Below are 288358 nucleotides of genomic sequence, written 5' to 3' on the forward strand. Positions count from 1 at the left end.
CACGCAACAAACGCCGCGACATCATCTGTATAGCCGATCAGGCCCGACTCTTCCTACATGTCGAGTTTAAGTAGACTATCATAGGTAGCGCTCCAGAGGTCCGACCCTAGTATGGACCCCTATGCTACCCTCGACGTGACCTCCACCCTCCTCTGACCCTCTAGTGTTTCATAGAGCAGGGAGCGGTTCCCCAGGTAGCCTCTCAATATCCGTACGGGGTAGTTCGGTACGTGGGAAGTATTGTCTAGTGTGCCTAGCTATATGTCTTTCCATTTTACGGAATGAAAGGTGTTTCTGACGTCAAGCGTTACGACTTGCATGACAGCAACAACTGTGGAACTCCCTGGTGTAAAACGAAAGGGGGGCGGGGTAGAGATAAATCTCTGGCAGCACATATCGCTTCAGTGAGTCCACTTCCTGGGGTTCCGCCGAGCTCCGATTTTTCTGGTTATCAGTTGGTAATGCTTCCCTCGTAGCCCGGACACCGGAATGTTGGGGTGGATCCGGTGTTTAGAACTACCAGTCTTGTTCCCGCCGTCATTTCCAGAATTCGTTTCCCTTTGGAATCTGTGTAAGGCATGTCCCATTCAAGTGCCCTAGCATTGGAGATAGCGTCCTCCAAAGCTTCAAGTCTGGGTCGAAAGTCCGGCATCATCTCATTCGACGTAAGATAGAACCCTAAGGAGGGTGCCGTCCGATCTAGATGGCAGCGGTACCTGATATGTCAGGATGCCATGAAACTGGGTCCTTGTTTTGGTACTGCTCACTGACGAGTACTAAATCAGCTTTGGTCTCCTCAGTGAACTGCGCTAGCAACTCGTGAGCGATTCCACTCCGGTGAATATTAATTTGTAGTATGCAAATCATGTTGATTCCGTCCTAGCTCTTTCCAATTCTGCTCTGAAGAGTGGACACCGCCCCGAGTCCCAGTGTGCGGAACGTTCTCATCAGTTGCGCCACGGTCCCTGCATAGGACGCAGCTTTCTTTCCATTGCAGGTGTTCGCTTTAGAGCCGGCCTGACCGCATTTACGGCATGTTGCTCTTCTATCAGGTCCTCGACAGGTAGCAGATTAGTGCCTATAATCCAAACAACTGTAACATTTGGCCGGTCCTACACACTACCCAACCAATTCAAGTCGCTCGACTGCTTCACAGAAAGTAACTTCATTTATTGGCCTAGTTCGACTGGCACTCCACCAGCCTTCGATTTACGAATGGAAGACACTTCTGCTCCGTTATCTTCGGGTTTAATCATTTCACTGTGGACTTCCCCAAAGGTGTTGCCATCCGTCGGCTAAACAAGCGGGGTTGGCGGCCTAGTCCTTCTTTGTCTCCCCACCTTTTCTTTTGCTGCTCCGTCCTTCGTAACATCCTTAATTTTAGGGGTTTTTCTGATGGTGCGACGTGTTGTTGAATCTTGTTCCTCTTCGCCTTCTTCTTTTGAGCCCTGAAGAGTACCTGAGTGAAGTTTCCTTCAGATGATCCTTCCTCCTTTCGTTTTTTCCCCAGTTCACTCTGCAATGAGCTGTCTGCGATCCGTTTGAAACTCGTAGTATTCTCGTCGGGAGGCATCTATAATGTGAAATCCTGGAGCCCCTCTAGTTCCATTAGCCCGTTTTTCACACCTTTGCTGACGTTTTTCTGGAGGAACGTCGCAGATCGCATGTACTTCACAACTATCGCGCATTTCTTAATAAACCTTTCCTCTTCAGCTTGGGCCAGAGTAATCGACAGTCCTCCCACTCGGCTTATATTCGAAACCATTTGGCTAGTTTTGACAGTTCCCACTATCCCTCTTGCCGCAATTATAGCACTGTGTGGTATGGTCTGTGTTTCTGTCTCTGTTGCAGATGCCGCAACATTTTCATTCTCTCTGCCTACGCTTTCCGATGTCTCGTCAGGTATTTCAGCCTTGTTGCGTCCTTCACTGGGTGCTGGGGAGAGCGGCGTATTTTTGTGCTGCGAATAAACGCAGCCAGCTCACTCTACACTTCCGCTATCTCCTCGTTTGATTTGTTTTTGTTCGCCATTTAAGTTGTTTACCAGCGCATCGTGTACAAGGGAGTGGGCCGCAATAGTCAGGAACGGGTATACCCTCGTGCACAAAGCCCCTATCTCAGTTCCCTGAGGCCTAACCTACGTTTAACTGATCCCGAAACTCACGGATAGATCAACGCTTGCTCGGGGCAACGCGGTGTACTAATACCGGTTTAATGCATACTACCCGACCAGGGTCCCGAAGGGGCTGGCTTCTGATACACGCAACAACTACCACCTTACAGAGATAGGCTCACATCACCTCATCGACTATTTGAAAGGGCAGAGGTAGACTGGAAGTTATAAAAAAACTTTTGAACATTTGGGTTTTCGAGCAATACCGCAGACAATATTGAATCCATTCCTTACTAGAATCATATCCTTTCAAAATCATTCGTTCCATGGGGAGCAGAGGTCAACCGGAGGCCACGGACACAGTTTTTCATGAAAATTGAGAAGCTTAACATTTTCATTCGTGACCACACCACTCTATCTCTGACTCAATAGCACAGAAATATGAAGTAATTCCCTCTGAAGCATTATTGTTGGAATATGTATGGCACGTCCCATGAAGGAATTGGTAAAGCTAATTCAGTATGAACATCAAAAGGGACGTCCAGGTAACGATAACTGAGTGAAAATTCTTGTAGCCCGGATTCTCAGAAGTTGACTAAACCATTCTAAGTTAGTGGGCAAAATTAAAGGTATTTCCTAACCCCTTTAGCGGACAATCAACAGCAGACTGTTTACTCGAAATATAAATTCACCTTGCATCTTTCCACTTGCGGTAAACACCCCTCTAGTCATGTAGGGAAGGTGAACAATTACACGTCTATAAAAATCGACATTTATAGCTCGTAATGAAGTTTGAAAGCTATTAGGGGGAAGTGCTTCGGCAGGACCTGATGGCAATCGTAGTCAATATCACACTTTATGCGTTAGGATCTATCGCTCGGGGAGGGAGTAATCTTTTCATAGAGATCCATTAGCACTTCAATTTTGCAGTTACAAAATTGAGTGTTGCTTCTTCCCACCGGCAATTTGTTTTACTTTTTAACAAAAAGAGGGAGATGAGGTAAATTGATGGCGGTTTATTTGAAAATGTTTCGAAAAGAAGATTACGTGGTGTGTCCTGAATATTAGGAAGTACATTAAAGTTTAGATAAATGGATTGCAAGAGCAGAAATTGAGTAGGAAGGAGTCAACATTTTCAAATGAAACTGAACTGTACACACGAGCGCATATGATAACATTTTTCAATGCTAATCCAGTAGATCTGATACCGCTTGTGGAAACATACTTTAAAAGGGTGTATGTTGTATTTCAAGTAGAAAATGAGAAGGAGTCTTTTGCTCCTCGGCATGCTGTATACAGAATGAAAGATAAGCAATTCAGATGGAAGTAATGCAATGGAACACGGGTCCTTTACTGACAATGTTAGAATGACACAGCAGCCGGTAGTCAGCCTTGAATCCAATACATGGGAACACCCCATACATATCATTAGCAAACGGCCAGTCGATAAAAATCTTTACAGTTCATCAGTTTAATGTGATTTCTTTTTCTTTTGAATCTGAATGTGGAGAATGTGGGAGTGCAGACTTTGCATTTGTTAGTTGATTTGCTAAATTCATGAAAATTAGATACAATTGGAAAATCAAGGATATTTTAAATTTATACCTGTTTCCCACCTTCATTCCCGGAGTTAAAGAAATTAGAACCAAAATTTTAACTAAAGCTGACCATTCAAGTTAATACATACAATGATTTAATCAATTGGCCGGAGTGACCCTTGCTAACCACTCTCTTAGTGCCCCAATTCCCCTTCAACAGTCAATTCTCTTCCTCGCACTTCTGAGACTAAAGGCTCTACACAACCTGGAAGTCTCCCTTTCACCTTCCAGTCCTCCACAGTATGTTTCGGAGTCTTGTTTCGAACATTTTACGAGCTTACAGTCTTTATCCTTATTGCTTTTGGAAGTACGGTTTGGAGGTCGTCTGGTTGATTCCCTGAGGATTTGCAGTTCTTGGATCCATGGAACCGTTTTACCGCATTGGCCTCCAAAAATACGACAAGCTTTTCAAAGCATTCAAGAAGTGTGCAAGTCAGAGTTTTCAGTTATCTTCTATCGCCAAAGGAGTCCTTAGCCGCCTATGGAGCTTCACTTTGTTGGCAAGAAGTTAATTGAACTTTGTCGAAACCGTCTTTGTATTACAGACTGTTCGCCTGACACAGTTACACTAAATTCTAAGTAACGCTGATCTGAGAGTGTGGCTTCATCTAGCACTCACCAGTCTCTAATCAATTCTAACAACTTTGAAGTGCAGATTGTTAGGTCAATTACTTCAGTTCTTCTTGACCCTGCACCCTACGTTTGCAGTCATCAGATCAACTGAAGTAAGAAAATCAAACACCTCCTCTCCTGTAGGACTGCATTGGATACTGCCCCAAAAAATATGCTGACCGTTCGCATCGCAACCTATTTAAAGTTCAAGGTCACTTGAATCCCTTAGTTTTTGTGTCGACTTAGGGCACAAAGAATCATAGGGCAAGTAAGCAGAGGCAACTACCACGTTTCTCCTCCTACCATTAACCTGGTATTGTAGGTTAACTGCAACAAGGTCCTAAGAACACAATTGTTTCAGCATGATTGCCTCTAACAATTTGGACCTCTAGACGTAGGCCCTCGGTCTCGGCGATGTTACATCGAAGAAGATCCAAGTCCCCTTGACTGATCCAATACCACAGATTTTGTTAAAACGAACCCATGGCTCTTGAGTCGGAAATATATAAGGGCAGTCTTGCAACTTTGCCAGCCTTGTCGCCATAAGATAGGAAGAGACTTCGGCATGCTGCAGGTTAATTTAACTTACTCTTATGTCCGTAAAGATAATGAAAAGTCTGCTGCACTCAGTGTGGATCTCACTGAAATTACCAGCTTGTCCTTACCTTCTGCCGAAAGTTTCGCTTCCTTGCATCTGCCGCCCCTATCCTTTCGCCCCATTTCGCAGTGCCTTCCACTATTATTGACGAGGACCCTTCCAGGTTAACGGTCTCCAGTTTTTTGGAAGAGTTAGAGAACAGGCCGACCGTAGTCAGTTTTCAGCTCCTCTCATTAACGGAGTTGCTTTATTATCCTTTCTTGCTGACCGCGCCGTAGACACCGCAGGTTTTCTACTGAAGTGAAGTACCTGCCTTCTAAAGATTTTCCCGTGGGGAACATGAATTTGGTGAGGCCTCCAAAATCCATGCCTGGGCCACGAACTGATTTCTCAAGTAGCACCCAGCTGGCGCTGCGGGTATCAAGGTTTTGTGTTCATCTCATTTGAGAAAATATCTCCCTACATTTTTCCATTCGTATATGGCTAAAAATTCAAAATATTGCTTCATATTTTTTTCAAACTACGTAGATATTATGCTCACCTCAAGGCTTCATTAACATGTACATGTATACATATAATACAATAATAACATATGTCCGTTTCGAGTAATTGATATTGATATATAAATGATTAAAAAACTTAAACAAAATGTTTCTGTTCCCCCTGTACTAATTGAACCCCTTCTTTTGCTACTTCATATGGTCACATTCTGTGAAAAAAAATATTGCACCCTCCTTTCGTATGTATGGAGAACCTCCCTTTAAACTCAACGCAAAATGGCGCCACTTACTGTATGTAAAGGGATCCGCAGATGACATATTCTTACCAATTTTCGTGACAATCGGTCCAGTCATTTCTGAATAAATTGTGTGTGACAGACAGACAGAGAGGTAGACAGATAGATAGACGGACAGACCTGTGAAGAGTTGCCAGATTACCCATCAGGCGCGACCCCAGGTGGCGGATAGAGGCCTACCTATTGATGTGTAAATATGTGTTCATGCACTTTTCTCACTGTGCATGGGCTAGCGTTTGCTCATCTCTGGTGCATAGTCCAAAATGGCTATGGGAAGGATACCCAGAAAATAAAACCAACATGGATGAATTTAGAAGAAGTAAAGTTACGGTGCAGGGGCTCAGAATCCCAGTACCGGCAGCTTTTGTGAATTAGAATGCGGGCTCCCGGCCATCGATATCCCTCGACAGCAGTGGTGGTGGACAACTTGGCCACCTTGGCATCTAATGCTACAAGTGTTTTAGATTTGGAGAAGGAGGTGTTCAAACGAAGCACAACTCAACCAAAACACCAGCTGCAAAAGCAAAGAATGATGGGATAAAAGGAGATAGCTGGCGAAAAAAGGCGATTTCGACACCCAGCGGATTTTATCAAGAGGTACTCCAGCAGCGGCAAATAGATCCATTGAGGAGAAGCTCATTAATTTTACGATCTCCTCCAATACCAAAGCCGGCAAAAGAGAAAGCTCATGGGAACTCAGTAATTGAAAAAGATGAAGGAGTCAGTAAAAGGAGTAATCTGGCCAGGACTTTCCGAGAACAGAGGCCTGATCCAGAAGAACTACCTTTTACGTAGCTTCGGACTAAAATAGTTGAGCTGTCCAAATTCATCAAGGACAACCACAACGTGCACCAAGCCATTAAGAACATGGTGAAAGCCACCAGGGCGCTTTACAATAGGTCGCAGGAATAAGTAAGAAAGCCTAAGGAAAAGCCAGACATCCCAGCCCCAACAATGTCACAGGCGACCCAAGTGACACCAAAGAGGGGGAAGCTTTGTAGAATCAACAGGCACCAAAAAGGTTCAGAAGGGCCTAAAGTTCCCACAGTAGGAATGCCGGATAGCGAAACGAAACTAAAGGAAAATAAAAAAGGTAGTCGGATTAAGATCGTGAACAATATAGCATGAGTCAGGTGGCTAGTGACTTTGTATGGGCGAAAATAAGCGGTATATTCGCATATAGCCGTTAGGCCCTACCGAGCCTCACACTGCTTGAGTTTGAAGACCTGTTAGACGACCTTGTTCACGATGCAAGCGGACGAGGTCCAAAGGTGATAGCCGGTGACTTTAATCCGTGGGCTATAGAGTGGGGCAGCAAAAAGACTAACGCAAGGGGGCGGTACTTATTAGAAGCATTCATCCACTTGGATGTCTTTCAAGCCAACGAACTTGCTGTAAACACTTATCGGAAAGGGGGAACTGGTTCAATTGTAGATCTGACTTTCGTCAGCCCGCACCGCGGAAACCGAAATTCAAAGAATACCGAAATGGTCTACAAAAGCGATGGATGAGCAGGCAAAGCAGGCATCTCCACGGATCGAGCTCTTCATGTCACACAGAGCAATTCTAAAGCATGTGGCGCGTCGATGCCTAGGAGATGCTCATTTCCCATTAGAAGACCTAATTATTGGTGTAATAGTGAATTTAACAGCCTTCGATCCCGAGAAATCCAGACGAATGGCCCAGAAGGCAATAGGTAGGATCGATCAACGGCAAAAGAAGCATGACTATAGGGGAGCTCGCGTCATCCAGCGGAGCAAGAGGGAATGTTTTAAGGGGCTCTGTTTGGAAGCGGACATAAATCCGTGGGGTAGCGCCTATAAAATCGTGACAGGAGAATTCAGAGGCCGATCATTTCCGCAGATCACGTGTCCCATGCTCTTGTTGAAAAGAATCAAGGGGTAATTTCCCCAACAAGAGGGGGGTACTAACACTTTCCAGCGTCCCCTGAATGTGACACCGATTGCGCCAGTCATCAGGGACGAGCTGCTGGAGATCTGAAGTCGAATAAGCAAAAGGAAAGCCCCGGATCTGGACGGCACACCGAATAAGGCTCTCAAACTTGCCGTCAAATGTAGACCGCATATGTTCGCGGAGCTGTTCGAAATGTGCAAGTGAGAGGGTTTCTTTCCTGCACGGAAGCTGGTGCTGCTGTCTAAGGCTGATGTCTTCTAGATACTATGGGAAAAATGTTGGAGCAGATTATTTATAATAGATTACTCCCAGTCCTCGCCGGCCAATTAGGCCTTTCAGATAGGCAGTATGGGTCCCGTGAAGCCAGATCAACCATTGATGCCATCAAAATGGTTACCGGCTTGGCCGAAAATGAAAATTCTCGGAAGGGGTTGTACCAGCAAATATTGTGTGGTGGTCACCCTGGATGTGGGGAATGCATTCAACTCTGCCAATTAAAACCTTATACGAAAGTCTCTGAGGACGATTGATGTTCCCACCTACCTCGTCGCTATTATCGATAGCAACTTGCAAGAGCGGACACTTTGGTATATACCGACGATAGATAGGAGTACGCTGTTTCCGCTGTCTCTGTGGAATAATGTAATATAATGTACTTAACCTTCCGGTTCCGGAGGAGGCCGCGGTGGTGGGTTACATCGATGATATAGCACTGATTGTGGTCACAAAGCATCTCGATGATGCTGAGTTGTGCTCAAGCGAAGCAATCAGTGTTGTTAAGGTTTGGTTAGAGAGTGCTGGACTGGCACTGGCGGAGGAAAAGACGGAAGCGGTCCTCAGCACAAGCACCGAAAAGGAAATTATGGTTGGATTAGAATCGGGAATCGTATCATCAATTACAAGCCGGTCATCAACTACTTGAGGTTGATGGTAGACGGAAAATTCAACTTTAAGCAGCACATAGAGCATACTTGTTAAAAAGCATCCACCATGGCGGACCGTGGCATACTTGCAGGCTGCTCATTGCCAGGGTAGTGAGTTCTACCTTGTTATATACAGTTCTAGTTTTGCTGAAAAGCGCTGCAGGTTTTAGGTAATGCACATAAAGTGAGTACGGTTTACAGAAGAATAGCCTTAAGAGTGTGTTCTGCCTTCAGGACCGTCTCAGATGATGTGGCGTGCGTCATCTCGGGAATGATGCCGATTGACATCCTGGCAACCGAAATGATAAACATTTATAACACCAGGTCCATCTCTCCCTTATCGCAGGTTAAAAAGCCGAAAGGGAGAGATCCATAAGCTGATAACAAAAGTAATGGAGCTAGTTAGAAAAGGGTCGTTGAAGTTACAGGTTGATCCCTTCCACCGGGGAGTGCCTGTAGAGAAAGCATGGGGGGATCGATTATAATTTCACCTGGTTTCTCACCGGCCATGGAGGATACCGTCAATACCTGTACAGGTTTAAATTGACCATCTCACCTAATTGTCCAAACTGTCATGGGGTCCCAGAGCACCCAGCGCACACATTCTTGCAATGCCCTAGGTTCGTGGAAGAAAGGATCAATTTATAGGAAAGTGCTATCATAGGAAAATTTTGTCCGGTTAATGGTAGCTTGCTAGGAAGACGGGGATGCGATCAATTCCATGATCGCAGTAATCCAGGATAAACTGCGGAAACCAGAAGAAGTGAGGAAGGCGTGGTTACGAACCCCGCGGGAAGACGGAAGGAGAATTAGCTAAAGTAAATTAACTCCGCCCAGTGATGTATTATAATACCTAAAGGTGGTTCTACGGGGTAGGGATAGTCGCGGGTGGATTTAGTGGGTAAAAATCCCATACTCTGGCGTGCCCAGACCTAGTACATGGTTTGCTGGGTGGCTGATATGATGTAAGGTGTAGGCGATCTTCTCCAGGAAACCGGTTTCTCTCAAACCCAACTCTTTTAACGCTATGACGTCAGCTTTGGATTAGGAAAAGTGTATAATTTTTTTATGAATTGCAGTCCCTGTAATTACACTGGATCTAGGTTTCTTCGAGGATAGACATTTCTACCTCAGTGTCAGTGTGACAGATAAATTCTTCGACTGGCACTCTGTAACATCAAGAGTTTCGCAGGGTTCTATCTTTGGACCTATGTGTATTGTGCAATATAGTCATAGTTGCCATTCTTCTTGAAGAATCCTCCTCATCCCATTTGTCTTTGATGCCCTAGTTCCGTTAAGGCATTGCATCGTATTGAAGACTATTTAGGGACATGCGTTCAGCCATTCAATCAGTTCCTGTAATAACATGTTATTGAGGGATCATGTAAAATTCAATAAAAGCGGAATTACCAATTATAGCTTTTGTCGGTGAGGCCGACAAAAAACAATTTTTGTATGAATAAAAGAAGGAAGAAAGGAAATTAAATTCCATCTAATTTCGCTTCCTCCGCTAACTTTCCAGGACCGGAAGCTATCAAGTCATACTACTTCCTTTGTAGCAACTCCTCACGAATAATTTTTTATTAGCTGGATCACTGTCTTTTTTGTTCTATATTATTTCTGTTCATCTATGAACTTGCTGGGTCACTATTCTCAATTCCCTAATGACTCTCATTTAAGTCACTCCAATCAATAGTCCAAGAAATCTAATAGTAATTAACCATTTCCATGTAATCAATTTATATCCACCCCAGGTTCTTCTGTTCCAATGATAGGGACAAACCCAGTGAGAATATTCTAGTTCAAAACCAGATGTAGTTCTCGGAATTCAATTATTTGGTAATTCAGATTCAAAGTGGGAAAAAGTAAGGAAAACTTTTCCAGGACTCCAATTAAGAGAGAAATGAAAAAACCCTCAAAGGCAGTCATAGTGAGAACTGCTGGTAGACAATTTTTGTATAATAGGAAACAGCGGGTGTTCTTTTTTGAGAATTTTTAGTGAATTAAATCAACTTCTGACCCGATGGTACGTTTGATGATATCTGTTTGCATTGGGGCTGTTTTTGGGGGTTTGTTAGCTGAACTGAATATTCTTAACCGAACAAAAATTAAATTAAAATTACGGTTCTCACTATCAGTAAACTATCTGGTTTAAAAGTTTCGAAGGATAGCCGATAGCAAGTGTAATCCCAAGTGTCATTGCCGGTGATCAAGGATAGCAGAGTTTTTGTTATTTTATGATGCCCATTACCACCTTAGCGGGGCATAAGGCACACCGAAGAGCCATCGCTCTGGTATCCTAGCGCGTCCCCTCTAGAGTCTTCCCGAGACATGTTTCAAGCGCGAAACCCTCGTAGGTCACTTCGGGATATTGAATTCCACTGCATGGCTAATTTTGGCTAAAATTTTTTATTTGAAGTTAATCAGTCCGTCCCATGATTACCAGGATGTCGATGTGCCGCGCAGAAGGCTTCATGGAGGAAAGAAATCAATCTGTAATGACTAATGCGGATTGGCGTTGATCTGAAGACCATCCTGGTTAGCTGAAGTTGACCTAGAGAGGAGAGCTGTCCCAAAAACTTAAAAAATGTTGGCTACATTGATGGTGAAGGGTCGTCCGCAAATACTAAACCTCCGCTGAAGTGTTCCTTTGTAATGCACTAACTTCCCTTTTGGTTAGCCAGACTCGGCCTTGAATACTTCAGTCTCTCAAGTGTCACAAAATTTCACGTATTTTCAAACCGATACGGAGTCCTCACCAGAGGCTGAAAAATAAACAAAGCCAGTGCGTACTTATCAGAAGACCGCGCGCGGGGACACGTAAAACTATTGTCCCAGGTACTGGATCCAGAGGAAAGATCCAAGACGAATTACATGCTCTGTAAATGCTTCTTCGGCTTCAGAAGTGTTATGAGGCGTAACCTTTTAGGTTCTTACCCTGCCTTGGTATGGAGGCCCCTAATTATTGTAAGTTTGGCGGTTCAAAGAGGTGGAGAAGAAGAGAGAGTTCCCAAATGGAAAGAGTTATCTTCTTCTTCTTTTTCTTCAGCCTTTGTCCCGTTCACAAGCGGGGTCGGCTCGTCGTGATTGCTTTCGCCATTTAGCTTTATCAAATGTCTGGTCTGGGTGCAATCACGAGGATTTTATATCCCCATCCAGCGTATCAAGCCATCGTTGTTTCAGTCTGTCTTTTGGTCGCTTACCATCGACTTCGATGTTCAGACCAATCTTGGCAAATGAATTCTCGTTAGCACGAATTACATGACCATACCATCGAAGACGCCTCTCTCGCAATGGAAAGAGTTATATCACCTACATATTGCTATCTTTAAAACAGGTCGAGATACCGGACGCTGGGAGCGTCGGGTGTAAATGTTTTGTGTTTTCAGCTTATGTGCGAAACTCTCTATGCAATATTTTCCATTCGTACAAAGCTACTTTACTTTGCCAACTCCAAGATATACATATGTACATACATATCATCAACATAAATACTGTGTTCATCCTTCCTACCTATGCTAAATTTTGTACTTCTGGGATGAAAGTAAGGTGGGTTTTAGGCTAAATTTCTAAAACATGATAATCTACTAGTATTAACTTTATTTGTACAGATATCGGAACGGGATGTATTTCGAGGCCTAGATTTCATATAGACATATTTTCAGATTTTTTCGTTTGGATGGGTTCTGAGAACGGGACCTGTTTCCCTTTTTGGGGCACACATTTTGAACCCTAATCAACCCCTTTCATCCGATACCGCACATGACCATAATCTGTGAAAAAAGAATGCACTCCCTTCCACATGTGTGGGAAACCCCCCTTCAAACTCACAACAAAATAAGGCCATTCGCTGCATGTTAAAGAACGCATAGGTCACAGGTTCTCCATCAAATTTCGTGACAACCGGTTCAGTCGCGTCCGAATAAATCAGGCGTCGCAGACAGATAGATGGACGGACTGCCTCACACTGCCTCAAAAGATATAAAGACTTATCGGAAAGGGGGACCTGGTTCAATCGAAGATCTAACATTTGTTAGCCCTGCGCTGGCATGTGATTTGACGTGCCAAGTTGGCACGTACAGCGATCACCAGACAATCACCTTTGAACTAAGGGCGGAGCGACAGGGCAGAATAACCGTACCATGGAAACCGAAATCGAAACGAACGCCAGGATGATTTGCAATAGAGATAGATGAGCAAACATTCGCGGAAGTGTGGCTAGAGTTGCCTAGCAAAGCAGGCATCTCCACGGATAGAGCTTTCCATTCCACATAAACCAAGTAACGTATCGATGGAAGTGGTGTGAAGTGCTCATGCCCCACTAGAAGATCCAATTATTGGTGGAATAGTGAACTTGCCGGCCTTCGATCGATTTGCCACCGAGCCAGACAAAAGGCTTGGAGGACAATAGATAGGATCGATCAAAGGCAAAACGACCGTGCCTAAAGAAAAGCCCGCAAGAACCTCAAGCTCGGCATCCATCGGAGCAAGAGGGAATGTTTTAAGGAACTCTGTTTGGAAGCGGACATAAATCCATGTGGTTACACCGATAAAATCGTGACAGGAGGATTTTGAGGCCGTTCATCTCCGTATATCACGTGCTCTAGTTTCTTGTTAAAAATCCAAGGGTTATTTCCCCAGAAAGAGGGGGGTACTGACAGCTTTCACAGCCCCCTGAATGTGACGCCCATTCCACCAGCCACCAGGGACAAGCTACTGGAGATATACAGTCGTGTAGGCGACAGCAAAGTTCCGGGTCTGGGTGGCATTCCCAATTAGGCCCTCAAGCTTGCCGTCAAATGTAGACCGGATATGTTTGCAAAGTTGTTCGTGGCGTGCATGTCCGAGGGCGTTTTTCCTCCACCAAGTGGCAGGAGCAGGTGCTGCCGCCTAAAGTTGGCAAACCTGCAGGGGAACTGTCCTCCTATAGACCCAAATGTCTTCTGAACAGTATGGGGAAGTTGTTGGAGCGGGTAATTTATAACAGATTATTGCCGGTCGTCGAGAGCCAAAGAGGCCTTTCAGATCGGCAGTATGGGTTCTGAAAAGCAAGATCAACCATTGATGCCATTATAATGGTTCCTAATTTGGCCGACAATGCAATTTACGGAAGTGGTTGTGGGGAATACATTCAACTCGGCCAATTGGAACCTTAAAGGAAAGTCTCTGGCGACGATTGGTGTTCCCACCTACCTCGCTGTTATTGTCGATAGCTACTTGCGAGAGTGTACGCTCTGGTACAACACCGATAATGGACCTAAAGAGTAAGTTATCTCAGCGGATGTTAAAAGATGAGAGAGTTGGGTAAACAAAGTTGAAAATAAGTAAGTGGATGTTGGGACAAATCAGATGATTGGAAGGACAACGATGGAGCAACTAATGATGGACTAAGGCATGATAAATGAATATGCTCTATATTAGCAAATGAATTTGTTCGTCAACTTATCATCAGAAAGAGCGAACGAAATGATACGAATCCGCGGACACTACATTCTTTCTACTATTCTTTGTCGCTAAAACTTACGAAATTCCTTTGATCAGCTGGACCTAGAGGGTGTTGAGGGGTATTCATTCAGTGATGAAAGCAGAACAAAAGACATGAGAACATCGATCGGATAAATTTTAGAAGGATTGTAATAAGTTGATCAGTTGGTATATTCGGCAGTTTGTCTAGAGAATTTGGAAAACGCCCGATCAACTTAAAAGCAAAATTACGAAGCCACGAAAGGAGCCTCGGTAACGAAAACGAAATAACGATTTGCGCATTTTCTGGAAGGAACGTGCGCTCCCTGTACAGAGATGGAGCTGTCAAGCAGCTAGCCAACACCCTGCCCCAATATAAGGCTGATACAACGGCGTTGCAAGAGATGCATTGGACAGGGACCGGTTTCCTGACGAAGAGTCACTAGACCATATATTATAGTGGCCATCCAGTAAACCATGTGCTCGGAGTAGGTTTCTTAGTCAGCCAAAAAATGAAATTTGCGGTTATCGGTTTTGAAAAGGCAAGTTTAGAAATATTAGCTTCATTAACATTCCTGTGCCTACAGAGGAGACTGTAGCATTGAAGAAGTTTTGTCAGCAAATCAGCAGGATGAAGCCTTATACACCTCGATGCTCATCCTGCCGAGATAAAAAGGGGGATCCGAATTTTTGAATGATGAACTGCTGAACAGCCAGAACATCGGCGAGGTGGAGTCAAATGAAGATGACGGACAAATGCTACTACCACCGAGCATAGAAGAAACAGTCCGTGCTCATCATCGGCTCAAAAACCATAACTCGGCAGGAACCGATGGCATTACAGTAATTGGTTAAATATGGAGGCGACCAATTACACCAAGCGGTTTATCAACTTATGCTCAAGGTATGGGACTGCAAATCAATGCGCAATGACTGGCAATGGGGCATTATATGTCCCATACATAAAAAGGGAGATATCGTGCGGTGCAGCAATTATAGAGGTATCACGTTGGCGAGTACTATCTATAAGATATTCTCCGTCATCTTACTAAGCTGGATAGCGTCATACGCCCAGAATATCATTGGCCCACACCAAATAGGCTTCTCTCCAGGCAAATCATCAACAGATCAAATTTTCTCTCTGCGGCAAGCGATGGAAAAACTGCTGAATGTGGCTGTTGGTTGCAGTATTTTTTCATCCCCCTTAAAGTGGTTTATGACAGCAGATCCGGGAAAAAGTGATCAGCGATGTAAAAGGTTAATACAGGAGGCACCATCCTCTTCAAATCCATCTAACTACTAGCCTACGCTGACGACATTGAGATTATGGGAAAATCAACCCGAGATATTCAGTGTACCTTAATCCAGATCGAGGAGGCGGTGAAGGCAAGACGAAGTACATGGTGGCAACGACAATAACAATAATGATATGAGACTACAATTTTGAGACCACTGTTCTCCTTTTTCTCCTATCCAGGATTCAAAATCACGACCGATAACAGCTATGACGATGAAGTTCGGGCAAGGTTGCTGATTGTCAACAAAGCCTATTTCAATTTACAAAATCTGTTTCGCTCAAAACGTCTCATCATAAGGTCAAAGCTCTTACTGTAAAAAACAGTGGTCTTGTCAATCCTTATGTATTCCTCGGAAACCTGTGTTCTTAGCAAAAAAATCATTTCTTTCACGGACCCATTCTCAGAAACTAATCAACCGAAAAAATATAAATAAAATCACGAAACAGCCACTATACGGTGCCTAGGCTCCGAAATATCCTCCATACCGACATTTGTTCACATAAAGTTAATAATTGGCTGTGAGACTCCCTTTAAGTTCAATCGTGAAATTTCCAGTAATATAAAAAGAAATCTCAGTATTACTAACAAAGTTATAGTAGATCAAAGTTGTCGCTTCAGTGCAAATTCTCACGTGCTAGGCATAAAAGGAGCAAATGTCTACTCATATATTTTTATATAAGAAATACATAAAACCTGCCGAAGGCTTATAAGCTGTGTCAAGTCAAGAAGAATTTGGCCCGTTTATAACATAGTCCGATCACGAAAGTTCCTGTGCCAGGCGCGTGCAAATGCCCATAGGGGACCATGCCGCTAGGCTCGGCATACCCTACAACTCGCATTGCCGAAGCTGCGGAGACGGAAAGGAAACCCTCATGCACTTTCTCTGCGATTGCCCAGCTCTGGCTAGATTCAGGTTGCGGACACTGGGTAAACCATTCTTTGGGGACCTCAGAGAGATTTCTAGCTGCAGGATGGGAGGGCTGCTTTCCTTCGTGAATGCTAAGGGCTGGTTCTGAAGATCCGAGCCGGCTTGACTCTGTCTCCCTGCTCCCATAACAACAGTCACGATCTTAGGAGTTTGTGGCATCAAAACGGCGCACCAAAGCGCTAATTGGGCTCCTCCAAGCGTCCACTGATACCTACCTACCTACCCTACATAAAACCTTTATTACCTGGCGTCCAGCTTCCGGTTTTATTCTCGACCATTTTATTTTTCTGAAGAATAAGCTGATGAAGGTAGTAAACTTGAGAGGAGGAGGAGCCTAGGTAATTATATGCTTTGTCTTGCCTCAGAAGATTTTATATTTCATACAAAAACATTTAAGGATTAGGTTTTCAGCTTTGTGGTTTTTATTGGTAATTTTCTCAAAAGGTTTAAGAAGGTTTTCCTAGGCAACGAATGCATGTTTGGTGATGACAAAAAGGAACCTAGAAATACAAAAGGAGCATTGTAATAAGGAAACCTCCAGTTTATTGATCATAAATTTGACTGAATCCGAACAAGTAATATGAACTCCGGAAATATATTACAGCCAAGTTGATTGCCCCGACTAAAAAACATTAGCGTCGGCTGCCATAATTTATGAAAGCCTAGACATCCAATGTAAACCCCAACCCCTCCCATCCGCTTCTGCCAAGTTATAATTCGTGCTCATTATACGCTTATACACACAATGTAGTGGCGATGTAATGGGGGAAAACGAGAATCCCAAGCCGAGTCAAGAAAGTATTCATATCTTTCCCGAACATCGTTACTCCCCAAGGACTTTAGAAAAATGACCATTACGTCATACTTGTCAGCATCAACATTATTTTGGCTCGGCCACCATTTATTCTACAAATTACTGGAAACTTAATTCTATCGTTAGAAAGGACCTCCGTTCTCCGCACATTGTTGTTGAGATGGTTCATTATTTTTCGGAGAGTACGTTGGAAATTGATAAATTGATGTAGAGACTGGACGATGAGGGTGCATCTCATGAATTGTTTTTCGTCTACTTCAGTTCCGCCTTCATTCGACAAAGGATCTATTGGGCTTATAGATTATGTAGTGAAAATGTGATGTGGAGGTGGAAGATTATTTCTTCAGGCGAAGAATTTTTGGTAGCAAGTAAAATTCCAGGACATTCCAGGATAACTCCAATTAAAAAACGAATAACTAGTTCAGTTTCGGCCGGTTTAGGTCTGAACATATACATGATTTTTAAGGTAGATATGGTTCTAGGTAAGGCCTGTCACATGCACTTACCTTACACACGGTTAAAGAGCTTTAAACCCCCATATATGTGGTGAATAATACACATTGAAGACGGGTGTATTTGTACGCTATCTAGTGCGTGGTTATAGAGGCGAGCAGTGTAAGGGTCCGAAATGAGTTAATTATTTTAAGAACCCGCTTTCAAAAACTACCTAACCGAAAAATTTATTATTATATGTATTTCGAAAATTTGCTGCGAACTCCCCCTAAATTCATGCTAGTATCGTAATCCGTGCAGTGATATAGATTTTAATATTGGAAATTTTGGTGAAAATCCTAATTTTATTAACAAAGTTATCATCATCATCATCGGCACAACAACCCGTATCCGGTCTAGGCCTGCCTTAATAAGGAACTCCACACATCCCGGTTTTGCGCCGAGGTCCACCAATCCGATATCCCAAAGCTGTCTGGCCTCCTGACCTATGCCATCGCTCCATATCAGGCAGGGTCTGGCTCATCTTATAGACTTTCCGGTCTGGACCATCCTCATCCGTAGGGATTAAGTGACCCGCCCACCGTAAACTATTGAACCGGATTTTATCCACAACCTGACGGTCATGGTATCGCTCATAGATTTCATCGTTATGTAGGCTACGGATTTGTCCTCCTCATGTAGGGGGCCAAACATTTTTCGGATCCTTCTCACGAACGGGGCAAAGAGTCCGCAATTTTTCTTGTTAAGAACCCAAGTCTCTGAATACATAAGGACTGGCAAGATCATTGTCTTGTAAAGTAAGAGCTTTGACCCTATGGTGAGAGGTTTCGTGCGGAACAGTTTTTGTAAGCTGAAATAGGCTCTGTTGGCTGACAACAACCGTGCGCAGATTTCATCGTCATAGCTGTTATCGGTTGTGATTTAAGGCCCTAGATAGGAGAAACTGTCAACGGTCTCAAAGTTGTATTCTCCTATTTTTATTCTTCTTTGTGTTTGACCAGTGCGGTTTGATGTTGTTGGTAGGTTCGTCTTCGGCGCTTACGTTGCCACCATATATTTTGTCTTGCCTTCATTGATGTGCAGCCCAAGATCTCGCCGGGATCGTCGCCTGCTCGATCTGGATGAAGGCAGTTTGTACGTCTCAGGTCGTTCTTCCCATGTTGTCGATATCGTCAGAATAGGCCAGTAGTTGGGTGGACTTAAAGAGCATCGAATTTCTTACATTTACCCCAGCATCACGGATCATTTTCTCAAGGGCCAGATTAAACAGGACGCATGATAGGGCATCCCCTTGTCGTAGACCGTTGTTGATGTCGAATGGTCTTGAGAGTAATCCTGCTGCTTTTATCTGGCCTCGCACATTGGTCGGGGTCAGCCTAGTCGGTCTTATTAATTTCGTCGGGATACCGAATTCTCTCATGGTCGTGTACAGTTTTACCCTGGCTATGCTATCATAGGCGGCTTTTTCCCATCATTCATATAAAACGCTTTAGTGATTGTTTTGTTTAACAGTTTATCGCACGTAAGGCTTGAAGACGTTGGAACAAGCCAACCAATATCAGTTGGCTGCAAACAGAAGAAGCTGTAATCACTTAACCACTTGCTAGTTACCAAAGAGTATGCGATGGTTGTCATGAAATACGGAAAGACAAGTCTTGGAACTCCTTAAAAAGATTCGATATTAACCAACGGCGGTCAAAGGGCAGTACATGTCTTTGGGCGAACGTGAATTGGTACCCACGATGCAGCATAAAACCTTGGAAACGCCTGCTGAACCAACACCAACAGCTCTATTACCAAACCCTGTCTCCACTTCCACGTTGTGACCGCTGGGAGCTCTTTCTTAACGAAAAGCTGCTGACGGAGAAAGATTAAGACGAGTCTCCGGGGAACGGGACAAATGGTACCGACTGGTCCTCCAGGTTGAGGGTTGGGTAGGGCTGACAACCCTACACGGAAAACCAAAGTTACGAAGCTAGAAAGGAGCCTCTGACTGGAGTGACTACACAACGACGAACTCGGGAACGAACACGGAATAACGATTTTCACATTTTCTCATGGAACGTGTGCTCCTTGTACAGAGATGGAGCTGCCAAGCAGCCAGCCGATACCCTGTCCCAATATAGGGCTGAAGTAGTAGCATTGCAGAAGATGCGTTGGACAGGGATCGGTTTTTTGGAGAAGAGCCTCATTAACGTTCACGCCCCTACAGAGGAGACTGCAGAGTACGAGAAGATTCCTTCTACGAGGCGGTAGAATGAACCCTCGAAGCTTGTTCCAGATATGATATCAAAATCATACTTGGATATTTCAACAGCCAAGTAGGATACGGAGCCCGCAGTCAGGCGATATGTTAGCTCCCATAGCTTACATCAAAATACAAATGATAACGGACTACGGATTATTCAATTAGAATTGTCACACGAAATGCTTGTAGGATGTATCTGGTTTGGGCGGAAAACGGTCCACTAACAAGCATTGGCCTCTCTAGACGAAACCACTTCTACCAAATTGACCACGTCAGTCTTGGTGAATGTCAGACCACATAGGGGGGCCAATATAGACTCGGATCACTATCTCGTTGGCATGGTCCTCCAAGCTCGAATAACAACTACCCTCAGAATCCTCTTTGACAGTCAGGTGGGAGTCAATACTGAAACCATCCACAACACAGCCCTCCACAATACCTATAAGAATGGATGCCGCAATAACCACAATGAAGAGAGATCCTGTAGATGAAGCGTCAACAAATGATTTTCACAATCACCTGAAAAACGATATCATTGATACGGCCACAAACATACTTGGCCCCAACCGCAAAAGGAGTCGGAAGAGCCTATTCGACGATGAATGTAAGCTAGCAACGGAAGGGAAGAATGCTGCATACCGAGTAATATAGCATTCTCAAACAACGCGGGCACGAGCGGAGGATTATCATGAGTTCCGTTGAGCGGAGAGGCCACTTCACAGACGGAAAAAGAGAACTACAGGGAGTAACTGCACCAGGCGCGGAAGCTTTACCAATAAGGCAGCAGGATGAAGTCTTATACACCTTGATGGTCATTCTACCGAGACAAAGAGGGAAATCTGATTTCCGACAGAATGCCCGTGAAATTCATCGGTTTAAAAATCATAAGTCGCGAAGAGCCGATGGAATTATAGCGGAATGGGATAAATATGGAGACGATCAACTACACCAAGCATTTCATCAACTGATGATCAAGGTGTGGGACAGCGAATCAATGCCTGAAGACTGGAAACAAGGCTTTATCTGCCCCATATTATCTATAAGATATTCTCCGTTATCTTGGTAGGCCGGATAGCCCCATGCGTCCAGAATCATTGACCCATACCAAAGGACCTTCACTCTAGACAAGTCAGCAACAGATCAGATTTTCTCTCTGTGGCAAACAACAGAAAAGCTCTTGGAAAATGGTCATCAGTAGCATTACCTCACTTTTTCTTATCCTGACGAACGGGAGTGGGGGCGCACCTTACGTTCGCGGTACCAAACCACCTGAAGTGATAAGATCGAACGGCTTCTCTCCTCTAGGATTTCATTTGCTACTGCACTATTGATTTTGCATACACTACCAGATTCCTTAATTCTTGCGTCGGCGAAGGACACAAAGAATCATTGGGAAAGCAAGCAGAAGCAACTATCACCTTTCTCCTCTTACCATCAACCTGGTATTGTAAGTTGACTGCAACAATGCCCTGGCAATATAATTGTCTCATCATGGTTGCCTCTAACAATTTTGGCATCAGAACGCAGGCCTGCGTTCTCGAGGATCTGTCATCGAAGAAGATCCTAGTCCCTTTGACTGATCCAATACCACAGTTAAAGCGAACCCATGGCTCTTGAACCAGAAATGTAAGGAATATAAGGAAATATAAGGACAGTCCTCCAATTTTTCTAGCTTTGCCGCCAGTAGATAAGAAGAAGGTTTGGCAAGCTGCAAGTTAATTTGACTAACTCCTATGTTTGTAGACCTAATATGAAAACCGCCGCTAACCGAAAAGTCTGCTGTGTTCAGTATGGATCTCACCGGGATTACCAGCTTGATTCGGTAGAAAGTTCCGCTTTCTTGCATCCGATTTCTCTGGATATCGCCACACTTGCAGGTGTAGCAACATCCATGGCCTCATTCCCAAGAAATTCTTCTTTCTCACTACCTTCCATTGTCGTCGGCTGGGAGCCCTCCCAGGTTCACAGTGTCCGAGCAGCGTTACACCAGTTCCATCCACATCACCAGCTTCCCTTTTTCCCTTTTTCCGGGTATAGGCGGAGGAGGAGGTTCTGACAGACAAGTCTGTAGTCCCTTCTCCTTTGCGGCTAAACTTTCCTTCTGCCGAGCCTTCCTCTTCGTATTCTGCAAGAGTTAGGTAATAGTGTCACCGACAAGCAGGTCGTAGTAAGGCTTCCAGTTCCTCTCATTAAGAGAGTGGCTGCACTATTCTTTCTGGCTGATCGCGACGTAGACACAGGGTGTAGGTTTTCCACTGAGGTGGAGAGCTTGTCTTCTATAAATTTCTTCGTGGGGAAACATGAATCTGGTGACTCTTCCAAAATCCGTGTCTTGGCCACGATCTAATTTCTCAAAGTCGCGGGTGGATTCGAAGTCTGTGTTCTTACCACTTGGAGAGTTGCAAAGTCTACACGGGCAATATCTATGGTAGAAAAAGAAGTCGAGGAGGAGCTTGCCAGAGATGGAGCGATGGCGCAGGTCAGGACGCCAGACAGCTTTTAGAGAGGGATATTGAATTGATGGACCTCGGTGCAAAACCGGGTTATCTGGAGTTCCTTACTAAGGCCTTCGGTGCAACTGTTCCAATAGCCGTACATCTAGTTCCACCCCACTAACGCTACAAGCATTAGATATCTTAGTAGCCAAATGTCCTACTACTGAAAGAGCACAGTCGCTGAGTAACAACAGTTGGGAGCGCATTTACTCATGTACTAGTAATAAAGTCATAAGAAATGTCCTTTTCTCCTAGCCAACGTTTGGTTGTCTATATGTGTGGGTTCGGGAAAAGTAATGCTCTCCAGGATAACATCTGTTTGGATTATGTACTCCCAACAGGTGCATTTCTTTTTGGTAGAATTAAGGAGCAAGCTGGATGTAAATTTTAGGGAACACCATGCACATGTTCTTTGTTTGGATGATAAAAAATCATACCCAAAAGTCAAATTGTATAAGCTGCTGTCCTGATAATTTTTTTTCATGTAAGGCAAAATGAATTATTTGCTTCTTCCCTACCCTTGGCTCCAGATGTCTCTCGCCTATTTAAATTACAAGGACCTGTGGGCTTCTCTTCACAGTTGGAAGTTCAGCTTGACTACAGTATAAGTGCCAGCAAATAGTAATTAACTGTTAACCAAATCTAAATTCCAGGTAATTCAATCATACCATGCTATTTTATAATAAAATACCAAATTGTCAATCCAAATTATCCATTATCCATTTAGCAAATAGGAAAAAATTCTTCTTGGAAAACGAAACCAATTAAGCCCCAGTTACAAGGACCAAACTGACCACACACTATGTGATGGTAGCAACTATAAATGTCACCCGCATTTTCACTTGTAAATTTCGCGAGGGTTGTGTTCGCCCCATAAAAGACCCCGCCCTTACGAATAGCAACTGTTCTGCTTCTCCGGTCTACGCGTAGAAATTTATCATTTCTGACGTGAAAGCCGCTCGTCCTGAAAGCAGCCTATGCCCCCCACATCACAGATTTGCTGGGCTGAAATATGAAATTGTATCACTTTGTAGGCCTTCGACAAACAAACATACAAGCAATACGTGCCTCTGAGTGGACATGAGTGGCGGCTTACGTCCATCGAGTACGTATCACGCAAGGACGCCACCGTTTATTGTTGGTGAAATTACTACGAGGAGCCAAGGATATCGGTTGATTTCTGCTGCTAACGAGACAGCTGTACATCAGCAAATCAAGTCAAGGATCATAGCCGTGGAAGCGGTCTCCTCTCAGAAAGCTCCCAGCATTCGTGGAAGCTTCCTGGAAGACGGGAATTCCAGAGCTGCAAATCACATTGTGGCAGAAATTTGATAGGATGGAGTTACCGTGATAGTGATGTGAATGGAGGTTTTTTGGAAGAGTTCAAAGAAGTCATTCCAAAAATATGTACATCGAATTCACTAAGCATCTATAATGTACTTTGTTTAGAATTGTTTTACCGAGAATAAGCGCCTAATTAAGAATTGACACAGTTTCCGTGATCATTTACGCTTCATCATTAGTACCATCGCATCGCCTTCGCCAATCTATGGTATCTGTGGTAAATCTTACCACACTAAATGTCTTGGCATTTCCGCCGTTTTCCTCGACATTTGTGCATACCGGTGTAACAGTTGTTGTGACAATACATTCGTTGATGTAATCCAGCTTCTGCATCAGCATATAATGGCGTTAGCGGTGATTCAGCAAGCAGTTGCGGTGATGCAGCAAGCAGTTGAAATGGTCAACTCCAATCTGCAGGCAACCACTCCTTCCGCTATCCGGCGCTATATCTGGTGTTATATATCACTGGCTAGTGGATCATCCCCGCTATGTGCTTCGGCTAGCATGCCCGCAAAAGTGTCGTAAAATACGGATGCTATACCTAAGTCTCCTCGTGCACATAACCCACCTGCCCAACTACTTTGCACTGTTTTGATGCGGTTCCGATAGCTTCGACTTTCCCGGCGAACCCTCTAGCCTAAACTTCGCTCGTCGGAAGTGCTTCACCAGAAGAAGCTGCTGTTCACCCGCCGATAGGAGTACTTGGGATCTCCATTGTTCTTCTAGTAGCAGGTAACCCATCTTAAACGCGCTATCTTTCCACCGGATTGTCAATGCCTTGGGCTGCATTCCGAGCTCCTCTCCTACGCACTCGGGTGGTCCTCTGCTGTAAGTCGCATCACCTTGTAAGCAACTTTTCGTTACCAAACTTACCTATTCTACTTTATTGGTTTGTCTCAGTCGTCTCTTTCGTGCGTGAAAGTGGTGAAGCATGCCTCCTCCGACCGCGTAATTAATCCTTCAAAGTCACCCAACCCCCGCAAGGAGTATTCAACAGAAATCGCGTACCTTCAGGTAAATCAGCCTTGATTGCGGTTAATCCCCCCTGTGATTCGAATCCATCTTTTCGCCATCTTCTACCCCCTATGATTGTATCACCTTATGTGTTTTCCCTCCCAACGCCGGTCCCTTTATTATACTTGTCTCAGCCCCTCTAATCTGTACGACGAATTCTTCGACGGTCTTTCAGAAGTCCTTACTGGAACTTTCCCCTCTCTTTCCTTCATTGTTTATGGTGACTTTAACCTCCTTTTGCTCTCCTGGCCCAACATTCCCGGCCCGCCACAACTTCCAATTTGTTCTTTCCTCTCATCCGTCTCTCCCTTTATTCACTTTCAAGAACACATGTGCTGTCCTTCAGTCTAACCGAACCACAAATCATCTAGTCCTCTCCAACTTGCCAGAACGACTAATTCCTCAATCTCCTCTTGCTCTTCCTTATGTTGCTTCTGTTGTTCACTATCCTGCTCTTGACTTCGGGATACAACTGCCACACTTCAACTCCCATACTATGCACATGCCCTCTAAACTCAACTTTCATAAAGGCGCTCCTTTGCTTTTATTCTATTCTGTCTGAACTTCCTAGTTACGTTCGTTCCTCCCCCAAATCACCACTAAAATCCATAAAGAACTTCGTCTGAAGCAAGCTGTGAGAAAAAGTTTTTATTCACTGGAAGCCATTTCAGCGCTCTGCGATCGCCAGTTAAGTCGACTATAATTAAGTCTAAGAAGGATTATCTGGACAGTGTTGAAATCGAATTGGCGCGTGGTAAGCCTTTTTGGTATCACATCCGTAAAACCCGCAATGCCTCCCAGTCCATTCCACTTTCATTTCCCAGCCTGTGGAAAGAAGCCCTTATTTTTCCCATACACAAAGGCGGTGATCGTACTCTTGCCGAGAATTACCGACTGATTTCGGTCCTCTCATCTCGGACTGGTTGACCCTTCACTTCGGCCACTTTATAGCTAAGGAGCGGCTTCATGAAACGTCGATCCACTGCTACCAATCTTCTGAACTTCACCAACTTTGTGGCCAAATCCCTCAACTCTCGACAGGAAGTCCACGTCATTTACACGGATTTTTCTAAGGTCTTAGATTCCATTAACCACAAAGTACTATTGTCTAAACTTGTCTCTCTCAACATACCCCCACCACTTACCACATGGCTTGCCTTCTATCTATCCTTTTGATCCTGTAGCGTTTCTTTTAGTTCTCTTTCCCCTCCTCTAGTGTGCCACATCCATCCTTGCACCTTTTCTATTTTTAGTCTTTATTAACGAACTTCCCTCTATCCGTACTTGTCCTTACTTGTTATACGCCGATGACCTCATGCTGTTTTCCTCTGTTTCGTCCCCAATGGATTAAGCTTCCCTGCAGGCAAATCTGGACGCTTTGCTCCATTTGTGCACAGTTAATAAGTGGGGGTTCTTACTATCAGCAAATGCCGCTCGATGTGTAACTCGCTTAAAACCTCCCCCACCCCTTTCTCCTATTATCTTGATGGTTACTTTCTGTCCTATCTGAACTTTATCCTTGACCTGGGCGTAACCTTCGACGATAAATTTCATTTTGACAGCCACTAATTCGATATCACCAACCGTGCTTCCAAAATGTCAGGTTTCATACTGCGTTCCTCTACTGATTTCACCTCGGTCCAACCTTCCATAATACTTTTAAACTCCCTCGGGAGAGTATTGTTCCGTGATTCCGTGTTCCCTTCCATAATTGTGATTCTCTTGCTCTTCTTCAAGATGAATCTCCCCCGTGTTGACTATCCCGCCTGCCTCTGCATTTATCGTCCCACTTACCTCCGACAAAGTCGAATCTTTCTCGATCTTTCCACCCTCTTCAAGCTCTCCGCCGGCCTAACGGACTGCCTCGCCTCTGCTGATATCGTTCTTCGTTGTGAGAACCGCTTCTTCGAGCTCTCCCATTGTGGAGAGGGCTCGACGCTCGACGCTTTCCGCACTATTGACATCAACCCAGACATCTCGATGTCTGGGGAATAATTCCGGTATAATGCGGTCAATCTGGTGGGTACTTAGTATGCAGGGTTTCCGAAGAACCCCGATTTTCCGGGTGACAAGTTTACAGCCAAGTTCCCACGGATCCTCATTCACCTCCTTGACCAGCTTTCGCCTGACGCTAGCTTTGCTTCTATTTATCGTCTTGTGGAGTCTTCTGCTAAACTATACTGTGCGTTTATGGGGTATGCCTTCTCGTTCGCGTGTAAATCTTGTGCCAAAAGGCGGAGATTATGACACTCCCTCCGTAGATCGACAATTTCTGTCATCCATCAGTACATAGAAGGCTTGTCGCGGCTGGTGCACCTCCGAGGCATGGAAGCCTCGCACGCTGTTGTTATCAGGTTCATCACTGAATTTGCAACGGTGTTAGCTGCAACGCTACCACGCCCCGGAGCGCCCTCTAGCGCGGCTGTGCCTGCTCTAAGAGTTTCGACAATTTTCCTAATGTTTACCCTCGTGACGTTCCACATCCAAGGGGAACGTCGGGTTGGTGCACACCGGCAACTAGCGTCAACCACTTTGAACACGATGCACTGGTGATCATTTGCCGTCTTCGAGGACTCGCCACCTGTCCACCGATGCTGCCAAAGATTCCGACGTAAAACTTATGTCAGGCGACGACGAAACGTTGGCATGGATCCGGTGTTTAAAAGTGCCAGCCCGGTTCTCGCCACCATTTGCAGGATCCATTTAAATCTGAAGTCTGGTTGAGGGCCCTAGTATTAAAATCACCGCCTACCAGTATTCGCCCCTCCATACTCGAAACGGCGTCCTCCAGAGGACTAAGCCGACGCCGAAAGTCGGGGATCGTCTCATTCATTGTCAGGTAAACGCTAAAAAACACCAAATTCAGGCAAAGCAAGTCCTTCGGCCTTGGGGAAAAATACGAAGTCAAACGTCGTCCCGAACCCAAATTGCACCGGTAACCGATATGTTAAAATGCCATGAAGCCGTGTCTTTGTTTCGGTATTGGTCGCTGATTAGCATTATACTCTCCTTTTCCTCCGTAGCGAACTGGGCTAGAAAGTGGGGAGCCCTTGCACTCCGGTGCATGTTAATTTATAGAATGCAAATTATGTCATTCGCGCCCTAGTCCTTTCCAGTTCCGCCCTAAAGATTGGTCACCGTGCCGAATTTGCAGTGGGTGCGACGCTCTCACCAGACGCGACACGATCCCAGCTGAGAACGCAACTTTTGCTTTCATTGCATGGTGACCTATCTGACCACATTTCTGGCATGCTACCCTCCTGCCCGAGCCCTTGCAAGTACGTATTCGTTCCCTACACACTACCCATTCAATTTTGATTTTCCCGCTGCTAAGGAGTTAACTCGCATATTGCTTGGAGACTTCCACCGGCCAGTTTTTGGCCTCGAGCATTTACAGAGATGATACCTATGCAGGCATTGGTTACCTCTGGACATTCACGCTTTACGGCCTCCTGTACATCGACCTCATCTGTGAGACAGTTTAGATCCCGGATTTCTATAGAGCACATAGGCTCTAGACTAGAAACGAGGGCCATCTCCCCCAATAATCCCTAAGCCGCTTCGCAGAACGTATTTTTGCTAATCGTCTTCGGACCCAGTTCGACGAGGACTCCGCTAACCTTCGTTTTGCGTATGGAAGACACCTCTGCTCCGTTGGCTTTGTGTTTCATCCTAAAGTAGATTTCACTAAGGACTTCCGCAAATGTCCTGTGGCTGTTTCTGTTTTCCAATCGCCTTCCACTGTTCTTCACGTTTGCCGCACTCCCATGGAGGAACGTTACCGACCGCATACACTTCGCCACTGCCGTGCGTTCCCTGATGCTCCTTTCTTCTTTGGCTGTAGCAAGGACGGTCGATCGCCTTTCTACTCGGTTCGTGTTCGAATTCACCTGCTGAGGATTAGCAATTCTGACTGTTTTTTTTTCGCAACAGGGGTACTATAGGGTACTGGAGTTTGCTGCCCTCGCACCGTCAGTTGCGCCACTTGGTAAGGCCTCCTCTTTATTTGTGCGTCGCGGTGTCACATCGGGTATTTTAACCCTCGCTGCTTTTTTCACGGACCGCTGCGGTGAATGAGGAATTTTGTGCTGCGCCCAAACGCACTCAGCTCTTCCTTCTTCCCTGCTATTTAGTCGATATTTTTGTTGGTTCAGATTTATTCTCCATTGAAAATTCACCATACGCATCGTGTGCGAGGGGGCGGGCCGGGTAGTAGTCAGGAACGGATGTAATCTCCGCGCACAGCCCCTACCCCTGATCTACGCTTGCTGGTCCTAGAATTCACGGACGGATCACCGCTCGCTCGGAGCAATACAATATCTACTTACACCGGTTTAATGCACACTCCCCTGATACACGTCACAACTACCACCTTGCCAGTGCTAGGTTCACATCACCCCATCGACGCAACAGAGAGCTGTCGACGGCTCCGATGACTCCCAGAGTGTCTCGACGTGTACCGATCATTCGCAGTTCGCCCTTCATCGAGAGGCTTTTACTACCTAGGTATACTGGCTTTTACTACCTAGGTATACTGCCAGCTAGGGGCTAGAACTACTTACTCGGGCGCCTCGGGGACGTCACACCCCGTATCGTAAGCGTCCTGCTAAAAGTCATTGACGACCCCTGAGGGGACACTTCTTCCACGTATTGCCCCTAAGGGAAAAGTCTGGTGTATCCATTGTAAGTGTGATCGGTGTTACAAATTTGCCCCACCTGTCGTGGAAGATTCCTCCTCCTTGCGTCCGATCTTTCTGAACATTGACGCCCCTGGTAGACCAGCTACGTGCATGTCTTTAATACTAAGGAATTTCGAATTGCGTTGCAGTATCACCCTCTCTGATCGGCCGGCAGCGATCCTAATTGGAGGGTGCCTGGTCTACATGGTTTCATTTTCACTTATCGACGTTAGGTAAGTTACATCCACATCACCAACTCCCCTTCCATCTCCTTTTGGTAGCGAAGGATGAATTATGGCTTGTTCTTGAAGCCATTTTCGTTACAGTCATTTTCAGGCAGAGGATGCCGACCTTTTTAAGGTTTTAAACCTTATTAGAATCGAGTCGATGTCTGTCTGTCCGTCTGTCTGTCACAGCCGATTTATTCGGAAACGGCTGGACCGATTGTCGCGAAAATTGGTGAGACTATGTAATCTGGTGTTCCATTTACATGCAGCAAGGGGCGCCATTTTATGTAAAGTTTAAGGGCGGGGGGGGGGGGCTCCCCATACATGAGAATGGAGGGTGCACATTTTTTTTCATAAAATGTGGCCATGTGTGGTATCAAACGAAAGGATGCAATTAGTACTTTTCGAAACTGGTTCCATATTTGATATTGGGTGAAACATAGGGGAGTGAGGGCTCAAAATATGACCCCAAAAAAGTGTAACAGGTCTCGTTCTCAGAACCTATCCAACCGAAAAATCTGAAAAAAAAATCACAGTGGTGCATCTCTACTAAATGTAGGCCTGAAAATACATCCGGTTCCGATATTTGTACAAATAAAGTTAATAATAGTATATTTTCACATTTTAGAAATTTACCCGGCATCATATCAGACTGAAATGTATTTATTAATTTTAACTGGAGTGCCCAGCACACTTTTCCAAAACAGCTTCCAACATTTTCCTGATAATCGGCTAAGCCTACCATTCCGTATTGTACAGTTGAGTTACCAGTTAGACTCACATTAGAATCAGCAAAGAAGAACAAAACATCCTGGCAATGGTAACCCTTCCTTAGTATCCACAAGGACTTTTACAATTACATTCCATCCAATCTGTATTGATAACTCGTGGATTCTGACGGATTCCAGGAAAAGAGCTTTTCCACACAGACTCCGGACAAAAACACAGCGGAAAATCTGGAAGGCGCCCCACCCGCAGAATCTTCAGCTGCAGCTTCTTCTGAAGTCCTGGAAGCGTTCTAGCACACAAAGCATTCTCTCACTTGGGAAAGATGACGATGTATCTGGAGTGCTTTTGTAGGTCATTTGGATTTGCTCCCGTACCATCTGAATCAGTCTCTTCCAGGCCATGCAAACGATTTAGATGTAATTCGGTGCGGTCCGTCGTCATTAGAGGTTACAATCGTCGGTGATGTATCGAGAACGATTTATCAGTGAAACTCTCCCTATTTTGAGTAGACGGAAAACTCTTCTGGCGCCCAAGTCCTTGCAGGCGAAAGAAAGGCGTTATCGTCAGATATAAGCACTTGGGTGTTTTCGTTTAGCGGTGGAAGCGTGTGTCCTTCGAGAAGGCCTGCTTGAATTCACTCGTTCGATAGTATTACCGCGGTCGGACGGAAGTTTACTGTCAGAATAGTTGCGTAAATGTCCTTGGAATGCTCGAGTGGAATTCCAAGTTTAGTGCCTAGGAAAGGCGTTGGAGCAAAGTGTTTCTGCGAATAGGAGTGCAATGCATTGAAAACTCCACGAAAAGTGTCAGTTGCTCGCAGAAAAAGCTACTTAGCTTAGTGCCCAGGACCTTCATTCTAAGATGCCCCGGAAAATGCTAATTTGATAAGACTTTAATTCGCCTCCCATGACGAAAATGTCAGTTTTTGAAACGGGGTGTGTTGTAACCAAAGTGAATAAGGTCATGTACAGGTCCATGAAATTCTGATTATTTCTCTTCTCAAAAGTTCCGCCTTTCTCTCTTGCCGCTCCTTTCTCATCTCTACTTTCTCTTCGGGTATCCTTTCGGTCGCGCGTGTGGCATGTGGAAAGGAATGTTTAAAACAAAACATGTGCACATAGAAAAGAAGAGACACAGTGCCGTGATAAGGAGAGTATCTGGAGACCATCTCGGTTGTTTTCTTGGGTGTACGCGTATCTTGTAAATTGTCTCTTAACTTTCCTCGTGCGGTTGCTTTATTTCTCTCTTTTGTGTTATCTTTAAAGTGATAATAAGATCCTTTTGCTAGCAAGTGCTCCCAGAGTGTTTCGAAGGAATGTAAGCGAATAAGTGAAAGAAAGCTCATGTATAGCTAAGTACGCTGAAGTGAATCCGAAGTTGCTCGTATATATCTACGTCTCCTTGTAGATACGAAGTAGCAACAGCGAGGGAGAACAAGTACTTGTCGTCCTGTTTAAGAAAATCCACACACCCCGCCAAGTCCGTTTCCGCTTAAACGATTCTCAGAAAGATATTTTCCGCGGATCTATTTTTTGGCACCAGCACCAGATCCCAGGACGATGTGCAAATAGCAATGGAAAGCGATAGTACGGACACAATTGTCACAACTGAGTAAGTAGCACACTTTGACGATGGTACCATCTTTGACATCCACGAGATTATACGTTTCTCGGAAAATGGGGCGTTCCCTCTACATATATGTGTCGCCAATATTAAGTTGGGAGACGATGATGCCAGCGTGGTTGAGGAAGATGTAGGTCTCCGTAATTCTTATTTCAGCGAATGGATCAGGTAAACATGATGCAATGAATAGATGTTCATTACAGGAATAGGAATGAACTACGTGTTGTCTGGTCGGAGGCTCCCTTTACATGCAACCTGTGTTCTGACTGTTTGCGAATGGAAGTTTCGGATTTAGCAGAGTGAAAGCGGAAGCGTTTACCCATAAATATGAATGAGAGCGTAGAAGGAGTCACGTTTATCGGTTTATGAATGTTTGCGAATGAAAAGCGATGACGTTTGAAGTGCATAATTGGATTTTCCTGCTATGTATCTTTTATAAAATGTTCTTCAACAGTTGAACTTTGCCGTGAAAGTAAGGAATTCTGAAGGTTGTGAAATGAATTAGTGAATGAGAGATTTCTGCTTGTGATAGCTTCTCACAAAACGAGAAAGTTGATCAGTGGAGTGTTCATAAAAAAAAACAGATTCTGGCGCCCAACGTGGGTTAGGTTAGGTTTGGGGAAACACGCTCTCCATTTATGGCAACATTTTGGGTTTTACATATTAATTTAGAATTATCTCATCCTTAGTTGATTTAGTAATTTAGGTAGGTGTCTCAAGTCGATTGTAAAGTATCGAAAGTAGAGTGCATCGAAGACAGTTTGCCATCATCACTAGGATACATTAGGAGGTGCTCCAATTGTGGTATGACAGACCACCAATAACCTCAATCAGTAAGAATACCTACTACTACCTAGTGTGTACTAAAAAATTAGAGGGTATTTGGAATACCAAACCGCCGCCATTTAGCGCGAGTTGGCGGTGAGGTGGCTAATACAGCGAAATGTTCCAGTAGTCGGTTTCGGCAACTTTCATACCATGGTGCTAGATACAAGACCATAGCAACAACTCTTTATATGAAGCAATAAAACTATTCATGGAAACCTGGCCGAGTTGGCAGTGGTGAGAGCACATTGATATTTGGATCTGTGATTTCTTGTTGGAATTACTTAAAATAACCGAGATAAAACTATAATTATTCTGTGAAGGGAAGCTGCACTACATTATAAAAGAACCATTGTGCCCCTTTTACAGGTTATAATGTACCTATTAGTTATAGTATGTCAAGCAAACCTATAACCTTCCGGAATTTTAAAATATTCCCTACTTCAAAGCATTTCAACTTGTCATCTGATATTAAGTATTCTCCCAGGAACCTGAGGTTTTATCACACTCCACACAGAACATGCAGCGTGAGTCCGTAGATATTCTTAGTTTTCTTAGGTGTTTAGTCGGCATTGACCTATAATCAGGCGACTTTTCTTAGTAAGTTTTAAACAGTCCATTGTGCGCTTGAGTTCGTATTTTCCAATAAACAACCTGGACTGCTCCATTCCTAGTAGCAGATTAGTACCCCAACCAGTCTTCTTCATTTCGGAATGTTGTACCCATGACCCTAGTATCCAGACCCTATTGCGCGAGGCGAGCATATTCAGTATATTAAGACACGTTTGGATTTCACTTGGTTGGACCTAAATACCACTTGGCTGTCGATCAGAATAGCAACGTTCTGCCTTTTTTAGTCCCTTTGGAGGTTGAAGGATGCAGTCCTAATCGTGGGTGTATAATTCCCCCTGGAATATGCTAGTGTGTATAACCTTTAGTCTACGCTACATTACTTCGACCAATAAACTCGGTTTCCAGATAGTTGAGTGGTTAGCACACAAGGCTTTTCTACATGTCGTCGCGATTTAACATCGGATACCAGTCGACTCAGCTGTGAATGAGAACCTGAGTTAAATCAGGGTAATAATCTCAGGCGAGCCCAATGCTGACCACATCGCCTCCTAGAGTGTACTGCAGTGTACCGTTACAGTCTTGAATGAAGTGCCCTAAGACACTTTAAGGCCCTAACCTAATTGGATTGTTGCGACTAACGAGTATTATTAATGAACTCGGCATCCGCTCCCTATATAGTAAGGGATCCCTCAGTCTACAAGGTGGCTGGTCTAAGCCATAAGTCAATGCAAAGCTCTCCTAGTTTTCCCCGTTACTCCACAGCGTGTTTCAAATTTTTTATTCAAGTGAAACTTGGTTGTCAATCAACGAATTTCAATTTCAATTTTCTGTCGATTCTGTGGACGCCAAAACAGGCCGTCGCGAACGAAAACATCAAAAAAGCCCACAACATAATTTTAGATGATTGCAAACTGAAGTTGATCGAGATAGCTGAGGCTCTAAAGACATCAAAGGAACGTGTTGGACATATCGTACACGCTCTGCTTAAAGTGGGTGTCGCGCGAGCTCATCATCATCATCATCAACGACGCAACAACCGGTATCCGGTCTAGGACTGCCTTAATAAGGAACTCCAGACACGCCGGTTTTTCGTCGAGGTCCACCAATTCGATATCCCTAAAACCCGTCTGGCTTCCTGGCCTACGCCTTCGCTCATTCTAAGGCAGGGTCTGCCTCGTCTTCCTTTTCTACCATAGATATTGTCCTTATAGACTTTCCGGGCAGGATCAACCTCACCCATATGGATTAAGTGACCCACCCACCGCAACCTGTTGAGCCGGATTTTATCCATAACCGGACGGTCCTGGTTTCGCTCATAGATTTCGTCGTTATGTAGCCTGCTTAATGGTTCAGCCTCATGTAGGAAGCCAAAAATTCTTCGGAGGATTCTCCTCTCGAACGCGGATAAGAGTTCGTAGTTTTCTTGCTTAAAAGCCAAGTCTTCGAGGAATATACAAGGACCAGCAAAATCATAGTTTTGTACAGTAAGAACTTTAAACCTGCGATGAGACGTTTCGAGTGGAACGGTTTTTGTAAGCTGAAATAGGCTCTGCTGGCAGCCAACCACTCTACGCGGATTTCATCGTCATAGTTGTTATCGGTTGTGATTTTCGACCCTAGATAGGAAAAATTTTCAACGGTCTCAAAGTTGTGGTCTCCTATCTTCATTGTTTTCATTTGACCAGTGGGTTTCGATGTGGTTTGTTCTTTTGGTTTTGGCACTGGCGTTGCCACCATGTACTTCGTCTTGCCTTCATTAATGTGCAGCCCAAGATTTCTCCCCGCCTGCTCGATTTGGATGAAGGTAGACTGTACATCTCGGGTTGTTCTTCCCATGATGTCGATATCGTCAGTTTGGGCTAGTAGTTGGGTGGACTTGAAGAGGATGGCGCCGCATTTTGAATGGTCTCGAGAGTGATCCTGCTGCTTTTATCTCGCTTCGCACATTGGTCACGGTCAGCTCAGTCAGTCTTACCAACTTCCTTGGGATACCGAATTCTCTCATGGGCGCGTACAGTTTTACCCTAGCTATGCTGTCTTAGGCGGCTTTAAAGTCGATGAAAAGATGGTGCATCTGATGTCCATATTTCAACAGATTTTCCATCGCTTGCCGCAGAGAGAAAATGTGATCTGTTGCTGATTTGCCTGGAGTGAAGCTTCTTTGTTATGGGCCAATGATGTTCTGGGCATATGGGGCTATCGGGCCTAGCAAGATAGAGGATTAGATCTTATAGATGATACTCAGCAACGTGGTACCTCTATAAATGCTGCACTGCATATCTCCCTTTTAATGTATGAGACAGATGCCTCTTTGTCAGGCATTGATTTTCTGTCCTATACTTTGAGCATGAGTTGATGAACCACTTGGTGTAATTGGTCGCCTCCATATTTAACCAATTCGGCTGTAATTCCTTCGGTTTCTACCGACTTATGGTTTTTAAGCCGATAAATTGCACGGACTGTTTCTTCTCTGCTTGTTTGTGGCAGTATTTGTCCGTCGCCTTCAGTTGGAGGGACCTCCAACTCGCCATTATTTTGGTTGTTAAGCACTTCATCAAAATACTCAACCCATCGCTTCAATATACCCATTCTGTCGCAAATCAGATTTCCCTCTTTGTCTCGATAGGATGAGCATCGAGATGTATAAGGCTTCCTCCTACTGACTTGTTGGTAAATTTTACGCGCCTGGTGCGGTTGCTCTCTGTACTTTTCTAGCTCACAGACTTGCTAATTCTATCAGGCTTCCTTTTTCGGTCTGTGAAGTCACTTCTCCGCTCGATGGAGTTCGTGATAAGTCTTCGCGCGTGCCTGCGTTCTTTGAGACTGCAATATTAGTCGGCATGCGGTATTCTTACGTTCCGTAGCTAGCTTACATTCATCGTCAAACCAGCCGTTTCGACTTTTCTTGCGGCTGGGGCCAAGTATATTTGTGGCCGTATCAATGATAACGTTCTTCAGGTGGTAGTGAAGGTCATTTGGTGATGCTTCATCTTCAAGACCTTTGTTGACTGCGGTTATTGCGGCATCCATTTCCCTCTTATAGATGTTGCGAAGGGCTCTATTGTGGTTGGCTTCAGTGTTAACTCTCACCTGATTGTCAGAGGGGATTCTGGGTGGTGGTGTAATTCGGGCTTGGAGCACCATGCCACGAGATAGTGATCCGAGTCCATATTGATTTTGATATCATATCTGAAACAGGCTTCGAGGGTTCGTTCGACTGCCTCTGTAGGGGCGTGAACGTTAATGAGGCTTATATTTCTAAACTTGCCTCGCAAGCGCAGAGTGCATAGTCGTTCGCTTATCTTTTTAAAGTCGATAACAGCAGGTTTAATTTTTTGGCTGACTAAGAAACCTACTCTGAGCGCATGGTTAACTGGATGGCCACTATAATATATGGGGTAGCGACTCTTCTCCAGAAAATCGGTCCCTGTCCAATGCATCCCCTTTGACGCGGTTACATCATCCCAGGACAGCAGCTAGCCGACAAGGTATCGGCTAGCTGCTCATCAGCTTCGTCTCTGTACAGGGAGCGCACCTTCCACGAGAAAATGCACAAATCGTTATTCCTTTGTCGTTGCCGGGTTCGTCGTTGTATTATCAGTCCAGTCCGAGGCTCCTGTTGTGGTCTCGTAACTTTGGTTTTCCGTGTGGGTTGTCAGCCCTACCCAACCTCCAACCTGGAGGACCAGTTGATATATTTTGTCCCGTTTTTAGGCGCGGGAGACTCGCCTTCATCCTTCTCTGTCTGCAGTCATCTTCACCCATATGAATTAAGTGACTCGTCTGCCGCACCTTACTGATCTAGATTTTTCCAGAAACATATGGTCACGAAATCGTTGATTCTCTTGTCGGGGGCCCAAAAATTCTCTGCGGGATTCTTCTCTCCAACGCGGTTGAGTGGGTATTTTTTCTTACTAAAAACTCAAATCTGGCAAGATTTTTGTCTATTATAATAAGAGCTTCGACCCTATAGTGAGACGTTTTGAGTGGACAAATTTTTGTAAGCTGAAATGGGCTCTGTAGGCTGCCAGCAGTAGTGCGCGATTTTCATCGTCTGAGCTGTTATCAGTTGTGATTTTCTATCCTAGAAAGGATAGCATAGCAATATTCCACTTTTGAATATTAGGGATAATTAATGGGTTAGGTTTGCCTCCACCTAAATGTAGCTCTATTGAAGTACCTATTGACATTGCTCTTAAACACGACTGCGCTGACGGTTTTGGTGGTATAACTTGACATCTCAGCGTACTATAAGCTTTTTTGCTGGAAGTGTCTGTGGTCTGAAGGGAATTAGCCTTGAGACACAAGTATCACAATTAAAAGACGTTCGCGGCTTGAAATGAAAAAAAAATCGAGAAACTGGATTGTAAGTGCTTCAAGTACGATACGATTTGTGTTCTTTTCGAATTCTCTTGACAGCAGATAGACATTGAATTAATTTCCCTTAAGTTCCACCATGTACAAAGCCTTAATACAAAAAGTTAGCGGGTTGTCCACTTGGCAATTTGATTCAACGATGGAGATGCTTGATGATTTTTCCAGCTTAAGAATGTCTACAATATTTGACTTGCATGAACTAATAAATGCCGAATTGAAACTTTAGAAAAAAAATTAAAAAAAAAAAGTCGAAGGAATATGAAAAATACAACGAACTACCAAAATTATCGTCATTGTCGTCGAAGCTCTCCAGCCCAATTCGGGCCTTGAACTTCAGGATATCTCTCCCTCAGGCACCTCGATCAATCGATCGCGTCCTCTAATTTATAGATACCAGCAGTGATGAGCTGTTTTCGTCAACAGAACCTCGCCAGCGGCTTCGGGGTCCTCCTATCGGTTTTCGTCCTTATGTTCTCCCTTACCCTTTTAGGCATTCGAGTATCATCTATACGTTGAACGTGGCTACCCTATTGTAACTTTCGAACTTTGGTTAATTGTCAGACTTTAGAGTTGGCAAATACTTGATACAACTCATGGTTTTGTAAGATTCGCCATTGGTCGTTCTCTCGTTTAGCTTCTATTATTTTTCGTAAGACCCTCCTGTCGAATGTGTTGACCGGCTTTTAAAAGTTGTTGTTAGGGTCCATGTTTCACATCAGAAGAATAGCGCAGGTCTCATTGTTGTTTCGTATACTCGGCGTTCGGAGGTTACCTACGTACGCAGCTAGCTTTGAAAATCGGCAGGATCTCGTAGAAGATTCCCTTTCAATTCGACGTTCTATTTTGTCAACCTCATTTCCACTTTTGTTTCAGTTCTACACCTCAGCATATAAAGTTGTCTACATTTTCCAAGCTGTATTCCTTGACTTATGTATAGATCTCACCATAATGTTTATATCATATGTATATGCAGCTATTTGGCAGGATTCATAGAGCAGCGTCCCCGCTACTCCCACAGGTAACTTTGGTATAACCCTTTTCACGGCCTTATTGAGGACAAAAGCTGCCAGTCCATCTTGCTGCTTTAATCTGAAGTTTGTGTCAAACACATCTGTCAGGTTATTATTGACTTTGTCCTGCGCTTTTGGGTGAACATTGCCATTTAAGTAAGGCTGACTAGTTTCACTGGAATTCCCAGCAGTTTCTGAGTACCTGTTTGTCAATTGTCGATCTTTCAGTGCGAAAGCCTCGTTGGTATTTACCAATTGTCTTATCGGTGTACAGTATAATTCTTCTCTTTAGTATTTTCGTCTAGATTTTATAGGACGCACAAAGTAGTGAGATACTTCTATAATTTTCATATGTCGATTTGTCACCTTTCTTGTGGGTGCGATGTTCCCGCACTTTCTAACCACTTTTGTGGAATCAGTTCGTGGTTCTAGACGGGAAGAACCAAATTAAAAATAGTTTTCACGATGCATGGACCCCTAGATTTGAGGAGTTCAGCGGAGACGCCATTAATGCCCAACACACGTCTCAGGCTCATCACTACTGGAGATTTGTGTTGTTGTTCGTAATACTGTCAATTTATTTCTTTGGTTCCAGGATTCATATTTAGCTCCCTGCTCCGCTGTTAATGAGATGTGGTCCATTGTCATTTGATATGTTATGGAGACTGAGACCCCACGGACATTCCTGGATGTGCATCCTCGGTCTCAACCTTGGCGTTCAAATCCCTAAGTAATCTGTTGAGGCCTTTCGGAGGCAATGAGTTGAATATTTCCAGACTATTTGATTTTTTATACTTCTTTCATCGGTCGGGGTGTGTATGTAGGCAAGGACATAATCTTTCGTGTATAGGTTTGAACTCAATAGCATTGCTTTAAAATCCTTGTTCTCGATCATAAAAGCGACTCCAAACTCACTGTTTCTCTGACAGCTTCCCATTTTTGAAGATTAGGTGTCACCGCATGTCCGTTATCTCTCAACTTTTCCAATTCGTTTCCTGGATTGCTGAACCCTGAACTTGCATTTGCTGCTCTGTTGAAGTAGGTCTTTGACAGCACCAAATTTGTTTAGTGATCTAACATTCCAGTATCCAGTAGCGCTGCCATTCATTATTTTGCGTGGTCGTTTTCATAGTTACAATCCTGTCCGAGGATATTCATCCTTTTTCTGCACATGATGTTGGTTTATTGTTGGATGGTAGAATGAAAGTCGCTCCAAACTAGCAAAGGAAGGACCAGGTCAATTACAGTAAACCCCCTTGACGAAGAGGTGTGAACAGGTAGGAAGCAATATGGTAGAGCTATCCATCCAACAAAGCTGGACGTCCACCTCTACTTTTTTCTCCGATCACAGGTTTTTTTTCTAAGGATAGTACTTAGCGTGTTCCCTTAAACCTTTCTCCTTTGGCTGGGTTTGGGACTCCTCCTCCTCCTCCTTTAGCTGGGTTTGGGACAGCCTGCTTTTTACCTAACATGATGAAGAAGAAACATTTGAAGGGCATAGTGAAAATATAATAAGGACAAAAGGATATTAACGAGGATAAGATGTGTGCATTGTAAAGAATTCGAATTTAAAAATGTCTAGCTCTACTTCGTTACCACTCAATTAGAACAAGACGTGAATTTAAAGCAATACGTTTTACAGTGGCTCCATTATCTTCAATGCCATCCCACTGGGATGGCCTTCAAGAATTTCCTTAGCTCTGCCGGCAAGGAATCTTCCGGCAACATTCACGCCAAGGATAATTCGCAGCTTCTAGGCTAAAATCTAATAGCTTTGTGCAAGAGGAGCACACAAAGAAGCGCTCTATGCAGCTTCACGACAGCAAGTGTATGCTTTGTATTTTGTGAATATTTCGTTAATCAAAGCATCCTGCTACTGTGCCAAATATGGACTTCCTGTCAGCTTCTCATCGGTGGGTTTATTCTTCCAATCTAGAGTTGCCGTATCCCAGAAAATTCCTTTCGGTGAGGAAGATATCACATATTTTCACGTATATGAGTCATATAATTTCTGAACTTTTTTCCCGGTTTTCCCCGGAGGTTGGTTCGGTGACAGAAATTCAACATTCCTTTGCCAACCGCATTGTTGTCGACCCACATGGATCCGGCTAAATCTGGTGCTACTTCTTCGTAAAACAATAAAATCTCTGTTCCCGTTCTCCCTAAAATGCTAACCAAATTTACCCGCTGGCAACAAGAAGGTGGAAAGAACTTACTTTGCAAGATTTGAAATCCCAAAAGTAACCTTATCGAAAGCGAGCAGTGGAGTGTAGCTAAATACTACCTCCATACATTTAGTTTGATGCCTAATTAGTTCATTTTCGCTCCTTGCATACCCCCGTCTGAATTCAGCTCTGTAAATTTCACTGAAAGGCTTCCTTCAGTCGTTTTTAAGGCAGACGTACATATCACCCGGTGGTCAATTACACAATTTCAACTGTCAATCAAATTATTTTGGTTGTGCTACAGATTTGAAAACTCTAGGAAAATAGGAAAAGTAGGTCACAGAAGTAGAGTGGAGTGTGCTAAGGTAAGCACAAAATAAAAGGGGAAAAAGTCAACTTTTGGTTTTTCAGTGTTTAATGTTGCAAAGGGATAAAAAACTAATTTTTTATGCCATACATATATATACCACAAATAGATAAAGAGTAGAATAATTCTAATCTTCATAAGGTTTTGGTGTCCTGTTTCGTTGTGGAAAGGTTCAAAACCTACCGTTGGCTTCTGTCATACGATTGCGTCAGACTCTTACTCACTGAAAAAACATTTTTCTCCTTCGCATACTCCGCGGGGCTGTTATTTGAGTATTACGGGGCAGGATCAGTTACGAATTGCGGCACGTATTGATACTTATCACCTTCCTCCCAAGCTCTCCCTTCCTTGGTACATTATGAATTGCCTTCATTAGATTTTCCACAACCCTCCAAGAGTACGTCGTCCATTTTTGGGTGCGAATCTCGGGCAATTAAAAACAACATATTCCACCTTCTCCTCAATCATATCACTGGTCGGGCACAAATATAGGGAGTTGTCATGTTCAAAGCTGCGAAAAGATATGAATGTACGCTTAGGAATGGGTAAGGTTGTAACTAGCTTCTCCATGATACGTTTACTTTCAGAGATTTGAAATAATTCTGTTCTGCGTCTTTAAAGTTAATCGTAACTCCAGTGTTGCTTCAGTTCGTGCCAATTGTTGACGATTAGTGTACTATTCGCCGATGGTATATGGAGGGTCACAGAAGCGATGACCCTGGTTGGCGAAGACTATGGGACTATGCGAAACCGATAATGTCACTCCTTTGGCGAACTGGAACCTCAAAATTTTCTCGTATATTATTATCTACAGGAGAGGACCGATCCTTGTTGAATCCTGCAAAGTGTCCGATGTCTCTTACGTGTATCGTCCGAAATGCAATACAGAGCCTCTTCCGGAGAAATTCTATGACGATGCGCACCAGGTATTTGCAAGCACCTGATTTGACTGAAGCCTCAACATTTTATACCAGTTTTCAGGATTGAAAATATCATATTATTGATATCGAGGATAGCTGCTGCGCAAGATTTACTAGCCTCCATTGCTGTTTCTGCAATTTTCGTCACCGTACTGATCGCATTGCCTTTCGGAATTCGAACTATCTGTCCGAGAGGCCACCTTTCCTTTGTGTGCATTGAGAGTTACTAACAGCGCTTCATTCGGGACGCTGTGTAAGCTCGGAGTTTTATTTTCGACAATTTTCTTCGTTACCTCAAAAACAGCTTGTGTGTATCTGTCTGTTCGTCTGTTTGTCTGTCTTTTTTTGAGGAAGTGGACATTTTCAAAATACACTGGCCTGGACGTGTCAGTGTGTGAGAATTTTACCCACTAAAAAAATCCCCCATTACTCCCCCCCGGCTAACTACCATAAGGTATTTCTTCACGAGGCGGCATCAGCTCAGTCTAGTTTCATCACCTTTCTTCTTTTTTCACGTCTGCCTTTCGCAGTTCGTACTGGATAGATGCGATCATGGGGAGTTCTCGGCCCCAGATTTTTTGGTACCAGTACTTCTCCATCGCAATTTGGGCAGTCGGCTGACATGTCTAATTTAAACCTGTGTAGGTACAGGTGATAACCTATGTCGCCCGTGCGAAACTTGGTAATATTACAATTAATATCACCGTGTCGTCTCTCCAACCACTCCTGCATGGCAGGGATGAGCCAGTGAGTCTACCAATCGTTTCCGGACCGTTTCCACTGCTCTTGCTATATATTTACAAATCTCACCCTCAGCGATTTTCGTTGCGATAAAAAAGAGATTGGCTTCGCATTATATATGTTCGCCATCTCATCTATCAAAATGTCAATCGATTTTATTCAGGAGATGACAAACGCTGCACCATCAGAGAGAGTCCTGAAGACAGAGCATATCCTCAGGGCCGTCCTCCTTTAGATTACACTCAGTGTGTTAGAGTCCATTGACATCCGCAAGGTCTGTCTCCAAAGGGAGGTCGCATGGCTGTGCTCACTACCCTGTTTAGAAACAACCTAGAAGTATACCGTGGCCCTCCTACATTCGGCATCATCCTTGCCTGGACCATATTTATAGTGGACGATTTGTTCACGTTCTGCCTATAACTGAGCTTCCTGTCTATCACCACTCCCAAGCAGTTGATGGTCGATTTGGAAGTGTTAATATGATTCCGGATTCTAATACAGACTTAATTTTTCCGTTTCTAATTACGGGGATCCGTGGAAACAACGTACTCCTGGGGTTCGCAAATTGATGTTATACCAGAGCTTTCTTTCAGCTAAATAACTATCTACGATAGCAGGGAGATTGGCAGGAATATCAATCTAAGCTAGTGATTTCGGTATTAGATTCCAATTGAAAGAATTGAATGCATTTTTCACGTCCAGGGTTACTACCACGCAATATTTGCTGGTACTACCTTTCAATTCGATGGCTTTAATGGTTAAGTTGGCTTCTTAATAACCGGGAGTAATCTATTATAGAATACAAGCTCTAACATTTTCCCAACAGTGTTCAGAAGACATGTGGATCTGTATGAGGATGGCCGCTCTAGAGGTTTACCACACTTAGGCAGAATATCAACTTCTTCCGCTTCCATGTCGCTGGAAATATTCCCTCGAGTATGCACGGTTCGAGCAACTTAGCGAATGTGTCCGGATTTCACGGCGAGCTTAAGTGCCCTAGGTCCGGCCCTTTATTGTGTCCTGATCTACCGCAGATCTCCAGCAGCTCGTCACTGATGACTGGCGGAGGGTAAAGCACGTGATTTGCAGATATGAACGGCCTCTGAATCGGCCCATTATAATTCTATGGGCTCTCTCTTACGCTTCCGAGCAGAGCTCCTTAAACAATTCCCTCTTGCCACGCTGGATAGTGAGCTTGGGGGTTTTGTGGGCTGGCTGGCAGACGCACTTATTTCCCCCTAGTCGATTCTACCTATCGTCCTTTGAGCCGCTATTTTGGCTGACTTATTAAAGTCTGGCCAGTTCACCATTCCAACAGTATTTTGGTCTTTTACTGGTGAGTGAGCACCTTTCAGGCATGGACGCGTGACGTGCTTTGGCAATGCATTCGACCACATGGACAGGCCTTTCCGTTGAAGCGCCTGCTTTATCAGGTTAGTCTAACCAAACCCAAAGCTTTTGCATACTAGCTGACATCTTTTTCGGTTTCGGGCATGATGGCTCCACACATACTTCATAGAAGAGTCGCTGGTGATTGCTGTGGATGTAGCGTTCGCTGACGCACCAACGCATACCACGCGCCACTGCAGAACTGACAAAGGTCAGGTCTACAACCGAGCCAGGTCCCCCTTTTTGAAAGGTATTTAGCTTCTATTATAGTAAACTGCGCCCCTTTGCATTTGATCATCTGTTACCTCGCATTGCAGCATTCTTTCCAAGTGAGTTTTTAATTTGAGTGGGAAAGCCATTAGATTTGCTTACGCTGAATATTTTGAGCTCAAACATAAGATGTCCTTTCTGGGTTCTTCGGATTCTGTTCATATTTCCGTTCAGACCTTTTAGTTTGCTTGATCTTTTCAGTATCTCCCCGTAGGACAGACTGCTCTTACTGGAAATAACAATCGTTTCTAGACGAATTCGCATTTTTGCTTCCCTTTTCGCTTTTTTGTTGGTAACTATAGCACGTCCTTTCTTTTCGTTCGTCTTGGTCTTCGCAACTATGGCCGACATTGATATATTCGCTGTATGCTCTCCTCTTTCTGAGCTTAGTGTAGGCTTCCGCTTTTTTTCTCTTAGGTGCCTGTTGATTATTGAGGTCGCCATAATTCGTTGGCAATACGGTTAGGCATCAATTGGAACGGTTGTGACACTGTTGAGACAGCAGGGTTCGTCGCCTCGTTAGTATTCTTTTCCTACATTTGTGATCTATTATAAAGGACTCTAATAACCTTCACCGTATCCTTTATGGCTTGGTGTACTTTGTGGACTTTCTTGAGCATGGAATTCCTCGTTGTCGCGTCTTCAAATCAAAATTACTTGCAGCATCATATGCTACGGGGGCCAAGTCGCCCACTACCGAGGCACCGCCTTCGATGCTTGTCGACAACCGAGAGTCTGCATCTTTCCCGTCTGGAGTCAAGCAACGGGGTGTGGATGAAACATTGAGGACAGAATTGGCACAACTCAAACCAACTACTACCAATTACCTAAAACTTTTATTTCGCCCCGACGGGTGCTAAAACGAATTTTATCACGACGAAAATGAAAGAATGGCGGAATTTGTTTCAACTCAATTGAAATGAGGTCGTCACTTAACACACTGTTAGGGAAGGACGCAGAAGTCCTAACGGTAATAACTTAATAATTTACAGCTCTTAGCCGCAACGGCCCGTAATAGCAAAACCTGGAAGCTAATCAAGTACGAAGCACTCCAATTTGAACGCAGAAGCAAATCGGGAAACCGGAAGCTTGACGTTTCAGGTATGAAAGGTTTTGTGTATTTCTTGTATGAAGACATTTGAGTGTGCATTTGTCCCATTAGTACGTAGCCCCTAGTATGTGCATATATATCCACTTTCGCTTTCCTCTTGCTGGGGGAATAACCCCTGGACGATTTGTAACAAGAGGGTAGAGCACGTGATTTACAGAAATTAACGGCCTCTGAATCGCCCCATCATGATTTTATAGGCGCTCTTTTACACTTCTGAGCAGGGCTCTTTAAAGAATTCCCTCCTGCTACGCAGGACAGCAAGCTTGCAGGATGACTGACAGGCGCTCTTTGTTTTCTTCTGATTGATTCTACCTATCATCCTTTTAGCCGCTCTTCTGGGTGGCTCATTGAAGGCTGGCCAGTTCACCAATCCATCAGTAGTTTGGGTTTCTACTGGTGAGTGGGCACCTCCTAGACATAGACGCGTCACATGCTTTGGCAATGCATTCGCCCACATGGACAGGTCTTTCCGTATAGGTGCCTACTTTATCAGGTTGGTCTAATCACACCTCTATAAACGTTTGCTCATCCAAAGCTTTTGCGGACCCGCCTGACCTATTTCTTGATTTCGGACATGATGGGTCTCTCTGTGTCCTGACAGAAGAGAACTTATAGCTCCGGCCTACATATCGCGAACTGCTACCATTCGGGTTAGCTCCAGCACGTACCGTTCGGTTCCATATATTATCTCGCGCAGCCGATGTTCACGACTGGCAAACCTATTAGGGGTGTTTGGTTGGTTGACAGCCTTGGTGAACTTGTTGGTTCCAAGGTGATGCGATGCTGGACTCTCATCGTAACAGAGTTGGCACCCAACGTGGAGCCACAGTTGTTGCGTCCATAACATTCTCCACCAACCTTGAGTAACAGCGGGCACAATTTGTGACGTTTCAGGTACCGCAGACTCGACTACATCTCCCTCTGAATTTTGTCGTTAAGAACGAGCTCCGAGTGATCACCACGTGAGGGTGAAGGTAGGATTTGGTAGCAAATCTAACGATGCTAGTTGAACAGGTAATTGTCAGGTTTTGTGCTCGCTAGGTTTTGTCCCTGATATCTGCACTACCCTTTGACCGATAAGCATACTACTGCATAGTTGAAAATGAGGAAAAACTCCGTTTATTTTCTATTTAATCTCTGTCCATCCCTATCCTACTCAAAGTTTGTATGAATGAACTTTATTATTGTTTTTTGAACCATATCACCTCCTGTTGAAACGTAGGTTGTCTTCAAAAGTTTCACTGGCACCTAGAAAAAATACCCTGATTTATTGAATTTTCTATTCGGTATAAGAAAATGCCCCCTCAATATAAATCTTGCAAATTTTCATGTCATGAGCACTCATCTCCCGGAAAAATAAATTCCTTTTATTGGTATTAGACCGTTGGGGACATCGAGCACCCCTGAAAAGATTTATTCGACCCAGCTTTCAGTGCTTGCTTATATATACATATACAGAGTCGAACATATAAGTGGCTGCTTCTATGAGTGAACATAAATAATAATCGATATTGAATAATACCGTGATATATTACGGTCAGACCGGCCGGAAACTGGGAGAAAATCGAACAACCACATGCTGCGGAAAATATGATTTAGCCCGGTATGATTTCCTCCCCAAAGATTTCGGCTCAGGATTTAGCTGAATACAAAGCAATGTACGTACAAAAGTTATTAAATGCAGATGAAAAATTGATCTTTGTAGACCCAACGACTTGTTGGCTCTAACAGATTCACAGGGACGAAAATTGTTGTTTTATCCATTATTGAAAATATTCTGAATTGTTCCATTCAAATGGAAAAAGACTAATTCTAAAGCATGATTCCGGAAATAAAGTCAATCAATCTAGTTCGGAACGCTAGATATCGTCGCCGAATTAAATACTATGGAATGGTTTCACCTATTGTCCGATTGTGTTGAGCACTTCAATGGATGCAATGAATGCACTGGGTCAACTGTCAAACGACATTCAAGTGAAATTCAACAGGAATACTATATAGATTTTTCGGAAAAATAAATAATAAAAGCATGTACTGAACTTGGGGAAGTATACTATGGCCCTCCTACTCGGGCTTCCAACTTCGTTTTGCTATGTCGGATAGATGTTTCAGCTTTGTTCCCAGCTAGGCTACACGTACACTTGATTTCATTTTCTTAGTTGGTTGGTTTGGATGTTTTTTCCCTGAAGCAAGTGGTTCTAATCCTTATTCTCATCCCACTTTCAATACAGAGTAGAATTCTCCTTGCCGTTCCTTCTTTCATCATCATCATCACCTACGGTGCAACAACCTGTATCCAGTCTAGGCCTGCCTTAATAAAGAACTCCAGACATCCCGGTTTTGCGACATCTCCCATTCTATATCCTTAAAAGCTGTCTGGCGTCTTGACCTACGCCATAGCTCCATTTCAGGGAGGGTCTGCCTCGTATTCTTTTTCTACCGTAGATATTGCCATTATAGACTTTCCGGACTGGATCATCCTCATCCATTCGGATTAAGTGACCCGCCCACCATAATCTATTGAGCCGGATTGTATCCACAACCTGATGGTCATGGTGTCGCTCATAGATTTCGTCGTTATGTAAGCTACGAAGTCGTCCATTCTCATGTAGGGGGCTTTTCGGAGGATTGTTCTCTCGAACCCGGCCAAGAGTTCGTAATTCCTTTTCCTAAGATTTCAAGTCTCCGAGGAATACATGAGGACTGACAAGATCATAGCCTTGTACAGTAATAGCTTCGACCCTATGGTGAGTCGTTTTGAGCGGAACAGTTTTTGTAAGCTGGTATAGGCTCTGTTGGCTGCCAACAACCGTGCGTGGATTTCATCGGCGTAGCTGTTATCGGTTTTGATTTTCGACCCCTCAAAGTTGTAGTCTCCTATCTTTATTCTTCCTATTTAAGCAGTGCGGTTTGATGTTGTTAGTTGGTTGGTTTTCGGTGCTGACGTTGCCACCGTATATTTTGTCTTGCCTGCATTGATATGCAGCCCAAGATCTTGCGCCAATCGCTGCCTGCTCGATCTGGATGAAGGCAGTGTTTACGTCTCGGGTAAATCCTTAAGTGGTTATAATTTTTGTGTTCGACTTGGAACGTTTCGTCCTTGATTAGCTTCCAACTGAAAATTATTACCATCCAGACTTCTGGGGAGTATCCTTCCGTAATTGTGTGCCAATTGATGAACTTTTTGTTCAATTGATTTGAAACAAATCCGCCCTTCTTTCCTTTTTGTCGTGATAGAATCCGTCTCAGCACCCATCGGGGTGAGATAAAAGTTTAATGTAATACGTTAGTAGCTGGCTTGAGTTGTGTCTATTCTAACCTCAACGTTTCATCCACTTTCCGTTCTTTGATTCCAAACGAGAAAGATGGGATGCAATTCGTCTGCTGTTTGCCGTTTATTATTGCATTGTGCGCTCGAATATTTTTCTAAGCAGGTGCCAAACAGAACAAATCGACAAGCCGGAACCTCGGCGTTTTATGTATGAAAGGATTTGTTGATCTTTTATGAAATAATTTTCGGCTACACGATAGTTTCATTTATACAACGCTCGTAGTATAGATACGTTGAACGTTCCCGATATTCAATTCGATGCCGTACTGAAATTTGATCTCTTATCTTTATCACGTCCGACAAAGTTCTGGGCTATACCAGAAGCAAAGCCAATTCAACTTTGTCACCTCTCTCATGTGTGAAGCTGACGAAGAATGGCTCTCCTGACCGAGTGATAGCTTCCAAAGTGGCGCATCTTTACGACTTCCATGTTATCGTCCAATCTTCCTTTCGGCCACAAGGGGTCTTTGTTAAGCCTTATCAGAGGACTAGGCTTCGTGAAAATTTCCGGCCCGCCCGCCTGACTCGCCAAACTTCAGTGGATCTGACAACTTTACACTGTTTTTTCAAAATGTAAGGAGTTTGAAGACCAAGCAGTCGGATTTCAAACTGTCTGCCTTAGCATTCCAACATCACGTCATCTGCATTTCTGAAACCTGGTTGGATGACAAGATGTTAGATTCCGAGCTTCTCGAAGTTTATTCTCTCTTTCATTGTGACAGAGACTGCGCTCCGCTTGGCAAGATAACGGCGGAGGTGCCCTAATAGCTGTTAAATCCCCTCCCTGTGCCCGAAACAGGTTTTCCTCCTCCTCCACCACCTACGATTCTGTTAACATTTGAGTCATTCCGCCAAACGTATGCCCCTTTATCATATTGTGTGTATATTTCCCCTGCCTTGCCTTCTTTGTACGAGGATTTCTTTGACAGATTATCAGAAGTCCCCTCACTACTTTTCATCCTCTGTGGTCACTTTAATCTTCCCTTGCTCCCCTGGCCCGTTACTCCTGGCCTTCCCTCCCTCGCTAGTAACTCTATCCACCCTTCCCTTCTTCTATCCACTTTCATGCATACCTGTGCTACTCTCCACTTTAATCTTTCTAGAAACCACTAGATCGCATTCTTGTCCTTGTCCTCTCTAACATTCCTGTATGTTATCTATCCCAATCCCTTCATGCCCGGTACTACGTTGCCCCTGACGTCCATCATCCTGCTCTTGAGTACGATGCTCAGATATCCCGACTCCACTATCCTGTCGCGCGTAAGCCAACCAAGTTCAACTTTCTTAAGGCGAACTTCGAAGGTCTAAACTCAGCTCTGGTGGCAATTAACTGGGCTCCCCTCCTCTCTTCATTAACGTGTGACCAAGCACTCAACACCTTCTATACCTTGCTACGTCCCCTCTAATCCTAAGTGCTTATGCTCTTACCCTGTCTGGTTCAGCACTGAAGTCCACAAAAAACTTCATCAAAAACACACTGCGAGGAAGAAGTTGCTGTCTTCCAGAAACTATGCTGATTTAGATTTTTCAAATCTCGGCGTTTCTCGATAAAATCCTTAATACGTATGTCCAGAAACAAATGGTTGAAGACTCACTAAAGCCCGGAAACTTCAAACTTTTCTGGTCCCGCATTCGCAATTTCCACTGTCCTGCTCAGCTATCCCCTGCGTCCATTAAATTCTCTCCTCTCTCTCCTCAGCTAACCCCCAACTACTTGTGATTTACTCTGCCATTACTACTGTCCCGCCTACTTTCCCCCTTCTTACTCCTCTCTTTATCGAACACCCCATTGGCAAACTCTCTTTTTGCTCAAAACTGGTTCATCGTCCTTCCCCTATCTCTTATTGTCAATAAAAGCCTCGAAGAGAATCATTTTCCCGGCTTGTGGAAAGAGACTCTCATCATCTCTATTCACAAAAGTGGCGATCGTACGCTTGAGAGAATTATCGTCCCATTTACCTCCTTTCCTCCAGTTCTAAAATCTTGGTAAAATTTGTCAGCGACTGGTTGACCGCCCACTTTGGCCACCATATTATGAAGTGCAAAACGGCGTAAGTCCACTGCCTCCAACCTCCTTGACTTTACCAACTTTGTCGCCAAATGTCTAAATTCGCCACAAGTACATACCAATTACATTGATTTCGCTAAAGCCTTCGACACTGTAAATTACAAGATACTTGTATCTAAACTCTCCTCTTTTAGCGTTCCCATACCACTTTTTTATGACTTGCCTCTTAGAGCAATATGCCTTGCGGGGATTTACTCAAAAAAGTTAAAATTGATGCCAACCTAAAAGATCTGAACGAAAATGTGAACAGAATTCGAAGTTCCCAGAAAGGGGGTCTCATGTTCGAGCTGAAAAGATCCGTAAGCAAAACTGATGGCTTTCGCACTCAAATTAAAAACTCACCTGGGAAGAATGCCGCAATGCGAACCCAAAAACATCAGACCTACAAACAATGTATGGATCTCGATGAAATGACATCGAAAGGAGAAATTTGTACTTCTTTGAAAGAGCAATTGGAAGAACTTGCGGAGGAGTCAGTTGCGAGTTTACGAAAATCCTATGACGGTACTCGAACGAGTACCAGGGGAGGCAGCAAAGAAGTTGTCGGCGACCGGAAAAATTGGAATTGGGTGGGTGGCCTGCAGTTTAAGAGAACATACTCCACTAAAGAAGTGCTTTAAATGACTCATGTTTGGGCAATCCGCGAAGGCATGCCCTAGTGGCATCGATCGGTCCGATCGATGGAGAAGGTGTGGGGAGAAAGTTCATATGCCCAGGGAGTGTGGTAGGGAACTCAAATGCCTGTGGTGGGAAGTAAAGGAGAAACCAGATAGACGGCATATTGCTGGAAGTGGTAAATGCCCAACCCACACTGAACTCACCACAATGAGAAAATGAGGGTTTTTCGAATAAATCTCAATCGTTGCAGGGTCGATCAGGATTTACTTGAGCAGACCACGTACGAATCCGAGATAGAAATTGTCATCATAAGCGAACCGTATAGAAACCGTCTCGGTGAGATATGGGTCACAGATTCGATTGGTGGAGTGGTAATATGGGATTGCCGTCGCCAGGCAATACAATGTACTGCGAGTCATAATAAGGGGTGTATATATATACAGCTGTTACGCCCCACCAAGTTTGACACTATCCAAATTCAAGGAAATGTTTGATAATCTGGTTTTCAACGCAAGAGGACGAAGTCGAATTGGGCCTTGAGACGGGTAGCAAATAATCAAAAGAAACGGGGCACAGTTTATTAGAAGCTTTTGGGCAAATGGATGTATTTTTGGCAACGAAAGTTCTATAAACATCTTTCAAAAAAGGGGGTTTGGCTCGGTTGTATACTTGACTTTTGTCGGTATGTCCTAGTGTGTCCGCAAACACCACACTCACAGCGATCACCAGACAATCTTCTTAGTTAGTTACATTATGGGGTAGGTAGGTATCAGTGGCCGATCCGAGGAGCCCAATTAGCGCTTCGGTGCGCGGTTTTGATGCTACAAATTCCTAAGACCGTGACTATTGTTATAGGAGCAGGGAGGCAGGGTCCAGCAGGCTTAGATCTTCAGAGCCAGCCGTAGCAATCACGAAAGAAAGCAGCTCTCCCGCCCTGCAGCCAGAAATCTCTCTGAGGTCCTCAAAGAATGGTTTACCCAGTGACCGTAGCCTCACTCTAGCCAGAGCCGGGCAATCGCAGAGAAAGTGTATGAGGATTTCCCTTCCTTCTCCGCAGTTTCGGCAATGCGAATTGAAGGGTATGCCGAGCCCAGCGGCATGGTCCAATATGGGCCAGTGCCCCGTGCAGACCGCCGTAATCTTAAATGCGTTTACACGCGTCCGGCACAGGAGCTCTCGTGATCATGCTATGTTATAAACGGGCCAAATTCTCCTTGACTTGGAACAGCTCGTAAGCCTTCGCTTAGGCCCGCGGCTGCTAGGTAGTGCGAGTAGACTCGGCCCCCGACAGCCGCCAGCGGAACACCGACTGTATTCGCCAATGGACTGCCAAGAGCAGAGCCTTGCCTGGCTAATCCGTGAGCCCGCTCATTTCCCTCTATGCTCCTATGCCCGAGAACCAAGAGGAGAGTGACCTTGAGTGTGCTGTCCAGACGGTGCAGCACGTCTCTGCACTGCCCTTCCAGCCTGGAAGATGTCGTCGCTGAGTACAAGACCTTGATCGCCGCTTGGCTGTCGGTTAGAATGGCTACGTTACGCTTGGGGCTCGTATCTCACTCCAGCCATTGACAGACTTTCAATATCGCCAGTACTTCCACCTGGAATATACTGGCGAAAGCTGGGAGACCAAACGACTTACATACACTCTGTGTATTCGAGAAAACCCCCGCGCCGACTTCACAGGCCATCTTTGATCCGTTCGTAACGAATACTGTGTCATAGTCTTGCAACATGCCGCCGGTCTTCCACTTTGCCCTGGTTGGAAGGTCCACAGCAAAGTTTCTCGTGAAGTTCAGCTTGTGTGTAGCATAGTCCGTGGGGGATGCGCGGATTTCCCGGGGTATTTCATGTAGGATGTTGCTGTGGTCGTAGGACTTCGCTGCCCAGCATCCGGACTCACGTAGTCTGACCGCACTGCACGCTGCAACATATTTAATGTGGAGGTCTAGGGGGAGGCGATGCAGGACCACATTGAGAGCATCTACCGGGCAGGACTGCAGAGCCCCACTAGCACCCGCACATGCAGTTTTTTGAATTCTATTAAGCTTCATCCTATTGTATTTTTACTTCAAAGCTCTGCCACGATACAATAGAGCAGTACGTTAAGATCGGACGCTCTACAGCGGTGTACATCCAGAGAAGCATCCTCGGCGGGAGACCCCATTTCTTTGCAGGCATAGAAGGCTATACAGGCCTTCTTAACCCTTAGTTCTATGTTCAATCTCCAATTTAGTTTCGGATCCAGGATTACACCCAGATACTTCACATTAGAGGAAAGAACCAATTTTTGTTCATTCAGCCGTGGTAGATGGAATTCATGTATGCTCGTCTTGGCGGTGAATAGCATCAATTGCGTTTTGGTTGGGTTTATGCTGAGTTCGCATCACGCGGCCCACAAGCACACCTTTCGCAACGCTCCCCCCATGATGCCGCTTATAATGGACAGAAACATCCCTGATACTAATATCACCAAGGCGTCGGCATACGCCACCACCTTCACCCCGCTACTGTCCAATGTACGTAAAATTTTGTTCATTACTGTTAACCAGAGCACCGGTGAGATGGCGCTACCCTGGGGTGTGCCTCTGTTCACAGCTCTGGTCAAGTGGTTGCCTCCCAGATCCGACTATATTATCCTGGTACTTAACATGGATACAATGCAATGCGTGAGATACCCCTCCAATCCAATACTGGTCAAGGCTTCCTTGATGGTGTTGGTACTGACGTTGATAAAAGCTTCCTCTTTTCCAAAAAAGACAGATATGATATACTGCTTGCACTGCAGCGACTGCTCAACCGTGCCAATTACCTCGTGGAGGGCAGTTTCAGCGGATTTTCCTTTGAGGTGGGCATGCTGGGGCTTAGAGAAAGGCGTTCTCTCCATAATCGTCCTTAAGTGAATGTCTAGGACACGTTCTAGGGTCTTCAGCACGATAGAGGTCAGGCTGATTGGTCGAAAGTCCTTGGGGGACTCATGACCGCGACTGCCAACTTTCGGTATGAAAACCACTCGGGGCGCCTTCAAGACTGCGGTACGTATTCTAAAGAGATGCAGTTCCGGTAAATCTCAACAAGCCACGGCACAACCATTTCCTGCTGCTTCTGCAGCATGACTGGCATTATGCCATCTGGGCCTGGAGATTTGTATGCGGAGAAGCTATTTATAGCCCAGCCGATCCTATCCTCGGTAATTATCGATTTGATAGCGTCGTACAGCTGGGGTTGTCGCAAACCCTCCAAGCAAGGTTCTGACCCACAGTTCTCCTCGCTGGCGGGAAAGTGCGTTTGAACCAGGAGCTCCAGGGTTTCTCTAGAAGATTTCGTCCAGGAGCTTTCCGACTTTTTAAGAAAGAATGGGCTCTTATGTTCCTGGACAGAATCTTACTGAGCTCCGCGGATTCACTTGTGCTTTCGATGTTCTGACAATAGTCCAACCAAGACCGCCTCTTGGCGGTCCTGATGGCCGACTTGTATTTCTTCAGGCAGTCCTTATATGGCTGCCAGTATTTTTGCCTGTAGCAGATGTTAGATATTTCTCTGATCAACTTCCTGAGGCTGGAGAGATCTTCATTCTATCACGGTGGCAGGCCCTTTTTGCTGTACTTAGTAGGACACGAGATTTTAAAGGCGGTATCGAATGCCTTTTCCAGAGCCCCGACCTTTGACTTCAGTTCATCTGTCGTGCCAATCTTACCAATTTGCGCACCGGAGAGTTTGTTTTCAATTACCTGACCAAACTTTCTCCAGTCGATCCTCCTGGGGTCTCTAAAGGGTTTGGATACCTCTGCGGGGAGATCTAGACTGAAAAGTATCCAACTGTGATCAGAGAGGGATCTCTGGTCAGACACTCTCCAGTCCTCCACTCTAAGAATCCCATTGTCGGTTATAATGGTGACATCAAGGACCTCCTCCCAACCGTCACAGTTCTGTTACGCACCGATAGGTTTAAAGTAATAATAAAATCAAATAATGACTCACCTCTCTCGTTGATTTCGGAGCTGCCCCAAAGTGTATGCCTTGCATTAGCGTCGCAGCCTATCAGCAGGTTGGCTTTTTTTGTTGATATGGTGTTCGTCAGATGTTGTAGTTCTTCTGGTGGAGCTGATCGGTAGTGAGCCATGTAGGCCGAGGAAATATACACGTGCTCTGCGCCCGCCTGCTTCAGCTTGACCACAACTAGATCGCTGGAACTCAGGTCCGGACACAGAAAAGCGTGCAGACCCTTCCTCGCGAGAATACATGCTCTAGGTCTATCTTGATCAGTGTCTCCTGTGGTGTGGAATAAATTAAAATATTTGCTTTGCAGTCCTTTAGTGGTTCGGTCGCCTCCGACCCAGCGCTCCTGTATTAGTGCAATGTCGATGTCTTCTTCTAAGAGGAAGACAACCCGATTAGCCGAGGCGCACTTCGAGTGCTGCAGATTTATCTGCGTTACTGTCAGCATGATCTGTTTGCGTGGGGGGTTCGTCAGTTGCCGTCGGACCGGATCGTCACCTCCTCCAATAGTTCGTTGGCAACGTCGATTTTGCAGAACGCAACACTTTTACCTTTGCATTCCTGACTCCGAACCACAATTCATAGTCGGCCTTTTTCAGTGCCTCCAGGCACTCCTCGTTTATACGGAGTAGTAACGGCTGGCTGTTTGTCTGAAGTTCCTCCTCCTTGATAACAACCGAGGCGTCCATGGGAATCGCGGAGTTGTGAAGGCGAAGGAATTGGACGAGCTTGTCCTTATCCATGCGGATCTTCGGCAACCAGATGGGAGCGACCGGTATCCTGGGAATATCGTCGTAAGGGATGACCTTGAGCTTTACACCCTCCCAGGCGTCGCTGATCTTAGCGACACACGAACCGAGAAAGTCCTTAGAGAACTGGTTCATCCAAAGTATTACGTGGAACCCACAGACCACCTGACATGAATCAAAGTGGGGGATGAGTCCCACATGTTTGCCTTGGGCGTCCAGGATATGCTCAAAGACCATGCCGACAGCCTGACCTCAACACTGGTCCACACCTCCGGTTCTAGTTCGCCGCTAGCAGAATTACCATCCACCAGCGCTGTAGTTCGGTTGCTGCGCAATTTCCTTCGGATGTTGCTTAGCATCTGTGCTTTGACCCACTCTGCTCCGCTTCTTATCTTGCTGGACCTCGCCTTGAGATCGATTGCGTTTTAGAGCGATGGGCTTCGCCTTCTGCTCATCAGCCAGGCGTTTGCTATTGTATCCGTCAACAATCGCCTGGTATTTAGCGAGGTCTTTTTCATCCCGCCCGTCGGTAGTACCGGCCTCCTTATTCTTAGCAATCCTGCTGAAAATTTGCATGGCCTTCTGGTACTGGCTCTTGAGCAGGACACCAGGACCTTCGCTTCTTAGCCAGTTACCGGAGACTCACATTCTTGTCCGTTTTCATTTTCGAAGGATCCCCCGACGTGGAGGGTTTCGGGTTAGAAGTACTATGTTTGGTACTCGCTACACCCAGGTTGACGGCAGTGGATTCCAGGTTGGAAGCCACTAGTCCGTCTGAGGCCTCGCTCCGGGAAGTCTAAACGGTTGGTTTCAGCACAGCGGTGCTACGGCTGGCACCGAGTGTACTGCTCTCGACGGCTACTGTCTCCTGGCTGGAGGCCAGCAGCTCGTCCTCCGTTGATGCGCCTGGCATCACCCCCTCTTCTTCTATCGTCGTTTTTTGCTTTTTGTTTTTTTTAGAATTGGTCCATGTCTTGGTGCCACGAGTAGTCCGGGAAGAATGTCCATCCTGCCTGACCCGGCCACCAGGGTAAGGGTCTTATTTGAAATTGAAGGTGCCCAAGGTATTCAGCGTTCGCACACTAAAGACCAAGCTCCCCATTGGCCACGCAGCCTCGGCGTATGCTGTTCCATCTTGGCTTGGGGTCCTATTAACACCTTCTCCTGTGCAGGGAGGACCATCCCCCCGCCAGATCTACTTGCCCCTAACACATGACCAGCAGACAAGCAGATCCTCATCAGTTGGACGAGCCTAGTTCCAGCCCGACCCTACACACTCTTGGCCCGCCCGAAGACGGTTTCCAGCGGCTACCACGAGGAGGTCGTGTGAGGACTTGCCGAATTATGCAACTTTAACATGAAGCATAATCAGACCAGGCTGCAGGGAATACTATGACTTATGTATGAACGCTTTGATTTTTCGCCATATTATATAGTACTTCCCATTCGAATGAAAATGAAAGTAATTATTTAAAATATAAAATTCAGATCCTTTCGATTGAATATAGAAAGGTATTGAATATAGAAAGGTATTTAATGCCTAAGAAACAGCTTTTGCTCCATTTGTACTATTATTGTGGTGAATAACCAAAGGAGTTAGCTCCTTTCAATTAGCAGGATTTTCAAGTGTCGTTAATTCTCATATATGATAGCGGAATATCTACACATCTCTCAGAGATCCGTAAAAGCCCTTCCCATGAGCATGGTAATATCATACAATATTTATGGGCTTATGTGCGCTTTTTCCACCTCACTGACGTGCAAAAAAATCGTTTGAAATCAACTAATCAATCCAATAGCTTTTTTTTCGTTTCACTACGATTTCCCTAGTCTACACCCGATGATGCATTCCTATGGTCCTCAAACACCACATTCACTAATAATTGAGAAGCCACTTAACCAGGTACACTTCTACCAACTCGTCTAATCATAGATACAAATTTCTGCACGGTCTCTCCCCATAGAGCCATCAGGAGTGACAGTGACGAGCTTACACATTACATAACTTCCAGATAAATACTTTCACCGAGACCTGGAGCTTATCTGCATGCTTCAGGATTCATTCGACTATGTCCGGACAAACTAATCCACTTAGGGATTTCCAGGTAGTTTTGTTGGGGTAGTTGCAAAAACTGTCAGTTGGTATCTTAGTTTGAGTTTCGGAATCGGTGAGATAATTACATATACATATGTCTGCACATACTATATGTCGGCATAAGGGTCGAAAATTTGAGTTGAAATTATTTGGGTTCCAGATCGCGGAATTGTTGGTTTTACAAGAAAGTAATGTTTAGGGGAAAGTAAGATGAAGATGTTGTCTGCTTTTGACACCACCTTAATAGAGGTAATATAGGTGAAGAGGATGGTTAGAAATTAGTAAGTTTCGACTGAAAGGATTCAATGTTATGTTGTCTTTCAACTTTCAACTTTCTGACACACTACTGGTTATTGAAATGAAAAAAGTCCAAAGGGGTTAAATATGAGGGAGTGTGAGTTCATGGTTTTTCGGAACGGAAGGTGATATACACGGAGCTTCTTCTGATACATATGAGCAGGCGTTCCATCCATTCAAAAACATGTGAGTTTTATTCTTCCCCAAGGTGCAATTATCTGCGGAAAATGTATAAACCTGGCGCAAACAACATGAGAAGTGGAAGGTTCAAATATGGCCTATAGTGTAATAAGACAACGTTGCCACTCACTACATTTCTTTCAGTGCGGCTAGGGGAAAGTCATCGAAATCGAAGGGCATCATCTATTATAGAGAAGAACGACAGGGACATTTCCAAATCGAATCCTGAAATCGGATTCAGTTTTTCTTTTTCAGTTCTTCTTTGTTCCGTTCACAAAGGAGTTCGGCTTGTCATGATTGGTTGCGTTATTTTGCTCTGTCAAAGGCCTGATCTGTCAATAATTGTGAAACGTCACATTATCTAGGTTGCGTTAATACGTGAAGCAATCTCATAACCCAGTTCTCCATTGGCTGGTAGTATTGATCCGAGATATTTAAATTGTTCAGTTCTGGGTAGGTCACTACCACTGACAGTAATAGTGCCTATTTCATTAGAACTGGTTGTCAAAAATTATGTTATACTCAGTTTCAATCCGAGACCGTGTTGCATGAGGCGATCATTCAATTTTTGGACAAATTGCCCGAAAACATCCAACACTATCTACATAAAGCAGTGTATGGGGCGCTGGACTTTGGATATCCCCTGTGACAATGTCCAGAACAGCAACAAAGAGGAGTGGTGACAGAGCTCATTTCTGATGATACTATGAGAACACGCGTGCGTTGGGTGCTGGGTCCGATTCCGCGCCAGGTCGGTTCCCACTTTGCTCCGCTAATAACATATACCATTGCCGAATCTCAATTCAACTTTTTCTTGCCAACGATAGACTATAATGACTACACGATATAACATTTTGCATCATTAGCTGTGTATCCAATTGCTTTTTAAAATTTATTATGGTGACTTCCTGGGCGATTTATGGTACCCTGTGTGCTATTTGTAAGGAGCCGGAATCTATTCACTTCAAATTTTAAGACTACGTTGGGTACTGTGGTATTACCTTCCAAGCCCAATGTTTGGGGATACCCTCTGCGTTCATAGAAATTCGCACAAAATTCGCCTGCTGCGGTACCATGCTATCTGATGTAATTCAACTTGTTGGTCAACACACGGCGACTTTAACGTCAATTCAACATGCAGTTTAAAAATCACCATCAATTCTGCTCCCTCAAGCTGCTGCTTCATCGAGTACCAGCGTAGCCTCAGCTCCTCAGACGCCGCTGTCTGGCTCTGCTTATACCCTGCCGGTGACTGCGGCCAACAATACTGGCACCATACCGAAGTCACACCGGCCGACTAATTCTCTGCCTCTATCTGCCATTCACTATTCCACTGCGTCTATAAACGATTCTACAGCCCGACGACGTTCCCTAGCTAACTTAGTAATCGGCCTTCATCTGAGGGACATGTTGCCTACTCAGCATTGGCTGTGCTACGCTCCTACTGCCGCTGCATTAGCGGCACCACACGCTTCCTCCTGTGCATCATCGACGCCTGCCACCGCTGAACCGCAGGCCTTTACGATCTTATTTCGCCCTAGTTGTTCGTGGCGAGACTAGCGTATTCCACCACGTTTGACTAAATTATGGCCTATATCAGGAGCAAAGAGGTGACAACCCCCATATGTGAGGCTGACGAAGCATCGCTCTCCTGATCGAGTGATACCTTCCTTTAAAGTGACGTATCTTTACGACTTCAATGTTATCCTTCAATTTTTTTTTGGTCACAGGGGGTCTTCGTCAAACCTTATCATAGGGCTTCGTGAAAATTGCCGGCCCGCCCGCCTGGCTCGCCGAACTTCCGTGATTCTGGCAACTTTACACTGTTTTATCAAAATGTAAGGAGTTTAAAGACCAGGCTTTCGGATTTCAAACTGTCTGGCTTAGCATTCCAACATCACGCCATCTGCATTTCTGAAACATGGTTGGATGACAGGATTTTAGATTTCGAGCTCCTCGAAGATTACTCTGTCTTTGATTGTGACAGAGACTGCGCTGTGTTCGGCAAGACAACGGGCGGAGGTGCCCTAATAGCTGTTAAATCCCCTCTCTGTGCCGAAATCATCTTTTCTTCCTCCTGCTCCACCTGTCACCATACAAGCCATTCCGTGTGTATATTTTCCCTGCCTCTGTACGAATATTTCGTCGACAGGTTATCAGAAGTCATAATGATTTTGTTCCCCTCACTTCCTTGCATCTTCTGTGGCGACTTTAATCTTCCCATGCCCTCCTAGCCTATTACTCCTGGCCTTCCCTCCCTCCCTAATAACTCTACCCACCCTTCCCTTCTTCTATCCACTTTCATGAACACCTGTGCCGACCTGCAGTTTAACGTTTCTAGAAACCACTTAGATAGCACTCTTGACCTTGTCCTCTCTAACCTTCCTGTGCGTGGCCTTTCCCAATCCTCTCATGCCCGTCTTATGTTACCCTTGACACCAATCATGCTGCTCCCGAGTTCGATGCTCCGCTCCCTGTCGCGCAAGCCTATCAAGTTTAACTTGCTTAAGACGAACTTCGAATGTCTGAACTGAGCCCTGACAGAAATCAACTGGGTTCCCCTCCTCTCTCCATTAACGTGTGACTAAACACTTAACACCTTCTATACCATTTTATCTGATATTGTTCCTTATTACATCCCCTCCTTTCCTAAGTGCTTACGCTCTTACCCTGTCTGGTTCAACACTGAAGTCCACAAAAGGCTTCCTCAGAAGCACACTGCAAGGAAGAAGTTCCTATCTTCCAGAACCTCTGCTGAGTTAGTTTTTTCTTTCAAATCTACGTTCCTCCTTAATATGTAAGTCCAGAAACGAATATTTGACCAGTACAAAAGGCTCGCTAAACCTCGGAAACCTCAAACCTTTCTGGTCAAACATTCGCAACTCTCGCTGTCCTGCCCAGCTGCCCCTCCGTCCATTAAATTCTCTGGCTCCTCAGCTAACTCCCCCTAACTATCTTGTGATTTACTCTGCCGCTACTTTTCCTCAGTCTATGTTCCCCTCCTTCCTCCCAATCCCTCCCACTAGTGAAGGTAGCCTGCCTCGCATCGCCTACCTTTCCCTTCCTTAACCCTCTCCTTGTCGAGTACCTCATTGACAAACTTGATCCCAATGTCGGACCTGGCTACTATGGTCTTCCAAACCTCTTTTTGCTCAAAACTGGTAAGTCCATCTCCTTTTCTCAAAAGCCTAGAAGAGGATCATTTTCCTGGCTTGTGCAATTTCTGCAATCTGCAGAATAGGATGATCGTTAAAATTCAAAAGAAGAGTACCCGTTTTGAGTGTGAAAATGCCTGCTCCCTACCTTTGCAAAGATAATATCTAAAATAATTTTGGAACACATAAACGGATCTTGATAGCCTGATTTGCAGAGATTCGGCCGATTTTCGCCCCGAATTGTCCAGCTTTAACCACATCAGGACCCTGCGGATTATTTTTGAATAGTGCACGGAGTTTAAATCTTCCCATCATCTTCTCTTTACTGAAAGAGCGTGCCAGGTGTTCTCTACGCAGGGATGTCGACCCAGAGAAATATATACTATCAGAGCGACATATAATGGTGCGCTATCTACATGTCGCGTGCTGTATTGTAGTAAAACCTCCGGGGGATTCGAAATCGAAAATGGGGTCCGCCAGGGTTGCACCCTGTCACCAATATTATTTCTTCTTCTTATCGGTGAAGTTCTTCACGCTGTCTTGCCTTGTTTCGGAGGATGTTGAGTAATTTATTGGACTATGATATCACTGACTTACCTACACTACACTGACACTACACTGACTACACTGATGACATCTGTTGATCACCAGGTCATGGAATGGCTCCGAATTTGAAAAGAGAGGCAGGTAGAGCTGTAGGAACCAAGATGCTCAGTCAGAGTCACTCACCGTGTTTGCGTTAATGAGCACAAAATCGAAAATCAGTTTGAGGTTTTTGCCGATTTTGGCACCGAACTGCATATTGCCTGACACAATAACAGCGCTAGATCCGCTTTCGTTACCTTGTCTAAATCGGCAAATGCCAACACCAAGGTCAATTTGCGACTGCTCTACGCTAGTGACCTTTCTGTGTTGCTGTATGGAAGTAGCGCATAGAAAGTCACAAGTCTACGTTGCATTATTGCATTACGCTGGTCTGATACTATTGCAAATGAAGAATTTGGTCGGGGCACAGGTTAGCCACCCGTACGGTACCCCATGTGACCCACGCAGAAGTGGCAGTGGATATATCACGTATTGAAGAAGGACGACAATTGCATTACTGGCTACGCCGTGCAGTGAAATCTTCTCTCCCAAGGTAGCAGACGAGTGAGTCACCCAAGGGCACTTGGCGCAGGACAGTAGAGGAGGAGTCTGGGTGTCTCCAGAATTCCTGTCAGAAGCTGAAACATATTTCAGTGAACCGTGAACGATGACGGGTGGTTATGTTTGACGCGCTACACCCCACCAAGGGATAGGTAACAACCATATAATATTACCACCCATAAAGTCTAATCTAGTCACTGCGGGCAGATGCATTTGTAATCGTGGCTGGATATGAGTACCTGAGCCAAATCAGGGTATTAATTTCGGGCGGCCGCAATGGGTCACATTGCCTCCTACAGTGCACATACCGTAACGGTCTTGAATAAAGTATTCTAACACGTTTGAAGGTCCTGATCCAATTGGATTGTTGCACCAACGATTGTTATTATTATACATATAGGCTGAGGGCACGGAACTACGGTCCTCTGTTTTCTCAACTCCACCTAACCCTTAGCACTCGTTTTATGTGCATATGTAATAGAATAGGGGGTTGAAAAATTAATATGCATTTGGGCAGTTACCATAAAACCAAACCTTTTTAACTTCAATTCATCTGGTTACACCAAAAAGTTCTTTTTTACAGCTGAGTGTTTATTAGATCCATGCTATCTATGAGCTACTATGAAATTATTCACCCTTGTTTGGCAACTTCATATAAAAGTTTTGGAAATGTCCATTCAATCCTTATTCTTCCCACATCTCCCACATCCGCCTTTTATCGATTTTTTCTGCTGCCCCTCATCTAACTGAACCAGGTCATGACGTTGATTTCGTCAGCTCTTGACATATTTTTCATTATTGTCACCTGTTTCAGACTCCACCCCACAATGATGTGATGCCCGGAATAAATAAAAACATCCCTTTGCGTGCCAGCATACTGAGAAGGCATTTAAATGTAAATTTTGTTTCGTCGCAATAGAGCCAGGCAAAGTAATTGAAAAAAAAATGTTTTGCAGGAAAGGAAAATGGTTGTCGGCTTTAAATGGATGGAAAGGAAACATGACAATTTCAGACAGTGATTTTTTTCTAAAATCTAGAAAAATTCGTAATTGTTACACATTCACCTGAAATTAGGGTATTAAGAGGGATGGTATTCATAAATACCGAACAACTGCAATTTTTTCAGAGAGGAATGTCTTTGATAGCACCATGAATACCTTTCTCGTGATAGAAATAATTTCGAAATATTTAGGACGTCTTATAAAAAACAGCTGCTATCTAAATTTCAGGAGACTTTCACATATTTGTAAGGACTCAGGAGTTATTCATTGGAAATTATCAAAGTCTTTCCGAGATGACCGATTGACTTCTCGACAAAAATCAGATTGGAGTTGGGCAGCAATTTTAAGATGTTTGCTTTGAAATACTTTTCCATCCATTTCAAGATTCAGCGCGTCTTGCACTCTAGATAAGATGGATTGGAAGGATTTCGTTGGCCACTGACGCATCAAGGAACCAAGAAGCTACTATATCTGGCCGCAATAAAACAATTTCGTGAAAGGTGCACCGATCTTCGCAATTGACACTTGACTCCGCGGAATCCTGACACAGAACAAGGAAAAGTGCTTCAAATTGACAGTACCTGTGCAGCAAGGGTGGCTTCTGTAATCATCAGAACAGTAAAGAGTCACACAAGTGGAAAGGAATGGAATTCAGCGTGTGACGGAAGAAGTCCACCAATGGAACCAACACCAAAAGATATGACAAAGAGCAGCTATAACACCTGAAGCAAAAACCAAGCACTTATTTAGCTACTAACCTCACTCTGAATACTTAATCTCCTGGCATCCCACCCATAGCTACACACTTCGTCACAACTACTTCGTCCTGCAAGCCACGTTCACCCCTCATCTAATAATCATGGTCAAGACTTAGAGACGTAGAGCTATTTTATCTTGGGATGAGAATTATAGCAAGGCAGAACCAGCTATACCGTTCAAATTACCCGAATCTAGTTTAGTTTACTGGGGGGAGCCGCAGCTCCGAGCACTCAGGCCATTATTAGGTCCATTGTACTATCCCCGTAATCGGCTTCCCACCTACGGTGTTTGCAGGCTTTAATGAGTCTGAGAATCTTCTCCAGAGGCAGAGACTGTGCAGATTCTTCATTGAAGAGGACCTTGCCAAGGTGTATTTGTCTGAGATCTGAGGAGGCCGGGCAGCTGCTCCTCACATTGGTTGCACATAACCGAAACTGCCACCCCAATTTTTTCAATATGATAGTTTAAGGAGCAGTGTCCCATTAAAAGCCCTATTAAGGTTTTCAGGTCTCACTTCTTAAGGAACAACAAAAATGCCTCTCTAGTGACCCTAGGCTCTTTCACAAGGATTTTCGCCTCCCGGCAAGAGTTCAAATTTCTCCACTCGGCTATGGGAATCCTTGCAATTTCACCCTTCAGAGTAAACTTGACAGTAGATGGTAGGATTCCAAGAGCTGGTTCCCCACCATTGCGGATCCAGATCCTCGGCCAGCCATTCTGTTAGCCTCCTCATTACCAACGCTGTTAGAGTGCCCCGGCACGCACATCAGCAATGTTTCATTCAGTTGGCCAAGTTTAAGCAGTACCTGATGACAGCTCCACACCAACTGAATTGATATGTCGTTGGTATTTAGTGCTGATAATGCCGCCCGACTGTCGGAACAGATTTGAATGGTGCAACCCCTCCATTTTTGTAGCAGATATTACTCTCCGCCTGGAATATGGTTGTCATTTTTCCGAGGGGTCGGGCCAGTTCTATAATCGGATTCCCCGAGAACACCCCGGCGCCCGATCCGCCCTCCATGACTGAGCTGGTGAAGATTATTAAGTCTGTTACCACAGACTCATGGCCATTTGTCGACCATTCTTCTATTTCGGTGATTAAGTGCATCTTTTTTCATAGACAAATCTGGAAACCATTAGGGCTACCGGATTTTTGTCAAGGAATTTCCAGATCGACGCATGACCGTATGATTGGCCGTCTTTCCACGCTCCAATGGTATTGAGTCTATATGCGTCATTGGCTGCTTTCCGTTTCACCTCCAAGTGAATTGGAGGCAAATTTAGTATAGCTTCAAGTGCCGCAGCGGCGTAGTACTCATTGCTCCAGTAATACTTAGGCAGCTTCGGCCACCAGACGATGCATGGATACATCAAAGTGGGTTTTGTTATGGATGTATACATCCAGAGTATCAGTTTTAGTGAAAGTCCCCTTGTCTTACCTAACGCATTCTGACACTACCAGAGCAATCTGCAGGATTTCTGATATTGTTCCTGGATATGGTGCTTTCACGTTAACTTGGAGTCTAAATGTACTCCTAAATAGTTGACCATTTGTGTCAGCTGGATTACTTGAAGGTGGGTAGCATATAGCTGCCCCACCTGACATTCCTAGTGAACATCACTAGTCCAGTCTTCCTAGCGTTCACTGTAAATCCACTGCGGAGGCACCAAGTGTGGAATTCATGCAGAGTTTCATTCAAGCGATAACATACTGTCTCCGCAAACTTGCCGGCAATTATATGTAACGGCTAGGTCGTTCGCAAATGATTGCGTGAAGACTTTTTGTCCTCCAAGAGGCACAGCAGGGTATCCATTACCAAAAGCCACATCAGTGGAGAGAGAAACCCTCCCTGTCGACAGCCCCCATGACATCCTGCTTCAATTGACTTCTAGCCGACCGATATGTGGATTTTTCTCCGCTCTAGCATGTGAAGGATTCAACTGATTAACAGCGGTTCGATTCCATGCTGCCTTGCCGCATCACAAATTGCCGCGAATTAGGCATTATTGAAGGCACCTTCGATGTCCATGAATGCGCCTAAAGCGTATTCTTTTTCGGACATCGCCTTTTCAATTTTTGCCGTAAATTCATGGAGTTATGTCTCGGTGGATTTGCCTTTCCAGTAGGCGTGTTGCCTATGGTGAAGTGGCCACTTAGGAATGTGTGTATCTTTATGAACCGATCTACTAGTCTTTCTAATCCTAATCCTCCTAGAAAAGACTTTAGACCGATCGGTCGGAAGCTTTTTGCGTTTCCCTGGTTTGGGAATGAATAACAGCTTCACATTACGCCAGTTAATTGCAATATAAGCGTGTGCTAGACATGCGCGATATATATTTCGAATATGTAGGCCCAGGGCATCCATTCCCTCTATTACTAGCGCAGGAATAATGACATCATATCTGCAGACTTGTATCTATGTTATCAGTTAAATGCCCATTTTACTCGCGCGAGTGATACCACTTTACATGTCATATTCCAGTCTCTCAGTTGAGGGCTGTATGCATCTGTTGGCCCCCAGATTAGATTTTGGATACTGCCTGGGAAATGCACTTCAAACAAATGGTTTGCCGTTTCGTCATCTCTTTCTGGTTTACCTCCCGTTCTGTAAACGCAAATAACCCACTTTCTGGTTACGCTCTTTAACCAGAATTCGCTTCAGCTTTGCGGTTGTCTCAAGGGAGTTAGTCTCTTCGCAAAAACATCTCCTTGATGATCGTTTAGCCGATCTTATGCTCTTCTTTAGAGCCTTCTATGCCCTTTTATAGCGATTTCAGCTAGCGTCTGAATCACACTTCAGAGCACGATTGAGTAGCATCCTTTTCGTGCTCCTCTGTTTTGCCAAATCCGAGTTCCACCATGGTGTTTTACCTGTTCTTTCATCATCAACGGCGCAACAGTCGGTATCCGGTCTAGGCCTTCCTTAAATAAGGAACTCCAGACATCCCGGTTTTGCACAGAGATCCACCAATTCGATAGCACTAAAAGCTGTCTGGCGTCCTGACCTACGCCATCGCTCCATCTTAGGCAGGGTCTGCCTCGTCTTCTTTTTCCACCACAGATATTGCCCTTACAGACTTTCCGGCCTGGATCATCCTCATCCATACGGATTAAGTGACCCGCCCACCGTAACCTATTGAGCCGGATTTTATCCACAACCGGACGGTCATGGTATCGCTCATAGAATTCGTCTTTACGTAGGCTACGGAATCGTCCATCCTCATGTAGGGGGCCAAAAATTCTTCGGAGGATTCTTCTCTCGAACGCGGCCAAGAGTTCGCAATTCTTCTTGCTAACAACCCAAGTCTCCGAGGAATACATGACGGCTGGCATGATCATTGCCTTATACAGCAAGATCTTTGACCCTATGGTGAGACGTTCTGAGCGGAACAGTTTTTGTAAGCTGAAATAGGCTCTGTTGGCTGACAACAACCGTGTGCGGATTTCATCACCGTAGCTGTTATCGGTTGTGATTTTCGACCCTAGATAGGAGAAATTATCAACGGTCTCAAAGTTGTATTCTCCTATCTTTATTCTTCCTGTTTGACCAGTGCAGTTTGATGTTGTTGGTTGGTTGGTTTTTGATGCTGACGTTGTCGCGATATATTTTGATTTGCCTTCATTGATGTGCAGCCCAAGATTTCGGGCCGCCTGCTCGATCTGGATGAAGGCAGTTTGTACGTCTCGGGTGGTTCTGAAAGTGGTGGTGGTAGACTGAAAGAGGATCGTACCTCTTGCATTTACCAGCATCACGGATCACTTTCTCGAGGGCCAGGTTAAAGAGGACGCATGATAGGGCATCCCCTTGTCATAGACCGTTGTTGATGTCAAATGGTCTTGAGAGTGATCCTGCTGCTTTTGTCTGGCCTCGCACATTGGTCAGGGCGAGGCTAGTCAGTCTTAATTTCGTCGTAATGCCGAGTTCTCTCATGACCGTGTACAGTTTTACCCTGGCTATGCTATCATAGGCGGCTTTAAAGTCTATGAATAGATGGTGCAACTATTGTCCATATTCCAACAGTTTTTCCATGGCTTGCCGCAGAGGGAAAATCTGATCTGTTTCTGATTTGATTGGAGTGAAGCCTCTGTGGTATCGGTCAATTATGTTCTGGGCGTATGGAGCTATCCGGCCTAGCAAGATAGCGGAGAATATCTTATAGATGGTACTCAACAACGTGATACCTAATTGCTGCACTGTGTGATATCTCCCTTTTTATGTATGAGACAAATAATGCCTCATTGCCAATCGTCAGGCATTGATTCGTTGCCCCATACCTTGAGCACAAGTTGATGAATCATTTGGTGTAACTGGTCGCCTCCATATTTAACTAATTCGGCTGTAATTCCATCGGCTCCTGGCGACTTATGATTTTTTAGCCGATGAATTGCACCGACTGTTTCTTCTAAACTTGGTGGTGGCAGTATTTGTCCGTCGACTTCAGTTGGCAGGGCCTCTAACTCGTCGATGTTCTGGTTGTTCGGTTGCTCAACCCATCGCTCCAATATGCCCATTCTGTCGGAAATCAGATTTCCCTCTTTGTCTCGGCAGGATGAGCATCGAGGTGTATAAGGCTTCATCCTGCTGACTTGTTGGTAAAACTTCCGCGCCTGGTGCGGTTCCTCCCTGTATTTTTGGAGTTCTTAGAGTTGTTGGTTCTCCCAGGCTTCCTTTTTCCGTCTGCGAAGTCGCTTCTCCGCTCGACGGAGTTCGTGATAAGTCTCTGCGGGTGCCCGCGTTCCTTGAGAATACAGCATTACTCGGTATGCGGCATTCTTCCGTTCTGTTTCTAGCTTACATTCATTGTAAAACCAGCCGTTCCGACTCCTTTTGCGGCTGAGGCCAAGAATGTTTGTGGCCGTATTTATGATAACTTTCATGTGAAGATCATTTGTTGATGCCTCATCTCCAGGTACTTTGTTGACTGCGGTTATTGCGGCATCCATTTCGCCCTTATAGGTGTCGCCGAGGTCTATGTTGTAAATGGCTTCAGTGTTAACTCTCAACTGATTGTCAGAGGGGATTCTGGGTGGTGTTGTTATTCGAACTTGGGGCACCATGCCAACGAGATAGTGATCCGAGTCTATATTGGCCCCTCTATATGTTCTGGCATTCATCAAGGCTGAGAGGTGGCAGCGTTCGATCAACACGTGGTCAATTTGGTTGAAAGTGGTCCCGTCTGGAGAGGCCCATGTATGTTTGTGGACCACTTTCTGCGCAAACCAGGTACTTCCAACAACCATTTCGTGCGATACTGCTAACTGGATAATCCGTTATCCGTTATCAAGCAATGGGAGCCGACGTCTCGCCTGAATACGGGCTCCGTCCCTACTTGACTGTTGAAATCTTCAAGTATGAGACATCATACTTGGGACAGGCTTCGAGGGTCCGCTCGACTGCCTCGTTGAAGGTTCCATGAGAAAATGCGCAAATCGTTGATCCGTTGTGGTTGTCGTGTTCGTCGTTGTAAAATCCATCTTGTCCATCCATCCTTCCGTGGCTTCCTAACATCGGTTTTCCCTGTAGGGTTGTCAGCCCTACCCAACCCTCAACCTAGAGGACATTTTATTCCGTTTTTAGGTGCGAAAAACTCCTTCTCCCTCTCCAGTTTTTCATGAAGAAAAAACTCCCAGCGATCACCATGTGGAGGTGGAGATAGGGTTTGGTAGTAGGGCTGTTGGTGTTGGTACATCAGGCGTTTCCCAGGTCTTATGCTCCATCGTGGGTACCAATCCACGTTTCGTCCTAGGACCTATACTACCCTTTGATCGCCGAAATGGAAGAATAGTCGTACTAAAATACTCATTCGTTGATGCCTGCTAACCCTTATGCTGGCTTCCGGCCCTAAGGTCTTTCCAATTTGGCTCCGCATCTGTGGATTTCTTGGGGTGAGTACCTACAAAGAATCGTGTTTCGAGCGAATGGGTCCTCCGACAGAACTAGTTCTACTCACTCCCATGCTCTTATAACATTTGACGGCACAGTAGCCTAGGATCGCACTACTGAGGCACTGCGGTAGTTGCGTATCGACGACAGGAACCCCACTGGCCTGACCGAATGTGACATGAATCCTTTTGATTTCTCTTTGGGGTTACTGTGAATCCCAAGGTAGGTGATATTGGTGTCCCAATAAAAACATCATAAATTAAAGTAAATTGCATTCCAGTGAATTTATTTGTAAGGAAATGTATAAAAAATTGTATTTAAATAAATGAATAATACTCATACATGTGTGACATTGCTCATTAGTACGTACATAACATAACTGCATTCCCTAATTAGTTAGAAACCCAATTAGGTAGTATGTCTATGGGGGTGAAATAGAGCACATTATTATGTGAATCCTTGGCAGTGAAGGCCAATAATGAGCATTTTATGCCTTCCACAGGAAGCAATGGTTCACATGAACATAGATTTCCAACTGACTAGACATTTTGTTGATATATGTGGGTAGGTTCTCTGACATTCACGATAATCAGCTATTCGATCCCAGCTTTTCAACTTTTTCCCGCATTTAATTAGCATACCTCACCGCGACTTCTGTGGCATCCACGTGTGATAATTATACCCATTCAGTTTAATAAAACCACGTTCTGATGCGACAAATTGTGGTGGTACATTCGATATTGCCAGGAATCTCTTCCTGTAATTTATTTGTTTGCTGATGAAATCCAGCGGGAGTTTGCCCACCAGCTAGAAACAAATTACATCAAAATGTCGAAACTTATTACCGCAAATATTGGTACTCAGGACTACGGAAATGATCAAGTGCCTTCAATGAATAGGTACATATGTCCTTTGTCCTATTCATTCACATATTACGCAGGGATGTAAAATTGATTCGGCTTTTGTTTAGATAGAAAAATTAGGGAACGGCAGTAGAGATATAATATTTAGATGGAAGCAGCTTTTATTATGAAAGCACTATGAAAGTACAAAAGGCATGGCATGAGAATGGTATGCCTGGTATTTCAGGTATATATGAACATCAGCTTTCATTACAGAGAAGTTAGTGTCACTAGATCAAAGGGATATGCTATATCAGTGGGAAAACTAAAACCGGGAGAAAGCAAAAATCGCAGGATGGATAATGAGGGTTGGAGTGAAATTCTGTGACAGTACCAGTAGTGTGAAAACTAAAGGAACAAATATTCCCCACACAAAGAAGGATTCATGCTAAAATTACCAAGGAGCAAACACGAAAATATGCCGGAAAAACTAGGCTCCTGTCCTATTCTAAAGGAACCACGAGAAATTTCTTACCCAAAATCTAGGCCCCAAAGCCCCTTCTTCCTGGGATCCACTAACAATAATTTTTGAGAACGATTTGAGCCAGTACGATGATGTCGGCGTAACCCAGCACCGGAACTTCCCTCGGTATGGAATATTAACGACATCGATGTATAGTACTGTGCCCGCGGAGACAACATACTCCTGGAGTCCGTCATCGGTGTTATACCAGAGCCTATGTCCTTGTCAATAAGTATCGGTTGGTAGAAGAGTGCTATTCAGCTCGTATCGCGACAGAGTTATTTTGGCTTTTATGGTATGAGTCGGATGCGTGTTTTGGTATATAACAGGGTAACACTTACCTTCCCCTGTGCGTCAAATGATTTGGTATAGAGGACAGCGCTATAGGCAAACTGTGGCGCATCAAAGTAACCAGGCAATTCGTTTACCTTTGAGCGCTGAATCCATCGAAGACTCCGAAAAGGCACAAATATCGGTAGCTGGGTTTGAAAGTGTCTGTGTGCAAGTGCACTGATTTAGTAATTGGAATCAACTATTATATGGATTATAATCTACAATCATCAACCATAAATCGTCGGTCATTGGGTTCCAAAGATGACCCAAAATCATTACTGCTACGCTCGGTTCCATTTCTCAAGGTCTAGTACCCTTATATTCTACTGCAATATAACTTGACAATTTACAATCATTTCCAGCCCATTTTCGTAGTGTTACTCCGTAGTCCTGTGAGTTAGGGCTTAAGAAAACATTCAAACTCTTTTCTGCTTGGCGCGAGAGGCGACTAAAAGAGATTGAAGGCTAGTAACCTGCAGATTTGGAAACTTTATTGCTACCGAAACGTCAACAACGCCTTGGATAGGGACTGATCTCATGGCTACTATCTATGACTATCAAAAGCGGACTATGGTTGATTTTTGGAATATGCACACGTTCCTTGACAACGGTAGTGAGGGCCTCCCGAATGCTCGCTTTCTTCAGCTCAAGTAAGAATTCAAATGACATAAGCTGGACATTTTAGGCCTCTGCAGAGAATTATTATGATTAAAATTATTATGATTATGAAAGTGGCACCGCGTCCTTAAAGAACTAGTGTGCCTCTTTTGCTGGTTATAATGCACCTATTAATCATAATATCTCAAGGAAGCATATAACCGTCAATAACTTTAGTATATTCCCTATATCTAGATCTTTCAACTTTGCATCTGGTATTAAGTGTTCTCCAAGATGCCTCCATATACTTTGCACAAGCGCCGGATATTGTCACAGGACGTGTATAAAGGTTTCATCCTGCAGGCAGTGCCCGTAGATATCCCTAGCTTCTCTAGGTGATAGTTTAGCTGACAGTGACCAGTGAGAATTCCCACTATGATTCGGAGGTTCTGTTTGGTGGGTTTTGTGAAATCGTTTGTTCACATGGACTCGTATCCCCCAATAAGCACCCTATTCCTCTTCATTTCTTAGTGCCATAGTCATAAAACCGTTCCCGGTTCCACAGAAGGGTCCGTGTAAAGGCGTCCCTGCTCCCTTCTTGGCTAGTTCGTCCGCTGCCTCGTTGCCTTCCAACCCAGCATGGCCTGGAATCCAGAGTATTCAGACCTTGTTGGACGACCCGAGTGTATTCAGTCTCTCAAGGCATTCCCATACCAGTTTAGAATTCACCTGATTGGACCTAAGTGCCTTGATCGTTGCTTGGCTGTCGGTGAGAATACCAATGTTCTTCCCCCTGTAGTTCCTTTGGAGATTAAAGGAGGCACATCTGTATCCGGCATATATTTCCGCCTGGAATATGCTAGTGTACCTGCTTAATGTCTTAAAGTACATTTTTCTTGGACCAATGACACCGGCACCCGCTCCCTCTGTGTACCAACTAATCAATTGCTGGTTTAAGCCGTATGTCCCAGCCAGACTCTCCCAGTTTGCCTTGTTATTCCAACGTCTTTCAGAATACCGCCTAGAAGGAATATAAATCTTCCTTCGGTTTATGCAGCTCCCCGCCTCACTGATACTCCCGGCCATCCTGAATATTGCCCTTCTGCATCTGCAGATGGAGATGGAGAGGGTTTAATCCCAGAAGGACCTCCAGGGATGCCGTGATGCCGTTGGGCTTGTCCTCATTGTCCCACTGATGCACACGCAAGCAAGTCTTTGAGGCTTGTGTAGTTCCCTGGCTTGTGTGCTGAGTACGGTTCTTTCTGCCCAGGTTACCGCCCCATAGGTAATCATTGGCTTTACTATTGCAGCATATATTCAAAGTATTATCTTCGGGCTGCAACCCCATTTTTTTCCTGCTATGGACCTACAAGTTATCAGTGCCCTTGTGGCTTTCCGACAAGTGTTTCCGACATGTGTCTTCCAGAGTAATTTTTGGTGTAACACAATTCCCAAATATTTGACCTCTGTTTCTCATTTCACTTCCATGTCATGTAATCTTATGGCTCTTAGGTGATTAGGTTTACGTCTTTTAGTGAATGGTGCTATGGTAATTTAGGCTGGATTGATCCGCATCAATCCGGATCAATTTCCATTGGGACTGGTGGTTTCGTTCCTTGAGGTCCCGTCGGGAGCTGCGGACATAGTTGGTGCGGAATATGGTAAGACTCATTTCTCCGGTTGGTTGGCAATATTCTAGGGAAGGGTTTTTGTGCAGGATTAGGTGGGGTTTTCGATCCTTGGATATTGTAATCACGAGAGAAAGATTGGTTTATGGGGGAAGTAACGGAACTGTTTGAGGTTGGCTTGCATATAACAGCATTACGGAAATTTAGGTTCTATATCTCTAGGAAGGTAGAATATTTTGGAAAAATCCTCGTTTACTCCTCTGATGAAGACGTCAAGAGCTCTATTCCTGTACATTTCCAACAGCACATTCATTGTTTCTTTAGTTCTCCAACTTAATCTTGTTCGGATCAGCGAAAATTGGTGACTTACTTTGGCGTAAGTCTATGTCTATGTAGTCTATGGTCATGTTACCTTGGGTCATGAGGGTAACCTAATATTCTAACGTCCTGATCTCCCTTTTATCAGCGTGGAACGTTAGGCACTTTTTAATCGCTTCCCAACTTTAATCAAATATGTTGTAGAATATTAGCTCCACATCAGCCGGTCCTCTCACATTTTGACGACCGTTTTCTAATGCCTTTAGTCTGCATCTATCTCCTTTATCACTCCAGCTTGAGCATTGATTGCTCCCTCTAGGTGCTTCATGGCCTAATGGCCTGACTTCTATTCATTCTCTTTAGTCTAATGAATTCTCCCTAAAAAAAAACAAGTCGGGAAACCGAAAGCTGGAGGCGTCAGGTATGAAAGGTTTTGTGTATTTCTTTGATAAAGACATTTTAGTGTGAATTTGTCCCTTAGTATGTAACACGTATTATATGCATATATTATGTGAAAATATCTACTCTCGGGTGATATTGACATTCAAAATTTTGAATTTCCCAGGAAGTGGCCACTTTGACCATTTGCAACTTTGTTAGTAATAGTGCGATTTCTACCAAATTTTGTAGGATCAAGTTCTATATTATAACCTACATTGCTGCAATTTCGGGGTGCTAGGATTAACTTAATTTGAAGGGATATCAGTATGGATGGCATTTCGAAGCTTAGCCACCATATAGTGGCAGCCTCTTGATTTTTTCAGATTTGTCGGTTGGATAGTTTCTAAGAATGGTCCTGTTAAATACATAATCACTTCCGACCCCCCGAACTCCCCACCTTTCCAACAAATGTCGAAGCTAGCTTCGGAAAGTACTAACTGAGACCTTTCATTTGATATCCCACACGGCTATATTTGGTGATAGAAAAAATTACACCCCCCTTTTGCATGTATTGGGACCTCCCATTAAATTCAATGTAAAAGGATGTAACTCACTGTATGCGTGAGAGTTCACAGTTCCCACCTTTTCACCAAATTTGATGTCAATCGCCACCACAATCTCCAAGGAAAATGCGTGTGATGGACAGACAGGCAGACAGACTGACAGTAAACCGATTTTAATACGGTTTTGTTTTGCACAAGACTTTAAAAAAACAAAGTGGAACCTTTTAGATTACCATTTTTCCATTTGCATAACCAATGCTTGCTTCATAGAAATGGAAATTTCATTCTTATAAATCTATTCCCTGAATGCATTGTGAGTTCGTCATCAATTATAGTGAAAATTGGAACACCCTTTCCATAACAATAGTTCAAACTTCCTTATATCAAGCGACAAATGGTTTCATAATGGAAATAATCAAAATATATCGCTTCATACACAGGCGGGAATATCTAGTTAAATATTGCAAAAATTCGCACACATCTGTACCACGAAATATCTTCTCATACTCGTATGTTTGGAATTTGACGGAAACCCATCCATCATTCCCATTTTCAGATGTAGGTTGAATTATTTTACGGTCCATCCAGTGCCCGGGATTATCTGAAAAGTCGTATGAATTTATCCATTATCCATTAAAATGATTGATTGGGATGAATTCATATTGAGCAAATGCAATTTCAAAATATTTCAGATATTATGCACAAACATGTACGGCAGACAAAGAATTTTCAAATTAGATATGCGAACAAACGAATTCATACTAAGCATGAAATTCAATCAATTAAGGAGGTTTCATACTCAATCAAAAATTTTACATAATATCTAAAATGCAAGGAAATTTTGGGAATAACTAGAGGAGAAAGCGGTCATAAGACAAATGATTTAAATGTACGGAAAACCAGTAAAAAGACAAGTCGGGAAACCGGAAGCTGGACGTTTCAGGTATGAAAGGTTTTGTGTATTTCTCATATAAAAATATTTTAGTGGACATCTGTTCCATTTGTATTAAGCAGGTAATGAATATGCAAGTATTTTTGTGACGCTGGCATTCAAAGTCTCAGAATTTACATGAAAGGGACAATTGTGACCTACTGTAATTCCATAATAGTGGAATTTCCACCAAACGTGGTATCGTTATGCTTTATATAATAACCAATACTATTTCATGAAAAAAAATGTCAGGCGATGACAGCTTTACGGTTTCTTACCAGATCAGAGGCAAATCGTCAGACGCTGCCGAAGCGGCTCGCAGATGTTAAGTGCTCTTTTATATAATTCGCAGAGCACACGGAAGCTGGAGGCTTTTAGATTTTTTTGGTTGAGTAGTTTCTGAGAATGGGTCCGTTAAAAAATCAACACTTTTGACTCCTGCCACTCCCCGCCTTTCCAACAAATGTCAAAACTAAGACCAGCATCGAAAATTACTATATTTGACGAAAAAATTGACACCTCCTTTTTACATGTATGGAGACCCCTCCCCCCTTAAAGTCGACGCAAAAAGATGTAATTCACTGTATGCATGAGCATTCACAGTTCCCACCTTTCCATTAAATTTGGTGTCAATCGCCAGAAGTGTCTCCGAGAAAAATGCGTGTGACGGGCAGACAGACAGACAGACAGTAAACCAATTTTAATAATGATGTACCCAAATCCTTAAAAAGGTACCTTCCGTTATATCAAGAACCACTCTTTCGCCTTGATTTATTTCACGACCACAATTCCTGTCACGGCCAACATAAACTTTTAAATTGTAGGCATAAAATGAGTCTGCATAAGCTGCGAGCCTTATTTTGATGCCGTATTTGGCTGGCTTTGGCGGAACTATATAAAAGGACAACGACCTTATGTAAAATGGAAAATGCATTTCATCAACGGTTGTTAAACTTCCAGAGGAATATAGTGTTTTCAGTCGCATATTTCATTTATCGACGACAGTACGAATAGGGGTTAACTTATCACGTACACTACTTCTGGTCTCTCGATCATCAAAACGCAGACTGCGGTTGGATTTTTTGAACACTTTGAGAAACATCGTTGCAGAAAAAATTGGTCGACTATGTGTATCATTCCACAACTCTTTGATGGATTCATCATTGGAGCGATAAACCCCAGTTGGCAACAATACACTATAATATGCTCGCATTGTCAAAATATTAAGATTATCCCATCCATCCTGATCCAGACGTCCCCCTGTAAATTCGTCATATCCAATACAATTTTTTCGAATGGATAAATGAGCGATAAAAAAGGGATCAGTACTTCGTGATGCCACAAAAGTTGTTGGGCCTGGTAGAAACAACAACGAGAAAAAAACCTCATTTAATAAAAATTAATAAAAAAATCCATAAAAATTTCCTGATTGTGGGTAGCTGATGATTCAGGTTAAGTATTCATGTGTCCGGATCGCTCATGTGGTTAGAGCACTGGGTTATCGTAGCGGAATTTCAAGGTTAAAATCTTCCTGGTGGCAGAGAAATTTGTTATCGTCGACTCACTTGTGAATGAGCCCAATGCTGACCACATTGCCTCCTACAGTGTACTGTAGTGTACCGATATGGTCTTGAATAGAGTACTCTAACACACTTCAAGGCCCTGATCCAATATGGATTGTTGCGCCAACGATTATTATTATATTATTATTAAGTTTTCATAATTCGGCAAGTCCTCACACGACCTGTTAGCGGTGGCCGCTGGAAACTGTCTTCGGACGGGCGAAGAGTATGTAGTGCCGGGCTGGAAGTAGGCTCATCCAACTGATGAGGATCTGCTTGTCTGCTGGTCTTGTATTGGGCGCAAGTGGATCTGCCAGGCGGATGAGCTAAAGCAACAGCCCGGGGGGCGTCTTCCCTGCACGGGAGAAGGTGCTAATAGAACCCCAAGCCAAGGTGGAACAGCCTATGCCGAGAGCTGCGTGGCCATTGGGGGTGCTTGGTCTTTAGTATGCGAACTCTGAATACCTTGGGCACTTTCAGTTTCAAATAAGACCCTTACCCTAGTCGGCCACTAAGGGCTCGTGGGACCAAGAAATGGGCTCAATTTAGAAAAAAAAATAAAAACCCGACGATAGAAGAAGAGGTGGTGATGCCAGGCGCATCATTGGCGGACCAGTTGCTGGCATCCACCTATGATACAGCAGCACACTCTGTTAAAACCAACCGGAGCGAAGCGGCAAATGGACTAGTGGTTTCCAGCCTGGCATCCACTGCCGGCAAGCTGGGCGTAGCGAGTATCAGACATATTAATCCTAACCTTCGACGTCGGGGAATCCCTTAAAAGTAAAAACCGGCAAGAACGTAGGTGACTGGTAACTGACTAAGAAGCAAAGAAGAAGGTGTCCTGCTCAAGAGGCAGTACCAGAAAGCCATCCATATTGTCAGCAAGATTGCTACGAATAAGGGGGCCGGTACTATTAACGAGCGAAATGAAAGAGAACTCACTAAATACCAGGCGATTGTTGAGGAATACAACAGTAAACCCCTGGCAGACGAGCAGAAGGTGAGCTTGCCGCTCTCTAACGCAACTGATCTCAAGACTAGGTCGAATAAGATCACAAGCAAAGCAGAGTGGGCAAGACCTCGGATGCTAAGCAACATCTGGAGAAAAGCAAACAGCAACAGCCAGACGAGGAGGCACGAACTGCGAAACTTTGCAGCGTCGTGGCCAGGACCCACTTACGTGTGGCGCTGGCGGATAGTAGTTTCGCTAGTGGCAAACTAACGCTGGAAGTTAAGACCAGTGTTGAGGCCAGGCTGTCGGGGATGGTCATTGAGCCTCTCCTCGACGCCACATGGGATTCATTCCTTGCTTTGATTCCTCTCAGGTGGTCCGTGGGTTCCACGTTATTCTACTAATGAATATCTCGGTTCGTGCGTCGCCAAGTTCAACGACGTCTGGGAGGGCGTAAAGTCAGTCCCTACTAGGAGATTCCCAGGAGACCAGTGGCTCGCATCTGGTTGCCTAAGATCCTGGCGCCTGACTGGGCTGTTATGAAGGAGGAGAAACCCCAGACAAACAGCCTACTTATTCTATTCCGTATAAATGGCGATTCCCTGGAGGCACTGGAAAAAGTCGAATATAAAGTGCGGATCGGAGTCAGGAACGCAAAGGTGAAAGTGTTCCGTTCTGCAAAACCGGACGACGACCTGAGTCCAATCGATGTTGCCAACGAGCTGCTGGAGGAGATGAGGATCGACGGTCCGACAGAGAATAATGAATCCCACACGCAAGGAGATCATGCTGATGATAACGCAGATAAATTTGCAGCACTAGAAGTGCGCCTCGGCTAATTTGCTTGTCTTCCTTCAGGAGGACATCGCGCTAATACATACTTTCGAATTTCGACAGGTTTCGGCCATAATTTCAAAAAAAAAGTAAACAATTCATATCCGATTTAATCGTTGATCCAAAATCTGAGGTGAATTTGATGAAAATTTCGCTGAATTATAAGTAATTGAAAAGATCAGATGACGGTTAAGGGGAGTTTTAGAGTCCATTACTAAAAATTAAATGAATTTTATTTCAAAAGACATATTTCGGAGCCTAGGCACTATATAGTGACAGCTTCGTGATTTTTTTCAGAATTTTGGTGGAATAGGTTCTGGCAAAAGTGAAAGAACTGAACACTTTTCAGCCCTCGGTGTTGTTTGAACTGAGATCAACTTGGGAAAGTGCTAATATTTCGTGAAAAACAATTTAACACCCCCTTTTAAGTTTATCAATAATCAGATAGATCGAAAGGGCACTGGCATCTCATTCAGTGACCGCCTTCCGAACAAACGAGACACTGTCTTACATATCATATCATAACCTATTATTTTAGCAGCAAACGATTTACTTTCAACAAGTATTATTGCTTTAGTAGCAAACTCGTATCCCTTTTGAGCTCAGGTAACGGCCAAACAAGCCAACCGTTTAATTCAATCAAATCAAGCGTAGCATGAAAAGTAGAGGCTGATAATATCACCAAGAGGAAAGGACGTGAAAATAAGAAAATAATGTCTCATATCATATATTGACCGAATGTGAGCACCCCTCGGATCCCATTCTCCATCCGACCTTTCCAGGTGAGTTGCTTTTTAAATCTTCCGAAACTCTTCCCAGGATCAATAAAACCAGGAAGAATGGAAATCTACAGTCCATGCATCATTTCACAATGATTTGTGCGGAGAATATGTACTTGAACTTTTGCCCACACCAGAAGAATTCCCGATGGAGGAGACTAGCTTACTCTTCTTACGTGAATCTTCGAGATGCTCCTTCATTCAGTTGGAAACTTTTTACTTTCATTTCCTCTTATTTCACGGAAATAACATGGCCTTTTTTCAAGCGCTGTGACACATGCCCTTTTATCCAGTTTGTAATTATTTGACGTTATCGTAGTATTGGAATTGAGGCGTATCACCTTCGTAATTGCTCACAACAATTACTTGTTAATCCAACACGTTGTTCATGAATGTATTGCACGCCTTTTTATGATTCTGTTTTACACAAAACCTTATTAAAATTGGTTTACGGTCTGTCTGCTGTCCGCCATTTTTTTGAGGTGGTGGACATTTGCAAAAGGCACTGGTCTGGACACACCAGGGTGTGGGATTTTTACCCATTAAAACCATCCCCGATTCCCTCCTGGCCCCGCAGAACCACCATAAGGTATTACATCACGGGGCGAAGTCAGCTTACTCTAGCTTAGTCATCTTTTTTCTATAGGTGGCGCACGTGACCGCGTTTTTCTCCTCTCCTCTGCCTCTCACAGTTTGGCTTAGATGCGCGATCATGGAGTTGACCGCATCCCAATTCTCTTGATGTGCTACCATTTTTGGCACCAGATTTTCTGGGTACCAGCACCTCTCCTGGAGTTTCTTCTAAATTCCTTCTTTTTTCTACAAATCTCGGAGAGCGGAAGAATACATGCTCTGGGTGCTCTGGGACTCCATCGCAATTTGGACAATCGGGTGAGGTCTTCAATTTAAACCTGTGCAGGTATTAGCGATATCTTCCGTGCTCCGTGAGAAACTGGGTGAGAAATTCTAATATCACCGTGTCGTCTCTCCAACCACTACTTGATGACAGGAATGAGCCTGTGAGTTCACCGACCCTTTCTTGAGCGTTGTCGCAAACATACTACACGTGTTGCTTATAGCTGAGCTTCCTGTCTATCACCACCCCCAAGTATTTGGTGGTCGGCTCGGAAGTGATGGTCCGATTCCCGATTCTAATACAGACGTAATTTCTCTTCCGGCGTTTAGTGATGAGGACCGCTTCCGTTTTTTCCTCCGCAAGTGTCAGACCAGAGCTTTTAACAGCACTGGTTGCCTCGCTTGAGGATAACTCAGCATCTTCGAGATGATTTGCGATAACAGCCAGCGCTATGTCGTCAGTGTAACCCACCACTGTGGCTTCCTCCGGAAGGGGAACATTAAGCACATCGTTGTACATGATGTTCCACAGTAGTGGCCCCAATGCGGAGCTCTGCGGGACACCAGTAGAAACAACGTACTCCTGGGTTCCGTCATCCGTGTGATACCAGAGCCTCCTTTCAGTTTAATAACTATCAATGATAGCAGCAAGATAGGCCGGAATACCAACCTTCGCCAGGGATTTGCGTATTAGATTCCATTTGACCGAACTGAATGCATTTTTCACATCCAGGGTTACTACCACGCAATATTTGCTGGTACTACCCCTTCTATGAATTGCATCTTCGGCCAAGCTAGTAACCAATTTGATGGCATCAATGGTTGATCTGGTTTTACGGAACCCATACTGTCGATCTGAAAGGCCGCCTTGGTTTTCAACAACCGGCTCACCAAAGACTAAAGTCGACGCGAGAAAGCTATTCAAGTTGGAAAACTTACGGAGCGTCAGTTGGGGAAAACCTTTCGTGGTACTGTTTAATAGAAGACACCTTACTAAAGAGGTATTTTAAATGTCACATGCACTTCGCGAAAACGTGCTAGAGCGGCATTAATAGGTGCGGTCTACGCAAAAGATGCCGAAAGAGAGGGCATATTGCCAAATAATACAAAAACGAACTCCAAACGAATTTTGTTCAGAAGACAGCCTGAATAGCCGGTAGTAGCAAATATTCGGAGTTGAAAAAGGCCTTAACTGGAATTAGAATATGAATCTACCTCAAATAAACCCCAATAACTACAGCTTCGCACAAGGTTTTCTTGCGCGGGCTACGAATAAGGTGGGAGTTACTATTATAAGTGAGACTTACATAAACTTTTACAGGAACATATGGGTAACAAATGGTACTGGTGTGGAATGGGGTGGATGGGGGTCAGGTTCAGTTGTAGGCCTGATTTTTGAAAGCTTTGCATTGACGAATTATGCATATGTCCTAGCAAATCACTGAAAACTACAAGCAATAATTGGAGCTTTTAACCGTATACATAAGTAACCATTGACCGGACAATTTTCATTGAACATCCCCCTTAGCACAACCGAAACCGGGAAAGACGTCAGGTTGATCTGCGGAAATTTTAGATGAGCAGATCATCATAGAGGCGTGGCTAGACCAACCCGGTAGCTGAGAGCCAAGGAGGACTTTCACATCGGCAGTACGGGTTCCGTAAAACCAGACTAACTATTGCAGCCATCAAATTGGTTGGCTTGCCCGAAAATGCAATTCACGGAAAAGGTAATACCAGCGTATACTACGTGGTGATGACCGTCAAAGTAAGGATTTTTTTTTTTTTTTGGGGAGGGTAGGTGAATGCATTTACGCACATAGTGTTGGACTATCGGTTTGGTACGTCGTCGGACTACCAACTAAACACCTCCCCATCGTCAGAGAGCTAGCCTGGAACTGTTTGTCACATTACTTCGGGCTAGTCCCCGAACTCTCTCATCTTGCGGCTTGCGGAGCCTTCAAATCAGGGAATTCCTTTCATCAACGGGAGAGGAGAGGAGGAAGGGAACTGTCAGTTAAAGGAACCCCCTGCCATCCGGCTCCTCCACCGGTCGAGTTCTATTTTCTTAGCAACGAGAAGGGTCCGAACGTAATGAGTAACACGGCTCCACCGGTCAGCAGTCCTGAGCATCTCTTCGACAATGCTGTCTGGAGACAGATCCCCTGTGTTTAAATAGAGCTGCAGACGAACCCCATCCCACCTTTCCAAAAAAAAAGTGTGGAGGGCGTCGTCCACAACTCCATTGCAAAACACACAATCCGGAGATCGCACCTTTCCAATGGAAATGACAATATGAAGTCACACCCACTAAGGCAGGGCATCCGCAGCTGTGGAGCATATGTTATGTAAAGCATTTAGGAGATGTTGAGTTGTACTCATATGAAACAATAGGTGTTTTTCAGGCTTGGTTAGAGAGACAAGAATTTACACTTGCAGGCGAAGAACGCTGAAAGGGAGGGATCTATAAATAAATTGCAAGAGCGTGCGAAAGGGTTGATTTCTACCATTCGTTGGTGTCGATGGAAAAACAGCATGTTTCTCAAGCCATATTGTTTGCCATCGTATTTCGCTCTGATAATAGTTATTAGTTTCTCCAGAACGACCCCCTCCTTTGTTCTCGAAATCGATCGAGAGAACGTCCTGTATCGAGTTAAAATTTCAGAGCGATTGACATCCAAAGTCTAGTCCCCCAGAGTTATGACTGTTTGGTCTTTCTCCCAGTCGTGGGGTTCGCCCATATGGCTTCAGATTTGGAAAATGGGCAAATAGATTCCAGCTTGATGGGCCATAGTACACTTCCTTTCTGCATTGATGGGCAGATCATCGAAGCTGTTGTTATCGGGTTACGTTGAGCTAATATTATTTCAAACAAACAGCTTTGTCGGCGTAATGGCCATTTACCCGTAGGCGATTTGATCAGAATGGCTATGGATAGGCCTAGCATTAAGGAAGACAATTGTGTTGTTCTAGTTGAGGAGGAGGGTAATGTTCTCTGGAAGTTTCAGCGAGCCGCGAACGATGGCATGTAGGTGTGGTTGATGTGCTAAGCTCTATCGAGGGTTTTTTTTTGGGAGTAGGGTAGGTGAATGTGTTTACGCACAGAGTGTTTGACTCCCGCACCGCAACAGTACGCTGGCGGACTACCAACTAAACACCTCCCTGTCATCAGAGAACTAGCCTGGAACCGTTTGACACATTACTTCGGGCTAGCCCTCCCGCTCTCCCGGCTTTGGGAGCCTTCAAGTCAGGGAATTCCTTTCACCAACGGGAGGGGTGGGGAGGAAGGGAGTTGTTGTTAGTTCAGGGAACCCCTTACCGTCCAATCCCTCTGCTGGTCGAATTCAATCTTCTTCGTAATAAGAAGAGCCCGAGCATAATGCGCAATACGATTCCAGCTGCCAGCGCTCTTCAGCATCTCTCTGACAATGTTGTCTGGATAGAGCTCCCTACGTCTGCATACAGCTGCTGGCGGAGGCCGTCCCACCTCTCGCAAGAGAAAAAGGTGTGTTCAGCGTCATCCGCCACTTCATTGTAGAACACACAATCAGGAGATCGCGCCTTCCCAACCCTGTGCAGGTAAGACTGAAAACCTCCATGCCCACTTAGAAGTTGGGTAAGGAAGTAATCAATTTCACCGTGCGTTCTGTTCAACCATGGGTCTAATTTGTCGATGAGCCGCGCAGTCCACTTGCCCTTTGGCTCAGTTTGCCAACAAAGTTTTCGCCCTTACGGCGATAGATAGCTTTGCGCTTCTTGGCAAGGAGGGCAACGGAGATCACTCTCGCAATCACCATCACAGCCGGTTCGGAGACGGTGCGATAAGCAGACGCCACTCGCAAAGCTCCCCGCCTCTGCATTTGAGCGAGGCGTTTATGATGCACCTCCTTGTCAAGGGCATCAGCCCATACCTCCGCACCATAGAGAAGAACCGACTTCGTTGCTCCCATGAGGAGACGTCTCCTAATTGATATAGGGCCGCCGACATTGGCCATAAGCCGACTCAAGGCCGCGACTCCTGCTGCAGCCTTGTCCGCGGCTGCTCTGATTTGCTGGAAGAAGCTCATCTTCGAGTCGAGCATTAAACCAAGGTATTTAATCGCTGGTTTTGACTCTATAGTCAACTCGCCGATCGATATGGGACGCAAGGTTGGGATTCTCCTTCTGGTCTGGATGACTACCTCGGTTTTTTCCAGCGCAAGGTTGAAACCGTGAGCAGTCATCCATCCGCTTACCCGTCGCATCAATATGCCAAGTCTGCTTTGCGCCTGTTCAACAGTGCGTCCGGCAACAAGTGCCGCAACGTCGTCTGCATAACCGACCAGGCGCGACTCTTCGAGCATATCGAGTCTCAGCAGACTATGGTCGGAAGCGTTCCAGAGGTTCGGCCCTAGGATGGATCCCTGCGCTACTCCCGACGTGATTTCCATCCTCCTCTGGCCCTCTAGCGTCTCATAGAGCAGGGAGCAGTCTTTCAGATAATCCCTCAATATCCGCAAGAGATAGCTTGGCACGTGAAAGTAGTTCTCTAGTGTGCCTCGCATATCTCTCCATCTTACGGAATTGAAGGCATTTCTGACATCAAGCGTTATGAGGAGCACTATCCGTCGAGATTGGCGACTGTGTGCCCCGGCTCGATTAAACGCATCTACGACCTCCATAACAGCATCCACTGTAGATTTCCCTGTTCTAAACCCGAACTGCCTTGGGGATAAGTCCCCGGCAGCACAGATCGCTTCACCGAGTCTACCCCTGATGAGCTTTTCGAGCACTTTTCCGGCCGTGTCAAGCATACACAGCGGTCGGTATGCAGACGGGAGCTCCGGGTCTCCTTTACCCTTACTGAACAACGCGAGTCTGGCCACTTTCCAACCACAAGGAAAAATGCCCTCCTTCGAGCACGCGTTGAATACTTCAAGCAGCAATTCTGGCCGTTGGCGGAACACCAGTTTGTAAACTTCGGCCGGGATGCCATCAGGACCTGGCGCCTTCCTGTTTTTCATAGTGAGAACCGCTTCTTCGAGCTCTTTCATTGTGAAAAGGGGGCAGTCCACAACGCTTTCCGCGCTATTTACATCAACCCCTACAGAGTGTCTGGGAAACAATGTGCGCACAATGCGGTCCATCTGGTCGGTGCTCAGTGTGCAGGGCTTCCGCAGAGCCCGGATTTTCTGGGATTTTCCAAGCTTATAGCCAAGTCCCCACGGGTCCCCATTCATCTCATTAACAAGATTCTGCCAGCCACGAGCTTTGCTTTTATTTATAGCGCTGCGGAGTCTCCTTTTTGCTGATCAATATATCAATTTCCGCCGTCCACCAGTACATTGAAGGCTTGTCGTGCCTGGGGCCTCTCAGGGGCATGGAAGCCTCACAAGACGTCGTTATCAGATTCATCACTGAATTTACGACGGTGTCAGCTGCTACACTACCACCCCTCGGAGTGCTCCCCAGCGCGGCCCTACCTGCTCCAAGAGCTTCGACGAACTTTCCGTTGTTCACCCTCGCGACGTTCCACACGCAGGGGGAACGTCGTGTTGGTGTTCGTCGGCAAGTAGCTTCAAACACTCCGAACGCAATGTACTCATGATCACTTGCCGAGATGTTTTCTAAGACTCGCCATCCGTCCACCGATGATGCCAGAGATTTCGACGCAAAAGTGATGTCAGGAATGCTTCCTTCACAACCTGGGCGCCGAAACGTTGACGTGGATCCGGTGTTTAAAACGACGAGCCCGGTTCTCGCCGCCATTTCCAGAATCCGTTTCCCTTTGGAGTCTGACTGAGGCATGCCCCATTCAAGAGCCCTGGCATTAAAATCACCGCCAACCAGGATTCCTCCCTCCGTGCTCGAAACGGCGTCCTCCAGAGCATCAAGCCGGCGCCGAAAGTCCGGCATCGTCTCATTCGGCGTCAGGTAAACGCTAAAAAACGTTATCCCTAAACACCGGATCCAGACAAACCCGTGCCCCCGGCCTTCGGCAAGAACAGGAAGTCGAACGTCGTCCCGAACCCAGATGGCAGCGGTGCCCGATAAGTCGAGATACCATGAGGACGGGTCCTTGTTTCGGTATTGCTCGCTAATCAGCACTAGATCAGCATTTACTTCCGTAGCGAACTGTGCTAGCAACTGGTGAGCGGTTGCACTCCGGTGCATGTTAATTTGCAGAATGCGGATCATGGCGTTCGCATCCCTCTCCAATTCCGCCCTGAAGATCGGACACCGTCTCGAGTCCGCAGTGTGTGCGACGCTTTCGCCAGACGCGCCATGATCCCTGCAGAGAACACAATTCTCGCTTTCCTTGCAAGTCTTCGCTTGATGACCCACTTGGCCGCATCTCCGGCATGCTGTCCTCCTGTCCGGACCCTGCAAGCTGCTGATGTGTGTCCATAGTCCAGACACCTGTAGCACTTGGTGGGGACTATCCGCATTCGTACCCTGCATAATACCCGTCCGATTTTGATTCTCTCGCTGTTAAGGAGTTTCCTCGCATATTGCTCGGGGACTTCCACTACGGCGAGCTTTTGGCCTCGAGCATTTACAGAAGTAATACCTACCCGGGCATTGGTTACCTCTGGACATTCACGCTTTAGCGCCTCCTCTACTTCGGCCTTTTCTGTGAGGCAGTCAAGATCCCGTATTTCTAGAGAGCACATGGGTTCTAGGCTGGAAACAGCCTTCTCCCCCAATGGCCCCTTGACCGCTTCGCAGAACGTGTTCATGCTGGTCGTCTTTGGGCCCAGTTCGACGAGAACTCCACCACTTCTCGTCTTCCGTATCGAAGACACCTCTGCTCCGTTCTTTTCGGGTTTCATCCTATAACAGATTTCACTAAGGACTTCCGCAAATGTCTTGCCTTCGGTCGGCTTAATAAGCAGAGCCGACGGTCTAGTCCTTCTCCGCTTCTTCGTTTTTTCTGCTCCTGGCTTTTGGTTGGCAGCCTCCTTGTTTTTGGGCAGACGTGTCTCTGGCGACGGAGTCTGTTGTTTCTTTTTTTCCTTTTTCGCCTTCTGTTTTTGGGCCCTGGAGACTACTTCGATAAAGTCTCCTTCAGGCACGTCGTCCTCTTTCCGCTTTTTCCCCAGTTCACTTTGCAGAGGGCTATCTGCGGTCCGTTTGACGCAAGCAGCATTCTCAGCGGGAGTACGACTGTTTTTTCTCTACAATCGTCTTCCGCTGCTCTCCACGTTCGTCTATAAAGCTCTATCGAGAGTTGAATGGCAACTATATACACATGCAGTTTCTCATGGGATAGGGTGGACACCATTAGTGCCTTACAGGGTTTAACGGGATACGTCATCCTATTGCCCAAACTGCCCCAGTGGAGTCCAAGAGTATGTATTTGTCCACTGTACAGGATTCGTCTGGAGAATTTGAATGCGATAAATTTTCTGATCAGATCTATCGAAAAAAAAACTGTAAAAAGCAGAGAAGGTTTGGAAAGTGCGGTAGCAAGCACCGCGTTTAGTTGAAAGGAGTCCATGCTAGAGTAAAATAACGCCAATCCATTATGCATGGCAAAGAGGGGGAGAGTCGGGGTAGTTTCTCTGGGTACAAATCCTTATCAGTGGTGGGTCCAGGCGTTGGTGTTTCAAGATTTCCGCCATTTCAAGATATGACAGGCAGACTTCAATAAGGATTTATTTTTCACAAAACTTTAAAGAGTTCTAGGTACGACCAGCCAAATTTGTATTTATTGTTACTTTGAGGGTAAAAGTGTCACAAAAGGAGCGCCAGGAACTTGGGCAAACACTGAACTGTTCTTTAAGCAAGTTGGCAAGTCTACCAATCCGCTATAAAAACAATGAGTTAGGGCTTCCTTTGACAAATACTTCACCGTGATGCTTGCAGGCGTGAAAAAGGTTTCTTTTTGGGAGTGAGTGTTTGTTCCTTGCTTATCCTGGGGGCCTATGCTATAGCCTCATCGTTAACGAAACTTTATTCAACTACGGTAGAAAGGATGAAATCTGTAAGTGAAATTGACGCCCGAGCGCTGCCAATGTCAATGAATGTGGAACTACATAATAGTTAGGAGTAGCGTGGAGTATGGCTGTTTACATTACCTGGTTTACTCTCAATAAATGTATGTGGGACTTCAAACAATATTGCGTAATAGTGAATAATTGTAATCTAGTAATGAAAATGTCCTGTGACCAAAAATATTCATCCATTTCGCGTTTGCACTTGTTAATGGACGTTTACCAGGAAATTAACCTAAAGCACTTGCAAATGACGTGAAATATGATGCATATATATATGTACCTGTGCGTCAAGCTTCAATCCATTGTCTCTATTTATTCTGCTATAATATTGCTCAAAAATAAGCAGCTTCCGCGCCACTTCCATAAATTTATTTCAGAATTTAAGCTGGTATGAAATCATATAGTGTCTGAATATGTAGCTGCTGAACATGTCAGTCAGGAATAATGCATTCCATTGATATCAAGACCTGGCGCTAAAAGTTAAATGAAATGTGTTAATATGATATGGAGATATAAAAGTGAATGCCAACCCCTATTACAAGGGATTTCCAAAGTAGTAATTTTCAGCGTTTCGCACTTTGAAATCAACCAATTGAATAATTCATTGTAATGGAACATATCAAAGGGTATGCCCCGGCAATTAACTTTGATTCAAGAGCATTTTATCGATGTTAAAAAGAGCTGATTTGATCCATTACAATTGTGCAATATAGATAAGCATCAAGATAACAATACCGGATCATTTTGGTGATTCTATTTTCAATCATTAGAGGATGCCTAAAGTCACACTGTAGAGTTCTGCACTGATAAAATAAGCACTGATGGTCAAATGGTAGCATTGGAAGAATTATTCTCTTCACCATTTTTCCAATAGTGCCCAACAGGCATGTAGGCTTACACGAAGATGATTCACCAAGAGGTTTACCAACTTGAGGCGACAGCACTAACCTTTGCCCCTTCTATGTCGCACGGAATATCTCATTCACCAAGCATGCCTTAAACAACCGCACGAAAATATCCGGCTTCGACTTGACAGCCAGCTTAAGGGCTTTGCTTGGTATAATGTCAAGGCTCTGTGCTTTTTGTCACCGCCGTGTGGTGGCGCTGGGTATTGCTACAACACCTAAAGGTCCCTAGAGACTGACTATTGAGAAAATGAACCGTGAATAATTTTTTGGAAAAAATCGAGACCTTTAAGTTGCAATGCTGTCTGCTGTCTGATCTTTTAATCTTTTCTCTACATTCTTGTAGGTGCTTCCCTATGGGCTTATATCCTTCTCTCTTAGACGGTTTTATAGCTAGGTTTGGGTTTGGAGCCTCCTCCTAGATACGCTCCTTCATCTCCTGATCAGTCTACGTATTGCTCTCTGGGCCACTCGTCTGGCCATGAAGCGTAAATGTAAAGAGTCAACCAATGTCTGGATAGGTACCACCTCTGTCAATTTTCGAGGCTAAACCCTCACTGTGGTAGAAGTTGCCGAGCAATACGCGAGGAAAGGTGAAATTAAAGTTGGCTCCATAATATGTAAGGTATGAATGCAAATAGAACTCACCAAGTGTTACCAGGGTTCAGGCTATACGCAAACGTCTATAATTTCCCGAGAATCTCATAGGTGGGCAGCACGTCGCTAATACGGCCAGGTAGGACGCAAAGCTAAGACTTGCAACGGAAAGAAGAGATACATTCTCTGCACGAATCGTGGCGCATTTGGTGAGAGCGTTACATATCCTATAAGCTAGGCACGGTGTCCAGTCGTCAGGGCGGAGCTGGAAAAGGTTAGGATTTTTTTAACATAATACATACCCTATAAATTAACATGCACCAAAGTGCAACCGTTCAGTGCAGGTGCAGTGATCTAGTGGTAATCAGCGAAAAGCATCAGCACAAGGACTCAGCCTGACAGCATCTCTACTTATTGGGTACCGTTGTCAACTGAGTTCGGGACAGTATCCGACTTCAGTTTCTCACCCATGACTGAGGGGAAGGGCAATATAAATTTTTTTCACCGAACGGAGTTATGTGGCGTATCAAATGAAAAGTCTCTATTAACGATTTTCACAGGTGGTCTTAGTTCTGCCATTTAATGCACGGGAGAGAGAGTGCTGAAAAGTGATCACTTGTCTCCACACGAACCCAGCCCCGCAAAACGGTGGTAAGTGTAAATTTGTCTACCTATACATGTTAAGGTTTTTTTTCTCGCCGTAGTTAGTGTTCTTTTGCACCTTTTCTCCGCACTTCACTTGAGCATTTCACCAAAGGGATCTACTTTTAAAGCGACAGATTACCTATCCAATATGGAACTTCTCAACTTGCGATACAGTTTTTGTGATACCTCTACTGGTAGTGCGCTGTAAATTGTACAGCGCAAGCCGCTCTGCAAAAGCAGTGAAGATTTATGCTTTAGAGGTAACATGTCTGAACCCTTGCACTGGGTAGAGATTCCATACTTGGGGTACACTGTTGCACTCTCCCTGACGTTGTCCCCTTCGGACCGTCTCAGTCCCTGCATACGATCCTCTTATTGGTTCCTCTGGAACCTGCTTACATTTTCCCTTAAAGCATTAGTGCTGAGTTTGACTTTCGCCATTTATATATATTGCGTAAAGCATGCTAGAAGTAATGATCATATTGCGATGAATCCCTTTCTGTGCCTTGTTCTTGACTCAACATTAATCCAACCGTCACTTTCTTTTAAATTCAGCATTGACCCCCTTGCTAGCGTTAGCATTTTGGGCACTACTTTTTCACCAACCGAGGTCTTAGGCCCCTTCTCCAAAGTGAGCAACATGAAACTTGTTCGTTTTCTGAGGACCCTACTCCTTTTCTCGATCTCCCTTATTTTTCCATCCGTCAGTGGGTATACGGTTGGTTATATCTTCTATTGTTTACAATTCCGTCGAAGGAGTTGTTTCAGGGCTTTCTTTCGATTCTTTCTCATGCCATTTATTGCATAGAACCCTGATGGCCCTCACCACATTCTTAATTGGCCGATGAGTCTTGTGGTTAATAAATGCCAACAACTCGACAATTATAGCTCCAGGCAAAACAAGGCTCAGACTTCTTTTCAATATCCTCTTTCTAAACTAGAATGACCTCCATTTCTGCTTCCCTACATTTCGGAATGTTTATAAAGCTCTTTATTCTTATCGCTCTAAATATTGGAGTAGATCTCATAGTCGCTTTAGATAAACCTCCTGAGATTCCTTATGTTCGGATGCGGCGTATGATATCCATCGTACTCTTCTGGGGCCATCCACCTCCACATTCTAGGGAGCAATCTACTGGGTTGAAACACCTTCTTTTATATAGTATAATATTAGATGCTACGGTGGCCGACGCACTGCAATCGATGACAATTCTTTTTCAACGAATATGAGGGAGCCAAATGAACGATCTTAATTAGTGCTTTCTGAATCGGGTGTCAGTTTTGACATCAACTACGAAATGGGGAGTTTGGGAGTTAGAAAGTGGTTCATTGTTGGTGATGTGATCATTTTTAGAAATCATCCAGCCAAAAGATCCGAAAAACGCTTGTATGTCAAAATACTCCCCACCCGGTTCAATATGTTTGTAAGTTCTTTTCATCGAAATTCTCAATATTAACGGAGATATAAGCGTTTAAAGTTTTTCCCAAGATTCCTCTAAATTTCAGCAATTTTCCTGGCAATCAGACCCGCCAACCTATATACCATTTTAAAGCTGAGACCCTCCTCCGATAGTATATTATTATATTTTGAAGATTTACTGGAAAATATGATGTTGAACACTTTACTGGAAAGTGTAGTCAAAACTCTGCTATTATTAACAAAGTTAAAGGAAATTTTTCCACATTATGTGAGCCGGTTCCCAACTCAGACTTTGCTCTCTTGCTTTGTTTTGTTTCACAGCTGAAGGAAGTATGTTTAGCGTCACCTATATCCGCATCACTAAATGTACAGCTTGAATGTTGCTTTGCCAATGAGGATACTTGAACAACAAGAACTGCATTAGGTAGAAGTTTATCATAAAATCCTTTTCGTCCCAGTTTCTTATATCGGAGATGTTCTTCAAACTTTCGCTTTTTAAAATTTTGTGAAAAACAAAATTCAGTTTAGTATCTGTCTGCCTTTCTTTATTCGCCAAATGTAGTCATGTGGAGTATCAAATTAAAGGTCTCGGTCTGAGTTTTAACATTTGTTGGAAAGGTGGGGAGGGGGGGGGGGGCGGTGAAAGTGATCATTTCTTTCATGAGCCCATTCTCAGAAACTACGCAACTAAAAAATCTCAAACAAATCATAAGGTCAATATCTATGGTAGAAGAAGAAGACGAGGCAGACCCTGCCTGAGATGGAGCTATGGCGTAGGTCAGGACGCCAGACAGCCTCTAGGGATACCGAATTGATGAACCTCGGCGGAAAACCAGGATGTCTCGAGTTCCTTATGAAGGCAGGTCCACACCGAATACCGGTTGTTGCGCCGTTGATGATGATGATGGTATTTTACTTATTAGTGTTTCCTGTTCACTCCTTAGTGAAGTATAGGGCATCCACGCAGTCAGATTGTGCTCAGTTTCACTATCATCACACCTAACGCTGTGCAAATATTAAGCTGATAGCAGGGAGACAAACACAAAACAAACACAGACACTCATGACGACTGGGATTCGAACCCAGAGCAGTAGGATTCTAAGGCTCAACCATTGAGTGGCCATATTTTACTTGACCCTCAAAATTTAGCGCGCAGTCAATTGCGTTTTTGTTGACAAGCCAGTTCTCCACATACACATTCTTTGGCTCAGTTGCTAACTAAACATTTGCTTTGTTCGATGTAGATATATGTATATATGGGCAATATTTACAAACACCGTGTAAATGCTACTTTTTTCGTGTTGTGTTTTAGAATCTTTTTCGGCAACCAATAGCGCTTTTAATGCATGGTTCTTATTGGGTCCTACCACCTGAATGTCTTTTCCATACATGAAGAAAAAAAGGGGTATCAAATGATAAGTATCGATTAGTACTTTTCGAAGCTGCTTGCTATTAGATTTGACATTGGTTGCAAAGCGGAGGAATTCGGGGATTCAAAAAAAGTCAATTACAAGGGCCCGTTCTCAGAAATTACTCAACCGAAAAGTCTGAAAAAAGTGGTAGTCCAGGCATATCCTATCTAGGCCACAAAATACCCTACCATACGATATCTACCTAGTAAAGTTAATAATAGCATATCCCCATATTTATTATTACCATATTTCCAGTGACTGGAAACCAACTCCGCAATGCTATTAACATAGTATGCTGGTCCCAAGCCTAGGTAAAGGAGGAAGGTTTGAGGCAACGTACTCTGTACTATCCTCAGTAAAACAAAAATAAAATGCTGAGATCAGGGAAAGAGATAAATAGAGTATAGTTGGAGTTATTCTACTATGCTAAATCCTACCTGATCTCTTTTGGTGACAGGCCCCGCGACAGGTCGACCAAGAAAATGCATAGAATGTCGTTAAAAACATGATGATCGGATTGAGTCACAAGCCTCGGAGAAATGGTAGGGCGTCCACCTCAGTCGACGCGGCAGGACGGGCCCCGGTCTTGTCGAGAAATGGGCTAGGGTTCTTGACGCATGGACGGCGTCAGGACGTAAGCAAGTTAGTCCGCACACAACGAACAAAACAAATACGTGTCTGCACGTTAAATGTTGGTACCCTAACTGGAAAGACGGAGGAACTCGCAAGAGCCCTTCGGAAAAGGTGCATTGACATCTGCGCTCTGCAAGAAACTTCTCTATTTTGGTAACCCACACACTCAATATGGTGTTGGCATTGCCATCTCAGAGGGTTTCCGTGATGCCATTAAAGAAGTCGAACGATTTGATGATCGGCTGATGAAGCTCACCATTATATCAGCTGATCGCACTATTCACTTCTTCACCGCGTATGCACCACAGACAGGTCGACCTGATGCCGAGAAATGCCTTCTGGCAACTTCTCGATGAAAAGACTTGTCACGTGCCTGCTGACGATTACATAATCATTGCCGGCGACCTTAATGGTCTTGTGGGTAAAAAGGCAGACGGTAACAGGTGCCATGGGGGAAAGGGGTTCGGAGCGCGCAATGAAGGTGGCGAGCGTATAATCGATTCATCAAACGATTGTCTCATCTTCCCACATTTTATAGTGAGAACAATAAAACGGAAATCGACTATATTCACATAAGACGCCAACATTTTACCACTGTCACTGATTGCAAAGTCGTTCCCTATGAGACCATCGCACCTCAATATCGGCCGTTGATTCCCGTCCTGCGAATTAAGCCACCGATAAAACAGCGTGAAGAACGCACTGGCCCGCCGCGCATTAAATGGTGGCGATTTGGTGAGAAGAAAGAAGAAACGGTTTCACTCATACGATTGCCAACCATTACGAATGTGGAAGAATCATGAAACCAAATGAAAGACACGATCCACAAAGCGGCCTCTGCAACCCTCGGGGTCAACAAGCCGGGTAAGCGGTACATCAACCGAGATACTTGGCTTTGGAATGATGATGTTGAAATGAAGGTCCGTGAAAAGAAACGCCTCTACCACAAATTCCTCGACGATAAAACGCCTGCTAATTGGCAAATTTATAAGAATGCCAACCGGGAAGCAAAGAAAGCGGTCGCAGTCACCCGAGCGAACCATTTCAAAAATCTTTACGATAAACTGGACACTCGGGATGGCGAGAGAGATCTGTATCGACTTGCTAAAAGCCGTGATGAACGCACACAGGATATCGAACATTTCTGTTGTGTTATTGACAAGAACGGTACTTTGCTTACCAACTGTCGAGCCGCAACGGATAGATGGGGAGAATACTTCGAGCAGATTTCAACTGAAGAATTTGCTCATCCTCCACTTCCACAATCATTGCCGACATTTGGAGCAGTTCCACCAGTCAGCGCAACTGAAGTCGAGGAGGCAATAAAACAAATGAAATCGGGGAAAGCCACAGGACCTGACGACATCGTATCTGAGCTCTGGAAAGCGAAGAGCTGGGACCCAACACTGTGGCTCAGTGAATTCTTTAACCAGGTTATTCAGGAAGGAAGAACACCATCTGACTGGCAAGAAAGTACCACTGTTCCAATATGGAAAAAGAAAGGTAGCCCAGCAGAATGTTTAAATTACCGTCCGATCCGGTTACTTTCCCATACCATGAAGATTTTTGAACGCATTCTTGACAACCGTATTCGCGAAATCGTTGAAATAACCGTGAATGAAGCCGGATTTGTCAAGAACTGCGGAACTACACGCTGCGCGGTTACTCATGGAGAAACACCGTGAGAAGCATCGCCCTCTTTACATTGCCTTTCTGGATCTAGAGAAAGCGTTTGACCGTGTACCACACGAACTCATCTGGTATGCTTTACGACAACACTTCGTGCCAGAAGAACTCGTGCGTTGGGTTCAATTGCTCTACCACGATCCGAAAAGTAAAGTTCGAAGTATGGCGGGTGTATTAAAATCGCCTCGTGTCTCTGTTGGAGTTCATCAAGGAAGTGCCCTCTCACCACTCCTCTTTGTCTTTGTTATGGACAACGTCACACGGGATATCCAACGTCCAGCGCCCTACACACTGCTTTATGCAGATGATGTTTTCCTAGCATCTGATAGCAAAAATGATCTCGAGCAACTTGTTCAAAAATGGAATGATCGCCTCATGCAACACGGTCTCAGATTGAATTTAAACAAAACTGAATTCTTGACGGCCGATCCCCATGAAAGAGGCACAGCCACTGTCAGCGGCAGTGATCTGCCCAGAACTGAGCGATTTAAATACCTCGGATCAACGCTATCAGCCAATGGAGAACTGCGTTATGAAATTGCTTCACGCATTAACGCAACCTGGATGAAGTGGCGTTCCACAACTGGTGTTTTTTGTGATCGACGTATCAACGAACGTCTCAAATCTAAAATTTACCGCAATGTCGTCCGTCCAGTCGCTCTCTATGGTTCTGAGTGTTGGCCGACTATAAAAAACAATGAACGGCGTCTTGCGGTAATGGAAACGAAGATGCTACGTTGGACTAGTGGCGTCACACGTTTAGATCACATCCGAAATGAGGATATCCGCGATCGTTATGGGGTTGCACCGATCGTGGAAAAGTTGCGAGAGAGGCGTCTTCGATGGTATGGTCACGCAATTCGTGCAAACGAGAATTCTCTTGCTAAGATTGGTCTGAACATCGAAGTCGATGGTAAACGACCAAACGGCAGACCTAAGCAACGGTGGCTTGATACGCTGGATGGGGATTTGAAAGCCTCGAGATTGCACCCAGAGCAGGCATTCGATAGAGCCAAATGGCGAAGCCGATCACGACGAGCCGACCCCGCTTGTGAACGGGACAAAGGCTGAAGAAAAAGAAGAAGAGTGACTGGAAATCCCCTTTACATACTACACTTTCAACTTTGGTGGAAAACGCATTATTACTAACAAAGTTATAAGAAGTTAAAGTTGATGCACTTCCATAACCATCGAGCATCCAAATTTAAAAATCCAATCCAATCCAAATTGCAAAATGCCACTCTTCGAATTTCTCAATGATTCTTGCATCCGTATCATCATCTTCATCATCATCAACAGTGCAACAACCGGTATTCGGTCTAGACCTGCCTTAATAAGGAACTCCAGACATCCCGGTTTTGCGCCGAGGTCCTCCAATTCGATATCCCTAAAGGCTGTCTGGCGTCTTGATCTACGCCATCGTTCCATCTCAGATAGGGTCTGCCTCATTTTCTTTTTCTACCATAGATATCGGCCTTATAGACTTTCCGGACTGGATCATCCTCATCGATATGGATTAAGTGACCCGCCCACCGTAACCTATTGAGCCGGATTTTATCCACAACCGGGTTGTCATGGTATCGCTTATAGGTTTCGTCGTTATCTAGGCTACGGATTCGTCCATCCTCATCTAGGGGGCAAAAATTCTTCGAAGGGTTCTTTTCTCGAACACGACCCTGAGTTCGCAATTTTTCCTACTAAGAACCCAAATCTCCGAGGAAACAACAACAACCGTACGCGGATTTCTTCATCGTAGCTGTTATCGGTTGTGATTTTCGACTCTAGATAGGAGACATGATCGGCGGTTTCAAAGTTGTAGTCTCCTATCTTTATTCTTCCCCCCTGAGTAGTGCGGTTTGAAGTTGTTGGTTGGTTGGTTTTTGGTGCTGACGTTGCCACCATATGTTTTGTCTCGCCTTCATTGATGTGCAAGCCAAAATCTCGCACCAATCGCCACCTACTCGATCTGGATGAAGGCAGTTTGTACGTCTCGGGTGGTTCTTCCCATGATGTCGATATCGTCACCATACGTCAGTAGTTAGGTGAACTTAAAGAGGATCGTACCCCTTGCATTTACCGCAGCATCACGTATCACTTTTTCCAGGGCCAGGTTAAAGAGGACACATGACAGGGCATCTCCTTGTCGTAGATGGTTGTTGATGTTAAATGGCCTTGAGGGTCAGCCTAGCCTTCTCTCATGGCCATGTACAGTTTTACTCTGGCTATGCTATGCCCTGGAAGTATAGGGCCCGTCTTGACGGTTCTTCTGTGACTCTTACTCGAACAATTATCCTGGTCCCAACGAATCGATTTTTCCCTATGATTCAAATGATACAATTTACAAAGCAATTTCTCACAACTAGTTTGCTAACGTATCGCAAAGAGTGAACCGACGCATTCTAAGCTTATCCCCCCCCCCCCCCCGGCTTCATCCAAACGCTGATTTTGAATGAGTTGAGTATTTCGTTCCTTTGCAGGCGGGAAGATTTGAAAGCAGTGTTCCTTGCTTATTCGTTGGTCAACCAAGCATTCTTTTCGACAATCCTCTAAAACGGGCTTGAAGATTTTTAAGGACCAAACTGGAATAAAAGTCTCCTCATATAGCCTGCAAGTATGGTCCCCTTTCCCAGCCCCGAAACTACTTTCAGATTAATTTCTTTATTACATTGAAGTTATTGGGGCTATTGTTCTAGGCAAGCATACTCTCAGCCAATTTCCCTTATGTTTCTGCTTGTTGTCCACGGACAGATTCGAAGGACCACAACGGACACTGTAATTGGTGGTTAAACTATTATAATCCTAACTGTTCCTGATCCGATAAAAATTCAATTTCAATTAAATCTTCTAAAAGCTGTAATCCTTCCTTAGTTAACTCATACCTCCTGCAAACTTTGTCCGACCCCATTCTCTGATATTACACGATAGCTTACTATACAATTCTTTTATTTCGTATTATCCTTCCCATGCTCACATCTTAATGCTGGAAAAGAAACATAACGAAATAATACTTACGAAAGCCACCTCTGATTATGACGGAAATCCACAAGCCAAGTCCGATTAATTTACTATAATTTACTCGGTGTGCTTTCGTCATTGTCCTTAAGGCGTTTCGTGATGATGCCAAAGTTTCATGTTCCTTTCTGTTGATGATAATGGTAGCGGTTTGCATGAAGGAAAGTTTCTTGCACGATTATTTCCAAGACGTCAGAAGAGCCTTCTCAATTCAACTCCAAAATCCGAATCCAGCCCTTCAAGCTTTAGCTGGGATGACCAGGTGTTCCTGAAGAATGATAGAAATTTAGTGAGATTAAGTGAATGAATGAAAACATTCATTAAGCAACGGAAGTTTTTAATTAATGTTGTTCCAAACTTCAGGCTAATTGATGGAAGTTCTCATGACGAAACGTCAGGACTCGAGATCTGTTGGATTTTCCTTTTTATTAAAATTCCTCGCTTTGTAGTTTTGATGTGAAGGTGATGATAGTCAACATGTCCCAGACACAAAATTAGTCTGGAATCATTACATGTTTTTAACGTTTTGCAAAGTTTGGGGATCCTTTTTGAGTTTAGGTCCGAATTTGGAATGGGGCAAATGGAAAAGTCAGTTTCATTCTGTGCCTCTTTGGAGGTAAAAGCTACGAATACACCAAATTGATGGTAGCCAAACTGGCTTACTCCTTGTGAGTATTGAAATTGCATCTTTGCTATAAGAAACGTAAACTTGTTTCAATTCCACCTTCAAAAGGAGGTCCCAAAATATGATAAACCGAACATTCTCCTTTTTCTTCGTCCGTGGTTTGAAATTTCGGGCTACTCTATCATCCGATCAGTATATTATGGAATATAGGTGACCACTTGTTGAACTAGTCGGGAAACGAAAGCTCAGCGCTTCAAGTATGAACGGTTTTGTTGATTTTTTATGTAAGAATATTTGGATACACGATGCTTCCATCTATATGCGTTGAATATCCTATTTGATTTGGTTAGGGAGTAGTAAATTGACGCAGAAGAGGCAATTTTGGCTTACTGTAACTTTGTTAATAATGGAAGGATTTCCACCAAACGTTCCAGTATATTATCTATATAGTAAAGCATATATTAGTTCAAATTTGCGGATTTTGGGTGGACATAAGTTATATATAATATATGGTTGCCAGTTACCCCTTGAGTTGGTATAGCGCGCCAATACCACTCACGCGCCATCATTTTTCGTTACCTGAAATGTCCTCAGCTCCTTCCATGCCTTCCCGAGACGGGGGCGACCACTCGTCAGTTATATTTCAAGAGTGGATTCCATTACATCCTGCAGCCTGCAACGAAATTGTCGCCCCTCTTTGATGTGTGATCTATCTACTGCCACTTGCACCTTCCGATCAGAGTACATACTAGTACCAGGCCTGTGACACTTCAGTAACATAGAAACAACACTAGCACAGAAAAGTCTCAACTTGATCTTGGTGTCGAGCTAACTACATTTCCAAATTTTAGACAGGCCAACAAAAGCGAGTCTAGCCCTGGTTATCCTTCGGGCAACAACCAGTTCGATGCCACCAACAGCAGAAACCACTCTTTCTAGATATACAAATTGATCGACGCCTTCGATTTTCTGCTCATTAATATAGATAGGGGGGAGTGCGATGGCTTGTCAAACTGAGAACCCTGGTTTTCTTGGCGTTTATCATCATCCACCTCTATTTACCCTTCCTTCCAAATCCAGAGATATTTGGATGCAACCCTGGAGGACTTTTCTTTAGACTACAAAATCGTCCGTCGTAAATCGGTGTAGTATGTGACATTTTCCCTCGGACAAAGGGTAGTATAAGTCTCAGGACGAAAAGTGGATTTATACCCATGATGGAGCATAAAATCTAGGAGGCAATTGCTGAACCAACACCAACAGCTCTACTACCAAACCCGATCTCCACTTCCACGTGCTGATCGCTGGGAGTTCTTTCTTTCTGAAAAACTGCAGACGGAGAAGGATGAAGGCGAGTCTCCTGCGCCCAAAAACGGGACAAATTGTATCAAATGGTCCTCCAGGTTGGCGGTTGGGTAGGGCTGACAACTCTACACGGAAAACCGAAGTTACGAAACCACTGAAGGAGTCTCGGACTGCACTGATAATATAACGACAACCGTGATAAAGACAACGGAATAACAATTTGCGCATTTTCTCATGGAAAGTGTACAGACCGAATGCTGCTGAGCAGCTAGTTGATACTCTGCCCCAATATAAGGCTGATGTAACAGCGTTGCAACAGATGCAGTGGACAGGGACCGGTTTCCTGGGGAAGAGTCACTGCACAATATAATAAACCATGTGCTCAGAGTAGGTTTCCTAATCAGCCAAAGAATGAAACCTGGCTATGCACTCCGCGTTTGCGAGGCAAATTTAGAAATATCAGGCACACAAACGTTCACGTTTCTATAGAGGAGACTGCAGAGTCGGAGAAGGATGCCTTCTACGAGGCAATTGAGCGGAGCCTCGAAGCGTGCCCCAAATATGATATCAAAATCATACTTGGAGACTTCAACAGTCAAGTAGCAAGGGAGTCCGAATTCAGGGGATACGTTGGTTCCCATAGCTTACATAGGGATACCAATGATAACGGACTGCGGATTATTCAGTTAGCAGTATCGCTGGAAATGGATAATAGAAACACCTGGTTTACGCGGGAAGCGGTTCAAAAACATACATGGGCCTCTCCAGACGGAGCCATTTTCAATCAAATTGACCACGTGCTGATTGAACGCCGCCACCTCTCAGCCTTGATGAATGTCAGAACATATAGGATGCCCACTATAGACTCTGATCACTATCTCGTTGCCATGGTGCTCCGAGCTTACAGCATCGCCTACAATCCCCTCTGACATTCAGATGAGAGTGAATACTGAAGCCACCCATAGCACAGCTGTGTAACACTTATAAGGGGGAAATGGATGCCGCAATATCCGCAGCTAACAGACGTCCTGGAGAGGAAGCATCAACAAATGATCTTCACAATCACCTGAAGAGCGTTATCATTGATATGGTTACGAACATTTTTGACCCTTGCCGCAAGGAAAGTGGGAATGACTGGTTCGACGCTGAATGTAAGCTAGCAGCAGAACAGAAGAATGTGGCATGTCGAGTAATGTGGCATTCTCAAAGTACGCGGGTACGCGCAGAGACTTACCACGAATTCTGCCGAACTGAGAAGCGACTTTACAGACGGAAAAAGGAAGCCTGGGAGAACCAATATGTCTGTGAACTCGGAAGGTACAGGGAACAACCACACCAGGTGCGCAAGTTTTACCAACAAGTCAGCAGGATGAAACCTTATACACCTCGATGCTCATCCTGCCGAGACAAAGAGGGAAATCTGATTTCCGACAGAATGGGCATATTGGAGCGATGAGCTGAGTATTTTTATTAACTGCTCAACAACCAAAATATTGGAGAGCTAGAAGTCCGCCAACTGAAGACGACGGAGAGATGCTGCCACCAACAAACATAGAAGAAACAGTCCATGCAATTGACTTGTATAAAAACCATAAGTAGCCAGGAGCCGATGGAATTACAGCCGAATTGATTAAATATGGAGGCGACCAATTACACCAAGGGTTCATCAACTGATGCTCAAGGTGTGGGGCAGCGAACTGGCAGCACGGCATTATCTGTCCCATACATAAGAAGGGAGATATCACGCAGTGCAGCAATTATAGAGGTATCACGTTGCTGAGTACCATCTATGAGATATCCTCCGCTATCATTCGCCCAGACCAAAGAGGTTTCACCCCAGATAAATCAGCAACAGGTCAGATATGCTTTCTGCGGCAAGCGATGGAAAGACTTGAAATATTGACATCAGTTGCAACGTCTTTAGATCACCTTTAAGGCCACCAGGGTAAAACTATACGTGGCCATGAATTCGGTAACCCGACGAAATTAATAAGACTGGCTAGGCTAACCTGGACCAATATGTGAGGCCAGATAAAAGCAGCAGGATCACTCTCGAGACTATTCAACATGACCAACGGTCTAACATAAAGGGATGCCCTGTCATGCGTTCTCTTAAACCTGGCCCCGGAAAAATTGATCCGTGACGCTAAGGAAAATACGAGGGCTACGATCCTCTTTAAGCCCACTCAATTACTCGCCTATCCTGATGATATGAACATCATGGGAAGAACGACCCGAGACTTACAAACTGCCTTCATCCAGGTCGAGCAGGTGGCAATTGATGCGAGATCTTGGGCTGCACATCAATGAAGGCAAGACAAAATATTTGGTGGCAACATCAGCGCCAATAACCAAACAACCAACAACATCAAACCGCACTGGTCAAACGGGAAGAATAAAGATAGGAGACTACAACTTTGAGACCGTTGAAAATTTCTCGTATCTCGGGTCGAAAATCACAACCGATAACAGATATAATGATGAAATCCACGGACGTTTGTTGGCTGCAAATAGAGCCAGCTTACAAGATCAAATAGATCAGCTTACAAAAAGTGTTTCGCTTGAAACGTCTCACCATAGGGTCAGAGCTCTTACTGTACAAGACTATGATGTTGCCAGTCCTTATGTATTCCTCGGAAACCTGGGTTCTTTGTAAAATAAATTGTAAATTCTTGGCCGCGTTCGAGAGAAGAATCCTCAGAAGAATTTTTGGCCGCCTACATTAGGATGGATGATTCCGCAGCCTATATAACGACGAAATCTATGAGCAATACCACGATCCTACAGTGAGCCAAATCTTAAAATGCCAATTCCGGACATGTGTAGCAACCGAGGAATGAGTATCTTTCGTGGCGGAATCATGCTCGTTGATATTCTCAGGCAGTTATACTCAGTAATATCTGGTCAGCAAGATAGTTCTCCCATTGTAGAGCGACAGCTGGATCATATAAGCGATCGCTGTTGAACCTGGTGGAGGAGGCCGTAGCTCCCAAACTCTGGCAGAAGTGGCGAACGCAATGCCAAAGCAAACGTAAGCAACCATCAAGTGGTGACTCCCTGTAACACCAAGAGTGTCTCTTTTGTTACGCACAGCTCCTAAATTTACTGGTTACGAAGTGGTCGATCTAAATGCTTTTGCGGTGCCGGTCATTTGAATCTCAACTGACCTTATGGCAAGCTCTGTGCTTAAACAATGTGTCACCAATAACGAAGCGGTGCAAGTTGCCGAAATCCACGAACTTCAACTACTATCATTATTCTCCCAAAAAAGGTGTTTCCACATCAAATGTCCGAGCAAGTTGTTGTCTGAATCCACCTTGACATTCAGATCACCGATCAGGATCACAATTTCATCTTCAGGAAGCCTTCCCTGGACCGCGTGTAACCCCTCGTAGAAAACCGCCTTCTCCACTATATCGAAAGTTTCTGTTGGTGCAGAGTGTTGTACAATTGTGATGCTCCTTAACATGGACCGAAATCTTGCGGTTAAAAATCCATCAGAAATCCGCTCCCAGGTCAAGAGAACGTGCCATGGAGTAACCGTCAGAAGCAAGGCGCGCAGATTTGCGTTTGCTATCACTTGGCTTTCTTGAGCTCAAAAGCACATTACCATTAGTGTAGCAAGAGGAAGAGGAGTACTCTCCAGGGTCGTACCATCTTACCTCTCTCAGACCCAGAATGTCCAGCTTACGTCGTAGGAATTCCCACACAAATTGGAGAAAGCGAGGATCCTCGCTACGGTTGTGGAGGTGCGTACTCATATTCCAGAAACCAATCATAGTCCGTTTTCGATAGCGAAAGGTCTTTGGCGTGGGTCGAGTCTCTATCCGAGTCATTGCTGATGTTTCGGTAGCAATGTAGGAGGATAGATAGGAGGTAGAATTTTGTAGGTTCCTAGCAAAAACAATTTCTATCCGTTTTAGACACCTCTTACCACAACCAGGGAGGACTTTGTGAATATTTTTAAGCCCCAGTTTACCGGGCGATCAAAATATAATAATTTACTATTATTAACTTTATCTGAGAGGATATTGTAATGGAGAGTATTTCGGAGTCTAGATATCATATGAGTGGATCACCATAGTTCTTTGCCTAATTTTTGCTTGTACGAAATAGTCATTGAAGCGATTGAGCCGTTACGGACTCCTGCACCCCTTCTCTCTGCAACGTCTGTCAAAACAAGTAATTGCTATAAAAAGTACTAATCCCGGTCTTTCATTTGATGCCCCATATGACTATATTCGGTGAAAACAATTTTTGGTCCCCTCTTTCGAGTTTATTTGCATCCTCCCCCCTTTTAGTTCAACTTGGAACAATGTAGTTGAAGAGTTTTATGGTAGTTCACAGGTACAAACTTTTCATCAAATTTAGTGCCAATAGGTAAAACCGTTTCTTAAAAAAGGGTTTGCCCGTTTGTCAATTTGAATAGGGTTTTGTTTCCAACAAAAGTTTAGAAACGGAATCACGTGATTTTCACAAGCGAGCCAATCTTACGCCGTCTAGAGACTGAATGTGGGAGTGTTAGAACTTGTATCAAAGTTTTCAAGTCAAAGTTACTCGATAGGGCGATGACCAAAAGACCATACTGATTGGTTGTAGTCCACCTAGAGGGGAGAGCTATCACAAAAAGTCGAGAATTCTGCGAAATTGGCCGTTAAGATCCACCGGAAAATACTGAAGTTTCCCTGAAGTGTCTCGTTGGTGCGTGCTTCTACGCCTTTATGCTAGCCAGACTAAGGAATGTGGGGGTCAAATCTATGTTAGTCACAACTGTAGTGTCAACCCGTTTTAACACGGTATCCTTTGGAATTAGTGGGGAAGACGTCATCGCAGTTTGAAGCAGAAACATTGTGGTGGCTGGGTTGGGTTGTGAAACTAGACATTTGGTACGTAAGGGAAACAAAATCCTGATTCTCAGACTAAGAATTTCCCGAGGTACGCAGCTGGTCCTCTCCAGAATAGCCATGCAATTACTCAAACAACCTGCTTGAAAAACACTTCTATAAATCTTCGGTCTGCTGCGTTAAATTTCGCAGCCTGCAAAACGTTCTAGGCAAAATGTAGAGAGAGTACTCATTCGCAGCAGAGTTGACATCCAGTTACAATACAAATTCCTCTGCCACCAGTAGGATTTGAACCGTGATCTTCCCTTGTCAATACATTTCAGTATACAGCCGCACACGCTTGCACATAGACGCAGAGTTCCAAAAACAAACACAAGAAATGACGTGCTCTGAAAGTATGCTACCAAGAATAGGACAGAAAACTCTGCTATACAGCGTTGGATGGAAAAAAGAGGCTTAGAAACAGTTACTTCGTGGAAAGAGGTGTGGAACGCAATTTTTACCGGATGAAGTCACGTGGACCCTAGCAGGGAATAAAGCGAAGAAACTGTTCTTTCGAACGAAGTTGGTAGCCATAATATGGTATCTTTCACTGGCCTATTTATTTGGAACCTTCCAAACTTTGGGCCCGCGTTGGGCGCCATTTGATCAATATACCATACCAACCCCTGCAATTAAGATTATGCTTGCTGGGCAACTTGGTATTATTTTATTGTCCGAAAATTGTCCAATTTTTTAATATTGCCTACTTTTTCCCGAACAAAGGAGAGGAAGGCTCGGCAGGGGGGAAACTCAGCCGGAAAGCAGACTAGAAGCGAAATTTTCCCTACCAGAACCTTCTCCTCCGCCCCTACCAGGAAAAATGGAAGAAAGGAAAACTTGTGATTTGGACGCAACTGATCTAATAGTCTGTGTAAACTGCTTCATGCAGCTTGGACACCGTAAACATGGACAGGCTCTCAGCCGACGATAACGGAGGGTATTGTGAAAGAAGACGCAGCTTGTCGGGAATGAGGACGTGAAATCAGACGCAAGAAAGCGGAACTTTTGGCGGAAAGCAGTACCTTGGTGGAATTCAGTTAGTGTCGGCTTTTACATTAGGCTTCACTTATGTCTACAAGCTTAAGGGTTACTCAAATTAACTTACAGCATGTTAAAGCCTCTTCCTACTGCTATATTTCTGGTAGTAGACCGAGTCAAATTTGTGTGGCTAATGATGGATGCCAAGTTCAAGGGGCACCTGGACTATGCTCGCGAAAAGGCAACAAAGGTTAATTTATCTCTAGCAAGGATGATGTCTAATATTGGATAGTAAAAATCTAGTCGGTGGCTGCTTATCGCAAGGGTGTGAAACATATCCTGCTATATGCCGCTCCTGTCTAGGTGTGCGCACTAGATAACACAGTGAACAGGGGAAGGGTAAGTTCGGCATACCCACCAATTGCGTTGAGGGTGTGCAGTGCATATAGATCCGGTGAGGCAGTGTGTGTCATCGCGGGGGTGATTCCTTTGGATTTTCTAGCGAATGAGACACACTGTCTTCACTAGAGAAGAAGGGAAGAACCGGCCGAAGTGACGGCGGCCTTCCAGGAAAGCCACTAGGAGCGAGCTCTACAAGAGATGGCAGCAACGGTGGTATGATTCAGAAAAAGGCTGCTGGACTCACACACTGATCCCATATATTGAGAGATGGGTCGAGCGGAAGCATGGACAGTTGAATTACTACCTAATGCAGTTCCGTACGGGCACGGTGGATACAGGAAGTACTTGCACCGCTGCGGATTGGATGAGTCCCCTGACTGTCCCCAATGCGTCGCTACACCCGAGGATCCAGAGCATGTTATGTTTCATTGTCTGAAATTCGCGAATGAGAGAGGGATGCTAAACGATGCCCTCAACGCAGTTATTGGACCCCATAATTTCGTGGAGGAGATGCTGACATTGAAAGGAAATTGGAGTTCGATGAAAGCAACAGTAACGGCGATATTGGAAGGTAGGAACTGGATCGAGCCCGCAAAGCGCGACGGACGCATGACTTAGTTGCGCTCTTGCGAAGTTATACTTCACGGTAGTTCCGCGGGGATATGGGCACAGAAGTAGAGGTGGTCTTAGTGGACGGGAATCCCTCACACTACTGCAACCTGACGTAGCAGCGTCTTTTTAAGATTTCCACCTCTACCCACAAAAAAGCTATAATGATTCTACTGTTAACTTAAAAGGGGTTTTGTATTCAATTACTAAAAATTGTAGTAATACACTATTATCAACTTTACTTCAACAGATATCGATATGGGGGTATTTCGAAGCAACAGTATAGCAGATTTTATCGATGGGTAGGTTCTCAGAATGGGTTCGTGTGAGAAAAGATAAGGTAAGCTGAAATAGGCTCTGTTGGCTGACAAGAACCGTGCGCGGATTTCATTATCGTAGCTGTTATCGGTTGTGATTTTCGACCCTATATAGGAAAAATTATCAACGGTCTCAAAGTCTCCTATCTTTATTCTTCCCGTTTGACCAGTGGGGTTTGATGTTGGTTGACTGCTTTTCGGTGCTACCGCTGCCACCATATATTTTGTCTTGCCTTCATTGATGTCCAGCCTAAGATCTCGCAAGAATCGCCGCGTGCCCGATCTGGATGTAGGCAGTTTGTATGTCTCAGGTCGTCCTTCCCATGATGTCGATATCGTCAGCGTGGGCCAGTAGCTGGGTGGACTTAAAGATCAGCATCACGAATCACTTTCTCCAGGGCCAGGTTGAAGAGGACGCATGATAGGGCATCCCCTTGTCGTTGACCGTTGTTGATGTCGAATGGTCTTGAGAGTGTTCCTGTTGCTTTTATCTGGCCTAGCACATTGGCCAGGGTCAGCCTCGTCAGTCTTATCATTGGGATACCGAACTTTCTTATGGCCGCGCACAGTTTTACCCTGGCTATGCTATCATAGGCGGCTCTAAGGTCGATGAAAAGATCCTGCAACTGATGTCCACATTCCAACAGTTTTCCATCGGGGCTATCCGGCCTAGCAAGACAGAGGAGAATATCTTATAGATGGTACTCAGCAAGGTATCACACCTCTATAATTGCAGCACTCTGTGATATCTCCTTCCTTATGTATGAAACAGATAATGCCTCTTTGCCAGTCGTATTGATTCGCTGACCCATACCTTGAGCACAAGTTGATGAACCACTTGGCGTAATTGGTCGTCTCCATATTTAACCAATTCGGCTGTAATTCCATCGGCTCCGGCCGACTTATGATTTTTAAGCCGATGAATTGCACGGACTGTTTCTTCTATACTTGATGGTGGCAGTATTTGTCCGTCGTCTCCAGTGGGCGGGACCTCCAACTCACCGATGTTCTGGTCGTTTAGTAGTTCAAGGTACTCAACCCATCACTCCAATATGCCCTTTCTATCGGAAATCAGATTTCCCTCTTTGTCTTGACAGGATGAACTTCCGCCTTCTGTGTCTGGTGCGGTTGTTCCCTGTATTTTTCTAGTTCACTGACTTGTTGGTTCTCCCAGGCTTCCTTTTTCCGTCTGTGAAGTCGCTTCTTCGCTCGACGGAGTTCGTGATGAGTCTCTGCGCGTGCCCGCGTTCTTTGAGAATGCAACATTCCTCAGTATGCGGCATTCTTCCGTTCCGTTGCTAGCTTACATTCATCGTCAAACCAGCCGTTCCGACTCCTTTTGCAGCTGGGGCCAAGTATGTTTGTGGAAGTGTCAATGATAACGTTCTTCAAGTGGTTGTGAAGACCATTTGCGGGTGCTTCATTTCCAGGTCTCTGTTGACTGCGGTTATTGCGGCATCCATTACCCTCTTGTAGGTGCCGCGGACGGTTGTGTTGTGGATGGTTTCAGTGTTAACTCTCACCTGATTGTTAGAGGGGATTCTGGGTGGTGTTGTTATTCGGGCTCGGAGCACCATGCCAACGAGATAGTGATCCGAGTCTATATTGGCCCCCCTTAATGTTCTGATATTCATCAAGGCTGAGAGGTGGCGGCGCTCAATCAACACGTGGTCAATTTGGTTGAAAGTGGTCCCGTCTGGAGAGGCCCACGTATGTTTGTGGACCGCTTTCCGCGTAAACCAGGTACTTCCAACAACCATTTCGTGTGACCCTGCTAGTTGAATAATCCGCAGTCCGTTATCATTTGCATTTTGGTGTAAGCTATGGGAGCCAGCGTATCGCCTGAATACGGGCTCATTTCCTACTTGGTTGTTAAAATCCCCAAGTATGATTTTAATATCATATCTAGAACAGGCTTCGAGGGTTCGTTTTACTGCCTCGTAGAAGGTATCCTTCTCCGACTATGCAGTCTCCTCTGTGGGGGTGTGAACGTTAATGAGGCTTATATTTCTAAACTTGCCTCGCAAGCGCGAAGTGCATAGGCATTCGCTTATGTTTTCAAAGCCGATAACAGCAGGATTCATTTTTTGGCTTACTAAGAAATCCACTCCGAACACATGGTTTACTGGATGGCCACTATAATATATGGTGTAGTGGTTCTTCTCCAGGAAACCGGTCTCTGTCCAACGCATCTCCTGTAACGCTGTTACATCAGCCCTATATTGGGACAGGGTATCGGCTAGCTGCTCATTCGCTTCATCTCTGTACAGGGATCGCACGTTCCACGAGAAAATAAGCAAATCGTTATTCCGTTGTCGTTGCCGGGTTCGTCGTTGTGTAATCCGTCCAGTCCGAAGCTTCTACTGTGGCTTTGTAACAAGTTGTTTTCCGTGTAGGGTTGTCAGCCCTATCCAGCCCCCAACCTGGAGGACCAGTTGGGAGACTCGCCTTCATCCATCTCCGTCTGCAGCTTTTCGTTAAGAAAGAGTTTCCAGCTGTGACCACGTGGAGGTGGAGATAGGGTTTGGTAGTAGAGTTGTTGGTGTTGGCTCAGCAGGCATTTCTCAGGTTTTATGCTCCATTGTGGGTACTAATCCACGTCTCCACCTAGGACCACCCCCAGCAATATTTTATCCTCTCTTAAGTTCTACACTTACTTCATGCATGAGCGTTCATAGTTCCCTTCAAACTTAGTGCCAATTGCTACAACGGTTTCTGAGAAAAATGCGTGTGATAGACAGATAGAGAGTAAACTGATTTGAATAAGGTTTTGTTTTACATAAAACCTTAAAAAGATGATTATACGAACCTACATTTTTCCAGATGATTTCGCTTCTTGCACCTCACAGTCAAATTATATGTTAAAATGAGAAAGATCTATTTCTCAATATAACATTGTTTTGTAATCTGTACGACCTTTAGTGTAATATTTCTTGAAAACGGTACCTGGTAAGTGTAACAAAAACGACCCTCTCAACTTCCATTCTTCAAGAAACACAAAAGCATAAAATTTTACATTTATTACGAGAGAAGGAGGCTCCGAATTTTACCCAACATGAACCTTGACATCTTCAAGTAAAGAATTAAAAGTAATTTCGCTAAGTATAGCTGCTGGTTATGTACATACTTATATATGGCCATGATATGCATAACATTTTCCAGAACCATCCCCACATTAGTATTCACGAGAGCATCTTGCGACTTATCCTTCTTAATTGCAGCAAGACAATGCTGATAACCTTAAACTACTTCTTCTCCGTGGCTCCATTAATGCAAAATCAATACTTGCTGCGTCTTAAGGTGGTTTCTAGATTACATCAGGCAACCATTGACTGATAAGGCAAAATGGGGTAAGTTGGGGACTAACTGCTTAAGTTGAATTGAAATGATCTGTTATCTGAGAATGGTTTGACCTTTTCCTACGTGCACGCCTCAATGGGTGCTTTAATTGGTTCTACGTGAAGCAGGATAATGTTTTCAGTATCACATTACATTACTTAGATAGTTAAGAAGCATTTCCTCGGAAGATATATGTAGGCATCTGCGACATTGTGCAACCACTTCCACAATTTTCTGTCTGGGAGATATCCGTAAGGGATTTATTCCCTCCACGAAAAAAATATCACCGTTGTTTTTATCTTCCACAATTGGGGACTTTTATCACTCAGAATCCCTCCAAGGACAGAGCCATGACTTTAACGAGATGATGACATTAAATCCTTTTCACGAGCCTGTGTATCTTCTCGCTGACATTATATGTCCCAGCCTGTGCGTGTTGCTTGCCCGGAGCTTACAATGTCTTCATCATTGTTTCGTATATAATGTGGATGAATGTCCAGGGGTTGATATCCCTTAATAGAACCCGAAATGAGTAAGCCATTAGTCAGGCAGCAAACTTAATTGTCCCTAAGAAAAGCGCCCACAATATCAAGTCGAAAGGTTTCGTTTAGTAAAATTCCCCGGCGGACAATAAGGACCGGACCCGGAATTCGTCATGTAGAATATTTCCATCGTTTAGGTAATTTGTATTTTTGACGTTGATCAAGATTAGCGCCTGGAAGATGTGTAAATCTTGATTTCCGGCATATGATTTTCATCGGTTTGAATGAGCTAATGAAATTACTATCAGTGATGCGACCATCCCACCAGTTATCATTGAAAGGAGATGCTTAAGTCTACTCAGCGGCTCTCTCATTACTTTCTAAGAATAAGAGATGACCTTTAAATCCATTTCATGTAGATATAACTGGAAAGGATAGGATATGTGGGATGATACTCTGTTTCTGTCATTAGCGTGGGTGCGCTTAAGCCAAGAACTCAGTTTCGTTTCAACAGGAACAACAGTGAACTGCAAATAAAATCTGCTACAGTTAAGAAACAAGTCGGGAAACCAGAAGCTTTATGCTTCAGGTATGAAAGGTTTTGTGTATTTCTTTTATAAAGACATCTGAGTATGCATTTGTCTCGCCAGTACATGGGACATAATATTTCGGAGCCTAGGCACCATCTGGTGGCAGCCTGCAGCGCAGAAGTCATTAGTGGCCGAGAAAGTTCAAATCGGAAGGGTTGTTTGCCGTCTGAGAGAGCAAATTTCCCTAAAGAAGTGCTTCAAGTGCCTCGCGTTTGGTTATTTCGCGAAGGCTTGCATCAGCGGCATTGATAGGTCCTATCGGTGCAGAAGGTGTGGGGAGAAATTCCATATTGCCCAAGAGTGCAATAGGAACCCCAAATGCTTATTGTGCGAAAGAAGGGAGGGACGGGATTACGAGCATATTGCCGGAAGTGCTAAATGTCCGGAATTTAGGAAGGCGCTCACTTCAATGAAAAAATGAGGTTTATTCAAATATGATTGTAGGGTCGTTCAGGATTCACTCGAATCCGAGGTCCAAATTGCCATCATTAGCGAACCCTATAGAAATCACCACGGTGGCGTATGGGTTACAGTTTCGACTGATGGAGTGGCGATTTGGGCATGCACTCGACAAGCCGTACAATGTACTGGAAGTCAGACAGCCAGCGGATTTCTGTGGGCGAAAATAAACGGGATATATGTGTACAGCTGTTATGCCCCACCAAGTCTGACACTGTCCGAATTCCAGGAAATGCTTGACAGTCTTGTTCTTAAGGCAAGGGGTCGTAGTCGAAAGGTGAGTGATGGTAACTTCAATGCTTCGGTCCGTGATTGGAGTAGCAGTGAGGTAAATGCGAGGTGCCGAAGACTTTTAGACGCTTTTACACAGTTGGATATAATTCTGGCCACCGAAGGTTATGTAAACACCTTTCAGAAAGGGGTGTCTGCCTCAATCGAATAATAAATAATAAAAACTTGTTTTTCCTATTCGTTAGTGTTAATTTATTGGCCTTGGAAATACCGATATTTTGTGAACTACTTGTTCCCTTCACCAGTGCTAACAATAGTAATTCCCATATTCTGTGAATGCCACCTGGAATGCGGTCAAAGCCTCATTATAAATTGGGTCGACATCCCCAGTCACTAAGCTTCTCCTGATTACTGAGTTCATGGAGTGCCTTACAAGCGGATTATTCGTGTTGCTCCTTTGTTCAGTCTGGTAAGTTGCTGACTCCAGACCGAGCTCAAGTGAAACTTCGTGAAAAATTTATTGCCTGGTAGGTAGGGCAACTCGATTAGTTTTCACTATCACCCGCTATTGATTGACGACGTTCTGCTCCGGAACATGGCATGGAATGAATTCCTTTCCGAATCTGTGACACGGTAATAGGCGCGGACGATAGATTCGTTGAGTTGGTTCGTCCAAACCATATGACGCCTAGGTCCCCCGTCCCTGGTGGTTGACGGCATAACTGCCAAAACATCCAAGGGCGAAAAGCCTCTCTGGTGTTGTTAAGCGACCCTTAACCGTGTTGGGTACAGTCTTCCCCAATGTTCCCAATTTTATTCCCACGAGTAATAGGGAACCAGCTAGCCCTGCAACAGAGCCCCAATGTTACAATGCCCCATGTTTACCTCTAAAGATAGGCAAGGTATTTGGAGGGGAGCCACTGAATTACAGTGTAACGTCACTGCAATTCATCCGATAGGCACGTCAATTCCTTCACACCGGATTACGGAGGTTTACTCCTCCAGAAAGGGAAGAATAGGTTAGAGAGGATGAATACAAATGGAAACATTCTACTTGTCCGCGATTACTTATTTACAAGATTAACTTGCGATATTCGTAGCTGACCCGATTGGTCATGTCATTATCCGCAACCCATGACACGCGCCTGGTCGCATCCAGCTCTGCGTTTGCAACTCAGGTCAGGATTAACCTGGTACACCGAGCATATATATAATATATATATATATATATTATATATATGCCCTGGCGTACCAGGTTTATCCTCACCTGAGTTGCAAACGCAGAGTTGCATGCGACCAGGCGCGTGTCATGGGTTGCGGATAATGACATGACCCACCGGGTCAGCTACGAATATCGCAAGTTAATCTTGTAAATAAGTAGCCGCGGACAAGCAGAACGTTTCCCTTTGTGTTCGTCCTCCCTTACCGATTCTTCCCGTTCAGGGGGAGTAAACCTCCTTAACAAATCCGTAATCCGGGGTGAAGGGATCGACGCGCCTATCGGATGAATTGCAGTGACGTTACACTGTATTTCAGCGGCTCCCCTCCAAATACCTTCCCTACCTTTGGAGGTAACCATGGGGCATTGCAACATTGGGGCTCTGTTGCAGGGCTGACTGGTTCCCCATTACTCGTGGGAATAAAATTGGGGACTTTGGTTTAAATTCTTTAAATGGGACCCCAGGGACACGAAGACAGTACCCAACACGGTTAAGGGTCGTTCAACAACATCAGAGCGGCTCTTCGCCCTTGGATGTTTTGGCAGTTATGCCGTCAACCACCAGGGACGGGAGACCTAGGCGTCGTATGGTTTGGACGAACCAACTCAACGAATTTATCGTCCGCGCCTATTACCGTGTCACGGATTTGGAACGGAATCCATCAGGGTACAGACATCGACTACATGACGCGTTCATAACCCGATTTCCGGAGCTAAGTCATGTTCCGGAACAGAACGTCGTCAACCAGTACCGAGTGATCGTGAATAACAACCGAGTTGCCTTACCAACTAGGCAACAAATCTTCCAAGAGGTTTCACTTGAGCTCGGGCTGGAGTCATCAAATTACCGGACTAGTCAAAGGAGTAACACAAGTACTCCACCTGTAAGACACTCCATGAATCCAGTAGTCAGGAGAAGCTTAGTAACTGGGGATGTCGACCCAATTTATAATGAGGCTTTGACCGCATTCCAGGTCGCATTCACAGAGTATGCTGAGATTCTCCCAGACGCTAGGCCAAGGATCCCAAAACTGAAGTTTACTTCGGCAACTACTAACATCATTGCTGCCGTTGACAGAATTTTGGCTGATCGTTTGGCTAGCGAGATTACTGCTACAGAGGTTCACAGCCTGATCTACGTTGCAGCTGCCACGGTTATACGTCTCCATAACCAACATCTTAGAGCGAATAACAGAGGTATGCGCAGAAGGACTTTACCGTTCTGGGTGTTTCGACTCAACAAAAGAGTCGAAAAGTTGAGAAAGGAGATTGGTCGTGTAACGCAAGCACTCCTTGGAAATCCATCACCAAGAGTGCACAGATGCGTTGCGAACATCATTGGAAACTACCATCTGTCCAATGATGTGCCAATCGAAGAAATCCTCGAGGTGCTGAAGCAGAAACTTGCGGTATGCTCCAATCGCATCCGTAGGTATCAGAAAAGCTTTCAGCGAAGGACAGACAACACCTTGTTCTTCCAGAACCAACGAGGATTCTACAAAAATCTCATCAACTCAGGTAGGGAAAGTAACCTCAATCTGGATCAGGCAGAAGACTTCTGGAGAAGTGTTTGGAGCGAATCCAGTCGTTGCAATTTAGAAGCAGCGTGGCTCCCACACCTTATGCGTTCATGCGAGGCCCTCCCCGAAATGACCATGCCTGACGTAACTGAAGTCGACGTTAAAGCAGTCCTTGACAAGGCAGGTAACTGGAAGGCGCCAGGAGTTGACAAAGTTCACAACTTCTGGCTGAAGCGGTTCAAGAACACTCACAGGATATTGGCAAATCAATTTAATCAGATGATTGCCGATCCTGATTTAGTTCCACCATTTTTCACCAAGGGGATAACTTTCCTCATCCCCAAGGAACAGGGTGTCTCTTGCCCTTCAAAATGTCGACCAATTACTTGTCTTCCTACCATCTACAAGGTCTTCACTTCAGTTCTGTGCGCGAACATCTCAAAACATCTTGATGTTCATAAATTGATAGCTGAGGAGCAAAAAGGATGCGCAAAAGGCTCTCGAGGCTGCAAAGAACAGCTTATAATCGATACGGTAGCTGTAAAGCAGGCTGTCCACCAAAAACGAAACATCTCGACAGCCTACATCGATTATAAATCAGCCTTTGACTCCATATCACATTCGTGGTTACTACAAGTGTTACGCTTGTATAAAATCAACCCGAATGTTGTTCTTCTACTGAGAACAGTAATGAAGAATTGGAGCACGAAGCTATCGGTATCTTCGCAAACATCAGGAGAGATACCAATCAGGCTTGGCATTTTCCAAGGCGACTCTCTAAGCCCACTGTGGTTTTGTTTGGCTTTGAATCCGCTATCCCATCTTTTGCATGAAAGCAAATACGGGTTCCAAGTCAAGCATGGCATATTGTCGAAATGTACATTAAGCCATTTAATGTACATTGACGACATCAAATTGTATGCCAAAGACGAGAACCAACTTCGCTCCTTGCTGGACATCACCATCCAGTTCAGCAGGGATATCGGCATGCAGTTGGGTTTGGAGAAATGTCGCATAAAAACAATTGTTCGGGGAAAACACACCGACAACGAAGGATACAGCCAAAATAACATCCGAATTGAAGGCATGGATTCGGACGACGTCTACAAATACCTCGGCATATTGCAAGCAACAACACCTGCTGTGGCAATAATTAAATCTAAGTTGCTGGGGGAATTTGAGCGGCGTCTGGATCTTGTCCTTAAAACTGAGCTGTACGGGAAAAATAAAATCATGGCAATCAACACCTTTGCCATTCCCGTCCTTCTATACACTTTCGGTGTGATACAGTGGAGTAATACTGATTTAGAATCTGTCAATAGACGGGTAAGGGTAGTTCTTGCAAACAACAACATGCACAATAGAGCTGCCGAAAAATTGAGGATCACTATCCCACGTCATCAGGGAGGAAGGGCGGTACTTGATTTAAAAACGATGCACTACAATCAAGTGCATTCTCTTCGTGAGTTTTTCTATAAGAAACAATCCTCTAGCCAAATACATCAGGCTACCGTCATGGCAGATAATAAATTATCTCCTTTGAACTTGAGAAGCAGAGAATGGGATCCCATGTCGAATGTTACTTCAGTCCAACAGAAGATCGACATGTGGAAAGAAAAACCCATTCACGGAGGTCATATAAAAAATTTGTTGATGTCAGGCATTGACATCGAAGCCTCCAACAAATGGTTGACAAATGGTGTACTTTTCTATGAGACCGAAGCATTCCTAACTTCAATTCAGGATGCTTCGCTCCCAACAAAAAATTATAAACGGTACATTCTTCACGACTCCTCAATCACCAACTCCAGTTGTAGGTTATGCAACTGTGAAGAGGAGACCATCCAGCACATAACATCTGCGTGCAGGATGTTGAGCGGTACCGAGTACACCAATCGTCATAACTCCGTCTGCAAGATTCTCCATCAAAACCTTGCGTTGAAGTATAACTTGGCGGCAACCTACCATCCTTACTATAAGTATACTCCGCAGAGAATCTTGGAAAATGATCGGGTCAAATTACTGTGGGATCACACTATTGCCACCGACCGCAGTGTTAATCATAACAGACCCGATCTAGTTCTGCTTCTGAAGGAAGAACGAGCGTGCTTTATAATCGATGTAGCCGTACCGTTGGACCGGAACACTGTTGAAAAACAGCACGAAAAAATCCGGAACTACGGCCCCTTGGCAGACGATATGAAGCAGACTTGGAGACTACAAAAGATCCAAGTAGTCCCAGTAATAATTTCAGCGACGGGATTAGTCCCGCAGAACTTACATAAAGCGCTGAAAACGCTCGATCTTAGGGCTGGACTATACATGGAGATGCAAAAAGCAGTTATCCTTGCAACCTGTGCTATAGTCCGAAGAGTCCTGTCCGGTAACAATCTGACCTAATGGGTTTCAGTCTTGATCCGCACTGTCTTCAATATAAGATCCATGTCTCTGTAGTGTAGGACCTCCGCGTCATTGGCTGAAGTGTTTGCGACAATCGGGATGTAGCAATACATTTTCGCATGGTCGCACACACTTTGCGTTAAAACGCATCATCGCTGTGATGCGGGCCTTTGGATGTTGCCTTCAGCCCATCCTTAGGTTGGTCGCCCCTTGGTCCGGTTGGGCGGGAAGAGGGTCCGTGGGCTTTTTGAAATATATATATATACCTGTGTGAAGTTGCCAAATCTCCCATCGGGCGCGTCCGTTCGTGCGGATAAGAGAACGCTCTGCGGATGTGTTATGAGCATGCACATGTACGCATCAGGAGATGTGTGCCCATGGGCATGTTAATGCGGAGGCGGGGTAGGTGGCAGCAAAACAAGCACCCGTGGATAAAAATGGGCTATGGGAAGGATATCCAGAAAATAAACCAAATATGGAGGAGGCAAGGAAGGAAGGAAGTTTTTTACGGTGCAATGCTTCGGAAAATCAATGCCGGCGGTTTTTGGGAGTGAGTAAGCGGGCTCCCGGCCGTCGATATCCAACGACCGCAGTGCCTCAGTAGTGGGAAACTTGGCTACTGTGGCATCTAATGCTACAAGAGATAATGGTGGAGTGCAAATTAGGTCCACACCGGATCCTTTCAGGATGAGTTCGAAGCTTGGGAGATCACCATCTTTGGTAGTCGAGATTCGTCCTTGTGGTGCAAGGCGCGAGAGGAACATACCGAAATGGCGTTCGTTACACTCGGGAAGCGAATAAATGAACTGTGTGAGTTCTTCAAGGAGAGGCGGAATATCCATCAAAATATTCGAGTCTTGATAAGAGGCATTAAATTGTTTTATATCAAGGCTCTTGAAGAAAAGAATTCCCAAGCGCCAGATGGCAAAGTCATATGGAACAGGCCAGGTGATGCCTCGCCAAGATAAGGCAGGCAGGAAAACGGACTCGAGACGGTACCAGTGAGCCTCTAGGACCGCAGCAAGTCCCGAAGAAGAAAAAAGCCTCTTCACCAAAGAAGGCAGAGCCGGTGAGAGTACCCGCGAAAGTCGGTAATCTCACAATTGCAGCCACAACACTTGCAAAAGTGGAAGAAACCAACGCTCGAAGGCCTGAAAAATGGATTCAGGTGAGCAACAAGAGGAAAAAGGACAAAAAGAAGCTCCGCCCGGAAATAATAATTATTTCCAAGAAGGGAAATATGTCCTATGCCGACATTCTCCGAAAAGTAAAATCAGACCCGGCACTGATGGATTGGGAGATAGTGTAAGCCGTATCAGGTGAACACAGAGAAGGGATCTGATGCAAGAACTAAGTATTATTATTAGTTTGCTGGTGGAATCAGCTATTAAGTTGATAACCGCGGGCAAGGTAAGAGCAGATGTCCGGCATATAGGAGGGAGCTGAACCGCATAGGCAAATAAGATTGATACAAATCAATCTCAATCACTGTGAGGCAGCTCAGAACCTGCTCTCGCAAACCATTCGAGAGTCGAATGTGGATGTCGCGGTAATTTGTGAGCCGTACAGAAACCACGGCAGTGCGACTTGGGCGGTGGATGCGTTTGGCAACACCGCAATCTGGGCGTGCGGAAAACAGGCCATTCAGGAAGTAATGTCTCCCCCCCCCCCCCCTCGCAGGCGGTTTTATAAGGGCGAAAGTCAGCGGTGTCCATATTTACAGCTACTACGCTCCTCCTAGTACAACCTTAGCACAATATGAGGAGATGTTAGACAGTGTGGTGTTGGGCGCTAGAGACAGCAGCCCTAAAATCCTTGCCGGCGATTTGAACGCGTGGACCCTGTAGTGGGGAAGCCAATCGACGAACATCAGAGGTCAAATTCTGCTGGAGTGTTTTGCGGAGTTGGACATCGTGCTGGCCAACGTTGGATGTATGCCCACTTTTCGAGGTAGAGGGTGAGGTTCAATCGTTGACCTGACGTTTGTTAGCACTTCGCTGGTGAGGGAGCACAACACCCACAGTGACCACCAGACTATCTTCCTCAGTTATAAAACCGAGGAAGGAATCAACGGAGAAAGAAAGGCTAAAGCGGTTGACTGGCCTATCGGAGCTTTCGAGGAGCATTCCTGGCGGCATTGGAGGGAGCCCATGATCCAGACGGAACAGCGGTGAAAAGGGTCGCACAGCTGTCTCAGCGTGTAACTGAAGCATGCGACGCTACGATGCCACGACGGCGTTTGCATCACGGCAAGAGGAAAAACTACTGGTGGAACATGGAGATCGCTGCCTTGAGATCCTCTTGCCTCCGAGCGAGGAGGAATACAGGGCTCTGCGAAGCGACTTTAAGAAGGCCATACGGAGAAGCAAGCGAGAATGCTACCAGAAGCTCTGCATGGAGGTTAATATGAATCCGTGGAGCACAGCCTACCAAGTTGTAATGAACAAGATCCGCGGGCAAAAATCACCTCAAGTGACATGACCACGGCATGTTGCAAATAATTACAACTTTTTTCCCGCAGCAGGAGCAGAATGAAAGTGAACCCCAACTGGCAGCTCAGCAGGACGTCTTCTCGATCCCTGGTGTTACCGAAAAGGAACTTCGGGAAATTCGCGGACGTAGTGGGGATAGCTAGGCTCCGGGAATAGATGGAATTCCGAACAAGGGTCTGAAGGTGGCGGTCAAGGCCAGACCAAGGTGGTTCGCAAGCACATTCGAATCGTGCATGGTGGTAGGAGTATTTCCCGCCCAGTGGAAGAGGCAGAAGCTGGTGTTGCTACCGAAGCCCCAGAAACCACCCGGCGTGCCCTCTTCTTATCGCCCTATTTGTCTTTTAGACACCATGGCGTAGATGTTGGAGAGGGTAGATGGGGAGATGTTGATATACAACCGGCTGCTCCCGTTCATCGAACTTGCGGGTGGTCTTTCAGAGCGGCAATTTGGATTTCGGCGAGCCCGTTCTATGGTTGATGAAGTAGCAAATCAAGTCATGGTTACGAATGGCCAAGCTAGACCTGGCGGACGAAAAGACGGAGGCGCCAATCGCAGGAAGAACAACACGGTTATATTTGGGTTGATAATCGTGAGGTCGTCTCAAAATCAATTGTCAAATACCTGAGGGGGATCATCGATGCCAAGCTGAGTTTCAAGGGACACCTGGATGAGGATTTTCTTGATTTGAAAGCTCCTTAATCCAAGAAAGCGGAAGGGCTAGCCCGAAATGATATGCCGAACGATTCCAGACAAGTTTTCTAATGGCGTGGAAGTATTTTGTTGGTAGGTCGATGGCGTACCCTTGCGGGAGTAAAACACTCTGGCCGTAAGCGCATACTCGTATACCCTGCTTTAAGCGCACCTTCAATTCAAATTCAATTTCTTCGCTCTGCCTCGCATCCTGCCCATTTATTTTCCGATGGTACGACAAGATAATAACTAAATATTACTAAAATTCAAGCAATTGGCTTTTTAGGAACAATCGACAATTCTTGTGATGTAATTTTGCTTCCAAAGGTCGATGTTAGTAGAAAACGAAAAATGCATACATAATAATGAATGGAAACCCCAATAAAAGGCAAAAAACTCGATAGATTTCATTCTAAGAAACTATTGGGAAATAAGTCCTGATGGGTCGATGTTCAGTATCTAGATCTATTGAGGGAAACGTTCCGTTGGTTCGATTTGTTTTGGGTTGTATATTTTGTATATTGTTTGAAGCGCTCAGGATGTATTTTCTGCATAAAAGTTTCGATTTATGCTAACTTCCTCCTCTTTTATATTTTCAGAACCCTCCAAGCGTACGAAATATAGTCCAACTACAGGTGAGTCAACATTTAATGCTACACATCTATTCCAGAGGCAGTAAGATAGTTTCAATTTAAACAGCGGAGGGATGAGTCAATAATATGCCAATGATGAAGGGTAGTTTGAAATTTATGCATAATAAAAATGCAAAGGAAACATTTCTAACCCAACATCTATGAAAGTGTACTCCATTTCTTGGCAGAATAATTTCCGTACAAATTTAGGAACCCAGTTCAAAGAGAATTAAAAGAAATAAAGGCAAAATATTGATCTTTTAAGTGTTCATTTGATGCTCTAAAGTAACCAGAAATTCAGCTCCACACCACGTACGACCGCAACCCTACTTTACATTAGGGCAGAAGATTCTGCCTTATTCCCAATAATTAAATTTTCGTTGAATAATTCCGTCGCGTCCTGAATTGTGAAATAGGCAATAAAGTATCGTCATATTGTGGTAGAAGCTAGTCAGTATTATATGTTTCAATCAATTGGTAACGAACCCGGGGAGGTGGAGGGAGGATCGCTTGTATCAGAGCACGATTTTACTCCCTTCCATTTTTCCAAGCATTCATTGTCTTCTCCTGTGCTCTAGTGGCCAATTTTACCCTTCAAAGTTAAACTAAATTTAATAATGGAAGATATTCACCTTAGAATATCGACGAATATAAAGCTCGTTCTATTTTAGCGCAAATTGAGTTATTAGTTATGTTCCAATATGCCTTTTTACGAACTAGCCAACTATTGAAACGTATAACATAAGGGGGTCGATGGCGAAGGAAGACGAAAATGGCTACTACTAGATGCTCCCACGGTGATGTGCGACTGGTCTGTCAAGATATTAAACAAAAGTATGAAATGACATGACAAATAAAGGGAAAAAGCTATGATGGAACTTGATCTTACTAGCGAATGGAATGCTTGTTTCGGATAATATAGTAGGCGGCACTGGGTTACCCATCCTGCTTAGCATTCTTTAGGTTGTATATATGTACATATAACTAGTTGACCCAACAGACACTGTTCTGTCTTACAGCACTTCTGGTTGTTTTTTTTTTCAATTCGGAGCTACCAACAACCGGTATCCGGTCTAGACCTGCCTTAGTAAGGAACTCCAGACATCCCGGTTTTGCAAAGAGGTCCTCAATTCGATATCCCTAAAAGCTGTCTGGCGTCCTGATTTACGCCATCGCTCCATTTCAGGCAGGGTCTTCTTTTTCTACCACAGATATTGCCCTTATAGACTTTTCGGGCTGGATCATCCTCATCCATATGGATTAAGTGACCCGCCCACCGTAACCTATTGAGCCGGATTCTATCTACAATCTGACAGTCATGGTATCGCTCATAGATTTCGTGGGTACGTGGACTACGGAATCGCCCATCCTCATGTAGGGGGCCAAAAACTCTTCGGAGGTTTCTTCTCTCGAACGCGGCCAAGAGTTCGTAATTTTTCTTGCCAGAAACCCAAGTCTCTGAGGAATACATGAGGACTGGCAAGTTCATTGTCTTGTACAGTAAAAGCCTTGACCCTATGGTGCGACGTTTCGAGCGGAACAGTTTTTATAAGCTGAAATAGGCTCTGTTGACTGACAACAACCGTGCGCGGATTTCATCGTCATAGCTGTTATCGGTTGTTTGGCGACGGGTCCCGCAACTGGTCAACCAAGAAAATGCATACAATGTCATTACAAATAAAATGATCGGAGTGAGTCATAAACCTCGGAAAAATACTAGGGCGTCCACCTCAGTCGACGCGGCAGGGTGGGCCCCGGTTCTGTCCAGAAATGGGCAAGGGTTCTTGACGCATGGACGGCGTCTGGACGTAAGCAAGTTAGTCCGAACAAAACAGAACAAATCGCACTATTCATTTCTTCACCGCGTACGCACCACAGACAGGTCGACCTGATGCCGAGAAAGATACCTCCTGTCAACTTCTCGATGAAGTCTTGTCATATGCCTGCTGGCGACTATATCATCATTGCCGGCGGCCTTAATGGTCAGGTGAGTGAAAAGACAGACGCTAAGAAGTGCCATGGTGAAAGGGGTTTGAAGCACGCAATGGAGGTGACGAGCGTATAATCGATTTTGCAGACACCCATGACCTTGTAATTATGAATACATGGTTCATCAAACAATTGTCTCATCTTCTAACATTTTATAGTGAGAACAGTAAAACGCAAATCGACTGTATTCTCATAAGACGTCGACATTTTACCACCGTCACTGATTGCGAAGCCGTTCCCTATGAGGCCGTTGATTGCCGCCCTGAGAATTAAGCCACCGATAAAACAGCGTGAGGAACGCACTGGCCCGCCGTACATTGAATGATGGCGATTTGGTGAGAAGAAAGTGAAAATGATCTCACTCACGCGATTACTAGCCATTACGAATCTGGAAGAATCGTGGAACCAAATGAAAAACACGATCCACAAAGCATCCTCTGCAACCTTCGGGATGACCAAGCCGGGTAAGCTGTACATCAACCGAGATACTTGGCTTTGGAATGACGATGCTTAAATGAAGGTCCGTGTGCCTCTACCACAAATTTCTCTATGATAAAACACCGGCCAATTGGCAGACGCTGTCACCCAAGCGGACTATTACAAAAATCTTTACGATAAACAGGACACTCGGGATGGCAAGAAAGATCTGTATCCACTTGCCAAAAGCCGTAAGGAACGCCCACAAGATATCGAACACTTTGTTGCGTTAATGGCAAGAACGGTACTTTGCTTATCAACCTTCAAGCAGCGACGGATTGATCGCGAGAATACTTCGAGCAAATTTAAACGGAAGAATTTTTCATCCTTCACTTCCACAGTCATTGCTGACAATTTGACCAGTTCCACCTCACAGCGCATCTGAAATCGAGGAGGCAATAAAACGAATGAAATCAAGGAAAGCCACAGGACCTGATGACATCGCATCTGAGCTCTGGAAAGTGAAGAGCTGGGACCCAACACTGCAGCTCAGTGAATTCTTTAATCGGGTTTTTCAGGAAAGTAGAACACCATCTGACTGACAAGAAAGTGCCACTGTTCCAATATGGAAAAGGCAAGATAGTCCAGCAGAATGTTCAAACTACCGTCTGATCCGGTTACCTTCCTGATGAAGATTTCTGAATGCTTTCTTGACAACCATACCCGCGAAATCGTTGAAATAACCGTGAATCAAGCCGGGTTTGTTAAAAATTGCGAAACTGCTGACGCAAAACACGATGCGCGGTTCGAAATAAATTTCGAATGCTGCGAATCCTGCCGCGCCACACAACACGGTCTCAGAATGAATCTAAACAAAACTGAATTTTTGACGACCGATCCCCATGAAACAGGCACAATTACGGTCAGCGGCAATGATCTGCCGAGAACTGAGCGATTTAAATAACTCCAGTCAACGCTATCAGCCAATGGAGAACTGCGTTATGAAATTTCTTTACGCATTAACTCAACCTGGATGAAGTGGCATGCCACAACTGGTGTTCTTTTCGACCGACGTATCAACGAACGTCTTAAATTTAAAATTTAACGCAATGTCGTCCATCCTGTTGCCCTCTATGCTTCTGGGTGGTGGCCGGCTATAAAAAACAATGAACGGCGTCTTGCGGTAATGGAGACGAAGATGGCGTTGGACACCGTGCCACTGACATGACACGTTTTGACCATATCCGAAATGAGGATATTCGCGATCTTTATGGGGTTGCACCGATCGCGGAAAAATTGCGAGAGAAGCGTTTTCGATCGTATGGTCACGCAATTCGTGCTAACGAGAATTCACTTGCCAAAATTGGTATGAACATCCACCAGAAGACCGGCCGAAACAACGGTGGCTTGATACGCTGGACAGGGACAGAGCTTATTGGCGAAACCGATTACGACGAGCCGACACCGCTTGTGAACGGGACAAAGGCTGAAGAAAAAGAAGAAGAGGAGAAATCATCAACGGTCTCAAAATTGTAGTGTCCTATCTTTATTCTTCTGGTTTGATATCGTTGGTTGGTTGATTTTCGGTGCTGACGTTACTTTGTTTTGCCTTCACTGATGTGCATCCCAATATCTCGCCGGGATCGCCTCCTGCTCGAACTGGATGAACGCAGTTTGTACGTCTCGGGTTGTTCTTCCCATGATGTCAATATCGTCAGCATAGACCAGTAGTTGGGTGGACTTAAAGAGAATCGTACCCCTCGCGTTTACCTCAGCATCACGGATCCCTTTCTCCAGGGTCAGGTTAAAGAGGACACATGATATTGCATTCCTTTGTTGTAGACCGTTGTTAATGTCGAATGGTCTCGAGAGTGATCCTGCTGGTTTTATCTGGCCTCGGAAATTGGTCAGGGTCAACCTAGTCAATCTTATCAATTTCGTCGGGATATCAAATTCTATCAAGGCCGTGTACAGTTTTATCTTGAATATGCTATCATAGGCGTTGAATAGATGGTGCAACTGATGTCCATATTCCAACAGTTCTTCCATTGTTTGCCGCACAGAGAAAATCTGATTTGTTGCTGATTTGCCTGGAGTGAAGCCTCTCAATGATGTTCTGGGCATATAGGGCTATCCAGCCTAGCAAGATAGCGGAGAATGTCTTATAGATAGTACTGCTGCACTGTGTGATATCTGCCTTTTTATGTATGAAACAGATAATGCCCCGTTGCCAGTCGTCAGGCATTGATTCGGTGTCCCACACCTTGAGCACAATTTGATGAACCACTTGGCGTAATTAGTCGCCTCCATATTTAACCAGCTCATCTATAATTCCATCGGCTCCTGGTGACTTATGGTTTTTAAACCGTTGAATTGCACGGACCGTTTCTTCTATACTTGGTGGTGGCAGTATTTATCCATGGTCTTCGGTTGGCGGGACCTCCAACTCGCCGATGTTCTGGTTGTTCAGCACAGTTCATCAAAGTACTCAACCCATCGCTCCAATATGCCCACCATGTCGGAAATCAGGTTTGCTTCTTTGTCTCTGCAGGATGAGCATCGAGGTGTTTAAGTCTTCATCCTGCTGACTTGTTGGTAAAACTTCCACGCCTAGCAGTTGCCCTGTGTACTTTTCGGGTTCATAGATCTGTTGGTTCTCCCAGACTTGCGCGTCTTTTGAGAAATCAACATTACCCGCAGCATTCTTCCGTTCCTTTGTTAGCTTACATTCAAACCTGATTGTGAATATCATTTATTGATGCCATTGGTCCCCCTGTATGTTCTGACATTCATCAAGGTTAAGAGGTGTTTGTGTTCAATCAGGACGTGGTCAATTTGGTTGAAAGTGGTCCTATCTGGAGAGGCCCACGTTGGTTTGGGGACCACTTTCCGCGCAAATCAGATACTTCCAGCAACCATTGTGACACAGCTAATTGAATAATCCGCAGTCCGTTATTCTTTGTATTTTGATATAAGCTATGGGAGCCAACGTCCGTCCCTATTCGGCTGTTAAAATCACGAAGTATGATTTTGATATCATATCTGGGACAAAATAAAATAAAAAGAAAATTTTGAGGCAAAAAAAACGATAAAAACGCGTTTTTTGCGTAAGCAATCTGCCAATATTTATTATAATACTTTAATTCAAATTTTACGTTGATGTGAAGGCCAATGAGTTAAGGAATATCTGGATCAAATTTGAAGTCGATCGCTTTATTACTTTTTGAGTTACATTTCAACTTGTTGGGCCCAGAAATGAAACGCGAGCTCGCGTTCGCCTAGTTCGGTAGGTTTGGATTGCATCACTTTGGGGACTATACATTAAGGGGGTCACCCCGTGTGAAGGCCGTTTTTTTTGAAAAATTATTTTGGAGAACTGGATAAAGATAGAAACGTGATTTTTTCACCATATATTTATTGATATCTCTAGTATATGTGATTTTTCAGCTTGATATCGTGGCTAGTTTTCGGAATACGTGTCAATTTATACACCCATCAGCAAAAAAAGGTGTTTTTCTGCTCCCACGCTGGAGGGCGCTGTGTTCATCTGAAGAAAAAAAACTAAACGGCAGTTTAATGTGGACAATCTTCTACGATCCGCAAACTAGGATAATTAGAAAACATCAAAAGGTAAATTTTTGGTGGGCTTTCAAAATTAATTTTTTGGATTTTATGTTTTTTTACGGCTTTTTTTATGAATAAAAAAAAAAACGACCAGTCCGATTGTAATTATCCTAGTTTGCGGACCGTAGAAATATGTATAAAGAAGTCGTGAAAATTTCAAAGAATTTGGTTGGATAGATTTTGAGCTATGGTGGCAGCCGATTTTCAAGATGCAGTTTCGAGAAAAACGCATTTGAAAATTTAAATGTCGTTATCAACAGTAAAATTTTAACTCAGCATTAATCTGCTACACCTGATCCATAGAGAGCACCCTCCGTTTCTTCAAAAAAGTCTTGTAAGGCCGATTGTTGCTCTCTGGTTTCAATTCTGGCTCTTTTAGAGAGGTCAGTCGATCGTCGTTCGGACCGCCAAATTCGCGCTTCATTTAGGCGGTCGGCATAAACCTGACATATGTGACCAACTTGACATCCCATTGTCACTAGGATTTTGAGAATGCCATTGCATCCTTCATTGAAAATAATTACACCCTGAAAAGTGACTATTTCTACATCCTTGGCCCCAGAATGAGCGTGTTTAGGAGCGAAAGTCCAGATCAATGCATTTAACGACTCATTGTTAATCTGGGTCTCTGCTCCTAAACATCTGTTCAAGAGATCATCATCAGCAAGTTTTCCAGCCCCTTTTCCACCAATGCCTTTGTGATTCTTTTTTGCATTTCTAAGCCGCGTTCCCATTCTTTTCTCGACATGTCCTACGCATTCCTTTTTAAGGTTTTGTGTAAAACAAAACCTTATTAAAATCGATTCAATGTCTGTCTGTCTGTCTGTCTGTCTGTCTGTCTGTCTGTCTGTCTGTCTGTCACACGCATTTTTCTCCAAAACGGCTAAACCGATCCGAACGAAATTTGGTGGACAGATGGGAACTATGAAATCCCACGTATACAGCGAGTGGCATAAATTTAGGTGGAGTTTAAAGGGGGGCTCCCCATACATGCAAAAGGGGGATTCAAAAATTTTTTTCACCGGATATAGTTGTGTAGGGTATCAAATGAAAGGTCTCGATTTGCACTTTCCGAGACTGGCATTACTTTTGGCATAAATTGCAAAGTGCGTGAGTAAGGAGTCAAAATGTACGCACTTGAAGTGAGACAGGACTCATTTTCGGAAACTACCCAACCTAAAAATCCGAGAAAAATCAGGGTGGTGCGTCTAGATGAAATCTAGGCCTCAAAATATGTCCCATTCCGATATCTGCTCAAATAAACTTGCTAATGGTATATTACTACTTTTTACAAATTTACTGAAAAACCCCCCTTAAGTTCATCACAGGACTTCCGAATTTCGTACCAGCATAGAGGACAATATTTCGTATATACGTGCTAAATTTCGTGGAAATCTGGCAATTAACACCAAAGTTATAGCAGTTCAAACTTAGCAATTTCGCGCGAATTTACCGCTTCCAAAGCCATGTAAATCACATGCTGACGTCATAATTACCCGGAATAATTGACATTCGCGTGGAATATTAAAGTCGCATTTATGAAGAATCTATTTATCTGCAGCCCTTTTTAAGGTTTTGTGTAAAACACTTATGCGAAATTTAATCTTCGAAAGATGTCCCATTCCGGTATCTGCTCAAATAAATTTACTAATAGTATATTATCCACTTTTAGAAATTGACTAAAAAACTCCCCTTAAGCTCATCCTAGGTGTACCTAGGTGTGCGCCGGCATAGAGGACAGTCTCGTGCATACACATGCCAAGTTCCATGAAAATCCAACTATTAGTGTCAAAGTTATAGAAGTTCAAACTTATCAATTTCGTGCTAATTAACAGCATCCTAAGCCATACAAATAAGATGCTGACGTCATAATTAACGAGAATAATTGAAATTCGAGTGAAATATTAAAATTCCATTCAAGAAGAATCTAATTCTCCCTAGCCCTTTTTAAGGTTTTGTGTAAACACAAAACCTTATTAAAATCGGTTTACTGTCTGTCTGTCTGTATGTCTGTCCGTCTGTCTGTCTGTCTGTCTGCCTGTCTGTCTGTCTGTCCGTCACACGCATTTTTCCCGGAGACGGTTGCAGCGATTGACACCAAATTTGGTGGAAAGCTGGGAACTGTGAACGCTCACGCATACAGTGAATTACATCCTTTTACAACGAATTTAAGGGGGGGTCCCCATACATGCAAAAGGAGGGTGTAAATTTTTTTTCCATCAAATATAGTCATGTGGGGTATCAAATTAAAGGTCTCGGCCAGTAATTTTCGAAGCTGGTCTTAGTTTTTACATTTGTTGGAAAGGTGGGGAGTGCGGGTGGTTGAAAGTGACCATTCCTTTACGGAAGCCATTCTCAGAAACTACCAAACCGAAAAATCTGAAAAAAATTGAGAGGCTGCCACTATATAGTGCCTGGGCTCCGAAATGCCTTCCACACTGATATCTGCATAAATAAAGTTAATAATAGTATATTACTATAATTTTTAGTAATTCGCTGCAGAACCCCCCTTAAATTCATGCTAGGACCACAAACAATACGCACGGAACAATATAGGGTATAATATAGAGCATCATCTTACCAAGTTTGGTGGAAATCGCACTATTACTAACAAAGTTATAATACGTCAAAGTTGTCGCTTCTTCGCAAATTCAAGACTATAAATGTCAATATCATCCGAAAGTGGATATTCCCACATAATATATGCATATATTACGTGCTGCGTACTAAGAAATACACAAAACCTTTCGTACCTGAAGCGTCCAGCTTCCGGTTTCCCGACTTGTTTACTACTACGTATATTATATTATTTGCAGAAATTTGCAGAATTACCGGAGAAAACTCCAGCAAAATTCAATAAACAATATACAAAACTTGTCGTAATTGGAACATCCATGTTCATGCTTGCTAAAAGCTTCTTTCCTGATGTTGATGCGAAGTAAACTCTGTAACTCTCTGTAACTGTAAACTCCTTACCTGTTTAACACTGTAATTTCTGAACGACTCGGAGTATCGGAAAATCCCTTTGCCCACATATTCTCCACTATATATAGATTATTATTATTCTGTTAAGGGAAAGTCGCATCGCGTCCTTGAAGAACTATTGTGCTCCTTTTACTGGTTATAGTGTACCTGTTGATCATAGTATCTCAAGCAGGCCTGTCACCGTTAGGAACTTTAGTATGTTCCCCACTTCCAGAAGTTTCAGCTTTGCATCTGGTATTAAGTGTTCTCCCAGATGTATGGACCTACTTTGCACAAGTGCCGGACACTGCCCCAGGACGTGCATAGAGGTTTCGTCCTCCTCCTCACAGAACCTGCAGGCAGTGTCCGTAGATATCCCTAGCTTCCCTAGGTAATAGTTCAGCCGACAATGACCAGTGAGAATTCCCACTATGATTCGGAGGTTTTTTTTGGTAAGGTTTAAGCAATCCTTTGTACGCATGGGTTCGTATCCCCCAATAAGCACCCTGGACTGCTCCATCCCTGGTAGGCCCGCCCAATATAGTTCCCTCAACCGTTTCTCTTCGTTTCTTAGATTCATAGCCATGAAACTGTTTCCGATTCCACAGAAGGGTTCTGGCCCGTGTAAAGGCATCCCTGCTCCCTTCTTGGCTAGTTCATCCGCTGCCTCATTGCCTTCCAACCCAGCATGGCCTGGAACCCAAAGTATCCAGACCTTGTTGGACGAGCCGAGTGTATTCAGTCTCTGAAGGCATTCCCATACCAATTTAGAGTTCACCTGGTTGGACCTAAGTGCCTTGATCGCTGCTTGGCTATCGGTGAGAATAGCTATGTTCTGCCCCCTGTAGTTCCTTTGCAGATTAAAGGAGGCACATTTGTCTATGGCGTAAATTTCCGCCTGGAATATGCTAGTGTACCTGCCCATTGGCTCAAATTACATTTTCCTTGGACAAATGACACCGGCACCCGCTCCCTCTGCTGTGAGGGATTCGTCAGTGTACCAAGTAATCAGTTGCTGGTTTAAGCCGTATGTCGCAGCTACGCTCTCCCAGTTTGCCTTGTTACTCCAACGTGTTTCAAACTTCTTATCGAAGTGAAACCTCGTTGTCATGTTGTCCCTCGGTATCAGTAATTCGGGATACCACCTAGAAAGGATATCAATCTTCCTTCGGATTAGACAGCTCCCCGCCTCACTCATACTACCGGCCATCCTGAATATTGATCTCCTTGCCTGCATCTGTATGTGCAGATGGAGAGGGGTTAATCCCAGAAGGACCTCCAGGGATGCCGTTGGGCATGTCCTCATTGCCCCACTGATACACACGTAAGCCAGCCTTTGGAGCTTATGTAATTCCCTGGCTTGTGTGCTGAGTTGGGTTCTTTCTGCCCAGATTACCGCTCCATGGGTAATCATTGGCCTTACTATTGCAGTATATATCCAAAGTAGTATCTTCGGGCTGCAACCCCATTTTTTTCCTGCTATGGATCTGCAAGTCATCAGAGCCCTCGTGGCTTTCCGACAAGTGTTTCCGACATGTGTCTTCCAGAGTAATTTTTGGTCTAGCGTGATTCCCAAATATTCTACCTCTGTTTCTTGTTTCGCCTGCATATCATGTAATGTTATGGCTTTCAGGTGATCCAGCTTAATCCATTTGGATTCTATCACATAGGGTGTCTTTATATTTGCCTTACAGATTAGAACAATGTCGTCCGCGTAGCCCTGGACTTGTATCCCAGTATTAGTTAACACGTCCAGGAGTTTATCCACTACCATACTCCACATCAGTGGCGATAGTACTCCACCCTGTGGACAGCTTTGAATGGTGTTCATGATAATAGAATTTATACCTGTTTGTACCTCTATTTGTCTGCTTTCTAGCATTTTGCCCATCCAGAGTGCCAGGGTGGTTCCCACTCCTTTGCGGCGCAGGGCATTCTGTATCTCTGTGTGCGATGTGTTGTCGAATGCTCCTTCGATATCCAAAAACGCGCACAGTGCAATTTCTTTTGTTTCTATGGCGTCCCGTAGTACCTCTGTCAGCTGATACAGAGCAGTTTCAGTTGACCGTCCTGCCCGGTAAGCGTGTTGACAGTGATGTAGGGGATTACGCTTTAGAATGTTAGTTCTAATATAGTTGTCTACGACCTTCTCCACCGTTTTGAGTACGAACGATGTTAGGCAGATTGGTCTGAAAGATTTAGGGTGAAAAGGATCCTTTTTACCCGCTTTCGGAATAAAGACCACTTTTGCCCGTCTCCATGCCCTTGGTATGCAACCCAGTGCTATGCTCCCCCTTACCACCCTCAGAAGAGACTCTAAGATAATTCCTAGGCCTCTCTGGATAAGTGCTGGGAAAATGCCATCTACTCCGGGAGATTTCATTGGTTTGAAAGTTCCCACTGCCCATCTTAGCCTAGCTTCTGAGCATACCTCTTTTGCTAGTTTCCAGCTCTCTTTCCTTCCCCTTTTAGTCGTTGTTGGGGTGTCAGGCAGATTGTTGTCGCCTGCCGCCGAGGGATAGGACCCCGGAAAATGAGTTCTGAGAAGCAGGTGTACCCTGTCCTCCTCATTCTCGGTGAATGTTTCATCTTCCTTTTTCAAGCAGACAGAGGATATTCCCCCGTCTTTGGCTACAGCCTTGTACAGCCTGGTTGCTTCTGTGATCTGTTCAATCCCTTCACAGAATTCCCTAAAGCTGTTCCGTTTCGCTTCCCTGATCACGTTGCTATACGCAGTCAGTGCATTTTTATACCTCCGCTAGTCCCCGGTTTGTTTTGCCCGGTTAAAGAGTTTTCGTACCTCTGTTCTCATTCTGGCTAGGTTCTTGTTCCACCATGGTACATCCCTTGATGACTTGACTGTCTTAGCCGGACAGCTGGCCTCATATGCGTCAATGACGATTGTGTTGAGGTTTTCCGCCACCGTTTCTAATTCCAGTTCGCTCCTGATGTCACCGCCCCCTTGAAGGTGGGCAATGTTGTTGCTCAGGTGCGTTGTGTAGGATTCCCAATCCGTTCTCTTGGGATTCCTTATTATTCTTTTTATTTCGGAGTTACCCTCAATGTCGAATCTGATTATCCTGTGATCAGACATTGAGGGTTCATCCGACACCCTCCAATTCCTGGCCATCCCGTTCATTAAGGTATTTCCTAGAGTTATATCTAGTACCTCTTGTCTGGTGCTGGTCACAAATGTTGCAGTGTTTCCTACGTTGTATATTTCTAACTTATTGCTAAGAATAAGTTCGAGAAGGTACTCACCTCTACGATTAGTGTCGCTGCTTCCCCAGACTTCGTGGTGGGCGTTGGCATCGCAGCCGAGAAGAAGTGGTAACGCCCTCTCCTCGCAATACTCCGTCAGCTTTGCGACTTGTTCCGGGGGAGCGCGGCTCTCGTCTCCTGGGAAGTATCCCGATGCTACAACTATATATAGATACAATTCATGTAAAAAAAAAAATCGACTTCTCCAACCCGACACACGGGATGACCCCCTTAACTTTTCAGGCCTCTTATAAGGCTCCAGACACTGAAAATTCATTGTGCAGATGGTAGATAAATTTTTAAAGTAAAAAAGACAAACAATTAGAAAAAAAAAGAATTTTGTTGGTACTCCTCTTTCAGATTCATATTTTGAACGCTCCTGGACTACTATATAGTATTCCACCATGAGAAGGTGGTCTCCCTCCATTCTTACGCAAAATGGTTAGCAGCACAGCCATTCAATAGAAAAGTTAAACCTATCAAATCCACCATCATGTCTGATAGCATTTATGGCGTATCTTCCTTTCCCATAAAATTCCAGGAAAACGAGGCAATTTCTGATATCGTTCTGAAAATTCAATGAAGCCGGGACGTATCATTAAGCAAATTAAGAAGCAGATTTAATTAGATCCAGGAAGTAATGAAGTTAAAATCAAGAGCTACTACTCGACAAACAGTAGATCACCTTCACCACCGCTTATTTGAGCCATCTTCCTCTGAGTAACACATTATAAATTCCATTAAAGCTAGAAAGGAATCACTTTGTTTCCATTAACTCGTCTCCTCTTCAAGGACAAATTTCCATTTAGATTTCGATTAAATTCGATTTTTCCGAAACATTTCGCTGACACAAGTGAGCAGAGAGACGGACTAATTATTCTAGGAAAATTTATATATTTATTCACGCGTATATAGGGCTGAGTGTCTGAATAATGTGGAAACAGGACGAAATTAAATACACATAAATGTCGCGAGGGTTTTTGATAGAATGAAAGATAAAGCCCCAAAAAATACATCGAAATCTTCGGAAATTGAATTTCGAGTGCGACTCTGTCCTTAATTAGAAACGTGTCAGTGAATAAATTTGATGGTAACGAAAACTGAGCCGGATGTATGTATGGAGTGATCTAGGACACTTTTGACACACGCTGTCTATGGTGGCAGGCCTTTCTGGTGGTTGTTGCTCTGGATCAATAATGAATTCATCCTCTTAGGGGTGATTGTGTGCGGAACAGAAAAAGCATTGAACCAAAAATATCGGAAATGCCTCTTTACATTGGAATCTGTAGAGTAGGGAAAAGTGTTCTTCCTGCTGCGCTATTTGAAAAGTCCTGAGTATGTTGAATTCGGAGCTCAATTCAGCATCAAATTCGCAGGGGCATTGTGAAAATTTGTAACATCTACGTGTTAGCCTTCTTAGAAATCTTTTTTGTTCATTTCTCCCCTTGCATGCAAAGCTGGTGCTCGAGGGGGTATAATTTGTACACATTCAACCTTCTCTGCGTCCTCAGTCACGCACGTCTTTCCTTGTCTCCTTCTGCTGCTAAAGTCATTTACTATTTCTATCAAACATGATTGATTAAGACTTTGTGTCAGCGTAGTCGAAATTTCTGAAATGCAAAATTTCCCTACAGCAGTGGAGCAGAATCAGCAGGAAGGGTAGGAAGCTAGGTGACAGGTACAGTCCCTTAGACCCTTCGCGTTCTCTTTAGATAATTCTGCACGGCATTTTCTGAGTTCATCACATCTTTCAGAAGTCATATCTGTCAATCTGTCAGGCATTAATTTTCTTTACTACAAAGTGTAATGCTTTTACATTCGTGAATTCCATCCGTTAATGGGAAATCATTTTTCTTTTTGGTAGGCTCGTGACGGAAGGTCATCAACTTTGTACCATAACCAAGCATCCCTAAATATAAGGAATGAAGAACGATGTTGAAATATGGGCACAATAATTCGAAGTTAAGAAATCTCATAAGTCAGAATTGATCTTGCTTTTCCTGTAAATCTACCATTAACACAGACTTGAAAATCTGGTAATGTTGAAATATTTAATTTTTTAAAATTTGTTCTTCGCGTGCTATCTTTTATGAATAACAAACAACAAATGTTAGGCAATGTATTTTAATCTTGGTTATAACTTGATGTGAAACCCTAGAATTCAACTTACTCATCAAAACAGGAGATATAGAACGGAAGCGGCTTATTTTAAGGGAATGACTGTTCGTCAGTTTTTCATAAGAACTTGCTGGAGTGTCAATATATGGAAAATATGGCTATCATAGTCCCATTTGCTGTTAAAGGCACGTCGATCATACCCCCTTCCCACCACTGTCTGCTCCCGGTAATGTGCTTGAGCGCCCATCTCGACTTCCTGAGAAAGTTACCCTCCTCCTCCACTGGTCTATGCCACAACCGCGATGCCATTACCATTGGTAGACATAACTTGCAATGGAGTTGCTCCCCTTTCCCATTCCGACTTCCATTTCCTGACTGACACGTCCACGGGTATCTGACCCGTACGCCGACGAAGTTCTTCATAAGTTATTGTCTTAGTCTAGTATACCCAGATCACTTGACGCAGATATAAATTTAAGAAAGCCAGGACCTTTTGAATACCAGTGGAGGTCTCTTTCCATATTCAAATCCCATATAATAGCACAGAGAGAACATTGGCGCCAAACACCCCCAACTTGATGTTAGCTTTAAAATAGTTGTATTTTCAAATATTAGGCAAAACAGGGAAGCCGCATTCAGCCGCATCAAGTTAGGTGTACCCGTCGCCTAGATATACGAGAATATTCAGAGAGCGAGGTTAATCACACTGAGAACCTTAGCTTCATTGTTGTGTATTTTCAGTCCAACTCTGCTTTCCTAGTTCTCTTCTTATCAGAGCTACTTGGCCAAGGTCCGTGACCTGTGTGTGTGCGTTTGAGACGGGGAAGAGGCAAAGCATCTGAACACTCAGACCCTAGCAGTTCATTGTATTCGATTCCGTCATCTAACGGAATATCCTGGATTCTTTTATGTATCGCAGGATTTTCACTACTGGATGTGCCCGTTGCAGTTGGTGCACATCAGCACTAAAAAATGCGTCCATAGAGGCAACACTCGCATAGAAAATGTTTCGTGGATTCCGCTTCCTTATTACAAGATGGACACGATTCATCTTGGAGAATACCTATTCTTTCATATAAGCCCAGTTAGTGAATTATGGCTAGTCAAGATGCCCACAATACTTCTACAATTTGGACAGAATCAACTTTGTAGGATGTTTGTTTAGTTCTGACAGGAAAAGTTTGGTGTGTTTCGCAGAATTAAGGCTCAGCCACCTGTCTTATGGGAAGCTTGTTTCCAGTTTTTAACGGCAGCGTAATTACTGGTTCCGATCCGGGTATGGGGGCAACTGAACCCTTTTTTGCTAAAGCATCCGAGATTTCATTTCCCTCTACATCACAATGACCCTGAATAATTCCACCGTATTGAATCCAGGAAGAGTGTTCAATCGATTTCTACATTCCTGAACGATTTTCGAAGTGATTAAAGAGTTGCTCAAAACTCTCAATTCAGCTCGACTGTCGTTGCAGATTACAATGTGCCTGATCTTCAACCGCTCGTCAATCATTCAGGTTACCGTCCGTGGGATCGTACACGCTTGAGGATAAAAGAACGAGCCAGGGGAAAAGCCCTGGTTTGACCCATCGCTGTAGAAGACATCAGTTTATCGTGACCCGCATTCTTCTGGTTCATCCCAGCTTTCTTTTTGTTTGAAAATGACTTCATATCTTCTACCAAACAGATGTATGGGGATCCGAAATTCAGAAGGCTTTGCCAAAATTGGATTTAGTTCTCCCAATAACTCTTTCAATGCTCTGTGCCCCACGTTCAATGTTTCCCCATATATCTAATCAAATTAGTCTATGAGCTGCTCCCATTGTAGTGCTCTGAGTAAACAAATCCGAAAGGTGCAAAATGAGTAATGCATTTAGAGCTGCGTCGGATGTGGCACTCATGCTCCCGGTGATACTCCAACACACAGTCCTTTGCAGTCTGGGTTGTTAACAGCGAAAACCCTTTTGTTTCACTTTAACCCAACACACTACGGATCAATAAGCGAACATGAGCCTAATAATAGAAACATTCATATATCCACATTACTAAGCTGTGAGAACCCATTTCACCTTTACCTCTATTTGTTTGTTCCAAAGAAGCTTCTTGCCTAGAATAACTCTTAGATATTTTAATCCTTCGGAGAGTTGATGGGTTGTACTCCTACCTCTCAGGTTCCACTATTTTGAACGCAGTGCCATTTTGCTTTTATATAGGTTTGCTGAAAGTTGTGTGTAAAAGTTTGCAGAAACCGCCAATTCTTTTCTTCCTACTTCTGAGACCTGCGGAGGTGTTCTTCCAAGAGAGTTTATATAAACTCTGGAGTTCGTGAAAGTACTATCCGTATTTCTAAGAGAGTCCCACTTGACCGATTCATCCTTAGTAAGGACTCTGCACAGCTTGGTAGCCTCCATTTCACCGTCCAGTTCCTCACAGTATGCTTTAAAGGAGTCTCGTTTCGTCGTCTGGTTTTACCTTTTACCTTTGCATTGCTGACTCCGAACCGCACTTTATAGTCGACCTTTTCCAATGCCTCCAGGCACTCTTCCTTTATACGGAGCAGAAAAGGTTAGCTGTTTATCTGAGGTTCCTCTTCCTTGATAACAACCCAGTCGTCCATGGGAATCCTGGGATTTTGAAGGCGCAGGAATAGGACGAACTTGTCCTTATCCAAGCGGATCTTCGGGAACCAGATGCGAGCGACCGGTCTCCTGGGAATCTCATCGTAAGGGATGACCTTGAGCCTTACACCATCTCAGGCGTCGCTAATCTTAGCGCCCCTGCACTCTAAAAACAATAGTTTTAACTCTTTTGGTTGCAGTGTTCATTGACGCTTAGTCTTACTGTGAGCTAATACAGAACTAAGGAAAGTTGGGTGTAACAGTGGACTGGATAATTCATCCGGTAGCTCATAGTTGCATCTCTTTTATGTAATGTAATGTCCAGCCGCGCAGAATTGTCAGAAGATGACACTCTCTTATAATATGAATATCCCCATTTCCGTCCTTTTGCAGCCGGGGCCAGGTCTCCGCCATTGTGAGGCTCGGAGAATTATAGGAATTATTGTCAAAAATGCCTCCTATTTTTGCGAACTGCCACATAATTCCTGAAGAACTAGGTCATTGCATGCGTAGAACACGCCTCATCATTACTAATTTTTTTCATGTCCAATCCTTAAGTCGACTGGTAGCCGATCCTAAAAGGATTGAAGTTGACATGACTCAAGGCAAGCTCCGTCACATGAGAAACTACAAAATCCTTTTCACCTGACAAATCAAACTTCCCGTTTTACACATGCTTGTTAAATAATCCTTAATTTTCAACACGATATAAAACCGGAAACGCGAAGCTTCTGATTTCTAAATCGATTTTCATTATCATTTTCGAAAGCCAAAACAATTTAATTTTACCCAAGTTCTATGTCGGATTTTATTCAACACGTTTTGATTTAAGGACGAAGCCGCCAGCGGTAGAATGCCAAACAAGTCATGTAAGCTAAATAAATCTCAACCAGAAGTCAGAGGAAGGATTTCATTTTGGGCCAGGAGGAGGGCCAAAACCCAGCTGAAGTAGATTGGAGTGTTTGGGTTTTTTTATGTATTCACCTCATGCTGCCCCAAGCGACTCCGACGTGTATGTAATGTATCGTTTTAATAACGCTGTTGAAAAAAATCAAGACAATATCCTGTGCAAATATTCCGATATCCCAGCGAAGGGCATAAAGATGAAATCCTACATCATATGGCACGTATGCGTACAGCTGAAACTTTTCTACCCCTAAGCCATCCAATGTTATAATATTTGAAGAAATGAAATCAAATCTTTTGTTTTCAGGATATAGAGATGTTTGCATACTTTGATATATTGGACCCGCGGTTATGGGAAAAATGTCTATTGGTCAGGTATCCTGCTAGATTATGTTGGGATATCGTTTCATCACAAGTTATAGCTTTCTTGATATTTTTAGGAGCATTACCTTACGAACAATTTAAAATTTTGATGGTTACTGGTGATTTGGAAATTATCAAGGACACTTTATCACTTTATCTGTGGTTTTCAAATTCAGCCATTGCAGATATAACAAAATCTTCGAAATCGATTTCATTTACTAGCATTGAGAAAGTTGCTAAGTAGTCCCTCCCGTCTCCTCCGCCTTTCGCAGCTTAACCTAAATAGATTCGGTTGTGGAGTTGATTGCATCCTAATTTCCCGGTACCAGCGACCCACCTAGTCTCTTTTTCCTAAAGTTTCTCTTCTCCTCCATGAATTTCGAATAGGTGTATTCGTATTTTGGAACTCCATCGCAGTTTGAAAATCGATGAAGTGTCTAACTTAAACCTGTCGACGTCCTCACGATCCGTGAGAAATTGATTTTACCGTGCTGCTTCTTCATCTACTTCTAGATACAAGCATGAACTTGTGTGTCCATTGACCTCTCCCTTTCGACGTTCTTTGCCTGTGGTAAACGGAGCAGGACTTCATACAGATGTGCCTCCTTTAATCTCAAAAGGAACTACAGGGCGCAAAACATTGCTATTCTGACGGCGATCAAGGAACTTAGGTCCAAGAAGGTGAACTCTAAACTGGTATGGGAATGCCTTGACAGACTGAATGCCCTAGGCTCGCATAATAAGGTCTGGATACTCTGAGAAGGGGTTAGAAGGCATTGATGCAGTGGACGAACTGGACAAGAAGGGAACAGAGACGTCTTTATACAGGCCAAAACCCTTCTATGGAATCGGAAACGTGTTAATGGTTGTGACATCAAATAATGAAAAGGAAAGGTCTAGAGAACTATACTGGGCGAGCCTACCAGGAATGGAGTAGTCCAGGATGGTTATTTGAGGACACGAATCAAAAGAACCTCCTAATCATAGTGGGAATTCTCACTGGTGATATCTACAGACACTGCCTGCAATTTCCGAGCGAAGTGTGTTGAAATGAACGTGTATATTCTGGGAAAGTGTCCGGCACTTGTGTAAAGTAGGCCCAAGGACCTGGGAAAATACTTAATACCAGATGCAAAGTTGAAATGTTTGGAAGTAGGGACTATACAAAGATTCCTAATGGTTACAGGCTCGCTTGGCTTACTATAGTCAATGGGTACACCATAACCAGTAAAAGGAGCACGACAGTTTTTTAAGGATGGAATGCAACTTTCCTTAACAGAATAATGTATAATACTGGGGCTATCCTTCTGTAGATCGCACTGATTTTATGCTGATTAAACTATGTCCAGGCTTTGTGGCTATAAGTAGCTGTATACCGCGGCCCTCCTACTTTTGGCACAATTCTTGTCAGGGCCATAGATGTGACTAATGCCTTATTGTAAGCACATCGTGCTTATAATTGTATTAGGGTCCAATCGGCTGTCTAGGATCACTATCATGCAATATTTGCTGGTACTAACCTTTCCATAAATTGCTTTTTCGCCAAGCCGGTAAGGAATTTCCTTGGCCTTTGACAGTGGAGAGCAATCTATTGTAGATTACCCGCTCCCGCATCATCGCCACCGTGTCTAGAAAACCTGCGGGTCTAGAAAGGAATACCAGCTTCTGCCGCTTAAATAATGCAGGTAATAACCTTGCGGAGATGCACGCTTAAAACAATTCAGCCAAAATGTCAGATCTGGATTTCATCGTGTGTTATCCAACCACGGCGCTTTATTGTTTCCTATTCTATGGTTGATATTCAGCGGTTCCTACCTGGTTACTGCCGGAATTGTCGCCATATTCGGAGATCTGAGAAGTTGTAAGTGAACTTTTCTTGCTAGAGGAATAACGTCTGCAACATTTTCAATTAGGATCAAGGGATGAAGGGCCTCTGAGTCGTTATCTTACGGGTTTACTTTCCTCTCTGAACAAAATGTTTTCGCTCTGCTGGATAGGCAGCTTTATATTTGCATGGTCTCTTATGGGTATTTTGGTTTGCTGCTGAGTGGCTTTCTTCATAGTTCGAAAATAAGTGAATGGTGATAGATATGAAAGCCGTACTCTCTAACGTGCCAGGCCAGGTCGAAGACCAGTGCGGGCTTACAAAAGTCAGATCCACGATTGAGTCAACCTCCCCTTTCCGGGAGATGCTTACATTATATTGGGTGCCCAGCAATATATCGAACTATGCTCAAGCTTCTAATAGGCTTCGGCTTCTTGCGTTAGTATCTTTGCTTCCAGCAACCGCCTAATAATGTCAATGAAAGTCACACAGCATCCTAAGAGAACTGTAGCTCCCTTTAGTGGTTATAGTATACCTTTTAACTATAGTATATCGATGAAGCAAATAATCGATAGGAATTTAAGGATGTTTCCTTCTTCTAGATAGAGATCACTTTCCATATGCTACTCCCAAACAGTAACTAAGAAAGAGCACTAGCACAGAACAATCTCAACTTGATCTAAGTGTTGAGATAACTGCATTTCCAGATTTTAGAGATGGCAGCGAAAGCGATTCTAGTGCTGTTAATGCGTTGGGCAACATCAAGTTCGGTGTCACCGTCGGCAGTAATAATGCTTCCTAAATATAGAAATTCATCGACATCTTAGACGCTCTGCTCTTTTATGCAGATGGGAACAGCGCGATGATATTTGGCCAAGGTCCATGCCGCGGTGGGAGAGAGAACAGATGTAATCAGCGTTGTCAAGGTATTTCAGTAAAGATGTCCGCGTCCATTGAATTCCTCCACGTGCTCCGGATAGGGCAGTACGGGGAACGTCATCGATAATAAAAAGGAATAATATCGGTGATAGGATGCAGCCCTGGTGGACTCCGCTTTGGACCAAAAAATTTTCCGAGATTTTAATTTGGTGAAGCACGTGCCCGTTTTGCGCCATCATATGTCGCTCTGATAATAACTATTAGTTTCTCCGGAATATCTCCCCTATGTAGAACACTCCAGGTAAGCTCCCTGTTCCCATTATTGAAAGCTTCATTGAAATCGATGAAGAGCAGGTTCAGCGAAGATCTAAATTCCGCGCACTGTTCCAAAATGATCCGTAGTGTGTTGATGTGGTCGACGCAGGAGGTTCCGGAGTGGAAACAGACTTGGTCTCTGTCGATCAAGCTTTCGAGATGTTCTCTCATGTGTTCCAAGATTATTTTAGCTGTTATCTTCGCGACGGCAGGGAGCACTTAGATACCTCTCCAATTGTCATACTCAAAACCGGTACTCCTTCCTGGAATCTTAACGATCATCCACTTCCTCCACCCTCTGGGAGAGATCTTAGATTCCTAAGACTTCCGTATGGGTGGAAGCAGAAAATCTGTAGTGACTGCAGGTGCAGCGATAAATAATCTGCGGGGAAACCGTCAACACCAGTGACTTTACTACTTTGAGAATTTCTTAGCCGACATGATTTCTCTTCTCCTTGGAGGTGCAGTCGGTATACGCATGTCACGGTGACCAGCCATCTCATCCACAAGAGGAGGAACTTGATCGGATGTAATACGGTTAAGGACCCTGGTGCAATGTTCTTTTCACCTGTTGAGATATTTATCATCGTGGATGAGAAGTAGTGCGTGATGTAGTATATATTTCCAAAATCATTTCGGTCTCTTTTGTGACGCAAATCACACCTTTAGGAACCTTGCCCTGAACCGCGTTTAATTGCTCGTGCAGAGCATCCTTCTTATCGGAAGTATCCGTTGGAGTGTAGCGTTGTATAGTTGTGATGCTCCTTAACCTTGATCGAAATTTTGCAATTCGAAGTTTGTCAGAAACCGGCTTCCATGTCAAGAGAGCGCGCCTTGAGGTAGCCGTCGAAAGCAACTCGACACCGGATTCGCAGCTGCTACCACTTGGTTTTCCAGAGTACCAAAACACAGGCAAGAGGGGGAGGAGTATTCTCCAAAGTTACACCATCTTATTTCGTTTAGACCCAAAATGTCGAGTTTATATCCCTGGAATTTCCGTTCAAGTTAGTGAAAGTGAACATTCTCAGGATATTCGCTACCGTTTTCGAGGAACGTGTACATTCCACAAACGAATTATAGTCCGTTTTCGATAGCCAAAGGTCGTTGGCGTGAGATCAGTTCCTTTCCGGGGTAATGTTGACTTTCCGGTAGCAGTAGAGTTTCAACATTTGCAGGTTGTTAGCTCACAAATTTCTATTCTTAAGCCCTTAAGAGACAGTAACAAATGGAAACTCTCTACTGACCAGATACCCATGAACGCGTTAATCACAAATCAGAAGTGGCAGTATATAGGTCACACATTGCAACAACTCCAATGGAGTCCAGGATGCCCGACGGGGGAATGACACGAACTACTTGGGGCAGAACCGTCGAGGAATAGTACAAACTGCCTGAAAAGACATGGGGTGAATTGAAGTACATTGCTAGGAACTGACGGTGATGACGCGTATGTGTGATTGTCATCGCATCAGATACAACTACTAGACCATCACGCTAGAATCCCATGCAAGTTAGTATATTGAATAATGTAAAAATTGCTATTTCGGTATGACTCAACATATTCAATGGGTAAAGCCATGATCCTTGGATCACAGAAGTTAAGCATTGCTAGATGTGGTAGCACTTCGCTGGGGACCTGGGTGACAACTTTTGTTTTCACTTTTGCTTTCTTTTAATGTAATTATAAAATCGACTGATAGCATTGGATGTGACACTAAAAAGTTTCAAAGTTTTGGAAACCCAACAAATTTAACAAAATTATACTGGGGCAAAGTTGTCGGCTCAGAGACTCTTGCCATGACATATACATACGTAATTGGCAATAGCCAATTCGGATAATCATTTGAACATCTCCCAACTTCCGTGTTTATTACAAAGTTGAAATAAATAAAAGAATCGAGTCCGGTTATAGACCAAAATGGTATTTACCATATTATCCCCGTTACAAATTCAAATACCATCGCCAACGCTTCTATTGAAATCTTCCTATGCACAACTACGCTTTAGTCTATCTCGTGGTGCAGAAGACCCAACTATTACAATCTTTTCAATCTGAAAGAAAATCACATACTTAGCAGTTTACTTTTAACTGAACTCTGGAATTCCACCATCCCACCTCTTTTCAATTTCGATTGTAAGTTGCATTCCTAGATTATCACTTGAGCTTAACATGTTTTTGGATCAAATAAATATGATAACTATTTTTTACACAGAAGAACAATTTAAGATAACTTTCAACATACTCTGTGCTACTCTGTATGCCCCAAAAGATTCGATTCTTCTGGGTTAAAAGGATATAACGAAAAATGACGGTTCAATAAAACGATCTGTTTTAAACGACATAACGAAGTTTACGTCTCCTTGTTTATTAACTGCCTGTCCTGGGTAATCCAATCTTGAATAAAATACTATAATCGGTATCCTTCATTCGAAATAACCTACATCCCTCTGCAAGCTTCCTTCCTCCAATGTAGAATGTAGTACCATAGCCGGGATACGTATCTATTCACAGCCTCAGTACGTCCTCGCTTAATCTGAATCAAAGAACTATGTAGTCCTGCAATGCACATTTGCATACAGGATGTGCATGTGAATTAATCTGTTAAGCAAGTATTGGACCGAAGAGCGAGTTCCAATTTTCATCAGAAAGCAATTCGATTTCGCTAGTCCTTGACATATCGCATCCATGCATCACTACAGAAAATACAGTTGCAAGAACTACAGACCTTTAAAAGGCTCCTCCGAATTTCTTTTTAGAATCCTGACAATAGATCAAAGTTACCGGTATTAGTTTTCAGTTAAGCTTTTCCACTGTTGTTAGGGCAAATGGGACTTCAAAGCCCTTAATCGGACTACGAAGAGCCTTTAGATGTCATGTTGTAAAGGAATCGCAAATTCTGAGATACTATACATGACAGTACAAGGCAGATTACTTTCCTATTTGGAATTCTCTGTTACGTGATTTTAATATTATTTGGTGTTCTCTGCTATTTTCTTTTCTGGGAAGGATGTTGAGGATTCATTTGAAATGCAATAATAGCTAAATTGGATACTTTTGTAACAACTATTTTCTCTAACGATTACGTTCAATTTTTCGATTTACTATTTCTCCTCAAACTGCTGAGCGTTCAAAAGGAGGAGAATGTAAGAAGAAAAGGACACTTTTAGCCTTAGCGGCCAGAAAGTAAAGTTGTTAAAGGGAAAATTGAATGAATTCAATTGAAATCTGCTAATAGATCAACTCTCAATTTAGTTTCTATATATTACAGAGCTAACTGAAGCGGTTTCATTCACCAGCTTGGAGTTTGGGGCACAGCCCAACCTTCCTCTCCTTCATAGAATTCCTCCATTTATATAAGCTCATCGTAAACTGCACCTTGTAAGTCCGAGTCATGGGCGAAGGTAGACAACTGAAAACGGCAAAAGGACCAAAAGAAGGAGATATTTTATGTGCCGATATTCCTCCGAAAGTGAAAAAGGATCCGAAATTGACAGACTTGAGCGAATCCAGAAAAGGGATCTGATGCTAACACCCCTAAGGCTAAACAAATGTAGTGAGAAATTAGCGGGTAATGGTCGTTACCAGGTGAGCAAGCAGAAGTCAAAGCACCCAAACAAGAGATGCTAGTCGAGTGCAAGGATCCATACGAGATTATAAAATGAAACGATATTTGTATTGCGTTAAGGGACCAATATACCTCCAGTGGAATAGGAAAGAATGTGATAAAGAGGATATAGATAGGATAAAGGAGTGCACAGACCGCTATTTTTAGCCTACCGGTGAAATCAAGGGTTCCAAGGACACTTTGCTGCAGCATGCACTAGTCATTACGACAGACAGAAAAGGGGCAGAATGTGTGAGAAAGAAGGCCATCCCATCACACCTACCATCCGAAGCAGTACCTCGTTGTTAAGAGGTATGGTCTGGGGGTTGAGTGAACACCACACCTGCGGTTATCACTGGGACATTTTTTCGACATTAGAAAAGGAGTGGGTGACAGTCGAATGTGTAACAGAAGGGAAAAAGCAGGACATCTGGCCGGTCCGCTGGGGTTTTCGAGGAGAAACATACAAGGCGATGGAAAAGAAAAGTCGTTAACTGAGGCTGGTAACTGAGGCGCGACAGCGTGTTCGCCACTGTAGGAAATCAAACTCCTGATGGAACCAGAATTTTCAACAAGGCGCTTCAGGGAAATCTCCTCGAAGAAATCATCGTGCCTCCGAGCGAGGAAACTTTGCCAAAGGGCACTCCGAACACTCCGAACCCTCTCAATTTTCTCTGGGATAGTGAACGGTGTTCTGACCCACCCTTCTGATTGAGGACAGATTTCCAGTAGTCTCGAATGCACTCACCCAGGAAGTAATTCAATGGCGATTTGGAAGACGATCGCAGGTTTCCATATTGAAGCTCAACGAATGGGGAAAAACTGTGCATCATCAAAACGAATTAACAAGTCGGGAAACCGAAAACTCGGCGCTTCAGGTATGAAAGGTTTTGTTTGCTTCTTCTGTGAGTATATTTGAGTGCAGAACTATCCCATTTGTACGTAGCCCATTATGTATACGCACTTAGGATGTCAGACTACTCACTTTAGTGTGATATTGATATTTAGTACTTTGGCTTGCAGTAAATTTACACAGTAAAGTCAACTTTGAGCTACTGTAACTTTGTTCGTAATAGTATGATTTTGATCAAACTTCGGGATAATATGCTTCATGTTGTATTCTATACTACAGCTAACTGTTAACATAACTCTGGGATAAACCTAAGGGGGGTTTTTACTCAATTTCCCCCAAAATATGGTAATGTACTATTATTGAGTTAATTTGAGCAGCGATATGGAGAGTATTTTCAGGCCTGGACACCATGTAGAGGCAGCTTCATGATTTTTTTTCAGATTTTTTGCTTGAGTAGTTTCCGAGAATCGGTCCTTTAAAGAAACCATTACTTTCCACCCCTCCTACTCTCCGGCTTTCTAATAAATCTCAAAACTAAGACCAGTTTCGAAAAGTACTAATCGAAACCTTTCATTGGATACCCAACGTGACAATATTCAGTGAAAAAAATTTGTACACCCATCCTTTGCATGTATTCCCCCCTCCCCCCCCATAAAGCTTAACGTAGAAGGGTATCATTCACTGCATGTCTGGGCGTTCACAGTTCCCACCTTCTCACCCAATTTGGTGTCAATCGGTATTGTCGTTTCTGAGAAAAGTGCGTGTGACAGACAGACAGACATTGAACCGATTTTAATAAGGTTTCGTTTGCAAAAAAATTTTAGTGAAACATTCTTATCTGGGATAGTCGCGAAACAAATGCAAGAGGTGGCATATTGCTCGAAGTATTTTCACATCTAAATATTGTTCTGGCAAATACTGGCGGCGGATATTTTTCGGAGCGGGATATAGAATCGGTGATAGACCTTACGTTTGTTGGTGACACATTGTCTAAGGATCATCAATGGCGAGGTGAGCGAGGAATATACGCACATGAGGATAACATCTTCCAGATGGAACCTAGAACAGAAGCGAAACGCATCAAGAAAACTGAAGCAGATTCTGCAGGAAGCATTTCCATGGAAAATGCAGAAGTTAAGGTACATCACCTTTTTGTTTTGAAAGGATACAAAGTTCATGTGACACTTCCATGTCATACCGCTTTATACTCAAGAAACGAATGCCCAACTTCTGGTGTAATGCCGAAATCTATGAACACAAAGTTTACGTTAAAGCCAGGAGACACAATCAACGTAGCAGAAATCGGCCTGAGTCTGAAAAGTTGCACAACCGATATAAGAATGTGTGAAAAGAACTACAAGCGAGTAAAACTGAACACTTCAAGAAGTTAAGCAAGGAACTGGATTCCTACCTATGGGGAGGTGCATACAAGGCAGTCATGGCATCAATCAAGAGTAAACGCTCGCAATCGATCACCAACCCTGATTTGCTGCGTGATATCATTCGTATCCTCTTTCCACCAATTTCAAATGAATCGAACCTGTCCACTATTCAGATAAATTCCGATGAAACTCCCAAGGTAACCACAGAAGAAGTCCTGGAAGCCGCAAAGAAAATTGAAAATTGAAATAAAGCCCCAGGCTTAGATGGCATTGCGAGTAAAGGTCTGGTAGTGACTGTTAAAACAGTTCCAAAGTTGTTCGCTGAAACATTTAGGACATGCCTGTCCTAATGCCGAAGTCAAATAAACCTTTAGGTGATCCCTCGTTTTATAGGCTTATATCCCTAATAAATGGCGTTGGAAAACTTTTCGAATGGATCATCTACAATAGGCTTGTATCGATCACAGAAAGGGCCTCTTAGATAGGAAGTTTGGATTCCAAAAGAAAATATCTATCTATCCATCAATGCGATCACTACGGCGACGAAAATGGCTGAGGAAGCAATAGACGCTAATAAATCTTGCGCGATAGTGAAGAATGCCTTACATACTACAATTGGGCTCTCCTAAATACCTGGTGCGCATAGTCATAAAATTCCTCCGGGAGAGGTTTTTGTCTTACAATTCGGACGATGGGCCTGAGACGCACAGAACAACTCGCAGGGTTACACAAGGCTCAGTCCTTGGTCTTCTCCTGTGGATATTAATATAATAACTACCCAAAGGATTTACAATCATTGGCTGCGCAGAAGACATCAAAGTGACTATCGTGACAAAAGATATTGAGGAAAGCGAGGTCTTTACAAACGTGCAATTTTTGAAATAAGACCTTGGCTAGAAGACATTGGTTGGCGCTCGCAGAGCATAAAACCGAAGAAAAATCGCAGCCCCACATCGATTAAATGCATTGCAAACGTGGTGCCTTGACCATACAATATCAGGCGACATCTTGACGAATCAGGGTCTACGCCTCTATGGCCCATCATATGCAATCGGCGAGTCCTGTACCTATCGTCGGCAATTAACAGAAAGTGAAGTGATTTTGGAGTGGCAAAAAGATGGGATGATTCAGCTAAAGAACGCACAACTCAGAAGATTATTTTAGATGTCTCAAAATAGATTAAGCGAGGCCACGGTGAAATTAGCTACCACCTAACTCAATTCCTAAGCCGATACGGAGGGTACCGTGCATACCTTTACCGCTTCTGGCGTAGTGATTCCCTATATTGCCCGACATACGAGATGGTTCTGGACGATGCGGAGCATGTTATTTTTAACTACCCGAGGTTCCTTGCACGCAAAAGGGAAGCGAAAAGTGGCGCCGGGGCGCGGTTGTCACCCGGGAATATCATGGATGAAATTTTTGCCTTTTGGAGGGCGGTGGAAAAATTAATGAAGGCATTCTACAATCTGTTGAGGAGAAGGAGCTTCGAAGAAGAATAGCGAAGAACGACTCGAGCAGCATTTCCTAACTGATCCTGCTCGGCGATGTAATACCGAAGTGGCAGTCCCGCGGGGTAAGCGAAGGAGAAGGAGGTCTTTTTAGTGAGTAAAAGTCTCACATAACCATTTGGTGGAACCAGGGGTAGGTTTTAAACCTTTCTACAAGGACAAAAAAGACAGTTAGACAAACAGACTTTAACCGATTTTAATTAGGTTTTGGTTGGCTAATAAAAAAAGAAGAAAAGAGGTCGGGGTCTTGGTCACAAGTTAAAAGAGTGAGGACGAGACTCCAGCTGATACCCGACCGGGCTGAATTCAAGCCTTTAAAGTCGACCTTTCGAAAGTTGAACTCAGCACCCTGAGAAGAGATACGAGTGATACGGGCATTGAATCCAAGAATACCATGATGAGCGTTAGGAGCAATGTAAGAAGAAGCATCTAAAAATTGAAAAAGTAAAAGCAACGCAAGAGTGCGTTTTAAGTGATTTCTGCTGAGGTGAGAGTAACACATGTGTATGAAGGCAAACGAGGGAAGGGAAGCTTTGAAAAAGTTACAGGAAGCTGTGAAGGGCCGGGAATATTAGGCCAAGTCAGCATAGAAACTAAAATTACCACAGATACAGGGTAGAGAGGAGAAACTTGCAACTACGATGTCTGATAATCTGTTGAACAATTCTACACAGGTGAGAGGGGCCAAGACAGGGGAGATATACACAGGGCATTACAAATGGACATGCATTACATTGGAATAGGGGAAAGTCCTTCTGTATAGCATCTTTTGATATATCCTTTTTTCTGAGATAAACAAGCATACTATTACTTATCATGCTCTTTAATCGAAATAAGCAACCCCGGGAGACATATCCGTGGAGGACTTAAATGTCGCTGATCATTGATCTCAGGTATCTACATCTTTGGTCTAGTTTCTTTATATGATGAATATTGAACTTCCAGTTCAGGATGATAAAAGGAGCACAAAGTTGATTATTTCGTTGCACCCACTTTCTGAGGAAGGACTGGAATTTGATTCATACCAACGACTAATATTGCTTAGGTTCATTCATTCTCACACATATTATGTCACCCTGTTAACAACTAAATCATGGAAAAATCAGAGACTAAATCATCCTTATTAAAGGCGTAACAACCGGTATCCGGTCTAGATCTGACTTAGTAAGCAACTCCTGACATCCCGGTTTTGCGGCGAGGTCCACCAATTCGATATACCCTAAAAGCTGTCTAGCATGCTGGCCTACGCCATCGCTCGGTCTCAAGCAGATTCTCCCACGTCTTCTTTTCCCAACATAGTTATGGCCCTTATAGACTTTCCGGACTAGATCATTCTCACCCATGGATTAAGCGATCAGCCCACCACAATCTATCTAGCTGGATTTTATCCCGTACCAGACGCATGGGAACTGACGAGATCATTGTCCTGCATAAAAAATCTTTCGAGCGGAGCAGTTTTTGTAAGCTAAAGCACATGGAATTTATCTTCATAGTTGTTACCAGTTGTGATTTTCGACCCAGAGACCAAAAATTATCAGTGGTCTCGAAGTTGTATTCTCCTGTTTTTATTGTTCTCATTTGACAAAGCATTAAATGGCTTTTGGCTTTCGTTGATTGTTCCAGGGCCAGGTTAAAGAGGATGCATGGTAGGGCATCCCCTTGTCTTAGACCGTTGTTTATGTTTAGTGGTCTCGAGCGTAATTCTATTGCTTTTATTTGGGCTCACAAATTGCTCAGTACTTCGCTAGTCAGCTTTATCATTTTTGTCGGGATACCGAATTCTCTCATTGCTTCGTCTGGTGCGGTTGCTCCCTGTACTTCTCGAGTTCGCAAACTAGTTGGTTCTCCCAGGGTTTCTTTTTCTGTGTGTGGAGTTTATTTTCACTTGACGAAGTTGGCTATAAACCTCTGCGCGTCCCCACGTTCTCTGAGAGTGCAGGATTAACTGGCCTACAGCTTTCTTCCATTCCGTCGCTAGTTTACATTGATGGGTCATTCCAACTTTTTTTAGCGACTGGGACCAAGTATCTTTGTGTGTCAATTGTCGCATTCCTAAGGCGGCTATGAAGATAATTTGTCGATGCTTCACCTCCAGGACCTCTGTTGACTTCGGTTATTGGGGCATTCATTTGGCCCTTAGAGGTGCTATGAAGGGCTTTGTTGTGGATGGCTTTCAAATTCGCTCTTATCGGATTGTCAGTGGGAATTCTAGGCGATGTTGCAATTCAGCCCGCAGCGCTATGCAAATAGGATTGTGATCTGAGTCTATATTGGCCCCCTACATGTTCTAACATATATCAAGGCTGAGAGGTGGTGGCGTTCAATTAACACGTGGTCAATTTGATTGAAAGGGACCCCGTCTGGAGAGGCCCACGTTTGTTTGTTCACCGTTTTCTGCGCAAAATAAGTTATTCTAACGATACTGCTAACTGAATAATCCGCAGTCCGGTATCATTGGTCTCCTTATGTAAGCTATAAGAGCCGACATACCGTCTGAGTATTCCGCCAATACTTGGTTGTTAAAATCTCCAAGTATGATTTAATCAAAGAAGCTCTTGCGTCATACAAACCGAACGACATCCTTGGACCCTTGGGGAAGTTGAGAAATGTTGAAAGAACACCCGACGCCTTTATTAAACACAGATTCAAGTAACTGTCCCCAAAATGAATAAGACTCGCTGCGGTAGGTTAGGTTGATAGTTTAAATATTTTTTTTAAAAGTAATTTAAGTAATTAGTGAATAAGTATAAAAGAATCGTATAATCACAATTGTTTTTAGTAGTTTTGTACTGATGAAGGGGATAAGTTGCTCCCGAAATATATATCTACATTGGAAACTAAAAATTGTAGTTTGAAGGAAGCTATTCCTTGTCTTTCAATGATTTTGATATCTTACCTGGGACAGGCAACAAAGGTCCGCCCTGCTGATCATAAGAGGTATCCTTATCCGACTCTGCAGTCTCGTCTGTAGAGGCATGGAAGTTAAGCTTATATTTTGAAATTTTTCTCGCAAATGCAGGATGCATAGGCTTTCGCTTCTGTTTTCAAAGCCGACAATAGCAGGTTTCATTTTTGGCTGACTGGGAAACCTACTCCGAGCACATAGTTTTAAAAATGGCTCCCATATTCTGCGGCTTCTCTTCAAGAAACCGGTCCCACATCTTTTGTAGCGCTTCACATCAGGCTTATATTGGGACATTACAGGGCCCGTCGTTTTAAAATGCATAAAATCCTAGGCCCCTTTCGTGGCTCCGTTACTTCGGTGTTCTATGTAGGATTGTTAGCCTTACCCATACCTCAGCCTGGAGCACCAGTTGGTACGATTTTCTCCACTTTTAGGCGTGGAAGGCTTGGATTCATTCTTATCCATGTGCCGTTTTGCAATGAGAAAGAACTCCCAGCGACCACCAGGCGCAGGTGGAGACAGCTTTTGGCAGTAGAGCCGTTGGCGTTTTCCAGGTTTTATGTTCCATTGTGGGTACCGATCCACATCTCGGCCTGGGGTATATACGAATCTCAAATAGGTAACTTAGGTAGGTAACCTTGGTAACTTAAGCAAGATTCCAAGGTTTTTTCTGCTTCCATATAAGACACTTTATGAAACTATGATACGTCATAGCTTACATCACTCAACAATCTTTTTGAAGGCGACCAACTTTACTTTGCACTTTCTTTGAAGACCATTCTGAACAAAATAATGTAATGTGTACTGAATTACACTCTTATATATATTTATCTGAGTATTAAGGACTTTTCAGATCTCGACTCTGATTGACGTAAGCTAATATTTTTTTATCCCAGAATTTAATCAATCAATCAATTCCACTGGATATGTTGGTGGATGTGTGTATTTACGTATTTTCGTGAGCTGCGATACTGTTTACATAACTTCGCATCTAAAGTCTAGATACAATTGGAAGTTACAGAAGCGTATCCTATAAATGACTGTAAAGACCTTCCTCAGAAAAGTTGATCTAATTCTATGCAATCCGAGCGAATCCAAAAGTAATTTTTCTAATGCTTCGTCATCAGCGGAATGATTTCTTGATAAATCACCGAAAGTGAAAGCTCGGCAATATTTCATGATTGCAGGCCTTCTTCTATCTGAATGTTATCCTAAAGAACACTCAACCCTACATCCCCCACCAAGTGATTTTGTGGTGTTTTGCGTTAGCAACGTTCAAAGCTTCGCCGTTTATCGAAGGAAGGAAATAATTTGCCTGCGTGTCATTTCATTCTTGTGTATAGAGAACACATTATGAACGCGCCAGTAATTCCCTGAGCGAAACCAAGGACTACGCGGAACTAGCAAGTTGCTGGAAGTAGGTCGTGGAAGCCTCCGGCGCCTTCCTCCGTATTCCCATTCAGTCGTTATCTTTTGAAAAACATGATTTGACGCGATATTAAATTGAAAGTAAAGGACATAAAATTGGAGGGTGGCGAAAAGCTAGGAGAGTTGACAATTTACGAGTATATACGTATCTTGCAGCGAAATTGCTAATGCCAGGAAGCATCGTTCCAGAGGAGAAAATTAATCTACTCTCGAAAGAGGAAATCCCATGTCTGTTCAGGAAATTAGCAAAATTCCCATCTGTCGATTCGCCAATAGACATGAAACCACTTTGCTCCCGGCGAGTGAATATACATATATCCCTCGATGCAACGAAATCTGGGATACTTGAAAGGATATTCAATTGAGATTGTGTGCTCTTTTCCATTACTTTGGAGAGATCTGTACTAGATTCAGCTGTGATTTAGAGTTTTTAGATTGTATGGATACAGCACGTAGAGATTTGCCAATCAATTCATGAGAAGACGAAGTATATCGTTGGGTTCATAGTTTCGAAAACATGGAACATGACAAGGAACCGTCATGCATGTTTGCTTTTGACCCAATTTTGGATCGAGGATGATTCAATGAATGCTTGTATATGGAAACCGAAGACTGGGTTCGAATTGGTAGATAGATTGACGACTTGACACTCGTCTAAAATTCGGTCTTTTATTTTCTTCAGATAGATACTTGAAGTAGTCACAACTGAAGTGCGTAAAGTAAAGACCAAGTATGCACCAAAGCCAGAAAAATTTTTAGCATCCAAACTTTGACTTTGACTTTCTATGCATTTTGCTAGCCTCCCTTACCGTTTGATAATTCGCAAAATGCCTAGCAACCCAAATATAGACGAGGAAAGATCTACCACATCGATAACGGGGGTGAAGTTTTGCAAACAAAACCTTATTAAAATCGGTTCAATGTCTGTCTGTCTGTCTATCTGTCTGTTGTTTTTTTTTTTTTTGTTGATGATGTGGAAATCTATAAAAGACACTGGTCTGGCCACACCAGCGCGTGGGATTTTTACCCACTAAACCACCCCCGACTCCCTCCCTGCCCCGCGGAACCACCATAAGTTATTATATCACGGGGCGGAATCAGCTCACTCTAGCTTAATCCCATTTCTTCTTTACGAGGCGCAATTAACCGCGCTTTTCTCCTTTCCTCTGCCTTTCGTAATTTAGCTTGAATATATATATATTCGCCATCTCATTTGCCAAGATGTCAATCGGCATCATTCCAGAGATGGCGAATGCTGCATCATCTGAGACAGTCCTGAAGGCAGAGCATACCCTCAGAGCTGTCCTCCTGTAGACTGCATTCAGCTTGCTAGTGTTAACTGACATCTGCAACGCCCGGCTCCAAATTGGGGTTGCATAAAGCATGATTGAGGTCATCTCCCAGGCTATAAGCCATCTAGAGGTATGCCGTGGCCTCCCACGTTTGACATCGGGCTCGCCAGGGCCATACTAGCAGTGGATGATTTATCACAAACATACTGTACATGTTGCCTATAGCTGAGCTTCCTGTCTATCACCACCCCCAAGTATTTGATGGTCGGCTTGGGAGTGATGATATGATTCCTGATTCTAATACAGGCGTAATTTCTCTTCCGGCGCTTCGTGATGAGGACCGCTTCTGTTTTTTCCTCCGCAAGTGTCAGACCAGAGCTCTCTAACCAGCATTTGACAGCACTGATTGCCTCGCTTGAGTATAACTAAGTCTGTCTGTCTGTCTGTCTGTCTGTCTGTCTGTCTGTCTGTCACAAGCACTTTTCTCAGAAACGGCTATACCAATTGACACGAAATTTGGTGCTGGCTAGTACTAACAAAGTTACAGTAGCTCAAAATTGGCTTCCCCTGTAAATTTAACTAAATATCAATATCACATTGAAGTGGGTAGTCAGATATACTAAATGCAAATGCATAACGGGCTACGTACAAATGGAATAGTTAGAAACTTAAATATATTCACTGAAGAAGCAAACAAAACCTAAAAACAAGTGAACAGTGAAAACTTGTTAGCACTGATGAAGGGAACAAGTGGTTACCGAAATATCGGTATTTGCAGGAATAAATATTCACACCAACGAAAAAGAAACAACAAGTTTTTATTATTTCAAATAATTAATCGTTGGAAACACCGCATAATTTCACTCAGATAAACAAAACCTTTCCTACCTGACGCGGCCAGCTTCCGGTTTCACGATTTGTTTCAGTTGTTGAAGGGGGAAACATCTTCCGTTGTATTCTGCGATGCGGTTATCTGAGACAATCAATCATTTCTTCACTTACTCTGTAAGGCTGCCTTTACGGTATTACCTCTCGGAAGCGAAAAAGGTTTGCGCGATACCCTCTGGGCCCGCATGGGGATGGTGTTAGGTTGAAGCTAACCTCGTGTTGGCTTCGTTTAATCCATTTTAAAACAGAATAATTCTGTAGGTCCAGCATCTTTCCGGCCAATCTTTTTTGCCACAATAGAATTAACTAAGTCCATGCTGCCTACCGACGAGAAGCGTTGACTATCGTTGGCCAAAATGTCAATGGGAACCATGCCTTGTAATGTTCTTAATGCGCTTATACGATATGGAGTTTCAATTTTCATCTTAACATATAGGATTTGTTCTGTAGAGCTAAAGTCAAGGCCGGAGACGCATAGAGCAAAATAGAGCTAATAACTGTTAAAATAAGAAGCCGATGACTTTATCAGGTGAGGATTTAGTTTCCCGAATTGTGTTTGTAAAAACGTCCCGTGGTAGTCTTGACGACTACATACAGAGCACTATTGGGGATACCATCTAAATCTGGGGCTTTATTTTCACTAACTCTAACTCCGCAACATTAAGGATTTCTTCCGTAGTTACGATGGGAGTTTCATTGGGATATACCTGAACAGTGGATAAAGTGCTCGAAATTTTCAGGAAAGGAGAGTTATAGAGGAAGAGAGAGTTATAGGAAGTGAGGGTTGGTGATCACCTTTATGCTTTTATCCTTGATTGATGGTATAACCATCTTCTCTGCAACAACGCTCCGCCCTCCCCTGTATGGATTGCAATCCGTTTTCTTACACAATCTCCTGAAATGTCCAGTATTAATTCCCGTACTGGCTGTTTCCAGTTTCTCACTGGCTTTTGTATATCGGTTGTGCAGCAATCAACTTATGTTAGTTTAAACTTTGCAAGATTTCTTATGCTCGGATTTCCACCAAAAATTGTGCTTAGTACCTGGAATACAATATGGCATTGCACAGCAAGGTCACATAGTCTCTGTGTATCTCTAAAAAATGTTGAAAACTTTCCTTTACGTTTCTTGCAATAACACTTCCTCCAACATTTGTTTATAGAATCTCCTAGATGTCTTAACCTTTACTGTAGTATTCTTGGTTTCCTTTATTCTTGTCCTACGTTTCATCTGCAAATCTCCGGGATGGTTAATGTGCGAATATTCTTTGTTCACTTGCCATTAGAGGACTTTGGATAATGTGCCGCTAAAAACCCAGTGAGATGGGGCTTAATAATACACTCAAAGTCTTCCCTGTTTGTCGTAAGAGGCGACTAAAAGCGATTGGCATTTGCAAATTTTGGAACTTTATTGCTACCGAAACATCAACAATGCCTCGGATAGGGACTGACCTCACGCCGAAGACCTTTCGCTGGTTTCTGTGTGTACGTTGCTTCGCAAGAGTAGCGAAGGTCCAGATTGCTCAGTTTTTCCAATTTGACTGGGAATAAGAGCGATATAAGTTGGACATTTTGAGCCTAAGCGAAGTAAGAAGGTGGGACCCTGGAAAGTATTCCTCTCTCTCTTGCGGCAATGTGCTTTTGTAGTCTGGAAAGCCAAATGTTAGCAGATACTAATCCGGTGTCGGGTTGTTTCTGACTTCTACCGCAGGGCACGCTCTCTTGATGTGGCAACCGGTTCCTGACAAACTTCTAACTGCAAAATTTCGGTCCAGGTTAAGATGCATCACAATTGTGCAATGCTATGCACCAACGGAGACTTCCCATATAGGGATTGTAAAGACTGATCTGAATGCCGTTCCAACTGTGTTGGGGGAACACGGCCTTGGCGACTGCAACGGTAATGGTGCGAGATTCGTGTTTTTCAGCAACTTTCATGGCCTCATCATTGGTAGCACCTTTTTCAAGCACAGAGCGTGCCATAAGGTCAGTTGGGTTTCAATTGACCGGGACCGTATGTCCATTCTGATTGAAAACTTTGCAGCCAGGAGTAGATTTATGAGTTGCCTTCTGGATATGCGTAACAAGAAGGGTGCTGATATCGCCCTAGAAAGGGATCACCATGTAATGGTCGCTTACGTTCGCTTGCATGTTGCGTCCGCCGTTTCTCGCAGGGTTGGGGAGCTGCGACCCTCAGTTCAACATCGACCGCTTGTATGATCCAATTGTTGCTCGACAGTGGAGGAGCTACCTTGCTGATTAATCGGCAGATATGCTAAGTAACGCGCCTGAGAATACCGATGAGTATTGGACCGCTATCATAAATACTTTTTTCTCGAGTGTTACACCGCTCGTCGGTCACGTCCAGAAGGGGCCTCGTAAGATCTGGCTGACTGCGGAATCATGGAACTGGATCAATGGACGGAAGGGAGCGAAAGCTCTATTGACAGCAGCGAGTGATAGCGGGCGTGACGCGCTCGAACCCCGCGCGAAATCCCGAGAAGTTCAGCTTGGTGTACACCATGACAGGAGACAATTTGACATTGTGCTGGTCAGGGAAGCGGAAGATGCTGCAGATGACAATCATTTCAGGAATGTATAGCGCATCACGAAAGAGCTTGCATGTGGTCGCAAATATTTGGATAGTCCTGTGAAGAACGCCAACGATCGACTTCTCATCCACGATGATGAACAAGTGAATAGGTGGAAAGAACGCTTCACCAGGGTCCTAAACCGTATTACATCCGGTAAGGTTTCTCATCTTGTGGATGAAATGGCTAGTCATCGTAACATACCGATACTGACTATTCTTCTAAGCAGAAGAGAAATCATTTCGGCCGTCAATGCAGTCAAACGGAGTAAAGCCGCTGGGCTTCACGGTCTCCCTGCAATCACTGTAGATCTGCAAGATGCACTCGTGCAGAAATCTTAGGAATCCGAGACCTTTACCGCTTCACCTGCTCTTCATTGATTCCGATAAAGTTTTCGATATTGTGAACAGGGAGTGTACCTGGAGTGCTTTACGCAGGAGCGGAATTCCGAAGAAACTAACTAGCTATTATCAGAGTCACATATGATGGCGCAAAATGTCACGAGTTGCAACGAGATAAAATCTGGGGCGATTTTTAGGTCGAAAGCGAAGTCCACCAAGGCCTTATTCTCTCACCGATATTATTTCCTTTTAATATCGGTGACGTTCTTTATGCTGCCTTGTCTGGAGGATATGGGAGAATTCAATGGGCGATGATATATTTTCTCAAACCCCTTGACTGTCCTGACGACGTCGATTCTCTCTGTCACCGAGTCATAAACCTTGGCCAAATGGCTTTGCACTTGGAAAGAGATATAAGTAGAATTGGACAGATGATGAAGACCAACAGAACCAAGGTTCTCAGTCTGACAAGTCACACACTGTCCCTATCTGCAATAGTGGGCAAAGAATGGAAGGCGTTGAACAAATTGTATACCCACAGAAAGCATGGTTTCTAATGTTGTCCGGCGCATTAGCAGTACTGGGCCTGCTTTGAATATCCTGTCTAAAATCTGGAAATGCAATTATTTTAACACGAAGATCAGCTTAATAACGTTCTCTGCTAGTGTTCCTTCTGCCTTGCTATATGGGAGTAGGACACGGGAAGTAAAATCAATTGTTACCCAAAAGCTCCTAGCTTTCGTCAATACCTGCCTACATCATACCCTCTGAGTGCAGGGTCTGACACTGTCTCAAACGAAGAACTTGGTGGGCGCATATACCTGGCACAGGTACGTACTGCGAATGGAATAAAGAAGAGGCAGTGGATAGAGGAGCGACAATTGCATGGAATGGAGTCTACCCTCCCAAGATGCCCGACGAATGGGTAGCCCCAAAGGCACTTGAGCAGAACAGCAGAGGATGAGTGGGAGCGTCTCAGGTAAGTGCGAGCGATGGCGCGTAGTTGCGGTTGCCGCGTTATATCCACCAAGGGGTGAATAGCAACCATATATATATGGCCAGAGCTACATTCGAACGCGATATTCGATCCAAGCGCTAAAACCGCTGGCTATTATTATTGGGGTGTAGTGAATCGCTTCAGAAACTAATCTTGTTACCATCAATACGAATTCATTCAGTTGGATATGTGGATGCAGAAGAGGGGACACTGAATAAGGGACAGCTTGTTCCAGCGGTAGTTGTTTTTCACCAAATTTTCAGCTCTAAAAAAAATAATTTTCTTAACCGTTTTATTTAAACTTTGGCTAACTAACCACGTAGCTCAAACCATGTGGAAGCCGCCTATCTTAGTTCGTTTCGTATTCCTCTTCTGGTATATTATGTTACTGCGCTTTCCATAGTTCAATTTCCGCTAGCATTTGATATCCTGTTTGACTGTATGCCTATCTATCTGCTTGTCTATCTGAATTTCTTAAAGTGAGGGAGAGAACTTCAAAAGAATTCCACTGACCACCTACCAGACAGTTATGTAGGACTTACTAAAACCACGTCATTCCCCTTACAAATTCTTGGAACGGGACATGGCCGGAACTCAGAGAAGAGACTTTTCAACGGGCCCCTTTACTGCCCACAGCCTAAAGGACGTTGCCACGGATTCTAAACCCTTATTGGCCACCCAGCCAAATAGCATCAGCTCCATATTGGTTGGATTTATGTCCAATCAGCATCTTGCAGTAAACACGCACATCTTTCCTGACATGTCCTTCATGTGCTCACTCATAATAAAGGCAAACATTCCTGATACAATTTTCCTCCTCTACCAACCAGAGCACCGGAGAGTGCTTTGCGTTCCTCCGCTTCCTTCGCGTTCCCTGCTTACTGTTTTGATCAATTGGCTGGATCTGATTTGAATGAATACTATCTCCAATCCTATTCTGGTTGAAGCCTAATTTATGGTTTTGCTACTGACGTTGTTGAATGTTCTCTCTATATCTAAGAGAGCATCTAAGGTATGATATCTGCACTGTAGTGACCGCTTAGGCATGCTAATAACCACGTTTTTAATATGAAAACTGCGGATGCATTTGCAGGAGTCCGGTTCACTTAGAGACTAGATGCACTGAGGCGGTATCCTAGATGGCTAGGCTTCAGTAATATTGCGAAACCATGCACCGGTAGGAATGGCAAGTCGAAGCAATGCAAGAGGCGCGGAATGAAAGGCCATATGAGCAAAAATTATGGAACTGAACAAACTGCGTGAAAGGAAGAGGGTGTGGACCATGGGCACATTGCAGGCAGCAGCAGGTGCCCCGAAAACAGGAGCACTCTCAATATAAATCAAGCTCAATCACTTCCAGGCGGGGCCGGGCCTATTTGAGCAAACCATCCCCGAGAAAGATATATAAATCAGGGTTGTGGCACCCGGGTCAAATACCCAAGGGCGAACCAGCGCAATATGATTGCGGGGAACAAATCTCCCTGAGAAATGAAGCATCCGGGGTATAGCTTCCTTAAACCAAAAGTGAAAAGAATCGGCATGTAGGGGATTTTACCTCGTGGGCTCTTGAGGAAGAGCTCTGGCAGGTTGCCTGGTTTTCTACGCCGTTCAAGACCGCTATATGCCTGAATGGTACGGCTAGAAAAATACTCACCAAAATCACCCAAGAATGCGATGATACTATGCCCATATGGCGGCTGCTCTCTAGTAGCAACCAAACGAATGGTGAAGCAACTTTGTGCGCAGCATGTTTCCGAGTAAGGAGACGTTACCAGATGCTTGGCGGCAAACTCAGCTAGCGATGATATAGAGAGAGCACACAGATAAATGGGGTTACGCTTAAAGGTAACAATTCAGAGGAGCAAAGTGAACTGCTTCAAGCAGTTGTGCGACCATGTCGACAACCCTTGAGGTAGGATCTACTACTATCTACTATCTAGGGTGATAACGAAAAGGTTGCGAAACCTCCCTAGGTCATCTGCCCTTGCCTACTGAGAGAGATTGTTGTCATTCTGTTTCCTCACCACCAAAACAGCGGAAGGTTTAGGTCAACGAGTGTGTAAAATCTCCAACAATCGAAGAGAAACTGCCAGAAATATGCGCCACCATCGGCGCCGGCAAGATCCCATGTTAGGATAGAATCTCTAGCGGAGTTAGTTTTCATTATTTTGTATTCTCGATGATTGGTAAGCCCCTGACGATACGAAATATCGGGATTCTACTCCAGTAAAAAGAAGAAGAACACTGTGAACGTGGAGGATGGTGGCCTTCTAGCCGGCAATCGTAAACCTGAGGGTGGTGATTGATGCCAAATTGAATTTTAGAGAACGACTGCTTGCCGAAAAGCTGCTAGTGCCACCGCGGCACTGCGACAATAAGACCGAATGCTAGTATGCCGAAACACTGCCGGAGATTACCCCTTGCTGGAGAGCTACCATCCATTCTGTTTCATTCATCACCTGTGTGAGAGAAGACGCTTGCAATCTCTCAGAAAAGAAAAAAAGGTGAATTCGATTTACCGGCTTATAGTTCTGAGGGTTTACAGGACTTTCACAACTGAATCATTTCATTTTTCATCCCCGATGATATCAGTCGAAATATAACCTAATAGGGGTGGGAGGCATACAAAATGAACCATTGCAGTAAGGTCAAAGTCGTATGATTTTTGACAACGCAGGTGAAACGAGTCTACACAGGATCACAGTACTCTCAGGCTCATTCCCAACGTTATCGTATGGCTTAAGCACGAGAGCCTATAGACGCTGGTTTTTGGCCTTGTTTGGCTTGTCTCCCTGCGATTCCACGTTTGAGATGAGAGCACGAGCTGACTTGGGGGCAGCACTTCGAGTGCTGTTGTTTGGTCCCTGTCAGACCGCCAATCTCCTCCTCCTCCAAGAGTTCGTTAGCAGCATCGACCAAGTTCAATTTATCGTTCGGTTTCATGGAGCGGAACATTTTCGCATTTCCGTCCATGTGGACCCCCTTGGACCTAGAGTTCTCTCGCAGCTGGAAAGAGAAATTTTAGTAAAATTAAACTAATTCTATTTTCATTTTATAAGTTGTAGCTTTGCAATAATGGACCGAATTTTAAACGTGCCTTGGTTTTGTTTTTACTGATGGATTGAGGGATTAATGTCACTCTGGATTTGCCTTTTGCACTATGTCTGGCATCTAGAAAGGCAAAAAGCTTAACATTGACGTCAAACTGCGACTGTTTTCCTCTTAAATTTTTCGAGAGCTGTTTTACGAGCAGATAATCAAGAAAGTGTCCACCCCTGTCACTCAACACCTCCAAAAATATATTTATGGAAAACAAAACTGAAGATTGTGGTCCATACGATACATTAAGTCTTTTGGACTACTGTAGAAAATTACACTCAAGCACAAACCTTTCCAGGAAATTTCTTTTAAATATCCAACTTTTATTATAAAATGAAAACAGAAACAACTTCAATTTTCCGCTTATCCTATTCATCATTGCGCATATAATTATTTTCCGCATTGCGAATGTTGACTTTGGTTCTTTGACCGACAAATTTCCAACTAACTCAAATTTTCATCTCGTCTTGCAAGTTTTGAAAATTCCAACATTAAAAAGCATTTCCATCAGCCCGGAAAAGTCTTTTTAAGTAAGTTCGCTTTTGTGATCCTTTCACGACTTCAGCTACGACAAAGTTTCCCGGTCGATGAAATTGCTGACACTAAACTTAGATGAGTCTCCAGAGCTATTAAGGGATTCGAGTAAATATGAATTTCACAGTGCTTTCCTGTCGAGGAAGAATGGGAAATCTTGGCGGCCGTCTTCATACTATAATAGCCACGGAAAACTCCATATCAACCAGTTGTAGACGCCCCCGCCCCTTAGAGGAAGTGTTCTGATGCGGAACAAGAAAAATGGGGAAAACCAGCTTTGTTCCATTGGAAGGGAGCAAGAATTGCGTTATAATTGTTTTAGGAAGGGTCGCAGCAATAAGTTTTGACGATTTATTTCGGTGAATATTTTACTAAATTAATTTGTTTGTTCCATCTTTTTCCGAGACACTCCTCCTGTTTATTATTCTGAGCTGCTGTTGGCTTACATCAAAGAAGTTCTACAGCGCCTGATAAAGCAATCACAGAACTTCTTCCCAAGTGAATGAAATAATTAAAGTGGACTTACTGAATGGATTGCATTTCATAATATTCATAAAGCGAGGTACTATACACATACATACGCACAGTGATGTATAGAGAAGATATTAAGCTATATGAGGAACATAAAATACTGATTCGGATCAGTGCGGCCAAGTTACACGAACACACGTCTGCACGTTAAATATCAGCAGCCCCACTGCTGAGACGAAGGAACTTGCTATAGCCCATCATCATTCAAGCTCCTCTACTAAACCTTATTAAAATCGATCCAATGTCTGTCTGTTTGTCTGCCTGCCTGTCAGTCTGTCACACTTGATTTACTCAGAAACGGCTGAACCGATTGTCATGAGATTTAGCGAGAACATGTGTGTCCCTTTATATGCAGCGGCGCCATTTTATGTTAAGTTTGATGGAGGGCACCCCATAAATTCAAAAGTGGGGAGTAACCTTTTTTCACAGAATATTGCCATGTGGGGTATCAAATGAAAGGCCTCAAATAGTATAATAATTTGCGAAACATGATCTTCTTGCTGATATTGGATAAAACAGGGGAGATAGGGCTCAAAAGGTGTTTCCCAAAAAGTGAAACAGGTCTCGGTCTCAGAAGCTATACAACCGAAAAATCTCAAAAAAATCACAATGATGCATCTAAATCTTGGCCTATCCCGACACCTGCACCAATAAAGTTAATAATAATAGTATATTACCATGTTTAGAAATTCACCGAAAAAACCCCTTAATTTCATCCCATAAATACAAAATTGGCAGTAGCATAAGGGATCATATAACACATAATTCTGGAAAGTTTGAAGGGAATCCAACTATTATTAACAAAGTTATAGAAGTACAAAATTTGACATTTCAGGTAAATTTATTCTAACCTAAGACGTGTATGACGTCACCATCATATAAAGTGAACTTATATGAACGGCGGGGTCCATGAGGACGTTTTAGTTTTCGGTTTTTGGCTTTTTAAGGTTTTGTGTAAAACAAAACCTCATTAAAATCGGTTTACTGTCTGTCTGTCCGTCTGTCTGTCTGACCGCCACACGCATTTTTCTCGGATGCTATAGCAGTGATTGACCCCAAATTTGGTGGTAAGGTGGCAACTGTGAACGTTCACGCATACAGTAAATTACGTCCCGTTACATAGAATTTAAGGGGAAGTCAACCGAGGGGGGTGTACATTTTTTTCACCAAATATAGTTATGTGGGGTATCAAATGAACGGTCTCGGTTAGTACTTGCTGGTGTTAGTTTTGGCATTTGTTGAAAAGGCGGGGAGCTCGTAGGATTGAAAGTGATCATTTATTTTGTTTCGAATCTAGGCGATACATGGGTTTCTACAACTTGCATAAAACAGTGAATGACAATGGATTGCGAATAATTAATAAATTTATTAACAACCGGAATATTGGCGTGTTAGACATTTCGATAAATTAATATATATAAATATGTTTGCCATTCATCCCTTTGTGATGCATAGAGGGTCAACAACACTTACGTTCCTCCGCTTCCGGTTAGCTGAAATGCGTTTCCCGAGATGCCCCCACTCCTCCTCTATGGTTCCACTCCAAGTGCTCTTTGGGAGACTCACTCGTCGGCCATCGTGGAAGAGTGAGTTCTAATGCATGAATTCAGAAAGTTCTAAAAGCAGAAAAGGAAAAGAAGAAAAAAAATACAGGAAATAATCATTATTTCCTGGAAAGGAATATAAAAGTGAAAAATCACACCAAGTGACGTGCCCGCCACTGTTGTTCAAAGTAATTGCAATTCTTTTCCTATAGGTGGAAAAGAGGGGACCTTAGCCAACGGTTTAACAGGACGTCTCTCGACCCACGGGGTGACAAGAGATCCCTGAACGAATTGGGAATAACAAACCTCCGGTATTGGACGAGATTCCTATCAGAAGACGTAAAGTTGGCTGCCAAAAATTAAGCGCACAAGCTTGATAAACACATTTGATGGTGTATGCTGGCAAGAGTGTTTCTCGCTCATTAGAAGAAATTGGTTCTAGTTACGGAGCCCTGCAAACCACGTGGTGCATCCTGTTGATATCGACCTATCTTTAGACACTATGTAGGAGATTTTGGAGAGTGAAGCAGCAGTATTAGTTTCAGCAAGCTCGTTCTACGGTCGATGCAATAGGCATGCTTGTGCAACTGGCTTGGTAGGCGTCAACCCTTGGTACGTGCTGCGCAGTGGGGACGCCATATATGAGGAAGGCATTTAATTCGAACAACTGGGGTTGTATGAAGGGCACTTAGGCTAAATTGGGTGTCCCTGATTACTTGGCTTAGCTACCTGTCGGGGCTCTTACATACGAGACAGGCGACGAGCGGTAAGAACATTTTGTAATACCAGGTAATCCTCAAGGTTCCGTATTGAAGCCCCTGCTGTGGAACATAATATATGAGGGTTTGATTGGCCTTCGCGCTCTTGCTTTCGCCGGCAATTTGGCGGTGGTAGTAGCCACGCCGCATTCCGAAGACACGGAATTTTTTGGAAATGAAACCATCCATTCAATGCTTAACTGGACCTAGCGGCGGAAAAGATGGAGGATTACCAATCACAAGAAAAACAATACTGCCAAAATTCACATCGGTAATATCGACGTCATTTGAAATTGATCTTTAGATACCTGGGGGCAAAGGAACGGAGCTCAGGCTAGCTTATCTCTGACGAAGATGATGGTTAATATTGGAGGACAAAAAATATATTTGCTAGCTGCTTATTGGTAGTAGGCGAGAGCACTGGACCTGGACACATCGCAGTGAACCGAAGAAGGTTGAGCAGCGCTAGTATCGGGTGAAGTAGTGTGTCATCGTGGGAATGATTCCTTTGACTCTTCTAGCGAATGCCGCACACCGTCTCTACCAAAAAAGGTGGATAAATCCGCCCGATGGACTGCGGACTTCCGAAAAGCCACTAGGAAGGAGCTGTTCAGGAGATCGCGGTAATACTGGGATAATTCCCGAAAAAGTCGCTAGACCTATGCTATGATCCTATGTATTGAGGAATACACACGAAGTTTGCGGGACACGGTTAATATAGCAAGTAGTTACATAGCTTTGGATTGGACAAGTCTCCTCCATTGTCTCGAATACACCGTTATGCCTGGGGCTTCGGAGCTTGTTATATTTAATCAAGATTCGTGTTTGAAAGAGGGAGGTTAAATGATGCCATTAATTACGGCTCAAAACAACAGGGTGCTCTATCATACATGCTTTTCAGCATGACCCTAGAAAAAGTGATTCACCGTGAAGAGGTAAATGTCAGGAGCACTATCCTCTTCAAGGCCACCCTAGTGGAAAAAAGGCATGCCCGAGGCAAAATTAAAATGTTTGCTGCTCTCTTTTAAAAGAAGCCCAAATCAAACTCGGGTTGTCACACCATCGGTGATGATTATGAAGCGTTAACTGCAATAGGTCGAAATGATGAGAGGAATATAGCAAAGAAAGCTATGAATTCAACGGTAGAAAGCTGACTAGGAATGGATGCTTTCCGAATAAAAGGAAGGTATCGGAAGTCAACACATATAGACGGAGACGATGAAATTACATTTACCAGAGAACGTGTCTCCTGTGAAGTTTGCGCAGAATTTTTTTTGGACTTGCCAACTCTAGAAGCGCAAGCGTGTTACGATGCAGAGCAACGGCTAGCTTCAATTTACGGGGTTACGGTTGCATCGATTACTAAGCAATGCACCTTTAGCTCCAAAGTGGATCGTGTGTCCGAGAGCATTTTTTGTCGAACCATTTGAGGCGGGACATCGTGGCCACTGGTTACACAAAGAGATAATACAAATATTAAGGGGAAATCAGATTAGAAAAATTTATCACATTATATGAGAAGAAAAAATAGTGCCAGATACTCAACTTATCAGACACTGCCTCACCTCCGCCCTGGAAGTAACGTGACCGAAATGGTTACAAGGTGTCGATTGCCCTCTGTAAGGAATGTAAGGGAGTCCTGAGTCCGCCATCGTCGTGATGGCGCCGCGTGGATAGCGGACTCAGTTCTCCCTTACATTCCTACTTACTCTACTAGTTATACTCTGTATGTCGCCTTCATATTATGTAAAAACAAGTCGAGAAACCAGAAGCTGGCCGTTTTAGGCATGAAAGGTTTTGTATATTTCTTTTATAATAATATATCATTTGAGTGTGCTTTTGCACTTAATATATGCATATGTTATGTGCGAATACATTCAGTCTTGAATCTACAAAGAAGCGACAAATTTTGTCTATTATAACTTTGTTACTAATAGCGCGATTTCCACCAAACTTGGTAGGATCATGCTCTATATTCTAGCCTAGATTTCTGTTTCCTGATGCTGGTATGAATTTAAGGGGGGTTCTATAGCCAATTACTAAAAATTATAGTAATATACTATTATTCACTTTATTTGAACAGATATCAGGATGGAGAGTATTTCGGAGTCTAGGCACTATATAGTGGCAGCCTGCTGATTTTGGCCAGATTTTTCGGTTGGCTAGTTTCTGAAAATGGGTCTGTTAAAGAAATGATCACTTTCGAACCCCCGCACTTCCCACCTTTCCAACAAATGTCAAAACTAAAACCAGCTTCGAAAAGCACTAACCTTCGCATGTATGGTGACCCTCTCCCTAAATTCGATGTAGAATTATTTTACTCACTGTATGCGGGAGCGTTCACAATTCCCACCTTCACCAAATTTGGTGTGAATCGCTACAACCGTCTCCGAGAGAAACGCGTGTGACAAACAGGAATGTCTGAAAACTTGCCTCAGAGCTAGGAGATGCTCTCAGCGCAGAAGAAATCAATCTTAATTCGCTGAGCTACACATGCAATATAAAAACGCGAGAATAAAAACTCAAGAGAAAGTACGAACATTGAAGCTGACTCTAGTCCATGGGGTAGCGCCTACAGGTCGGTAATGTCATCACTGAAAGGCAAACGCTCCCCATTGATTACCTGATTTAAATTACTACAAAACATTGTGGACACTCTGTTCCCAGAGAATGTGAACTAAGCAAATGTGCCTAAAGCCCATGTAAACCCCGACGAAATTCCTGTAATGGTGAAAGAGGAAATTCCAAGGAAATAAGGAAATTTGCTGAAAATAAGACCCCAGGGCCAGATGAAGTCTCAAATTGCCGTGAAAGTGGCAACCAGGATGGCACCAGGCATTTTTGCCTGAGTTTTTACTGCATGCGTTAGAGAAGGAGGATTCCCCAAGCAATAGAAGTTACAAAAGCTGATACTTATTCCGAAGACAGGTAAACCATTGGGTGACCCGTCTTCATATCGACCGATATGTTTGGTCAATACTATTGGTAAACTATTTGAACGAGAATTATACAACTGGCTGTACGTTGTTGCGGAAAAGAAAGGAGGCCTATCTGCAAGCAATTTGAGTTTCGTAAGGGTTGATCAACCGTCGACGCAATCAACATGGTAACTGGCCTGGCTCGCGCTGCAATTGAAAATGACAGATGCTGCTCTCTAACCAAACTACACGCTCCGAGGTACATTGTACGCATCATTGTTGCATTTCTTCTAGGAAGAAGATTATACTGCGACTCGGACGATGGATTGAAATTATTCCCGATGACGTGCAAGGTACCACAAGGGTCTGTCTTAGGTTTTACGTTTGCAAACGGGGAGTCTAATGTATTTCGACGGCAACTACGGGAATCCACCGCAGAATGACAAAAGAGATGGAATGAGGCGCACGCTGGACATACCGTATCATTTCACACATTCGAAGATGAATTGAAAGGAGTGACGGGGAACTAAGCTACCAACTAACGCAGTTTTTTAATTGAGCGTGGAGGTTATCGGGCGTATCTACATCGATTTGGACACGAGGAGTCACCATGCTGCCCAAGATGTGGTAACGTGGTTTACAGTGCACTAGGCTGAAGGCGATGGTAGACAGGCGCTTAACACCTGAAAATATGGGGGGGGGGGGTGAGGAGAAGGTGGTGGTTCTAGTGAGTAGGAGTTGGACGTAACTGCATGACAGGAGCCAGCAGTAGGTCTTGAACCTTTCTACCTTCCAACGATAAAAGAAAAAGGCAGACAAACAGACAGTAAACCGATTTTAATAAGGTTTTCTTTTATACAAAACCTTAAAAAGGATTTGTCAAGTACTAAGCACGTAGTGCAAGCAAACGTCGTTCCATGGATTAAACTTTTCTACCGCGACTTAAAGAAGTTTGAAGTATGTCCTTTCCTCTTCGCCAATCTCGCCCAAAGGAACGCCCTTCCGCTGCTCCTCTCTACTCTCAGATTTTATTCAGAGGCGATTTTGCCAATTTGAATGACCGATATCCAAACTGATGGTGACGGGAAGGGTTTTGTCTTCCAGTATTTCGAAAAGGTAATCAACGAAATCAAACTCAAGCTATAATAGCGTTTTGAAGTAAGTGGCTTCCCAACTGGTCCGCCTAAGTCCGCCATCAAGTGGATGGCGGACTTAGGACTCTCTTGAATTCTAAAAAAGTCATATTGAAAACGTGCCTAATAATCTAGCGCCATATTTAACAGCTCCTTAATCATATTCATAATAATAATATCATATAATTAACTCTGGAAACGTTAGAATAGAAAAGATATACAATACAATTTTCAGTTAGCCAATAATCATATGCATCCCTGTTAGCCGGAAGACTATGTCTCCATATTATAAGGAACTTTACCCTTTTTCAGGATGAATAATTTGGAGCTGGTTGCTAAAACGACGTATGTTAAATATGCTTCAGGCTCCGATTATTGATCTTGTTGGAGAGTACTGATTTGAAGAGCAGACTCCTAGAAAATAAAATTTGGGAGAAAGTAAAACTGAAAAGGAAGAGACTGTGTCGATGTCCTGTCCTGCACTCCTGTACACAATGGAGTGAATACGAAACAAACACATACTGAATTAATTGCTTCACATTGAACTTTGGGATCAACATCCTTTACAGGAGAATATCTCACTAAAAGTGAAGCAGAAAGTTGTCAATCTTGCAGGCATCGCTCACTCGGATTATTACTTCTATATTATGCGTATTATGCAAGTATATCAAACTTTAACTAGTTCAAAGAGTAGGAGTTTGAACTCAAAGGACAACGACCAGAAAGATATTTTTTCAGATACGGTGATAAGGGATACTTTATGGCGGAATTTTCTTTTCATGATGGCTGGTGTCATGGTCGACGGGCATAATTGTAGTTCATGGGATTTAACTTCTCCAAGTCCCTTTTTTTAAAAGGATCCAGAAAGTAAAATTGGGCTAAAGTAGACGCCTTGCATAGGGCACGAGGAATCGTCATATGAAATACCTCCTCCGGTACTGAATACATTTATTTGAAACTTTCTTCGTCGAATAAAAAATTAGAGGGTAGGTAACCTGTCAACTGCTATCAGAAAAGGGAATCGCATACATTCTGAATCAACAAATCAAAATATACATATTTTGTCCTATTTTCTTCTATATCCTTTCAAATCTCGGGATATTCAACCTTGATAGCAAAAGCCTACAAACAGTACGAAATACGAGTAGCTCTTCCACGAAAACCACAAGGGACGAAAAAGTCGGGAGGCAATCCTCAAACAGTATGTTTTGGAAATCGTCGCTCCTTTGAACTGGAATCGCTCATTTCTCTACCAAAATAATATTAAGCTTTTTATGGCGGTAAGCGAAACAAGGAGCTGACTGGTGAAAATACCTTTGGTAAATCGATTGGGACAGTAAGATGTTTGTCAAGGAAGTAAACGAAATATAGTCTCGGTAGGCATTTACCTGTGACTTCATCGAATTTGTCTCTCTAGGGGAGCTGCAATAAATCGAGATGACTTGTCGTATTAGCAATGATTCGAAAAATATTGGGTGGTGAGGAAATCACAAATCTTGCGGGGTTATAATAAGGATGATGGCAAAGAACGTAAGTAGGATGGAAAACATTTTCTAAGTTGACAGGCAAGGCCAATAACGACAAATATCCTTATGAGTTTTGAACAGAAGTGGTTAACCTTTTTGCATTTAAACTGGTATTGCGTATCTCTTATTAATGAACTGCTTACGAAAATAATATCTATCACTGAACCTATCCTCCCTTTACGGAAGGTATAGGAACTTCATAGTGGAAAGTCGTGACTCAAATCTCGTTGGTGATATAGGGATTTGTATCATAACTGAATGTCGGATACCACTCGACTCAGCTATGAAATCAGGGCAATAATCTCGAGCGAGCGCGCGAAGAAATATAGGAACCACATTGCCTCCTATAGGGTACTGTAATCATATAGTGGACCGTTAAGGTCTTAATGAATTGCTCTCTCTCTGTTGCGCCAATGATTATTATTACTGCTTATAGGTACTTGCGATATTAGCAAGAACAATGTCCAACGTAGAAAAAGCTTCCAGCAATATCGACCCCCTGTTGCTAGAAACCTTGCCTCCCCAATCGGTAGGTCATGCCTTGAAGTCTCCCGCAATAACAATGGGGGATCGTACACTTGCGTCTTACGCCAGTTCATGTAACATTCGCTCATATTCTACGCTTGTGGCACTTGGCCGAGCGTAGCAACTATAGCCACGAACCCCGTTGATTTTAGCGGCATTGTTCCTTCGAATGGGCCTATACCGCGGTACCTTTCCTCTGTATGGTTCACTAATAATCGCCATATCTACATCGAACTCTTAGATTGATTGGCTCAGAAGATCATTTGTGGCCTTACAATGGTTGGGATTCATCTGAGTAAGCCTCATTTACTCTTTACTTTTGGTGCCCTCCTCGACAGTGATGATCAAAACCTGCAACTTTACACAACATGCATTCAGGGTCTTTTTCACAATTTCATGCCGGGTGTCCTTTCTCGCCACACCGCCTGCATCGGTGAGACCTATCGTGGTTACTTGTGCAAGATCTGGCTATATGACGCCACTCCAGGTATTTAAAACACGTAGCAGTAGATATTTTCTACCGAATTCTACAGATAACCCATCTGAACTTGACTTTGCCAGCTTCCAACAAACAGCTTTCTAGCAAAGTGATGATTGCCGTCCACTTTCCGCACGTTCTTTATTGAGTTGACCCCGTCTGAAACTCGAAATTGCCACACCAGTTCTCTCCACATGTCTTCCTTCGTGTTGATCTCGTCAAGGTCCCTGGACTCCACAGTTATCTCGTGGGTCGGTGGCCACACCGTAACCTTCTCACCTACGAATCTACCAACCAAATGCTGGTAGTTGAGCATCCTTTTGTCATGCATCTTCCGAAGCTCCAGGAGCAATTCCCTCTTCTGCGTTCTTCTGATACGTGTGAAGTTCTCTCTAAGACCGCTTAACGTCGGACCTCCTTTGACCTTCCAGAAACCTCATCGTAAGAAAGATCACCGCAGCTTTCGATCGCAATTGCATTAGCACGGGGATTACACCATTTTGACTGCTTCCGTGGTTTCCCAGTTGTCCAAACATTTGCTTTCAACATGTCAAACCCGATTTGAACTCCAAATGTTGCACTTCCTCCGTTTCTCGTTCCTTGAACTCTCGGCTCTTCTTTAGTGTTGGAAGTTTGGCACCACTCCCTTCGTTCTCCGCTCCTCTTTACGCTCTCTACAAATCTCCATTTTAGACTTAATTGAGTGGTCCCTTCCATCCCCTTGGTAGCAATAGGTACCTGCCGGAATGAAATCACCGTAAGAGTTTATAACTGTCCTGTCGAAGCTAACTCGCTCATAGTCTCTTTGCAGGTGAACATTATTCTGCCGCCCGACGAATTCCATGTTCAGTATGTTAACCATCTCCTTTTGGCAATTTTCCACCCTGAGAACTTTTGCTAGCACTACATCAATTTTTTCTTCGTTGACACTTCTTCCTTGCTGCTCGCATTCACGGAGCACAGCCGTGGCAATCACACCACCAGCTTTTCGCCTCACGCTATCCCCGCGCTTCATACGAAGTTCAATTCATCCAGCCATCCTTTCCCCTCTTTGAACTGCCTACCTACCTAGTTTTGCGAGCTTTTAGTAATAGGTCCCTCCAGGCGTTCAGTTTAGTTCGCCAAACCACGTTTCGTGGCCGGGCGCTAACCACGATTCTACGATTGTGGAAAAAGCGGAAGAGATGCGTGTTCGATGGTTATGGTTACGTGATTTTATCGTCGAATTTGATGGGAAACCACCAAAAAAACCGGTCGAAACGAGGCTGGCTTGATACGCTGGATGACCAGATCAGACAGAACAAGATGGAGTAACCTATTACGATAATCCGATCTCACTTCTGAACGGAACAACGCGAACAATGCGAAATAAATAGCATGCAACTCTTCATCATCATCAACGGAACAACAACCGGTATCCAGTCTAGGCCTGCCTTAATAAGGAACTCCAGACATCCCGGTTTTGCGCCGAGGTCCACCAATTCGATATCTTTAAAAGTTGTCTGGCATCCTGACCTGCGCCACCGCTCCATCTTAGGCAGGGTCTGCCTCGTCTTCTTTTTCTACCATAGATATTGCCCTTATAGACTTTCCGGGCTGGATCATCCTCATCCATACGGATTAAGTGACCCGCCCACCGTAACCTATTGAGCCGGATTTTATCCACAACCGGACGGTCATTATATCGCTTATAGATTTCGTCATTGTGTAGGCTACGGAATCGTCCATCCTCATATAGGGGGCCAAAAATTCTTCGGAGGATTCTTCTCCCGAACGCGGCCAAGAGTTCGCAATTTTTCTTGCTAACAACCCAAGTTTCCGAGGAATACATGAGGACTGGGAAGATCATTGCCTTGTACACCAAGAGCTTTGACCCTATGATGAGACGTTTTGAGCGGAACAGTTTTTGTAAACTGAAATAGGCTCTGTTGGCTGACAACAACCGTGCGCGTATTTCATCATCGTAGCTGTTATCGGTTGTGATTTTCGACCCTAGATAGGAGAAATTATCAACGGTCTCAAAGTTGAATTCTTCTATCTTTATTCTTCCTGTCTGATCATTGCAGTTTGATGTTGTTGGTTGGTTGGTTTTTGATGCTGACGTTGCCACCGTATATTTTGTTTTGCCTTCATTGGTGTGCAGCCCAAGATCTCGCGCCTATCGCCGCCTGCTCGATTTGGATGAAGGCAGTTTGTACGTCTCGGGTAGTTCTTCCCATGATGTCGATATCGTCAGCATAGGCCAGTAGTTGGGTGGACTCAAAAAGGATCGTACCTCTTGCATTTACCTCAGCATCATGGGTCACTTTCTCGAGGGCCAGGTTAAAGAGGACGCATGATAGGGTTGTTGATGTCGAATGGTCTTGAGAGTGATCCTGCTGCTTTTATCTGGCCTCGCACATTGGTCAGGGTCAGCCTAGTCAGTCTTATTAATTTCGTCGGGATACCGAATTCTGTCATGGCCGTGTACAGTTTTACCCTGGCTATGCTATCATAGGCGGCTTTAAAGTCGATGAATAGATGGCGCAACTGATGTCAATATTCCAACAGTTTTTCCATCGCTTGCCGCAGAGAGAAAATTTGATCTGTTGCTGATTTTGTTGGAGTGAAGCCTCTTTGGTATGGACCAATGATGTTCTGGGCGTATGGAGCTATCCGGCCTAGCAAGATAGCAGAGAATATCTTATAGATGGTACTCAGCAACGTGATACCTCTATAATTTCTGCACTGTGTGATATCTCCCTTTTTATGTATGAGACAGATAATGCCTCTTTGCCAATCGTCAGGCATTGATTCGCTGTCCCATACCTTGAGCACAAGTTGATGAACCACTTGGTGTAACATGCAAGCAACTCTTGCGGTGAATTAAGACATTTAGCAACGAAGGTAACGTTTAGAACGGTTAGAGCAGAGGATCGATATTTCAGAAAACCATACTGCTCATTCATTGTAAGGTGATCGCTCTCGAGGAATTTGCAGGATGAGGAAAGAGATAGGCGGAATGGTAGTTCACAGCTAGTGTAGGATCTCCACGTTTGAGGATAAGAATACTGAGGGCCGCTCACCAAAAATGAGGAAAGCACCATGCTTCGAGACTTTTGTTCAAGATTTTACACAAGGGGGAGTGTATTGCAGGGGACGGTAAGTATTGTTTGCAGTTCACAAGGAAATCATTAGGGAGCCCGCCGGCAACAGGTACATTATTGTCAAAATTACCAGTGAGGAGTTCAACCAAGGGAAAGAAATGGAGCGGAGCGGCAAGCCATTCGGAGCAACTTAAAACTAAAAGAGGTATTAAGGATGCATTGATCGAGCAAACAGACACAGAAGAAATATAGGAACAAAGTAGGTCGCTGGAATATTGGGGGAAGTTAACAATGATGACCGGAAAACTGATTGAAGTAAAGAAAGATTGGGCCGCCGTTGACTCCAACATGAACTCCACTATATTTTCCGCTGTTAAGCGCCGGCTTGTGATCCAGCTTAGTTTTGTGCGCGGTAAACCTAGGGCAATTAAATACAACATGTTCCGTACTCTCGCCCACGTTGCCAAATCTTGGTCATCATGGTGACTCGTAGTGACTAAATTGGTGCAGATAAGCCTGATAACCTCCATGTCCACTTAATAGCGTTGGCTCGTAGCTTAGTTCCCCGTGGCTTCGTTCAATTCTTCTTCGAATGTGCGGAATGATACGGTCGGTTCAACGGCGTTCCATCTCTTTTGTCATTCTGTGATGGATTCCCGCCGCGCTAGTTACCGAGGTACGCTAGACTCTACGATTGCGTACATTTGGTCGCAGAGACACCGACCTTCACTCGTTGCCGAAACTGGGGCTGCGTAGAGTGGCATGGAACTAATTACCCTTGAAATAAAACGAAGTCGACTTTGTCTTGGTCTACCAATATTTGGTAGTATCCTCAAGATCGTTACAACGATGGAAGACGCTTTAGTTGCAGAGCACTCTACATGTTTGATCGTTGAGCCTTTTATCAATCATTACTCCCCAGTATTTAAGCGATGTTAGGGAGCGAATTCTTTGTTTCCCAGCTTTCATTTTCACGGTTGTGTCCTTTCTTCTTTCGGTAATTAGCACTAGTTCTGTTTTATATTCAGCAAGTGATAGGACGGGCTTTTTCAACCGGGAACTGATCTCGTCTAAGCGTATTGCAACCACAGTTACCCCGGTATTCTCCACAAAGCCAATGGTTGTCGCCCTGTTAGGAAGTCCTGGCGTCAACACTCCATCGTGCATAATTAACCACAGTAAGAGACCTAAGACAGGACCTTATGGTACAACGCCCTTCATCGGGAATAATTTCAGTCCATCCTGCGAGTCAAAGTAAACTCTTCTACCAAGAATAAATTCAATAACGATACGTACAATGTACTTCAGAGCTTGCAGCTTGGTTAGAGCCTCTACGATTTTCGTGATTTGAATGCATTTTTTACATCGAGTGTCAGCACTGTGCAGCATTTATCGAACCAGGCCGGCCACCATGTTGACTGCATCAACGGTTGATCTCCCCTTACGAAACTCAAATTGCTTGCAGATAGGCCTCCTTCCTTTTCCGCAAGAGCGAGTAGTCTGTTGTATATTACTCGCTCAAATGGTTTGCCAAATTTTATTGACCACACATATCGATCGACATGCGGAGAGGTCCGCCAATGGTTTACCTGTCTTCAAAATAAGTATCAGCCTTTGTAGCTTCTATTGCTTGGGGAATTCTCTGTCTCTAAGGCATGCCGTAAAAACTCGGGCAAGTATACCTGGCTGCCACTTTCAGGGGGGTCTTATTTTCAGCGAATTTCCTTGCTGTATCTAGAATTTCCCTCTTTTATCACTACAGGAATTTTGTCAAGGTTAATGGACTTCCGGCAGACTAGTTCACTTCACATCCTCTAGGAAGAGAGTGTCCATTATGTTTTGTAATAATTTAGGGCAAGTAATCGGTGGAGAGCGTTTGCCTTTCAGTGATAATATTACCGACCTGTAGGCGAGAGTCAGCTTCAGTACACATTTTTTTATGAGGAGGTCGAAATTTCCAAAAGATACGCTAGCGTGTGGGACTCTTACCCACTAAAACCACCCCGACACCCTCATGCCCCGTGGAACCACCATAAGATATTTATTTAGTATTTAGCTTGGCCATCTTTTGTCTCTACGCGGCGTACATAACGGCGCTTTTTTCGTCTAATATACTGTGGCCCCTTGCATTTTCGTCTCTGCTACCCTACTGAAGAGCCCAAGCATTGAAGTCACCAGCAATCACCCTTGGATTACGACCCATTGTGTCGAGCATTTCCTCGAATTCGGACAGTGTCAAACTTGGTGGAACGTAACAGCTCCACACATATACCACGTTTATGTTCGCCCACACAAACCCACTGGCTGTCTGCTTCCCAGTACTTTGTATGGCTTGTCGACCGCATGCCCATATCTCCGCTCCACTAGTCGGTTGCTATAGGGTTCGCTAATGATGGTAATTTCCACCTGGGATTCGTAGGTGGTCAGTTCGAGTAAATCCTGCTGAGGTTTATTTGAATAAACCTCATTTTTTTATTGAAGTCAGCGTCTTCCTAAATTCCGGACATTTAGCACTTCCGGCAATATTCCGGTTATTCCATCCCCTCTTTCCTTCGCACAATAAGTATTGGGGTCCTCCCCACAACTTCTGTACGGTCGAACCGATTACTACCGCTGGTGCAATGGTCAAACGCGAGGCACTTGAAGTATCTGCTCTCTCAGACGACAGACAACCCATTCGATTCGAACTTTCCCGGCCGCCAATAACTTCTGCGCTTGGTCTACTGGTAATCGCCATGTGGCTATTTGAGTATTGCCATAGTTTTTTTTGACATGTTTGACGATATGTTCCTTCAACTTGAACTGTTCTACCAAGGCAGTGCAAATTTTTCTGGTGTAATTTGGTGTAGAACACATTAGAGTGTGCTCTCACCATAGTTTTCATGGCTGAACGTCCTTGTTAAACTTGGATAACTCAACTATTTTTACACTAATCTATATGAAGGGTAACTCCTCCGGATTAAGTCATTGGTTACCATAAATCCTAACCAGATTACTGTTTATAAACAGTTTTTCACCTTTGGGATTCATTGACTTTCCTTGGTATTGGCAGAGATCTCAGGGTTGACCAACTTCTTCCGAATGGGTCCTTTTCCTGGTCCTGGTGTACCTCCTGCTTTCGCTCCTCTTTTATACGTGCGGGGAGTGTTGTTGCTGCTTTCAACTCATCTTTATTCAACTTTGTTACTAGTGTTCTCGGATAGTGTTCGCTTGAACACCGCCTCCTGCAGATCTAAATCACTTGTAGCATTATATGCCAAGGTGGTCCAGTTCCCCACTCCCGAGGCATTGCGGTCGAGGGATATTGACGGCCGGGAGCCCCCTTGCTCTCGTTCAAAAGCCACCGGTATTGGGGTTCCGAGCCCCTACATCATAAGTTTCCTCCTTCTCTCGTCTTCCATAGTGGTTTTGTGTTCTGGGTATCCTTCATATAGCCATTTTGGTCAGCGCACCAGAGATGAGCAAACGCTAACCCATACACAGTCAGGAAAGGAAAGCGCATGAGCACATATTTACACATCAATATGTATACTCTAATCTGCTAACTGAGGTCGCAACTGATTGGAGATCTGGTCACTTGACACCAAATTTGGTACAAAGGTGGGAGCTGCGACCGCTTACGCATACAGTGATTTACATCATTTTACCTCGAATTTAAGAATACATGCAAAAGAGGGGTATAATTTTTTTCACCAAATATTGTCATGGGGGGTATCAAATGAAAGGCCGCGGTTAGTACTTCCCCAAGCTGATCTGCAGGTGTCGAAAGTGATTATCTCAGACCCACTTTCAGAAATTACCTAACCGAAAAATCAAAGGCTGCCACTATATGGTACCTAGGCTCCGAAATAGCCTTCATATCGATATCTATTCATAGAAAGTTAATAATAGTATATCTCTATAATTTTTAGTAATTGACTTAAGAGACTTTAGGTTCATCCTAGGCTCACGAAGTAGGTAACGTCGGTTATAATATGAAGAATGATCCTGCCAAGTTTGGTGGAAATCCCACTATTACTAACAAAGTTATAGTAGGTCGAATTTGCCGCTTCTGCACCAATTCAGTCAGTATCACCCGAAAGTGAATATTCTCACATAGTGTATGCATGTATTACGTGTTAGATACTAATGGGGTAAATGTTCACTCAAATGTTTTTATAAAAGAAACTCACAAAACCTTTCATACTTGAAACGTCCAGCTTCCAGTTTCTCGACTTGTTTAATCATTAACTTCAGGCTGAAGCGTATAAGCTTGAAATGAAGAAGTCCGGTGGCATTTCTAGAAACCAGAAATGTTTTCGGCAGCGCATCCTTAGAACAAATAGTTTTCATGGTGAATCAATTTGGATGAGAATCCAGACAATTTGAAGAAGTAGGAAAGTAATAGGAGAGAATATCGGGATTGATATTGTAAAAATTACTAAGAGTTTGACCTTAAGTTAATACACGGTCCTAATTGCATGAAGTTGGGGTTAAGTTGACAACATCAAAATTGGCTTTGCGGAAAGTGAACTTAGCGGTTTTGCACAGACTTCAAATACTTGAGAGTGAGCATCTCTTCTGACGTACGGAAATGTACAAGGAGAGGAGTGGGTTTGGCCAGGCTGGAAAAGAAGAGATGGTGGGGGGGGGGGATGTGCTGGTTGAAAACTCTGCAGAAAAAGAAAGGGAGGGAATGGTACCTTACAGTGAGGAGATTGGACAAACTATCCAATCATTTTCAGACAGGCGGCCCTTCCACAAGGAAAGTATATCCAAAATACAATGGACGAGACAGAGTTGGACGGGGAGGCACTTAAGGAAACACAATGACACAGGCAGGAGGAGAAGGCGGGTTCGGCATAAAGTGAATGTTTAATTGCAATTAGGATCTCACCGCCAGTGGACTTAAGTGAAGCAGCCCAGTCCTGGTTGCACCGAAAAATGGAGTTCTCTTAGGATAGCTCAGTAATCAGTACTTTATCGTTAAGTTGTATTTCAGAAATACAGCTAGCATGATGCTGCTGAGTTGGCGCCGATGAATTCAAGGTCCCTAGATTGTTCCTCAAACCCTAACTTTCGGACAAAATAACCGCACTGGGAAAACGGAATTAATTACTATCTATCGGCGAGGCAAATGGACTGTCCTGAAATTTACTTGCCAGTTGGTGCGCTTGTCCGGCTTGAGCTTGAACACACCGGTCAGAAAGGAGGATTGACGATTCAGTAAAGTTCGTGGAATAAGTTTTTTTTAAAGGAACTGTCGCTCGGTTGGGGTTGGTGTCTTTTGTAAGTTTAACACAAGAGAGTGATGAAAGTAAGCCAATTTCGTTCTTCATGTACTTCAATATCACAGTCGTTGCGGTAAAATACCTAATCGGAAGATAAATGGCAGTTTTAGCAGGGAAGCCACTACGTTAGTAGATGCATTGCCAGGATTGAATCTAGTGGCAAAAGTGTAGTTTCGTCGGTAGGGAAATCGATGTTCTCTTAACAGTAGGTCCACATGAGGAAAAAGGTGTAGGAGGAAGTCCCCTCTTTCGTGATAAACTGCAGTGGCTGAACCGCTTAAAAGATTCTGATGCCTCAAAAAGGAGATATTTTTATATCACAACGGGAAAGTATCCACTACAGCAGTCCTGGTGCCCTCATAACAACCCAGATGTTTTTTCAGTGAAAGCATTGCAGAAAGCCGTGCTCAAAGAAGGCATGACGTTAGTATATACTCCCAAAACAATCTGTACAAAAAGATTCGGGGCAAAACCATCCACCTAATTGTTGAAACGCTCCTTTTAAATTTATTATATTCAGAAACTGCAAAAGTGAGTACAGAAATATCCATCCAATTGTTGCTTTCAAAACAGCCTCCCCTCATAAAGCTTAAAAAAAAATTTCCTTCTAGGAATTCTTACAATTTTTTATGAATTTGAAGGTGCAGAAAAGTAGGTAGAGTTGCCCGAAATAATGTCTAGAAGAAACCTCAGGTTACAATTTTCGATTTGACCAAGCTGACATCTTTCACCGGATCATTACAAATGTCCTTGCAAATGTAATTTCGATGTGGTAGGGCAAGCTGTATTTTGTCCACTAAGTCTGTGTACGTTATTAAGTGTTTGGAAGACAAGATCGTCCGTTTTATGTGAATTTTACCAGTATACCTTCCACCAGAAATAATTGACTGCAATTAATCCCCCTGTCACCATTCATTCATGGAGTTCATTCTATCCATCTCTGAGAAAATTTCGCACAAAGCTTTCATGGCACTTACCTAATTTAACTACTCCATCAAAGAAGGAGGAGTCGTTAGTTTCTACAGGAGGCCTTTGCAGTTTAAAATGGCCGCCAACCGTCGAAAATCTAATAAATCTAATAACTTCATATTAATTCTGAGCTTCCATTCTAATTATTTTCTGACAGGCTCCGCAGCCCCACAAAAATCTCTAATGCTTTGAATATTATAACTCATTAAATTGGGTCTGCCGAAACGCTAAATGCTCTCAGTTTGATTACCAACTAGAAGTACGTAAATGGCGAATGAAAGGCGGGCACATATTCACTCTCTACCAAGCACTTAAAGGTCCTTTGTCATACCAGTTTCATGTTTTCTATTAATTGCATCTTTAATCACTTTCCAGATATAAGCCGGTAACCGAAAATGCTCTGTTAATTGAAATAAACCAGCTAAAATCCTTAGACAAACCATGGCAACTCGGTGGGGGAATATTTCGTTATTCATGTTTTCAGTTTGCTCTGAAATTCATGAAGTGCTTCCTTAGGACCCATTGGATAGTCCCTTGGAATATTTTAGCATTTACGGAAATGTGAACGTAGTGTGATAATATGGAAATCAATTTAATTGGGTTTTATACTGTAGAGAAAGAGGCGCAGGTGGATTTGATTCAATTTAACAATTAGGTAGGTGGAAACGGTTTAACCAAATTTCCCAAGACATCGCCTACTGCTAGATGGGTACATAAAGTCGGTTACGGGCACAAAAATATGATCGTAAGATAGTCTACGATTATGAAAAATGTACTTACCTACGTCAGAAAATTTGCTTAGTGGTGGAGAGGGTCATGAAAATTTGAGAAAATTTTATTATGAAGTGATAAATTGAAAAAAAGTGAGCTCACCTGTAAACCGGAGAACTGCCGAATAAGATTGATTGCCTAAAGGAAAAAATATGGAAAGTAAGGGTGTTTATCCCCTTGATTTTTTGCCTTTTGTAAAAGTCTACTATAGGTGACGTTTGGAAGCCTACAAAATCATTATCCAGTACTAAGGACTTGTTTCCCGACAGCCTTTATCTTGTTACAGTGACTCTTCTGGAATCATTCCACCCAGTTTTGCTTGGAAACTTTAGTACGTAGAGTCGGTGGGTTTTCAGGTTGTGGTTTATCGTAACAAGCCATTGCTGGCATGTGTGGCTGATCCTGTCTTTAAATGTGTTCGTTCTGCCTCACGTCGCAGAGCAGCATCTACTTTTCCAAATTTCCATCAGCGGTGTTATTCATTGTCCTTGGAACAACAGACACAACGGTTCAATATGCTAAATAGTGATCTGAGAACCCAGTCCAATTCCATAGCCGAGAAAAGTGAGGAATATTATTTAGACGAGCGGTCACCGTCGCGGATAAGTGTAAAGACTAATTTTGCTCCGCTTATGACCAAACCGTTTGCATCGTACCTTGCCTATTAGATGGCCTTTCGGTAAGTTCAATTCGCCAAACTCTTGTAATTTCTCCCTTCAAAGCAGACTTTACCGTGAGCAGCCGGATACCAACTACTTGGTGAGCCAGCCTATCCGCTCCTCATTACCAGTTTCAATCCTGGTTTTAGCAATAACTGGCGGAAACTCCACACCAACTGACTGCTATCTATGGCTGGAAGCCTAACCTGACTATCTGAAAAATTTCAAATGTACGACCCCGCCGCGGGGTGCGTATATATCCGCCTGGAATATGGTCATCATTTCCTGTTCAGATCGAGCCAGTTTCATTACCACATTTTCCAATCTGCCCATTCATAAAGATTATTAAGCCTGTGATCCTAAATACATGGCTGCGATATTTGAATGACACATGTTCACTACACGGAAGCAGCAAGTAAGCAAGTAAGTAAAAGACCAGCCTTTGGGTTGAGGGTTGTTGGTTTGAGTTGTGCCCGGATATAATCTGAGAAGTACCTACACCTCAAGCAGAGAGAGGGAGAGTTACCCTCTCAAAAAAACGGTCTGATCGGATGATCGACTTCACCCTGCAATTGAAACGGTTCCTCTGTTTTGTCACATCTGAGGTTCACTTTCTTTCTTCTTCTTTCATTCAGAAGCAGAATCGGCTCATCGTAATCGGTTGCACTATTTTGTTCTATCAAAGGCCTAATCTGGAAGCAGTCGCGAGGCTTTTAAATCACCATCCACCATCGAGTCACCGTTGTTTCGGGTGGCTTTTTGGTCGTTTACTAGCGACTTCGATGTTCAGACCAATTCTGGCAATTCCCCTTAATGCGAGTTACATAACCATACCATCGAAGACGCCCCTCTCGCAATTTTTCCATAATCGATGCAACCCAATATCGATCGCGGATATCCTCATTTCGGATGTGATCAAAACGTGTCACGCCAGTAGTCCAACGCAACATCTTTGTCTCCATTACCGCAAGGCGCCATTCATTGTCTTTTATAGTCGACCAACTCTCAGAGTCATAGTGGACAGGACGGACGACACTGCCGATAGCATTGACCCGAGATATTTAAATCGCTCAGTTCTGGGCAAGTTACCGCAATTGACAATCCGCTTAACGTGGATCGGTAATTAAAAATTCAATTTTATCCAGATTCAATCTGAGAGCGTGATATATGAGGCAATCCTTTCTTTTTTGGACAAGTTGCTTGAGATCATTTTTGTTATTAGAGACTAAGAAAACATCATCTGCAAAAGGCAGTGTATATGGCGCTGGACATTGGAAGTCCCGTGTGACAGTGTCCATAACAAGAACAAGGGGTAGTAGTAAGAGGGCGCTTCGTTGATGAACACCGACAGAGATATAAAATGGTTTTATACACCCGCCTTCTGGCACTGGGTGTTGTCGTAGAACATTAGATCAGATGAGTCCGTGTAGCACACGGTCAAACGCTTTCTCCAGATTCATAAAGCAATGTAAAGAGGGCAATGCTTCTGACGGAGTTTCTCCATATGTAAGTGCAGTATGTCAATATTTCTGCAGTTCTTGAAAAACCCGGCTTGATTCACAGTTATTTTAATGATTTTGCGAATACAGTTGTCAAGAATGCGTTCAATAATCTCCATGGTATGGGACAGCAACCGGATCGGACGGTAATTTGAGAATTCTGCTGGACTACCTTTCTTTTCCCGCAGAACTGGAACTGTAGTACCTTCTTGCCAGTCAGATGCTGTTCTACATTTCTGAATAACATCACTATGGCGTTCCTTTTTACTTGCTGAAATCATCTAAACTGTTTTCGAAATTCAATGGATTCAATGTTCCTCCCAAGAAGCTAGTTTGTATGTAACCCAATCTATCTTTCGCGGACTCCGAACTGGAGCGGTCGGAGGTAGTGTCATGCCCATTACGAAATCAAGCGCATGCTATCGTTGGACATCCTTACTCTCCGGTGAGAACCAACTATCTTACCAGAGGACGCCACCGTGGTGTAGATGACTTTTCGCTAGGCCGCAAAAAAAAGTGAATTCGTTACCCACGCTGCGGATCTGCAGTTCAATCTCTGCCTGATATTCTAATAAAGTAGGTAGATAGGCACCAGTAACTGCTCCCAGCTGCAATTAGCACTGTAGTTCGCCGTTTTGTTGCCGCAAACTCCTAAGACCTTGACTACTGTGGGTGGATCCAGAGGAGCAAAGTCCAGCCGGCTCACCCATAGCATTCACAAAGGGGGCCACCCTGAAATAATAGATTTCTCTGAAGTCTTTAAAGCGTCCCATGTCTGGATCTAGCTAGAGATGAGTAATGCCTGAGAAATTCTCAACCTGTCTGTAACTTCGACAATTCCAATTGTATCGTATCTTAATTCCTCAATGAAGGTCGGCTTGCGTAAATGCACAGAGTTCTAGAGGTAATCGCTGCATAACATCTAGACTCACGCAGTCTGACGGCACTGCGCACCTCAGCGTATTTAATGTGTAGGTTCACGGCAGAAGGTGTAGGAGTGCCGGGTAGGACCGCATAGGTCCGATAGCTTGCCCAGCGCCGCCAATAGAACCATACGTTAGGATGGGACGAACCACGGCTGTGTACACGCAGATAACCATTCTCAGCCAAAGAGCCCACTTCTTAACCAATATTCTCTTGCAGGCAATTTAATTTAGAACTCAGGATCACACCCAGATGGTTTACTCTGGAGCAAAGAGCCAACCTTTATCCATTTAGCCGTGGAACTTGGAACCTTGCAGCAAGTAAAATTGACGTTGCTTTTTCTTGTTGGTAAATAACATCAGCCCCTTTTTGGTAAGATTCATGCGACAGTCCAAATCTGTGAGTTCACACGCATTCGTTTAGTATTGCGTCTCTATGATCCATTCATAATTGAGGCAAGCATCACTAAAACTATTTTCACCAAGTCGTCGGCATATGTACGCCATCATTTTCACCCTACTCCTGTCTAATACGCGCCTCGGTACGGAGTTCATCAAGTGGCCACCTCCTAGATCAAATTGATTTGTCTTGGTTCTTAGCAGGATCCAGCGCGTAACACACACCTCCAATCCTACTTTAGTTAGAGCTTCCTTGACGACTTCAATATTAATCATGAATGCTCCCTTTATATTCAGAAAGACGGCAACAGTATATTGCTTTTAGTGAAGCCACCACTCAACCGTCCTTATTACTTTCTGAAGTTCGGTTTTGCTGCAGAGGTAGCCCGCCGAGGCTTGAGAGCGTATTCCTCATGATCATCATTTGTGGATGTCAAAGAAGCGTCTCGTATCTCAAGATAAAAGAGGTGAGGCTGATTAACCTCCGTGGACTTAAGGCCGGGCCTAGCCACTTTTGAAATGAAAACGCCGAAGCCGATATGAGGACCTCTTTTATTATGTACGTTCAGACGACATTTCCCAAATAAGCTATCGCGATATGGTCTACTTGATTGAATGATCCTAACCGGTCAGTCGAAACTGAACTAAAATTCTGGCGATGTGGTCAATCAGCGTGCTGCCGTCAAAGAGACAATGGAATTTACGGCAACACAAACAAACTATAAACCTTTCATCGTCCACTAAAACCATCCCATCTCTGCAAGCCTTAATAGAATATAATATAATATTAGAATATCACCTTTGTGTACAGATAGGTGGGTGACCAGAGCACAACGCTGTCGTATGGAAGGTCGGAGTTCAAATCTCTGGTGGTAGTGGAATTTGTATCGTGATTTGACGTTGGATACCAGTCGACTCAACTGTGAATGAGTACCTGAGTCAAATCAGGGCAATAACCTCGGTCGAGAGTAACATTCTTAGTCAGTCTTATCAATTTCGTCGGGATACCGAATTCTCTCATGGCCGTGTACAGTTTTACCCTTGTTATGCTATCATAAGCCGCTTTAAATTCGATGAAAAGATGGTGCAACGGTTTTTCCATCGCTTGCCCCACAGAGAAAATCTGATCTGTTGTTGATTTGCCTAGAGTGAAGCCTCTTTGGTATGAGCCGATGATTTTCTGAATGTATGGAGCTATCCGATCTAACAAAATAGCGCAGGATATCTTCAAGATGTTACTCAGCAACTTAATAATTACTGTACTGTGTAATCTGCCCTTTTTGTGAGTGGGACAGGGAATATATCGTTACCAGTCGTCAGGCATTGATTCGCTGTCGCACACCTTGAGCATCAGTTGATGAACCACTATATTTAACCAACTCGGCTGTAATTCAATCGGCTCCTGGCGAATTACGGTTTTTACGCCGATGAATTGCACGGACTGTTACTTCCATGCTTTGTGGTGGCAGCATTTGTCCCTCGTCGTCAGTTGGCGGGACCTCCAACTCGTCGATATTTTGGTTGTTGAGCAGTACTCAATCCACACCCTTAATATGGCCATTCTGTCGAAATTCAGATTTCCCTCTTTTTCACGACAGGATGAGCATCGAGGTGTATAAGACTTCATCCTGCTGACTTGTTGATAAACCTTCCGCGCCTGGTGTGATTGCTCCCTGTACTTCTGGAGCTTACAAACTTGTAGGTTCCCCCACACATCTCCAGGACATCTACTAACTGTGGTTATTGCGGCATCCATTTCCCCCTTTTAGGTATTATAGAGGCATTTGTTGTGGATGATTCTCACCTGTTTGTCACAGGGGCTTCTACGCGATGTTGTTGAAGAAATACCTGGTCAATTTGGATGAAAGTGGTCCCGTTGGGAGAGGCCGATATATGTTTGTGGATCGCTTTCCGCATAAACCAGCTTCTTCCAACAACCATTTTGTGCGATACTGCTAACTGAAAAATCCGCAGGCCGTCATCATTTGTGTTTTTATGTTGTGACCCGACGTATCATCTGAATAAGGGCTCCGTTCCTACTTGATTGTTAAAATTTCCAAGTATGATTTTGATATCATACCTGTGACAGACTTCGAGGGTCCACTTTACTGATTGTAGATGTTGTACTTCTCTAACTCTGCAGTCTTCTCTGTAGAGATGTGAACGTTAATGAGGCTCATATTTCTAAATTTATGCTCCATTGTGGATATCAATCCATGTTTCTCCCTGAAACCTATACTACCCTTTGATCGCCGTAAAATAAAGTAGACTTTTATAGGAAACATCATACTGGCATACTTTCGCGTCAAATTGCTATTGCCTACGAGATAAAATATCAGTGGAACTATCGTGCAGCCGAAAGTTCTTATATAAATAATCAACGAAACCCTTCATACTTGAAGTGCAGAGTTCGCGGCTTTCAACTTGTTTGCTGTTTTAGGTGAACTTTTTCTCGTTTGCTAATAGTGTTCAGTTCCTACAATACCGTGAAACGTATGAAGTTGACTATTGTCAATACATTTCTTTCGAAGTCAAATCATTCGCGTAAATGCATCTTTAAAAAATAGTGTACTTATGAAGTTTAAACTATGCACACGTAGAACTGTCATGCACCCATTGTTTCTCACATAGAGGAACACAAAACCTTTTATACTTCAAGCGTCTAACTTCCAGCTTCCCGATTTTTAATAATGCAAACTTGGGTATTTAACATATTAGGAAACTTCAAGGTACAGATTAGTTACCTAAAGTAAACAAGAAAAAAAAGATACTTATAATCCTATGTATGTCAGCAAACACAGTACAGTTTTGCAGACAAGTAACCAAATATGTACAGAAACTTGTTCTGAATCTGCGAAGCGAATCAGCTAGTTCCTATGGTGGCACTTGCAATGCAATTTGCTTTAAAAAGATATCACAAAGCAATCAAACTTCATCATAATTGCTTTACTCCTGTCAAACATTCACCCTACTGGCGTCTGTCTTGTTGAAAATAAAGCGTTAAGAGAAGCAGTCACTAAAGTTATTAAACTGGAGATTACTATTGCCATTTACATCCCTCTCAAGGCGACGTAAAACAGCAACAACAGCGATAATGACATTGATAGTAACGTCTCCAAGCCTTATGCCTCCCATAAAATAGTACTAGAGAAACGATTAAGGAAGACTTCGTCCTTGACTCTCACTGTAATGGATTACCTTTCAAATGGTACACGTATACTTGGAGCGAGCTCCCCCAAGCCTCCCGGTTTCATCACATTAATGTCGCCAACAGGATAAGCGTTTAAGCTTCAAGCCACCCAGCGGAATGTCATGCGGGAACAATGCGTGGCAGAGGATGATGTTGAACAAAGTATTCACAACTTTATCGTATACAAGTTTACAATCAAATTCAGATAAAGAAATCGTGAGAAATTATTCCTTAACAAGTTGCAAAGAATGATGGCGGTAGAAGGAAATTATTAAATATTAGATTGTTGGAAGTATCTGAATTTGAAGCTATTTCCCTCAGCCATTTTATTATATAACACTTAATACTTAAAACCCATTCATTTTCATTAATGTCCTCCAACCCCTTACACAAAATATCAATAGCAATATCGTCCGCTGAAAATTAATTAGCTTTTCTCCTTTTCCAGGGTATCATATGAATCCACCGATGCAGAGAGGATGTAAGTAGCGTTGGTTGACGTTAAGATAAAAAGTTTCGCTTGAACGGATATTCCCATCTTTATGCTACATGAGAGCATCTGAAATATTTGATTTTCAGGATAGAAACTTGAGCGCCAGCAATCTATTAGTATCTGGTTTAGATTGATTGTTCGATTATTATTCTCAACTAATTAACCAGAAACAGATAAAGCTCCAATTAAGAAAATATATTTCAAAGCTTTTGCAATGTCATCAGAAAAGGCCTCCTTACTGTACACTGGGACGTCGGAAAAGATGTCTGCGATTCCACAAGCAAATTACACAAAATATACGAAACCAATATGAAACGGCAGATGCTTTTTAGGAGGCCTGATTATATCATGGAATTGACTTCCATTATTGAATCAATGCTTCTTTAACCTCTCGTATTTTGTTGAACTTCCTGGTTTAAATCTTTCTTGCCAGTTCTCTCCACAAATATTCAACAGCATTTAAGTCTGGAGACTAAGGGGGTGTCTGCAGCAATTCAGGTCAGGTCAAAGCCAACAAATATGTTGATCGTTCGCATCACAACCTATTAAGAGTTCAAGGCCACTTGATTCTGCATACACTACCACTACACTACCTTACTTCTTGGGTCGGTGGAGGATGCAAAGAATCATGGGAGAAGTAAGCTTGGTATTATAAGTGGACCACAAATAGGTCCTGGGAACAGAATTGTCTCAGGTTGGCTGCCTCTAACAGTGTGGGCCTCAAGACGTATTCCGTCGGTTTCGAGGATCTGTCAGCAAAGAAGATCCTAGTCCCTTTTATTGATCCAATACCACAGTTTTTGTTAGTACGAACCCATGGCTCTTCCACCAGAAATACATAGATAAAGACGGTCTTGTAATTTTGCCAGCCTCGCTGCCAGTACATAGCAACAGGCTTTGGCATACTGTAAGTTAATTTGACTAACTTTTATGTTTGTAAACATAGGTGTTCAGTTACACTGCTCTGTGATAAGCACCCTCTCTCTACCCATCGCGAGTGAGAGATCTGCCTCTTTCAGTCACTTCATTTTAGAAGCCTTGATGAATGTCAGAACATATGGGGGCCAATATAGACTCGGATCACTATCTCATTGGCATGGCGCTCCGAACTCGAATAACACCAACCAGAATCCCCTCTGACAATCAGATGAGAGTTAACACTGAAACCATCCACAACACAGCCCTCCGCAACACCTATAAGAGGGAAATGGATGCCGAAATAACCACAGTAAACAGAGATCCTGGAGATGAAGCATCAACAAATGATCTTCACAATCAACTGAAGAACGTTATCATAAATACGGCCAGAAATATACTCGGCCGCAGCCGCAAAAAGAGTCAGAACGGCTGGTTTGACGATGAATGAAAGCTAAAAATGGAACGGAAAAATGCTGCATACCGAGTAATGTTACATTCTCAAAGGACGCGATCACGCGCGGAGGCTTATCAGGAAGTCCGGCGAGCGGAGAAGCGACTTGACGCACATAAAAAGGAAGCTTGGGAGGACTAACAGGTCTGTGAACTCGAAAAGTACGGGGAGCAACTGCACCAGGCACAGAAGGTGGGAGTTTTACCAACACGCCAGAAGGATGAAGCCTTACACACCTCGATGCTCATCCTGCCGAGACAAAGAGGAAAATTTGATTTCCGGAGAAATGGGCATATTGGAGCGATGGGTTGAGTACTTCGATGAACTACTGAACAACCAGAACATCGGCGAGTTGGAGATCCCGCCAACTGAAGACGGCAGACAAATACTGCCACCACAAAGTGTAGTAGAAACAGTCCGTGCTATTCATTGGCCTAAAAATTTTAAGTCGCCAGGAGCCGATGGAATTGCAGTCGAATTTATTAAATATGTAGGCGGCCAATTACACAAAGTGGTCCATCAACTTGTGCTCACGGTGTGGGACAGCGAATCAATGTGACTGGCAAAGAGACATTATTTGTTTCATACATAAAAAGGGTTAACCCGTTGGGAAGTTCCGTCCCTACGTACTCGAGGAGGGCGATCAGACCCGAGTCTGCAAGGGACTCATCTGAAGTGGATTCGGGCACGAAGCCTCACCAGAGGTTATCTGGTACCATAGGAACCGGGGCGGTCCTCTGAGAGCATATGCTATAGGAGAATTCCTGGAGGATGTGTCCTCGGCCCGGTTATTTACGGTTGGCCCCCTAGTGGGAGTTTCATGGTGGTTGTGGTTATGCCTACATCGCGGGCAGAGCTCCTCGGAAATCAAGCGTGGATTTGCGCTGTACAACTCGGGTGCCGTACCCCTGTTGCGACTGAGGTGTTAGATAGGCCTCGCATCCACTGGTATGAATGCTGAGCCTGCACTCAGTATAAACCAGGACCGCTGTGCTTACATGGCGGGGCTCTGATTGTGGTCCCAAAATCAATCCGGGTCCGAAGAGGACCATGGAGTTATGCCTACAGGGCAGGTACTCATGTTAAATCCCCAGGACTTTCATACATAAAAAGGGAGATATCACACAGCACAGCAATTATAGAGGTATCACGTTGCTGAGTACCATCTATAATATATTCTCCTCTATCTTGCTAGGCCCGATAGTTCCATATCTCTAGAACATCATTGGTCAATACCAAAGAGGCTTTACTCCAGACAAATCAGCAACAGATCAGATTTTCTCTCTGCGACAAGCAATGAATGAACTGTTGGAATATGGACAACAGTTGCACCATCTTTTCATCGACTTCAAAGCCGCCTATTATAGCACAGTCAGGGTAAAACTGTACAGGGCCATGAGAGACTTCGGTATCCCGACGAAATTGATAAGACTGACTAGGCTGACCCTGACCAATGTGCGAGACCAGATAAAAGCAGCAGGATCACTCTCGAGATCATTCGACATCAACAACGGCCTACGGCAAAGGATGCCCTATCATACGTCCTCTTTAACCTGGTCCTCGAGAAAGTGATCCGTGATGCTGGGGTAAATGCAAGAGGTACGACCCTATTTATGTCCACCCAACTACTGGCCTATTCTGACGATATCGACGTCATGGGAAGAACGACCCGAGATGCAAAAACTGCCTTCATCCAGATCGAGCAGGCGGCGACTGGGGCGAGATTTTGGGCTGCACATCAATGAAGGCAAGACGAAGTATAGGGTGGCAACTTTAGCACCAAAAACCAACCAACCAACAACATCAAACCGCACTGATCAAACGGGAAGAATAAAGATAGGAGAATACAACTTTGAGACCGTTGATAATTTCTCCTATCTAGGGTCGAAAATCACAACCGATAATAGCTACCACGATAAAATCAACGGACGGTTGTTGGCAGCCAACAGAGCCTATTTCAGCTTACAAAAACTGTTCCGCTCGAAACGACTCACCATAGGGTCAAAGCTCTTACTGTACAAGACTATTATCTTGCCAGTCCTCATGTATTCCTCGGAAACTTGGGTTCTTAGCAAGAAAAATTGCATTCACCCAAAGTCACAGTGTGGTGTGCAATTTCCTCAGCTGGAATTATTGGTCCTTGGTTTTTTGAGGAAAAGGTTACAGTGGCAGTGAATTCGGACCGGTATGTAAACATGCTACAGAATTTTTTTTCCCACGGCTAGAAAATTTGGATTTGGGGTACACTTGGTTCCAACAAGACTGTGCAACAGCACACACTTCAAGAGCATCGATGGCTGTTTTGAGGGAACACTTTCCAGAGCGCCTTATCTCAATTAGAGGCGATTTGGAATGGCCGGCACGCTCTCGCGATCTGTCCCCTTGTGATTTTTTTCTATGGGGTTTTTTGAAATCCCGTGTTTATGTGAACCGTCCAAGAACCCTACAAGATTTGAAGACCAACATCCAAGAAGAAATTGCCAACATAACACCTGCTATGCTAACAAGAGTCATAACAAACGCCAGAAATCGGTTTACGCAATGTATGGAGAATGGGGGACGTCACCTAACAGATTTGATCTTCAAAACAATGAAAATAAAAACTTTAGACATCTACCTACATTATAAAAAATAAATAAATATTTTCCGATGCATACAATAGTTTTTATTGAGTTTTGAAAAAAGGAAGTTATGCTACCGCACCCTGTATTTTTGATATCGGAGTATTCACTTTATGAATGGGGGGCGGGGAATGAAGTAAAGTGAGTAGAGCGATTGCCCAGATTCTTGATCTAGGTAAGTAATTAGCGCCAGTAATAATAGAAGGGAGTTGATCGACCGCTTTCTTTTCTTATTTTTGGCCTTTTAATTGTGAGATCAAGATTCACTAAAATCCTCATTTCTTTTTCTTATCATCAAGTGTTCACATGAGTTTAAAGACACGCATTTACACTCTTCTATGAATACCGAGAAAATTCCGTGACTATGTTTGAATTAGAAATCCTTGGTCTCGAATAAACAAAGTCCAGAATCTTTCATACACAAGCGATAATAAAAGGCTTTCCAATCATCCTGCAAATGACATATGGAGCAAACCTTTTCATGACCTTCAAACACTGTTGGAAAACTCAAAGCTCGTGGATACCCTTTTGAAACTCCCAACTAACAGCGGCCGAAGCGAGTCGTGCTGAGAACAAAAACTGAATCGATACGGATTCGATTCATCCTGCAAAGCTATTTGAATAGGAAACCTCCGTTCACATCCCCCCTTGGACTCTCTAAATAAATAATGGCGCTATTGTGCGTTCAACCGTCATGCAATTTTGTCTGACACCCGAATATTGAAAACTTGCTTCTAGCTACCGCAAGTGGCGGGAGGAAATGTTAAAATGAAAGGCAGGACCTCACAGACTTTCCAATGATGCTATTCAGTTCGATAACGAGAATAGATTATGGGAAGTGACTTTCGTTACAGTAGATTACTATGGTGCAAATCCATCTAGTGATGGAGACTAGTAGAAATATCCTTGTGGGGATATTGATACACCAATGGAGGTTCGTAAATCTTGCAGCAGGTTGTGAAGGTTGACATTCTTTCAAGGACTTGATAGTCTGAAGTTTGAACATTGTTTCTTGGTGTTCGTTACTGCGGTTTATTCTGGGTTTGTTCATGAACCCAATATTGATAATGAATGAAATGAATGAATATTTAACAGAATATTTTGGTTTGAAATACAGGATATTGAGAATGGATCACTTTTCGGCTCAATTGCGATATTCAATAGAATTATTCCCCGCTATCCTATTCAATGAAATGGAAATCAGCATTCAAATAAGCAACTCAAATAAAATTTCATCGCTGCTCACGTTAGTCGCACAAACATAGCACAATACTAAGGACTTTTTTACAAAGTTTAATTTATGAATGCGAAAAAAAATCAAAGAAGTTTAAATATTAATGTTATCGCAAAGAAAGAGAAAACAGATTTGAATATTCCAGAAGAAAAAGCAAAAAAAATTAACTCAAGAAAAATTTATTCTCAATTTGCAAGTGATCCAAGACCATCATTTCTCTGCTCTGCTTTTGATTTGCTCCAAGTTAACAACTTGAACCTTAATGAAAGGATTTCCCAGGATCCCAAAGTAAATACGAAAAAGACACGATACATTTTTTTAAGAGGAACTGACGCAATAATAATAGATTTGAATGGCCAATAAATGAATATCAAGGGAGGTTGGAAAAACTATTCCATCCTTTGATATCCAGCAAAAATTGGGGGATGTTTCATATTTGCAGTAGAGATGGGTAGGTGATGTATGAAATATTTCAAAAGTGATATCACCTTAAAATTACCATCACCGAACGCAATCCAAGCTTTACAACATCACCTACCATTACCTGATTACGAAGCATCATCTCATTACCAAGCTTCATCGCATTACCTAGCATCATCTTATTACCTAGCATCATCGCATTACCTAGCGTCATCCCATCATCCCACCGCCTAGCATCAACCCATTACCAAGAATCATTTCATTACAAAAGTGATGTCATCATATAGCATCACCTAACATTAGTGCTCTTCATAGTACATGTTGCAGCGGCAGTTGTCGATGCCAACGCCGAGTATCGGGCAGGATTTGGGTTGGCTACGGGCTGGGTTTGGGCTAGCATCGGGCTGACTTTGGTTGGCTTTGGGCTTCCTTTATATTGGCAAGGGCAATGGCTTTGGGTTTTTAAGGTTGGATTCGGTCTGGTTTTGGACTGGCCACACATTTTATATTCCCCACCGCGAACTCTGTGGAAGATATGCTCTCTACTTCAGTGGAACCCCTGCCCCCGTCGTGGACGCAGTCAAATGGGAACGATAATGTAGCCACTCCCTTAATGATAGGAACGGAAAACCTGGCTGCGACTGTCTTATCGGTACCACTGTTGCCTAATTCTCCCAGAAAACGGAAGAGGAAAGCTCGCAGAATGAAATTTCAGTCATAGAGTAGAGGGGACAAAAGGCTAAATCTTGTCTGTCAGAACCTTCTCTTCTACTTACACCGGAAAAAATGGAATGATGAATAGCTGGTTATGTAGATTTTACTGATTAATACCGGTATGTGGGAACAGATTCTGCAGCCCATAGTAAACCTGGGAAGACTCCAGAATCCACACTGGAAGCCGCAAACACTACAATTGGCGCCGGTTTTCACATTAGACTACTCAAACAAACCAGAAGCATGCCAAAGCCTCTTCCTATCTACTGGCAGTCAGGCTGGGAAAGTTGCAAAATCCCCCCTATATATTTCTAGTACAAGAGCAATGGGCAAAGGGGCGAGGATCTTATTCAATAAGAGATCTTCGAGACGAATATCCTGCGCCAATATGTTAAAGTTGTTAGAGGCAACCATGATCTGACAATTTTCTTACCAGGAGCTTGTTGAAGTCAATTAAAGTATATGCAGAATCAAGTAAGGTTTGTCGCTACTTTCGTGGGACCAAGAAGAAATGAAGTAGTTGACCTAATAATATGCACTACAAAGTTGTTAGAGCCTGGTCGGTGCTGGATGAAGTCTCACTGTCAAATCACCGTGAGTTAGAAAAGTCTGATTATTGCAGGCGAGCAATCAGTAATTCAAAGACAGAATCCGAGAAAAACGGATTGGACAAAGTTGTATGAACTTCTTAGCAACAAAGCGGAGCTCCCTAGGGGAGTAAGGACTCTTTGGCTATAGAAGGTCAGTTGAAAACTCTGAAACGCATGCTTTTAGACTGCTTTGAAGAGGCTTGCGAACTAGAGAACTTCTGAATGGTGCAAAAGCAATAAGAATTAAGACTAGTTAAACTTCCGTAACTAAAAACGTTAATATAGGAGGCTGGTAAAACGTTCGAAGCGAGGCGCCTTTAGAGCATACTGAGAAAAACTGATAGGAAAAACGGATACTTTGAGGCTTATGCACAGTCCTTAAAAGGGATGAGATGGAATTTTCACAAAGTTCAGAGTTGAGTCTTCCAAGATTCTCTTGGAAGTACACCACCCCCGAGAACAAACCACAGAAGCGGTAGAGAGAAAATTGGCGGTTTATGTAAACCTTTCAACAAAAAGGTGTTACAAGGGGAATTGGGACCCTTCGAGGGCGATTGCTGCCAATGAAAATGTGAGAACTGCTATGCTATCCCTCGAACACTTTAAATCACCTGGCATAAAAAGCATCTGGTGGTCAAAGGATAGTATAGGTCCCGGGGCGAAACGTGGATTGGTACCCACGATGGAGCATAAAACCTGGGAAATGCCTGCTGAACCAACACCAACAGCTCTACTACCAAACCCTATCTCCACCTCCACGTGGTGACCGCTGGGAGCTCTTTCTTGACGAAAAGCTGCAGACGGAGAAGGATGAAGGCGAGTCTCCTGCCCCTAAAAACGGGACAAATTGTATCAACTGGTCCTCCAGGTTGGGGGTTGGGTAGGGCTGACAACCCTACACGGAAAACAACTTGTTACGAAGCCAGGACGGATTTTAAAACGACGGACCCGGCAACGACAACGGAACAACGATTTGCGCATTTTCTCATGGAACGTGCGCTCCCTGTACAGAGATGAAGCTGATGAGCAGCTAGCCAATACCCTGTCCCAATATAGGGCTGATATAAGAGCGTTGCAAGAGATGCGATGGACAGGGACCGGTTTCCTGGAGAAGAACCACTACACCATATATTATAGCGGTCATCCAGTAAACCATGTGCTCGGAGTAGGTTTCTTAATCAGCCAAAAAATGAAACCTGCTGTTATCGGCTTTGAAAACATAAGCGAACGGCTATGCACTCTCCGCTTGCGAGGCAAGTTTAGAAATATAAGTCTCATAATCGTTCACAACCCTACAGAGGAGACTGCAGAGTCGGAGAAGGATACCTTCTACGAGGCAGTAGAACGAACTCTCGAAGCCTGTCCCAGATATGATATCAAAATCATACTTGGGGATTTTAACAGCCAAGTAGGGAAGGAGCCAGTATTCAGGCGATACGTTGGCTCCCATAGCTTACACGAAAAAACAAATGATAACGGACTGCGGACTATTCAATTAGCAGGGTCGTACGAAATGTTGGAAGTACCTGGTTTGCGCGGAAAGCGGTCCACAGACATACGTGGGCCTCTCCAGACGGGACCACTTCCAACCAAATTGACCACGTGTTGATCGAACGCCGCCACCTCTCAGCCTTGATGAATGTCAGAACATATAGGGGGGCCAATATAGACTCGGATCACTATCTCGTTGGCATGGTGCTCCGAGCCCGAACAACAATACCACCTAGAATCCACTCTAACAATCAGGTGAGGGTGAACACTGAAGCCATCCACAACACAACCCTCCGCGACACCTATAAGAGGGAAATGGATGCTGAAATAACCGCAGCCAACACAGGACCTGAAGATGAAGCATCAACAAATGATCTTCACAATCATCTGAAGAACGTTATCATGGATACGGCCACAAACATACTTGGCCCCAGCCGCAAAAGGAGTCGGAACGGCTGGTTTGACGATGAATGTAAGCTAGCAACGGAACGGAAGAATGCTGCATACCAAGTGATGTTGCATTCTCAAAGAACGCGGGCACGCGCAGAGACTTATCAGGAACTCTGTCGAGCGGAGAAGCGACTTCACAGACGGAAAAGGAAGCCTGGGAGAACCAACAAGTCTGTGAACTAGAAAAGTACAGGGAGCAACCGCACCAGGCGCGGAAGTTTTACCAACAAGTCAGCAGGATGAAACCTTATACACCTCGATGCTCATCCTGCCGAGACAAAGAGGGAAATCTGATTTCCGACAAAATGGGCATATTAGAGCAATGGGTTGAGTACTTTGATGAACTACTGAACAACCAGAACATCGGCGAGTTGGAGGTCCCGCCAACTGAAGACGACGGACAAATACTGCCACCACCAAGTTTAGGAGAAACAGTCCGTGCAATTCATCGGGTAAAAAATCATAAGTCGCCAGGAGCCGATGAAATTACAGCCGAATTGGTTAAATATGGAGGCGACCAGTTACACCAAGTGGTTCATCAACTTGTGCTCAAGGTATGGGACAGCGAATCAATGCCTGACGATTGGCAACGAGGCGTTATCTGTCTCATACATAAAAAGGGAAATATCACACAGTACAGCAATTATAGAGATATCACGTTGCTGAGTACCATCTATAAGATATTCTCCACTATCTTGCTAGGCCGGATAGCCCCATACGCCCAGAACATCATTGGCCCATACCAAAGAGGCTTCACTCCAGGCAAATCAGCAACAGATCAGATTTTCTCTCTGCGGCAGGCGATGGAAAAACTGCTGGAATATGGACAACAGTTGCACCATCTGTTCATTGACTTTAAAGCCGCCTATGATAGCATAGCCAGGGTAAAACTGTACACGGCCATGAGAGAATTCGGTATCCCGACGAAATTAATTAGACTGACTAGGCTGACCCTGACCAATGTGCGAGGCCCGATAAAAGCAGCAGGATCACTCTCAAGACCATTCGACATCAACAACGGTCTACGACAAGGGGATGCGCTATCATGCGTCCTCTTTAACCTGGCCCTCGAGAAAGTGATCCGTGATACCGAGGTAAATGCAAGAGGTACGATCCTCTTCAAATCCACCCAACTCCTGGCCTATGCTATGCTATCATGGGAAGAACCACGCGAGATGTACAAACTGCCTTCATCCAGACCGAGCAGGCGACGATCCTGGCGAGATCTTGGGCTGCACACCAATGAAGGCAAGACAAAATATATGGTGGCAACGTCAGCGCCGAACACGAATCAACCAACAACATCAAACCGCACTGGTCAAACACGAAGAAGAATAAGGATAGGAGAATACAACTTTCAGACCGTTGACAATTTCTCCTATCTAGGGTCGAAAATCACAACCGATAACAACTACGATGATGAAATCCGCGCACGGTTGTTGTCAGCCAACAGAGCCTATTTCAGCTTACAAAGACTGTTACGCTCGAAACGTCTCACCATAGGGTCAAAGCTCTTACTGTACAAGACTATGATCTTGCCAGTCCTCATGTATTCCTCGGAAACTTGGGTTCTTAGCAAGAAAAATTGCGAACTCTTGGTCGCGTTCGAGAGAAGAATCCTCCTAAGAATTTTTGGCCCCCTACATGAGGATGGACGATTCCGTAGCCTACACAATGACGAAATCTATGAGCGATACCATGATCGTCCGGTTGTGGATAAAATCCGGCTCAATAGGTAACGGTGAGCGGGTCACTTAATCCGTATGGATGAGGATGATCCCACCCGGAAAGTCTATAAGGGCAATATCTATGGTAGAAAAAGAAGACGAGGCCGACCCTGCCTAAGATGGAGCGATGGCGTAGGTCAGGAGGCCAGACAGCTTTTAGGGATATCGAATTGGTGGACCTCGGCCCAAAACCGAGATGTCTGGAGTTCCTTATTAAGGCAGGCCTAGACCGGATACCGGTTGTTGCGCCGTTGATGATGATAATAAAAAACATCTATCCAGGGGTGCTAAAGTAGGACAGAGACCACTTACATACACACTTAAGAAATATTTTTCGAAGATCTCTTGTTCTGGGCTACGTGCTTACCTCTTGGCAAAAAGTTAGAGTAGGCTTCTTGCCTAAGCCTTAGAAAGAGGCATCTGGTGTCGAGTATTCTTGGGAAGACAACTATTCAAATCCAGAAACTTCAGACAAATTAGCTTAACATCATTTTCGCTCAATTGTCTAGGCGCCACATTCGCGCGGAGGTGCTAAGGTCATACCCACTAAATAAAAACCAACATACGTACCAACGTGGAAAGTCCTTCGGAGTTGAAACGATAAGATTTGCCTTTGAGGACACGTACTTTCTCGTTATTACCAAACGAAAAGGAAAAGGTCGATATATGGCCACGCAACCAGATTTTTTTGCCAATCGGTTACTCATGGGGCAAGAATCGAGCTCAGGAATGGAACTGGCTGGATCTCTAGGAAAAATGAATATCAGCCGGTAATATATGTCATTTTATTATAATATAATAATCATTGGCGCAACAATCCATATTGGATCAGAGCCTTGAAGTGTGTTAGAGCAATTCATTCAAGACCGAAACGGTACACTACAGTATACTGTAGGAGGCAATGTGGTCAGCATTGCACTTGTCCGAGATTATTATCCTGATTTGGCTCAGGTACTCATTCACAGCTGAGTCGACTGGTGTCCGATGTCAAATCCCGATGCAAATTCCACTGTCACCAGTGAGATTTGAACCACGACCTTCCGTACGACAGCCTTTTATTGGCTTCAGAAAAATGTTTGCAACTTATCAACCCAATTCATGTTTAGTTTCCAGCAGTTTTTTTAAAAATTTTTTGTAGATGCTAGGGTACTCAAACATCGCTGGTAATGCCTCAGAGGAGTTTCTGTGGAAGAATCTGGAGCTCAAGGGCGGTATTTTCATTGCTCTTAAAAATTGGGACATTAAAACTCTGGTAGGTTTTGTAACAGGATGGTTCTCCTTTTTCTCACATGGAAAAAGGAAGTTGTCTCACCTATATATAGCCATAGTAAGTCGCTTCAGCTTATATGATAACTGCCACGAACTTTATTATATTCCATAATTCCAAGTGTTTCAATCTGGCATCTGGTATCAAGTATTCTCCCAGGCGCCTTAAACTACCTTGCGTAAGTGTCAGAGGTTTCGTCACACTCCCCACAGAATCTATAAACCGTGTCGGTAGAGATCACTGGGTCTCAGTCTTTGTTCTTGGTTTTCTAGCGAAGTAGCTATTAACTCATTTCCGACTGCACAGAATGGCCAATATGGCGACACCGCTGTTCCTTTTCTGGCCAGCTTGTCCGCTGTTTTATTGCCTTATCGGGGTGAAACTTCGCTGTCATGTTATCCCCCATCATTATCAGTAATTCAAGATGACGCCTAGAAATAATATCAACCTTCCATCTATTTAGGCAGGTTCACTGATACCCTAGCATATTCCCAAGATCACCTTTCTTGTCTGCATCTGCACGTGCAAATGGAGAGGGGTCAATACCATAAAGACCTCTTGGCTGGGAAGTTAGGCATGTTCTCATTGTCCTATTGATACATACTTTAGCTAGTTTTTGAAGTTTGTGCAACTCCGTGGCTATTGTGCTGAATCTCGTTCTGCCATGTCATGTAACCATTGGTCTTAATATTCCAGTATATATCCACATTTACGGCGTGTATCCCCATTTTTTTCTTACTTGGTATTAACCTTCGTAGTCCAGTTTGGATTCTATCGGATAAGGTATAAGGTGCACATTAATGGTAATAATACCCCATTTTGTAGACAACGTTGAGCAGTGTTCATGACAAAAGAATTAGCATCTGTCGGTACTTCCATTTGTCTACACTCTAACATTCTGGCTATCAAGGAGGCCAGAGAATTTCCCACTCGTTTACGGGTTAGGGCATTTCATATGTCTGTATCTGTTATCGAAACCTCTGTCGATGTCCAAAAACCCACACCGTGTGTGTGTTTGTGTGTGTGTATGGTGGGGCAGAAGCTACAGTTTCTGAGCACTCAGGCCGTGTTGGCCCATTGTACTCGCCTCCCTCGTCTAACGGAATATTCCGGATATGTTAACGTATCGCAGGATTTCTGTTAGTGGATGTGATGCTACCCGTCGCAATTGGAGAACATCGGCACCACCAATTCACCACCACCTGTCACCTGTCCACCTGTCAACTTGTTCCCAGTTTTTGAAAACAGATTTAGCCAATGCTACTGATACTCCAATTGCTGGCTCCGGTCCCGGCATAGGGGAGATTGACCCCTCTTTCGCTAAAGCGTCCGAGATTTCATTTCCCTCTATGCCACAGTGACCAGGTACCCAGAGTAGTTCCACCGTATTGAATCTAGACATAGAGTTCAAACGGTTTCTGCATTCCTGAACGATTTTCGAGGTGATCAAAGGACTGCTCAATGCCCTCAATGCAGCTTGACTGTCACTGCAGATTGCGATGCGCCTGCCCTTCAACCGCTCGTCAATCACCCAGTTTGCCACCCTTAGGATCGCATAAACTTCGGCTTGAAAAACCGTTGCATATTGTCCCAAAGGAAAAGCCCACTTCTCGTTTTTATTCGAGAGGTAGACTCCGCTCCAGAACCCTCTTCTGTTTTTGAGCCATCGGTGTGGAAGACTTCCGTATATCCCGCCACGCATTCCTCTGGGTCTTCCCAGTCCTCTCTATGCTTCAGGGTAACTACATATCTTCTACCAAACAGATGCATTGGGGCACGAGAATCGGAAGGCATTGTAAGAACTGGATTCAGTCCTTCCAGTAACTCTTCCAATGCTCTGTGCCCCCCACATCCGTTGTTTTCCCATAGATCTAATCGAATTAGCCTATGAGCTGCTCTCATTGCAGTGCTTTGAATAAATATATCCAGGGGCTGCAAATTGAGTAGTGCATTCAGAGCTGCGCCGGATGTCGTGCTCATGGCACCAGTGATACCCAGACACACAGTTCTTTGCAGTGCTGCTAGTTTACGGTGAAAACCTTTTTGTCTCACCTTAACCCACCACACTACGGATGCATATACGAACATCGGCCTAATGATGGCAACGTATATCCACATTACCACATGGGGCCTGAGCCCCCATGTCGAGGCAAAGGTCCGTCTGCACAGCCCATAAGCTGTGAGAGCTCGTATTCATCTTTACCTCTACATGTTTGTTCCAAAGAAGTTTTTTATCTAGAGTGACCCCCAGATATTTCACTTCTTCAGAGAGTTGAAGGGTAGTACCCCTCATCTCAGGCAGACAAAGTCCATCCAGTTTTCTCCTTTTTGTGAATAAAACCATTGTGGTTTTATTTGGATTAACTGACAGACCATGTCTAAGGCACCAACTGTCTATCAAATCAACGGCACGTTGTATATTCCTACACAACGTTCCATGATCCCGATCAACAGCAAGTACAGCCACGTCATTAGCATAAGCTTGAGCGTGTATTGGCATATTTTGCAGTTCGCATAGCAGTGAGTCGATCAGCATGCTCCACAGAAGTGGCGAAAGCACACCTTCTTGGGGGCAGCCCTTCGTTGCTTCCGTAGTGAGGTAGCGATCGACCCCTATCTTAGCGCGCAGCAATCTTTGCGTTAGCATAGCATGGATCCACTTAATTAAAGCATCATCAACACCATGCGCTCTGGCGGCATCACAAAGTTTTTGAAAAGGCGCACAGTCAAAAGCCCCTTCAATGTCCACGAACACCCCCATCGCGTACTCACCATTCAAAGTTGCATCCTCTATCTTTGTGACCAAAGAATGAAGAGCAGACTCACAGGACTTTCCACGTTGGTAAGCATGTTGGTTTTCACTAAGTGGGTGTGACCTAAGTGCGTTTCCACGAATGTGACGCTCCACCAGTCTCTCCAAACCTTTCAGCAAGAATGAAGTCAAGCTGATCTGTCTGAAGTTCTTTGTATTAGAATAGTCATCTTTCCCAGGTTTCGGTATGAAAACTACCTTAACCTGTTGCCAAGAAGAAAGCACGTAACCCAGAGCAAGACATCCTCGAAAAATATTTCTTATTCCTTTAGCATTGCCGGATAGATGCCATCCAAGCCAGGTGCTTTGAAATGTCCAAAGGGCAGTATGACAGCTCTCACCTTTTCATGGGTAACAACCGCTTTCGCAATGTTCCAGTTCCCCTTGCAACGCTTGCGTGTTGAAGGGGTTGCAAGAACCGTCAACTCTCCCCCTACCACTTCTCTCACCCGTTCTTCCGGGTGGTGTACTTCCAGGAGGGTCTGTACTGAGTCCAGTCTGGAGCTCGTGAAAGTACCGTCGGGTTTTCTAAGAGAATCCAACTTGGCTGACTCATCCCTTTTGAGGAGTCTGCACAGCCTTGAAGTCTCCCCTTCGCCTTCCAGTTCCTCACAGTACGCTCTAAAGGAGTCTCGTTTCGAACACCTAACGAGCCTCTTATATTCAGGTTGTGAGTTCCTGAAATTTAACCAGTCTTCGTACTTGTTACTTTTGCAAGCACGATTGAGAAGTCGCCTGGTTGATTTCCTGAGTTTTTGCAGTTCTCGGTTCCACCAAGGAGCCGTTTTACCGCTTTGGCCTCGGGAAATAGGACAAGCCTCTTCATAGCACTCTAAAAGTGTGCAGTTCAGAGTTTTCAATTCATCTTCCAGCACCAAAGGAGTCCTTAGTCGCCTAGGGAACTGTACTTTATTGCCAAGAAGTTCATTGAACTTTGCCCAATCCGTTTTCCAAGGGTTCCGTCTTTGTACTGCAGACTGTTCGCCCGCAATAGTCAGATTGAATTCTAGATATCGGTGATCTGACAGTGAGACCTCGTCTAGCACTCGCCAGTGTGTAATCAACTCTAACAATTTTGGGCTACAGATTGTTAGGTCAATTACTTCGCTCCTTCTCGGTGCCACGAACGTAGGGGCGCACCCTACGTTTGCAGTCATAAGACCACCTGAAGTGATGATATCAAATAGCTTCTCCCCTCTTGGATTGCATTTGCTACTGCCCCAACAAATATGTTGAGCATTCGCATCGCAACCTATTAAGAGTTCGAGACCACTTGATTCTGCATACGCCACCAGATCCCTAAGTTTTTGCGTCGGTGGAGGATACAAAGAATCATAGGGTAAATAAGCGGAGGCAACTATTATGTTTTTCCTCTCGCGATTTATTTGGTATTTTATGATGACCGTAGCTAAGTCCTGGGAACAATATTGTCTCAGCATAATTGCCTCTAACCGTTTTGACATCAGGACGCAAACTCTTATGGATCTTTCGTTGTAGAAGATCCTAGCCCCCTTTACTGATCCAATGCCACAGATTCTGTTAAATCGAACCCATTACCGCTGACAGAAGAGTCTGGTGCGTCCAGTGTGGATCTTACCGGGGTTTCCAGCTTATCCCCACCTTCCGCGGAGATTCCACTTCCTTGCGTCCGATTTCTCTGGGCGTTACTGCGCCTAGTGGTACAGCCACGTCCATGTCCTTATTCCCAAGGTACTTCATCTTTCTTCGCAGTGCTCTCTTCTACCGTCAGTTTAGGGCCTTTCCAAGTTCACGGTGTCCGGACCGCTTGGATCCATTTCGACATACTGGCGTTAAACCAATAGCGTCCATGTCACCAGCTTCCCGTTCTTCCGTTCTTCCCGGTAAGGATGAAGGAGAAGGTTCTGACAGGCAGGATTCAGCCTGTAGTCCCCCTCCTTAGTGGCCGAAGTTCCCTTCTGCCGGGCCTTTCTCTTCCGCTTGCGGGTAGATTTGGGCTGTAGTACCGCGGACGGGCTGGCCGTAGTCGGATTTCCAGTTTCTCCCAATTTGAGAGTTTCCGTACTTTCCTTTCTGGCTAACTTCGCCGTAGGCACTAAATGCAAACTTTCCACTGAGTCGGAAAGCATGCCTTCTACAGATTGATCTATAGACGAGTATGAATGTGGTGAGGCCTCCAAAATCCGCGCCTCGGCCGCAACATGATTGCTCATGGTCGCGGGTGGATTCGAAGTCTGTGACTTCTTACCACTTGGAGAGTTTATATCCATCGTTTCCATATTCATAACATAGTTTGGACACCCTTAAAGTAGTAGTAAACTACTACAGGCTCCCGCACCACGACAAGGTGGTGTCCGAGGGGGGAGACACACTGTACTATTTCCTTTGTTTCTTTGGCATCCCGTATTACTCTCCTCAGTTGATACAGTGCAGTTTCGGTTGACCGTCCTGCCCAGAAAGCGTGTTGATATGTATTTACGGGATTGCGCATTATAAAATTAGTTCTAATATATTTGGGTTACCACCGTCCATCTTACTCTACCTTACTTTGATTTCCTTGCATACCCCTTTCGCTAGTTTTCCATTCACCTTTTTTCCACTTTAGTCCATTGCTGGGTTGTTAGGCAGAGTATTTTCTCCATCGTGGGCCTTGTTCTCTTTATTCTTGGTAAATGTCCTAGCTTCCTTTTTCAAACAGATAGAAGACATCGTCTTGCCTTTGGGTATAGCTTTATATAGCCTGGATGCTTCTCTCATTTGTTTTATTCCTTCAAAGAGTTCTCTAAAGCTACTGCGATTTGCTTTCTTGACTAGGTTCCTGTTCTAGCAAAGTACGTCGTTTGTTGGCTTAGCGTCTTAGCCGGATAACTCGCCTTATATGCGTCAATGACGACTCTGTTGAGGCCTTCCGCTACTGTTTTCACCTCTATTTCGCGTCTGATGTCACCGCTCTCCTGTAGATGGGCCATGTTATTACTGAAGTGTATTGTGTAGGAGTTTTGGAATGTTCTCCTCGAATTTCTTCTTATTGTACCTACTTTCGAGTTGCCTTCAATATCGAATCTGCACATAGGTCTGGAACATACTTCAGTTAAGCGGAAGACGGAGGTGGCAGTAGATAGGTCACGCATTATAGTGGGGCAATAATTGCATTGTTGGCTTCGCTATACAGTGGAATCCACTACCCTAAGGACACTTGAGGCAGATCGGTGGAGAGGGAGTGCAGGCATTTCGGAAAGTCACGGGGGAGCTACAGGGCATTCAGGTAAGTGCAAACGATGGCACTTAGTTGTCATTGACCCGCTATATCCCACCAAGTGGTAAATGGCAAGTAGCTAATATTAATTTTAGCGGGCATTTTCATAGTTTTTTTTTTCAAAAATTTAAAACGCTTAAAAAAGGAACAGCTTGAAAGACTATCTAAGGAAAACACTTTGCTACAGCGTTTAGGGGTAATATTCGACTAGTGTCACAATGACCTTCGTCCAATGTACATAAATTCAACATCTTACGACCATAAGCAATATTCGAAGGGTTCAATTGACTCAATTCTTCAGAAATTCTAGGAACTAATAAATCAAAATTTTATTCAAGTACGAACTGCCAACATTAAAAGGAACCCTCATAGCTGCAATCCCATTAGGTTTCTGTCTCTTCCACACTTTCCCCATTTATTACACATGCTCCCCACCAACATCAACAATACAATAGCTCAAACATTCACACGTTTTATGACGGATCCGTACCATCAAGTGTGTTGCCACGGGTCATTCCAAACAACTTATCTTTAGTCGAAGAAGGCTTAACTCCGTTCAATCTTTTTCATCTACAGCTCGAAAGCTGTGAGCAATTTGTATCATTTACTGTCCATTTTCAGTCCAACGTTGAATGCCTCTTCCACTGCCCTTGGTGCTGATCGTTGTCCTTACATAACATCTTGTCACTTCTAGTCCCTCCCTACACCGCGTGACCATTTGTCACGATAGAAGAACTTCATACATAACGACAAACAGTTCTTCATCACCATATCCACCAACACTCGCTACTAACTCTACCAACAGCTATGTTGGGGCTTTTGGCAGAACTTTTTTCCTGAAGCTGTGCCATGTTTCCATTGTTGGCGATTATCCCAGCATTGCGAAAAGAATGTTTTCAGACCCACGTCGTGCTTCACATATACGTTTAGGCGTGGTGGTGGAAAAATTGGGGAAAAAAGATGGAATCGTAAATAACAAAACTTTTCCAATATTTCATATAGAGTTTCGAGATTAAAGGACTTTGTGTCGGCTTTGCATGCGTTACATTACACGTATTTGCCACGCAGCCGGAGAAATGTAAATCTTTGTAGGATATCTCGGTAAAGTCGGCCTTGGGAGCGATTGTGTTCAAATGGCTTTCAGAGCTTGTCGGAAGGAAATGGGGAGGAAACGCTGTTTCCTTAATTCTTTACAAGAAATTGAACGGAACTCACGCTGGGTGAGTAAATTTTGGAGTCAACTATCTTGCGACTTTGAGGGATGAGGCATGAATGACAGTGCCCGCTATCATTCAATATTCTCCCTTCATCTAGATATTGAACCCGCTCGCTTTGTTTTATCTATTCATAGCGACCCCACACTGTTAGGTATCTAAAGAAAACGTGGAAGGAACGATGACATTCAATTACCCATCCCGAGTTTAAAGTTATTCCTGAAAGCTTCACTCATATTGTTAGAAATTGTTAGGAAGTTCAGTAAGGTCCATTAGGAGCAGCACGAAATGTCAATTAGGCTCTCGAAACAATAATGTCATCAGGTTTCAGGACCCTGATTGGAGATTAGAGTTGTTTTTCCTCGCAGGTGCTTGTGTAACTTTTATTATATTGGGAGGGAATTGTTCATTCTGCTCTGCACGCCTTATTATAACATTTCTCGATTATATTATAGAAGTCGTGACCCTAAAATAAATTCAGCTTGTCATCTGTCCTGAATTCGAATTTCTGATGCGATCACTATTCTTTCCTCTAATGAAAAGGAAGTGCCGGATAATTCACTTTAACTTTCAACTCTCGGATTCATTATAAATGGCGCCCAGTGTGGGGTCTTCAAATTTCGGGCATATTGATGGGGAACTTTCTTGACAGTTCTTCTTGGAATTGACTCAGCAAATACCTCTGTTTATGGCTGCGTTGCTGGTCCCAAAGTACCTGTTGCAGACAAAATCTTGACATAAGAACCAAATGTCGAGTTACTTTCCTTTTTTTCGCTATTCAGTTGAGAATCGTACAAATTATAAATGCAACCCGCTAGGTCTCTTTGTCACCAAACTGGACTATTGGGCCTATAGCAAAAGTTGTAAGGATAATGTCTTGGGATAATGTAGGCTCCAACCTTTAGACTCGGCCATTTGAAAGCAGGATCCTGGATCCTGCATAATTCCCACATCTGCTTTATATCGTGCTCCAAGGGATCGTTGCTCTGATTTTTTCTTTCTGTGTTTTTGGTGCCAGAGAAACAGGACTAAACCGGCGCTATATTAATCAATACTGGGTTCGAAGTGTGTGGTCTCACAGTAGTTAAAGCCAACAATTTTCTGAGGTAGCTGGCCTTTAAAGTATACTTATATCGTTGCTATAGCGAGTCAAGCACACCCAGCTGCCATTGCTGTTGGTTCCTGCCAATGTGGTTTAACTTTCCTCCATGGGTTTCTGAAAAGTTTGCACTTCTCCTCTATTCTTTTCCACTACGTAGTTCTGGTATAGTCGGGATACCGAATTCTCTCATGGTCGTGTACAGTTTTACCCTGGCTATGCTATAATAGGTGGCCTTAAAGTCGATGAAAGGATGGTGCAACTGATGCTCATATTAAATCAGTTTTTCCATGACTTGCCGCAGAGAGAAAATCTGATATGTTGCTGTTTCTTTGGCAATACGAGTACCCCATACGCTCAGGGCATCTTTGGTATTGGTCAAGCAAGACAGCGGAAAATATCTTATAGATGGTACTCAGAAACGTGATACCTCTATAATTGCGGCACTGTCTGATATCTCCCTTTTTATGTATGAGACAGATAATGTCTCGTCCCCAGTCATCAGGCTCTGATTCGCTGTCCCATACCTTGAGCATAAGTTGATGAACCACTTGGTGTAATTGGTCGCCTCTATATTAAACCAATTCGGCTGTAATTGAAATTCGGATGAATTGCATGGACTGTTTTTTCTATACTTGGTAGTGGTAGTATTTGTCTGTCGTCTTCAGTGGGCAAACCCTCCAACTTGTCGGTGTTCTGGTTGTTCAGTAGCTCATCAAATTACTCAACATATCGCTCTAATATGTCCATTCTGTCGGGAATCAGATTTCCCTCTTTGCCTCGGCAGGATGAGCATCGAGGTGAATACGGCTTCATCCTGCTAACTTGTTGGTAAAACTTTCGCGGCTGGTGTGGTTCCTCCCTGTACTCTTCGAGTTTGCAGACTTTTTGGTTCTCCCAGAGTTCCCTTTTCCAGCTGTAAAGTCGCTTCTGCGCTCGACGGAGTTAGTGATAAGTCTCCGCGCGTGCCCGCGTTCTTTGAAAATGCAACATTACTCCGCATTATTCCCTTCCGTAGCTAGCTTACGTTCATCGTCAAACCAGTCGTTCCGACTTTTCTTGCAATTGGGGCCAAGAATATTTATAGCCGTATCAATGATAACGTTCTTCAGGTGATTGTGAAGACCATTTGTTGTTGCTTCATCTCCACAATCTCTGTTGACTGCGGTTATTGCGGCATCCATTTCCCTCTTATAGGTATAATGGAGGGCTGTGTTGTGAATGGCTTCGGTATTCACTCTCACCTGATTGTCAGAGGGGATTCTAGGTGGTGTTGTTATTCGAGCCCGGAGCACCATGCCAGGAAGATAGTGAGAGTCTATATTGGCCCCCTATATGTTCTGACATTCATCAAGGCTAAGAAGTGGCGACGTTCGATCGATACGTGGTCAATTTGGTTGAAGAGTGGACTGGTTTCCTCGAAAACCACGTATTTCCTACAATCATTTCGTACGATACTGTTAACTAAATAATCCGCAGTCCGTTATCATTGATATCCCTATGTAAGCTATGGGAGCCAACATATCACCTGAATACGGGCTCCTTCCCTATTTGGCTGTTAAAATCCTCAAGTATATGATACTTGGGACAGGCTTCGAGGGTCCGCTCAACTGCCTCATAGAAGGCATCCTTCTGCGACTCTGCAGTTTCTTCTGAATGGTCGTGAACGTTAATGAGGCGTATTTCTAAACTTGCCTCACAAACACAGAGTGCATAGCCTTTTGTTTATAATTTCAAAACCAATAACAGCATAACCAATAACCATTTCACTTTTTGGTTGACTAAGAAACCTACTCCGAGCACATGTATGGTGTAGCGGCTTTTCGCCAGGAAACCGGTTCCTGTCCATTGCATCTCTTGCAACGCAGTTATATCAGCCTTATATAGGGACAGGGTATCGGCTAGCTGCTCAGCAGCGCAGACCACTGTACAGGGAGCGCACATTCCATGAGAAGATGAGCAAATTTTTAATCCTTTGTCGTTGCCGGGTTCGTCGTTTTGAAATCCATCCTGTCCGAGGCTCCTCCCGTGGCTTGGTAAGATCGGTTTTCCGTGTAGGGTTGTCAGCCCTACCCAACCCCCAACCTGGAGGACCAGTTTGTACATTTTGTCCTGTTTTTAGGCGCGGGAGACTCGTCTTCATCCTTCTCCGTTTGCAGCTTTTCGTTAAGAAAGAGTTCCCAGCGATCACCACGTGGAGGTGGAGATAGGGTTTGGTAGTAGAGTTGTTGGTGTTGGTTCAGCAGGCGTTTGTCACGTTTTATGCTTAATTGTGGGTATCAATCCACGTTTTGCCCTTTGATCGCCAAGGGTCAAATCCCCTAATCCCTCATACCTATATTTGGCGCATGGGTGTATGGAGGCCCCGTTTAGCCTCACCCTAAAATGATGTTTATTACTGCGTGCATGGAATCTACTATTCCAACCTTTTAATCGAATTTCATATCGATGGCTGCAACCATTCTTCTGTCCCCAGGAATGGTTGCACCCATCATGTGATAGACAGACAGACAGGGAAACTATTTTAATAAGACTTTGTTTTACACAAAACCTTAACAGGTAGGAATCCATGCTACACAGAGCGAGTACTTCAACCGATGCTATATCTTCAATTTAAAGTAGAGAATCCCATCACCCTACTAATGCTAAATTATGGCCTACTGAAGACAGTTACATAAAAGGAAACAACTGAGGTTAGATTACTCTAAAAGGATAATTTATTTGTGTTTTCGGCCCTTGGGTCGACAAAATATCCTATTAGGATACATTATTGCCGTCATAGCACCATCACAAATCCTTTTATCATACTAAATGTGTAACGCTGATATTTAAGTTCTCAAATTATTCATCTCTCCCGATGAATTCTTAATTGTGTGCATTTGTCGTGAACAAGTAGAAAAACAAATACGAAATTTTCAGAAAATCGCGTCCTGGCTCAAGGATCTCTAATTGATTTCGCAGGCAGGCAAACGCTAAGGCTAATAACTGCTTCATTTGAGAGGAAAATTCACATTAATCCTCAAAGCATTGAAACGAACATTCCGCCCGGCAAGACAAAATTAAATTCAATACAACTTCACGAAGGACAAAGTGGTCCTCTTAAATTTCTTCAGATCAAATTGTACTATCTAAAATTAGGCACTCCCGGGGTGACATTAAGTGACAAGGCCAACATGGCTGAAACAGGAATTTTCTTTGGAAAAGTATCGTCTTCCTTCTGTTTTTTTCGGATGTCCTCTTATCGCTTCGCTGAAATACTCATTCCGGAGGGGCTTATAAATTAAAAGGAATGTTGGGATCGTATATTTGAGATAGAATTCTTTGTGTTTTCTTAATTTTTTGTTTGTTTCTTATTTCTGTTTGCTGTTGTTCACTAACCTACTGGAAATCATGCAAAACTCCAGTGAGCTTCCTGGTAGGTAGGCGTCCAGCATACAGAAGGCTTCTATTCAGGGTGAGCACTGTTCATGGTGGGGAAAATGTTGAGAATATGTTTTACGGGAACGCCCAACCAAATTGACTGTTTGCTATACGGGTAATGTAGTGAAATAATACAGTTGAGTGCTTTTCAGAATAAATTCAAGACTTTCGATTGAAAAGACAGAGGAAAAAACATCAATCATACATACAACATAATGTAACATAAATAAGTCATAAAAAACAAATTTCATGTGAAACAATTAAAAGGAAAAGTAACTCCATAGCCTCATACATCGTAAAGTACTAAACCAATTAACCTGACAACTGGTATGTAATTATCTTTTTCTGAAATTGTAATACCCCCTTAATTACTCACCCTAATTACTAGGAATAAGCTAGAGGAACAGTTGCCCATTGCCGTGCCTGCGATGGTTTTGTAGTACTAGATTGCTTAATAATTTTTGCGGTTGGATAAGAGGCGTTACTACTAGCCTAAATTTTTTTGTTACATTGGTACACTCTTCACATGAACATATGTGAAGTTTCATTTCAATCTGCCAATTCATTCTTTGTTGTGACGTGTCACAGAATTTTTTTACAGTGGAAAAAATCAAGTATCGTGCTGTGATTGAATTTTTATTTCTGGAAGGTTTAAGGACTCTTCACATTCAATTAGTACAGTAGAAAGATGGGTTGCTGAATTTAAACGTGGTCGAACAAGGCTTGAAGATAATCCACGTCAAGGACGTCCAAAAACAGCAACAACACCAAAAATCATAGAAAATATACAGAATATCGTATTGGAAAATCGTCGAATCACTAAAAGAAATTTACTTGAAGCCCTAGGCTCATTGGGCAGTGCAAGCAATATTTTGGCTGAAGTATTAGGTTTCAGAAAGCTGTGTGAACAATGGGTGCCGCTAACAATGGAACAAAAACACATTCGAATGCGATTCTTTCAGCAACATTTAGAGAGTTTCCGAAAAACCAAAGTATTTTGTCCTGAGGCTGTCGTACGGAAGGTCGCGGTTCAAATCTCACTGGTGGCAGTGGGATTGTATCGTGATTTACCTTAGGATACCAGTTGACTCAGCTGTGAATGAGGACCTGAATCAAATCAGGGTAATAATCTCGGCCGAGCGCAATGCTGACCGCATTGCCTCCTATAGGGTATCTTGCAGTGTATCGTTACGGTCTTAAACGAAGTGCTCTAACACACTTCAAGGCCCTGACCCAATATGGATAGCTACGCCAACGATTATTATTTCCGAGTTGTCACCATCTCGGCAGATGCCGGATTTAACCTAATACTAGCACTAAGTGCCAAGCATTTTGGCTCGGACGGTGTTGCCTACTTAAAAACTAAAGGGTTGCTGGTGGTAGTGGGCGGTGGTAGGTCAATGGGATAATCCGTCAAGACCCTCCTCAACATCGAACACGTATGCAGACTGGTGTACGTCTCCATGGTTTGAACCAGACTGTGCTAAAGTCCCAGGACATCAAGCAAAGCCGTGAGGGATTTAGGTACAATACCTGTAGCTGACAATATTACAGGAACTACAACCACCCGCTCGAGACGCCAAATTTTATTATTTTCCGAGCCAGTGGCTCATAGTTCACCTTCTTCCCCACGTATTTCCGTTCGATGTTGCTGTTATGAGGGATAGCGACTTCAATAATATACGCGGAGCGACCCGTTTTATCAACTAACAGTACGTCAGGCTTATTATATGGAATATGGCGATCAGTCAGAACTTGCTGGTCCCAGTACATGTTGTAAGCAGAACCATCAAGTTATATTTGCGGCTCATATCGGTAAACCGGACATATTCCCGTGATAAGCCCATGCTTGTATGCAAGATTTTGATGGATAACCTTACATACAGCATTATGCCTGGTGATGTATTGCACCGGTGCCATAACAGTACAGCCAGAAATGAGATGGTCTAATGTCTCTAGCGCCGAATCACACACATTGGTCGTTCTATACCCGTTTTTCACGATGAGCTTTTTATAAGCTTGGGTGACGACCACGCCGTCCTTAATGGCACACATGAACCTCTCCGTCTCAGCAAAGAGCTCCCCAACACACAGCCATCTCTTCGACAAATGGCTGCCAAAGACAATTCACGTGTTTACAATGCATTGCTTTCGACTTTCATTCATCGATCCGCTCTTGGTCCGATTTTAGCACACTCAGAGGATTGAAAGATCGATCCTTCAACATAAGTGGAGTCAGCCCACTGTCTGCCTTACAGACGGCCGCAGGCGAGGGATTCGCCTGCTCTTTGCGGTAAAAATAAGCGCGCAGCGAGTCGACTTGGCACTAATGTTGTGCCACAGCGTCAACCACGCCTCTATCTCCCATGTCACGGGACAGGTTCGTCTACCCCTAGGCAGAGTTTGGATGATGCATTCAGAATTTGGACATAGTTGTCGGTATCCGCCGTTGGACTTTTTCCAGATCGGTCTTCGTCTACGGCAATATTCCGAATGCATAAACCTGTGAAGGGATAGCGAATAGGGATAGCGAATACATTCAACATGCTTATTTTATTCTTCTCCGAGAGATGCGATTTCAGTATCAGCTTTACACGTCGCAGGAATTCGGACAGCAGAGCATCCTTCACATCACCAACTCGAGCATGGGTTCCTTGCAGAATTCCTAGGTACTTGTAGAAGTTTGTCTCGATCATAGCTTCGATGTGGAGGTCACCAATGCTATGTCAGGCATGCGGCTCGTGATGACCTCTGCGGATGGCTTGGATTCGACACTTGTCTAATCACACTCCATGCGAATATTACGGCTGAACATGTCTATTATTTGCAACAGACTTCTAAGATGGTCATCAGTACCAGCATACAGCTTGATGTCATCTAAGTACATCAAGTATGTCAGTTCGCTCTTAGTACGTAGGTCATACTTTATTGCAAAACCATGCCCTCTACCTTCATTCAGTACTCAACGAATCCCCCTGGAAGATGCCCCTCCGTATACGGATGGGCTCTGAGGTATTAGCACCCTCAGATGTACGCACTGATAAGGTGGTATGCCACCCTTCCATGACTGTCGCCAAAAACTTTATTAATGTCGGATCAATGCGATATAGATGTAGGACATCGATTAGCCAGGTATGCTGAACGCTATTAAAAACCTTGATCGATATAATAAGTAAAGACGTTTCATTGGCCTCTAGTTACTTGTCTTACAACTACCGAGTCGATAATGAGCAGCTCTTTGCAACCCCTTGACCCAACTCGGCAGCCCTTCTGCTCCTCGGACAGAATGTTGTTGGCTCGAGGTGCGCATTGATCCTTCCACTAATAATGGACGTGATGAATTTGTAGAGTAGTAAGCAAGTAATCGGTCTTGTGTCTGCGGGTTCCCGCACCGTGTTCTTCTTAGGGATAAGGTAGGTAATCCCCGCAGTCAGGAAGGGTGGAAATTTCTCCGACCGACTCATGCCCTGATTTATACTGTGTGGCAACTGACTGTGTACGCTGGTAAATTTCTTAAACCAAAAATTCTGCACCCGATCCTGATTTGGGCCCCTCCAGTTCTTCGAGCTGTTTATGGCTCGTCGGGTAACCCCCAAAGTTCACCCCAATACTCTTTCGCATCCGTTACCGAAAACTGTACTGTCTTGACGCTCTGTTGGAATTCGTTGAGTGATCTGAAAAAGCTCCGCGCCTTTCTCAGTAAGTAATCTGCAAAACTAAACAGTTCCTGCACTTTTCTCACCTACCCTCTGAGACGCTGCGGTGGCGTACAGCCATTCAGACTGAAACTATCCATCCCTCCTCGTTTCACAATCGGGATTGGGACCGGCTACGGCGGAATTATTATTATTATTATAGTGGATTTTGTGCGTCGATTGATGACTATGGATGAGACTTGGGTCTATCCCCATGATCTTGAAGCAAAAAGGGCAAAGGGTGGAGTTAATTTGGTTCTTCGGCTGTAAATCTGTCGTGTCTAGAAATGAGCTGTGTGGCAGCTCCTTCTCTGTACAGGGGGTGCACATTATATGAGAAAATCTGCGAATCACCGCGAGTTCGTCTCTGTCCAGTCCGAGGCTCCTTTTCTGGCTTTTTTAACAAGGTGTTTTCCATGTTGGGTTGTCAGCCCTATCTAACTTCCAACTTGGATAACCAGTTGGCACAATTTGTCCCGTTTTTAAGCGCAGTAGGCTCGTCTTCATCCTTCTCCGTATGCAGCTTTTCCTTAAGAATTTTGATGATGATGGTTTGATGTTAGTTCAGCAGACGTTTCCCAGGTTTTATGCCCCATCCTGTGTACCAATCCATTTTTTGTCCTGGGAACTATACTACCCTGTGACTACCAAACTAAGTACACCAAGGGCAAAAATAATGAAAATCATTAAGTAAAATTACCATGAGAATTATTTTTAGACAAGACATTAAGTCATCGTTTTTTTATTATAAATTGGAAGATAAGAATTGCAATAAACACAGTCGACATGAGACTGTTTTTTGGTGGCGCAGCTACAGTGTTTAGCTCTCCTTTAAACAAGTTAGAAACAAACAAATGAGAATTGGTAGGAGCCTCAGCTTTAAGCTGCTGCGACCCTCCTTAGTGGGCTTTGGTGGAGCCAGAGCAATTTTGCTGCTCCCATCGCGCCTCAGCCTGGAGCTACATCTTATTAGCTGCTCCGGCTGAATCAGAATATCAGATGATGGATCAAATCTGACTAACTGCCTGGTGGGTGACGATTGGATGGAGGATGTTGATCGCGTTCTAGCTCTTTCGAATTCTTCTTTGAAGAGTGGACACCGCTCAGACCCCGCAGTGTGGGCAATGCTCTCAACAGACCGCGAGCCTTGCATATAAAGCGGCTCTCATTTTGGTGGCAGGTATCCGGCTTATGACCTGCCTGATCGCATCTACGACATGTTGCCCTCCTGTGAGATCCCTGCAGATTGCAGGCATGTGCCCATAATCCAAACATCTGTAACATTTGGCTAGGGTGGCCCGGATTCGTATCCTACATATCCTACATACCACCCGCAGCTTCCACCACAGCGTGTTTTTGACCCCAGGAGTTTGCAGATATGATACCAATTCGGACATTGACTACCTCCGGACATTCGCGCTGACCTCTTCTACTTCGTCCTAAGAATTGTGAACGGCTTCGGGGAATACCATTGTCTCGATCAGACTGATCGATGCCGCTAGTGCGTCCCTTCGCGAAGTGTCGAGACATTAGACATTAGAAGCACCTCTTTAGAGAGATTTGTTCCCTTATTCTGCAAACAACCCATCTAATCCGAACCTTCCCCAAGGCCAACAACTTCTGCGCTGCCTCTACTGGCAGTCACATTCTAGCCGTTTGAGTACCGCCATAGGCTTTTCTTAAGCTCACGGTAGATTCTTCCCAAAATTGCTCCACCTTGAATTGTTGTTTCAAGGCAGTGCAGATCTCTTCTCTGGATTTTACCTCATCGAGGTCCTTGTACTGTATGTGGGTCCTCCGGATTTCACCTTTTCAGTATCTCTGCATACGATAGATTCCCTTTGCTGGAGATTGCACTTGCCTCTGGGCGAATTCGCACCTGCGATTTCTTTATCTTTTTTCGTTTACGACCATAATCACTTTATTCCCACTTTATTCACATGTTTTCCCCTCCTGATTTTTTGGTTCCGTTTGTTGAACTGGTTAAATCAAAAAGAATGACATGACTATGTATTCATGTAGGGTATCAAATGCAAGGGTGCATTAGTACTTTTCGTAAATGGCAGGTTTAGAAATTTGTCTGAGGCGGGTTCGGACATTTATGTCCATGTCTGATACAAGTACAGACCTGACAAAAGCACTGAAGGAGTAGAATATGTTATGTCTTTGATTTCAAGTGCTTTCTTTTTAGCCTTGAAAACATCTATTGTTAGAATATATTCGCGAATTTATTCGTACTCGGATTTACGAATACAAATATGCTCAACACTGTTGTAGTCGGATTGACTACTGTTGAGTTATAGTTTTTTATTGGGGCCATATGTTTTTCTTTTTGCTTTTTATTGCCTTGTAAAATGGATTTATAAGAAAGCATGTATTACCTAAAGTTTGATATAAATTCTACTACAATTAGCAAAGTTCTAGGGCCAAACTTTTCTTCTTCGTTTGAATTTACTGCATTCTAAAATATTTAAACGTCCGAAATACACTATACCAGAGGCCTATAAGTTTATAAGAAGAACGTGCTCTTGTTTCCTGTAAAATATTGGAAAATTTCTTTAAAACGCTTTTAGCTAAAAACCATTTACTAAATGTATTAAGTGGCAATTACAAGCTAATCCTGTTTGTGAATCGGACAAAGACTAAAGAAGAAGAAGAAAACGATCTATCAAATATTCAAAGCATTGAACATTTGTGGATAAAGTGGATTTCGTTAGTTCACAATGGATGAATGTTAAAGGGGGGAATTTGAGAATTCAGAGATAAGTTTAAAAGAAGTGTAAATATTATTAACGAAATGGGTGAAAGTTCCGTATTTCACATGAATTTATTGTACTCTAAGACATGTATGACGTCAACCGCGTAAAAAGTTACCTAATCTGAACATCAGGAAAAATTGAATATCTTACTTTCACCTTTTAATGTTTCGTGCAAAACAAAACCTTTTGGGTAAAACAAAACCTTATTCAAATCGGTTTACTGTCTGTCTGTCTGTCACACGCAATTTTCTCGAAAACTTTGGTGGAATGAGAGGGATTTGTTATCGTGACTGTATTACGGATACAGTTCACTCAGCTGTGAATGAGTACCTGAGTCAAATCAAGGTAATAATTTCCGGCGAGCACAATGCTGGTCACATTGTCACAGTGTACTGTAGTGTAGCTTTCCGGTCTTGAATGAAGTGCTCTAACATACTTCAAGGCCCTGGTCCAATTGGATTGTTGCGCCAACGATTATTATTATTGTTCAAATTTATGCAACTTCCCAGCAAAGGATGTGTGCATGTGATGCTAAAAGTCTCCTTACCGAGTGTTAACTAGTAATTTTTTGAATTTTTAATGTCATTATTCGGATTTTTTGGTAATGCCCGAATTTCACTTTTGCTCACTATATGTGATTGATAGTACCAGCGGTATTTATTTACATATATATCAGTATACGGTAGTACATAGAATATGTTTATTTGCTTAGGATGAGCTTTATTTATGACTTTAACAGTAGTTTGGAAATATATGAAGGACTATTTTGGATTATTACCTATGCAGGAATGGAAAAACGTGCATAGGAAGTTTTCCATATAAGATGAACACAAAACCTTTGTATCCAAAGCATCCCGTATTCCGACTTGTTTGGTACTTTCATTCCATTTTATGCTATTGCATCATCAGTACATAAAAGAAGTGTAGCAATATCCAGGAAATATTCATATTGCAGAACCCATATACCTGCAATTCCTATATCTTCAGTAATGACAAGCGGAGTCGACCTTGCGTTTACAAATAAACTTGGCTCTTTTATGAAGTGCATTCAGAATCAAAGCCTAGAAAATGACCCGACGCCAAATCGAGCTGTCAGTCCCGATATGTATTTCATACAAATTGGAAACTAAAGCCGCAATTGACCAACCTTGGTAACTACTCTGCATTCGACGAGGACTCCTGACCATTTCGAGGGAAAAACGTTTATTGTCTATTCCGTAAAAAATGGTTCCTGGCTCAATGGCAAATATTCATATCGTCTGCCGGTCGGTTTTTTTCATGAATTCCACTTTCTGTGGGGAATACTTGAACGCAATAAATATTCAGATAATTTGGCCAATGGCCAAGTCTTTTACATGAACCCACTACAGGCTGGACGTCTTTTAAACATGGACGGGTTGGTTGAAGAAAAATGGTTTGGCTTTTATGGTACTGTCGGCGCTCGTAAAAATGAAACCATGTGAACTGACTTTTCAAGGGATCATGACGGCAGGGAGTCTGGTTCATGGGAAGCTCGTCCCAAAAGTGTAGTGGATATGTATGTGAAATATGCACGCATTTAGCTTGAAGCGTATATTCACTCTGTATCTCCAATATTGAGGCAAATTTTGAAGTGGCTCCTCATTGAAATTGGGGAATCATGTTGCAATGAACGTAGATAGTCGGAATTTTTAGGTGAAGCGGTGAACTGTGTAGTGGGTATCGTTATGCGGGAAGTACTATAATTTTGCGAAGATATATGAGTTTTTCAAATCACAAGCTCAAATTGGAACATAAATTTGCACTATTCCAAATTGATGTGACCTTATGCTTGGATAGGAACTGAGAAGGGTCTTTTAATCAATAATAGTTATTTCAAATACAGAGTTATTTTTAACTAACTGAGACCCTAACCTTTTCCGCAACAGCTTTGTTTCGATTATAGCCGGTGCCATCAGCCGAAGGCTGAGTATCGTCTGCGCAAGCAGCGTCCTTGCGGACGGCGTGAAATACTAAACTATGCGGGAAACTTATGTAAAGTTGGAACCAAAGAAAACAAGTGCATTCCTCGCACCTTTTCCCAACCCTGGTTTCTCATGCGTGTCGTTTGCCTTTGCAGGTTACGTCGCTTCGTCATAGAATGTTCAGTATGGGTCCCGCCGGTTTGAAGAAGGGGCCTGACAACAGGGCCTTGGCAGCTTGAGGCACAATTTGTGGCAGCATTTGTTCATCGTCTTCAGTTGGCGGGAGCTCTAACTCGCCGATGTTCTAATTGCTCAGTAGTTCATCAAAGTATTCAACCCATCGCTCCAATATGCTCGTTCTGTCGGAAATCAGATTTCCCTCTTTGTCTCGGCAGTATGAGCATCGAGGTATGTAAGGTTTCATCCTGTTGACTTGTTGGTAAAACTTCCGTACCTAGTGCGGTTACTCCCTGTACTTTTATAGTTCATAGACTATTGGTTCTCCCAGGCTTCCTTTCTCCGTCTGTCAAGTCGCTCCTTCACTCGTCGGAGTTCGTGATAAGTCTCCGCGCGTGCCCGCGTTCTTTGAGAATGCAACAAGCGTTCTTCCGTTCTATTGATAGGTTACATTCATCGTCGAACAAGCCGTTCCAAGTCTTTTTGCGGTTGAGGCCAAGTATGTTTGTGGCCGTATTTATGATAACGTTCTTCAGGTGATTATGAAGATCATTTGTTAATGCTTCATATCCAGGATCTCTGTTGAATGCGGTTATTGCAGCATCGATTTCCCTTTTATAGGTGCTGCGGAGGGCTGTGTTGTGGATGACTTCAGTGTTAACTCTCATCTGATTGTCAGAGAGGATTCTGGGTGGTGTTGTTATTCGAGCTCGGAGCACCATGCCAACGAGATAGTGATCCGAGTCTATATTGATCCCTGTTCTGATATTCATCGAAGCTGAGAGGTGGCGGCGTTCGATCAGTACGTGGTCAATTTGGTTGGAAGGGACCACTTCTGGACAGGCCCACGTTTTTTTGGTGAAACGCTTTCCGCGCAAACCAGGTACTTCCAACATTTCGTGTGACACTGCTAATTGAATAATCCGCAGTCCGCTATCATTTGTATTCTGATGTAAGCTATGAGAGCCAACATATCGCCTGATTACGAACTTCGTCCCTACTTGGCTGTTAAAATCCCCAAGTATGATTTTGATATCATATCCGGGACAGCCTTCGAGGGTTCGTTCTACTGCCTCGTAGAAGGTATCCTTCTTCGACTCTGCAGTCTTCTCTACAGGGGCGTGAACATTAATGAGGCTTATGTTTCTAAATTTGCCTGTCAAACGCAAAGTGCACAGCCTATAGTTTATATTTTCAAAGCCGATAACGGCAGGTTTCATTTTTTGGATGGCTAAAAAACCTACTCCGAGAAATAGTCGATCTGACATATGTGAGTACCACATTGGCGAGGAGAATTGCATAGTTTGTCAGTGAGCATTATATTTACAACGACCACCAGACAATTTTCCTCCAGATCGAATATGGGACATGCGGCGATGTGCGTTTCCGCGGAACTGGAAACCAAGTTTGGTGGTGCTGCTACAGAAAAGGTTAGACAAATGATGGGACGCATAACGAGAGTATGCGACGCTCCTATGCCGAAGCGGCGAGTCCTCGCAAAATGGGGCGCAAACAATTGGTGAAATGAAGAAATGGTGGAGCTGGAAGGATCTGGCAACGATCTAGAGGAAGATCGGACTTTGACGAAAAACGGAAAGTATATGTGAACCTTCGAGGTAGGCTTAAACAGGCAGCAAGGAGAATGCTACAAGGGACTTTTCGCAGAGGTAGACCAAAGCCCCTGGGGGACAGCGTCCAGAATGAGAGATGCAGAAGAAGATGAGAGGGTGAACACCACAACTGACCTGCCCGCATCTTCTGCTCAATATTGATTGGTTTCTTCTACTACGCTCTTCAAGGATATGGGCAAAGTCAGCATCCAACGAATCGTATTGCTTTGTTCTGATTGGCATGGGTCATTATGTTGCGGACGACCCATTGGGTAGCCGTCGGTTCCTGGCTGAACTCTACGTTCTCTGGTTTCTCTACATCCTCTTCTTTAACCCCAGGTACATGGTGTTGGATTAAAGACTTGTGGTTATTGTCTGTAGTATGCAGTTATATCAATTGATGTCTCTGAACTTGTTGAGTATACATTAGTAAGGTGGATACAATATCTTATAGATTTTTAGTCTGCTTCGATTTTTTTTTAATCATCTGGTGCACGTGTTAAGGATGTAATATTTGCACCAGATGGTGTAAGCCAAGAAAACCTCATTCCATTCGGTCTGTTAAGAGAAAGTCTAACTTTGCCCTGGCTTCCAATTTCAAAATGCGGAAAATGTATAATATATGTATCCTATTTCGTCCTTTTTCTCAACATTTTCCCTTTTCTTTTTTTCCTTTTTTCAGCAATGGATGTCGTTATATTTTTTTTCTCTGTTGAAAACTGCAATAAAACCCCGGAAATACTTTCATGATGTAAAGCTGTCTCAACAAATCCAAAACGCGTCCTGAATATCCACTCAACTGAATGGGTGTGAAGTGTTCAACTTCATAAGCGCTGAGGTCATGATTACAAACATGACCCATTTTCTTAATGAACTGTTGCCGCTATAAATGAGGGGATGAAATGGCAATGTCACATTAAGCAAGAGATAGAAGTGTTAAAAACTATGAAGAGTGGTAGCATTCATGTGAAGTGTTACTATCGAGATGCCTTTTAGTGTATGCTATGTGCGCTTGTAATCTGAAGTGGTTCAAAGGCTAGCTCTTAGATTGCGACGTAGCCTACCATTTCCAGCAATACAGTGCGGTATTTACATGAAAACAATATACATAGGTACATGTATCTCTGAGAAGGAAAAGCGCCAAGCAAGTAGGGGGCTAATTGGTTAAACAAAGATCAGGACATTAAGCAGAGTTTGACTTTCTTAGGTTGTCATCCCTAATGCATGGCATTTCAAAACGTCTACATGTTCATCTACTTACCGGTAGTGCTGAAGTTATAATTTAGCAGGAAAGTCGCTCCGAATAGACGACCATCAACTCTTCTTAGACAGAACTTTTCACAAAATCAAATAAATCATTGAGGAAAACCTGTGCTTTTCCCTTTGATTTTCTCGGTGCGCTCCTTTTCCACTGTCTCGAATATTGACTTAAATTTCATCATAAAGTATTTTCGTTTCACTCTCGTCTCGTTTATCAATCAGGCTCTTCTGAAGAAAATCTTATTTGCTCGCGAGGGAGAAACTCAAATTGGATTTCACATGACTGAGAACGGTTGAGTTACTATGGGGAGCAATCACAACATCGAAGATGAGTAAGACAACTTTTTCGTTACCAAATTTATCAGGACTTGGTTGAAGGAAATTTACGATAGATGAAAAGAAGAAAATCTTGAGCCAAATGCAGTGATGCATACACATACGAGAATTTGTCCGATATCGGAGGTGGATGACTTCCGCCGGAAAAGCTGACTACTACGTGATGAAATTTACAAATTTTCAATTTAAATTTAACTTCGTAGTGAGTATGCTAGTTTGGCACTCTTCCAAGATACTTTATAACGGTCAGTGGGAAAGATTTATGTTTGAAGGGAAAAAAATTTGAAATATTTGGGTCTATAGTTCGCATTCTCAATCAGTTGAATTATATTCTTTCCTCTACATGAGCCAGGTTTCTTTGTGCAGCCGTTCTATTAGTAGGCTAGAAATTGCTGGTATGATAAAAACCGTTCTTCTATAATTTTTCCGTGCGTGGCAGATGAAACCATCTTCTGCAATACTCACCTAGGCCAGCATTTGTATAAGAAAAATTTGTAAACTTATAGAATTAAACATCAACATCCCAACTCTGACCTTTGCCATATCGGTCGGTGGTGGTAGAGCCATTCAAATGACCGAAAAATCACTATCTCACCATATTTCCCGTCCACCAACCAACAGCTTCACTCAAAAGCACTCTCATTTTCTTAGAAACTAAATTGTTCTCTTTATTCATTGTCGCCTTTTACTGTCCCAACTACTCCTTTGATACCCAGTTATATCTAGCGGGTTTTCCCTTCCTTCGCTCATCAAGGACACATAGTAAAGCCGGGTATCAAATAATTTGTAGGTGGCTAACTGAACACCAGGTACTAGTTTTCACGAAACGCTCGCACAAACGTCAGCCCTTCCTACCTTTCTATCTGGACCACTTCATCGTAAGCGGTAATACTATTGCCGATGCCTACCCCTATACTTATCCTCTTCTTGACCATGATCATCGACATCAAACTTCCCGACAGAGTAATCCTTCCAACCCCACCCCAAGCTCCGAGTTTTTCGGAAGAGAAAATGGTAATCCGTCAACCGGATCCATACATTCAGACCTGATCTAATCCTGCTCCCATCCAACAAAATGGTATGTTAGAACACCATCGACCAGGCATTCCGCCAATACACTGGGCTAATGCAGTAAATATGCAACGAACTGATTCCAGCCACCTTCTCAACTAACGAAATATCATTTCACTCCCCAAGGATCTCCCTAATGATATCCAATACGAAAGGATCCTTCGGAGAGACTATTTAAAAATAGACAGTCTCTAGAGTGCAGAGATGAAATCAATCCCCAGTAGTGGCAGGTCAGGTCAGGTTGATCCGACAACGTCAACAACCTTTAAAGACTTTTCTCCATCATCGAATCGGCGTACTCTGGTAAATCAGAAAAAGGACGACTTTTATAAAAGCTAGTGCATATCCTAACAAATTATTTCCTCCGCCACTGCACCTTAACATATACATTCGTGACTAGAATTTCGAAATCAAGGTCAAAGAATCAATTTTCCGACTCCACTCAGTAGCAATCGCGACGACTTACAACAAGAAATTAGTAGGCCACCAATGGTAGTCCCAAACAAGTCGAGAAATCGAAAGCTGGACGCTTCAGATATGAAAGGTTTTGTGTGTTTCTTTCCTAAAGGCATTTGAGTGTGTATTCTATTAGTACGTAGCACGTAATATATACAGAATGGGTCCGTTAAAGAAATGACCATTTTCGACCACCCGCACTCCCCACCTTTCCAAAAAATGTCTAAAATATCACTGGATTCGGAAAACACTAACCGAGCTCTTTCATTTGATACCTCACATGACTATATTCGATGAAAAAAGAATGTACATACATGCAAAAGGGGAGCTGCATTTATGGGGGCTCCAGCTTAAATTCGACGTAGAATTATATAACACTTAGTATGCGTTAGCGTTCACAGTTTCCACCTTTCCACCGAATTTGGTGTCCATCGTTACAACCACCTCCGAGAAAAATCCTTGTAACGGACAGATAGACAAACTTACGGTGCAGGGGCTCGGAACCCCATTATGGGCGGCTTTTGGGAGTGGGCAAGCAGCTTCCCGATCGTCGATATCCCTCGACCGTAGTGCCTCTGTGGTGGACAGCTTGCCCAGCGTGGCCTCTAATGCTACAAACAGCTTAGACAAGAAGGTGTTTGAACCGAGCACACCGCACCCTAAAACACCCATAGCAGACACGCAGAAGGATGTGCCCAAGGGAGAACGTTCGTTGTTAAAAGCCGCACTGACACTAACTGCATCCGAGCGTACAGAGTTATGGGAGGCTCCTCAGTATCGAGACCCGGATTCGTTTAGGAGAAGCTCAATGATTACGAGATGTCCCCCAATATCCAAGGCGGAAAAGGGCCTGATCCACAGGAATCCCGTTAATGTCTTAAATTGTACAGAAAGAAGAATGGAGGCTTTTCAACAGAAGTCAGACCTGCAATAGTCATCCTTCATTTTTCTTAAAACGAACATAGCTAAGTTGTTGGAATTCATCAAAGATAAGTACAATGTGCACTAAGAGGGTTCGGGAAAAGGATGACGACGGTTCCCAAAAAAAACAAAAAGGCGTACCACCCGCTTTGAAGAAGAGCCTAAAACCTCGGTAGGGGGCAAAATAGTGCCTAAAACACTAAGGGATCCAATGTTTCAAAAGGTCCATGACGGTTGGACTAAGGTTGTACCAAAAAAGCCAAAAAAGAAGAAGGAGAGAATGAGGACCCGTCCCGGGGCGATCACCATTTCAAGCACGGGTAGCATGTCCGATGCAGACACACCAAGAAGAGTGAAAGCTTAACCTGATCTCAAAGACTTCGGAGGGGGGGAGGGAAGTAGGTAGGATCCAGAGGAACCAAAAGGGAGATCGCATGCTGGATCTGAAAAGGTCCGAAGAGCGTCCGAAGCGTTCGACTTTGATGAACGCTTCCGGAGCCAAGTCAAAAATTTACTTGGGTGAAGTGCCACCGTGCGTGCTCAGGCTGCACGACTTCCAAGAGGCATCCATTGTAAGCCTTAGAAAGGTACACAGACAGCAACCATCCGGCTGCCAGCAGAAGCTGCTGAATGTCCTTGAAGAGCAAATCTCATTGACGATATGCTTCAAGTGTCTCTCGTCCGAACATCTAACAAGTAAGGTTAATCAGTCTGACCAATGTAGGCGTTGTGGTGAAACAGGTCACACTGCTCAGGATAGTAACAAGGATCCCAAACGGATGTTGTGTCATGATAAGGAGGAGTTAAACAGCGGGCATATTGCTCGAAGCGGTGAGTGTCCCGAGATCAAAAAAGCGGAAAATGCAGCGAGAAAATGAGGTTGGTCCAAATCCCACGAGTCAGAGGTGCAAATGGCTATAATAAGCGAAGTCGATCCAAAAGTGGGGTGGCCTTGTGGACATGCGGGGACCAAGCCATACAGGAATGTATGAGGCAATCCACAAGTGGGTTCATATGGGCAAAAATAGACGGCATATACGTATGCAGCTACTATGCTCCTTCAATCCTGACGTTGGCCGAATTCGAGGACATGCTGGACATATTGCTTTGGATATAAAAGGACGGCAACCAAAAGTCATCGCCGATGATGCCAATGCATGAACCACAGAATGGGGAAGTTCACTGACGAATGTAAGAGCGCATTGTCTCTTGGAAGCTTTTGCGCAGTTAGGTATCATATTGGCTAACTATAGTCAGATTAATACTTACCGGAAGAGGGAGCAAGAGGGATTGCTTCAAGCAACTCAACGCAGAGGCGGATATGGACCCATGGGGAAGCGCCTACAGGGTTGTGATAGGGAGATTTAACGGCTCTGGTACGACACAAACAATGACAATGGAATGATGATAGATACAAGGCTGAATTTCAAGCAGCATCTACAAAACGATTGCACCAAGGAGTCCAACTTTAACATGGCTCTGGCTGATGCCAAATGTTGGGGGCCCGAGTTGCACTCGTAGACTCCTTATAGCTACAGTGGTGAGCTCTATACTGCTTTACGCCGCGTCAATTTGGTCAACAGCATTGCATACCGCATGCAATGCACAAAAGATGAGCACGGTGTATAGAAAGACTGCCCTAAGAGTATACTGTGGTTATAGAACCATCTCGGACGAGGCAGCCTACGCAGTAGCCGCAATGATGGCGATCGACATTTTGGCCAATGGGATGACACGTATCTATGATAGACCCGATTCTTCCTCTGATCGGTAAAAGAAAAACACCGAAAGGGAGGAGTCTTTAAGCAGGTGGTAGCAACGGTGGGAACGGTGAAAAAGGCTCGATGCACCCGTAGATTGATTCCCAGCATCAACGTAGAGAAAGCATGGTAAGAAAAACTATGATTTTACGCAGGTTCTCACGGATCATGGCGGCTACCGTAAATACCTTTATAGGTTTAAACTGGACAGCTCACCCAACGAGATCCGCAAGGAAAGGAAGAGTCTAGATGAGACATTAGGAGGAACAATATTACCGGAAAATCTGAGAGGCAGAGGAGGCGAGAAAGACACCGTTGCGAATGCAATCGATGGGCGAAAAGAGAGGCAGAGCCATGCCCACCCCGCGACGAAATACTTTGTGGAGGTTCCGCGGGGAAGAGGACAGAAATGAGGAGTTGGTTTTAGTGGAAATAAAAAGACAGACAGACAGACAGTAAATTGATTTTTATAAGGTTTTCTTTTACACAAAACCTTAAAAATGAGCTTAAGTATTTCCACGTTCCTTTCATCATCACCATCATCAACGGCGCAACAACCGGTATTCGGTCCAGGCCTGCCTTAATAGTTTTCTTTCCTGAATTATAAACTATTACCACCTTAAACCCCATTTCCCTTCCGGGGTGCCGATATAACTCTCATCTTTAAAACACCGAACATCCACTTAATCCCAGCAACAACAGGCCTATTTTAATAATTTATTCCTCCACTAAGATCTCCGAGCGGACAATTGAGTCTGCTATTGACCAGCACTGTGGCTCCAACAGCATACTTCCCAATTTCCAGTTCGCCAGTCGATTTCAACACTCGATCGTGAGGGCGCCTATTTATCCTTAAGATGGACATAGGAAGATTCCAAACACAGAAGCTTTTTACTTCGTGCTGCAATGCCTTTTCTGAAATCATAAACTTCCCACCATACTTCTGCAAACTATTTCTCAGCTTTCTACCGGGAACTCCAAGTCAACGTCCAACAACAGCATTCATCCCTCCCCAAGACCTCGTCGGCCATCTTATTTTGCAGGCAATGGAATTATTACTCCTCCTTAATTGGTGACCTATCCCTTGCCGCTTCTACCTCTCGATCACATCGCCCACAGTCAACTAGGTGACCCAGTGCTTGTTTGAAATAGTATCAAGACAGCGTACTACAATGTTAATTCCCAGCCACGTGCGCAGGAAGGTTTGGGCTTTCCAGTAACAGTGGAGTTAATTTACATGTGCTACTCACATATAGGAACATAGAAAGAACATTAGAACAGAATAGCCCCAACATGATCCTGGTAATGATGAAACTGCAGACTTTAGCCAAAGGAGCTAAAGCGGACCTGGTGCTGTTAATGCGCCGAGCAACATCCAGTTCTGAAAAAAATTAAGAGGGTGCCACTATATGGTGCCTAGGCTCCAAAACACCCCAAACCAATATCTTTTCAAATAAAGTTAATAATAGTAAATTACTGTAATGAACTGCAAAGCCTCTTAAATTCACGAAATTTTGCAAATTTTGAAATGTAGCATAGAGCATGATCGTACAAAGTTTGGAGGAAATCACACTATTCCTAACAAAATTATATAATAGGCCAAAGTTGTCGCTTCTATGCAAATTTAAGACTTTGAATGTTAGTATCACGCACAAAGGGTTATTCTCACCTAATATATGCTATAAACATAGTATGCTGACGCCAAGCCCAGGTAAGGGAGGAGGGTTTGAGGCAACGTACTTTGTACTATCCTCAGTAAAACAAAAATAAAATGCTGAGATCAGGGAAAGAGGTAAATAGAGTATAGTTGGAGTTATTCCACTATGCTAAATCCTACCTGATTTCTCTTGATGACAGATCCCGCGACAGGCCAACCAAGAAAAGGCATACAATGTCGTTAGAAACAAGATGATGCAAGTTAAGTGTTGGGACGATAATTGCAGAAACCGAAGAGCTCGCTAGAGCCCTTAAGAAAAGGCGCATTGATTTCTGCGCTCTGCAAGAAACCCGATGGTCTGGTGCTAAAAGCTGCGGTAAAAATGACTACAAACTTATCTATTTTGGTAGCCCATACACTCAATATGGTGTTGACATTGCATCTTGGAGGGTTTCCATGATGCCATTAAAGAAGTCGAACGATTTGATGATCGACTGGTGAGACTCACCATTATATCACCTGATCGCACTATTCACTTCTTCACCGCGTACGCACCACAGACAGGTCGACCTGATGGCGAGAAAGATGCCTTCGGATAACTTTTAGATGAAAACACTTGTCATATGCCTGCTGACGACTATATTATCATTGCCAGCAACCTTAATGGTCATGAGGATGAAAAGGCAGACGGTAATAAATGTCATGGGGGAAAGGGGTTTGAGCGCGCAATGAGTGGGACGAGCGTATAATCGATTTTGCGGACACCCATGACCTTGTACTTATGAATACATATGATTCATCAAACAATTGTCTCATCTTCCTACATTTTATAGTGGGAACAGTAAAAAGTAAATCCAATATATTTCCATAAGACGCCGACATTTTACCATTGTCACTGATTGCAAAGCCGTTCCCTATGAGACCATCACACCTCAACATCGGCCATTGATTGACATCCTGCGAATTAAGCCACCGATGAATCAGCGAGAGGAACGCACTGTCCGCCGCACATTAAATGTTGGCGATTTCGTGAGAAGAAAGAAGGAATGGTCTCTTTTACGCAATTAACAACTATTACGAATGTGGAAGAATCGTGGAAGCAAATGAAAGGCAGAATCCATAAGACGGCCTCTGCCACCCTCGAGGTTACCAAAGGTAAGGGGCACTTCAACCGAGATATTTGGTTTTGGAATGTCCATGCTGAAATGAAGGTCCGTGAAAAGAAACACCTCTACCACAAATTTCTCGACCATAAAATACCGGCCAATTGGCAAATTCATAAGAATGACCGGGAAACAGTCGCTGTCACTCGAGCGGACCGTTACAAAAATCTTTACGATAAACTGGACACTCGGGATGGCGAGGACGATCTGTATCGACTTCACAAAAGCCACAATTGGAGTCGAGGAGACAGTAAAATGAATGAAATCGGTGAAAGCCACAGGACCTGACAATATCGCATCTGAGCTCCGGAAAGCGAAGAACTGGGACCCAACAGAGTAGCTCAGTAAATTCTTTAATCGGGGTTTTCAGGAAGGTGCAACACCATCTGACTGGCAAGCAAGTAAAACAATATGGAAAGAAAGGTAGTCCAGCAGAATATTCAAATTACCGTCCGATTCGGTTACTTTCCCATATCATGAAAATTCTTGAACGCATTCTGGATAACCGTATTCGCGAAATCGTTGAAATAACCGTAAATCAAGCTGAATTTGTCAAGAACTGAGGAACTACTGATGCAATACACGCAGCGCGATTACTCTAGTAGAAACACCGTGAGAAGCATCACCCTCTTTACATAACACATCACCGAAAAGTAAAGTTTGAAGTATGACAGGTGTATCGAAACCGGTTCGTGTCTCTGTTGTTGTTCATCAAGGAAGCGCCCTTCCACCACTCCTCTTTGTTCTTGTTATGGACACTGTTACACGGGACATCCAACGTCCAGCGCCCTATACACTGCCTTATACAGATGATGTTTTTCTAGCATCCAATAGCAAAAATGATCTCGAACAACTTGTCCAAAACTGGAATGATCACCTCATGCAACACGGTCTCAGATTGAATCTAAACAAAACTGAATTTTTGACCACGGATCCCCAAGAAACAGGTACAATGATCTGGCCAGAACTGAGCGATTTAAATATCTCGGGTCAATGCTATCAGCTAACGGAGAACTGCGTTATGAAATTGCTTCATGCATTAATGCAACCTGGATGAACTGGTGTTCCACAATTGGTGTTCTTTATGATCGAAAATCGAAAATTTACCACAATGTCATCCGTGAGTGTTAGCCGATTATAAAAGATAATGAACGGCGTCTTGCGGTAATAAAGACGAAGATGTTGCGTTGAACTAGTGGCATGACACGTTTAGATCACTTCCGAAATGAGGATATCTGCAATCTTTATGGAGTTGCACCGATCGTGGAAAAATTGCGAAAGAGGCGTCTTCGATGGTATGGTCACACAATTCGCGCTAACGAGAATTCACTGCCCCAAATTGGTCCGAACATCGAAGGCGAAGGCTGGCATAAACAACGGTGGATTGATAGGCTGGATGGGATTTAAAAGCCTCGAGATTCCATCTAGATCAGCATTTGGTAGAGCCAAATGGCGAAACTGATCACGACGAACGGACCCCGTTGTCGAACGGGACAAAGGCTGATGAAAAAGAAGAATATATGCATATATTACGTGGTAGGTTCTGATGGTACAAATGTCCACTCGAATGTTTTTATATCAGAAATACACAAAACTTTTCACACCTGAAGCGTTCAGCTTGCGGTTTCCTGACTGACCATAAAACAAGTCGGAATACCGGAAGCTCGCGCTTCGGGTATAAAGGTTTTGTGTCCAACTTATGTAAGAAATTTCAACGCACGTTTCTCTATCCGTATATAGCTACAAATCCAACATAATCGTTTATATTTTTCCAAACTACGAGACATACGTACCCATTACGCTCACCCTAAACAAACAAACTGCCTATTTCCGAATACTGTACACTTATATTCATGTATATCAATTGATCGTACCCATATTTCCGATTTACTTCTTATATCTATCTGAATTAGGTATTACCCGCAAAGTTCATTAGCACGCATATACTATATACCTACATACACACATGTCTGGTTGGAGTAATTGATATTCACATACAAATGATTAAAAAACTAAAACAAAATAATTCTTTGCGACCCCATCCATAGCAACTCATTTCGTTGTGGTATTGACGAAATGATATGTGATGATGACGTCATGCGGGTTGTAGAGTGCACGAAATTCACAAAAAATGGTAAAGTTTTACCCCCTATAACTTTGTTAGTAATAATTGGATTTTCTTCAAACTTGACTAAACTGTGCACTATGTTCTTCATTATACGCATGCTAAATTTTGTACTTCTGGGATGAACATAAGGAGGGGGGGTGCTGGGTAAATTTCTAAAATGTGGAAATATACTATTATTAACTTTATTTGTGCAGATAACGGAACCGAATGTTTTTTGAGGCCTAGATTTAGTAGAGATGCACCACTGTGATTTTTTTAAGATTTTTCGGGTGGATAGGTTCTGAGAAGGAGATCTGTTACACTTTTTGGGGGTCATATTTTGAGCCCTCACTCCCCTACGTTTCACCCAATATCAAATATTGAATCAATTTCGAAAAGTACTAATTGAGACGTGACTGATTTGATTGAGACCTACTGATTTGATACCCCACATGGCTACATTCTGTGAAAAAAAAATTTGCACCCTCCATTCACATGTATGGGGAGCCCCCCCCTTAGACTTGACACAAGATGGCGCCACTTATTGCATGTAAAGGAAACACCAGATTACATACTCTCACCAATTTTTATGATAATCGATCTAGCCGTTTCCGAATAAATCGGGTGTGACAGACAGACAGACAGACAGACTCAGGGAGCAGGTATCCCTTAAGCGCTGCTTTAGATGCCTAGAATTCGGCCACATAGCGGCGAAATGCACCGGTGACTGTAACAGGTCAAAATGTTGCAGAAAATGTGGGAGAGAAGGCCATATATTCAGGGAATGCAAGGCTGAGCCTGAATGCATGCTCTGCAAGGAAAAAAAGGGCGTCGACTGTCGGCACGTTGCAAGCAGCAGCAGATGCCCAGTGTTTAGGCGAGCCTTGAATGCAGTAAAAAAATGAGGTTGATACAAATCAACCTCAACCACTGCGAGGCAGCGCAAGACCTTCTCTCGCAGACCATCTATGAGAAGGGAATCGAAGCTGCCATAATCAGCGAGCCCTATCGCAACAATAAGAGCGGTGCTTGGACTGCAGATGAAACTGGCAAGGCGGCAATATGGGCGTGTGGAAATCAGGCCATTCAGGAAGTGATGGAGTTTCCAGAAGTTGGATTCGTCAGGGCAAAAATAGCTGGTATCTATATATATAGTTGCTATGCTCCACCAAGCGCGACGATAACAGAATTCGAAGGAATGCTAGGTACGCTAGTCTCGGATGCAAAAAGTCGAAGCTCCAAGATCATAGCTGGTGATTTCAACGCGTGGGCCGTTGATTGGGGCAGTCGCACTACGAACGCCAGGGGCCGTATCCTGCTCGAGGCTTTCGCGGAGCTAGATTTGGTGCTTGCCAACACGGGAAACGTTTCCACTTTTCGTGGGACAGGGTCGGGCTCAATAGTCGATCTGACATATGTGAGTACCACATTGGCGAGGAGAATGACATGGTTTGTCAGTGAGCATTATACTCACAGCGACCACCAGGCGATTTTCCTTCAGATCGAATATGGGCCATGCGTCGATACGTGTTCCCGTGAGGCTGGAAACCGGGGCTGGTCCGTGAAAGGGCTTGAGGAGGATGCATTTATAGAGATGCTATTGGGAGGCCAAAGTCCCGGTGGTGCGGCTACGGAAAAGGTAGAGCAAATGATGGGACGCATAACAAGAGCATGCGACGCTGCTATGCCGAGGCGACGAGTTCTTGCAAAAAGGCGCTCAAAATATTGGTGGAATGAAGAGATCACGGTGTTACGGGATGCATGTTTTCGTGCTAGAAGGATCTGCCAACGATCTAGAGCAAGACCAGACTTCGACTAGAAACGGCTAGCATATGTGAACCTTCGAGGTAAACTTAAGCAGGCTATACGGACCAGCAAGCGAGAATGCTTCAAGGAGCTTTGCACAGAGGTAGACCAAAGCCCCTGGGGCACAGCGCACAGGATACTTATGAAGAAAATGAGAGGGCGAACACCACAATTGACCTGCCCGCATCTTCTGCTCGATATCGTGACGGCGCTCTTCCCCCCGGATAAAGGAGAGCGCAAACAACACAAACGAGCACTCGACGTCTACACCATACCTGCGGTAACTGAGGAGGAACTTACGCAAATTTGCCGGAGAATTGGTGATAACAAAGCACCCGGTCTGGATGCTGTTCCCAATAGAGCCCTTAAACTCGCTGTTAAGACCAGATCCGACTGGTTTATCAGCGTGTTTGAAACATGCATGATAGAAGGAGTTTTCCCCGACCGGTGGAAGAAGCAAAAACTAGTTTTGCTCCCGAAGCCGAATAAACACCCAGGACACCCATCATCATACCGACCGATTTGCCTTATCGACACGGCAGGAAAGATGCTCGAAAGGGTCATCTACAACAGACTGCTCCCTATCATCGAATACAAAGATGGACTATCGGAGCGACAATTTGGATTTCGTCAAGCCCACTCAACGATCGATGCCGTAGACGTTGTTTTGAAGCTGGCTCGAGACGCGATGTCGTCTAAGAAATGCTGTGCCGTAGTGACATTGGACATCAAAAATGCGTTCAATTCCGCAAGCTGGGAGTGGATAAAAAGTTCACTGGCTAAAACGGGTGTCCCTAGTTACTTGACTAAGCTCCTCAACAGTTACCTTTCGGAGAGGACACTGTGGTACGACACGGATGAGGGATCCAAGCAGTACATCGTCACAGCAGGAGTACCACAGGGCTCAGTGTTGGGTCCTCTCCTGTGGAACGTCATGTACAATGGGGTCCTTGTCCTTCCCGTGCCAAAGGAGGCCACGATAATCGGTTTCGCAGATAATCTAGCTGTGGTTGTCGTCGCGAAAGAACCTGAAGACGTTGAAATGTACGCTAACGAAACCATTAGCGCCATAAAAGCGTGGCTGGAGATGGTTCAGCTTGACCTTGCGGAACAAAAGACGGAGGCGGTCTTGATTACCAATCGTAGGAAGAGGAATACGATTAATATTCGCGTTGGTGGTCACGTCATCACTTCGAAGCCGGTTATCAAATACCTAGGGGTGATGATTGACGCTAAAATCAATTTCAAGGGACATCTGGACTATACCTGTGAGAAAGCGGCAAATACCAGCGTATCATTAGCGCGGATGATGCCTAGCATTGGAGGTCCAAGGTACAGTTGCAGATTACTTGTAGCCGGAGTGGTTCGCTCCACACTATTATACGCGGCACCAGTTTGGGAGGAAGCATTAGCGTGTGAGAGTAATCGTAGGAGAGTGAATATGACTTACCGCTTAGTAGCGCTAAGGGTGTGCAGCGCCTTCAGAACAATATCAGGCGAGGCAGTGTGTGTTATTGCGGGAATGATCCCGATAGACATTCTGGCAAGTGAGACACGCTGCCTGTACGAGACAAGGAAAATGAATCCTCTTGAAAAGGATGCAGAATGCCGAAAGGCGGCAAGGCGAGAGTCGCTGGAGAAGTGGCAGAAACGGTGGGATGAATCGCAGTGGGGTCGCTGGACCCACACTTTGATTCCCCGTATTGATGAGTGGATCCAGCGACGACACGGTAAGATTAACTACCATCTGACGCAATTCCTGTCAGGACATGGCGGTTACAGGAAGTACCTGCACCAATTCAGGCTGGATGATTCTCCCTTGTGTCCTGAATGTGGTTGCACACCTGAAGACCCGGAGCATGTTATGTTCCACTGTCCACGATTTCTCTCGGAAAGGAGGAGTCTGGAAGACTCCCTGAAAACCACTCTAAGCCCGCAGAACATCGTCGGGGAAATGTTGAAATCGGAGGGAAAATAGTGTGCGGTGAACACCGCCATCAAACGAATACAAGAGGAACTGGCAAGAGCGGAGCGCGCAAGGAGGACGCAAAGAACGGAAGGCGTGGTCGCGTAAAGCGCAGTCCACCCCGCGAAGTAATGCTTTGCGGCGGTCCCGCGGGGAAGGAAAAAGGAGAAAGTGGGGGTGGTTTTAGTGGGTGAGAATCCCACAGCTGCTGCAACCTGGCGCGGCAGTGTCTTTCTAAGATTTCCACCTCCACCCATAAAAAAAAAAAAAAAAAAAAGACTGACAGACACCGCAAATCAATATGTGATTTCTTTTATTAGAAACCACAATTTTGAAAAACTAATTTCCTTCTGACTGTGAAAAGTACCCTTAAAGTTGCTTCTCAACATAGAACATGATACAACAAATCGTTTATACGATTATTAACAAACTCATGGTATTTTTAAGTTGTCTTTTTCGTTTGAAATAATTTCATCGCAAGCAATCTTAGAATGTCAGTATCAGGCAAAATATCTGAAGTGCACCGATCTAAAGCCCACGTATCGGACAAAGATATTCTGAAGAGTAGAAAACAGTAGAATAATTAAAGTTCCAGATAAAGGAAAATATAAAACCTTTCACACCGACTTCTCGACTTATTTCTAATTCAATTCAAATTTAATATACTCGCAACCCGCCTTTAACACCTTAAGCCAAAGATTAACTCCCTTATTCTTCCAAAATCCTTATTTGGTAAGAGGTGTTAATGCTTTATATTTATCTAACTTCCAATTTGTTTCTGTTTATTCCAGAATACAGAAATGGTTTCATTGCAAGGAGACGATGTTATAAAAATCTACCCGGGTATAAAAAATATCACGTAATTACGGTGACGTCGGATGACCTTCTTGTTGACTGAGCCTAACTGTAATGAACATGGCGTCACTGAACCCCCAGCGCACAACAAACCATTGAACATGCATCAAAACAAACAACACATACTTGCAAGAACAAACAAACAAAGACATAATTGTCCAAAAACTATGTAAATAAATAGGAATAATTCTAACAATAGATACCTAATTAATCTCGTAAGAAACAAAACTCACAAAAGTTAACATTTCAATAACCTTATGTAAAATAGCATAAATTCCTAACACGAATGTATAAAATGAGCAAAGTCACAATGAAAACTTATTTCAATGTCCTAAATAAACCTTAACATAAAACAAATATAATAAAATATTTTATGCAAATAATACCCACATATATTTTTAGATTACTACTTAAACTATTCTGGACTATGAAATCTTGACTAAAAACTTTATTAAACTTTAATATAAACCTTGAAGAATTTAACAAAATTGAAAACAAAATATAAAAATAAAAACCTAAACTTGAGAAAATTGACAAAAACAACTCCCCCAAAACAACCATAGCATCACGAAGTCAACTAAACCAACACCAAACACATCCCCAGACTCCCGAAAAGTAACATTTTTTCACCGAATAGTCTAAATTAAGATTAAAAACGCAACTATGACGTCCACAACGGCTTTGGCACTTCTGGGCCTTTTCATGCTTCATTTTGATACTGGCACCACCCAGAAGCCATCTTCTAGCATAGATAATCCTTCGTACTATAATATTGGCGGCGTTCTCAGTTCCAACGAGAGCGAGGCACATTTCGCAACCATTATCTCGGTAAGTACCCTTAAAAGTTTATATTATGTTAAGGGGGTCATCCCATGTGTCGAATTCGCATAATCGATTTTTTTCCTTGGCATCAATTGTATCTAGATACATATAATAATAATAATAATCGTTGGCGCAACAATCCATATTGGATCAGGGCCTTCAAGTGTGTTAGAGCACTTCATTCAAGACCGTAACGGTACACTAGGAGGCAATGTGGTCAGCATTGCGCTCGCCCAAGATTATTACCTTGATTTGTCTCGGGTACTCATATTCGGAGTCATTCGGAAATTATACTGTTAAACACGTAATAAGTCCCATATCAGATTTATGTCGATTGCCGTAATAGAGCACGGATTTATCGGTCGGAATGACGTTCGAATGTCTTTGTAAAACAAACAAACAAAACCTTATTAAAATCGGTTTAATGTCTGTCTGCCTGTCTGTCTGTCCGTCTGTCCGTCTGTCCGTCTGTCCGTCTGTCCGTCTGTCCGTCTGTCCGTCTGTCTGTCTGTCTGCCTGTCACAGGCACTTTTCTCAGAAACGGCTATATCGATTGACACGAAATTTGGTGGGAAGGTGGAAACTGTGGAGCCCCAGACATGCAGTCAGTGATCTCCATCTACGTTGAGATTTAAGGGGGGTTCCCATACATGTAAAAGGGGAGTGTAAAATTTTTTTTCACCAAATATAGTCATGTGGGGTATCAAATGTCTCGATTAGTACTTTTCGAATCTCTTTAAGTTTACCTCAGAATTATAAAAGTTGGTAGTAGTATAAAATATATGATAATATGAAGCATATTATCGCCAAGTTTGATCAAAATCCGGATTGTCCGGATAGTTGAGTGGTTAGAGCACAAGGCTGTCGTACGGAAGGTCACGGTTCAAATCTCGCTGGCGGCAGTGGGATTTGTATCGTGATTTGACGTCGGATACCAGTCGACTCAGCTGTGAATGAGTACCTGAGTCAAATCAGGATAATAATCTCGGGCGAGCGTAATGCTGACCACATTGCCTCCTACAGTGTTCTGTAGTGTACCGTTGCGGTCTTGAATGAAGTGCTCTAACACACTTCAAGGCCCTGATCCAATATGGATTGTTGTGCCAATGATTATTATTATGATTATTATTGATCAAAGTCGTACTATTAGTAACAAAATTACAGTAGCTCAAAGTTGTCTTTACCGTGTAAATTTATAACCCGAAGTACTAAATCTGATATGCTAAATGCATATTCTTAACGGGCTACATACAAATGGGGTAGTTCAACACTCAAATATACCACAAGAGAAGCAAACAAAACCTTTCATACCTGAAGCGCCCAGCTTCCGGTTTCCCGACTTGGTTTTTTATTCATTAAAGAAGCCTACAAAAAACGCCAAAGTTCACAAGAGAAAGTTTAACATGCACCACAAATTTAGCTTTTAATATTTTTTAATAATCCTAGCTTGCGGACTGTAGTTAAGTCCGCACGTTAAAATGCCGTTTACTTTTTTTCTTTAAGATGATCGCAGCGCCCTCCAGTGTGGCAGCAGAAAAACACCCTTTTTTGGAGATAGGTGTATAAATTGCTTTGTATTTCAATAATGAACTATGCTTTCGGCCTGGGAAAATTATTACGCATGCTCAAGATATTAATAAATACATGGCGAAAAATACGTATTTGCATCTTTATCCAGTTCTTTACAAAAAATTTCTAAATAAAAACAACGTTCACACGGGATGACCCCCTTAAGTTTATACATTTATCATGCCTAAAATATCGATTTTCAGGTTTTGACAGTGTTCATACCTACACGGCTTCCTCTTTCACTTACGATTGGAAAAAAAATTGTAATAAATTGTATAAAAAATATGAACTTATTATATATTACAAAAACAATAGGAACAAACAATTATTAGGTTCTTCGTCTGCCTCCCGATTTAGCTGTTTGTTGTGGAAGCGCAGTCTTCTGTAGCTTGATGAATCTATTTTATCTGGATTGGAACAGAGTGGTCTGATTTAAATAAATAAATACTACAACCGCTGGGGGGATAATCCTTCTGGGTGAACTTCTTGTGGAAGAAGGGTAGGTCGCGAGTTCTTTGCAGTCAACACTGTTGTCCCCATTCGTCCATGTTGTCCCCATAGACCCAATAACGTGTCCCAGAGGAACCATTTCACAAAACTTGGTCCTGTTTATTGGTCTATGTGGGCACTGCCAAGCTGAAGCCACTTCGTGATAAGTTAATAACCTATGTGACGAAATCCTGGAAGACGTTCGTCTTTGTGTACAAAAATTCGGTCCGGAGCGAATTTAGTGTATCCCACAAAAAGAAAGTTTGAGGAAATCTTTTCATTGTATTTCATGTGAACATACCATGCTAGATACTGTGTGATTGCATTGTCCTTGCTCTTGTGGGATTCACAAATAATTTTTGGCTATTTTTGTCCAGTAATTGAAATCATTTATTATTCATAAAACATAATTAAAAACCAATGACATTTTAATTACATGATTATCTAACTAATATATAAATTACGGATGAGTTAGTAAGTATAGAAATGAAAGAGAGTGTATAAGAGGGGTATAGGATAGCGGTTTGAAATGGTCTGGGCATTCAGACGTCTGTAATCGCCACATGGTCCCCAATCGCCGTTGGACTTTGGAACCATGTCTAGTGGAGAAGACCAGCAGCTATTTGATGGTCTGCAAATACCCTGCTTTAAAAGTGTGTTAAATTCTTTCTTAGCAACAGCGAATTTCTGGGGTTGCAATGGACGCACCTTCAAGAAAATATGGGAGCCAATAGTGCGGATTTGGTGCTATACATCATGCTTAGCTGGTTGCGAGTGTCTACTTTGGTAGTTATGTTGCTGTATTTTTGAAGAAGTACACGAACGCCAGGGTAGATGACCTCTTCAAAAATGATCGAAAGACTGACAGTAGAGCAGGTGGCAAGTTTTCCTGAAGACCTGAGCGAAGTTACCGATCCACTAGCAACCCATAGTGGCTTAGAAAACCTGCGCGTAATATGGGACTACTGATGTTCGCTACTACGAAAAGCCATGAGAACGTTCGTCGAAGTCCTAGAATTACGTCCCCTTGGAGACGGTAGCCGCGAGGGTTTGCCACCGTCTGCTGCAGCTCAACGATTTGACCCGTGGCTTCCCGCGACACTTCATTAATCACGGGGTGCGCGTACAGCAATTTTCGTAGATAGTCTGCTCGAGTAAATCTTGAGCGACCCTGCATTGATTGAGGTTTATTTGAATAAACCTCATTTTGTCATTGAAGTCAGTGCCTTCCTAAATTCCGAGCATTTAGCACTTCCGGCAATATGCCGGTAATCCCGTCTCTCACTTCCTTCTCACAATTAGCATTTGGGGTCCTATTGCACGCTTTGGCAATATGGCCTTTCTGCCCACACCTTCTATATTGATCGGACTGATCAATGCCGCTGGTGTATGGCTTCGCGAAATGACCAAACGCGAGGGACTTTAAGCACCTCTTTGGAGAAATCTGCCTCTCTCAGACAACAAACAACCCATCCGATTCGAACCTTTCCGACCGCCAATTACTTCTGCACTGCGTCCACTGTTAATCGCAATGTGGCCATTTGAGTACATCCATAGGCTTTCCGCAAACTCACAACGGACTCCTCGGCAAGTTCCTCCAACTTAAACTGTTCCATCAAGGCAGTGCAAATTTCTCCTTTCAATGTCACTTCATCGAGATCCTTGCACTATATATACACCTGGGTCCGTACTGTGAGATTCTCCCCAAGTGAGTTCTTGACCTGAGCTCGGAAGTTATCAGTTTTCCCCAAGCTGGTTTTTTTTTCAGCTCAAACATGAGGTCAGCCTTCTAGGTCCTTCGAATCATGCTGATACTGCCGCCTAGATCTTTTAGGTCGGGGTCAGCTATGACCTCTTTCAGTATTTCCGTGTAGGATAAACTTCCATTGCTGGAAATCACAATTGCTTCTGGGTGAATTCGCGCTTTTGCCTTTTTATTAACTTCTTTGGTCCATCCATCGTTTTCATTCCCCTTAGATTTTGCTGATTCGCTTGCCGGAGCGCGCACTTGGGGGACTTGCTTTCTCTCTTCGTTGTTTTTAGTTCCTTTTTTCGGAACTATTTGTATGACCTTTTTCCTCTTAGGTGTCTGCTGAGGATCCATATTTTTTTCCCACACTTTCTTCTTTGGTGGCAAAGTTGATTGCATTACGATTAGGTGCCACGTGGGTCGGCTGTGACACCGTTGGGGCAGGAGAATTCGACTTGCCCCTGGAATTTCGTTCGTCCTGCTGCAATTAGTTGTGGAGGATTCTGATAGCTCTCAATCTATATTTGAAGGCTTCGTGCACGTTGTGCTTATCATTGAACTCAGACAGCTCCACAATTTTCACGCCAAGCTGTGTGAAGGGTAATTCCTCTACTTCAGGGCTCTGTTCTCTATGAGTCCTAGTTTTAAATAGTCCTTCACATTTGGCAATCATTAACTTTCCTTCCGTTTTATCTTTTTTGATGTTTCGGATTTACAAAGATCCCAAAGTTGGCGAACTTCTTCTGAATGGGTCCTTTTCCTGATCCTGAGGTACCTCTTGCTGCCGCGCATATGCGGTGGGTGTAATCACGGTTTTTGTTGTCCAACGATCCGCCTTCAGTTCATCTTTGTTTGGTCTTGTTACGGTAAGGTCGCACTTCGCTTGAACACCTCCTTCTCTGGATCCAAATCACTTGTAGAATTATATGCCAAGGTGGCCAAGTTGTCCACTGCCGAGGCACTGCCGTCGAGAGATATCGACGACCGGGAGCCCTGCTGCTCACTCCCAAAAACCACCGGCACTACGGTTCCGAGCCATGGTGATTTTATATTCTGGGTATCCTTCCCATAGCCGTTTTGGTCCGCGCACCAGAAATGAGCAAACGCTAGCCCATGCACAGAAAAAAAAAGTGAAAGAACACATATTTGCACATCAATAAGTATGCTCTAATCCGTCAACTGGGGTCGCGCTTGATGGGAGATCTGGCAACTCCTCACAGGGAGTTAGTCTGTCTGTCCGTCTGTCCGTCTGCCCACCTTTTTTTTGACTTCGGGAAATCCATCATGGATACACATCTGGAATCTTGGACACACATGCCGGACTCTTACCGACTTCGCAGTCTCCCCGCGGGACCACGGGGTTGTTCACTTCTTAGCTGTTCACTCTAAATGAGCTGCTACCGCTTTGCGTGGGGTTAATTGCAGTAGCTTCCTTTCTATGCCTCCGCTGCGCTTCTGCTGCTTTTAGCTACTGGTGGATCCGTTTCATCATTGCAACTACCGCGTTCCATGCAGTATTTGATTGCACTATGTAGCTTATCAGATTTCTCACCGTGAAACAGGTATTTAGCAGGCAGGCGAAGAAAACGTGTTCTGCATTTTCGGCTGCACCCTCCCACGTAGAACAATCGCGCGATACATTTAGATCGAATCTTTAGAGGTAATTCCTGTATCCACCATGTCCGGTTAAGAACTAAATCAGATCGTAACGCGTCTCACCGTGGTTGCGCATAATCCACATACTTATGTCTGGGATAAACCTGTGTGTCCACCGATCATTCTCCGCCTGGTCCCATGCTGTTGCAGCCAATGACTGCATACACTTACTTTGCTTGTTTAGGTTGGCTTCCTGAATCTCGTACAGACGACTAGCGATGGTTAGAATATCTACCGGGATTAGCTCCCAAAACACGCATGCCGCCTCATAAGATGTTGTTCGGTTGCCGTCGCATTTGGAGGTGGTTGAAATGTGTCGGTGGCCTCCTCTTGCTGGGGGAATAATCCTTGAAGATTTTCAGCAAGAGGGTCGTATACGTGATTTGCGGAGATTAACGGCCTCTGAATCATTCCATCACGATTCTGTAGGCACTCCCTCAAGGGTTTACATCCGCTTCTGAGCAGAGCTCCTTAAAGCATTTCCTTTTGCTTCGCTGGATAGCGAGATTGAAGGTTTTGCGGGTTGCCTTATAGGCGTACTCTTTTTGCCCCTGATCGACTCTACCTACCGATCTTCTGGCTCGATGGCAGCCTGATGGAAGGCTGGTCAGTTCACCATTAAGCAAGGAATAAGCACCTCCTAGGCATGAATGCGTCAAATGTTATCTTATATCTTATATCTTTTATACGTTAAGATTAAGAGAGTGTAAATTTTTTTCTCATAGCATATAGTCATGTTGGATATCGAATGAAAGGTCTTGATTAGTGCTTTTCAATGCCAGTCTTAGTTTTGACATTTGTTGAAAAGGCGGGGAGTATGGAGGGTTGAAAGTGATGATTTCTTTAATGGACACATTCTCCGAACCTACTCAACCGAAAAATCTTAAAAAAATCATGAAGGCCTCAAAATATTCTCTGCATCGATATCCGCACGAATTAAGTTATTAATAATATGTTACTATATTTTTGGGAAATTGAGTAGAAACCCCCCTTAAGTCTATCCTAGAGTTATAAAAATTTGTATTAATAAAGATTATAGTACGAAGCATTTTACAGCCAAGTTTGACCAATCGTTCTATTACTAACAAAGTTATAGTATGATAGTTCAAAGTTGCCTTTACGGTGTAAATTTACTACAACCCAAACTACTAAATATTATCTGACATGCTAAATGCATATACATTACGGGCTACGTACAAATGGGGTAGTTCTGCACTTAAATATTATATACTCACAGAAGAAACAAACAAAATCTTTCATACCTGAAGCGCCAAACTTACGGTTTCTCGACTTGTTGGTTTTAGTTGATGGTTATTTTGGCCATCTCCAATACGCACCCACGCACTCGACCGAGGCGATCAAACCTGAGTTTGCAAGAGTAATGAGAACCCAGATGGCGCTCGGAGAGCGCAAGTTCCAGGAGAATTTCTGGAGGATACGTCCTCGGCTTGGTTATTTGTGACTGACCCCATGGGGAAGTTTCATGGTGGCTGCGGTTATGACCATGTCGCGGGCAAAGCTCTTTGGGTACTCAAACATAGTTGATCTATACAACGCGGGTGCCATATTTACTTGCGGATGAGGCTCTACAGAAGCCTTGTATTTACCAGTATGGATGCTAAGCTTGCACTTAATACTCGTATAAACTGGAATTGTGGAATTATGGCCACACGGCAGATACTCACAATAAACCCCAGAACCTTCATCTCCAATTCTCACATTATATTTTCTAAAACAAATTTGTGTAATCGTATTCACAGACGGCAAAGATATATCCAGGTGGAAATTTTGCTTTGTTCCTCCTCCTCGAACATTATATTTACTTCACTTGTCGCCCTTACTCCTAACAGTTTGGTTTGTAAAAGAGGATCCAAACCATTTTAGTCTTGGTACGACTTAATTAAACATACATATTTTACAGAACGAGTATGTTGAAAGTTTAGTAATACATTTTGAAATAAACATAGAAAACGCAGCTTAAATAATTTTATTGATATAAAGGAATAATTGGCTCAGTCGAATAATTTCACAACTTCAATAATTAGTTTAGTTTGTTTGAAAATTACATGTCAAACCTCTTTTTTCTTAACTTCAATTATTATCTTTCTTATCTGACGTTTCTCGTCACCTACTCTGTTCTTCACTCTTGTAGCGAGGTCTGAACTGAGTGGAGCGCCGGTGACGTCATCTGTCCGCTGGTATTCGCGACATTCGAAATAAATTTCGAATGCCGCGAATCCTGCCGCGCCACACCATTATGGTCTGTGAGGAAAAGCTCCGATTTGTGTTATCCCTCTAGTCTCGAAATTTATGTGGACAGCATTGTCTTTACATACGACTCTAATGTAACATATATATATTAAGTAAACTTATACTGGAATGTATATGTCCATATCAAAGGAGTGACAAACTGAAATTAGTTGAAGTGAAGATCTAATTTCGTTGAGGAAATGTTTTGGTCAGATTTATCAAGTATACATAACTAAGAGACTGAATGTTCAGAGCACGTCACAATGAAAATCGAGCTGCTTATCCATCCACAAAGATATCTCGTCAATATTGAACTTATGACACCACTTTCATCTCCATCAAAGATAATATTTCCAATTGATTGATTTTCACTTTCGAAACATCACCCCTCCTCACAATGGGGGAAAATTGATTTGCCCACCTAAGTTCGCAATTGCCATTGAAATGAATACAAAGAGCACATTTCAAACTATATGAAAGGCAATTTCCCGTGTAATAAAAAACCGTCGAAATGACAATAACTTTCCATCCCTTGCGAATTTGACAGGACATAGAACGATGTGACTCAGTTGAAAAGGTGTATACATTTCAGCTAATAAAGTGCTCTTTCATCATCCATTCCTTTTCAAATTTATTTCGCCATTTGTTTACTCTCCATTGGGGTCGAAAAATAAAATGAAAACATTGAGACACCACCACCCCCACCACCGAAAGCTTCAAATACCGCCCGATATGACATACTTCAATATTTTTGGGGGTGGCCTTAAACAGTGTAGGGTAAATGCAGAATCGCTCCCGATAACAAGAATTTTACTTCTTGTTCGACCTTCTTGGCATATCTTCTTCCTCTTATCCTTCGTTCAAGGAACTTTGATGGAAAATGGTGTTTTTATTCTCTCAAGTGTCAAAAGGAAAAATGTCCACTTGAAGACCGTATTTGCGAAGTAAATAAAAACACATAAATCCGATTACCGAAATTGAGTTCGGCCATTTTTCAGAGAAAACTTATTTTCTTGGGTGTAACTGACGCAATCTTGAATTCAAACTATTTGACAGGAAGTTAGGAATTATTATCGCTTGATGATTCAAAGGAGCTGGTTTGAATTTTTTTCTAAACTCAAACTGCAAGGAAAGTCCAACGGGATATGAACGACTAGGCCTTTGTCGAGATTCCAAGTTTTTCAGGATCTTGGTATTTGCAGGACACAGCACACATATGTACCAGTAAAAATAAAATCTTAACTTCTTATTTTGGCACTAAATATTATTACCAAATAGACAGTTACAAAGCTACAAAATAAGATACACGTATAAAAGTTCATTCGGTTCATTTCAGGGTTGGAGCTTGCTTACATGCAACGGCTTCACCTAAACAAGAGCTGGTGGAGCTGTTTGCGTCCTTGTGGGAATTTCTGATAAACAACAGATGCTATTGAGACAATAATGTTGTAGTTTCTTTCCTGGAACAGTTCCATTGTTCTATCTCATAGCGGGAGTCATGTGCTCCATCTTCCGATTCTGTTTACTTTGGGGGTTGTAGAATGAAGGCGATTGGAATGAGATATACAGTTAACCTTGGGTTGTAGTATTCCACATCTCCATTATTAGGACGAATGGTATGGAATGAATCACGTTGATAATGTTTCAAACCAAATGTCGAATTTCATTGATTTGGAGAAAATCAACATCTTGTCCGAATCAATTATTTTGCTGCCTGTCTTTATGCCACCCTCAATTTACTCCAGATCAAGGTAAGTTCAGCCATTCTCACGGAATTTGTTGGGAATATGTGGTCTGTAAAATCCCAAAGGGATTCACTATGCATTATGTGTGAGGAGATATAAGAGGGTAGTTATTATTTGTTGTAGTTATGCCGAATTTCAAAGTTAAAAACACCTTCCATCAGTCGAAGCAATGGTATTCCTGTCGATTTTCTTCGCTTTGTTGAGATAGGACTCAGTTTAATGGTAACTGGGTAGTGTGCATGGGACAGACATTTCCTACAGAGTTCGGTAATCCTGAGGGCTCTCCTTAATTACAAGATGGTTTTGGAACGGGGCTAGCAACTGCTACCTGTACCTTGTTGTGCGATACCTCATTGTGAGAAGTAATTCTGAATCGTAAGGACTTGATTTTGAATGGGATGTTGATGAATTTAGTTTGATTTGGGGTTTTGAAAGGCTCAAGAAGACTTGTAGATAATTTCCGCTCTATTTCATTTACCGAAGTTATGAGGAATCTAAATAGGCAAAGACGTAGATCGATTTTCTGAAGGCGTATGAGTTGATTTTCGTAATCTAAAAGCGAACATATGAAATCGAATAACTCGAACGGCATTATTATCACTTTCATGGGTACAGGGTACCCCTGTCAGTTATATGGATCTTAGAGTAAATTCATACTTTAGAGTTCGAAATGTTAAATGAGATGACATCCTGTCCAGACACTATGTTGACGTTGAGTCCTCTGCCAGCTATGCCAGTGAAGTTCCAAGAGGAACCAAAAGACTTGAATTCGAAAATGTCATAGGTTGAAGGTCTAATGGATGAGCTAAGAGGCAGTGTACCCCGACGAGAGAAAAAAATAATGATATGCTCATCTTCTTATCAGACGCTCCTTCCTTGTATAATATAAAGCTCGAGCTATTATACATAACAGAAACCGATGCCTTATCCAAAGATAATGCTGACATCATCGCTGAAGGAAATACGATGTTGAAGACGGGGCGATTTCAGCATTTACTACATGGAGAAGGGCGACTTTAGCATTTATTACAGTTACCATTCGAAACGCTACTAGCTCGGAACATGTTCCTTGTTTGTATATAGACCGGCTGAACTCCTGAGGTTGCCCTTTGTTACGTTCATAAACGGGATCAGATCATCGTGATCGGTTGTCATTTTATTCTACCAAAGGGCTAATTTGGATGCAGTCGCCACACCTACCGTTTCGACCGGCCGCTTGGTCGCTTACCATCAACTTTGATATTCAGACCTATCTTAGCAATTAAATTCTTCCTAGCGTTAATTACGTGACCATACCATCGCAGACGCCTCCTTTGTAATTTTTCCACCATCGGTGCAACCCCACATCGATCGTGAATATACCTCAGTTTGAATGCGATCAAGGCGTGTCAAGCCACTAGTTTATTGCAACATCTTCGTGTCCATTACCGCAAGACGCCGTTCATTGTCTTTTATAGTCGATCGACACTCAGGACGATAGTGTGTGACCGGAAGACAGTGTGATAAATTTTAGATTTGAGACGTATGTTGATACGTCAACCATAAAGAACGGTATCCATCATCATAAACGGTGCAACAACCGGTATCCGGTCTAGGCCTGCCTTAGTAAGGAACTCCACATATCCCGGTTTTGCGTCGAGGCCCACCAATATTCCTAAAAGCTGTCTGGCGTCCTGTCCTACGACATCGTTTCATCTCAGACAGGGTCTGCCTCGTTTTCTTTTTCTACCATAGATATTTCGCTTATAGACTTTCCGGGTGGGATCATCCTCACCCATACGGATTAACCTATTGAGCCGGATTTTATCCACAACCAGGCGGTCATGATACCGCTCAAAAATTTCGTTGTTATGTAGGCTGCGGAATCGTCCATCCTCATCTAGGGGGCCAAACATTCTTCGCAGGATTCTTCTCTCGAACACGGCCAAGAGTTCGCAATTCCTTTTGCTAAGAACCCAAGTCTCCGAGGAATAGATGAGGACTGGCAAGATTATTATATTGTACAGTAAAAGCTTTGCCCTATGGTGAGACGTTTTGAGCGGAACTGTTTCTGTAAGCTGAAATAGGCCCGGTGGCGCTGTTGTCCGTCCGCGGATTTTATCATCATAGCTGCTATCGGTTGTGATTTTCGACCCTAGCTAGGAGAAATTGTCAACGGTCTTAAATCTGTTGTCTCCTATCTTTATTCTTCCCGTTTCACCAGGACGATTTGATGTTGTTGGTTCGTTGGTTTTCGGTGCTGACGTTGCACCATATATTTTGTCTTGCCTTCATTGATGTGCAGTCCAAGATCTCGCCGGGATCGCCGCCTGCTCGATCTAGATAAAGGCAGTTTGTACGTCTCGGGTAGTTCTTCCCATGATGTCGATATCGTCAGCATAGGCCAGTAGTTGGGTGGACTTAGAGAATATCGTACCCTTCGCATTTACCTTAGCATCACGGATCACTTTTTTCACAGCCAGGGCAAGGAGGACGCATGATAGGGCATCCCCTTGTCGTAGACCGCTGTTGATGTTGAATGGTCCTGAGAGTGATCCTGCTGCTATTATCTGGCCTCGCACAATGGTCAGGGTCTGTCTAATCAGTCTTATGAATTTCGTCGAGATACCGAATTCCATGGCCGTGTGCAATTTTACTCTGGCTATATTGTCATAGGCGGCTTTAAAGTCGATGAATAGATGGTGCAACTTATGTCCATATTCCAACAGTATTTCCATCGCTTGCCGCAGAGAGAAAATCTGATCTGTTGTTGATTTGCCTGGAGTGAAGACTCCTTGGTATGGGCCAATGATGTTCTGGACCTAGGGGGCTATCTGACCTATCAAGATAGCGGACAATATCTTATAGATGACACTCTATAATTGCTACACTGCGTGATATCTCCCTTTTTATGTATGGGACAAATAATATCTCGTTGCCAATCGTCAGGCATTGGTTTGCTGTCCGACACCTTGAGTATAAGTTGATGAACCCCCTGGTGTAATTAGTCACCTCCATACTTAACCAATTCGACTGTAATTCCATCGGCTCCTGGCGGCTTATGATTTTTAAGCCGATGAATTTATTTCACGGACTATTTTGTCTACGCTTGGTGGTGGCAGTATTTGTCCGTCGTCTTCAATTGACGAAACCTCCAATTCGCCGATGTTCTGGTTGTTCAGTAGCTCATCAAAGTACTCAACCCATCGCTCATATATGCCAGTTTGGTCGGAAATCAGATTTCCCTCTTTGTCTCGGCAGGATGAGCATCGAGGTGTGTAAAGCTTCACCTTACTGACTTGTTGGTAAAACTTCCGCGCCTGGTGTGATTGCTTCCTGCACTTTTCGAGTTCACAGACTTGTTGGTTCTCCCAGGGTTCCTTTTTTCATCTGTGAAGTCACTTCTCCGCTCGCCGCAGTTCGTGATAAGTCTCCCCGCGTGCGCGTATTCTTTGAGAGAATGCAATATTACTCGTTATGCAGCATTCTTCCGTTCCGTGGCTAGCTTACATTCATCGTCAAACCAGCTTTTCCGACTCTTTTTGCGGTTGGGACCAAGTATGTTTGTGGCTGTATTTGTAATAACGTTCTTCGGGTGATTGTGAAGATTGATGCTTCATCTCCAGGATCTCCTTCGATAGCGGTTATTGCGCACATCCATTTCCCTCTTATAGGTATTGCGGAGGGCTTTGTTGTGGATGGCTTCAGTGTTAACTCTCACTTGATTGTCAGAGGGGATTCTGGGTGGTGTTGTTATTGGAACTCCGGGCACCATGCAAACGGGATAGTGATCCGAATGCATATTTGCCCCCCTATATGTTTTAACATTCATCAAGGCTTAGAGGTGCCGGCGTTCGATCAGAACGTGGTCAATTTGGTTGAAAGTGGTCTCGTCTGGAGAGGTCCACGTTTATCTGAGTGTAATTATGCGGTGTTTCCAACGATTAATTATCTGAAATAATAAAAAACTTGTTTCTTTTTCGTTGGTGTGGATATTTATTCTTGCAAATACCAATATTTCGGGAACCATTTGTTCTCTTCATCAGTGCGAACAGTGCAACTTGTTATTTCAGATTCGGCCCACGTTTGTTTGTGGACCGCTTTCCGCGCAAACCAGGTACATTCCACAACCATTTCGTGCGATACTGCTAACTAAATAATCCGCGATCCGTTATCATTTGTATTTTTATGTAAACTATGGGAGCCAACGTATCGCCTCAATAGCTACAATTCGCCAAGCTAAGACTAAAAGTTCTCCATCCAGCAGCTTTCTTTGCATTTTTAGTTTTCATTTTTATTGAGAGAATATCCTGTGATCCCCAGCACTTGCCTTCGCTGAGGAACTGCCTGTTCCCCAGTAACTTATATCTTCAGGCATCCTTTATGTTAGCAAGTCGTTTGGCTTTACTCTTTTCTGTCGTCTCATTATATCAGCGTTATCAGTCAATTTTCGGACCTTGTTATCGTTGTCGGTGGCTTTGTTTAATTGCCTACTCTTTGATGACTTCTCTGACCAACTATATTTTCAGCTCCCTATGCAGATTCTTATTACAAATGAACCAGGGAGCGTCTACTTTATTTTGGAACAGTTGTATGACCATCAGGTTTGATTTTTTGATACAGTCGCAGAGCTGGGTTTAGTGCCTCCATATGGGCTTTTGGATCTGCTTATAAATTAGCAGCTTGTTGCCGATGGTCAGCTGGGAATTCTTACCCAGAAACCAATACTCTGCCTGTATCGGGCATTTAGCAGCCAACAGCGCATATTTCAGCTTAAAACTGTTCCGCTCGAAACGTCCCACCATAGGGTTAAAGCTCTTATTGTACAAGACAATGATCTTGCCAGTTCTCATGTATTCCTCGGAGACTTGCGAATTCTTGGCCGCGTTCGAGAGAAGAATCTTCCGAAGAATTTTTGGCATTTTTTGGAACGATTCCGTAGCCTACCTACCGACGAAATCTATGAGCGATACCATGACGTCAGGTTGTGGATAAAATCCGGCTCAATAGATTACGATGGGCGAGTCACTTAATCCGTATGGATGAGGATGATTCAGCCGGCAAAGTCTATATAAGGGCAATATCTATGGTAGAAAAGGGAGACTCTGCCTGAGATGGAGCAATGGCTCGAATTAGACCGGGATGTCAGGAGTCCTTATTAAGGCAGGACTAAACCGGGTACCGGTTGTCGTTGATGATGATAATGAATAATTTGACTAGATCCTTTTCTGCCAATTCTTTTAGTATTCTCTCTGTAAAAAGTTCATAGCGAAGAGCTTTGTCAGGAGGCACATTTGTTTTCGTTCCTGTCCTCAGCTCATTTAGTTTTACACGGCATATTGAGTAATGGTCCACTTTTCTGACTGGCGCATCCAAATATGCATGTGGCCATACCAACGGTAACGTTCTTCAGGTGATTATGACTTTAACTGTTTAACTATTCTTCATCTCCAGGACGCATAATAACTGTGGTTATTGCGGCATCTATTTTTTTCTTACGGATCTCACCTACTTTTCACAGCGGATTTGTATTTTTGAGATGAATTTGCTATTCGCTGCTCGAAGCAGCAGCAGATTCGTCAAGGCTAAAAGGTGGCTTCGTTTAATTATGAGTAGGTCAATTTGGTTTGAATTGCTTGGGTCAGAAGCGACCGATGTTTGCTTATCAATCTCTTTGTGCGCAGACCAGGTACTCCAACGACCATCCTACTAGGTTGATAAACTGTAGTTCGTTGTCAACGATGTTTTCGTATAAAGTATGGGGACGGTTATATCGCCTGAATGTGGACAGTTACGTACGTTATCCACCGCCCACAAAATTGAAGGACTCCCCTCTTCTTATAGTTAAATGTACTGCTTGGGATCAATAGTAGACGATTACTGCGGAGGATGAGTGTATTAGTCATATTTCTAAGTTGCCAAGCCCTTGCATCACTGGTAGATGGGCGTGTTGTTTTTCCTAATTGACAGCGCCTACATTCAGGTTTCAGGGTCCTACGTTGTGCGTAGTGCTCGGGCTCAGACTCCGACACTCGTCGAAACGATGTCCAACTTCTAGATAGTTACAAAAGCTTCGTGAATCAGCAGCTTTCACCAGGGGATTTTGCCGCTACAACTGATCCCGTTCATTGCTATTTCTTTGACCTTCCGTCTAGCCAGTCCGGTACTTGCTTGATGTTGGTTTGCCACGAGAAGCTGATACACAATCGTGGCGGGAAAATGTAAAATCGCCCTATGGTTTGATGGGCGTAGCCCACGTCGGAGAATTTCAACTAGTTTCACTTACGTAGTGAGAAGTTCAAACCGTTCCACAATCTTCGGAAAATCCGTCGATGTCTTCGCCAGGCTGTTGAAGTATTTTCCGTGTTTGGTCTCCCAAATCGCAATTCGAGCGCGGACCTTTGTAACGGTCAGGCGGGGCAATGGTTCCAAGCTCTACCCACCTCTGAACTGGCAATGTTGCCGGTATCAATCAGCGGCCTTAGTAAGTTGCATGTGAACGTGCTGGCAAAGTGGAAGTTGGAACTTGGATGGCGCAGACTTTCAGCCTCCAGTCAATAAGGCGCGTATTCGCGATGGTTAAGGGACGCTTTCTTGTGAAGTATAAAACCTTAGCAAAAAAAACAAACGAAGGTTAAGGTAGGACTCTTCTCAGTCCCTGGTAGCATCTCCGCTGACGCCAGAGGGGCTTTTTTGCGAAAACTACACTTAATAAAACTAAACACAAATGACTCAACTTTCCTGATATACTATCACGCTAGTATAGGGAACTTGAACACTTTTTTCTAGGGAAAAGGCGTGTAACCTAAAACTTACAAGGCAAAGTCAGGTAAACGCAGCCGGCAACAAAGTTCAGAGGCTATTGTTTCTCTATCCGAAACACCAAAATGAAGTTGGGAGCCTAAACAGGCCATCTTACTTTGGTTAACTTATTGGAACCGGACGAATTCATGCCGTGAACCAAGGAAATGTAGTGCCTCAAGTTGGGCGCTATTTATAATGACAAAATGGGATTGAGCGATGTCCAGAAAACCATCCTGTGTAGTCGAAGACGACAAAGGGGGGAACCTACCCAGAAAATCTAAAACAACAATCCGCGAAGGTTTGCCCACAAATACGGAAGCTTCCTCGAAGTGGTCAAAGGACCCCACATTCACGGGCCTGGCTAGCAAATAGGCAAGCAAGCCCATATCAACGCAATACTTAGGTGGAGCTTCAGCATTTTCGGAAGAACTTTTACGGTCTATTTTACCAGTTATTTTCGGCATATGCGATAGCTCTCCTCTCTCCGGCCACACAGAATAGTCTTCCCGCCTTTGCACAATACCACTTCTTCATTACAATTCGGCTGTTAATACATGTTCCATGAGATAGTGCCCTAATAATTTGTTTGTTTCCTTAGCAGGGTCCGCAGTTGTAAAATGAATTCCCTGCGAACTTTTCCCAACCACTAACCTGGAGAACTAGTTGGTACAATTTGTCCCGTTTTTAGACACTAGACACCTTCAACTTTCTACGTCCATATTTTTTCATAAAAGAACTCTCAGCGGTCTCCATAAGGAGGTGCAGAAAAGGTTGGTGTTGCTTTAGCGGGCGTTTCCCAGGCTTTATGCTCCAATCCACGTTTGCCCCTTGGGGCCTATGTTACCCTCAACTCCCCGGCCAAACTTATCGCGTCTAAGCTCTAAGTGTTTTTAAAGTACTAAGAATAACAAATGCGGTATTAATTTGCAGAAGTGAGCATTACACAGTATTTGCTAGATGCGGTTGCAGCTTCGTCCTTCAAAATCATGAATATTCATCGGAATTTTGAAATGTCAAAAAGAATAAATTTTTTTCATTCACGAGTTTCAAAATGTGGCAAAGGCATCATAAATGCTAAAACATTGAAGCTCTCCTTTCACCAAAAAGCAATCAAATCAGTTATTATGGTAGCAACTCCTGAAATCAAAAGCTGTAGTGATTCGTCCATTTCCCGGAGTTTCCTTGTTATTTTTCTACTCTCTTTCCATTCGCTACAGCGCAGAGGCTATATTCACTAAGGACGGAAATAAATGCGGAAAGTACTTGAATGTGGAATGGGATTGATGACCACATGACAATCACGGCATTCAATTTAATCATGGTGGACAGCCTTGGATGGTTCTGTGTGCCATGACTGCAAAAATGTCCATCACCACCGCCAGCTTACATTCATAAATGCAGGGAAATTGAAGGACGTAGTACTATTCATAAAGTAGACGCTTTCTGAACTTAATCAGAACGTTCCATAAATTCTGTCCTCTTGTATCTACATAGATTCTCTACGTTGACCACGTGAATGTCAGGGTTTATTGTTGATGATTTCGAGGATGCCTCAATACTCCAACATGTCAGTAAAATATACCCTCGTCGAGGCATAAGTAATGACGCACTTGGTTTCAAAAATATCATTGAAAGTGTAATCGGAGAGCAAGGACAAACTAAATATTCTGTTGATGGGTAATATCCCCCCTTCCCTCCCTCCTCTGGTCAGTCGGAATGACTCAGCTAACCAAACGTCATGTGGAGTCTAGCCAGGAAGGAAACAGCAATTTTAAACGACCATTCGAGACGATTCAGTTGAAAGATGGGTAGGTTACGGATGCTGAGGCCACGACGTAGTAATTCGTCCGACAAAACACATGTAGACGCACTCATGATGAAGTCCTCCATAAATAAAAATCTCCATATAAATGGATTATGCTGAAGTGAGCAACGGCAAACGATTTTTCCTATTTCGTAAGTGTCCTGTTCGGAATCGTGCTCAGAATTCCTAATTGCGTGTCAGCTGTAAAGAGTTCACTAGAGAAATCCAACCCAAGGATTTCATACAGAACGTTTACTTATTCGCACATATGTTTGATTTCTCTAGATTGGGGTCTGTCTCTGAATGGTTATCTTATATTGAGGGTAATGCTAGGATTACTGATTTGGGACTGACACATTGTTATGGAAAAATATTTCGACGTTTGCTCAGATTGGGGGTATAGAGGTACTTTAAGATAGTGTCAATAAGGATATTTTTAAAGTGGGGTATGCTCATTTGAGTGGATTTGTTCTCAGTATAGTTACTCAAAGTTTTTATTGCTAGAAATGATAACGCTCATGTTTAGTTGAATTCACCAGTGGGAGAAAAATAAACACTATCTTATAAGGATTTTGAATAGAATAGCTATATTAATAGGTAGCCGCCTGAACGACGTAAAACTTTTAGATGGTTTCGACAGAAAATGAGTACATATTATTTAGGCCCTCTCTTTTTCGTGTTATTATAAATAAGCTCCTGATATTATCAAACTTGTTTGCTTGCTGTTGGTTCCCTTAGGATGGTATGAAACTGGTTATGTTTTGGTCTTCGTATTTCAACCAAGGAACCTGAGCCGTCGTTAAATGTAGTCTTCACGTTGTAGTCTTATGTCCTTGTTATTCCTATAGTGGCGAAAAATGGGGAATATAATGTAACTGACCTGATACTACAGATCTGCATCTTTTGCAACCAGTATTATTGAAATCTCTTGCATGTAGATGCAAATTTAACTTTGTTAAACACGATGGTAAAGCAATCAGTCATCAAAGACAGCAGAGTTTTACCACACCAGCGCAACTTCATGGATTCGTCCGCTTTGGGGACCATAATCAGCAGCAAGCGTGTATGCATTAGCGCATCGAAGCGTATCACTACTACCAAAGCTCTAGCTAAAAACATAGATACGGCTCACTATCTGAATGCTCATTTCGTCTAGATTGCTGATGTTACAGTACGCTGGAAGGGCACAGAATCAAGTCAGTCAGTCCTTTGAATTTGTCCCAGACAGCACAGAAGCTTCATTCTATCCAAGGTTCCGCTAGAAGAGAAACTCGTTCGAGCTACTATACCCCTTCAGAAAGGAGCCCACACCGCCACACATTTCAGCTACTCATATGTGACTCCACTTTCCCCACTTTTGCTCCATTTAGATTTCCACATAGATGCTACACTCTCATCTGAAAACTTTTTTACTGCAATCGGTCGTAACCCGATCACTTGATCACCACTAACTAAACTGTGTAACTCGGTTTCCGACAAAGATACACCCTTCCTGATCTTGTAGGCCGTTTCAGTTCTAGATCAAGAGGGAAAACACCCAGCAAGACCTGCATAGCCTAGGCCGTAACAATGCGACATACAGCGCCATTATAGCATCACACAACAGAGAAGAGCCGTGCGTAGAATATGTAAGAAAGGGTCCCACATATAATGGATCTAGCAGATTTTTTGCTTACAGCCTATTCCCTCATCACACGCCTCAACATACATTCCAATTTCGAGAAACGTGCGACTCCACAGAGCTACTTACTGGCAGCGACTCTCACACATTTTCACAACAATCTATCAAGATTCCAAGGACGTATTTGTCTCCACAACGGACAACTAAATTTTTCACATAGTCCAGTTTGGAAGCCATGCTGCCTATCAAACGCCAGATGGGATGTTTTCAGCTCCAGTCGTTGGACCAAAATCCCCTCCAGGACCCCTCCAAAGTTTTGGAACAGATATGTTGCCCTGTACGATCGAGGGTTACTCTTATCCTTCACTGGTAACTTCAGTAGAAGAACAACACAGCAGTATTCCAGAATGCAGGGAAATAGTCCTAAAGGAGGCAACACACCCTGGATGAGATGATTCACCGGATGGACTTGCACAGCTCGGCAATCATCCCTTCCACCTAGGTGACTTCCGTGACCTGCGCCTTGCCATGCTCTCCTCGATTCTGTAATACTGTAGTAGCGCAATTTCTTCTCCCCTTTCAATGCAATTGTCAAAGGGCACTGAAGGCTCGGATCTTGGATACAGTTCACTCAGCAAGGTACAAACACTTTCCCGCCATGCAAGCCTAGGCTCGGCGTTCACCTTGATGAAGGTACTGTCTTAACTTCGTTTCCCTTTGCATATCTGGTAGAACCTTCCTGAAGGGTCATCGTTGTGTTCACAAACGAAACGCCAAAAGTCTTTTCGTTTCCACTGTTTCAACAGCTACTTGTACGGGGATAAACTTTGCCTGTAAGCGAGTCTAAGTTGATCAAGTTCAACAAGGGGATTAACGACAGCTTCACAAGCTACTTACCGAGTTCGGGTCCGCTGACAGGAAGCTTCAGCAGCGCCACAGACAAGTGCTCGCGTTGGCAGGAATCGCCACCATGAATAGCCGCCAACCACGGCCAGCATCAAACCTCGGAGACGAGCTCATCTGTATGGACCCTTCCATCTATGTCGTCAGTGCAAGCCAGCCTCGACCTCCATCTTTTACCCAAACAAGGAACGACCCGACACCCAAGGAGGTAATAGCGGTCCGTCTCGACATAGCACAGCTTATGTAGCTGACTAAGCAGTTGATCCAAAGCCGAGCCGTCGTTTTGCCTATTAGCAAACAAGCACCTCCAGATCAGGAGGACAAAGTCTACTAAGAGGCCCACCCAACTGTGCAGCAAATAACCCAAGCTGAGGCAGGTATCATCAAGTATATGACCCTCAAGCACGCAGTCGTTAGGCGCCGTGCTATTTCCGCAACCAGGGAAACTAAGGAAGCCAATTCTGATCCAGGCGGCAGAGTTCGGCGCTGCAGTCCCTACAGACAACCGCCACATGTTCACTGAAACAACCAAATCGAGTTCTTAATAGATTCCGGATTTTGTTAAACCAGAAATCAGTTGTTAGGAAGAAAGCGGCCCTCCAACGTCAGCCTCTCACGCTCGACGTAACCAACACCAACAACAGTACAAACGCTATGATGCTGAACTGAGGCCTGCAACGTCTATACTCCTGGCAATTCATCGTCGCAGACGTACAATCAACGATCATTGGCGCAGATTTCCTATCGAAGCGCGGACTGCTAAGCTAAGAGACTTTCGGATGCACTAACTGGGCTTGCCATATTCGGTAATTTAGAAGGGCCTTCCATTCGCAGCATCTCCATCATCACGAAAATCGCTCCACCTTCAGGAGAGCTCGGAATTCGACTCTATTCCAAGAATTCAAGGACGTTTGCTCTCCGCTCAACATAGCCTTTTCACTGCCAAACTTGCCGGTGTTTAACGAAATACATACAACGGGCCTACCGGGTTTTAAGCGACCACACAGGGTTGTCGACTCCCACCTCAAAGGCGGCATATGAATGCCTGCACCACCCCCAACATTAACTTCTGCCCATCATCGGGGATGTGCTACAGTTTGACCTCCGTAAAGCGTTTTACCAAAATCCAATCGCAGACAAGAACATCCGGAAAACGGAAACTCTAACACCATTGGACCTATTCGAATTTACGCGATCATCCATGGGTCTACATAACGCTGCTCAGTCGTTTCAGCGCACGGTGAACCACTTCTGCCGACGTTTTTGTAGCATCGGATGACCAAAATCAAGACATCTAACGCTTGCGACAGCTCCTTGCCATCCTGCTCCGCCCAAAGCCGCGGATCAACCCAGTATCAAGACAGTAGAGTACCTCAGCTGCTCAGTTTCAGTCGAATAGATCAAGTCCCCTGCATGCAAGGTCCAAACCATAGAAGAGTTCCCGAAACCAGAGACAGTCGCTGAGCTCCAATGATCAACTTTTATCGCCACTGCATTCCAAAATCGGCAGGCACTTTGGTTTCGCTAAACGAGCTTTCTAATGGTCTCCCAGCCAAGGACAAGAAATCTCAATTAGTTTGGTCATCCGAACGAACGCTCAAAACCGCACTTATGTGCAAGCAAGACACCTCTTGCCCAATCTACTGCCAAAAGGCCTCCTCAGCCTCCGAACAGCATTTAAGGAGGACTTCTAGGCGTCACCCACTTTTCTTACAATTTCAAAAATAAAAGTGAAACAATAATAAACCGCCGTAGCCGGTTCCAAGCCCAGTTGTGAAAGGAGGAGGAATAGAAAGCTTTAGTCTGAATGGCCACCGCAGCGCCTCAGGTAGGTGAGGAAAGTGCAGAAACTTTGCAGTCTTGTAGATTACTCACTCAGGAAGTTATCACCACACCTGGCAGTTAGGTATAAAATGCAAGCCAAAAAAAACGAGGAGAGGGAGAAATTTGGAGTGCGGTTGGAATAACTAGCGAGAGTCGTCTGACTTTGGAACTGGGACGGGCTCCCGTCACGAACACCATAGCGTCGAAACCGCGGTCGGTTCAACGTCTAGACACCACGATGATCAGGAGCACTGTTCCACCTGCTAACAACTGGTTCGTCACAACCTGTGGCGACCACTTCAGCAGATTTGCGTAGGCAACGCATTAAATGGACTAAGAACTTCTTCAACGTCCGCTCCTACTACGAAATAACGGCGGTAGGTAGGTCCGGATAGCTGAGTGGTTAGAGCACAAGCCTATCGTACGTCGCGGTTTAAATCTCACTGGTGGCAGTGGGATTTGTAGCGTGATTTGACGTCGGATACCAGTCGACTCAGCTGTGAATGAGTACCTGAGTCAAATCAGGGTAATAATCTCGATCGAGCGCAATGCTGACCATATTGCCTCCTACAGTATACTGTAGTGTACCGTTTCGGTCTTGAATGAAGTGCGCTAACACACCTCAAGGCCCTGATCCAATATGGATTGTTGCGCCAACGATTATTATTATTATAGGTACAACCGCGTCATTTTGCGCCAGAGATTCGCCAAGCGCTTCCCGCAATGCGTGCATTTGATCAGCACCGCTTCATTACTCGCAGCGACGCAATCCCCCCGTCATCGCGGAACGTATTCGACTTGAGGTCCTCACGGAAACTGAGGACCAGGAGTCGATGGGGGCAGAGGAGGCGACATCAACAACACCACGCCGCACTGCAGGCAAGAGTTTTAGTACACGGGGAAGCCAACTGAAGTCTCCATTGACGTTTGGGACGAATTGCAAAGAGCGTGTATCGGATTTTCGGAAATGGATCCTTTGTATAGATCAGGTATTCCCAGGGTCTATGCATCTCCGCCAACTCCGAGAATTCTCTCACAAATCAATGATGAGATTGCATCTCGACTGTGTGATGATGTGTCGCTGCTGTAACTACAGTCACTGTGTCACAGCACTGTGTCACAGCACTGTGTCACAGTGTATTGTGGCGCGGTTGCGGCTATCACATTGCACGGTCAGAAGATTTGCTTTCGCGTTATTGGTTTTAGTGGCCTAATAGATCCACCATAAAAAATTTGTCTGGAACGTCGCCATCGCTCATTAAGGCTGACTCAATTCAGCTATGGCAATACCAGCAATGGACAGCTAAGGCAGAAACTTCCAGTCATATGTAGTCGGTTACGACTGTATGGCGAAAGTCGCTCCAGAAGCGTCCAGAATGCAACTTACACGAGGAACCAGCGGAGCTTTTTTAGATCACTCAACGAATCCCTACAGAGAGTCCAGACGACGTAGTTTTCGGTAACGGAAGCGAATGAATATTAGGATGGACTTTGGGGGTTACCCGCCCAACATGCTGAGCATACTGAATTAATCACCCCCAAAGTCACCCGCAATGCCAAAATGCTGAGCATGAATTTTGCGGATGTTACCGAAGAGGAGGTTGCACAAGCCATAAACAGCTCTCGAAAAACTGGACGGGTCTGAATCGGGCGTAGAACTTCTGGTACAAAAAGTTCACCAGTATACATGGTCAGTTGGCACATTGCATAAATCAGGTCATTTCCACCCTTCCTCACTGCGGGAATTACATACCCTTTTCCAAAAAAGGACAGACGCAAGTACTTGCTTACCTACCATCTATAAATTCATAATGTCCATTATTAATGGAAGGGTTGATGCGCATCTCAATACCAACAACATTCTGTCCGAGGAGCAGAAGGGCTGCCGAGTTGGGTCAAGAGGTTGCAAAGAGCAACTAATTATCGACTCGGTAGTTATAGGACAAGCAACTAGAGGCCAAAAAGGCTCGATTACGCCATGGCTTTTAGCGTCCCGCACACCTGTCCAATCGATGTCCTACGTCTGTATGGCATTAATCCCAAACTAATAAAGTTTTTGTCGACAGTCATGGGAGGGTGGTACAACACCTTCTCAGTGGGTTTACCTTAAGCTGCTAATACCTCAGAACCTATCCGTATACGGAGAGGTATCTTCCAGGGGGATTGTTGGTTTTATATGGCACTGAACCCCCTTTCATAGCTCTTGAACGATGGTAGAGAGCATGGTTTTGCAATTAAGTATGGCCTACGTGCTAAGTGCGAACTGACAGACTTAATGTAATTAGATGACACCAAGCTGTATGCTGGTACTACCGACCACCGAATTTGGATTATTGGAGTGTAAATCCAAGCCATCCGTAAAGGTCAACACAAGCAGGATGGCAGTTATAGCGTTGGTAACTTCTATATCCAAGCTGTGACGAAGACAGACTTCTACAAATAACTAGGAATTCTGCAAGAAACCCATGATCGAGTTGGTGATATGCTGCCCGAATTCCTCCGTGTAATGTTGGCGCATTAAATGTATTCGCTATACCTTCACTGGCTTATGCATTCTGAATATTGCCGTGGACGAAAACCGAGTTGGAAAACGTCCAGCAGGGAATACGGGCTACTATGTCCACATCCTAAATGCAACATCCAAACTCTGCCTTGGAGCGGACATCGAGGATAGGGACGTGGTTGACGTGGCGGCACAACATCACCGTCAAGTCGACTGACTACGCGCTTATTTTTACGACAAAGAGCAGACCAGTCCCTTGCATTCCGCTATCTGGAAGGCAGACTGTGGACTGACCCCACTTAACTTGAACGATCGATCTTTCAGTCCTCTGAGTGGGATGAGGTCGGACCAAGAGCGGATTGATGAATGGAAGCCATGTGTGCTGGGTGCCTCTTTGCTGAGACCGGGGGATTTATGTGTACCATTCAGGACAAGTCGCCACTCGAGCTTACAAAAAGCTCATAATGAAAGGCGGATGGAAAACGATCAGTGCAGAATATCCGGTTCGGCAATAGGGACGGTTTACCGGTACGCAAGCAGTACTTGATAGTTCTGTTCACAGCATGTATTGAGACCGACAAGATCTAACTGATCGCCACATACGAGACAACAAGCCTGACGTGTTGTTAGTTGACAAGACCGAAAGGGGAATCAAAGAAATTTGGCGTCTGGAGAAAGTGATTGTTGTTCGCATAATATTGTCAGCTACAGGTATTGTACCTAAATTCCTGATGGCTTCCCGTGATTGCCTGGCACTCTCGCATAGTCTGGGTTAAACCATTCAGAAGTACCCTATTCTGTATACGCGCTTGATGCTGCGGGGAGTTTTCGACGGATTCTCCCACTGACCTACGACTGGCCACCAGAGCCCCTTTATCTTTCAAGTAGGTAGGAATGCTTGGCATACGCTTACCATTTCCCAACTCAACCCCAAAACATTTACCACCCCCTAGATAGATTAATACGCTAAATTGTAGATGAAACTACCTAAATCAGTTAGAAGCTTCCGAATTGCAGATCAACATTTGATGAAACATAATGGGCCTGATTGGAATTATAATTACTCCAGCGTAAAGTACTCCGCCTTGAATTACTTCTCTTGGTGTACTGTATATCAAAAACTGTTACCTGTTGCTTTGTTCATCACCGATTCTATCCACAAAACTCCAGATTTCATGGATTTCGCATTAAGATATTTATGTCATGTATATATGAGGGTCCTTTTGCGTAAACATCCAAAAATGAGACGAATATTTTTTGTTTACAATGTATACATGTCCAACATCAAAAGATTATTCTTTATAATTTGCAAAATTGAGTCCTTTTGGGGTTCTTTTTCCCAAGGGTCGTCTCATTGAATTTCTCCGCCACGCTAGAGCTGTTACACGAAATATTTGATGTATTCCTATGCTACCGATATGGCATGTGAATGGAAATGTGGAAAATTTGACCGAAATCACTATTTATTGAAGATTCGCAGGATCCTGATTTTATGGTAATTTGACCACGTTTGTATCAAAACGACAAATCCTGCTTGTCAGAGGGCAAAAACCTTTCCTTTAGCTCGCTCAATAAAAGGTGAAATAAGGCTACCGATTCCACAACCCATGGTGGACTGAAAACATGGAGTCAAGGTAGTTTTTTTTGAAGCGCTTCAGTGAATTTTGCCACCTTATTCCATGAATATATAAGCACGGGGATAACGAGGACACCGCTAGTGGTGGAATGGAAGCTAACACTTTAGTGTTTGACTTTATGATTTTGCGGATGACAGCGTAGAGACCACAACATTGAGGACACTGCTAATAGAAGCACCAGAAGGGAGGAGTGAAAGATTTATTCGTGATTCCATGATTTTCACGGTTGAAAATATGGGAGAGGTTGTTGATAGTAGAGATAAATTATGGCAAACTGGATATCCAGGGACCGAGTCGAGAATGAAACGGTTTTTATCATAATTTCAAATGGGAATATTTTTTAAGAATACATTTCTCTAATGATGTTAATTAGATACATTTCTTATAATAATAATAATCTGAAGCTTTTCGAAAAGAAAAGGTCAACATATGTCTCCACCCCTCACCTCATGCTTGAATGTTCCCGTTTACCCGAAAAACACGACGTGAATACTTCCTACATTTTTTTTTTGGGATTTTATCCTTATTGTCCTTATTGTCCTTATTGTATGTACTGTATTTGGACACGTAAACTTTGCTAAGTTTTTTGAGAGGGTTCGAATCAAAAAGGATCCAATTCATATTTGTAGCTAACAATGCAGGGAGTACGACGCCTAAAGTGGGGCCATAATACGGAAAGTTTTACTGAGGTGGAACTCTTAGAAGTAATCGTGTATTTGCAAGGCCAAATGGCGGTGACATTTGTTTCTCAATTTGTCTCTCGACTAGGGGTGAGAAGTCCATGGACTCGAAATGCAGAAATCATTAATTTATTGTGTGACCTATTCGAGGACAACATACTTCGTACAGTACTCTCTTGACATTTCTACACCTTTCGTTAAGTAAGATTTCTGGAGCAGTTCAGAGCAGCCTTTCTTTCCGACTTGACCTTTTCACTCGACAACTAATCACCCGATCTCTTGTCGAAGACCGTATACCAGCTCAGCGGGGTTGGCAGCAAATTCCTCTCGGCGGGTTATTCGAAGGCCAAGTAGGATGAGAGGCAAGACCTGAGTTGAGGACGGATCGTCGCGGGCCATAATGGCGGCTTTCAGCGTCCGGTGCCAACGTTCTAGCATCCCATTGGATTGCGGGTGGTATGCCGGAGTTCGCTGGTGTTTGAAACCCAGGAGGTTGCCTAACTCCGAGAAAAGGGTGGACTCAAATTGCATTCCCTGGTCAATGGTAATCACTGCAGGGACACCAAAGCGAGGGACCCACTCTCGACAGAGGGCTTCGGCACAAGATTGCTCCGTAATGTCCTTCAGAGGTATTGCCTCAGGCCGCCGCGTAAACCTGTCGATTATTGTGAGGAATACCTGAATCTGTGGGAGTCTCGTAAAGGGCCTACGATGTCGAGGTGTATCGTTTGGAACCGCTTGGTAGTGCGGGGAAATGAGTCCACTTCTTTTCTTACATGCATGGCCCAGGAGTTGATGTCCTTATTGATGGAGGGCCAGAAGTATTTCTCGGTGACCAACCGATTTGTCGTTCTGATGCATGGATGCGCTACGCCGTGAACCGTGTGGAACACTTCGCTGCGAAAGGTGGCCAGAATGTATGGACGGGGTCCATTTTCCGAGTATTCGCAGCAAAGAAAGAGGTTCGAGCCGAAGATGGGCAACTCCCGACATTTGTATTTGGGGTTGGATTTGAGGTTCTGAAGATTCTGAAGTACTGCGTTATCCTCCTACGCCTTGGCGATACCCGAGAAGTCGGGTGAAGCAGAAGCTGACGAGAGGACGCTTCGTTCGGGCTTCTGTTGCGAAGCATACGTCTGCATAGGCCTGCCTTCTAGGGAGAAGCGGAAGTACTTAATGCTCAAGTACGCGGCGAGCAGTTCTCGATCATGGGTGCTGTAGTTCCGTTGAGCGGGGTTTAACTGTCTAGAGAAGAAGCTCACCAGCTGCCAGACTTGTTTCATCTTTTGGCGAAGGGCAGCATCTACTGCAATGTCAGAGGCATCAACAAAAACGGCTAGAGGCGCATCTTGTCGAGGAAATGCCAAGAGTGTAGCATCAGCCAGTTGTTGTCGGGATTTATCAAACGCGCGGACAGCCTCTTCAGACCACACAATCTCTCGTGTGTCCTTTGTTTTTTGGGCCCAGACAAGTACGCGTTCAAAACCGACTGGTGTTGGGTGGCCTTGGGCAGGAAACGACGATAGAAATTTAGCATGCCCAATAACCTCCGTAAATCCTTCACAATTTTCGGACGCGGAATGCTTGTAATTGCTTGCACCTTGTCTGGGTCGGGCTGTATTCCGTTAAGGGAAATGAAATGGCCGTGGAATCCCACGCATTTATCAACGTTTAGGACTAAACCGGCCTCAAGGATACGTTGAAAAATGCACTCGAGATGGACTAAGTGCTCAGACTCTGAGGAAGAAGCGACCAAAACATCATCCAATTACATAAAACAGAAGTCGAGGTTTCGCAGGACCGAGTGAATAAACCTTTCAAAGGTTTGCGACGCATTGCACAACCTGAAAGTCATCCGTGTGAACGCGAAGAGTCCAAGGGGTGTGCATATTGCCGTCTTTGGAATGTCTTCTGCAGCTACAGGGATGTGGTCATACGCACCCACAAAGGCGTAATTAAAGTTTATCGCGTCCGCTGTGATCCCGGACATCTGGATTTGCGCCTCCAGGTGGACGAACCACAGCTCCGGATTCCGTCGCCAAAAGGGAGGGACGCGCACAGCGGGGGCGGTCACCTGAAGATCCGATGGGCCTGCCGCGTCTTTATTGTCAATCGACATAACAAAAGCTAAGTTAACGACGCGAGTGTTGTCGAAGACACGACTGTACCGAATTCTAAAAGGCCCTACTCTGACTACGGCAGACCGCACCCTCAAATGCCCCGTTCGACAGAAAAAGGGACACTACCGACGCACTCCGAAGCGGACGCCTGATGCGCAGACTAAAATGAAAACTCGCCAAAAGAGCGGAAATCCAAAGAGTATCAATGCTGTCTCTTGCGGCAGTTTTATGGTGATTATTAAGATTAGTTTTTTTTTTCAAATATGTTAACAATTCTAATTAGTTTTTTCATTCCTCGGGCGATTTTGGGGATTGACGAAGAGAAATCATTTGTCGACGTTGTCGACAGCGGCCCAACTAAATTTCCAATCAACACCACTGATTGCTGCGGATGAGATGGGGCTGTTTTTGCATCTGTGGCCCCGAATGTTGTGGTGGCTGTTGAGCCGAAGTCAGTTGTGGCCTTATTTGAGTTTGAGGCGGCGCTTGCCAAATAATTGTTCGTTGTCTAGGTTGCTGTGAATGTCGAAAGGTGGTCGCACTCGTTGGACTTCTGATGCGCCGGCTCTCCGAGTGGGTCTGGATATGTGGTAAATGATGGGTTCGCTGCCGCGAATCAGAATTGCAGCAACGGTGGCGGAGTCTTCTAACAGTGCGAAGATCCGTTACTCTAACTTTTTGTTTCGAGGTCACCACTTTGGTCATGATACGACTTGACTGTTCCAGATTCTTCAGATATTGGATATAAATATCGCTAGCAACTGCTTTCTATTCGGAACCTTCACATTTTAAAATAGACTTAGAACAGCTTAACTAAGTTTATTGATATAAAATTAAGGAATAATTAGCGAGACTCTCTCAAAGTAAAGGAAATATTAGCGAAACTCTCTCAGAGTTAAAATTTTACAACTCTTCAATAATTCGTTTAGCTTGACTGAAAAATCATTGTCAACTCAACTCTTTAAACTTTTTAAACACATTTCATTTCCAAGCCTACTCCACCACGGAGAACACCGGTGGTGGCATCTGACAGTCGAATAAATAACATTCGAAATAAATTTCGAATGTTGTTAACCCTGCTGCGCCACAAAGTCTACTCTTGCGGTGTTTCTAGGAATTAAATAAATCTAATTAATTAGACGAATTTTCTTTTTCACTAGTGTTTATTTATTTTTATGCCAATACTTCGGGGGCAATTCGTTCCCTTCTTTAGTTCTGTACGCAACAAGTTGTTCCCGAAATATCGGTATATTTGGTCCGGTCCGATACTAACTGCATTCGGACTTACGACCATTCACCATCAACGGCGCAACAACCGGTATCCGCTCTAGGCCTGCCATAATAAGGAACTCCAGACATCCAGGTTTTGGGCCATCCAGGTTTATCCCTAAACGCTACCTCGTCTTCTTTTTCTACCATAGATATTGCCCTTATAAACTTTTCGGGCTGGATCATTCTCTTCCATACGGATTAAGTGACCCGCCCGCCGCAACCAACGGAACCAACAGTTTTTCTTTCTTCTCTCGAACACGGCCATGCGTTTGCAATTTTTTATGCTAAGAACCCAACTCTCCGAGGAATATATGAGGACTGGCAAGATCATTGTCTTGTACAGTAAAAGTTTTGACCTTACGGTGAGACGTTTCGAAGGGAACAGTTTTCGTAAGCTGAAATAGGCTCCGTATGGGGATTTCATCGTCATAGAAATTATCAGGGATCTCAAAGTTGTAGTCTCCTATCTTTATTCTTCACGTTTGACCAGTGCGGTTGCTGTTGATTAATTGGTTTTTGGTCTTGACGTTGCCCGAGATCTCGCTGGGATCGCCGCCTGCTCGATCTGGATGAAGGCAGTTTGTACGTCTCAGGTTGTTCTTCCCATGATGTCGATATCGTCAGTGCAGGCCAGTAGTTGGGTGGATTTAAAGAGGATCGTACCCCTCGCATTTACCTCTGCATCACGGATCACTTTCTCCAGGGCCAGGTTAAAGAGGACGTATAATAGGGCAACCCCCTTGTCGTAGACTGTTGTTTATGTCGAGTGGTCTTGAGAGTGATCCTTCTGCTTTTATCTGGCTTCGCACATTGATCAGGGTTAGTCTAGTCAGTCTTATCAATTTCGTCGGGATACCGAATTCTCTCATGGCGGTGCACAGTTTTATCCTGGCTATGCTATCATAAGCGGCTTTCAAGTCGATGGAAAGATGGTGCAACTGATGTCAATATTTCAACAGTTTTTCCGTCACTTACCGCCGAGAGAAAATCTGATCTGTTGTTGATTTACGTGGAGCGAACCCCCCTCCCCGTAATTTTCGAGTTCACAGACCTGTTTGTTCTCCCAGGCTTCATTTTTTCGTCTGTGAAGTCGTTTCTCCGCTCGCTGGAGTTCGTGATAAGACTCCCCACTTGCCCGCGTCCTTTGAGAATGCAGCATTACTCGGTATGCAGGATTCTACCGTTCCGTTGCCAGCTTACACTCATCGTCAAAACAGCCTTTCCGACTCTTTTTCTGGTTGGAGCCAAATATGTTTGTGGCTGTATCAATGATAACGTTCTTCAGCTGATTGTGAAGATCATTTGTTGATCCTTCATCTCCAGGATCTCTGCTGACTGTGGTTATTACGGCATTTATTTCCCTCTTGTAGGTGTACACATCTTAGATTGCGATAAATTCAGAATATGGGCAGGGACAACGCAAAGGGAATAAATAACCAACTCGAGGTAGCAACACGGAAGAACTGGCGTTCAAATATTTCAACTATCGAACCCGCCAAGCATCTTTGCCCTCCTTTTTTATTATAAACTAGAAAGAGAGCTATTTTGGTACTACTCATATTTTATTGTGATGTTGTTCTTATCAATATCTTAAAGGCGTCCAGGTATCTAGAACCGTTCAGAATTAGTTAGATTTCTGATTATTTAATGTGCTTATTAAATGTAACTCAATATAAATTTCATTTCGAAACAATTTACACAAAACTGCTGACGTTAAATTCAATTTTGAAATCACTAAGCTACAATATCGAAAATCAACTGCTTTATTCCTTGTGGAGAATAACCGAGTTTCATGTTCTCAATTAGTACATCTTTGGGTCTTTATGGCTTCACTTGAAATTTTATGACTGACACGTACACATTTTGGTTGCCAAAAATGATTTTCTCTACAGTTTGTAGCACTAGCAAACATCTCACTATCTTGTCAATATTATTTCTGTCATATATATATTCCATAATTAAATTAAATGTTTGGAGCTCAGGGAAACCAAGGCGGTGATACGCCATTTCCAAATAACCAGGATACGTCAGTGCGAGTATAGATGTTGACATCCATATGGTGATACTGTCTATGACGGTATTCTGCTTTCTATACTACTGCTACTGCCTTCTACTGATAAAATCATAGACATTTACAAGTTGATTTCGATAAACAAGGATGGGCGCTCAATGGTAAAAGAGTCAATTAACGCAGACAATCTAATTTTGCCAATGAACTCATTTCAGACAGAAAATTGGAGTCAGTTCGTTTAGGGTAGCATGTTGAGGTCGTTACTTGTTGGCGTCTGTTGGGTGCATCACCAGTAATTGAAGTGAGTTTAATGGAAAAGAATTATATTTGGGCTTATTAATTTGAGGATATTTTTGTTGTTTCTCACCATACCGTAATTTGCATTATTGAAATCATGCTGTGATCGGATTTTTTCTGTGATTGCAACCGGCCTGTACCATGTCATTCTATATATAAAACAATCTCCTTCACGCCAAAATCATTTTTTCAAACTGAAACCCTTCTTGTAGTTTTGTCACCCGTTTTTTTTCTGAAAACAACCGTTTATTTTATTTTCGCTGAATTCCTGAACGCATTGTAGTAAGCATAAATATTTCTAAGGTGATCCCGACAGCCAAGATACCAGAGACATATATCTTTTTAAAAAAATTGAACACTATTTACCTTTCCGAACGAGCTGTGGACGGGATCCTGGAGTGTTGTCCCTACACATATCAAATTACAAACAATTCCGTATTTCCTACCCACCACGGCATGTGTCCTTTGCAAGGACTGCGATCAGCAAAAAGAAGATATGGCTCATGTTCCCTGCTTTAGGCGTTGCTAGGTCTTCTGAGAAGAGTTACAGAAAGCGAAAAGTCAAACACCGTGATTCACATTCTGCAAGCACATTATTGCAACTGCTCACTACCTGATTCTGCAGATAGTGCTAGAAAGAAGAGTTGACTTGTTGCTTCTCAACGAATAGTATCCAAATAGGAACTCACCATCGTGGTATGCTGATACATCTGACACTGCTGCCATCTGGGTGAGAGGACGTGATTAGAAACAAGGAAGGAAGAATTCGAGTCGGAGGAGACTTTAACCGCAGAGGACTCGAATGGGACATCCGTCAACCAGATTTTCCGGACACACAAGTTTTGAAGATGACCGTTAGGACAGGACTCATTGTCCTAAATGCTGGCAGCACTCCGACATTCCGACGTCCTGGTTGCGAGGGCACTATCCCTTTGACGTAACTTTCGAAGTAACAAACGGTTTCCAAAAAACTCGGTCGCCCTAAGCAGCGAAGATGGCAGTAATCGTCCAGACCTTTTTTCCTTCCATTCCATCCGAGCTGATGCTGTCGATGCAGGAGTGAGTACACTCTTCACTGCAAAGGAACTAGAGGAGGCGGTCCTATTCATGAAGGACAAAAAAGCACCAGAGCTAGATGGTATTCCCAGCGAAGAGTTGAAACTCGTATGTAAATATAAGCCAGACTTGCTACTCGGTGCATTCAACGCATGTTTAACAACGGGTGTTTTTCCTTCCCGCTAACATTGGGGGCGGCCCCGGGGTCTATCCTTGGTCCGGACCTTTGGAACGCCTTATACGATAGCCTTCAACAACTCGGGATGCTTGATGAATCGCATCAGGTCCGATATGCGGACAACGTTGCGGCACTGGTTACCACACGCACGGTTGAACAGGCTTAGCGCACATTCTTAATGCTACGAGTAAGCAGATGGATGGCTGAGCATGAATCCTCCCTAGCTGTGGAGAAAAGTGAAGTCGTTGTGCTGACCAAAGGGGTTCTGCAATGACTCAATCGGTTTATAGATGGTCAATTTTGAGTTGTCGGACCGCTTCAACACGCGAGGGCGACCGGGAGTTGGGGCGTTAGAGTTGTAGTGGCGAATGAGTTTTGCAGCAACCTTCCCCGATTGAACGAATCCTGAAGTTTTTTGAAGTGCACAGCGGGGGTACTGTGGCTTCATAAGGTTTGGCCGAAACAGAACCGATGTTAATCAACCTCAAAATCTTGCCACTGGTGCCCCAGGTCTCTACAATTCTGCTTTCAAAAATTCATGGGGATCCTGTTGAAACTTTTCGCCAGAAGTTTCCGCTGCGTCGAACCCCAACAAGTGGCATTTCGTACCCGCCACTTTAACCATCTGACACACGACTAAGCGATTTTGTTGATTCTCAAATTTTTCTACCCATTCTCGTAACTCACTAATACTGGTTAAATAGATGAAGAAAATTGCCGTATGATTTCGCAGGCTCTCAACCAGTTCAGCCTCCTTTCGCGGTTGCTGAAGTCCGGACACCTAATGTCGGATATCTTTATAAAACTCCGCGAAGGATCGTCGGTCGTTTTGTGTCCGGCTTCGGATCCGTTCCCAGAGATAAATGGCGAAATTGATCCCAGAGGGCGTTCCGCAGATCTAGTCACTAAACGTCTGGGTTTAATTGCTAATACTCCCAGTACCAGTACATCGCTTAGTATATAGACGTCTTTCAATAATAAAGGAAAGTTCGCCTTAAGTGTCGAGAGAGCCAACGATTTGACTCTAAAAAGGAACGTATCTGTTGCCTTTGATCCCTCTGACAGTAGGAGTTTAAGACATGAGAAATTTTGTCAGGGGAAATCACGCACTAGCACAACCCGATGAACTGGCTGGGACAGTTAACAGGGGTGACGGCGGCGAAAGTGACGAAGAAGCTGGGTCAGTCCATCCTCGGAGGATTTTTAAGCGTGGAAGAGCATTATCCAAAGTAGCGATAAAATAAAACAAGTGGGGAGACCGGAAGTTGGACGCTTCAGATATGAAAGGTTTTGTGTATTTCTTCTTCTTTCGTTTGACCAATGCGGTTTGATGTTGTTAGTTGGTTTTTGATGCTGACGTTGCCACCATATATTTTGTCTTCCCTTCATTGGTGTGCAGCCCAAGATCTCGCCGAGATCGGCGAAAACTGGATCTGGATGAAGGTAGCTTGTACGTCTCGGTTCGTTCTTCCCATGATGTCGATATCGTCAACATTGATCAGTAGTTGGGTGGACTTAAAGAAGACCGTACCTCTAGCACCACGGATCACTTTCTCCAGGGCCAGGTTGAAGTGGACGCATGATAGGGCACCCTTTGTCGTAGACCTTTATTGAGATCGAATGGTCTTCAGAATGATCCTGCTGCTTCTCTTTGGCCTTGCACATTGGTCAGAGTCAGCCTAGTCAGCCTTTCCAATTTCGTTGAGATACCGAATTCCCTCATGGCCGTGTACAGTTTTACCCTGTCTATGTTATCATCATCATCATCAACGGCGCAACAACCGCTATCCGGTCTAGGCCTGCCTTAATAAGGAACTCCAGACATCCCGGTTTCGTGCCGAGGTCCACCAATTCGATATCCCTAAAAGCTGTCTGGCGTCCTGACCTACGCCATCGGTCCATCTTAGGCAGGGTCTGCCTCGTCTTCTTTTTCTACCATAGATATTGCCCTTATAGACTTTCCAGGTGGGATCATCCTCATCCATACGGATTAAGTGACCCACCCACCGTAACCTATTGAGCCGGATTTTATTCACAACCGGACGGTCATGGTATCGCTCATAGATTTCGTCATTGTGTAGGCTACGGAATCGTCCATCTTCATGTAGGGGGCCAAAAATTCTTCTGAGGATTCTTCTCTCGAACGCGGCCAAGGGTTCACAATTTTTCTTGCTAAGAACCCAAATTTCCGAGGAATACATGAGGACTGGCAAGACCATAGTTTTGTACAGTAAGAGCTTTGACCCTATGGTGAGACGTTTCGAGCGGAACAGTCTTTGTAAGCTGAAATAGGCTCTAGACAACAACCGTGCGCGGATTTCATCATCGTAGCTGTTATCGGTTGTGATTTTCGACCCTAGGTAGGAGAAATTGTCAACGGTCTCAAAGTTGTATTCTCCTATCCTTATTTTTCTTCGTGTTTGTGTTTGACCAGCGCGGTTTGATGTTGTTGGTTGATTCGTCTTCGGTGCTGACGTTATGTTATCATAGGCGGCTTCAAACTTGATGAAGAAATGGTGCAACTGTTGTCCATATTCCAACAGTTTTTCCATCGCTTGCCGCATAGAGAAAATCTGGTCTGTTGCTGATGTGCCTGGAATAAAGCCTCTTTGGTATGGGCCAATGATGTTCTGGACGTACGGGGTTATCCGGCCTAGCAAGATAACGGCGAATATCTTATAGATGGTATTCAGCAACGTGATACCTCTATAATTGCTGGACTGTGTGATATCTCCCTTTCTATGTATAAGACAGATAATGCTTCTTTGTCAGTTTTCGGACATTGATTCGCTATCCCACACCTTGAGCACAAGTTGATAAACCACTTGGTATAATTGGTTGCCTCCATATTTAATCAATTCGGTTGTAATTCCATCGGCTCCTGGCGACTAATGATTTTTAAGCCGATGAATTGCACGGACTGTTCCTCCTATACTTGGTGGTGGCAATATTTATACGTCGTCTTCAGTTGATGGGACCTCCAACTCGTTGATGTTCTGGTTGCTCAGTAGCTCATGAAAGTACTCAACCCATCGCTCCAATATGACCATTCGGTCGGAAATCAGATTTTCCTCTTTGTTTCGGCAGGATGAGCATCGAGGTGTGTAAGGCTTCATCCTGTTGACTTGTTGGTAAAACTTCCGCCCTCTGCGCCTGGTGCGATTGCCCCCTGTACTTTTCGAGTTCACGGACCTGTTGGTTCTCCCATACTTCCTTTTTCCGTCTGTGAAGTTGCTTCTCCGCTCGCCGGAGTTCGTGATAAGTCTCCGCGCGTGCCCGCGTTCATTGAGAATGCAATATTACTCGGTATGCAGCATTCTTCCGTTCCGTTGCTGGCTTACATTCATCGTCGAACCAGTCGTTCCGACTCTTTTTGCGGCTGGGGCCAAGTATGTTTGTGGCCGTATTTACGATAACGTTTTTCAGGTTTGTGAAGATCATTTGTTGATGCTTCATCTCCAGGATCTCTGTTTATTGCGGTTATTGCGGCATTAATTTCCCTCTTATAGGTGTTGCGGATGGCTTCAGTGTTAACTCTCACCTGATTGTCAGAGGGGGTAGTAGGTGGTGTTGTTATTTGAGCTCGGAGCACCATGCCAACGAGGTACTGATCTGAGTCTATATCGCCCCCCCCCCCCTGTATGTTCTAATATTAATCAAGGCTGAGAAGTGGCGGCATTCGATCAACACGTGATCAATTTGGTTGAAAGTGGTCCCGTCTGGAGAGGCCCACGTATGTTTGTGGACCGCTTTTCGCGCAAACCAGTTACTTCCAACAACCATTTCGTGTGGCACTGCTAATTGAATGAACCGCAGTCCGTTCTCATTTGTATTTTAGTGTAAGCTATGGGAGCTCTTAAAATCCCCAAGCATGATTCTGATATCACATCTTAGACAGGCTCCGATGGTTCGTTCTACTGCCTTGTAGAAGGTATCCTTCTCCGACTCTGTAGTCTCCTCTGTAGGAGCGTGAACGTTATTGAGGCTTACATTTCTAAACTTGCCTCGCAAGCGCAGAGTGCATAGCTGTTCGCTTATATTTGCAAAGCCGATAACAGCAGGTTTCATTTTTTGGCTAACTAAGAAAGGTATCGGCTAGCTGCTCAGCAGTTTCATCTCTGTACAGGGAGCGCATGTTCCATGAGAAAATGCGCAAATCGTTATTCCTTTGTCTTTGTCGGGTTTGTCATTGTGTACTCCGTCCATTCCGAGGCTCCTGTTGTGGCTTCGTAATAAGTTGTTTTCCATGTCGGGTTGTCAGCCCTGTCCAATCCACAACCTGGAGGACCAGTTAGTACATTTTGTCCCGTTTTTAGGGGCGGGAGACTCGCCTTCATCCTTCTCCGTCTGCAGCTTTTCGTTAAGAAAGAGCTCCCAACGGTCACTACGTGGAGGTGGCGATGGGGTTTGGTAGTAGAGCTGTTGGTATTGATTCAGGAGGCATTTCACAAGCTATATGCTCCATCGTGAGTATCAATCCACATTTCGTCCTGGTGCTTATACTACCCTTTGACCAATCATTATTATTTACCTTCTTTTAATTAAATAATATTCGTCTTTATTGCGCTTTGAAAGCCGGAAGGGAAGCCTGTATTGTGGCAGGTATTCGAGAGTTTTCAAAAATGACCAACTGTGTAAGGATTTTGACCTCCCTACACGCAATCATTTGTCATAGCTCATTATGGTGGACTAATGGGGATCCGTTAAACTCTCTTATATCAATTTCTAATAAATAACTCTGAGTTAATAGTGAACAAACTATAATCACTGTGGAGAGTGTCCTTGTAGACAATATCAAGTTCATTCAAATCAGAACGATAGAGGCCACATCCTTCTGAACATTTGAGACTGTTTTATATTCCCTACAAGCTTTGTGATAGAAACAGGTATTAAGCTTAAGTCCTACATGACCTGAATAAGTTGTCCAAGGAAGAGAGCGAGGTGCTTGCTCAGAAACCTACATATGTAGGAGCTTACATCTGCAAGGACGGAATAATAGAATGGACGAACTTTCTTCATCAGCGCGTGCTTGAATAACTGATGGCAACCTCATGACCATTTTTCCTGAACAGAAGCTAATTTTTCGAATAATAAATTTTCCAGTCAGCCGAAATATTCCCTTTTCCCACTCGCCGCTTATATCTATATTTGGTACGCGTGCAACGTCTGCAAAAAGCCGTTCTCTTCTCCATCGATTCCCGTGTTAATAAAAATAAGGAAAGACACTTTATGTGAACACATCACGCTCGACTTGTGGAATACAACACGAACTGAAAGGACGAATTTCTGTTCCATTCACATTTGATTAATAATAATCGCCAGCCAATATGACAAGGACACTAGATATGTGATATGGACAGCAATTCCTGATGGAGTGTGTTTTATCGAAGCCCAGAGGGATATATTCATGGACTTGTTTGCTTATTTTGCTCTTCACGTCACACTATTCGCTTCATACAACCTACAGGATTTCTGGGACAATCAATCATTAAAAAAAAATATACCAGCATTGATAGATAATCGTTTTCGATGTTTTTGTGAATACTTTTCGGACATCAGCCATTTGCACAGGATGTGAAACTTTCAGATCATAAAAGGATATTTTCAAAAGTCTTAGGAATAGTAATCGATAAAAGTTGTTAATCCTCTTAAACTTCTTCGTAATGTGCAAAAGCAAAATAAGTTCATTTATTATTCCATTCGCCAAAGTAAAACGGTATTACCCGTTAATGAAAAACAAGGGCTGAAAAATTTAGCCCATCTCATCTTGGAAGGAGTTATAGCACAGAATACAGAAAGAAGGAAACTTCGCCTTCTATGGTTTAGCAAATCCTCAATACAAGGAAACTTGCTTCTTCTCACTGAAATTTCTCATCTAAATGTGATGAAAATTAGATTAGATTAAGTAGAAAGCATTTTGTTATATTCGATAACGTAAAAGCAACTGATGGAAATATCTGTGTGCCTTATTAGATCGCGGTAAAGACTTCCGCATCAACGGTTTCGGAAATCGTAAGGCTCCTTTTAGCTTGGCCAGATTCTCTTATGTTGTGCCCCTCATTTCATCGTTCAAGCTTGTTGAGAATCACCAGATGATATAAAGTGAAATGTTCACCAATGCGCCAGATAACTCCCATAAACAGGTTCACTGTTAAGTTCATCCTTCCCTTTTGAAAATGAGGGACATTTTTTCATGCTCTTGGGATCCGCAATGATAATTGGTATTCAATTCCTGGACACTCCCACCAACTTCTCTAGCATTGTGTCACTCTCCCCAATTTTGCTATCCAGATAGGCATGGCAACTACTCTAATTCACTGACTTCGTCATATATCTTGTATAGGTTCACAAATGATGATTTAGATTAGGTTGTTGCACATGAAATGGCCGATTTGGCAATCAAGTGAAGTTAGTTGCGATTTTGCTGTATCAAATCACCACCAGTTGGCGCTGTTGGTGTCGGATAATGAAGTATAAATACTCCTACATTTAATCAAAAAGTCATTTCAGTTTTGACCATCGTTTTGATAAAAAAAAAACAGGATGGAAAAGAGCCAAGAACGTATACTTTTCCTGTATGAGTTCAAACTCGGTCATAAAGCAGGGGAGGCGGCCAGGAACATTAACAGCGCATTTGGAGCTGATACCGTAAGCGAACGAACCACACGGCGGTGGTTCAAAAAATTCGGGTCAGGCGACATAAACCTTCAAAGTGAGCCACGTGGGCATCCAGGACCATCGATTGGCAATGACGAGCTGCGTGTGCTAGTCGAATCTGACACACGTCAGTCTGTGAGAGACATTGCAGAAAAACTGGGCGTACACTATTCGACAGTTTCCTGGCACTTGCAACAACTTGGAAAGGTGAAAAAGCTTGGCAAATGGGTTCCGCCTACCCTTACGGAGCAATGGCGCTTCGAATGGAAATTTGCAGTTCTATACTCTCCCGTAACAGAAGCGATCCCTTTTTGCACAGAATAGTGACATGTGATGTGGATATCATACAACAATCGTCGCCGATCAGCACAATGACTGATGAGTCACCGAAGCATATGCCGAAACCGAGCTCCTATCCAATAAAGGTAATGGTGACTGTTTGGTGGTGTACAGCTGGAGTTATCCAGTATTCTTTTTTGGCACCTGGAGAAACGAAAAATGCACAGAAATACTGTGCCCAACTCGAGGAATTGCACCAAAAATTGACTATTCAACGGCCAAGATTAGTCAACAGGGATGGTGTGATACTCCTTCATGTATACAGAACAACGGATCAAAAGTTGAACGAATTGCAGTATGAGACTCTGCCTCATCCACCATATTCACTGGACCTTTCGCCAACCAACTACCAATTTTCTAAGCATTTGGATCATTGTTTGGCGGAAAAACAATTTACGGAATAGAGAGGCCATCAAAATTTGCCTTTGACGAATTTATCAACACCCGAAAATTGGACTTCTATGAACCTGGCATACATGCTCTTGTATCTCGCTGGGGGAAGAGTTTTGAATCGACTGGCACCTATTTTGATTAATTAAATACATTTTTGCAACCTACAGTCGTTACAAATTTTAGTACCAAATCGGCCATTTCATGTGCAAGAACCTAATATTTCTTTTATTTTGCGTAGGGAGATGAAATGCATTCCTGTTTCCGACAGACTACCAACAAAAACGCCCCTGTTGCATCTAAGACACTGCCCCAAAATCGTTGACACATTACCTCAGCCACTAGCGAAATTTTAACCGTGACCTTCCGTGCGTCAGCCTTGTGGTGGTTACAGCACTCAGCTATCCGGACAGCTATCCTATGCTATGATGCATATATACGAAATCTAGGCGTAAAAATACATCCCGTTCCGATATCCGCACAAACAAAGCGTAGAATCACTCTCAGATATTTCACTTCTCCGAAGAACTGAAGGGTTGTACCCTCATCTCTGGAAGGTAAAGACCATTCAGTTTCCTCCTTTTTGTAAATAATGCCATTGTGGTTTTATTTGGATTTACTGAAAGTCCATGCCTGAGACACCAATTGTCAATGAAATCAACGGCACCAACAGCCAGCACAGCCACCTCATCCGCATAAGCTTGAACGTGTATTGGCAGGTGTTGCAAATCGCATAGTAATGAGTAGATCAGTACACTCACCCAAATAGCACACCTCCTTGAGAGCAGCCTTTCGTCGATTCCGTTGTTAAGTAGCGATCAGCACCCGCTTCAGCACATAACCATCTCTGCATTAGCATGGCGTGTACCCACTTTATTAGAGTTTCGTTAACACCATGCTCTCTGGCGGTATCACAGAGCTTTTGGAAGGGCGCACAGTCAAAAGCCCCTTCAATGTCCACGAGCACCCACATCGCGTACTCACTCTTCAGAGTTGCATCCTCTATCTTTGAAACCAAAGAATGAAGAGCAGACTCACAGGACTTTCCACGTGGGTATGTGACGGCAATGCGATGCGCAACCAGTCTCGCCAGACATTTCACCGAAAATCAAATTAGGCTAATTTGCCTGAAGTTCTTTGGATTAGAATAGTCATCTTTCCCAGGCTTTGGTAAAAAGACTACCTTCACCTTCTGCCAAGAGAAAGGCGCGTAGCCCAGAGCAAGATATTCTCATAAAATATTTCTTAGAAGTTGCTCTAAGTGCTCTATACCCTCCTTTAGCATCGCTGTGTAAATATCATCCGTGCCAGGTGCTTTGAAATGTTCAAATGATAGTATAGCAGCTCTCGCCTTTTCATTGGTAACAACTAGTCTCGCAGTATCCAAATTCCCCTTGAAACACCTTCGTGTTGAAGGGTTTGCAGAAACAGCCAATTCTCCTGATTTCCTGATAGTTTACAGTTCTCGGTTCCACAATCGAACCGTTTTACCACGTTGACCTCGGAAATAGGAAAAGCCTCGTCAAAGCACTCTAAAAGTGTGCTATTCAGAGTTTCCAATTGGTCTTCTATCGCCCAAGGGGTCCTTAGTCGCGTAGGGAGCTCAACTATGTCGCCAAGAAATTCACTGAACTTTGTTCAATCCGTTTTCCTAGGATTTTGTCTTTGTATTACAGGCTGTTCGCGTGCAATAGTGAGACTAAATTCTAAGTAACGGTGACCTAAAAGTGAGACTTCATCTAGTACTCGCCCGCTTCTAATCAACTCTAACAACTTTGAAGTGCAGGCTATTAGGTCAGTTACTTCCCTTCTTCTTGGCCCCACGAACGTAGGGGCGGACCCTACGTTCGCGGTCATCACACCAGCTGAAGTAATAAAATCAAACAGCTTCTCTTCTCTGGGATTGCATTTGCTACTGGCCCAACAAATATGCTGAGCGTTCTCATCACAACATATTAAAAGTCCAAGGCCACTTTATTCTGCATACACTACCAGATCCCTTAGTTCTTGCTTCGGCGGAGGGTACAAAGAGTCATAGGGTAAGTAACCAGAGGCAACTATGACGTTTCTCGTCTTACCATTAACCTGGTATTGTAAATTAACCGAAACAAGGTACTGGAAAGAGATTTGTCTCAGGGTCCTTGCATCTAACAATTTTGACATCAGAACGCAGACCCTCGGTCTCCACGATCTTTCATCGAAGGAGATCCTATTCCGCTTGACTGATCCTATACTACAGATTCGGTTAAAACGAACCCATGGCTCTTGAACCATAAATCTTTCATCAAAGAAGATCCTAGTCCCCTTGACCGATCCAATACCACAGATTTTGCTAAAACGAGCCCATGGCTCTTGAACCAGAAATATATAAGGACAGTCCTGCAACTTTGCCAGCTTTGCCGCCAGTAGATAGGAAGAAGCTTTGGCATGCTGCAGGTTGATTTGTCTAACTCTTATATTTGTAGCCATAAGTTCAATATGAAAATCATCACTAACTGAAAAGTCTGCTGCGTTCAGAATGGATCTCACTGGGGTTACCAGCTTTTCCTTACCTTCCACCGAAAGTTCCGCTTTCTTGCCTCCGATTTCTCTGTATATCGCCACACTTGGTGGCGTCCATGTCCTCATTCCTAAGAAACTTCGCCTTCTTTCGCAGTGCCTTCCATTGTCGTGGGCTGGATGCCCTCCCAGGTTCACAGAGTCCGGGATTTGTATGTGATACCGGTGCTAGACCAGTTGCGTCCACATTATCTTCCATTTCTTCCGGTTTGCCGGATGCGGCTCAAGTTTCCTTCTGCCAAGCCTTCCTACCCTTATTTTAGAAGAGTTAGGTAACAGTGTCACCGAGCGACCGACCATAGTCCGATTTCCAGTTCCTCTTATTAAGGGAGTTGCCGTACTATACTTTTTGGCTGACCACGCTGTAGACACCGGACACCGGGTGTAGATTTTTCACTGAAGTGGAGAGCCTGCCTTCCACAGATTTCTCTGTGGGGGAGTATGAATTAGGTGAGGCCTCCAAAATCCGAGCCTGAGCCACTACCTGATTTCTCCGAGTCGCGGGTGTATTCGAAGTCTGTGACTTCTTACCATTTGGAGAGTTACAATCCTTTGTTTCCATCTTCATGTGTTTTTGGACATCTTAGTGTAGTAGTAAACCACCATAAGGGCCCCATACCGTGCCCGTGTCAGTCAGTATCACTGCTCCTTAATCGCTTCAATTTTCGATGGCCCCGCTCTACAAACATATTGTTTTGGTAAGAAGTGCCCCACAGTAAATATCGCGTCAGCTAGTCCTAGCTTTATGAATTTCTCAGGTAGTTTGTCCGCTGGGTCCAACATGCGGACAATGCGCCGACGGTGCCCCAGGATTGGTATATACGTAAGCCTGTCACGATAGGAAGTGGGAAGAGAAAGTGGGTAATTTGATAGAAGTCGAAGTCTCCTTGGGGCCCATAGAAATATCACAGAATTCGTCGGCAACCGTTTAACTTTTCTGACCAGCGTTTTGGGAAGGATTAGTTTAATCTTTTTATGTTATTTTTATGAACATGAGGAGGGACAGCATCTGAAGTAAAAGGTCTTTAAACCCATCCTACTTTGACCCATTATCCTTTTATCATTTATTACGGAATGCAAGTGAACAATTTAATTTTATTTTCAAGGTATTTTTGTGATAAATGATGTAGGCAGCTTTTTGGATGCAATACGTTTCATCTTGTGGAATAATGAGATTTCTTGGTAAAAAGGAATGGTTTTTTATACTGGATATGAATATAAAGAAAGTCAAAATATTTATTCTGAGAGCATCTGTAATGTTTCTATTTTCGGCAGTGCTCCAAATGTTCACTGAAATCGAAGGAGCTTGGCTATCTGTTTAAACAATCTTGAGTATATTAAAACTGCTCTGAGACGTACAAAGACTCAAAAGAATACAAATTCGTAATTTCAATAACAACT

General features: G+C 43.8%; 1 long non-coding RNA gene across 1 annotated transcript; it reads left to right on the forward strand.

Moving 5' to 3' along the window:
* Positions 1-30673: 30673 nt before the first annotated feature.
* LOC119659803 lies at positions 30674-242794 on the forward strand. Its single transcript, XR_005250375.1, has 4 exons — positions 30674-31857; positions 123435-123470; positions 192793-192825; positions 241979-242794. It is a non-coding gene; the product is annotated as an uncharacterized LOC119659803 (long non-coding RNA).
* Positions 242795-288358: the final 45564 nt, after the last annotated feature.

This window comes from Hermetia illucens, chromosome 6 (genome assembly GCF_905115235.1).
Source record: "Hermetia illucens chromosome 6, iHerIll2.2.curated.20191125, whole genome shotgun sequence".
NCBI lineage: Eukaryota > Metazoa > Arthropoda > Insecta > Diptera > Stratiomyidae > Hermetia > Hermetia illucens.